Source organism: Channa argus, chromosome 2 (genome assembly GCF_033026475.1).
Source record: "Channa argus isolate prfri chromosome 2, Channa argus male v1.0, whole genome shotgun sequence".
Lineage (NCBI taxonomy): Eukaryota > Metazoa > Chordata > Actinopteri > Anabantiformes > Channidae > Channa > Channa argus.
In genome coordinates this window covers 1,224,636-1,457,335 of record NC_090198.1, presented here as the reverse complement: position 1 = coordinate 1,457,335, position 232,700 = coordinate 1,224,636, and the positions used below count along the sequence as shown (strand labels likewise).

The window sequence follows — 232,700 nt, the reverse complement described above, 5'->3', positions numbered from 1 at the left end:
TTTGGTCTTCAGGACAGGAACGCAGAAGAACAGATGGTGGTTGACTTTGCAAAGAGGATGGAAATGGCTGTAGTGAACACTTTCTTCCAGAAGAGGCAGGAACATAGGGTGACGTACAAGAGCGGAGGTAGAAGCACTCAGGTGGACGACATCTTATGAGGATGTTGTAATGTGAAAGAGATAAGTGACTGTAAAGTATTTGTAGGGGAGAGTGTAGCCAGACAACACGGGATGGTGGTGTGTAAAATGATGCTGGTGGTGAGGAACATGAAGAGGAAGAAGGCAGAGCAGAGGACGAAGTGGTGGAAGTTGAAAAAGGAAGAATGTTGTGAAGTTTTCAGGGACGATTAAGACAGGCTCTGGGAGGTCAGGAGGTGCTTCCAGATGACTGGACCACTACAACTAATGGCATCAGGGAGACAGGTATGAGGGTAATCGGTGTTATATGGAAAGAGGAAAGTGGACAAGGACACTTGGTGGTGGAACGAGGAAGTTCAGGAGTGTGTACAGAGAAAGAGGTTAGCTAAGAAGAAGTGGGACACTGAGAGGACTGAAGTGAGTAGACAGGAGAACAGGGAGATACAGCGTAAGGTGACGGTAGAGGTGGCAAAGGCCAAACAAAGAGCATATGAGGACTTGTATGTTAGGTTGGACACTAAAGAGGGAGAGGTGGATTTGTACAGGTTGGCCAGACAAAGAGATAGAGATTTGAGGATGTGCAGCAGGTTAGTGTGATTAAAGATAAGGATGGAAATGTATTGACAGGTGCCAGGAGTGTGATGGGAAGATGGAAGGAGAACTTTGAAGAGTTGTTTGTTTAACAAGATCTTGGAGAGTGAGAGGATGCTGAGGACTGGAGGAGAAGTGTACTGATGCCCATTTTTAAGAACAAGGGAGATGTGCAGAGCTGTGGCAACTACAGAGGAATAAAGCTGATGAACCACACAATGAAGTTGTGGGAAAGAGTAGTGGAAGCTCGGCTAAGGGCAGAGGTGAACATTTGTGAGCAGCAATATGGTTTCATGCCTAGAAAGAGTCCAACAGATGCAGTATTTGCTTTGAGGATGCTGATGGAGAAGTACAGAGAAGGTCAGAGGGAGTTGCATTGTGTCACAACACAACATCAGCATCAACATTGGATCTGCAGTGATCGTCCCCACTAAGTCGGCCAGAAATCTGGGGGTCATCATCGACGACCAACTGAGCTTCAAGGACCACATCTCCTCAGTCTCTAGGACACTCAGAATTGTCCTCTACAACATCAGAAAGATCAGACACTACCTCACGGAATTTAGTACAAAACACAGGTGCTGGTCATATCTCATTTTGATAACTGCAACGCTTTGTTGATAGGGTTACTGGTGTCCACAATCAAACCCTTGCAGATGATCCAAAACACAGCAGCTCACCTCTATTTTAATCAGCCAAAAAGGTCACACCTGTCTTCAGATCTCTGCACTGGCTTCCTGTAGCTTCTAGCATCAGGTTCAAACCTCTGTGACTTGCCTACAGGTGGATAAACTCAACACCTTCTGCTTAGCTCAACTCACTCATTCAGGTCTACAATCCCTCCCGTCCACTGCGGTCTGCCAATGAATGACGTCTGGTGGTCTCAGTACCGCACAGAAGACACCAAGCAAAACTCTTCAGCTCAGTGAAAAGTATTCTTACGTAAGTATATGTATAACGCAAATATACAAAAACTATATATTTCTATATATTTGTCAGTATATTGCAAATATGTATTGGAATAAGCTCAAGTATGGTCCAAATATAACTATACTTTTTGAATACAATTGTTTTCATAATGGGTCCCTTCCAAAACGTGTTGGAATAACAAAATACTTTTTTTGCACAACCAATGAAATTTTGGTATTTACACTGGGATAAGTTAAACAACATAACACAAAGGATCTTTTGTAATTTATGGCGGCTGTAGCTCAGTTGGTAGAGTAGTCGCTCACAGAGCCAGTGGTTCATTAGTTCTTCGATTGCCGAAGTCTCCCTGGGCAAGACACTAAACCCTGAAGTTGTCCCAAGTGTTTGCTGCTTAATTGTAAGTTCCTTTGGATAAAAGCGAGCAAATGTATCGGTGCATGTGACTGACTAGTGTTTCTTGTTAAGTAGAGGTAAACTGTGACATAATAATAATAAAGAAAACTCCAGATAAGTAAAACCGTCTTGAGCCACTGTTGCAATATAGACCATAAACTTCGCTCCTTTCATATTATAGTTTTTGAGGTAGGTGTTTAATGCCAATTTCAGTTCATGTCGTGATATTTCTGATACATTTGTTTCTGTAAGAAAAGCTAACTGCAGCGTCAAACTGTTTCACAATGTCACCACTGTCCCTGTGTTGCATCCCATGGCAGATAGTACCATGAAATTAAGTAGGAACAGGTAGTTTTGCATTGTACAGCTCTGCTTAATGGATATTGCGAAGAAATTACCATGTGTGTTTTCAGGTGCTGCTCTTGTTATCTGGTTTCACATTTTTGCCCACATGTTTTTGGCCTACTATTACTTTGATTTACACTCACAGACCACTTGTTTATTGGACCCATTTTGCCTTGAGAACTGCCTAAACTCTTCTTGGTTCAGATTCAACATAGTGCATCACTCAGTTACTGCAGATTTGTCAGCTGCACATCCATGATGGGAAATTCTTATTTCACCGCCTCCCAAAAGTGCTCCGTTGAACTGAGATTGTGGTAACTGAGAATTCACATCACATTTAAGAAACCAGTTTGAGAGGGTTTTAGGGTTGGTATGGCACTGTCTTCATAAAGAGATGGAAATGGTCAGCAACAGTACGTAGGTAGGCTGTGGCATTTAGACCCAAAGTGAACCAAGTGTCACAGCAAAAATCAAGACTTGTTAGACCAGACAATATTAGATTCCCAGTTTCCTGTTCTTAGCTGACAGGGGTGGCACCTGTAGTGGTCTTTTGCAGCTCTAGTCAATCTGTCTCAAGGTACAGAGATTCTCTTCTCTGACTTTTGTCTTTTTATCAGCTTAAACCAGTCTGGCAATTTTCCACTCATCCACAGCATCAACAAGACATTTCTCAGTGAACTGCTGCTCACTGTCTATTTTGTCTTTGTCAGAACATTCTCTGAAAACCCTGACATGGTTGTGTTTAAAAATCCCAGCAGATCAGCACTGTCTGAAATATTCAGACAGCCCATCTGGCATCGACCAATCATGCCATGTTCAAAGCCATTTAAATAACCTTTTGTCCCCATTCTACATGTCTAACGCATCTATATAGCTAAATTTGTTAAGTTGCTGCCTTATGATTTGCTGATTACATACTTGTGTTAATGAGCAGTTTAACAAGTGTACCTAATAAAGTGGTCAGTGAGTGTATCTTACTATTGCTTACACCGTACCATGTTATTACCATGTACCATGCTCTTTACTATGATTCTATATGATTCATTTTCTATTTTCTACATAACCCTGTGAGATGGATAAGGCAACAATATTGCCTCACTTATTACCTTGTTGTTACCCAGATGTAACCCTATTAACTTGTTATTACAGCAATACTATTCCTATTACCTTGTAATTACCTAGTTATAACCTCCTTTAACTTGTCATACCTGAAACATTACTCCACATTTAACCTGTTATTACTGTGCAACCCTTCATACAAATGCTGCTTAGATCTCCACACCACACCACGATAGTGTGTGAACTGTCTACATGACTATCATTACCCACTAAAATATATCAGGTACCTGTACTGTCAATACTTACAGTCTGACCATTTTTCAAATGACACTATCTTGTAAAGGAGAAAGAGAAACAAGTTGAGCGACAGAGATGACTGTGTCCACACAGAATGCACTGTGTGCACTAATCCAGGATCCGCTCATGCTTCCCTGAACAGCAGAGGACAGCAGGCTACCCTAGATGCTCTGGGAGTCTCTCACAGTACCGCTCCAAGTTTCCACACAATAGAGCGTATTGATTCGACATGTATCCAGAACAGGTTCACTGGAGCTCTGTACTTCAAGTAGCCTCTGAGAATTTCTCTGCAATTGGAGAACAGGTGATATGTCCTCCGTGCCACTGCCATCAAAGCATTGCATTTCTCAGCAAGAAAAACACACCCTCAGGTGTGGCTGTTATGTGTGGATATGATTTTATCCAGTTGTGTGTAGACGCAGTATAGTTTTATGACATTGTGAGAGCACTCTGGTCAGTCCTGTTACTGCAATGGGCTGTCAGGTCAGTTAGTGTGTGGGCCTATGGACTGCATTATGTCAGAGAATGTGTGATCACTGGTTCTAATCTTTTGGCCCCCTCATTCATTTTAAATAGGGTTACCAAAACATTAGACCCACCTCTTCTTATAATCCACTCCAGTACGACTCCACCACCCACTTTGACTTCATTAATACACAATAGACTTGTTACCTTTCTGACAGTTTTAACCTAAAAACTGAGGAATTCTAACCTTGTAAAAGTAGAATTCACGGCAGAGCCACTCTATTGCATTGCATTCAGTTGTTGCACAGGTGGCCATAATGTTATGCCTGATGTTTTTTTTTTTTTTTTTTTTTTTTTGTTATTAGAAGTAACAAAACTGCTCAAGGAGTGTATGAAAAAAGTGAAATAATAAAAAGTATATCAAATAAAAATGCAATAATATAATGACAAAAAAAATCTTTTTACTGTTGTGCCATTACAAAAGAAGGGGTTGTGAAATTTGCACTTAACTGAACATGAAAGAAAACTGCAACTACAGAATAAGCTGTATTCACAACAGCAATGAGAGCAATTAGTATTTACTAAAGACGAAGAGAAAAGAAAGAACTGAGGGCTCTTGACGTGAACAAAGACGAGAATGGAAAAGGAAAAAAACATCCGATTTTTTAACTCCAGTAACATGTGAGACATAGGTGCTCCACATAAACTGTAAATAGCTTGTGAATAAGTCAATTTGGATCAGGAAGCCTGGTTAGATTTGAGTATCTGCCACTTGAAACTGTCATGTGGTTTTCTGTGTTTACTTCTGTGCTTCTCTTCAAAATGAGGCTGTTGTTTAGTATTTTAACTGTAGAGTATGTCACTAACAGACCAAAAGTCGAAACTGGCTTTACAGGAACAGAAGACTTCTTTCATGCATATGAGCCATTCAGCCTGCTTTGGCCCCTGTTCAGAAGGTTCCTGTAGTCTATAAATATATGTTTTAATGCAGTAGAGACAATTTAGTGCCCTCTGAAACAGTAATATTTAGGAGTTTCATCTTGAATCTTATATATTTTATTGTTATTGTAGAACTCCAGTAACTGCTAATGTGCTTTTAAAGGGAAGCAAATCCGAACACATAACAACAACATGGGGCGACTGTGGCGCAGGAGGTAGAGCCGTCATCCAACAATCCCACAGTTGTTAGTTCAATCCCTGGCTCCTCCAGTCACAGTCACAACACTCAAGTGTCCTTGAGCAAGAGAGTGAACCCCAACTTAGTTCCTCCCGTGGGTGTTGGCCAGCTGCATAGCAGCTCCCCCATTGGTGAGTGTGAATGGGTGAATGAGAAGCAGTGTAAAGCGCTTTGAGTACTAATAGGTAAAAATGAGCTAAGTGCAGACCATTTACATAATTAGAACAACATTATTGGCACATAGAGCCACCATCCAAAATAAAACTGACAAATGTTGGATAAAGAAAAGCCAACCCCAGTTAACATAAAGAATGTCAATACAACAAAACTCGATGGTGTTGATCACTTTCAGCATTCTATATGCTAGCCAATGGTAGCATTAGAACTAAAAATTGCTATAGGGGAAAAGGAGCTTAATAAAAAATGATAGAATTTTTTTCAAAAGTTCAAAAACTAGTTACCATATAGATCAATGGCTTTCGGCTTGTCCCTTCAGGGGTCACTGCAGCGGAACATGTTCTGCATGTTTATTTGGCATGTGTTTGTTTTTTACCCTGGATGCCCTTCCTGCCAGAACCCTCACATTACTTCTGGGGTCAGGACCAGCACCACGGTGGCTTTTGATGACTGGACAGGGCCACACCTAGTGGGATGGGATTTGATCTCATGGCCTTCTGCATTCCAACCTGATGCTCTACTCCCTGAGCCACTAGGCCCCCAAAGTTAATTCAGTAGTGAATTCAGAGGGAGGCGAAGAGGGGGAGCGGAAAAGTTCAGTGCATGAGGTGTCGTGGGGGGGTGGGTGTCACTCTGTCCACGCTAACCAAAAGTTTTTTAAAAAGTTTTAACCCTAGTCCTAACAGCAGAAGGTGTATGCTTTCTGAATCTGAACCAGGAACTGGTTCCACAGGAGAGGAGCTTGATAGTTAAAGGCTCTGCCTCCCATTTTACTTTTGGAAATTCTAGGAACCACTAGTAGACCTGCATCCCTGAGATTCCTCACTGTAGTACTCCAGGCCAAAGCTATGCCATATAAAGTAACAGCACATTGCTGAGATTTTTAGGCCCAAATATATTCACTTAAATTTGAATGTAAAGGAGGACTTTTTAGAACATCCAGGCCATTGAAGTTTGAATAATTGACTGATTTTATGGAGAAATATAGCTGGCTGTCATCTGCGTAGCAATCCATTTTTTAATTAAGTTGCCTAAAGGAGACATATATAAAGTTCAAAGTATTGGTCCTAACACAGATCCTTGTGGAACTGCATAACTAACTTATGTGTGTGTGGAAGATTCATCATTAACATGAACATCTAATTGTGCCAGTTTAGAGACAAGTCCATTATATGAAGATAAGAGAAGCTCATTGGTGATTTTCAGTAGTGCTGATTGTGTACAGGGTGAACTGTAAATCCTGACTGGAAATCTTCACAGACGTTAATCCTGTGCAGGTGTGTTATTATAGTTACTGTAACATTTGTATACACACAACAAAATGGTTTGGCCTCCCACAGGGTCATCTTTTGTCTTAGGATCTTATTTGGATAATGACATCTGATTACAGTTGGGAATCCAAAATCTAGACTACTACTTCCTGATGTGGTCTGGCTGACCTGGTAGCACGCTGACTACAATGTGCTCATTAATAGCATTTACATTCGCATCTAAATACATTAATCTCATTATGATAAATTATCCACGTACAAATCACACCTGCATATTTTCAGATAACAGTGTACATGTAGAATAAAATGGATATCGTGGACATTTTGCCTGACAAATAAAAACAAATCTACTTATAGATAATAAGAAAATATGTGCTTGAGTAATGTTACTGAAAGATATTTAACATACACATAATACTTTTGTGACAAATGTGTTGTGCATCATCTGAGTCATTTGGGTACTTACCAGTGTTAGTACTCCGCAGCATGAAGTGTAGGACTTTCGAGGGGTGTTCCAAACAAGCATGAGGGAATTCCTGCTCTGGCCTCTCAGTCACTCTGTTCTGCTTCAGTGGTCTGTGCATCTGGCAAGACGGAGAAGTGCTTTGACCACAAAATGAAGTCTTGATAAAATGGTGCAGCTAACAGCTGGTTATGGTAACAGGGGAAAGAAGGCCATCAGAAAGAGCCTCTTTGTTTTTCAGAGTTCGGCACAAGGCAGCCAAATGTCACAGCTGAACCCAGATAGCTGATTGTCTCCTGGACTGAGCTATAAGATAAAGACTCCCTTGAGAAAGCCCAGTGGAAGCGAGCCAACAGCAGCTCCTGGAATGTCTTCTCATTTTCTCGAGGCCAAATATTTTTAATTCATCTAGCAACAATAATGTATAGGCATCGAATCGTTCTCTTCACAATAAACACTGTGCTTATGGGTTTGAAAGTGGCCTTTGAGTATTCGGGAAGTTCAGATGAAGCAACACATTTTTTAATTGTAGATCATGTGCATGATCTAACATAATAACTCTCAGGTATTCTGTAATTCTTTTTAAGCTGAAGCTTTGAATATGCAAACAATACAGTTAACAATCAAGTCAGATGACAATTAATCAAAATATTTGTATATATACAATTCCTTTAGTCACTTGAAAGCAGCGCAATGAGCTGTTTTTACTGACCTCCTGTGGCTGAGCTTGCTGCAGTGATGTAGAATTGTGCTCAGGTTGTATCAGTACACCATGACATCTCTGTCCAATGTGGTTACACGTGTAACCACAGCATTGTAAATGCTTTTGGCAGTGGACACAGGTCACCAACGGCACCCTGATGCATATGTGGCTACTCAGCCTCAGAAATTTGAGATACAGTAGTTCTTCTACTAGATTGGAGTATGTGCATCAATGAGCTTTGGTGACAAATAACCCTGTGGCCAGTTCACTGGTTTTCTTTGCTTTGACCACTGCAGAGTGGGAACACTGCACAAGAGCTGCAGTTTTGGAGTTGCTTTAACCCAGTGGTTTAGCCATCACAATTTAGCCCTTGTCAAAGTTGCTTAGGTCCTTAAACATGGCCATGATTTCTGCTCAAATACACAAAATCTTCACTTGGTCTCTAACATATCCCTCCCACTTTCAGGGGCCATTGGAATGAGATCATCAATGTAACTCAATTCACCTGTCGGTGGTTGTAAAGTTTTGGCTATTCAGTGAACATTTCTTTTAAGAAATACACATAAACAGAAGATTATCTCATATGAACAACAAACCGAGTTTGTTCATCATTCATACTGTCAAATTCAGACACTGTTATATAATTCCCATTTAAAAAGATAATCGAAAACAAAGTGAAAATACTTTTCTGTATCATTCATCAAGAATATACCAACCAACAAGTGGTGAAATAACAGGTCTTAGCTTAACACAGAACTACTGTCTACTTACCTAAATTTAAAAAAATAGTATTGTCAATGGACCAGCCGCAAAGTGATGGGTTCAAATATGCTGCACGGTTCTGCATTTCCTGTGGGTTTTACATTTTCTTGCCATTTCTTTCACCTCACCAGTAACAAATTCATAAAAGTCTGTGCACACATTTTTGGACCCAGAGCCCCTAGTTTGCTCACTTTGAATAAATACCTTTTTTTAACCAATTTGATAGTAAAACTACACAGTGTCTCTTCCAACACAATTCACATGGTTCCGATCCAACATCTCCCACTAAAGCTTGGTGCCAACAATGCACAACCAGAAAATATCATGGCATCTTAAATATATTTGAATACTTATATCCCTATGATTTCTACTTTTAGCAGTGATTCCTTCAAACGCTCTACCTGTGGATGCCAGAACCCCTGTTATATATTGCATATGTTTGTCAATATCGAACGCTAAATATTAATACAAACACAGAGAAATTATTTGGTACTTTTCATTTAAAAAGAAGAAATCACAGTTTTCTCAGTAAAAAATTAGAAATAAAAAAGGGTTAATAAAAAGGAATAAAAATCAGACTCTTTATTTTTTATTCAGCAGAATATTTTCAATAATAAAACAAATGAAATGAAAAAGATGACCTGGACTAAAATGATGGGACCCTTTCCTTATATTTTGCTGCACAACCTTAGAGGCAATTACTGTAAACAAATGATTTCTTTAGTTCTCAGTTAGGCGTCTTCATGAGTTTCCACTCCTCTGAGTAAACTGCTCTGGCCGTCTCGGGTTTGAACGGTGCCACCCCATACTGCATGTTTCAGTTCTTTCACTGTTTGATAAGATTCAGATCAGGTCCTCAGACTTTAGAAAGCCAACTCAGAACAGTCCAATGTTGAATGTTGGCACCTTATCCTGTTGCAGGACCCCTGGTGAAGGACCCCTGTGACGAAGGTAGTGCTTCTGACACTGGGTGGTACGTTTCACTCCAAAATTTCTTGATGGTCTTGAGATTTTAAGACACGCATGCAACAAATTAGCCCAAAAACATAACCATGTTTCACAGCAGTTATTGTGGGTTGTTAAAACGAAAGACTGATTTCAACTTATCATTTGATACTTTTCAAAATCTGGGACAGAAGTTAAAAATACACAAAATGCTAAGGGATTTTTGTCTCTTGCTTGTAGGCCTGAGGATCATTATAGCAGGTCTGTACTTCTTTAACACTGTACAGTAGGAAGGCATTCATAGGTTTTATTTTCTGATGTGGCCTGAAGAAGGGAGCTCCCTTTCTCACATTACAGGACAAGAATCTTAAGCAACCAAATCATGTACTAAATTCACTTGATTTGCAGCACAAATTTATGACATAAGTGATATGTGCCATATTTGATCTGTGTGGGACACTATGGTGATACTGCAAAAAAGGAAGAAATATTTGGATGTGTTTAAACAGCACATAGAGCTGTACAAACTTCTGACAAAGCTGCTATTGTTCCTACTGTCTGAGGGCTTGCTGTTCCACCGAGGAATGGCATTGTTTTATCATGTAACTCTACCAGTTCTCTGTTCAATGATAGCATCCTATGTTTGGTAAAGTAAGACAGAAGTATATCCCAGCCACTATTAGGTCACCTCAGCTCAGTGCAGGGTTTGAGTGAGTCCTGCTGAGTTGAACAAATGGAGGTGAAAGCAGAAACCATCTCTTTTACAACAGCTGTGGGCAGAGTAAAAGAGAGAAGAGGGAAATGCCTTTTGTAAAATGATACAGTATGGAGGCTGTGATTGGTCAGCTTGACTGCTTATGTTTTCCTTTTAATTCTGATGCTGGTACATAGTCTGCATTTGTATAATTCCCCATCACTTTCAATGACAGAACTATGCCATGAGGAATACAAATAAAGGCAAATACAGCCTGATCATATACTACAGTACACACTTTGTGGTAAATGTTTCTCCACAATGCAAAATACAGATCCAGCCAGACTGATGCTCATTCACCTTCAGCTCAGCTTAATAAGCAAATGTAACTCATGTGCTGCCAAAGGTCTAACAGCAGACACTAAGTACAGACAAATCCAACTGGCTCATTGCAAGATCTTATAATTTACAAACTGCCAGAGTACAGTCATACTCACAAAGGAAAGGCAGCACCCATCCACTGACCTCCGGTGGGGATGTGAAAATGTGAATAAAAACAGAATGCAATGATTTGCAAATCTTATCAAACCATATTTTATTCACAATAGAACATAAATAACATATCGGATGTACCTCATTTTGAATTTGATGGCAGCAACACATCTCAAAAAAGTTTGAACAGGGGCAACTTAAGACTGAGAAAGTATTTGCTACAAATCAAAAATCAAAACATTTGACAACTAATTAGGTTAATTGGCAACAGGTCATTAAAATTACGTGGTATAAAAAGGGCATTTCAGAGAGACAGAGCCTCTCAAATGTAAAGAGGTTCACCAATCTGTGACAAACTGTGTCTAAAAATTGTTTAACAATTTCAGAAAAATTTTCCCTAACGTAAAATTGCAATGACTTTGAAGTATATAATATCATCAAAAGATTTAGAGAATCAGGAGGAATCTGAGTGCCTATGGCTTGGCAGCTTACACATCTGGAAAGGCACCATCAGTGCTGAAAAGTACATAGAGGTTTTAGAGCAACATATGCTCCCATCCAGATGTCTCTTTCAGGGAAGGCTTCACATATTTCAGACAATGCTAAACCACATACTGAATCCATCACAACAGCATGGCTTCATAGGAGAAGAGTCCGGGTGCTGAACCGGCCTGCCTGCAGTCCAGACCCTAAAACAACAACAAAGGCAGAGAACTGTTCAGAAGCTGGAATCCTGCATCAGAAAAGAATGGGACATTCCTCTACTTAAACTCCAGCAAGTTGTCTCCTCACTTCCCAGATGTTTACAGAAAGTTGTTTAAAGAAGATGCTACACAATGGTCAACTTTGCCGTGTTTTGTAACCTAAATGTTCAAACAACTACAGTATAACCACCCTGCAAGTATTCCAGCAGCTGCTGCAAGTCTACATCCGCTGCCAGTTGGTTCCACGATTAAAACCATATTAGTTAAAATTCAAATCGATAATTGTAGTTCTATATTTTCTTAGAAGATAAAGTTTTCAGTGTAAATGGATACTGTGCATGTTTGTTCTTGGTTTACCTGTTTTTGTTGTTATGGTGTTGTATAGTTTATCTGGTGGTGCTTTTATTTGCTTATGTTAAACACTTGTGAAATTGATGATAATCTATGGTTCGGTTGCACTTGGAGCATAACTGTTCATAACTGCTTGGATAAAGAAAGTTGAAAGACTAACACCAATGGATTTGTCACCCTAGTTTTTGTGGTGTGGTCTACATCACTGATACTATTCAGATGCCTGTTCAGCATGATCAACAGGCAGCAGACTTTGAGAGAGACCACTCTGTTAGGGTGTTCAGCTCAGTTAATAAGTGCACAACGAGAGAAACAAAAGTGATGAAAGTAAGCTGTCAATGAAGTACACATGGGCAGACATGGAAGGTTCTTTATATCTTCATCTCATCTGAACATTTTGATACAGGAATACTTGACATTGTGAGAGTAGATGGTTCTAATGCTTTGGCCCCCCTATTTAAAATGAATTAGATGGCCATAACATTAGAAGCACCTCTTCTTATAATGAACTCCAGTGCAACTCTACTACCCATTATGACCTTAATAAAAAACAAGGTTGAATTATCACCTTTCTGAGAGAGAGACATTGTAAAAGTAGAATTTATGGTGGAGGTGCTGTATTGGATTGCATTAGACTGTACTGGTGTACAGGACAGGGTGACATACGCTCGGCTGCACAAGGCCCCAGTCTTGTAGCATTTTGCCCTTTGTGACTTTGGTTGTGCCTATTAAATGTCTTTTAGACACAAGGTTTATGGTGTCAGGTGTTGTTGTGTGACAAAAGAGTATCAGCAAGAATGAAAGGAAAGGTGTTTAAGACGGTGGTGAGACCAGAGATGTTGTTCAGCTTAGAGACAGTGGCACTGAAGAAAAGACAGGAGGCAGAGCTGGAGGTAGCAGAGCTTAAGATGTTGAGGTTCTCTTTGCGAGTGACGAGGATGGACAGGATCAGGAATGAGGACATCAGAGGGACAGCTCATGTTAGATGTTTTTGAGATAAAGTCAGAGGCCAGATTGAGGTGGTTTGGACATGTTCAGAGGAGAAATTGTGAATATATCGTTAGAAGGATGCTGAGGTTGGAGCTGCCAGGCAGGAGGTCTAGAGGAAGAGCAAAGAGGAGATTTATGGATGTAGTGAGGGAGGAGATGAAGATGGTTGGTGTGAGTGAGGAGGATGCAGAGGACAGAGTTAGATGGAGGCACATGATTCGCTGTGGCGACTCCTGAAAGGAAAAGAAGAAGAAGAAGAAGACACAAGGTTTATGGTGTCAACTATGGCTTGAGTTTCTTTCCACACCATTCTCAGAGTACACCCAGCTCTTGCTGTTGGTTGCAGTTACATGCTGCAAAGGCCCCTACACAAAAAGGAACCTAATTATTGTGGGGCTCCCCTCAGACATTCCAGGGATGCCAGGTATTAATGTTGTTTAGCCATCAGTTGTTTAGTCAATATGTTACTGATCTTTTTGACCTTCCCATAGTGCAGCAGAAATGTTTCCATGAGAACAGGCATTGACAGAAAGCCCAGACTTAAGCACCTATTAAAACCGACTTGGCCAGGAGTAGAAGAAGACATCCCATGCAGATATCTGGTGGTGCAGTTGCATTAACTGCTACATGTTCTCAGCATCTCAATAATAATCTGGTTTTTGACTAATTGAAGCCCTTGATGAAAATCATTACTATCTGTAGCCTGTGTACTTTTCCTCAGCCAGGGTTATCATTAAGGATGGTACAGTGTATGTGTGGAACCGCCCAAAGGGGTTTCTAATGGGACACATGAGCCTGGTGCTGGCCCTGAAAGAGCTGGACCAGGACAAAATGAGGACAATGTTGTATGAGTGTCTTTTCCATTTCTGTGACCTTGATTGTACTAAACTAGTAACACAACCTTGCTTGATGATGTCCCTATTAGACAGAGGCATGATCCCCCATCTTACCTTGGGTTTGTCAGTTACTACACATTTCATTGAGGGATTTGCTCAGCTGGCTGCCTTCACAAAATCCTGGCTGACCTGGCAGGATTGAAGCATCTGTGCCAGAAGGTTACACTGAGGGACTGAGGCCGAATTATACTTCTCAGACGAAACACGTAAATGTCGATGCGTACCTACGCTTGGATATGTTCACACGTGTTCCTTCTATACCTGCATGGTAGAAATACATGTCCAAAAGAGGCAGTGTCACATTTAAAAAACATCAATATGCTGAAAATGCACAATTTGCTGTGGGGAACAGTCGAAAGGAAAAGAAGAAGAATATGCTGAAAATGAAGAAACAAAAATACTGAAAATGTACAGAAAAATGAAAATATTAAATGTACTTGTTCTACAATTCACAACACTCAGTGTTTGTTAAGCTAAATAGGATTTTAGGGATAAAAAGGGACCTGATGAACTTTTTCAACACCCGCTCCAAGAATGGTTCTTTGACAGGATGCTCGACTGAAGTGAATTTCACAGAAGTAAAGAGCACAAAATTACCATGACGAGAAAATGTGTGAAGCCTCTGGAGTTCCCATTGGCTCAGATGAGGGTGTGTTAGACACAGTGAACTACAATGTCCTGTTCTTTGTTGTTATTGAATAAACCTATAACCATAAACAGGAGCAGTAAATTTCAGTTTTCATTAACCAAATAGTTTGTATCGCATGATAAAAGATGGCTTCACTGATATCGAACGTGCTTCCTTTGAGTCTAGTTTGACAAGTACATGTAAATGAATACTATAAAAGTTAACTCTGACTTCCCTACATTAAAATATCTGTGTATTTCTAGCTGAAATGCCTCCAGATGACATCACTTGGAGGAATCTTTATTTCAGATTATGTTATCTTATTGCTCACACTATGGAGTTTGTAATTAGGGTCAACAGGCTTTTTCAGAATTCCTCCAGATATCATCATCTGAACTCCTAATGATAACTCCTCCGGGTGACTTCATCTGGAATTTTTCAAATAGAAGCAGAAGAATATTTTAATTTACAGGTAAGTCAGCATTAAGTTTGAAAGGAATGAACGTACGTTTAGACCTAAACTAAAGCCATAGAAAGCAGGTTAAAACATTTTTTTGTTTTTATTTTCCTTTTTGGAAAAAATGACAAGATGATAGAGTAAATTAAACAACATATATAAATATTATATATCAGTGTGAACATTTAGACAGGTATGAAAAGTTACCTTTCCTGTTTTACTTTTCTTCTTTTCAGTTCTAGTCTCGTTCCGATCCCGACTCCTGACATTACCCAGTCAGCTTGATCGACACACATCTCGCACAATGCATTGTTGAGATGTAGCAGATGTGTACATGCGAGCCTTTGTGACCTACAGTTACCCATAATTCCCTTCTTTGCATAGTTCGGCGGTTTAAGTGTATTGACAGAGACGTTGGCTTTTGAGGACCTCCCCAGAGTGAAGCCAGCTTTCAGTAAGCTTAAGATAAGGCTTATGTCCTCCTTAGTGTTGGCCTTGTCCAATTCCAGTCTCCTCCTTACTGTAGCAGTGCATGCAAGCCATGGTGGCCTTGGAACAGTCCTCTCACATGAGCAGGAGGGCAAAAACCCTATAGAGACTGTGTCTGCTCCCTGACAACCATCTAAAATCAACCCAAGAGGACTTATTCATTAGAACCTAATATGAAGACTACTTCTCTAACAGAACAAAAATCAAAAATGATTGAATGTGGTTTATTAAATATCAAATCTCTCTCATCTAAATCTCTATCAGTAAATGACTTGACGAGTGACCTTCAGTTTGATTTGTTTATTCTATTAAAACTTCGTTGTAGCAGGAGTATTTCAAATGAGTCAACCACTCAAGTCATACTAACTGTCATGTTCCTTGAAGAACAGGCCAAGGTGGAGAAGTAGCACCAATCTTCCACTAAGGCTAATTGATCAACTTTAGTAACTCTACAAATTTGAGTTAATTCTCACACCCAAACAGGAAAACTCAAAAATTTGTTGTATTTGTTATTGTAAACACTCCCCCCAACCCTTATTCAGAATTTTAAGAATTGTTATCTTAACATATTTTTGAAAATAATATTTTCAGGTTAATTATTTAGACTGCTTCTTCCCTACAGATCTCGATGAACTAACTTCAACAATTGCTTCTATACCTTCCACATGCCTTACAGACCCATACTTACCGACTTTACTGCTCAAAGACGTTTTACCCTTAAGACCCATCCATGTTCACTCTGATCAGTCCGTCTTTATTTACCTGCTTTATACCACAGGTTTGAATGGTTGCTGTAATCAAACCCATGACAATGTGAAAGAGCTTTGCTGGAAGTCTTTGCAAGTTTATTAAGAATGAAAAATGAAAGAAATCAAATGTACATTCATTGCCTTTGCCATGACACTCAAACTTGAGCTCTGGTGGATCCTGTTTCCACTGATGATCCACTGATTTGTTTCTGCAACTTGATTGGAATCCACTTGTCGGAAATTTAGTTTATTGGACATGATTTGGAAAGGTATACACCTGTGTATATAAGGTCCCACAGCTAACAGAGCACGTTAGAGCACAAACCAAGCCATGAAGTCCAAGGAAATGACTGTCGACCTCCGAGACAGGATTGTAATCGAGGCACAGATCGGGGGAAGGGCACAGAAAAAATTCTGCAGAATTGAAGGTCCCAATGAGCACAGTGGACTCCATCATCCATAAATGGATGTTTGGAAGTTTGCTCTTCCTAGAGTGGGCCGGCTGGCCAGCCAAGCTGAGCGATAGAGAGAGAAGGGCATTAGTCAGATGACCAAGAACCCAATGGTCTCTATGAAAGAGCTCCAGTGTTTCTCTATGTAGAGGGGGGAACCTTGCAGACGAACAACCATCTCTGCAGCACTCCACCAATCAGGCCTGTATGATAGAATGGCCAGACAGAAACCACTCCTCAGTAAAAGGCACATGACAGCCCACCAGAAGGACTCTCAAAGACTTCGAGAAACAAAATTCTGTTGTCTGATGAAACCAAGATTGTCTGTGGCCTATATGCCAGATGTCATGTCTGGAAAAAACCAGGCACCACTCACTACCTGGCCAGTACCATCTGTACAGTAAAGCATGGTGCTTTAAATCTTATCTGCTACATATTTCAATTCGTGGAATATATTTATGGAGTTCCATGTTATGACCAACGCTTTTCACTGCTTTGCAGGCACCATTAGTAGGAAATACGCGTTAAATTCCTATTTGTATGCAGATGACTACAAATTATTTACCTATAAAACAAGTCTAAACAAAATAGTAAAACTTTAAAAAATGCCCAAAGACATAAGGAACTAGATGTCCCATAATTTTCTACCCTGAGCCTGCTGCCAGAGGTTTCTTCAATTGAAAGGGAGTTTTTCCTCAAGTAGTCCTTGCTCAAAGGACTACGGGATGCTATTTTTTAAAAATGGTTTTAAATTCACCACACACACAAACAAAAAGCAGATGACAACCTGGAAAATGTAACTTTAGTTTATTCACACATTTTGCTTTGTACATTTGAAAATATTCATATTCTGTACATTCAGTAGTTAATGATTTGGAAGACTTACAGCCATTTGATAGCCACATAAGACATTTATGAAGTTTTTCCCTGACTGTGACAACCAAAGCCTGTGTTTGAAGAAGGCAGCCAATATTTGATAGAACTCATTCACACAGAATGTAAAATTGCTGCGGCAAAATAGTATTGTAGCAAATCCAGGATCAGATGCAGACAAAAATGAAGGTATGAAACAAGAAACACAACTGAAATGTGTTAAATATTTTTGCGGTGATCCAGCATGAACAACACTGTTTTCACACAGATCTGTGAATAATGCATAATGATTTGGGAGCCAGATCGGACAGGGCTGCAATCAGAAGGTTAGGTCTAAAAATATCATCAAAAGCATTAGTAGATAAAGTCAATTCAGCTGCATCATTAAGAGGTCGGAAATGGCTGATGGCACATACTACAGCTACATCTATAGTAACAACTTAAAATTCCAGAGTGCAACTTAAGAGACTATGTAACTGAAATGGTCCTTGTTGATGTGCCCAGATCTGAAGCTTACAAAACTGCCAACTAAGCAGAAATTGTTGCTTTTGTCTGATTTGTCAGTAGGGCAAGTCTCACACAAAATGAATATCTTTGCACTGCTGTAATTGCATAAGTAATATGCTTGAGTTCGTGTCACCGAAGGCTTCAACTGCATCTCTCCGGATGAAGAGCATATTTTGATAAGAACTGTGAAAAATGTTGTACTTCGCAGCTTTAATGTCATATTCAAACTGCTAATAGCTCATTACCAACTGGAACATAACATCTAATAAATAAAAGTAGATTACTAAACGTTAATTATTAAAAGGTCATCACTAAGTTAATAATCGTGCAGCATTTGCTGAATTGAGGAGCCAAAAAACTAACTGGGGAATATTGGCAAATTTTCAGCTAAATGTTATGTCACATTGTGCAAGTTGGTCTAATAAAATATTAATTGCAAACTGGGTCTGACAGTAAAATATAAACAGAAAAAGTACAGTATATGCAGGCTCAGACACACCAATCACTCACGTCTTCAAAACTGAAGCAAGAAATCCCCCTTAGCCACAGTGCTGACAACATTAAAAAAAAAAGTGGCACCTACTATAATACTGTACCTGTTAATGTGGTATCGTTTATATGGTACATGTGGTATATGTTTATGGGCACTTGCAGTGTCACAGCCAACTGCTTATTCTGTGTCATGCTGTCGTCTGACTAGATGGTTGGTCAAAGCAGCAGTCACCTTGTAAAACTTTGGTCTTAGGTCGAAAACAATCATCAGCAAATGTATCTAGAACTGCTGTAGTGATTCAACATTTTATGTTATGCTATTAAACACTTTTCCCAAGCACAGGTGTTTTATTCCTCTTTCTTTCTTCTTCTTCCTTCCTTTCTTTTTTTCTTTTTTTTTAGGGGGATAAGAGCTAGTTGGTAAACAGTGATTCATCCAAGGCATAGTTCAGATGTTTTATAAGGCGGAAAATGCACTTAACAAGTGTTTTACAGCTCAGGGATATTGAGACAGGGCACCTTTTATGACCGAAGATTTCTCTTCCAAATGCCACCTCATCATTTCTGGATAGTCTATAGGAACAAAAACAACAACAACTACTAAACACTGGGACCATCGTTCACACTAAAGGAAAGAAGGGTGCATTTAAAGTTGCCTTTAAAATTGGACAGATCCTTACAACCTGTTACACTGTATTCTTTGAAAGGTAAGGATGCGACACTTTATATTGGACAATATGATTTATCTTTTTCGTGATATTAATTGTTTTAATCATACCAAACTCTATTCCATCTAACCTCAAAAATCTACCCTTTAATTGTAAACCTACTCAAGGTTTGTACTGCATGTAGTCTTATTCTTTTTTAGAAAAGACAGATCTACTAAGGGTTAGCTGAGCAGACTACATAATTAGTACTTTTCATGAAACATTTCTATTACAAAGTTCCACCCAAAGCTGAAAATGTAAATATGAAAATGACATGCAGGTAAACGTTGCTAGAATTAATTTGTAACTACAAAAGTTTAGGAAAAACCAATGTTAGGTGGCCACATAATTTCACTATGAAATTTAAATCCATGCAGGAGCAAAAATAAAAAATAAAAAATTCTTGTGGCATGTTCATTGTTTAGAAACCAACTACTACTTTATTTTAACTGTCAGACGAAAAATTATACAATATAATCTCCACAACAGTTTTACCTGCAAGAGAAATGCATTTTAAGAAAGCACCCATTATTTCCTCTATCAAATTTAGAGAATAATAAATACAAAGGATTCCAAATTAGTTTCTGTACAGAGTATTTGAACTTAGACACACACTCAAGGAACACTTGAGTCACACCAAACAGATAACATTTTCCAAACTTTAAATACATTAATACCATAGATCATTGCTTAAATAAATTCTACAAAAATATCTGTTGTACAACATATATACACTGGAGCTTCTAGTGATTGTGTCGATGTTATTCAAAACTTACTTTATTATTCACATCTCCATTAAACCCTCTTTTAATGAGTAAATGTGGTGCTTTCCGAACAGATTTCTGTCATAGTGCACTTACTCCAAACTCAAATTTACTCAAAAGCACTGTGATGGTATAAAGCAACTGTTTACAATTGATCATTGCCGAATGCATAATTGCTAGGATCAAATAAGTTCTAAGGACTGAACTTAAGTTCTAAAATCATTTAATGTGTGATGTTCAGATGTATACCAGAAACAAGTGTAAAATGTTTAATGTACACTCCCAAATTTTGCTATTACCCAAAAGCAGCCTTAAATCAAAACAGTTCCTCTGAGCTGACTGTAATTCAAAGATTCAAGTCACATGGATGTTGACCAGGGATTTGAATGATTAGCCATTTCTTAACCCTACTCTGCTTGCTTCAATTAATTTTAGTATTAAACTTTAAAGCACATTTGTCTCGACATTTAGTTTGGAAAGGAGAGGGTGGGGGAGGGGTGGTCACAGTCTGAACAATCAGTATTCTGGAGGCCTAGATGGAACACTGGCAATTCAGCGTGTTGCTACGAGGCTTTTAAAGACTTAGACTTACTATTGGGTGGTTAAACAAAATCAGGGGAGTGCATTGTATTTTCTAAAAGCCATCAGTATCCAAGTACTAATTTGAAACAAAGAAAATAAGCCTCTGTGTAACACTTTGAGTGTAGCTTTTATAGCAGAGAAAAACAAATGGAAAAAAGGAAGTTTAAATAAATTCATTGGCAAGTATGAGCCTGAAGCCAGTCTGACCAAATAAGGCTGTCGTTGTGCAGTTTTACGTAACATAAATAGTAATAATGCTAACCTTAGTAGTCAAATTAGGTTTTATTTTCCCACAAAAACAATAGAACAGTGGATTTCTATTTCTATTCTTCAGTAACGGCCTTAACTGTAAGAAGCTGAACTGAATAGAAAAGTACTGTAGAACTGGTGAAACAACCTGGACTAACCACCTACAGACCATGTACAGAACAAACCTGTTGACCTTTCTTCCAGAAATAGAACACTGTGATTGCATAGTCTTTCTAAATGACAGACGATGGTTCTTAGTCACCCTCCCCACTTCTATTATTGGTACTTTTAAACATTGTCAAACTTATGTTTTAAATAGTCTTTCATAACCTTTGCAATTGGAAGGTCCTCCAAAAATTTCAGGCTTTGAAGGCCAATGCAGTGACGGATTTTTATTCGACACAAGTCTTGCAAAGTCCGAGGTTGTTCTGAAAGAGCAAGAGAAACAGCCGTTACACAGTGGAATAATAAACTGATTTTATCATCCAACTTTTAATTACTGAAGTTAAATTGCTATTGTCAGTATATGTCAGCTCATTAATAACAAGAAATTAAAGTAATGGGAAGCTAGAAACAAGTGTTTGAACGAGTCTCCTTCCACAGAGGACAGTGGGACACAGTGGCTTCAAAGCATCACAGCTAAACTAACAATGACTATCAGTGACTATGCCAATTGTTACATGTCTTTATGGTAGGGCTGGGTGATATGGCCAAAATATTTTGTTTTTAATATTTTTTTTACCAAGAACTCAAGAAAAAATGAAATTTCACTGCCTTGATTTATGCAATGCGTGTGACACAATATTTTGATTCTTGATTCAAAATCCATTTGTAATTTAAACAAAAAATGTGTAAATCACTAGAAAGGCTGTCTCTTGTTACATGTTATAAGAATTGTAAAGAAAAAGACTTAAGAGCAGTTGTGTAACAATAAGTGTGACACCCACCAACAGTAACTGCATACTAGACTATGAATGCTTCCAAAATTCAGGTGACCTACATTATCTTGTCTTTTGACGATTATGAATTGTTTTTTTTTTTTAATGATAATTTGCTGACAGGTACTATAAAACATGTTTGCAGAGCATCTGCTGATGTGAACAATGATCACGGCTCCCATGAATAAACATTTCTTTTTTACGTAATTCACCAAATTGCATTTGAGTGCATTTTGCAGGTTAATTTGTTTACAATACCTGGAAATACCCACTTAAGGAGTAAATGCACATTCTGACTAAGTATTTCTGACAGTATCAGACCAACACTAGTTTTATTATATCCTAGTATGTGATAAACTTTACAACAGTGAAAATATCAGAAGAGTGATCGTTCTACTATGTGATTATTATAATGGTCGTAGTGGATGGGGTAGTCGTACAAAGTTTATTATATTAAGAAGTCTTAATGTTTTGGCTCCTTCATTCATTAGTCCAGTAGTGTGGCTAAAAACATTAGAACTTGAACACCTGTATCACATCATATTCTCTTAGGATTACAAGTTGTTTTACACTCAAGATTGGCAGAAACATTGAGGGGAATTTTTAAATACTGTCTTTGGTGTCACTTACTGCCTTCACAATGTCCCAATACTGTACTATGCTTATTTTACCCATTGTAAGTTCCTCCTTCAGTTGTATGGGATTACAACTGACCTAAGTGATCTACAGAATCAGCCTGATGCAGGGAAAGTGAGAGCACTGTTGTGCACAATCCTCTACATCTACCACAAGAAACACAGCTAAGCATAACTTAGGTTATTTTTCTTAATTTATTTTAATGTAAATTGTAAACTGAAAATTGTTCACCTTGTTAAACTATTAAAAGGGATAAATCTTTCATTTTGCCAAAACATGGTTGACCTAATTATTTTGCAAACAGATGTGAATCAGCATAACAGGGAAATGCCTATTTGGATGATGGGCAACGTTTAAATAATATTTATGCTGAGCAAAAGTTTTGGAATAAAGAAATATGCCCATTTGGGGGGGGTCTGGCTGATGTGTTTGTGAACAACAAAAGATGCATTAGATGAACAAGAAACAATTAATTTCGAAATAGACCGAAGTTAACTTTTAAGATAAGATAATCTGGCTACAGTCTCTATCATCAAGGGAGTGTGCAAGGATTCTGATTTACCAGTAATAGGACCTGATTGTGATTGGATCTTACAGTACAATCACTTAAAACACATTGACTGCGTCCATGTAACAGTGTGACTACCACCACAAATTGGCCTCACCAGTAATTCACTGTGAACAAGGATAGACAAACTTAGTGAAAAGTGTTTATAAGCTGGCATATGACCAAACAGACGGGTTATCTCCTGACTTAGAAAGGTGCTGAACTACTTAGACATGTGGTTATTATGATTTTTAAAAAAATATATTTTATCTGTATTTTTGTGTTTCCTGAAAGGGTTGTGCTTACTTATTTTCATCCCCCTCCCAAAATATGCAGTTTGCCCAGCGATGTTCAACAAATGGACAAATGACCAGTGTGTAAAAGTGCAAAAACTAGCCTGGGGAAATAGGCTGAGCTTTCTGAGGATGCAGTTTTTTGTATTATGAAGCTCACAAATCTAGAATTAAGTGTACTTTTCTTTGAGTGGAGCTAGTTAGAACCACTGTATGAGGACGACGTTGCAGTATTTGACATGAGAAAACCCTACAGAGGGAAACACTGACGTGTGCAGCAGCTGAAAAGAGCCGGGTGTCCGTTTCATTCTGTGTGGGATGAGCCTTTCATGGCATATGAGTTAATCCAGGAGGTAGCAGATATGTGATCTAGCTGATGGTTTGGAGTCTGTGAAAGGGCTTGTCTGAATCAGTGCACAGCTCTTTGATATCTGTGATATCAAAGTTCAGGGGCACTGGAGGAATGCAGCCATTGTTCCTTCTAAATCATAATGCTTCAGGTAATGTGCTCTCCTGTTCTTCTGACATGGGATTGTTCTGTGACTGAACACTGGTCATTATAACCTTGTGTTGGGAAGCAGTGCCCTTTCATTCTATACATTTCTCAACTTCTTCCTCCTCTCAACTTACTAAACTTGGAATCTTTTTCTACACCACACCCACTTTCACAGATTTATTTTCAAGGATAAAGACATTAACTTTCATCACGCCATGCATTTGCAAACAGACGTGCATTAACATTGGCTAGTATTCGTGCTTATGCTGTTCACTTCCCATTAAAATATTAGATTTTGCACAGAAATACAGCCATTGCAGCAAATCACTCTTACATGGTAAATAAGTGGCTATTTGTGCATTTATGAACAAATAAATGCTATCTGTGATGTTTGTTCTAATCCAGATCTTCAATGCTTTTTTATTTCAATCAGTGAATAAATTAAATTAAATCAAACTGTGTTAGTACCAACACACTGTGTGAGCGGAGGTATTACGAGCTAGATGCTGCGAGCTAGTTGTTCAATTTGGATTGTAAAAAAAATGAAGCAGCTGCTTCCAACAATTCCAGGGAAAAAGTAAAAATTGAGGAACAAAGGTATAAACTATTACATAAACAGGATTTTTAGGGAGAAAATAAATGCAGCATGCACGTTCACAAGGTTATTTTCACACTCTGAAGGTGGCCAAATACAATGTGTTAACCATTTGCTTACATTAAAGAAGTATTATCAGTTATTGTAAGCTTATGTGGGTTTCACTCACCTCTACCTCTCAGAAACCAAGGGAAAAAATAAAAGTACCAAAAGTAAAATAACTCATTATGTAGAATGATCTGTACTGTAACACTAGAAACGATATGCTGAAAATAACAATATTGTGAGAGCTTGGATGGAGCTGAAAACTCAGCAGGTCTGTCTGTGTGTTCAACAGCTGACCTGTTTGCTGTGCATAAACCGTGTGGACTCAAAGCTAAAATCAAAGCCAAGGCAAAGAACTATTAGTCCGATATAATCTTGTTGGGTTAATGTGATTGAAAATGATCTTTACACCAGAATTAGAATCATCAGTATATTAGACTAAACTTAGTTGCCAGGTAGGTAGATTTCCTTAATGTGTGTAATTCAATGTGTTTCAACCCTTACTTTTCTTTTTACATTTATGTATCATTCTTTCCTCTGCTGGTCTCTGTTTTGTCAAAAAGCACCTAGTGAGTGCAGTAATATTATAACAGGCCTGCTGCTAATTGACAAGTAATCCAAAGCAGTGTGATAATAAGACAAAATCAAAACCCATGGCCCTAATATTGCAGTGCTTATTCAAAGTAGTTGCTGTATAACGGTTGTGTGCATAATCTAGCTGACACTTCACTGAGTTACAGCATAAAGTAGATGTACTTAGATGGTTCCCTTTGCTTCATATGCTATCCAACTTTATCCAATCTACATAACTGAGTAGGATCACCGTGGACACAGTGGTAAATCATATTTTGAGAAATCCCTCACCGTTCTCCTGTTATTGTCTGTTCCATATTGAGTGGGCAGGCATAATGGAACTAAAGCACTGCAGCAGCAGCAGCAGCAGCAGCAGCAGCAGCGGCAGCAGCAGCTCCTAGCATTCACAACTAATGCATATCTAGTTATTACTGTTCTTGTTAGGTCTGATCCGTATGATATTGTATACTGTCAATAATTACTTTCCTTGCTTAAAATGTTTCATATTATGATATTCACTACATAGCTGTGTGATCAGGTGTTGAAAAAATACTATTTATGTGGACGTCATAAACAAGTCTACAAACAGAAAGCAAAGTGGAAGGTCAAGCTCACACCTTGGACGAGTTGCTTCAAATGAAAAGAAGCGCTTCCTTTGTCATTTCAAAAAAAATATAATAAATCAAACATCCATGAATTGCAAGTAACCTAAACTGACTAATACTTAACAAAAACAGCCCCAACTGAAGAGGGAAAATATGGCAGATGCTAGTCCAAAAACATTAACAAACTCATTGATTTGGAAATATATGTCAGCATGTATGTTAGGTTGATATTTATGAAGATCAACCAGTATAAAATAAATTGGCATAATATGACTTTTTTCCATATTGCCCAGCCCTAGTCATTGTTTCATTATACTAAAACTTAATGTTGTTTGTTGATTCAATAGGAGCACACTATAAATCACTGAAGGACACTTTTGTGACAGGAAGTGAGTAGGTGAGACTTACTAGTGACCTCCTGCAGGAAGTCCAGACAAGGCCGGCTGATCCCAGACATACTAACAGATACAGCTACAGGTGTTTGGCCTTCATAGTTTCTGGTGTTGGTATCAGCACCATACGTATAGAGCATCTGGGCACACAATACATCATCTCTGAGGGCTGACAGGTGCAGTGGGGTCTGGCCATCCTCAAGACGCCCAAGATTAGTGTCCGCTCCCCTCTGCAGAAACATGCGGCAGTAAGAGTGATTTCCCTTGATGACAGCATAACGCAGCAGGAAGCCATTTTGAATGTCAATATTTGCACCATGGTCCAGCAGGATCCGTACACAGCTGGAGCGCTCACGAATAATGGCCAACTGTAGTGGTGTGGTCCCCTTGTCGCTCAGTGGGTCCACCTCAGCCCTGAACTCAAGGAGGAGGCGTACAAAAGAGTCTCGACCATAGTGGGCAGCCACATGTAGCGGTGTCCAGCCATCATTGCTTTTTGCATTGATAATGTCACTGCGAAACTCTGATTCCAGCATCAGTCGGGCGATGCGGGCTCTGCCATGCATTGCAGCATAGTGAAGTGCTGTGAAGCCACCAATAAAGTCCTTCACTGTGGGGTCAGCTGTGAAGAGGAGAATGGAAAGAGTGAAAATGAAAAGAAAATACAATAAAAATCAATGTGTGACATGAAATGTTATCAGAAGGGTCTCCACAGTCAAACACAACTCTAATGTGCCATAAAGGACCCCTTCAACTAGTCAAACCAATTGTCCTTTTAAACAGTGCCCTCTACAGCTACATTGTCAACACTTACATGATTCTCACAATCATGACTTTAAACACCTCAGCATTATGAGTAGATAACATTCTCTCAGTATAAAATGCCCAATTGCCCAATTTATAATATATTTAAAATAACATCTTTTTTGAAAAATAACCACTTCAAAATAATTTTGATGATACACTGGTTTGTTATAATGTGAATAGCATCACTGCTATAATGACAGCGGGTCTGGATCACCAGCTACTCCACTATGAGATCTTTCATGAAAACTGGTGAAAATAAATGCATGGGTTTTCTTAGAATGGCTCGATGGCAGATGCAAAAGGTGATGAAGAAGGATGAGGGGGAAAACACTGACTAAACACAAATGTCCAGACGGGAGTAAACATTAGGCTGACTTGTATTTATTAAAAAAAGCTAAGACAGATAAATGGATGCAAGATTTTGAGCTGGCGTTTTTGTGTAGTTGGATTAGTGAGCTATGTGTTTATAGTTTGACAGCCCAGTTTAACTTTTATCATTAATTAATTTGGTTGGCTAGCTGTTTTTCTTTTGTTTGTTGAAATATTGGCCGATGGGGAAAACATTAATTGTATTAGCAAGCGTAACAGAGAAACATAGTGTGGACTTTTGCAATGCTGTCCTCTTTAGTTTACCAATTTCCTACTTCTAAACTCAGACAAACTGAAGTCATAGTATTTGGGCCCTAAAAATCTCAAATGTTTTCTAACCATATCATTACTCTAGATGGCATAGCTTTGTCCTCCAGTACGACTGCAAGAAACCTTGGACTGACCAGAATCTGTCCTTTAACTCACATATAAAACAAATCTCTAGAACCTTCTTCCACCTACGGAACATTGCCAAAATTAGGAGCATCCTGTCTCAAAGTGATGCCGAAAAACTGGTCCATGCATTTGTTACCTCTAGGTTGGACTACTGTAATCCCCTACTTTCAGGATGCCCCAGTAACTCCCTAAAGAGCCTGCAATTAATCCAAAATGCTGCAGCAAGAGTGCTGACTGGAACTAGCAAGAGAGATCATATTTCACCTTCACTAGCTTCTCTCCATTGGCTTCCCGTTAAATTTAGAATAGAATTTAAAACCCTGCTTCTTACATATAAAGCTCTGAATGGTCAGGCTCCATCATATTTAGAAGACCTCATAGCACCATATCATCCCAGTAGACCACTTCGCTCTCAGAATGCAGGCCTACTTGTGGTTCCCAGAATTTCCAAAGGTAGAATGGGAGATAGAGCCTTTAGCTATCAAGCTCCTCTCTTGTGGAACCAGCTCCCAGTTCAGATTCGGGAAGCAGACACCCTCTCTACTTTTAAGTCTAGGCTTAAAACCTTCCTTTTTAATAAAGCATATGGTTAGTTATAGTTATGCTGCCATAGGCTTAGACTGCTTACACTGGTTACCTGCCAGCTTTTATATTGATTTTTAAATTATTTTACTTGTTTTTAATACTTCATAGTTTTGCACCGGCCTACCTGTCTGACCTGCTTCTAGTTTATGAACTAGTCCATGCTCTCAGATGCTCTGACATGAATCTTAGTGTTCCAAACGGCAGAACAAAAACTTTTGGTGAAGTAGGTTTTACTGTTTAAGCTATTGGAGCAGTCTGCTTAAGGATGTCGAAACAATAGAAACTGTGGATGTTTCAAAATGCAAGTTATGCAAACACACATATACACACACTTGTAATGTGATCTTTCGTGTTTTATCTTTATCTGTTTCATCCTCATTTTTTACCTGTTTATCATTTTTCATTGATCGAAAACTTTATATTGAACCTTTTATTCCTGTGCCTTGTTGTCAACTGCTTTGCTCTGCAAAATATCTGGATAGACAGTATATACACTAGGGCTGGGTATTGCCAATACCTTCACAATAGGATACAGACCCCATGATGTGATGTGTATCGATACATATCACTATGTATCGCGATACACTATGTCTGTAACTAGACGCACACAATATTTAAGGGTACAGTAATCATAATGTTATGATTACATAATTTTATATATGTTAATAACAAAATGAATTTGATATTTTAAATTTGATTAAAGTTTAGTCAACTGTAACACTGAATACACTACATAAAAATAAAAGTATTGTTCTGATATAGCAATAGATTTTGGCCGTCTATAAGTAATTAAGTAAGTAAATAAATAAAGTACATTTTAAATAAAAATTACTTTTTGTGTAATGTGCTACTTTGCATTTCTCAGAGTAAACTGGCTCTTTTTATGAACTTTTGTGAGTGAAACTGCCTTACATTAAATACATGAACAGCATGTATGTACAATGTTATAGACCCTAAAATGTCCTTGATGTCAGCTGGTGTCTAATTGGTTTAAAATTTGTGTGTAAAAACAGAAGCTGATTAACATGCTCTGCTCTGAGCTGTAACTATGTCACCAGCTGTAGAAAACACTCTCTGTTGTTGCAGAGAACTTGTTCAGCTAAGACGGAGAGTAATGGGAAAAAAGATCAATTCTCTTTCCAACAACTCACTGGATCTCCAATAAGAGTCAGTTGGACTTTCTCCTTGTAGTTTCTGACTTCATCCTTAGCAAAGGCATTCTGTGATGGAAGATAGAGCTGATGCATTGTCTGCCAAAAGGTCTCTACAAACAGATTATCACGGACCAAGCTTTGACAGTGAGGTCAACCGCTGGCTACCTGTTGCTGACTCTGACTGACTCCAAAATGCTCCCATATACTTGCTCTCAGTTTTGAAGGGCAAAGGTTTTGCCTTTGTGTTCTCTCTTCCGGTTTGATGTGGTTTTAAGATTCAATTTAACTAATGCTGCCATCATGTGGTGACAATGAGCAATGGGGTGTTATATGCAACACTAGTGAGATGGAAGTTTAATGTGCAATAGATGTACGTTCCCTGGGCATCGATACAGCTTTGTTTGATTCAATATGCATATTGACAAGGAGGTATTAATAATACATTGCCAAATCAATATTATAAACCTAGCCTTAATATACACCTCATAATAGTCACGATTTTGCTTGTAAAACAATTATTTAAGAATAAGGCCAGTGGTTTTATAGTTTTTGTTAATGTTAATAAATCGCATGAAAAGACTGACATTAAAATTGAATTGAGATTACTTCCTCTGTAAGTTTCTTAACATGTGTGTGCAAAAACTGATAATTTAAGTTATTAAGAACTAACTAAACTAATACTGTATTGGTTGGAATTGAGCATGTAGGGCAAAGTTTGTAAAATATGTTGAGCACATGTTTTGGAATGAAGAAACATGTCATCCAGTGGACTGTTGTATCAGGCTCTTGTGGTTTTAATTATTTTTGAACAATGGGGGTCTAATGGCACAGAAAAAGAAGCTAATCCAGGTTGCTGGGTAACAATAAAAAGAGAGTAGACAAAAATTTTAAATAAATAAATAAAATCGACGCAACTTTTAGAATTTGTGTGGCGATTATTACAATACAATTAGTTTTATAAATGCCAAAAGTTATCCTGATGCTTGATGACTGCTCACATGTACAAGGTAAGGAATTCTCCAAATGTTGTGTCAATTACAGGCCACTGAGAGCCAACCTATCTGTATAAGAATCAAAAACATCATAGAACGATTCTACAGGACTCATCATAGCTGAATGCAAGGCATGTTGTAGCCAGGACTTAATACATATTCTGAGGCCAAAAGGTGAATCTAATTCATTTAGTCTATTCAAATAACATGAATTAGCAACATATATACTACCTAGTGGTTCCAATGGTTTGATGGAGAGGGGTCAGCATAGAAGCTGAACAGTTACACAGGCACCTACACACCAAGCTGTGTGCACTGTGTGTTCTGACACCTGTCTGCCATAGCCAGCATTACATTTTTTCCATGCTGAACCCTGTCCACCCCATGGTGGTATTTATGTTGCTCTGTGTATTTGTGTGTTAATAGTTTAACAAATGTAGCCTCTTGGAATTGCTGTATAGCACCTTAAGGTGATTTACAAGCATTAAGTTCATAAAACTTAAATGAATAGGCTCTCTGCAATGTTTTCATGGCCTTCTCGAATCTTTCCAACAGCAACACCTGAGCGCCTTTCAACACAAAGGTGATTAAAAGGCTGTCTCTTCATGTACTTTAGGTAAGATATGCCCTTTAGTGTTTAGACAAAAAACTGGTTAAGGTACAGTGCTAACCAGCAAAGGTAACTAACTTAAACAGCATGACAAAAAAAGACAAATCCTCTGACCTCCATGTTCCAAAAAGACTCGTACACATCTCTCTTTTCCTTTGGCAGCAGAAAAATGGAGCAGCGTCCATCCATTGGCATCTCGGATCTTAGGTGAATATCCCTGCTCCAGCATTCTCCTTACAGTGCAGACATCCCCAGCTGCCACTGCAGCCTGGATCTGCAGCTCCTCGTGAAGCTCAGGGTTCCTTCTGCAGTGATGGTTCAGCATCCTGTCACATTTCGGAAGGGGAATGTTCATCTGTACCTAACCTCTGTTAGGAAAAACCAGTGAATACATTCTCTGTGTTGGGGAACTTATTTGGCATTTCTACTGTGTCTGAAGTTCCTAAAACACCTGCCAAAAACGAGGTGAACAGAATAGGAACATTTTCTGCCACCCAAAATAGTAAGCAATCTTTCATATACTGCACTAATCCTCAACCATGTCATACATTTACTGTCTGAACTACAACTAATATACAGATGCTTAAGAGGATGAGGCTTTGTCAAAGCAGAGAGTAAAGGCTCAGAGAATTAGATTTAATGACAAAGGATTGTGATCATAGAACTTTGTGTGAAATTATGCTCTTAATTTCAAACAACAACATCTTAAGCTACAAGCTACAAGCTACGGGTTGTGATATCCAATGAATGTCATCAATTATTTCGGTGCACCATAAAGATTAAGTTCAGACAAGCTCTGATGTTAGTTAAAATTAGCACAAGCAGTGTATGAAAGATTAAGTAGCACCTATTCACTGACTGTCGTATTTCGAATAATTAGTTGAACAATATTTAACTTGGATGGTAAGTCATTAAAGGGCTCTCTGCAAGCCAGAGAATTTGTGAGGAGAGAATCACTACTATGCATTCAGAGTGCACTGACATGTACAATGATAATGATATGTCCATTACAAGCTTACAATGACTGATATCTGGGCTCAACAAGAATTAACACTATTTGATAACATGAGACACGCAGTAAAAAAAGATCAATCAACAATAAGCTACACAAAATTAGTCATATTTGCTTCAAAGGGGCTTTGTTGCTCTTTTTCTTATTATTTACTGTGGTTATGAGGTAATTCAGCAAAAACCTAAACTTTCAACTGTTCAGTTTAGTTGAATGGCAGCTAAAGTGTGTGTACAATAAAGTTACATCATAAACTGTTTTGTTAACTGCCATTTAAAAAAAAAAAAAGGCAGTTAATGGCAGATATTCCCGCGCAACCAACAGTATCATCTGGAAAATTGAAAAACATTTAAATAGAGAACAACATACGTTTTTTCAAGTCTTGTTGAACTTTTCATAATGCCTAACATCTGTCACTTTATTCAAATGTAAAGAATAATGTGTGAGCAGAAGACTTCAAGTTAAATCTCTAATTAAGTCACTTCTACTTTAATTAGAATGATCTGCACAAGATACAGTAGCTGGATTTAGACTAAAACCAAAATTATACTTTTTACATTCACAGATGCACAAGGGTATGGGTGATCATCTGCCCACATGCAATATACAAAAGGTCCTGCTTCCACCAGCCGCCCAAATTACAGTCATGTGGATTGTACAAGTAATCCATACTCACTGACGAATATAGTCAAAGACAAGCACGATTGCAGAAACCCAGTGTGTTATACATGCAACCACGTAACCATCTCCATCCAGCTACATTTTGGAGCCTATAAACCATGGGTACATATCATAGCAATGCAGTTCCAGAGACCATAATATTTCATTGCAGAAAGCACAGGTAAGCTAAGGACAGAGAAATTGTGCTGAGGCGTTCAAATAATTTCTATTGTTGGGGAAAAAAATAATTTGATCGTCCACAAATTTGAACTTTACCTTTTGACAAGCTGAAGAGACGGGCTTCTTTTAGTCATATCGAAGCTGCGCCTTTCTATACACTGCAGCACCGTCAGGAATGCTAGAAGACGACTAAGAAATTTATCTCCAATTGTTATTCCTGCAACACACAAAGCAGACATTTTAGTCGAGGTTGTATGCACCAAATTATCAAACATTATTATTAGTCCTGCTAATAAAAATAGCATCAACATCAAAATGATGTGCAATCGCACAATTTGCTAATACAGATAATTCAGGTTTAAATTACATAAACGCCTTAAATTGTTTAAACAGTAAGAAAACGTTACAACCACAAAGAAAACTACAGCATATCTGAGCCGTACATACTATGTGTAAAGACTTTTTAATTTGAATAGGTTAGCTCAATCATTTGATGGAAACAATGGACAAAAGAATGGCTTTATTTGCTAACACAGCCTACTAACCATGGAAAAACTCAACAATAACGATGGTTCACAAAAGCCGGAGCAGCCAAACGGGCAGATGTAAAGGTGCCGTTTCACACACTGCAGCACATGTAATGTGTCTTAGACTGTAGACTATGCTAACTCCTTGTTTTAAAGCCATTTTAACCACTGAATGTTAGCGAATGCTGGTTAGCCAGCAAGCTAACAAACACACTAGCACTAGCTTACTAGCTTCTGTTGACTTTTTAAACGAGCAGTTCAGGGTAACGTGCATAAACAACAAGGCGTCGTGTTCACTATTTTTATAGTAAATTTTAAACATTTATTGACATATGCAGCAACCATGCTATTAAAGAAATATTTACTTGACAGACGCTGAGCCGACGCTTAACTTAGCCATTCAGCTTAGGACTTGGAGTTGTCAAAGCTGCATATTTTTGTCTCCTGCAACTTACATCCAACACTAAACATCACTGTTAACTATTTAAACGTCCCTAAAAGTCCGCTTCAATAATATCGAGCATCACTGCACTGATAAATAATCAGTTTTAACAACAAAGTCTCTGAGAGCACATCAGTATGACAACTAGCTTAAAACCAAACAACAAGAGTTCCGTATCGAATCTTTCAGAATAAAATTATGATTTACACCTATCGGAAAGCAAAGTTTAACATTTTTAAAAACCAAAACAAACTGCCCTGTTGCTGATGCCTTTTGATGTCATGGTAAAAATTAATAATATGGGTTTCCTGCAGGTACCCCAGTTTCCTCCCACAGTCCAAAGACATACTTAAACTAAAAAGGTAAATACGTAAAGATTATGTGACATACATGTTGCTGCCCTAAGAGGACCTCAGAGGAACAATATGTTGTAGAGCAAGGAAAATCAACAGACTCGTATATTGTTATATATTTAAATATTTGTAATAATAATTCTATTGGCTTCTTTTTGTCTACATAAGAATATGGTTATCATTACTGCATTATGTGGAAAACGTGTTGATTTTAGATTGAAATTTTTTAAAAACATTGTCTTCCGGTCACATTCAATAATTCCGATTCAGAAGAACTATCGAATATCAAAATAAAAGCCTTGTGGTGAAGTCTTAACTTTTTCATTTTATCTATTGTGAACATTTGAATATAAAGTAAAACAGTTAAAAAGGCAAAACGGCTAAAATCGCCCAGAAAACGTTTGACATTAAAATTTTTCAAGCAGTCACCATGAGTATGGACACGGACACAGAGTTGCTGTTAACAAATATGTCAAGTATGTCTGACCATTTACTGGACAACGTGAGCTTCAGTCCGTATTAATTATAAGGACTCAAGTATTAATTAAACAGCCTTCTTTAATATCAAACTCAGCACAATAGAAGGACTTCACACTTTTTTATTTTGAAGGAAGTAGCACACGTCCGCTCGTAGCATGTTATTTGTATGTGGCTTGACAGACCTTCAGGACCTATTTGCATTTGTTTTAAATTGCTTCCGCGTGTGTCACATGGGACGGAAGAGGCAGTGTTATGGCGTCGTGCACACAACGAGCCTCTATGTGCAACTACTTTGACTGTCTGACAAATGTGTACAGATGTTTTGTGCTGGGTTCATGTCCCAGCCAAAGTGCTGCGGATGTGGCGGGTGTTATATTTTCCGGAGTGTGTGGACTGTTGTCTAGTAAGGACAGGGAGTCTGTTCCTGCAGAGTTTAGTGTGGAGCTGACTTGCATCAGTCTGACTCTTGTGGAGAAGATGACCTCCAGTCTGATTGCTGAGAGCCAGCCTCCAGAAGTTAGGCTATACTGCATAGAAATCCTGAGGGTCTTATTCCAAGACATGGAATTCATGGCACAACTTGTGAGTTAAATGATCTCCTCAGGCAGATTTTTACACAGTAACATTTTCTATAGTGACACTTAAAAAGCTCACTATACCACAGGTCCATCATTTCCGGACTGGGGACCAGATCATCTCCCATCTGGCTGCAAAAAGTGTGTCAGTAAATGTTTGCTATCATCTCTGCAAAGTTGTGAGTATATGTTTTAGCTGCAATTGATTAACTGAAGATGCAGTAAATGTTTCTTCTTTCACGACTCTCTCCACATGTCTGTACTTTGTTGATTTAGTTTTTTTAGAGCCACAGTGGTATTGGCCACAAGATGCAACAATGACCAAAAGGCCAAAAATGTTTTTTGGTTTTCTGTTTCTTTAGGAGTTAGCAGGGCTTCTCTAATGCAGTGGCTGAGAACTTTCCCCAACAGGGCTAACAAACATAATGTCGCCTATTAGGGTCTAACATTAAAAGTGTATTTGTATAATATACTTTGATTTCTCAGGGTCCCGTCAGTCCAGTCTGGCAGCAGAAATGTGTGCAGGCATTTCACAGCTCACCCCCTGGGACTGAATTGGATGCCTGTCTGTGGTCACTGACTGATGTTTTAAAAAGACTTCTTAAAGGAGGTCATCAAGGTAAAGCAATTAGTTTTCAGCTAAAATCTGAGTGATGACCAAATGCTGCTGACATAAATGGCCAATGTCTTTGATTTAATGACATTACCTAAAGCATGGATGAGTTATTAAAATAATAACATCTATGAAAGTATCATCTATGAAAAGCAATCCAGTGTGGTCTTTGTTGTGTCATGTCAAAGCTCTCACATATGCGTGTATTCTCTTTAATCAGAGATCCTTGGGAAACTTCTGGCAGCTTTTGATGCCAGCATATCTGCTTTATGTTCAAAGTTTCTTCTCGAGAGAAAAAAAGCAAGCGATTTGGTGGATTTTACGAGCCATCGACACTGGACAACAACATTTTGCCTCCTGCTGAACCTGCTAGAGGTGCTGACGGCTTCCAGTTTGGCATGTGGTGCTGGTGTGTGCCTGAAGAGTCAGAGATTAACCCACCTTCACTCCTCAGCTCTGCTGACAAGCATCAGCTGCACCTCTGATTATTTTGTTAAAAAGCGAGTGCTGCTGCTTCTAAAAAGAGCCGTGCTTCAGTCATCCGGAGAAGACTGGGCTTTAGGAGGAGGGTTGTCCTCTGGTGTGAAATATGAGTACTTCACCTCTGATCTAAATATCCTGGCTCAAAGTGTGTTAGCAGCAGTAAATGCAAATTGGTTACAGAGCATTCAGGTGGAATCTGCCTCTTTCTTTGGGGGGACTAGACATGTCAGAGGTGATGAAGGTCAGAAACCAGACTGTGTGATTTTGAGAGCTGTGAGCTTGCTTCTTCTCAAGTCCGTGGAGCTTCACATCCAAACAGCTGAAGGAACAGGTACGAATCCATAATGATTTACAGCATTGTGCCTGGTGGGTTTTGGAGTGTGCCTAATGTGTATGTGGAAGCATTTCCCAAAAGATTTGCTCTGAGAGAAAGGCTGAGTGTTTTTTTTTCTGTCAGTCAACCAAACTAAAGGTGTGTATTGTTTATAAAATAAGTGAAGATTATCAAGATCATGTTAAGACTAGGTTTAAAAAGCTTTTCATTCAGTGATGCACAAAAACAGAGTTTTGTTTGCATCGGTCTGGTGATATCTCCTATCTCCTTTTTGCTCTGTATTCTGAACCCAATCTTTAAGGTTCTCTGTTGGACATAAAGTGTGCAACAGTGTTAGAGCTTTTTCACTCAGAACAACTTCTGCAGCTGGAAATGAGGCTGATGAGACTGAACTAGATCATTAAAAGGAAAATAATGAGCTGAAAGATGCTAAAACAGTTCAGTAGAGTTAGTGGGAACTATAAAGTTATAGATTGATAATCTGTGGGTTTAATATGAGCCATGCTTTATTTATACCATTGTGAACAAGAAATACACACTAATAAAGTGTATGTTATCATTGCTGTGTTACCAGACTGTCTGAAGGAATTACATAAAGAAATAGTTCATAATGGCGAAACTGCAGAGAATGATCTTTATGTTATGGTTTAGTTGTTAGGTCCACAACACATTTTCAAGTAGTGAAAGTGAAAAAAACATTTCTAAAGACTAGTTAGAGACCAAAAACTGGAAGTCAAGGAGCAGGAGTATTGGCCTTGTAGAGGCAGGCTTACTCGTGTCTGCCTGTCCAACAATTATTTACTTCAAAGGTAGTTGTATGAAAAGATACTTAACATTTATTGAATTCCACGTTCCACAATTGAGCTAACAAAGTAATTCTACAGAAGACTTAAGAAACCATGCACCTCCACAGCTAAGCTACACAAACCTGCGGCTTTCGCTTCATGACCCCCAGGCCCCCAACTATGAGGTATTCATTTTTTTGTTTGGTTTGTATTATTATGAATAAGGTTTGCAAATGTAACACGTGGAACCAGAGAATTTGGATGATGGTGTAGGTTTTGCAGTAGATACAGACACAGTAGTGGTGACACATGACAGCATCTTTACCTTTGTTGGTGAAAGACAGCTCTTGATGCAGTGTATTACAGGCTGCTTACAGCAGGTGGCAATCTTCTCCATACAGAATGAGCTGAGTGGCTGTGCTGACTCCCTGTTTTCTCTGACAGCAGGAGTGGACAGTGCCTCCGAGGTGTACGGGTGTCTACAGAGTCTGTGGGGCTTTTTGAAGCGATGCAGTGTCTGGGTGTCAGAAATCACTCACCTCTGCTGCTGGCTCAGCTTGGTGTTTGGGGAACAGGATGATGACATGATGGAGGCAGCCAAGGCCTTGCTTTCCATATTCTTCCATCAAAGGTACAACAGTCAGACTTATGCGTGTTGTTTATTTCTTACCATAAAATATGTTTTTTTTTTTTAAATGAAAAACAGCAGTTGGCTGATATTTATGGAGGCTGATTTTGTTTTTTGCAATTTAATAGCGTATATTTAAAGCTTCAGTCATTTAAATATTATACATTTTGTTATCATGTGGAAAGGGAGTAGGAGCATCCCTGATTTATCTCCACACACTTCACAACATAGTGCTACCTGCAGCCCTTTTGTTTTTAGTGCAACTTCTGTGCTTTGTGTTGTCACCATATGGTCAGTGACACAACCCACCTGCCACCAAGCAAGGGTGAAAATGCTTTGGGATTCAAACAGAGGTGAGGAGAGAATTTGGAGGATCGCTAGGCTCTGGTTTCACTACTATACAAGTTTATAGTGAAAAACCCAGCAAATCCCCCTTGAGCAAGCATGAAGGCAGTGATGTAGAGGGAAAAAGTCACTTTCAATGGAAGAAATCTCATACAGAACCAGAATCGGGTTGAACGAGCTTTACGAACCAAGAGCTTTATTCAAAAAGGTTTTAGCCTAGTCTTGAATGTAGAGACAGTGTCTTCTGAATCTGAACTGGGAGCTAGTTCCAAAGGAGAGGAGCTTAATTACTAAAGACTCTGCCTACCATTCTGCTTTTGGAAATTATAAGATCCACAAGTAGTTGTGGTTCTATTGGGATTATACATTACTGGGAGGTAAGATACAGTGGAGCCTGAACATTAAGGGCTTTGCATATAAGGAGGAGGGTTTTAAATTCCAATTTGGACAAAACTGGACTATGGAGAGAAGCTAATAAAGGGGAAATATAATCTCTTGTACTAACACTATTCAGTACTATCACTGCTTCATTTTGGATTACTCGCTTGTTAGGGAGTTCCTGGGACATCTTAATAAAAAGGAATTACAGTAGACCTACTTAATAAATGCATGGACTAGTTTTTCATCATCACCTCAATTTTTTATTTAATTTAACTTTAAGGCAGGATGCTCCTAATTTTGGCAATGTTCCACAAGTGGAACAAGTCTAAGTGTTTTATATCCTGGTCATAAATTACTCCAAGGTTCATCAAACAGGTACTATAAGCACTCAATAAGCCAAAATGATGCCATCTAAAACAACTCTTTGGTAACACAGCATATTTCTGATATCTGAGATTTTTAGGCCCAAATGCAATATATTCAATTTTGTCTAAATTTAGGTGTAGCAAATTCAACATCCAGGCCTTTATGTCTTTATTAATTGATTTGTCTCTTCTAAATTCACTAATAGATATAGCTGGGTGTCATCTGCAAAGGATTGACAATTTATTGAGCGCTTCCTTTTAATGTTGCCTAAAGGTGACATATAAAAACTGAAAATGATCAGTCCTACAGCAGAACCCTGTGGAACTTCATAACTGACTTTTGTGCACTTGGAACATTTTTACACAACTCTTGCTCACCACCGACAGTTTATAAGTACTTGTAATCCAGGACATGTCGGATATTTTGAACTGTACTGGCATGGTCTTGTCTTGTGGACTGATTCGCTAAGGTGAGCAGCCAATCAGAATGGTCTCTTTCACCTATGTTGATTCGACATGACGAATCAGCCAAAAAGCCACCTAAGGGGGTCCGACTAGGGTTATAGTTGTTTTTTATGTTGATTATTATTATTGTGCAGCACTTTGATGTTAGAATTCACTTTGCGAATGCAAAAAGTGCTTTATAAATAAAATGATATTTTTCCGGCCGATGTTTATCAAAACATTTTTTGCTGAAAACGCTGGTCTATGAATTTTATATATTAAAAGAGCATCTTAAATATTTAACTGATGACAAAAGCAAAGTCAACTTCAAGCTTTGCTTCTCTGCTCTCTTGTGTCTGAAAGGGGGAGGGAGTGGTGCTCACACAGTTTGTATTATGTATTAATTCAGTTGATTCTTTATTCTTACAAGATCAAACAGCACCGTATTTGCACCGTAATCTTGAGTGCAAAATGGAGCATTGTGAGCACAGGAAAATAATTTTGAGAACACAATGGGTTGGGTGTCTGTTTTGTGGGACATTTATAACACGGTGTCAACTTGAGCAAGCATACATGGAAAAATCGAGCGTGAACAAAACTGGACGTTGAGAAAACAAATGGGAGTGTCTGAGCAAGGAGCAGGGCTGTCACGTGACGCACTAAACCCATCCTACTTGCTGTGTAACACGCTGCAAAGAGGCCCCAGAATTAAATTCAAGCAATCGATCTGTAGGTTCCCAAAAATATAGTGTGTTGGCAAAGAAGCAGTGCAACACAGTGGTAATATCTGGTGTTACTGCCATCAAACTCAAAATGAGCTAACATGTTGCAAAAAAGCTTTTGATATTTTGTCTTTGTGCTGTTTACAATCAAAAGTAGGTCTCAATTTATACATTTTTACATTAAATGTTAGTTAAATCAGGTCCTGCCATCATGGCGGCAGCAGTTGTCATTTTAAAAATGAACTAACTAAACTGCTTGTCCTTTCATGCAGATTGTCCTCTGGGTTGGATGACTTTCATTTACTGGAGGCAGCCTGTGCCTCTGGATGCAACCCACACTGCCACTTCCTGCTTCTGCTTCAAAGTGTCTCCTTCGACCACAGCATCCTCCTTGACTTCCTCATCTCTACTGAAACCTGCTTTCTGGAGTACTTTGTGCGGTACCTCAAGTACCTCAGAGTTGACTGGCAGGGCTTCATTGTAACTTGTAAAAGAATCGGCACGTCAGATTCTCATCTTTCACTGCCAGAGCCCCTCACATGCTCGTGTCACAGCGATGTGCCTGCACCTACATACAAAAGTCAGCCACTAGTGGAAAAAATGAGTTTGGCCGCTGGGCCTCGTCTTGTAGAGTATGATAGTTCTGATGAATCGGATCGAGAGAACATGGACATTTCTGAGGATGAACCAGGAGCATCTATGTGTGAACAAGGTAGATTTGATGCCTTAGATTTGAAAGAGGACACTAGTGGACCATGGATATCCGTCAGTCCTAAACAACATGAGGCATCTGAGTCCACAGGATTACTGAGTGAACCAGGCACCGTAGTAAGAGGACAACCTCAAGGCCCTTTACTGAAAGTGTTACCGAGTACTCAAAGATCATGTGCTAACATGGCATCTGTGTCAGGAAGGGCAACATGTGAAACATCATCTAGAGCAGTCCTCTGTCTGTCAGAGCTCAGAGAGGTAGTGACGAGGCTGCAGAGAAAGAAACTCTTCCCATACAACCCATCCTCCCTCTTGAAGCTCTTGGCACAAGTAGAGAAGTGTTCCCACCAACAACAGTTGTCATAGTTTATTAAATTATTATTTTTTTCTGTTCTGTGTCTTGCTGTGGAAGCAATGTATAGAGATTCAGCCACTTGCAGTCTATGTGTCTCTTTTGGGGCATGTCCAACATGTCCTCCAACTGTTTAGTTGACTTGTACTAGAGTGCATTATAGGAAGAGGTGGTTTCTAATGTATTGGCCACCATATTTAAAATGAATGAGGCTGCTAAAACATTAGAACCACCCCTTCTCATAATGCCCTCTCTTGTGACTCCACCACCCACTATGTCCTCGATGGTAAACACATAGCCGAAAACAGTTTCAACTTAAAACAAAGTGAGAAATTATAACATTGTAAAAATAGAATATATGGCAGAGCTGCTTGTATTGGAATTCACTAGATTGTACAGGTGTACCTAATAAAGTGGCCAGTGAGTGTATGTCCCAAATAATACTTTAAAAGAACATACATACTTTTCTTTTGATAGAAAAAACACTCACTGCCCTTTGGAAGTTCTCACGTATTGTTTTTTTTAAATCACTGGTCAATTATTTTGGATTTGTCGACATACATTTACATCAAGCTTTGTCTACTAGTGATGAGATAAAAAGGTTTACACAGTTTCTCATCCAACTCGATGGGAAGTTGTATCCAAACATTTGATTATTCTGTTTCACCCCCGGCCTCTCGTCATTTTTTAAAATTGGATTATTATTGGGATCTTATACTTTTATATGATTGTTATTCTTATTATGAAATGTTTTGTGTGATGATGTCAGGAAAAAGTTTGTTTGTCAGTAAATATCAGTAACAGCTTTGTACCCGTTGTCTGTGAGTGACTCTAGTCAAGATAGCAGAGCGTGTTCACCAAAAACTGTTGTGTTGCTGCTGAATCATCATGTTTCCAACGCTGTGTTGACGTTGTGTATGTAAGTGAGGCTGCACTGAACTCTGCCTATCACACAATCCTTCGCTATTACATATTTTGCCAACATTACACTGACCTGTCAGCAAATGTGGGACAGCAAAAACAACACACATCAGCAGCCTCTCAGGTCTCACACTTTGTGAAGTGAACCCTAAGCTTCAGTGTTCATGACATGAAGCTGAATGCAAAGATGACACGAGACTGAGACAGAGAAATGTTCATCTCACCCATGTTCCATCCAAAGTAAAGTACCAACATTACAGGCAAACAGGACCTTTATCCTAACGCGGTACATGAGTGGACATTGTGCAACTAAAGTGACACTTGGATTTGTTGATAATCTGGTAAACATCTTGTGCCATGCAGTGGTAACATTTAAAGTCAGTGTTTGTAGAGCGAAGCAGCAAAGCACTAACGTAGGTCGTTAGACTTACGCACATTATTTACTTAAAAATAAACATCATTTTTCATGCTGTATTTATCAAATGCAGGAATTTAGGGCTATTTAGTTATAAACAGTTTAGATTTAGTTATAGTCACCAGCTCATAGATTCATTTATTATTCATTGTTAAAGATGCTTTTATTAATTTGCTAAGTCATTGACCGACATTTCTATTGACTTTTGTTTCTGGCCTCAATATCTGTATAATGACTGTGGACAGTAAGATAAATTGAGAACATGACTGAAAGGCCCCAGCTTTAGGAGTATGATGACCCTACATCACCTGTGGAAGGCATTGCAACTTAAAGATTTGGAACTGGAAGGTGTGAACTTTCTTTCTGGTTTTGATCTCTACCAGGAAGATTGGATAAAATCCCTTTGATGGTTACTTCAGTAATTGTCCCTAACTGGTGAAATAAGGACCCAGAGAGATGGAAACTGTATTTTATTTCTACGTTTGATTGTTTTTTGGGGCCTCTCTGATTCTAGTTTAACCTAATAGTAATTTTCCAGCTACTGTAGCTTTCCACATCGCTGTCATGTTAATCATTAGTTAGAAGTGGCATCAAAGGCCTCTATTGATTTAGCTTAACAATAGGCCACCAGTACAGTGTTTGCTCTGTCCCTTCACACACACATCCACACAGGGGAGGGAGTGACTGGGAACCCCCTTACTGTTTAGAGGGGAATGACATGCTGTTTCTGCCATAAAAAGAATAAGAGATGTTTAACATTAGCAGGTATTTGATGCTAGTGCTGCTTTTAAAATTCGAAAGAAAATTGTTGCTGGTATCAAGCATTTTAGCTAAAGAAAGGTCGGAGTAAAAAAGCTGGACGTGTCCTACATCATGCACTCTGCTGCCTAGTTAGCTGTTAGAAATAATAAGACTGACAAGACCCTTTTTAGGAGGCCTCCTGAATGTTCACTGTGGAGATCTACAAAGGAATCATTACTAGGGGTTCCAGTTTTTTTCCAGGTATCCAAAATGGAAAAGAATTATTGTTAAATATCATAAAATAGATTGTATCTAGTAAAACAGTTAACACAGATATTCACAATTTGTGTTATGGCTTATATAAATATCCACAAATGTGTCATCTGTTGTTGATATTCCAAATGAAATCATGGATAATCTGGATCATTTGATATGTGAAATTAAAGATAATAACAAATGGATTGTAGGTATCTAAAGGGGAGTTTTCCTAGTAATTATTCTATTACAGATACACAGAATGAATGTTCTGGATGGAGATCTAAAATAAAAGCACATGAACAGCAAAGGTGATGTCGTTTGTCCTGAAAATCAATCAATGTTATGTTATATCTGAAAAAGAAAAGTGGGCAGGTCTGACATTTTTTGGAAGTAAGAAGCCTTAAAGCTTCATTTTACAGGACTTGACAGCCACTGTACCACCATTACAGCATGTACTGTGTGATCTATACAGGCACTTTCCCAACAGAATCTGCTGTTGGAGGAAGCACAGAAGAATATGTAAGAGGTACAGATTTGTTAATAATATACAATAAAATGTTCATTTTTTTGTTGGTTTTATATCTACTCTACAATATATGTTGTATATTCAGATATGTCCTTCCTGCTTAAACTACTCAACCAATGTTTTCATAAGTCAGTTTAATTTCCTAGCCCCCTATTCTGTCCCTAGAAGGTTTGTTTTGTGGGAAACCTTGCTTTTGTACTTATCAGAAACACTATACAAACAAGGTTATTATATCCCCTGTGGGCAGGGAGGACAAAGCGTCTGTGGGTGTGTTATGTCAATCCATTGGGCTACTTGTACTTCCTGGAGGGCAGAAAAAAAACCTTTCCCAGGTAATAGTGACTGAAGTGGGTGTGATCCTAAAGAATGTCAAACAAAGAGTGGCTGGCTGCTTGTCGTGGAGGGGGAATAGAGGATTTTATCAGCTGTGATCACTTACCACAGCAAGCTCAGCAGCAGTCGGACAGCGTGGAATCAACTGCCATATCCTGCTCCTTTTAGGAGCACTGAGAGTCTTGGAGAGCCTGACCTTTCCTGTGACCTTGGAGTTTGCCAGGTGAGCCAGCTTCTTGTTTTAAGCTTGAACGTGAGTGACACACTTTTTATTTTGGCTTTCTGTTCTTTTGTGAAATGATCCCCTGTCCAGCCTCGTGGTGGACTGGTTAAATTAATGAATCAATGATTCTAGAGTTGCTTTGCTGTAAGGCTTCATAAACTTCTCCACAAAGATCCTGAAAGATCCATATTGTGTGGCCGGTCCATTTAAAATCAAAAGAATTAAGAAGCTGTGAGGTTTCAGATGATTGTGACCTCTCGGTTTGACAGTTTAAGGATCTGTGTTGCTGGGTAACCGCTGTAGAGCCAGAGGCCATGTAAAAGTGGAACGACAAGTACGTTGACTGGAGGCAAATCCCTTTAAAGTGACTTGAAGCATTAAACAAACTACTGAAAAGGCTAAACGGCACTTTTACAGTGGCCTGACAGCCCGAAGTCATGAAGAACTGGTCTTTGAGCTTCCTCAGGGTTTTTTCTTCTTTATTGCTCTTAAATCTGACGCTTGAAACTTTCATTTTTTATATCACTGGGAATAATATAGTTTGTATTTATTTATTTGTCCTTTTGCTATGTTTACTTCCTGCCAAAACAGCTCACTGTTGATGTTTGGAGCTGCCCAAAGCAGCATGTTGGCTGAACGTGTACAGTACGCCGTCACTGAGCGAGTCCCCAGTGAGTTTCTGAGGAAATGTTGATTCCGTATTGTGGAAACAGTATGAACATTTTTAGGATGATCCACATCCTTTAGTTTACCCGAGTCCATACAGAGGTTGTGATGTTGACTCAGTTGTGAGCATTCGCACAAACAGCTCATTCTTGTTTTGAAAGTAAGAATAGACTAGATCCCATTTCCCATATCCACACGGATCTTGTGACCTTACAGCCTGACTGAGTCTCTGTGTTCAGAGGAACACTGCAGAGTCCTCCGTGTCCTCATATAGTGTGGGGTCCTTGGGAAAACGGGGGATCACCAGCTTGGCCTCCCCTGCAGGTTGACAGATCACAGACACTGAATAGTTTTTTGTCACCCCAACAAAACACACTGACTTTCTATAAATCTAGGGATAGTCACAGTATTGATGAAATCCATTCCCTTGCTGCTTTTCACCCTAACCTAACCCCCCCCCCCCCCCCCCCCCCACACACACACACACACACACACACACACGCGTGCACGCACACACACACACGCACACACGCAGCATGTTGGCTCCCTTTTTTAATTGCTTTGTACTGGGACTTGTTTCTACACTGCCACCCAGGCTTTCACTGTTAGTTTTTTCCCGTTTTGTTTTTTTAATCTTCGCCTCTGTCACCCTGTCTTTCTAGCCCTTAGGGGAGAAAGTTATTAAAAAGATTTTGGAGCGATCTTGAGAAGAAGGGAGGGAATGGGTAAATATTTGTTTAGGAAAACCTGTAAACCTTCATGATAGGATTCTGTTACATTCAGTAATTCTAGCATATTACATCCGTTTTATAAAGGGAGAGAAAAAACATGTGAACTCTACTGTAGGTTGGCTGCAGGTTCTTCTAACTCCCGCAGTTTTCTTGAGGAATATTGGGCCATTCTGAGCTAAATTGCTTAAGCTCAGACACTGTCTTAGAACATGTGCTGTGTGAGTGTCTCTGAGCTCATTCCACAGCATCTCTATTACACAACTAACTCATACACATTTAATTTTGGATACATGTCTGGACGCGGACTTGGCCACTCTTCTTCCTCCTGTAGCACTTTTCCTTTGATGTTTTTTTCTTCATTGCCCTGCTACATCCCCCAACTTCTTCTGAGCTTCAGCAGACAGCCGTCCTGTTTCCAGTAAGAAACAACACAGTCACTGATCATCAATGAACAATGAGAGTATGACCTTTAGACCTCTTCTGTACAACACCAACTAAAATATCTCAAAACAAGTGAGTAGACAGACTTTGCTAACACACACAGTTGTGCAATCATAAAAAGGACTGTTTATGCACAATGCACGCAAAATATGGTGGTGTTACACACAACCCATGCACAGAAAGACGCACACCCACTCAGACAAATAACACGTTTTGACCAGCATCAACTGCCAATTCCTTCTGCAATAGGATCTGTTTGTTTAACCATTTACTCCACACACTGTAGAAATTCCCACGTTGCTGTTCACAGAGGAAGCATAGGAATTTTTCTTTGATGTACTTACACTCAGTGAAGTAACAAAACCGGATCGAGCAAGCTCCAGAGTAGGAGCTATTTATTAATACGTTTTACATAGACATGAACACATTTGACACATCCACCTATTACAGAAGCGAATGTATGTATAGTTAAGGCTCAAATAATAATACAAGGTAGTACAGCTACCAAAAACCCCTGTGTCAGTCAAAGATCACCCTCGTTTTCACCTTCTGTATTCTCAGTGTGACTACTCCCTCTTCACCTCAGTATTTGCTGTTAGTTTTGAAAACCAGTCTATCAGAGGAAAAACACGGATGGAGAACTGTTGTCCTGGGAAGGTGCAGGCTCTGTTTGTGCTCCCTTATTACTGGGACAGTCCTGAGCTTGTAACCATGCTGCATACACAAGCATCTTTTTGCTGTCTTCAGTCCTTTTCACTTCTTTTCTCCCCTGTCTTGTTATAATGAAAAACTTCATTATAAGTGTGTGATTGTTGTCTCTGATGGAATTTTTCTGAGAACTTCCAGCTCTGGAAAAATAGATGAGCTCAGCTGCCTACAGTTTCAGGCCTGGGATTTCTCTGTGCTTTGTCAGATGCTCAGTATATGTGTATTCATCAATGTTTTTACAAGTTTACGGGCCACCCTCTTCTTGTTTTTAGGATTCTGTTCCAGCCCAAACAGGACAGCTTTGCTTTTGATGTCAAACTTTGAGTCTGGAATGTGAAAACATTTACCTCCATTTTAAACTAGAATATTCTACCCTCTAATTTAGTTTTGGCTTATAGTCCAACTATTAAAAATGACTTATACTTTCTATTATGCTCAGTTTCAAATTATAATACTTGTAGCTTTCTTACAATTCCAATTATTTCTTCAAAGTACTGTTAATTGCAGTTTAGGCTCAACAGCAGGCAGAATTCTATAAAGCTTCACAACACGTGATACACCAGCAACTGTTTTCCCACACTGGTAGTTTTCCCTGCCTATCTAGTCATAATCTACAGGAGCTCATGCCTAAATGATTCCCTTCAGCATCTTGCCAAGCTCTGTATCTCTGCTATTTCTCAGCTGCTGACATCTATTTCTAATCATGGGCAGAGTTCAATTTCTACTGTTGAGGGAGAAAGACAAAGGTTGAATAAGGATTGTTTGAATGCATGCAGACTGGTTACAGCATTTACAGCAGTGACCACTGATACGCCAACGACATGCGGTGAAAGCAATAGTCAATAGCACATTTTACAATATATTTGCCTGTAGTTAATGTTTTGCTTTTTAAAATGTTTCAGTTAAAAAGAAAATATATGTAGTCAATATAACTCTTGTAATACCAGAATATATTCCTTTAAATGACACAACTCATTTATACACATTTTAAATTTTCCATCCTTAGTCTATTGGGAAACGTCTAGGTCCAAATACTTTGTCAAACATAGATGACAGATATGACAAAATAAACAGTATTATGAATTATTATTATCTGTGCACAGTATTCCTAGATCAGGACACATTTGCGTTACTGACCCACTTTAGACACCTAATTTCAAAGGTAGATGATGTTTACCTCAGATAAATAATGCAAGCAACACAGCTGACGATTAATTAATATGTTCCCTAAAAAGTGTCGTTGCAGATAAAATATTGTAAGAAATGAGAAGCCAGATGAAATCATTGGATGACAGTTCGATGGTTTGGCAAAAGTTTTTAGTTGCAGAGGGAATTCTATAAGTAACACATGTTTGCAATATTAATATATTCAAATATTTAGTTCATTTAATTATGAAATGCAATGCAAATGAAAAACATCTAAACAATGCATGTTGACTCAAATTCTTTTTTTACATTTTTAAATCACAACTACAGTCATAGCATCATGTGTGCAGACTGAAAAAAATCCTTGTTGATAAGTTCACTGTCAAATAACTAATGTGCTTTTATCAGGGCCATATTCTTTACAAATGGCTTAAAAGATCCAAAATCATGTGAGTAATGCTGGAGCTAGATCTACCCAAGATCAAGTTATCCAGTGATGTCAGTTCTTCTAACCCACTTCTAAACTGGATTAGAAAAGCTGGGATTCATTATCCGGGATTATTGCACATCTTGATAAGCACTTTTGCTATTAGCTACATGCTTATGACAAAAGATGGTAAATGTTCTGCACTTATATAGCACTTTTCTACCTATTGGCACTCAAAGCACTTTACACGGCTTCTTATTCACCCATTCACACTCACAGTCACACACACACTCACACACCGATGGGGAGCTGCTTTATCACACACACAGATAAAGACCTATGGATTATTGATTGATATTTTGTGGTGAATGTCGTCAGACTGCTGCTGATGCCAGTTGAATGTGTTATAAGTTGATTTAAACCCACAAATATTTGAACAGTTACTCACATTAGAACAGGGCCCTGTTCTTTGTATGTGGATTAACAAGTCAACTGCATAACTCTGTTGATGATTTAATGTAATCCCAGATCTGCTGGTTCTTCCAGAGTCATGTTGATCTTGTGTCCCCAGCAACAGATCTGCAATTTCTAACCTGCAGGTTTGTTTTCAGGTTTAGTCAGTGGAAACAATATAATATCTCAGATTTTAATTGTGTTGGACCAGTAGGTTTATCCAACTATAAACGTGCTGTTCTTACACAAGCAAACCTTTGACATTTGGGAAGATTAGAAGTGATAAGTGTTTATAAAGTTTTAAAATCCATCAGTATGTTGGCCTAAATACATTTGTCACAGACAGCAGTCTGTAGCATGTTGGAGCAATCTAACCACAAAATAGATATTAATATCAATCAATCATTAATGGCCCAATATGTGCAGACACACACTGTAATGGCTGTGCATTAGTGAGTAGTGGAATAACACCATTCAAAAAATAGAGGACATTTTATTTACCCACAATAAAGTCTCCACCATTACCAGCATTTGATCTTAGATCTGTGAAACCAAATAGCCCCAGAGCCCCAGAGATGGATAGACTTCCTGCTCCAACACCACTAAAATCTGAGAGGTTACAGTAGCTTGTTTCCACTCACTAAACCTGAGAACAAACCTGCTCCTGAGTAGGTCTGAGATTAAGGATCTGTTGCTGGGACAACAAGCACAATGTGACTATGTGCACAGGATCATGTTAAATTGTCAAAATTACCCAGCTAACCTGTTAATCCATGCACAAAGAACGGGACCCAGTTCACTACACAGTTTTTTGTAAATAAGTAAGACGGTGCTTTATGATTGTTTGCAGTTACAGTAACCTAACCTGTGTTTTATCTGTCTGTCTGTCAGGGTGGAACTATTAGGGGGGAAGGATGCTTGATATATTGTATGAGTGGTTCTGGTGGGACAGAATTTGGCTGCCTGCAAACCTGACATGGGCTGACCTGGAGGACAAGGAGGGCCGGGTCTATGCAAAAGCCTCACATCTTTATGTCACTGTCCCTTATGCCTTCATCTTCTTACTCATCAGATACCTGTTTGAAAGGTAAGATCAACGTCAAATGCTGGAATTCTGGGCCTGGTGGCTTGGCCCCAGGCCACCAAAACAACCACGTCCCAAACAGAGATTTGATCTGTGGGCCCTGAAATGGCCACATACATTAACAGCCTTCTACAAACACGACAGATATCAAATCATACTGTGCTCCTCAACTTTCGCTTTTTATTTCATTCTGAATTTATTACTGCCAAGACGAGGGTATTAATTAATATTATGTGCCACATAAAGCAGCTTATGTGCAGATGGATGTGAAAATGCACACCAGATAAATAATACACAAATTATAATAAGTAAATAAGTAATAAATAAAGGATTTAAAGAATATGTGCTAAATTGGCTTAAATATACAAACAGATGGTCTTTGTCTCTAAACTCAGTGTACTGATGAACTAACAGCATTTCTATTACTGCCAATAACATTAGTCTCATCAGCAATAATTATACCCTGCAGCATTCTACAGGTTAATTGGTATAACTGATATATACTTAATACAGTTAAATCTTATTGTAAACTCTACTGCTACTGTCATACACATTACTATTAATTGAACCCTTTGTGTGTGTTTACTGCGTTCTAGGTGGATAGCAACACCTCTCGCAGTCTCTGTTGGGGTCAGGGAGAGGGTTCGTTTGAAAGCAGAGCACAACCCCATCCTGGAACTCTATTACATTACTCAGTGTAGAAATCCTCCCCAGGTAAATACAGTTCCTCCCAAAAATCTCTGACAATTACCCAATGTGACAGAGTAATTATCAAAGGAAACTATCACACCATGCTTCCCAGGCCGCTGTGCTGTAATATTGGAATGTAATGTTTCAAAGAGGATTTTATCACGATGAACACCTCAGTATTCACTCAGATCAGCCTCAGTATTAACACTCATGGTCTTTGAAATGTCATGGAGGACCAGAGTCAGCACGGTCACTCTGAGCAGTCTGCACCTGCACAGGCACATACACAGTAACATGTGATATACTGTGTGCATGTCGTTGATGAAGTTGATGCTCTGATATGCTCTGATAGTGCTGTATCAAATATAACACCCGGGTGTTGGGCCTCTTTTTAAAAGATTGCTAAGGGTGCAGAAGGTTTAGTGTATGCAATAACTACCTCTGATTCAGAGTCATTAAACCTCAGGAACTATTGGACATCCAGTTAAGCATGGCATAAAATATGACAATATCAGTGGTTACAGCCTTTATTGGCGCATTCAGTTTTGAGTCGTTCGGAACATTGAAAATCAATGTTATGTATATGATTTTTCCATGGGGTCACAAACATATAATTAATAAAAAGGTACCCAGAATAAATTCCAAAGGGACCCCACAAAAGACAGGCGCATGCCAGGGTGAGGCCTCTCCAAGTATAAGAGAGAAGGACCTGTTTGAACAGAGATGAACCAAATCAGACTCATACCACTGGTAACAACATAGTGTCTCAGATGGCTGATTAAGATACTGTTGTCCACATTCAGAATCAGGCACTGCAATGCTCATTTCCTGATCTTGTTCATGACAAGGGGTCTTCGTTTGGGCCAAAACACAGCAGAGTTCCTAGGTGGTGCATTGTTATTAGTTAACAACACGAGCCAGAGCTAATCACAAAAACCATCTTACCAAGTTTTACACCTGTGCTCTTACCATCTACTGAAATTCATAATTCCCATTACTCTGTGTGGATGCTGGATCTTTACTCTCCTTAAAGCTATAGGATGTAAATATTTTTGAAAAAGTTTTATCAGAGATATGTTCCGTAAAATATGATAATGTGGAAATGTGCTGTCAAAATCTCATGTAAGACAGACTCCTAGAACAGCACACACACAAGTGAAGAGATGTTCACTTCTAGAGGTTTTTGAGTGAGATTCTAAACTCTAACCAATTAGAGAAAGTCAAACCAAACCACTGGCAGATGTCAAAGTGTACTTTGGGTATATGTTAATTTACAACCCTCACTGCTGACAGCATTCATTGACTCCTGACATTTTAAAAAAATCAATTCATATTCAAACCTTGGCTTGTTTGCATGTGTAACTACAGTATGTGTGTGTTCACTCCCTGAAGGCTGACGTTGATGGGCTGTCTAAGAAAAGCAGTTTATCAGTCAGACAAGTTGAGTGCTGGTTCAGAAGAAGGCGTAATCAGGACCGCCCTGGAGTCCTGAAGAAGTTCAGAGAGGCCAGGTCATTACTCTCTGTGTGTGTGTGTGTCTTTGTCAGATTCATAATGTGTTTGTTTGCACACTTTTTACTATGATTTACTCCTATTGTCTTCTCATGTTGAAAGTATTTTCTACCTGCTCCCTTTTAGACTAGGTAAATACCCTGCCAGTGCCAAACAAAGGGCAATAAACTGCAGGGTGCAAACAAATAGGCACACACACATGATCCTCATGCAGAAACAGTGAGGAAGTCAAAAACAGCCACATGAAAACTAAAGATGTTGGAGCAACAGACTCCAGACAGCATAAAAATGTATACACCAAGTTATAAAGCACTTGCTCACTCACACACTCCATCACACACACACACCCTCACTCTCACTCTCCAAACTCCAAATAAGAAAAGACTGGTGAATGTCAAAATCTTAAAATAATTGGGTGGAAATTTTAGAAGAAAATTGTTCTTAAGAACAGTTGGCAAGTGAGGCCCAGTGTGATCACAGCCATGCAGCACCTCTAAGAGCCACAGACTCCATGTCTTTCCTCTTGTTCCCACAGTTGGAGGTTTCTTTTCTACCTGTCTGCATTTATCGGAGGCATAATAGCGCTGTATGATGTGAGTAACTTATATTATTGGACTGTGATTCTGTCCCAGCTAGAAACGCAAAATTATACTGGAAAAGAATTTGAAGACAGCTGTTCCTAAATTTGAGTCATTACCTGCCTTAAACTTCACTGACTCTGACTCTACATTTCAAATTAACTGTCCAAAAATGTAAACTTTTTTTGTCCATGTTTATGCAGAAAGAATGGTTTTATGACACTCAGGAAGTATGGACAAGTTTTCCAAAGCAGGTTTGTATACTTCTGTACACTATCTTAAGAATGTAAAATCATCTCAACATCTTTAACCAAACTAGCTCCTCCAACAGTCACACCCTTGCCCTCAATCCACATTTAGCGCAAGGTTTCTGCCAAGCTTTTTCTTCTTTTGTTTTCTCCTGAGTATCCTGAGGTTCATTTGATCACAATATCTAATCTTGTGAAGTTACATTATTCAAAATATTATGGTGAATAGTAAGATTAACAAGAGTGTTAGTACGTGTAAGTATTTATGGAGATTAAGTTTTTGTTTATTAAGAGCACAGTAACAGCCACTAAGAGGACTGCAAGACATTAGACACAGAGAGACATAAACAGACCATTCACACCTACAGGCAGTTTAAAGTCACCAATTAACTAACATGCCTGTAGACTGTGGGAGGAAACACATACAGTATTTGCTTTGAGGATGCTGATGGAGAAGTACAGAGAAGGTCAGAGGGAGTTGCATTGTGTCTTCGTAGATTTAGAAAAAGCGTATGACAGGGTGCAGAGAGAGGAGCTGTGGTATTGTATGAGGACGTCTGGAGTGGCAGAGAAGTATGTTAGAGTGCTGCAGGACATGTATGAGAGCTGTAAGACAGTGGTGAGGTGTGCTGTAGGTGTGACAGAGGAGTTCAAGGTGGAGGTGGGTCTGCATCAAGGATCAGCTCTGAGCCCCTTCTTGTTTGCTCTGGTGATGGACAGGCTGACAGATGAGGTTAGACAGGAATCTCCATGGACTATGATGTTTGCAGATAACATTGTGATTTGTAGTGAGAGCAGGTGAAGGAAATTCTAGAGAGGTGGAGGTCTGCTCTTGAAAACAGAGGAATGAAGCTAAGTAAGACAGAATACATGTTTGTCAATGAGGGGGACCCAGGTGGAAGGACGAGGTGCAATACTGGTGAAGTGACGTTGATGGACAGGATCAGGAATGAGGACATCAGAGGGGCAGCTCATTTTAGATGTGTTGGAGATAAAGTCAGAGAGGCTGGATTTAGGTGGTTTGGACATGTTCAGAGGAGAAACTGTGAATATATCTGTAGAAGGATGCTGAGGTTGGAGCTGCCAGGTAGGACGTCTAGAGGAAGATCAAAGAGGAGATTTATGGATGTAGTGAGGGAGGAGATGAAGATGGTTGGTGTGAGAGAAAAGGATGCAGAGGACAGGGTTAGATGGAGGCACGATTCGCTGTGGAGACCCCTGAAAGGGAACAGCTGAAAGGATAAGAAGATTCATGTTTCATGTCGTCCATCTCTTTCTGACTCTGTCTCTCTCTGTGTGCAGTCCATGCTGCAGTCTCAGTACTGGTATTATGTCTTGGAGTTGAGCTTCTATGGCTCACTTCTCTTCAGCGTTGCCTTTGATGTCAAGAGAAAGGTGAGTTGTAAACAAGCTTCAATCTCCTACAAGTCCCACATTTAATGTGCCTGTCTGCTTTTGTAACTCTACTTTTATTGTTCTTACCAGTTTTAATCTTTTATTTACAGTTTACAGTAGTTTTGACACAGTATGTTCAGAAAGAGTCAGAATCTCAAGCTTATAAATATAATTTCTGTGATATGTGTCAAAGGCTGTTCTTTCAAATAATTTCACATGTTCTATGAAAGGGTAGTTTGGGAGTGGGAGAATGAGACAGCGTGCATAAATACTAAACAAACCAAAAGAAAGAAACTTCACTCCTCTCAGCAAAAGAAACCCTGAGGTCAGCAGGACCAGATGTTCTCATCATGCTGGGACTGCTGATTTATTAGACTAAAGTTGCAGCTACAACCACTTGTGAGCGCGAGCACGAACCATGACATGTCAGAAACTGTCAGCAGACTTTCAAACAAGTTGACAGTTTTCATAAATTCAATGGAAAGTTCACCACAGAAGAAGAAAGGTCTGAACAGAAGTGTCGCAGAGAAGGGCCAGAAGAGTGTGAGCATGGGCATAACTGATCATGAGAAGTCAGACAGTACTTCACTGTGTTACTAACATGCAATAGAGGTGACACAACATTGCCATCCACAGTCCATAAGACATAAGACGCTGCTACAAGAAGCTACAATAATTTCCATCCTCTGTTATCATGACCAGAAAGGAGAACAGTTACATGAAAAAAGAATAATGAACTGTTGGCTAGCAAAGTGGTTTCCAAATGTCCTGATGTCTTCTTTAAAACACATAAACACAAGGACATGTCACAAATCAGGCAGCAAATAAAAGCCCGCACACAATACTTGCCATCATCTTCGGAGGCTTGAGTGAGTAACTTGACTGACTTGACATCACAGTCAACCAGAATTTAAACTTGTCTTCTGTCTTGTCCTGTGGTGGATGTGGATGGAAGGTGGAGGGCACAGCAACTTCACAGCAACTGGGACGATGCATCCCAAATCGTCACAGTTTGGTGGCGAATGACCCCATCCTGTCTGGGATCAGAAAGTCCAGAGTTATTACACAGCAACACAGAGAATGAGAAACTTAATGGATTCAGTGATGCACATATAACACAAGTGTGAACTTGCATCTTTAGACCTAGCCTACATTCTTCATGCTAATTTAACCATAAAACTTTCTGTTGTATTGTTTTTTGGCTAATCAAAAAGGACTTGGTCTATTTGTTTCTTATGAAAGAAATGTAACAAAAAAAATTACATACGAAACCACAATTCATTACACGTCATACAGTTCTACAGTTGTGCTATTAATACTTACATGCCTAATCTATCCTCTCTCTGTTTACTTCTTCATTTTATTACTGTAGTCACTAAAAAGAAAATGAGGTAGTCTAGAGATTGTGGGTGAGACATAAATTACTGTATTTTACAGTAGTTCACTATAGTTCACAGTAGTTGACCACTTTCAAATAAAGTCATACAAATGCTCCAAAGATGGAATGTTTGTGTGTTTGATGTTCTTTTATGTGACTAACTACAGTGACTGTACATTGGCCTGAATGTCCCTTGTGAAGACTCATCGATCACTGGAGCTGCTGCTCCTACTTTGCTACACCCGTGATGATGTCTGTTAATTAACAGAACTTTTACCCAGATTAAAACTTCTGACAAAAACATTTAACAAGGGTTTTGAACTCTATGGCCGGATTTCCACGGAACTTGCTTCAAGTGTTCATGATGTCCTGAGGATAAAGCCAGATCATGCTATGATGAAGCCCCTGAGCTTTGCTTTAGGGCCACCATCAGGACTAAGCTGTCAGCTGGGACCATGCAACCTCATTAGTACCTCAGTACCTCAGTGTTATACTGCGTGATGTAAATAAAATATTAGTCTCTGCTAATGGCCAACGTGATCACTATTCATTGTCCATTTTTTCCTCAACCAGGACTTCAAGGAGCAGATCATCCACCACTTGGCAACTCTGGTCCTCTTATCATTTTCCTGGTGTGTCAACTACATCCGTATAGGAACGCTGGTCATGCTTGTCCACGATGCCTCTGACGTTTTATTGGAGGTCAGTTGCAGGCACACATCCGTTTAAACAGCTATAGCATGTCGACACTAGGTTCTCATCATTTTAGTACTAGTGCTAAAGGAAACTGAGAATTTCGGTCCAATGTCCCGCCCAGCCGAACTAAATACACTTCTAAAAAATGATGTCATAAGATTGATATGTACCTCTACATAAGCAGCAGATGTTATAATAGTAGCAGTTGTCACACAAAGGAGCTTTACAGTGTATGTTCACACCATATGTGCTTTACCACATTCGTCCACCACCCTGTGTCCTCACCTTATTTTTTGTCTCTTTACATCAATGGCACAACCTCCTGGAAAAGGAATATTGCCACTTCACATTAATTCTGTTTTCAGTATGATCAGAATTTGGCAGGTTTACAATTTGTAAGGGTTTATTATTATCATTGATTATGATCTGCGGTACATAGAAAACAAGCTCGAAGTCAAGTTTAATCATGTACTTTGTTTTTGATGATGATGATTAAAAACTTTTTTTTTTTTTTTTTGTAGTCTGCCAAAATATTCAACTACGCCAAATGGGAGACGGCCTGCAAAATTCTTTTTATTCTGTTCGCCATAGTGTTTATGGTAACGCGACTGATCATCTTTCCATTTTGGTAAGCTGATAAATAAAATATGTGCTGATGTGTTTATATAACTAGTTCTTTCATATTAACATATTACTCTTTGCTAATAGTAAAACAACAACGTTTTGTAGTTTTTTTTAACTAACACAGTTCTGATAGTCAGAGCTATACAGTTGCTGATCATTAACTAAAGGTGACACACCTGCCATCTGGCTGCCGAGACATTATTAAAGAACACTGAGCTGGTGAGCACTTTCTGTGTCAGTGTTTTTTACTTTGGATCAGTGACAGAACAGAGCAATTCTGCCAGTACAGAGACAGGGAATCTCTGAGCTCAGTGTGTCCGCGATTTACTGAAACACTATATTTTAATTTTGCCTGATCAAATCATAAACATTGTTTATGGGCCATTTAAAATTATGATTAAAACTAATGGATGCTCCATAATCTGTGAACCCCGATATTTTTTTTGAGTTTTTTGAATACTGGGAGAGAGTCTGCTGAGCGTGCAGAGTTTGGTAGCTCGTTCCACCATCGTGGGATCATTGCGCTAAAAAGTTTTGCTTGGTGTCTTCTGTGCGGTGCTGGGACCACCAGACGTCGTTCGTTGGCAGATCGCAGCGGGCGGGAAGGATTGTAGACTTGAATGAGTTGAGGTCAGCAGGAACTGTCGAGTTAACCACCCTGTGAGCAAGAGACAGAGCTTTGAACCTGATGCGAGCAGCTACAGGAAGCCAGTGTAGAGATCTAAAAAGTGGTGTGACATGGGTCTTTTTTGGCTGATTAAAAATGAGGCGAGCTGCTGCATTTTGGATCATCTGCAAGGGTTTGATTGTGGATACCTCACGGTTAGGTTTGATACAATGGGCTTTTCAGTTCTAAAGTTACCAAATATGGAGCTCCTCTCTTTCCTTGCATATCAAACAGCCGCGGGATCAATGTATTTCTAATTTACTGCCACACTGACAGTGACGGTGTAACTTCTTTATTTATATCTCTTTATTTTTTGCCTCACTAACCTCCTCTATGTTTTCTGCACAGCGGGCTGGTTGGCTTTTACTCAACTTATGACTGTATTTATGTTTTCAGCAAAAGTCTAAATATGGTTTGCTTTACCTTTATCATGCTTCGCAGTATCGTTGATCGGGTAATTTGGACTAATGTAGCACCTGCATGTAAAGGCCTCAGTTTTTGTGGCTCCAGACTGAATTTCTTTTCTTCCTGGCCGAAAATGATTCTTCAGAAAGTAAAGATTACTTACCTCATGCGGTGGATTGTCACCAGCCTTCTCTATAGAGACTATATTGGCAGCCTGTTGCTTAATCTTGCTCCTGACTTCATCCAGAGACAATTCGGTTCTGATTTTTCCTACTACCACACCTCAGCAGGGTCATCTGCGATGTTTCAAAGCGGGCAGATTCCATTCTTATTAATTAATTAATTACTTATTATTTTCTGATACTTTATCCAAAAGAGGATGATATGTCTTTCTGAAGAACTGAAGAATTGAAGAGGACAGCTTTAGATGCTTAGCTACAAGACTGTCCTCAACCTCTGATGGCCCTAATGTTCTCTCCGGGCTGATAATACTTGGCAGGCATAATGAATCGTGGCATGATTCATGCACATCACATCATGTCAGACTTATACACGGACATGAATAACAAGGTTATGTTCTATACTTACTATACATTCTGTAGATACTGTACAGCAACAGGGACCAGAGGTCAGGTAAATGTTCTGATTTAAGTTAACAGACAAATGATGACATTACACAGAGCAGAGGTCAAGTGAAGCAGAACCAATATATATATTAGAAAAACAGAGTATTAGAAATTTTGTCATTAAAACAATTTAAAATCATGGGCATCTGTATCTTAAATAGTCATTATTAGTCTTTAGAAATTATTATTAGTCTGTTGCATCTTCATCTATTACATACATTTTCTAACAGTATTTAAATTGTTATACAACACACACAGGACACAAATCAGAACTGTAGACATCAAAGATTTTAATATTTCCGTTCTGTCTATATTTCAGGCTGATCCACTGTACCTGGGTTTACCCTGTTCACCACTACCCCCCCTTCTTTGGCTACTACTTCTTCAACGTGATGCTAGTGGTCCTCCTCTGTCTGCACACATTCTGGGCCTACCTCATTCTCCGAATGATCAGGAAATTCATGTTTGGCATGGTAAGTCCACTCAGGAACAACCGTTTGTCATTTACGGTACATTTACATTTAGTCATTTAGCAGACGCTTTTATCCAAAGCGACTTACATGTGAGGTACAAGGCAAATGTTCTGCACTTATATAGCACTTTTCTACCTATTGGCACTCAAAGCACTTTTCACTGATTCTTATTCACCCATTTACTCTCACAATCACACACACACACTGATGGGGGAGTGTGGCCAACACTCACCAGGAGCAACTAAGTTGGGGTTCAGTGTCTTGCTCAAGGAGACTTTGACATGTGACTGGAGGAGGTGGGGATTGAACCAACAACTGCAAGTTGAGCCACAGTCACCCCACACATTTATCAATGTTTCCAATTAATTGTGATGGGTATAAACTATCTTACATAATGTTAAAGAGAGAAAGTTAGACAATATTATACCTGGTATCATTAGTGAGAAGGAGACGCTATCATGCAGTTATCAGTCAATGAATGGTGATGATTTGGATAAACAGAAAGTCTAGTGTAATGTTAGATGTCTGTTACTGAGAAGGCAGAGATAGTTTGTGCATTTCTTCTCTTTTCATCATGTCTACTTGACACGTTCTTAGAAAAGAAGTGACATTATGTGAAAAGTGACAACAGCTTGTCACACACAAGAAGGACACATTTGTACCCTTCACACTGGGTACGTGTACCCTTGTGGTAATAACTTCTTCTTCTTTTCCTTCTTCACCTCTGCTCCCTGTAACCTCACTGTTCCACCTGGGTCCCTCTCATTCACACACATGTATTCTGTTTTGCTGCGGCTAAGCTTCATTCCTCTGTTTTCCAGAGCAGACCTCCACCTCTCTAGACTTTCCTCCACCTGATCCTTGATGCAAACCCAGCTCCACCTTGAATTCCTCTGTCACACCTACAGCACCTCACCACGGTCTTACAGCTCTCATACATGTCCTGCACCACTCTAACATACTTCTCTGCCACTCCAGACGTCCTCATACAATACCACAGCTCCTCTCTCTGCACCATGTCATACGCTTTCTGTAAATCTACGAAGACACAATGCAACTCAGTCCACAGTCACCTCTTCTACTCTTCGTTCCCTTTCATTTTCCTCATTCATCAACTCTTCAAAGTTCTCCTTCCATCTTCCCATCACACTCCTGGCTCCTGTCAATACATTTCCATCCTTATCTTTAATCACACTAACCTGCTGCACATCCTCAAATCTCTATCTCTTTGTCTGGCCAACCTGTACAAATCCACCTCTCCCTCTTTAGTGTCCAACCTAACATACAAGTCCTCATATGCTCTTTGTTTGGTCTTTGCCACCTGTACCTTCACCTTACGCTGTATCTCCCTGTACTCCTGTCTACTCTCTTCAGTTCTCTTAGTGTCCCACTTCTTCTTAGCTAACCTCTTTCTCTGTATACACTCCTGAACTTCCTCATTCCACCACCAAGTCTCCTTGTCCATTTCCCTCTTTCCTGATGACACAGTACAGTACCCTTCTACCTGTCTCCCTGATCACATTAGCTTTAGTGGTCCAGTCATCTGGAAGCAGCTCCTGACCACAGTCACTGATCTCTTTCAGATTACAACATCTACATAAGATGTCGTCCATCTGAGTGCTTCTACCTCCGCTCTTCTACGTCACCCTATGTTCCTGCCTCTTCTGGAAGAAAGTCTTCACTACAGCCATTTCCATCCTCTTTGCAAAGTCTACCACCATCTGTCCTTCTGCATTACTGTCCTGAAGACCAAACCTGCCCATCACAGTCTCATCACCTCTGTTCCCTTCACCTACATGTCCATGAAATCTGCTCCAATCACCACTCTCTCACCTCTGGGGATGTTCTGCATCACTTCATCTAACTCACTCCAGAATTTCTCCTTCTCTTCTAACTCACATCCTACCTGTGGGGCATAACCACTCACAACATTGAACATCACCCCTTCAATTTCCAGCTTCAGACTCATCAACCTGTCTGATACTCTTTTCACCTCTAGAACATTCCTCACAAACTCCTCTTTCAGTATAACTCCTACTTCATATCTCCTTCTATCTGACCCATGGTAAAGCATCTTGAACCCTGCTCCTAAGCTTCTAGACTTGCTACCTTTCCACCTGGTCTCCTGGACACACAGTATGTCCACCTTCCTTCTCTGCATCATGTCAATCAACTCTCTAGCCTTCCCTGTCATAGAACCAACATTCAAAGTCCCTACTGTCAGTCCTACATTCTTAGTTTTCCTCTTCTCTGTCTCTCTACGGACACACCTTACTTCTCTCATTCTACGATCAACAGTAGCCATATTTCCACCGGTACCCTGTGGGTCAACAGCACCGGTGGCAATCGTTATTAACCCCGACTGATCCAGTATGGAAGTCAGATTAGAAGTGAAAGTCATGATTTAAATTTTTAATTTGGCATGTGTTTTACGTCGGATGCCCTTCCTGACACAACCCTCTGCATTTATCCAGACTTGGGACTGGTAATAGCAGTACTTATTATTCAGCACCTTACCACTTAAGTGCATATGTGTCATTGCTTTTCATTTAACTTTCATTTCATTTAACTCATATTAATTATCATGTTCCTAGAAGCACAGGCCGAGGTGGAGGAGTAGCAGCAATTTTTTTACTCAAGCTTACCAATTAATTTCTAGACCTAAACATAGTTAGAACTCATTTGAGAGCCTTACTCTTGGTCTTTGGTACCCAAACTGGAAAACTCAAAAACCACTATTATTTGTTATTGTGTACTTCAGTCCTTTTGATAGATTTTTCTGATTTCCTATCTGATTTAGTGCTTGATACAGATAAAGTCATTTTAGTGGGTGTGTCACAGTTTTGTATAAGGATGGACCCAAGTGAAGAGACGGCAAGAGGGAGTTAACTGAAAAACGGTTTTATTAATCAAAAAGGCTAAAGGGTTAACATAATTTCGTTCGTGAGAGGAGGACACGAAAAAAGCCACGACAGTTAACAAACATTGAACATGAGGATATATGGCAGATAACTCCAACAGATATGGAGATAAATAGACAGAATCAAAAACAGAACAAACTAAACCTCGGACAGGAAACAGTCAACAGAGTTCAAAAAGAAGAATCAGGAATCCAAAAAACAGATGTCAGGTAAACCAGGGAGCAAGGTGCACTGCCTGGGAGTTAGACGGAGCATCTGGCAGGGAACTGTGGGAAGAGCTGGGTACAAATAAACCCGGGAAAAAGGGGAAAACAATCAGGCTGATGAATTAACATAAGGCAGAAAGCAGGAAAGTGGGGCTACAAAATAAAAGTCCTGGGCAGGAAGTGGAAACGAGGTCTAGATCCTGACAGGGCGACTTTAACATTCATGTATTTTCTGACAGTAACTGCCTCAACACAGCATTTAATTCATTATTAGATACAATTGTTTTTTCCAAAATGTAAATAAACCCACTCACTGTTTTAATCACACCTTAGACCGCCACAGCAGATCACCGTACACATGTTGATTTGGCACAGTTTTTACGCCAGATGCCCTTCCTGATGCAACCCTCCCCAATTTCTACCAGGCTTGGACCGGCACTGCACAGCTGGGGAGGGGAATGGGCTGTTAGGGGTTCAGTATAGTATATAAAATTCCACTTTAGCAATTGTTTAAGTAAAAAAGCTGTAAACAAATTTAAAGAAACAATTCTTTCATCATTTGCTTCACCATGTGTTAATACAATGGAAAGTTGCCACCTTAATGTTACTCCTGCACAAGTAGATTATCTTGTTGATAATTCTGCAGCCTCACTATGTACAATACTCGATAATGTTGCCCCTCTGAAAAAGAAGGCAGTAAACCAGCAGAGGTGATCTTCATGGTATAGTTCGCAAACACTCAACAGTTAAAAAGGAAGTGGTGTTCCAGAAAGTTAGAAGAATCACATTTGGCCTGGAAAAACAGATAAAAAATGTACAAAAAAACTCTCCTTCATTCGAGAACAGCATATTATTCATCATTAATAGAAGAAAACATGAACAACCCCCGGTTTCTGTTCAGCACTGTAGCCAGGCTGACTAAGAGCCATAGTTCTGTTGAGCCTAGTTTTCCCTTAACTCTGAGCAGCAATGACTTCAGGACTTTCTTTACGAATAAAATTGTAGCTATTAGAGAAAGAACCAGATCCTCCCCCCCAAATATTACAGATAGATCTTCATGTACAGCAGTGCTAGAACCAGGCCCCAATCCCTGTTAGACTGCTTTTTACCCTTCGATCTCTCTGACCTAACAATTATTACCTCATGTAAACCAACAACCTGTCTGCTAGACCCTATTCCAACTAGACTGCTCAAGGAAGCTTTACAATCTATCTTTAGAAGCAGGCTATGTACCACAGGCCTATAAGGTAGCTGTAATTAAACCACTACTTAAAAAACCCTGTCTTGACCCAGGTGTTTTAGCCAATTACAGACCAATATCTAATCTCCCCTTTATTTCTAAAATAATTGAAAAAGTAGCTGCAAAACAACTATGCAACCACCTGTACAGGAATAATTTGTATGAAGACTTTCAGTCAGGATTTAGAGTTCATCATAGTACAGAAACAGCACTGGTAAAAGTCACCAACGATCTTCTCATGCCCTCAGATAATGGACTAGTCTCTATACTTGTTCTGTTAGATCTTAGTGCTGCATTTGATACCATTGATCACAACATTTTATTACAGAGACTGGAACATGAAACTACTACTCTTAAAAGTAGAGAGAGTTTCTGCTTCCCGAATCTGAACTGGGCGCTAGTTTCACAGGAGAGGAGCTTGATAGCTAAAGGCTCTGCTTCCCATTCTACCTTTGAGAATGGGAGGCCAGACAAGGACCAAGTGAATCAGTAGTGTTTAACAGCAAAGTTGTTGCAACATTGTCAACAGGGCTATAAGAAGGTTTCATCTTTTTTTCTAAATTTTTTTCTAAAATGTCCTGTAGGCTGACAGGAGAAGAACAGGACCAAGAGTGGAGAGGAGAACCTCTATTATAGTTGTTTGAGGATGTCCTGCACTTTACTGACAAAGAAATTTAAATTCTGTTACAGTCAGCTGATGAGTATACAGACTCTTGTGGAGCTGAGGGCGAGACAACATTTTTAATGGTATCGAACAGGACTGTAGGATTTTTCTTATTTGCAGATATAAGATTGGTGAAATAATTTGATCTCGTCGGTTTAATCATGATATTGCATTGTTACTCAGTGTTGTTACTTTAATGATTGTTGTCTGTGTGTCCTAACCCACCCCACAATCTTTCTATTACTTTTTTGTTTTTCTGCATAAACTTAATGGCATAGTGGCACATTCTATAGCATGATGACTTCCCGAGCTAACTATTGTGTGGAGCATGTCCCTCCCGGCCTATAGCTATGCTGCTAATAACATTTAAAGTGGTTTGTTTGTGCGTGCGTGTGTGCATGTGTGTGTGTGAAAGACCATGTCTGTTTGGCCAATATCCTATTACAGCTACTCAAACCACAATCTTTTCCTAAATTTAACCAAGTAGGTTTTGTTCCTAAACAAACATCACCTAACTGTAGTTGAGTTCATTATAATGATTTTATCATGTTGTCAGTCCAGGCTGAAATGCTGAAACATATTTAACTGACTGACCCCACTGTGTCCATGTGCACACTGCCGCTCTGAGCTGCTCTCTTAGACACAGTTGACTTAGTCTAGCTACCAGAAACTAATCACCAACATTTAATAACACCGTTATGCACACGCACACATACACACAAAGAAAAAGCTATTCAAAAATGAAAAATGCTAGCTAAATGTTAATATGCAGAAATATGTGTTGATAGAACAACACATCAGAGACTCTGAGCTTTTCAGGTTCATACAGAGATTCACTGGCTGCTCTGTTTTCTTGGCCTGCTGTTGCTCCATATGCACTCGTATCCTATTTCCCCCCTTTTCCAACCTTTCCCTCATATTTCTTTTCTGCATAATATGTATTTCTCTCTTTGATATGTCACAGCTGACAAGAGATGAGAGAAGTGACAATGATGAGGAAGAGGAGGAAGAAAGGAGCCAGACAGAGGATGAAGCTGCAGAACATCACAAGCTTGGCAACGGATTGGCAGTTGATGAGAAGGAGGAAAGAAATGGCCGCTTCAGATGCTCGTCTACAGCAGACAGCAGCAGCCACTCAAAGAGTGTGCACTGAGTCACACTCAGTGTGAATAATAAAGTTCAACACGTGAGAACAACAATTCAAAAATAAATTTCATGCAATATGGACCAAAAAGCAAATAATTTACAAAGTATTTTCTTTAAATCTGGAAGAGGATCTAATCCAGATAAGACGGGCTCTTGTCAAAATGTTTTGAATACTTGACATATACAGGTAAAAGACTTGTGTGCTCATCATTACATCCGATTTTTTCTATGTGAATTACAGAATCGGTGGAACGTGGTTCGTTTCTACATCTTCTTGAACTCAATGTTTCATTCAAGTCCTGCTGGCATTTTTGTCAACCCTCTGCTGGTTTGCCCTGGTTATTTATGGTTACAGGTAGAGTTTTCCAGATTGTTGGGAGCTGGTTTAGGCTGGTGCTGCACCCACCCTCATGCAATGTGGACACATAAAATACAGTGGGGTCCAAAAGGCGGAGATCACATTGAAAATCTGTGAGAGTTATATGAAGACTTGGATATAATTTGGAGATTTGAAGACTGAACATTTGGAGAAACACAAACTTATGAAGAAATATTGTGATTGTAAAAGAAATATAAGCAAAATTGTATCTCTTGTTTTGAAGCACAAATTCAGATGACACTGAGAGGCTTAATCCTTCAAATTGATTTACCGTCTTTTATGATTTGACATTTGAACTTGCTTTCTCATTGTGTACCTTCAACAGGAAATAAGATGGAAACGAGCCACTGGCTAAATCTGGTGCAGGGCATCTTGTTTCAAAATATAGGATGAATGGTTTTTTGCACATTGTCGCTTTTTAAGTTAATAGAAACATAAAACCTTAACTGTTTACCTGATTTAAATATGGTCGTGTCTCATACTTCATAATCAGAACTCAATAAAAGGCATAATGTCATTGTTAGCAAAGATTAAGTTTCTCAGCATCAAATCAGTATTGGACAAAAGATTTCCAAGAGAACAGTCCATTGTGCTTTGTGACAACTATGTAAATCTGTTTCCAGCAGACACCAAAAGTGACCAAACTGATCTTGATCAGTGTTGGAAGTGTTTTGGCAAGTGTTCTGGAGAACTGTTGATAAGTGAAATGTCTTAAATAGAATAGAATATGCCTATTGTCACTGTAAATGATCTGTACTTATATGACACTTTTCTACCTATTTGCACTCAAAGCGCATTACACTGCTTCTTATTCAGCCATTCACACTCACAATCACACACACACTCATACACCGATGGGGGAGCTGCTATGCAGCTGGCCAACACTCACCAGGAGCAACTAAGTTGGGTTTCAGTGTCTTGCTCAAGGACACGTCAAGATGTGACTGAAGGAGCCAGGGACTGAACCAACAACTGTGAGATTGGTGGACAAATCTACCTTCCTGTGCCACAGTCGCCCCTAACTGTACAATTGTACAAGTGCAACGTAATTGAAAGGGTATCAGATAAAGCTGTTTTCGTAATACCATGACCTGGATGACACTAATACCTAGAGTCTGAAGAATTCAGTCAAGTGTCCATGGACAAGACACATGGCATCAATAGTCTTTAAAGAGTAATAATGAGAAATCATATTGATGATAAACCACATTTATTTGAACCCAGTAAACCATAAACCATAAACCTAGCTAAATTGTTTGTGTACCTTTAACTTCAATTCCAATATGAAATTCCAATTCAATACGAAGAAAACATACCATTACCAATCTGATCTGTATGGAGGCATTACATAATTCTTTATTTCACTATTTCTTTATAATAATTTAGGTAAAGCATTCACCAGTTTTAGTGATGTGGTCTCGTTGTTTGAACATGAAAACACAAAGCGAAGTCTGACCAGACATGATTGACTTTCCAACACTCAGTGATAAACTATAGTAACACACTGAATGCATGGACGCTTCCAGTGTTTCAAGTGTTGACAATGTCAATACTGTTCTCACTGGCTCACATAATTACACAGTGAACTTAGAAGAGTTGTGACAACGAGCAGGAAATAGTGAGAGCAGGTACTTCACTTAGTCTGGTTTCAATTTGATCTGCACATGTCTGAACACAGCAATCTTGCTCAGGTGTGGCCCAAAACAACTGTACAGACCTTTTTCTCAATTTTAATGTTTAAAGCACATTTAACTAGTAGACATATGCTTTTCTCAGAAATAAGAACATTTGTCAAGCAGTTTATAAAAACATTAAGTCATAAAAAATTATCTTTTACAGCCTCTTTTTGTATCCTATGAGCAGGGTTAGTTTCCTTTCAGCTGTAATTTTGAATAATTCTTCGGGGTATCATTGTTCAAAGTCAGCCTTCACATCTGTCCACTGCTTTCTATTGATATTCAAGTCAAGACTGGAAAGATGATAGTAAAACATTCATCTTATACAACTTTGTGCTTTATATCAAGATCCCCTGCCTCTTCATTTCCTCTTTTTTGGCTTTTCTTACTTTCACTTTATTCAAAGCCTTAGTGTCTTAGTGTTCTTGAAGCGTAATGTCAGTTTACACCTAGTGCCACTCATCAGTTGTTAAGTGTTGACACACATGATTGTACATATTAAAAGTTATCCTTTTAATATGTACTCTAGTGAGTTTACAAGGGGGATGCAAATTTTGCATTGATATAACACTATAAAGTATGTATTATTGTTTTTATAAACTCCTTAAAAATCTTGTATTACTTCATTTGCACTAACTGAATGCACAATAAATAATATGTTAATATGAAAGTAAAAATAAAAATTCCTTGTTTTAATCATTTGGCCATAATGGGATATAAAATTTGTGCTTAACTACAATGCGACGTCAAACAAAAGAGCATATTTTACCTAAACATCTGTGTTTTTTTTATTGTTGGGTTGTTTGTTGGGGTGAGGAGTTGCATCCAGCATCGGCTGTAACTTTCTGCTAGGTTTATTGCCCAGACTGTGATTCACTGGAATCTTACTGAACACACATTGTCCAGGTAATCTTCAGTGGGTAGGGGCAGAGCAGGGGTCCTTGAGAACAGGAATTGAGAACCACTCTTTACTGGATGTGGTCATGGTCTGATCCCAAATAAATTTTGGAGCAGCTTGTTAGTGGTAGAAACGTGATAAAACCAACATCCAGCCTAAAACAGCATGTTTGAGTTTTGCTTTCCTCTATGTGAAAGAAAATTCAACCAAGGGGAAAAAGGGGTTTACAAATCGGTCCATGATTTGAATCACTGAAAATTACCTACAGGGTTTAAAATATCCAAGGTTCATTAAAAGTGCGGTGCTTGTGTCTATTAGCTTAGTTAATACAGTATGATCTCACAATACATACTGTCAGACTAGCACAGTCTGTCTCCCTCCCCCACCATGTCAAGTCTATTTTAACTTTTAACCTTTCCACTTGACATCACTGTTAACATCATCTCTTCTGAGGCTCTTACACTAAAACCAAGATCATCCATGTTTTTATCTCTTCCAGACTAGACTATTGCAATGCTTTTTATTCTGGTATCAGTATAAACATACAGACTAGAGCTAAAAGAAAGGGCTGCTCTCATAGTGTCTGGCCCATAGAATAAATCCATTGATGCTACCAATAATCTTACTACACTTCACAACATTCACACATAATCAAATGCAATCTGTTATTCTTCAATAATTAATTGTAGTGGAAGTGGCACAGGGCGTACTGTATGATCACTGCAGAATAGTAATGAATGTAATGCAATGTAATGTAATAGTCTTAGGAAACACAATTACATTTTAAGATGATTACTCACGTTGAGGATCACTTCTTCAGTTTTAAGTCCACTCTTGGCCACAAGATGGTGCTCATCACTGTGCACCAACCAGCTGGAGAAGAAAGAAAGGAAGAGCAGCAAGAATAATTGTGGATGGAGATGAGCAGCTTTCATGTGTCATCACCAGTTTCTACCTCATACATCTTCCTCTACATCATCTCCATCACACCTGGGAAAAGGAGAGACAAACAGGCTGGATGTTCATACACTTGGAAACAAACAAAAACATATAGTACACATAGTACACATCAAAACAGTTCTAATTTGAATTTGACTTTTTATACTAGTGAAGTGGGTGTAGATGTCTGATTGCTGGCTAAGAAACGAAATGCTTCAACACTTTCCCTCTAATCCCCCACAGGTGTATTTAAACATAGTTTACATTTAGTTTTGAGAACGTTATTGATCCGCATGAGAAACATCTGGACTCCAAGGGAAGCTGCCATTTCAGGTTGCTGGAGCCAACATGTGGAGCTGGGTTTCAAACTGCTGCTCCAGTAATTCACCACCACATTCATTCATTCATTGGTGTGAACATTATGTCCTTTTGTATTGTTCACTATTGGAATAACTGTGCCAATGGTTTAATACAAATTTTAATAAGGTTACAAAGGTCACACACATTAGCCCAAACCTGATCCTTACCCTAAAACCAACTTTTAATTCTTAAACAGCCTTTAGAAATGGGAGCAGTGTCCTCACAACGATTGTTTGGAACTAAAATGTGTCCACGCACGCACAATCCGCCCCCCACCCCCCCAACACATACACTTATCCAAAAAGACCAGTCCTCTGTACTTTTTCTCCTCCTGAAACCACGTGTAGGGTTTCAACCCCCGGCAGTGACAGACACGGTCACTGGCCAATCAGAAGACAGGGAATCCGGTTTCTCTTGGTCCACGGTTAAACCGGACCAATCAAATGTGAGTGGAGGCCGGTTTGTCCGTCTGTGGGCGTGTTCTGCACCGCAAAAGTCATCCCAGCCTGAAGTCCTGCAACTTCTGCTACTTGAGGAAATATTTCGCAGTCTGCTTGGTGCTTCTCTGTCCTCAATAGACCTTGTGTAGTATTTTAGCCTGCTTTGCTTCATCATGCATCACGGCCAAGCTGCTCATCTGCTCCTCTCTCTTCTCTGCATCGTGGTGCCTGGTAAGTAGAAACTCTTGACGCACGGTCCCACTGTTGTGTATTTCCGTATGTTTCCCTCAGATATAGGTCAGATATCCGAAGCCAGTTAAACAGCGTAAAGCTCAGTCCTAAGAAGCCCACTGTGTTTCCTTGAGAAGCCCTTTACATAAAGACTGTTATCTGCCGTAGCGACTCAGTTCCTGGCTGAAGGGGTTTTCAGCTGTAGCTGTAGCAGTTCAGCCAGTTCACTGGTCAGAACCGGAGGCAGCGTTTGTTCACCGTGGCCACAGTTTAATGGCAATTGTCCCTCCCTACAGCCTGTGCTGAACTGGAGACAGACGAGGTTGTCCCCAGGCTGCTGTCCGGTCCGGAGGCGCACCTGTCCCCGCAGCGCACTGTCCACGCTGAGCGGCGCCGCGTTCTGCGTTCAATGGACGCTCAAGAAGAAGGACACTCTTACCCAGATAACCTTCTTCTGTCACTGCCTGCTTTTGGGAGGAACCTGTACTTAAATCTCACCCGGGACAACACGTTTCTCTCGAGGGACTTCGTGGTGGAGGAGAGGCGCAGAGACCGGATCGCAGCGGTCAGCCGTCTGCCCACGAGCCAGCTCTGCTTTTACACCGGCTCCATCGTCAACCGCACGGACTCTGTGGCATCAATAAGCACCTGTGGCGGTCTGGTAAATCCATCCTCTTTTTATGGACCTGTTGATAGACTTCATGTCATTAGGTTCAAGCAGCTAAACTCACACCTTCCTCTGTCTCATCAGTGAAACCTCCTGCTTTACAGGATAAAGGATGAACTTACATGCTCAACATCTCAGTTAAGGGTTTGTGCAGATAAAGTTTTCACTTTTGATTTGATTGACACAGTGGAGTAGAAGGTTTCAACCAGCCTTCTAAAAAGCAGCAACTCTCATCATATGTAGTATTGCTGTTCCTTAGCAGAGTCTGACCTTTGACCTCCCTGTGAAGGAAGGTTGAATGACAGTAGGAATTTCCTACAGTGGACATTTCATAAAGCCCTTATATAAAGTGGATGTACAGGTTGGGTTGAGGCTTCACTAGAAGCCATTAAAGTAAACTCAGCTCCTTTATTTCCTTTATATTTCCCCAGTGACAGTGTAATATTAAACTAGCTCACAGTGAATGAGCAGATCAGTGTGCAGCAGCGTGCACACACTGCACAACACATGGTGGGCTTATGTGGAAAAAACAGGCAGCTGGAGAAGTTGAACCTGTTGCCTCTTACAGTCTGTCAGGCTGAGGGGCAGTGAGTTTATTTCAGAGTTTTAGTAAAATTTCAAACTAGCCCGCAGATTCTTAGTACAATGCAGTATGTTTTCAGTCGCTATTAGAGCAGAAGTTACAGTAACATTTTGTTGGCAGCTAATAAAAAAGTCAGGCAAAACAGAGCCAAACTCATACAGATTTAAAATATATGACAACAAAGCAGGTGCGTGTTTTTATGTGTGTGTTTAAAAGAACACTTCACTTTTCCTAGTTGTGAGTAACTTCAGCATTTCTGTTGTTCGTTGCATTGTGGGGCTTTCATGTTGGTATGTTGGGATAATTTAGTCTTACTGTGGGGCGACTGTGGCGCAGGAGGTAGGGCCGTCGTCCACCAATCCCCCCCAGTTGCTGGTTCGATTCCCCGTGTTCGATTCAAGTCTCCTTGACCAAGACACTGAACCCCAACTTAGTTGCTCCCGTTGAGTGTTGGCCAGCTGCATAGCAGCTCCCCCATCGGTGTGTGAGTGTGTGAATGTGTGTGCCAATAGGTAGAACAGCGCTATAGAAGTGCAGACCATTTATCATAGGTTGCTATTTACATAGGTTGCTGATCTTTCCAAGCAGTTACATTGACACTGCACCAGTTGATCCTGAATGATGCATCAGCATTGCAGAGACAAGTTTTGGCTATAATATTTAATAATCAGTACAAACCCCAATTCCAGAAAAATACAGTAAAAAATAAAATGTAACAATTTGCCCCAACCTGACATATGATATAAGCAAATTTAGAGTTTAATGAAACACACTCGTAAAAAGAGGCAAAATGACTGACCTTTCAGTCATTTTGAAAGTTCTGACTCATCAGAACTTTAGAAAAACCTCTGTCACTTAGCCCAATCCACCGCTGCATCCAGAAATGTAACTTCAAACCTCAAGTTCTCTAGGCCAGACCGCATGTGAGATGGACCCAAAAAACAGTCTTATCAGTGAAAAGTTGTCATTCCTGTCATTTGTGATGGTGTATTAATGCCAGTTGCTTCATGATCACAGTGTGAATGGTCTGCAGTCCACATCGTTCTCCTAATTAAAAATGTTTGAAGCATCATAAAGAGAAGCATTAATCATTAGCAACCACAGGCTGTTGAGCAACTCATTGACCCAGCAAGAATCACATTTTTTCATTGCATTTTAGAAAAAGGAAATGGGTTTGTACGCATCTTAGATTTACTGGAGTATGTTTGAGGTCATTCATAAACAGCATCTCCATCATGCAGTTTGTACACTAGAGAGTACGTAGGAGTGTATTTCAACACTGTAAAACGTCCAAATTGTTCAATCAAATTTTAGGAGCCTCCCTAAATCAAAATAATCTGTAGTATCTCAAACATCATAATCAGTATCCAGATGATCAGAGAGGTTGGGAGAAGCCAACAGACGGACTTATTTACGAGAGACAACAAATGTGAATGGTTAATTAGTGCACGTCAACATCCATCACTGGCTGCTTCAACCCAGCCTGTGGAGTACAACATTATAATAAGTGACCTCAATGATGAACCTTAAATAAGAACTGAATCAAACACTGAAGTCCTTCCTTGGATTCAGCCTGATAGATGAAAACTTTGTGGGCTATCGTGGGTCTGCTTAGGGCCCTAGAAATGTTATTAGCAACTTGGAGTGAGCCACATGTTGGTTTGCCAGTAGCTAACTGCTCTTTGGAGCAGTCAGAGAAAGCACACTTTGTGTGTCTGTGAAGTCTAGAAGTGTGATCAGGCTGTCTGTATTTGTCCAGACATTCACAGACTGTTGTGTATCATGAAAGCACACAGTACCCCAGATGCCTTTAAACTCAGTGTAAAGTTGTGATTGGCTGCCAGCCAGAGCAGACATTTGACCTTTCTATTGCTATTTTGTATGTTATTTTAATTTGTCTTTTCTAGGCAGCTGCTGGATGTTATTATGGTGAAAGGGAAATGTTTTTGCAGGAAATGTGATGTCCCTTCATTAGAGGTAATTAGCTCAGCCGCTGTGTGAAAAGATGGTGTCCACCATACACACACACCACAAATGTACTATCGCTTTCCTGTGTGAAACCTATCCCCATATGGTCCAAGCGTTATGTAACTCTAGCCATTCACAGCCGCAGATCTTAACCCTTCAAGTCAACTAGACTGCCTCAGCACATAAGAACACACACACACACACACACACAGTCACTTTTATTGTGACTACCACTTTAAGCAACCCCCCCAGTACCTTATACCATATCTACTTATCCACTTGTTAATCCCTCTCTTTTATTATTCCATCCAGTCTGTGCAATACAGCAGGTCCATCGGCAGCAAAACTGTCTCAGAGCCTGTTGCTACTGTTTTTAACAGTAGGTTCAGTGTTCAACAACCCTCTTTTTCTCATCTGACCATAAAACATTCATCCCAAGGGCTTTTTCTTTGTTCACGTCCTCCGATTAAAAACGTGAGTCAAGCTTGAAGTTGATTTTGAAATAAGAGCTTCTTTGAGTCCATGGTGATGTAAACTCACTTGACTCTGCACAGTGAGACTGGTGTTGCAGCGGTAACCAGTTCATAGAATACCTGTGCCAAGATTGTTTCTGGTTGTTCCAGACCATCTGAACCAGTGTCCTTCAGCTTTGGGTCTTCCTCTGGGGCGACTGTGGCTCAGCAGCGGTCGTCCACCAATCTCGCAGTTGCTGGTTCGATCTCCAGCTCCTCCGGTCACATGTCGAAGTGTCCTTGAGCAAGACACTGAACCCCAACTTAGTTGCTCCTGGTGAGTGTTGGCCAGCTGCTTAGCAGCTCCCCCATCAGTGTATGAGTGTGTGTTTGTGTGTGTGTGTGATTGACCTTGGATTCAAATCCTTGGAATGTGGCTCCACCACCCACTAACTCGTAGTTATGTAAATTTATTAAACTGATGATGTGCATTTGTTTAGAAAAGGCTCTAAACAAACAAAGACTTTCTTGACTTGTGAAAACCAGCCGCTTTCTCAGATGCCAAATTATCCTAATCAATAGGCAATTGCTTAAATTGCTTAGTCAAGAGGCCTTGTCAAATTAAAAGATATTTCGGATCTTTTAGCACCACTGAATCAACCACCTGAGTGGGTGCACGTGTAATTTTCATTTAATATGTGAAAGTGTGATCTTCTTTTGCTGTCAGAAAACCTCAAATAAATTAAACCCTGTGCACAGGGGACAATAAATATAGCACAGGGGACAGAAAGATTTCGGATCTGGGACAATAAAGCGAAGTGCCACGATAAAGACTTTATTATATTTATTTATCAATAAAATTATTTCCATTGTTAGACAAATCATGTTACTATGAGATTAAATTTAGCTGTTCAATGTCATGACATAGCATGACAGCAGCGAGCAGGTCTCATTAGGTCACGTGCATGAATTCAGAGCCCTGCACAACAAACAAACTGTTAAGATATCTGAAGGTGGGAAAAGCCATAATATCCAAAGAACAAAGGCAGTTAACCAAATAACATGTGACGCGTCAGTGGAAATTCAGTCATCATTTACTGGTGAAGAATCCTCATCACATCTTCTGCCGTCAAACCCTCAGGTAAGTTGTTCCGTAGCTATTCAGCTAATAAACAATTCCTAGTATTAAGTGCAAGCTAGTGCAGCCATGTCAAGTGATGTGGGAACACAGTTAGACAGTTGAAAGCAGCTTTTGTTCTTTCTGTATAGGCCTTAAAGTTACAGTGTAAAACTTATTTGGAAACATAAGTGTGAGTGAGTTCCTAGAAATGCATAAATTGGGAGGTATTTACTACTAACTAGCAAAATAAGTGCATCTCAAAGGATGATTTTAATTTTTATTAACAGCTGCCTCTGATTTCCAACTGTATCTGTGTTGTGTGTCTGTGTTTGTCCAGGGGCAATGCTCAACTCGTCCACACAGAGAGTGGACAGCGGGGAGAGAGGGCACTGATTAGTCAGGGTGCCCAGGTCAGCTGAAACACCAGCTATTGTAGTAATCTTTTTTTGTCCTTTTGGCTCATCATGTAAGTTCAGGGTCGCCACAGTGGATCATTGTCAGCATGTTGATTTGGCACAGTTTTTCCGCTGGAGGCTTTTCCTGCTTGGGACTCGGCACTGCATGGCTAGGTAATGTCTTTAAAACTGTTCTTATAATAAAAGCTCAGACCCAATGAAAGTAATTTATCAAAACAACTGTTAAAGCTTGAATTTGTCAGATAGAAGAGAGAGGACAGTGATAATGGCTGATTTCTTACTGTTTTATTTATTATTATATAGATTTTATTTAGACTTTACGTTTTACCCAAGAGAGATAATAGGCTCCTCACTGTGACTTGCTGTTGTACATATGAATGTGTGAATTTGCATTAAGATTATTATCTTAAACTAATGCTGTCTAATCCAACAGACCTATAGCCAAATGAAAGGCACAACTGAACTGTAGCATGACAAAATTCAAGTGAACAGCATCAGACACTACAACCTCTACAAAGGACTGCACATTTTAATAATCAAGTATCAAATTTCAAGAAAAAAATAACTGTGACCTTAAGAAAGATGATTTATTAGACTGCATTACTTTTGGCTAGGTGTACTTAATAAACTGCCAACTCAGTGCATGTAATGATTTAAAACGTACAGTACCATAAGTATTATGACTGATATCTGATAACAATTCATCAGAATTGTTAAAAACAGATCATTCATCTGTTTTGTGTCTTTATATTTTAGGAGGCATAAGAATTGTGAGGGGACTTGAAAGCAGACCTGGCTTTGTGAGACGGAGACGTTAGTACGATGCTGATACCAAGACAATGCACAGTCTCACCTGCAGAGCAGTGCCAGCAAAAGCAAATGGCAACACATTATTCTTGGGTCTAAGTAGTGATAAAATTAGAGTGAGAACACTACACAATCATCCCCTGACATCAGACTCATATTGAGTGTGACAAGGCTTGAGGACAAAGAAGGGAAAATCTATTCAAGCTATTCAACATACTATGTAGCCAAGGACGATGAACCTGTCACAAAACTCTGCAAGATTTTTCCCAATCATGTCAGATGCAGGCTCAAGCCAGATGCTACAGGGCTGAAGCACTACATGATGCTCCTTCTTCTTATAGACATCTTAAAAGAAACTAAAGCCCTGAGCCATCTGTTCCAGAGAGAAGGACTTATCCTATAGATGGTCTTTGATGTTCAAAGTTCCAGGCCAGTGGCAACAAGTACCTCGGGGAGGTGGGGCCATTTCCTGGAAACAGCTACTTAGTTGTGCAACTGAGCAGGAAACAGGCAGATGATACTTTTGACATTGTAAAGAGGAAAGCGATAACTTGCTTCTGTGGTTATGTCACATCACGGCTTGGCACATTAACCCTCCTTAATCTTGGGAACTGGCCAGAAGACATCACTGACCTGGTTACATTTGGCCTGACAGAGCTGCACACCTTCCTCGCTCACTTTAGGGAAATTTTCAAGGTATGCAAAGTTCAAGTCCATTCAGGAAGTCAGACATGAGAGACTTCAAGGTAGCTGTCCATCAACAACTCATGTTGTGCCGCAGGTGATTTGGCAGAGGTTTCTAAGAGGTGCGGTAGTGAGGCCTGAACAGTTTCCACACAGGGAAGATACTGCTTGAGATCATGTTTGTCTTTCATGAAAGAGAAGCCCCTTTCAGTAATCAATAAAAGGTGTGACTGTAAAAGGTCAGTTTCTGAAGAAATAGTGATGTCTCTACTCTGCATCTGTATTCATGGCCTCAAATTAAATGACTAGGATGCAAAGTAGGCAGCCACAAAGTGGTGGCAAAGCAACGTCAGAAGAAGATTAACTTTGCTGCGTGATACTGATGAATTAGTTGGGGATACAGAGATAAGCTAGCAATGAGATGTATATCTGCCAAATAGCATTTTATAATTATGAACTTACCATTGTGATTAAACTGGACAAAAATAAATTGTTTATTGTGTGTTTAAAATTTGTATTCTTTATTACTGTATGTCAGAATGTCTGCATTTACAATTTAGTTTTATAGTTATTGAAACCTAAAACTAGTGACTGAAAATAGCAGGCTGTAGTAAGGACAACTGATATTTTAGCCAGAAGCTTCTATCCAGAAGCCTGCGATGTAGCTGAGTTGCTAAGGCAGTTGAACATGGACCACAGGGTCAGTGGTTTGATCCCATGTCGAACTGTCCTTGGGCAACACACTGAACCCCAAGTTGCTCCTGGTGGGTCAGGTGAGCACCTTGCATGGCAGCCACTGCCATCGGTGTGTGTGTGTGTGTGTGTGTGTGTGTGTGTGTGTGTGTGAATGGGAATAAGCATTTTAAAGCGAGTATTTATTTATTTATATTCAGACTCATGATCAGAGAACAACTAGTAAAACTTTCATGCTAAGTTTGGGAATTTTAAAAGCAGGATTTTGAGCCTATCCCGTGCACCAAACTATTATTCCTATTATAAATTTATATTGTACAATCATTCTGACTCACCCCCACAAAAACAAACTGTCCAAAGAAGTTATTTAAAACTCAGCATTGCCGTGATGTGTGTGTAAACTTTTGTTTGCAACTGTAGCCTCAGCTGTTAAAGCTTGGCAAATCCCACACTTAATGTACATATGTTATAATGGCCGATTGTTTATCTATGTGGACAAACTAGGATGTTCCAGCGGTAGATATATTACTGCAGACAACAAGGTTTCATTATCTACACAGAATGTAGGTAACAGTAATAAATAGATAGAGGGGGAAGAACATCAGCTCCAAAACGTATATCCCCCTTACTGTGTTATTATAGCTTACAGAACAGCGCAGAAATGAAGTCAAATCGTCTCTCATTGCTGCTGAGGATGGAGGCATTTTGCCACAAATTCCTGCAACTACAACTACTGTAGCATGATTGTGATGGACCTTTCTCTCTTGCTAATGTCTATGAATGGGATCGTGTTCCCATACTGTGGTGCTGTAGAAATGCTTTAATGCTTCCTCCAGTCCCCATTATGCTGGAACAGAATGTGTTAGCCATGGGGTTCAGCTGGGAGCAGTGTCTGCACAATTGTTGGAACAGATTGACTTGCTGATTTATCCGATGGCGTACCACACTGTTTTAGTCAGAGCAGACCTGTTCATAGTGGACACACTGTGACTGCTGTGTGCGCACTGTGTTGCGAGTTTGCTCCTCATGCTTGGTAACCTGGTCTCCTCCCACAATCCAAAGACACACTGATTAGGGTAATTGGTGACTCTGAATTGCCTGTAGGTATGAATGGCAGCCTGAATGGTTGTCTGTCTCCATGTGTGGCCCTGTGATGCAATTGTACAGGGGTTACTGTACCCTTCAGCTTCAACGAGAACAAAAATCCTCACACTTTATTAATGTATAAAAAGGGGTTTATTAAACACCAAAAGCCTCAACTATACAATGTAAGGTATAGTAAAGTAGAATAAACACAGGATACAAATAGTTTTTTATAGATCATTAACACTGTATAGAGGTGTGTGTCTATGTGTGTGTGTGTGTCTATAGGAGAGATGGTCAAACAAATGATTATGAGCCTGAGGCAGGAAATTTCAGTTTCCAACTTGGCAGATTTATTTATGCTAACTCGCTCCTAACACTGACATCCTACTGTTGAGGTGTGGATGTATGCAGGAGCAGTAGAAAGAAAGAGAGACGGAGCACACACAAGATCTGTGGAAAAAGAATTATGTAACGAGGAAACAGTCGGTCGAAGAACAAACTGAAACACAAACTTTATTTACAGTTTGACTTGAGGAACATCTAGCATTTTTATGAAATCATTCAGCATCACATGACACGCCGTCGTCCTGCAAGTTTGTGTGTGTTTGTCTGTCTTTTCCACTGAAGTGTTGAGCCGATCCAGAGGCTGGCAGGATTGTGCAGCGGTGTTTTTCCTGGCTCATAAGCTGGGTTGGGCCTTGCTTGCATTTCTGGCTAGTTAATTGAAAATGACGGAATTCCAGAAATATTTTTATATTTTTCAATAGCAGGGAATTGACTGCCTCCTATTTCATTTTGAAAATCAACTTATTATCAGATGAACATGATGGGTTTGTCAAGGAGAATCAGGGTCAGTGACAGTGAATGAAACAATGAATGTTGTTTGTCCTTTGTTCAACCCTGTCTTCACTCTATCCAACTAATCAACAAACACAGATGTGTTTTGTAGGCAACTTAATTGAAACTGGATTACGCTTTCTGTTAACATAATGAGGATGACAAGGCACTTGCAGGACTTGGTTAAGGTTAGAGAAAGCTTTGGGTCTGGTTTGATCAAGAAATAGTTTCAAGTCACTTCAAAACCAGGTTGTAAACTAAAAAAACTAAGTTGAAACTAGTTGTCACTTTTCCACTCATGCATGTTTAATTTTGTCTTTTAAACACCAGCTAATGTTTGAAAGGGGACTGTGCCGTATTCCTGGGTTTTAGTGCAGAAGCTGCGATGCTTAATGTTCAAAACATTAAGACTGAGCAGGAGAGGAATGGAGGGAGAGAGTCAGCAAAGGAAAACTAGGGTGTGTGAGAGAGAGAGAGAGAGAGAGAGTGAGAAAGTACAATCAGCTTTATTCTGCATTCTGACCTTGTAGCAGGAGGAACATTGTGTTGGCACGTTAAAGCAGCTGGTCTTTGAGATGTGGTCTGGATGTAATTATTTGTGCAACCAGAGGCTGGACTGCTCTTTGTTTTAAATCTGCTTTAAGTTAGTGGAGATGATATATGTTTGGGCAGAACTGGTGATATGGTAACAGGAAATACTGAATCCTTTTAATATGATATATGCTTTACTTTTCAAACGTTTACAAAAAGTCCAGGCAATTTAGCATAAAGCAAAGTATGGGGACGTAGGCAGCTGATTAGATCAGTGGTTCTTATCTTAGCTTTTATACAATATGTTTTATGAAAATGGCCACCTTGTGTTGGAGGTTCACTCCTGAGAGCCTCCAAAACCTTGTCCCTCCAAATGATCTTTGGTGCCTCCCTTGGGTCAACTTGGAAAATGAAGGGGATCAGACCATTTATGACAGCAAACTTACATTCAGAAGAAGATTACCAGACTTTGTGTAAAGTGTGTTTTCTTTTCAAGCTCCTATCCTGTTTATTTCAACAATAAGATTAAGGACTGGTGTTGGTTCAAATGCAGACTTAGAGTAGGACTGTGGGTTCAGTGCATGTGGGGCCCTACATGCCAATTTTGATTGGCTCATAAAAGAGACGGAAAGACTTCCTCCTCAGATTTCTGGTCTAATCGAATGCTTGAAGAGATTCGAACACAATGGAAGAAAAGCTTATTGTTGTGGGTGGTGACCAGCTCATGTCAAAAATGTCAAATTCAAATGACTTCAACAATGGAGCTTGAACTAGACACTATGCTGTGCTAACTGTTAGTGGATGCAGGGACTTTTGGGGGGTTTGTGTGTAGTTTGTGTACCTGCTACAGTGCCTAAAATGGATTATCTGCATATCTGTTGTTTGACTAAAAACTTGTTAAACGCTTTGTATTTTGATGGAGATGGGAGGAGATAGAGAGGAACAAGAGACTTTCTACCTGCAGAAATTAAATCCCAATTGGAAGTAAAACACAATTATAAAGTCTCAAAGAAGTGTGTAGCCTGTATGACTGTGGTTCAAATAGACCAGTTAACATTTATGCAATTAAAGCTTTAACACAAATTTCTTTTAGGAACTTTTTTTTAACGCTGGTAACACACGTTATCTTATGGTGCCTCACCTGTGCAGCATCCAACAGTGTGACTGAGTGGAAATGCTGACTGACCCCTGCTGAGGTGAGACAGTTGTGTGGTGAGAGTTGTTGTTTTTTTTTTTTTAAATATCTGTCAAACAAGCATAAGGCTGTAGTGTCAGCTCTGCCACAGTGATCATCAGTACCATCAGTATCATGTGTCCACTCATATGCAGATAACCGTATTAAAAATGTCCCTTTACTGTAATTCCCAGCCAGATAAAGCTTTTGCAATTAATTGTGATTAACTGTGGACAGTCAGTAACAAATTGTGTAAAACTTCTAATTGATTGACAGCTCCAATTTTGAGCAACATTTAACAACAAGACCCAGGAATTCATGAACTAATTGACACAAAGTCACACCTGGATTCAGCTGTCTCTATAGTAAAAGCAGTCAAATTTGCTAAACTAAGATTTGCAAGTACAAAGTAAAAAAAAAAAAATACTTTAGAAAAAGGTTAGTGAGTTTAATGCACATTGAATTGATGTTTGAGAAAGTAAAATTCTGACAATCAGTATTTCTCCCATTAGTATGGAGATCTTGATTTACCTTGTTGGAGCATGTACATTTTTGCTCAAGAGACTTTTGCATAACAGAGTCTAGTGGTCAGTGGGACCAGAAGGTTGTTTTTAAGTGCTTTTTCATTGAATGGCATCCTGTGTGTTATGTACAATAAAGTGATTTTTTTTACATTTTTAATGTCCTTGAGGCCTTTCCTGTGAGTTCAGGGTCGCCACAGCAGATCATTGTTCACATGCCGATTTGGCAGTTTTTATGCCGGATGCCCTTCCTGACACAACCCCTCCCCAATTTTTACCAGGCTGGCACCGGCGCTGCACAGCTTTTGGAACATTCAGTTTGTAGCAGGACATGGGTATGTACAGCTACAGCAATGGGATCTACAGAACTTTTTTAAGACATATAGGGTTTTGAGTTGCTTTGCCTACATGCTGGTGACAGCTGTAATTGAAGGCATTATGTATTTGAGTTGTCTGTCTGTCTGTCAAGGATGATTAGTTTTGGTGGTTAGTGGTCAAAGGGTTTGGGCACTGTGGCCTCTTTTTTTCTTTTGTGAATGCAATATCTCAGGAAACCAAAGGTCCAAAGACCAAGGTCATTGTGACATAATGTCCATCCTATTTGTCCCTCCCATTTTTGTGAAGTTGATTTTATAGTAATACTTCGCAAGCATTTCTTTAAACCTGGCACACATATCCACTTTGAGTCAAGGATAACCTGATAACACATTCCGTGTGACTTCACCTACTTTTTGTTTCTTGTAAATGCAATATCACAGAAACACCTTGATGGAATTTCCTCACATGTATGTAGAAAACAAATCCCACAAAAAATACATCTGGTATCTCTGTCTGCTCTACTCTGTTGCAAGACTTTCCAAAGTCTTTCCTGCACTTTCATTGGGCCCCTCCTTAATATTGGGTTTGCACTCCCACAGTGTACACAGTTGAGCCCACCTGCTCTCATATTCCATCTATCACTCTCTGCTGTGCTTGGCCATCCAGCAGGCTTCTGCAGTCTGACTCATCAGAACAGAGTCAGAGCAGAGGACTCAGGGTGAGACAGGGGCTAAAACTAACCAGAGCTGATAAAAAGCTAAAGAAGTACTGCATAAGTTACCATAAAAAGAAATAAAATCATCCAAAACTATTCCAGTACAGCTGTAGAATATAAATATCAATCTGGAAATGTACACATGTCCCATTCACCATAGCAGTTATTCTGCTTTTGTTTTATTTAAAACTAGTCTCCATTATCATATTTCTTGCACATTTCTGTTTTGTGTACAGACTGGACTTGTCCACATTGGGAAGGAGAGCCTGTTCATCCAGCCTGTGGGTGGCAACGACCCAACACAGGCATTCACCAGACTTAAACACAGGCTGCTTCGATACCGGCGCTCTGCCAGAAGCAGCTCATTTCCACATGCCGACCAACCTAACTACTGTGAGACAGTACAAGGTGAGTGACACAGAGAGATTACAGTTATGTTGATAACGTGATAAACATTGCTCCTTTTCAAGTCATAAATAAAGATTTTCGTAGAAAATTTGTTTTATACACTGAGTAGTCGCTTCTGAGGTCAACAACCATGTCTTGTATTTTCAGCATTCAGGGACAAATTGTAGCCTTTACATCAGTCCACCAGCTGATGGACATCTGTTCTGTACACTGGCTGCTTGTTGTTGCTAATGAGTCCCACTACCACCCATTTATCTGAAAACTTAACGATGAGTCACTGAGTCACTACAGCAGTGCGATGAGCATGAAGCCCTTGTGGGTGGAGACGTTCATTCATATCCTGGCAGTCTGGGGCCTGTCAGGGAGAAAGGCTAGAATCCTGGTAACGAGTGAGGTGATCACTTTCAGGACACTGAAAGTTATAGTGTTAGATTTCGCTTCAAATATGCTGTACATATCATTGTAAACTAAAGAGGTGCTCCTGTGTTCCCACCCTCCGCTGAATTAGATATAAGGCAAGGACAAAAGGCATATCTGTGGCCCAGCTGAATTGTAGAAGGTCCAGTACAGAATCTGGCTTTTATTTCTTTAAACCATCCTCTTGCAGTACTAATTGATGTGGTCTAGTGTCACAGGGTGCTTTTCATTAAGGTAGGACAGGGTAGGACTTCTTTGCCACAGGAACAATGTTTGTACCTTGTAATTCATTGTAGTTTCACTGAGAGGCTACATCTCTTTTGCAGAAATGCTATAATCACACTCACACAGTTACTAATTATTAAGGAACCACAGTGGTGTTGATGGGGGGTAAGCACTGCTTTTTACTTGTCCCAACCCAACAACAGTTAAAAACATTTACATGATAGATGTTCTAATGTTTTGGTCCTATTTAAAATGAATGAGGTGACCAAAACATTAGAACCACCTCTTAAATATAAATATAACATTGCACTCCAGTATGACTCCACTACAAACTCAATAATAAACGCATCGTAGATCGGTCACTTTTCTGACACTTTCAGCCTAAAAACTGAGAAACCATGTGAAGGTAGAATTTATGGCAGAGCCACTGCATTGGATTGCATTAAAACATTTGTCCGCATGTTGATTTGGCGCAGCTCTTTACGACAGATGCCCTTCCTGAAACAACCTTCACCAATTTCTACCGGGCTTGGGACCAGCACTCCACGGCTGGGGATGGGAAGGGGCTATTGGGGGTTCAGTGTTTTTCCCAGGGACACTTTGACGTGTGGCGCGAACCTCTGATTCTGTGGTCGGTAGGCGGCCAATTCCTTCAAATATTTTTAAATCCCTCTCTAGATTTATTCAGGTTTAACTGTTTAATTTTAATGTATACTACAAGCTGTTTTCCTGATTTGACTATAGCTTATACTCCCTTATCATTGTTGTTACTCTAGATAATAATGGAGCTGGATGAATGGCCATTAAGTATAATGTTGATGGGGGGAAAAAAGTTTTACTCCTTTGGCATTTCAGGGGTTGCAGGATCTTTGAGGTCTTTAGTGGTATGTTGTGTTACCCGGCTTTGCTTTCTGCTTCTTGGGGGCAATAACGATTTATTGATTCACTGATTGCTTGCCCAGCCCTATGGTGGGCTGACATTTGCTGTGCTGAGCTTTGTCAGAATCCCCTGGGTCAGATTGATCAACGACAGAGAATGTCCTAAGTGAAGTTGTGAGCAGCTGCTCCGCTAATGTTTTTCTGTTGTTTCATCGTTGAGCTTTTAAAAACACGACTTCTTGCTTGTTACAGCTTCAAATTAAAGTGCATGGGATTTGTGTGATTTTTCAGAATCTTGCATTCACCTCACAAACTGTGAAGCATCTTCCAATTCTGCTGTGGTGTGCTCAGAGTGAGCAGTGTGAATGAAGCCCTATCTGCCTCTCCCAGCTGAAATGGGCCCGTTGTACATCCCAGAAAAGCAGTGCTAATAAATCATAGGTTTCAGAACAGCATTTACTGCTGTCTGCCAAGCTTTGATGTTCATTCAGCTCCAGTATATTGTAAGAGAAGCTGGAATACAGATGTTTCCTTATTTAATGTGTATCTACGACGTTCTTGTTGCAACCTGCTGAGCCTCTCACTGTTAACACTATCAAACACAGAGCATCAAGTGTGCATATTTGCCTAACCCTTGGTGTCTGTCTGCCAAAATTATAGATTTTTGCAGTGAGAGGAATTCACACTGAGAATTGGAGCAAAGTTAGTCACTCATTTTGTAGTGAACACATCTGAACACAAGATCCTGTTGAAACCATATGAGCAGTTAGGGAAGTCATGGAAAAGTTTAAATAGTTGCAGACTGGAGTTCTAGTCGGCCAAACATTTCTGTGAGCACAGTACTCTTCTAGAGGCAGAATCAGTGAATGAGGCCAAATAACCACATTACGTAGAAAGCAACCTGATTTGAAAGTGCTTTAGGTTTTTTCAATAGATATCTTTTTCAGTTTTACAGCTTTTCTGGAGAAAATCTAAATTAAAGGCATCGTATACATTTTATAAAACGCCAAAATTACCAAAACTTAACTAATACTTAGCAATGATCTTATCTGGATATTTTAGTTGTTAATCTTATTAGACCAGTCACAAGTTACATACACTTGGCTAAATACATTTAAGCTCAGTTTTGTACGATTCCAAACACTGTACTTTAGTATTGCCATCATTTGATTAGTCCAACTGCTTTATTCTAATGATCTAAAGTATTAGAATAATTATAGACAATTTTTTCCATTCCGCTCCCCAGCTGTGCAGTGCCGGTCCAAGCCCGGTAGAAATTGGGGAGGGTTGCTTCAGGAAGGGCATCCAAGGTAAAAAAAAGACTGTCAAATCAACATGCGGACAATGATCCGCTGTGGCCGAAAGGACAAAAAGAATATATATTTTTAGCATTTATTTATGTTGTGTTCTGAGGGTGCTTGTTACTTCTTGGTGGCTGTGTAACTAAAAACTTGTCTCATAGACTTCTCACAACACTGCAGGAATTCTGGCCTATTCCTCCTGGCACAGCTCATGCATCGGGTCAGGTTTTTCAGTTTAGACCATACATTTTCAATTTGATTAAGCTCAGGGCTTTGTGATGATTTATCCTTAAGTCATTGTATTACCATTTTAGAAGAGGGCATTAGACTTCATGTTGCTTCAGACATGACTTTAACAAGAATTCAATCGCGGTGACTAGATGGCTGCGTCAGAGTCCCTCCATAATGGCAGATCTTGTGGGGTGTTGCTAATATGCAGGGGTCAGCATCTACCAAAAGTGGTTCTAGGAAGAGCAACCAGTAAACTGTTGACAGGGTCATATGCACCCAAGCCTCAATGATATGCATGGTGAGCTAAGTTTACCCTGTGTAGGTCCATGACAGTAGAGCTACTTCAGCACACACTGCTGAAATTTCAGTGCTGACTATGATTGACATACACACAATGCATTGCAGTTTGCTGTGTAATGGTCTGTGTAGCTGCATATCAGGGAAAGTGCCCACTGCTGTCCACTGCTGTCCACTGCTGTCCTCTGGGCATGTGGCCATTTGAACTTGACAATGGAGAAATAGGAGTGGCCTTGTCTGATAAATAACTGGGGAAGACACAGGACCTGATAGTGCTATGGAGTCTGATCCGTGGGGGAAAACACATCATTTAGACAAATGATTAGGGCTGTGCGATATAACAACAAGCTGCGTTGCAATAGAAAAAAAAAAATCAAATGAGTCAGTACCTTTTTGGTCAAGTATATTATTATTTTAATAAGAAATTGACCATTCCAAATTTTTATGTTAATATTTAATATTATTGTTTATTTGTTGTGATACAGTTTATATCGTTATCTTGATTTGAAATTAACTATATCGGGCTATAAATTTTAATCATATTAATTTTAATCATATCGCAAAGACCTGATGATGCTGTTATTTACTTATTGTCATAGATATTTAAGAATAATTAATTGATGATGCAATTATTGATTAATGTGTTCATAACTGTCACTGAAAAGCGATTTATCTAATGAATAAAATCTAACAAATAAAGTAGAATCAGAAGTACCACTGAATTGTGGTTTAGTGAAATGAAAACACCACAAGTATTTGAACAATTGTAGTTAAATTGTAGCTTTTGGGTGAAATTATTTATTATTATCTGTCTTGGTAATGATTAATAATTATTATATGTCAAGTTTTTTTCCTTTCTTTTCTACTTTTCAAATGTTTTCCCTGTGGATTGAATTTGAAAACTCCTGAAACTTAAACTAAAGAAATTATGAAATGTAAATCACAGCAACCAAAATGTGCAGCGTTGGGGGGTTAGAAACAGCCATCACATGAACTATTGGTATTGGAGGAATCACTGTCAGGCGTTTTCACTAAGCTGGAAGTACACAAGCAGAGAAGTTGTTCAGCCACAGAAAGTGACTGTGTTGTGCCTGATCTGCTTGGTGTCATCATTGTGTCAGCTCACAGACAATGAAAATGTTCTCCATGTTTCCCCTGTGCAGAGTCATTAACCCGTGCAGCTTGACACTGGGAACTGAGCTGCGCCCCCACTTACATAACACTATGTGTCCTAAAGACCACCGGCACTTTTGACAATTTGTTTATGTAAATAATTTCCATATGTTCATAAACGGGTCATACACAATAACTGAAACGCCAAACCTGCAAAGTCTGAGCAGGGTTTGTTTTATATTACATGCAGTCATTATAGTCAAATAGCTTCACAGGTGACAAGAGACTGAACCCACAACAGCCCATCCAGTGCTGGTCCCAAGTCCGGTAGAAATTGGAGGGGGTTGCATAACGAAGGACATCCAGCGTAAAAACCTTGCCAAATCAACATTTAGACAAAATGGCCGCTGTAGGGACCCTGAACTCACAGGATAATCCAAAAGGACAACAACAAAAAAATAAATAAAAATACAAATAGCTTCACAGTACATACTCCCTCTACGCTGTCATGTTTTCGAGCTAATCCATAACCTATGCCAGTTATATAGAAAGCTCCAACCATTTAACATCAGCAGGCAACTTAATATACAGTAATATCACTTTATGCTGGCAGTTTGAGTGTGTGAGTGGTTATGAAGTGTGTGAAGTTATTTAATAAATTTGGGATATTTTTTTTTCAAAGGAACATTTTGTTAATCTACTGGTTAAAATCGGCCTGTACTGTTTCAGCAGTCACAGTAGCCTCAGACATACCTCCTACAGGCATTATCATATTACAGTGCTTAGACCAAAAAGGGTGTAGGCAGAAGCTACAGCTTATTTAAACTACACTTTTCACTTACATCCTTTATCCAATCTCAACTATATTGCACTCATTATTTAAACTAGCTGTATGATAGTAGTTTGTACTTTTTGTTTTTTTAACATACACACTCCTCTCATATCTGTTATCTCTCATTATAACCAGCATTTAGATGTTTTAAAGTTAATATAGTAGTATTTTGAATTTCACTTTTTCTGAAATTTTAGAGCCTCTAAAATAGTATTAATTGATGCCCAATAATCTGCCCTGTTAACTATTCTAATGGCTCTCTTTTGTAAAATAAAAATGGATTTTGTGTTTATTTATATGAACAAATCATATAGCTTGTTATACACAGCTCAGGAGATATTGACATAGAATAAATGGTACCAGCCTTTGCAGGGGTGGCTGGTCAAAATGTTTGTACCTCAGACATACAGCAACACTGTTACTGTTACAGTATCTCCTTTTGGTTTTTCAGATCACCATTTAAATCAGTAGTAACATTACGTTAGTCTTTATTGATACAACACCCACATTGTACTTATTTCTACAGTATTTAAAACATGCAACAAGTTTAGAGAAACATTTGATGGAAGACTCCTTTGCTCGGTTCCCGAATGTGCAAATATTAAAAATGCGTTTTTGAAATGGACCATTATTGACCTGTCTGAATTTCGGGCTTTGAATGTGGACCTTTGTCTTTTGATTAAGAGAAAGCATTGATCACGGTTACTTATTTAAGACACTAGATGCTTTTGGTCTTAGAAAAAAATTATTAAATGGAATGAGTTGTTGTACTCACAAGCTACTGTGCTCTTAGTATATAACATTTTTACATTAATATAATTGCTTCAAAATAAATTTGGTGGTACACTAATTTATAATGAGGCAAAGGCCTCTTTGTCATTGCAACAGCCGGATCTGGCCCTGATGGCCAGGTCTTGCAGAATGGAATTTTGGAGTCTCGTCCTGAATACTTTGGGTAAAAACTGCGACATGTTTTACTGCACTGCATAGCTTGGTATACTTTATTCATCCATAAGCACAGCTAATTAGATAATTGGTAATAAAGTAATGTATGAGGATAAGAAACATAGAGCGGACAGAGAGTAATATCAGACTGCATTGCACTTGTTGGTGATTATCCACGTTTTGTACGGTTGGTTTAGTTGGATAGCTGCTCTGTTTCTATTTGTGCAAACTTTGAGTGCCACATGAAAGCATTTAAATTGAAATCGACATGCCAACAAGTTTTATTTGTTAGATTGTTACAGAAAACTGGGATTGCACAGTGTAGCAGTTGAGCTGCTGTTAGTGTTCTTTTCCATGGGAGTGCTGTCTATGAGTTCTTCTCAAACTGCCACTGGTTTTTACAGCACCGTGTGTCTCAGCAGTGGTAGGGAGCAAATCACACCAGTGTGCAAAATACTGTGTACTGGGGCTTTAAATGTGGGGAGAGACATTCCAACCATTGTCTGGGAAGCTGTATGTCATCAAACCTCCATAAACACTCATTGGGGAAGTGCACAATTGTCCTGTATTTTCCTGTATCTGTTTTAGGAGGCCAGTGAGTTAGTGATGTCCAGAGTCGTTTAAAAGTTTCTGCCTGCAGACTGCACAGCATCTACTGTACTATAACCCACAAATGTGGACTGAAACAGCATCTGTCCTGCTCTGTAGAGTCAAGAACTTCTCCTCTGACAGTCGTCCTAGAGCTGGATGTGTGGGCACATTACAGACATCCTGTCTTTACCTGTGTTTGTCCTCCCTGCATGGAGCTTTGTGCTCATGCTAAACAGGACTGCTTTCAACTGTATTACAATTTAAGGAACACATTCCCTTACACTACAGTGTGCAGGGAAGACCTCACAATGACTGGAGTAACGAAGTTGGCAGGTTTAAGAACGGCAGCACGGTGGAAAACCCCTGTTATGCTGAGCCAAAAAGCTGGTTTTATTTTCTAAAGTCTTTCTGGAGAAAGTGCTGGAGGAGGTGATGGTTGGCCTTTCTGTTTTTTTTTTTGAGTGAAGAGTCATTTAAGTGGTGTTTGGACATATGACAAAGGGTGTGTGACACTGGTGAGTAGGTGTAGCAATTTAATTTGGTTGTGTGGAACAGGTGAGCAAGTTACTTGCTTCCTGCACATTATATATATATATATATATATATATATATATATATATATATATATATATATATATATATATATATATATAGAGGTAGTGATTTGTAAAACACATATAAACACATAAAATATATTGTGTATGACGCCAGATTCCGCTGGAAGTACATTCAGTACTTTAAAAACAACATTAGTCGTAAATGTAATATCACTAGATATAAAATAACTTTTTTGCCTGTCATGCAGGCATGGTAGGGGGTCTCATTAGCATGGCGGGCTGCCACAGAGCTCTTTGTTGTGCAATAATATTGACTCACTGGTAGATATTTATTTGGTGATGTACAAGTAACAGTTTTGCAATTCTAAAAGTATAATAGGCCTTTATGCAATGTGCATGGATGTGGGGAGCCATGGATGTATTATAGGATTAGATGGGCTTAACCTTGTGGAAATGCAGACCCAAACCCAGAAGTTTATTTTACAATTATGACGTTTGTACAAACATTTCAGGAGGGAAACAGAAAGTCTATAGGAGCCTCAGAAAAGTCAAAACAGTGTTGACCAAGTACATAGATATGAGCTATTGTGATAAAGGTTTTGTGTGGTTTATTCTATATTATTTTGGCATTTTTATGGACACCCATCATGACTACAGTAACTATATAACAAGCATAGCTTTTCTTATCTTAGTGGAAGTTTGCTTTGTGAGGATCATCTGAACATCTTTAAACAACAGTAATTACTGTAACAGTAATTACTTTAGATTTGAGCAGCAGCAGCAGTTTAATGATTGTTTGATGCAATGTACTCCCACAAAGTGCTGAGCAAGCACAGTCTGTGTTCCCCTGCAGAGCTGGTGTTGGTTTCACAGTTCAAAGCACTGTTATTTTGTTTCTGTCTGACTCATACTCATCCTCCCATCTTTTTTATTACAAGGCTTTCCCCTCCAAACATAGAGCAGCTCTGTAATCCCTGTGGGGCAGTCTCATTTTTCTGCCTGGGTGGGATATGTAGCAACTTTTATGGGGCCACTAGCTCTCAGCTGTCTTTTTTAGAGCTGTAATTTCCAGGCACGTTTTCTGTTGTTGGTGTACTTTATAATAAGGTTTGTGCAGGGTTCGGGTTAGGCTGCACTTTTGAGCCAAGTGATCCAGAAACTCAAGTGAATGTTCTATAGTTTCAAAAAATGTTGGTGTTGACTGAATTTTTCAAGTTGTAATGCTGAAAATCAGCTGTTTGACCAGTGTCCAGTTGTTCCATTCCATTATCTGTAACAGCTCATCCTGTTTAGGGTTGCAGAAGGGGGCTGGAGCCTATTCCAGCTGTCATAGGGCGAGATGCGGGTTACACCCTGAATCCTGTCAGGTGTTATTGGACCAAATTAAAAAACTAAGATTTACATTTTCCTATTAGGAGTGTATGTACTTAAACAAACAATGATTATTGTGTCTCTAAAGCCAAGGTGATATACACACTGTATGATTTGGGATGAGGGCATTGTGGTTCACTTTCTGTCTGCTAGTCATTATTGGTTTCTATCAATGGTCCAATTATTTGCTTACCTTCCTCTAGAACTCACGACTGCCCTGCTCTGTTCTTTCTTTAATTTGGGAACCAAGGGTCATTAGAGTCTTTTTTTATTTAATATTTGTCTGCTTTAATTGTCCCTTGGTTCCCCCAGTGAACCTTGATCAGCTGATGTGTGCTGCTGCAGTGTTAATCAACCTGTACAGCCAATGGCACCGTGCAAGAGAAAACAGAAACGATGTTATTTTATTAGAGGTGTATGCACTGATCAGCTACAACATTACCACCACCTGTTTTCTTTAATACTACAAACTAATGATGATGTATCATTATGGGTCAGCCACATGTCACCACATAATTTGTTTAAAAATCACCTCCCCCTTTAACAAAAGTGACCTATGAAACTTACTTATGTTTTTATTATTTTTGCCATAATTACCCTAATCTGTGTTGTTTAAAATGCGCTGTTTTCTAAGCAGAGAACTTTTACTTTTGTACTTTTGATTTGATTTGATTTGATATGTCTTCCTACTTATGACTGCTTATTGATAAACGTCTCTCCTTATTTTTGAGCATCTGCTTCCCTCATTCTGTTATCTTATGTTATGGTATGTTTTAGATATCACATGTGATATCACTGTATTGGTGGTGTACAAAGGATTGGGGACAAATTTGAATTATTAAATATACCTTTACATTAGGTTGGTATTGAGGCAGGGAGATGTAGACTGACTGAATGATGTTGGTGGAAATATTATTTACATCTGTCCACACCGACTTAGCATATATCCCCATATTTACAGAAAGAGAAATAAAAACAGTCTTTTTAATAATTTGCAGTGGGTTTATGTGATGTAAAGTGAAGTTACCAGCGGTACAATGTCAATGAACAACTTGACCATGTCTCAGATTTAAAGTTAATATTAACCCCGTGTTCATCTTTGATATGTAATTTAATTATTCCTGTGACCCTTAACAGAAAGGTGGTTGATTTAGCAGATGCATAGATGGAAATGTAGTCACAATGATGTAAAGTGTGTTAGGTGGAACCACACTTGCATAAGGAGGCAGAAGCCCCAAATCAGCCAGCATCCACTAAATATTATCTCCTCCTTCGACATTTTTCCATAAAAATCCAGGAAGTCTCCTTGATAATTAAGTCATAATATATGACTTTCAATTGCCTTTTTACACCCTTTCCTTCCCTAAAATGCTAAAACTAAAAAGGATAACCTAAACCTAACCTAACCCTAAAAAGTCAAGATGTCTAATTTCTAACCTTGGTCTTGCCTTTTATTTGGCAGGGAAAAAGAAAGCAAAGAGGTCAAAAGTGGGTGAGGAAGGACGTGGAAAGAGAAACGGCATTCGCCTGCACAGTGCATACACTGTGGAGACAGTGGTGGTGGCAGACTCAGACATGGTGCAATACCATGGTGCAGAGGCAGCACAGAGGTTTCTGCTGACTGTGATGAACATGGTAAGAAACCAACAACAGCAGTACTGGCTTTCTGAATTTAAATTTAATCCGCACTTAATTTGCACATGATTTAATTATTCCTACTGAAAATACAAAGAGCAACTCCACAGGTAACAAACAAAACCCTCCATATTGTTGATGCTTGTTCAAGTGGCCTGAGGAAAATAGTTCAAATATTCCATCACTGTCTTGCACTTCATGGTATGTTGATCAAGAAGCTTTGCTACTCTGAAACAAATGTGTGTTTACCTACAGTATGTTATTAAAGTGCCGTAAAGATGGCGTAATTATGTAGGCCAGCCTGAAAGTTGGCATCTTGCTGGTTGCCTTGACAAAAAGCCAGTGGGTTTTACAATGAGGGTAATCCAGTAATTACTGGGTAGATAAGTCTCCATGTTTGACATGAGGACATTCAATGACATTCAATGTTCCTAACAACCTCTGTAATCTCAGGTAGCCACTTGTTTTTGTAAAGCGAAAAAATGTGCGATTCCTCAAGAAACTGCAGTAACTATTCTCTCTAGCTATCAAAGGACTTCACTTATTTTGAACTTGCTTCTTTTGATTCTTGTTTGAGTAGGAAATGTAAATAAATGCAATTAAACTTCAAGTTGACTTACTTCTATCAAAATATTTCTCTACTTGTAGCTGAAAACTCCCTCCAGATGACATCACTCGGAGTAACCGTCAGTTCCGATTGTAATCTAGCTGTTGCTCACACTGTAGAGTTTGTAATCATGGTCAGTCTGCTTTTCCAGAGCTCTCCCAGAAGACCTTCAGATGATGATGAAGCAGAGAAATATTTTAATATAGGGAAGTCAGAGGGAAGTTTAAAAGCGTTGATGAACATTAACACCCTTAACTAAAGCTGTAGAAAGTTATATGACCATATACAGTTCACTTTAAGCTGAAAAACACAAACTCTGTAACCTGACCCAAGATTGTTATAATGTTAATGTAATTTAATGTAAATCAGTATGGATGTTAAACATGAAATCATGATGAGTCGTGATGAGAAAATCACATAAAATAAAATGCAGCAGTCAGTTTGGGAAACTTAATGCATACCACTAAATTATTATTCATATTATTATACAATCAGGGTTTAGATTGGGTTAATGCAGAGAAGCTGCTCTTTGCCAAATCTAGCCCAGCACTTGTTATCCATCTTATCTGTAGAGATGATGGTACAACTTCTGCCATGGATTGAAGGTCACAGTAAGCAGTTGGAATTCTCTAATGCTTTTGTAGGTTAGCTGCTGTGTGATTTCTTTCAAACCTACTTTTTCTTCAGTTATGCTTATATTGCTTGTGCAGCCCTGCATTAAAGACTGATTATGGATAGTATGACTGCTAATAACAAGTTAGTATTTTTTACAGCACCGTGTGTTAGTAGAAGTCAAGTTAGTACAAAGCTGTATGTTACTCAAGGCCATTTTTTCATGTTGATCCTTTCCTCAGTCACATTAGTATAAGACGTAGGTATGAACACATTCTCCCACATGTTTGATTTACCATAATGCTGTTAGCATGTGGCCACTTCTCTCACACTCCCATTTGGCAAAAGCAATAGCCCCAAGTCTTACTCATAACTAATGCGAGTAATCAGGGAGGCCATAATTGAGGTGAATACTTTGGCTCAGACACTCTCGCTCTGACCAAACAAATGCAGGCTGTAGCTCTGTTTATGTGACTTTATTAAATTGCTGTGACTGTCAAACTGCAACATTGGGAATTTGGTGAAGTATGTTATTTCTGCACAGTAACTTCATGGTAACTTCATTATCTACTGTATTTGAATACTTTGCTCTGCCATTGTGTGTTTACTGTAGCTTTGGCAGCCTAAGCATGTTTCTGTGAAACAAACAGCTCAGCTACTTATACTTTTTTCATACAAAAAAAGCCACCAACCAACCCGGACCAGACCATCTTCATAGGGGTTTCAAGGCACTTTTCACTTAAAGTTACTTTTACTTCCTTCGAATGCTGCATTTATTTGAAAACTGTAGTTTCTTTCCAGGTTTCTTAATAATTAAATAACTAACTAATAGTTAACTAACTAATTACTTAATAGTTAAATAACTAACTAATAAAAGATACATTATTATGGATTAATTGTCTGTTAATTGTCTGTTAAATGAACTAAATGGATTTAGTTTTACTGTTGGTCCCTGTAAAAGCGTATAAATTAGTCTGTTTTAAAGCTGACATTTCTCTGCCTAGGTGTATTAAAGTCAGGTAGGACGATTAGATTTTTTTTTTTTATTAAAATCAACGTATTAGTGTAATTCTTGTATTTTATTTCAAGGTCCTTTTTGGCTAATGCTCTGAATGTCTGGTCACATGAAATGTCATGACATGTTAGTTTAGACCGGCACTGGACAGAACCTGATGCTTTCTGGATGTTAATACTTAACCAGATTACTTGAGATTTCTGATAGAAACCCAGAGCTCCACCAAAAGTTTTTACTGTATGTTATTATTTCTTAGGGATATTATGAAACTGAACATCTACTTTATTCCTATCCTGTTTCTTTCACACGTTTCTTTCCTCTGATTGCTAAATCTATTCCAGGTTTACAACATGTTCCACCACCAGAGCCTGGGAGTCAGGATCAACATTCGAGTCACTAAGCTGGTGCTGCTTCACAGCCGCCCAGTAAGCCTGATTTTTTACTCTTTGACTCTTTAACTCTCCAGTGACCTTAACAACCTCACTACCATGTGCACACATGTGTGCCCTTAGGAAAAAGGATTCTCTTTTTCCTTTAATGTTACAGTCTGCAACTTAAGCTTGTGCTAATGTGAGAATTGGAATTTGTCCTTAATGTTCTGCTGTGCTCTCCCTCTCTCTTCGCTGATACAACACTGCACAGCCCTTTAGGAATTCAACTTACCATAAACGAGAATATTAAAGACTTACTAATCCAGCAGCGATTGTTGCTTTTCTCTGATTTGTCAATAAAACTCTTGGTCTTTTTGAAGTGAACGACTCTGTACCACTGGCAGTGCTGTTGAATGAGTCTGTGTCACAGAAGACTTGTAATGCACCGTTTAACAGGGACTATTGTTATGAACAAATATGTGAACATTTTTTTAATCTTAGCGTCTTTAATATCTTTACTTTATGTGGACAGTTTTGGTTTAATGTCACGCAAAGTATCAACACAAATCTACTCAGTAATTGTATCACAAATGTGGTACATCATGATGAATTGCTAAATTAATTTAGTACAGTAATGTGCCACATTACTGCATTACAGGAAAATGTGATGTGATTACAGTATTGCATTACTTTGTATTTTGTTACTCCTATGATGAGATTCACTGAGATGAATCCATTCTGTACGTGTTCTTCAGGAAAAGCTGAAGGTGGGCCATTATGGAGAAAGGTCTCTGGAGAGTTTCTGTCAATGGCAGTATCAAGAGTTTGGGGGGGCACGATACCTTGGCACCAACCATGTTCCTGGTGGAAAGGATGACATCCCTCCAGTAGATACTGCTGTGCTGGTCACCAGGTACGTAGCCAGCATTTCCTCAAATAATATGAATAGGAATAATATGAATGAATAAAGCTCCCCCCTTCTTCACTGTGAATAGTTGTCACTTTCCCATATGCTGCCACCTTTATAGTGTGCAAACAACTTTTCAACTAGAAGAAACCAGCTTCTGTATGTACTAACAGAACATGTAAATATGCACTGTAGTAAACTGCAAACCCCAGCTTAACCAACAGTGCAGATTTGTATGAATTTTATGAATAGTTAAACATTCAGCTGTGGTGGGCGAGTTAGTTTTAGACGCTAATGTACTTTGCATTAGTTTCATTTTTACCCGTAAATATTATTATTATTTTAACTGTATTACGGCGTTTCATGTGATTCCCACTTTTTTAATTCAAACATTAAGGTGCATTTTCAGTCTAAGGTTTTTGATATGCACATGCCTACTTACATAACACTTGGTAAAAACCTGATACTTACACTGAAGACCAACAAATAGGATCTGTCCAGGAGGACTGGAACTGGAAAAATAAGTTTTCTCAAAACCCTCGACCCTGACTGGTCAAACTAGGTTTCTTATTCAGAGAGAGAAGATAAACTCTACATGTTTTGTAATTGAAAAACAAAGGTTCAGTGTCTTACTCAAGGATGCTTTAATGTGACTTCTTGACATGGACTGGAGTTGCTGCATACTGCAACAACTGACCCTGTGCTTCATGGACATCCTGCTTTATCTTCTGAGGCACACAGTTTCGATTGTGCTCACTGTTGTGTTTTTAGTAGTTTTTGGACAACAATAGACCCCTGTGGTGCAGAAAAATAAGCTAAACTCGGTTTTGGATTCAGAGACATTAGGATGAGTGAACACAATTCATCCCACATACAGACAAGTGCCTTTATTAAAAATAAAATAACAAAAACCACCAGCCTTATATAGACTGCAAATACTACTCCTAAAGTGACATTGTTTTCATATTTAATATTTTTAACTAGAGGAGGAATTGAAGTGAGGAAAAAATGAATCCCAGGATTTACAGACGTACTCATGTTTGCTGATCGTATCCTTTCTGCTCTTGCTGCGAGGAGAGCGAGGTGGGCATGTATACAGTGGCCTTTTGTTCTCAAGGCGGCTCATTATAAATATAATGCGCCCTCCTGTCTTGGCTCCCCCACCTCACCTCTGCCATAAGGTTTCCTCTGTTGGGCAATGAGCAGTCAGGATCATTATCTGCTGGAAGAGGAGGAGAGGAGGGATGGTGCCAGCAGCAGTCAGTGTGAGAGCAAGATGGTATGCAGGCAAATTAAAGTATGTCACAGCCCTTTTAAGTTTCCTGCTGTGTAGCTGCCTTTACCATAAAGATGACACATTTCTAGTACCTCTAATACAGCTTATTAGGATCCTCCTTTTGGAAGAGATATTTGATACTGGTCCTTGGATGGGTTCATAAAACTTATGTAAACTGTATAGATTCCAGTCTCAGCCCTCAGTATAAACCCTTTTTCCATTCTCACTTATCCTATTTAGGGCTGTCAAGCACTGGAGCCTGCCACAGTTCACACCACACCAGCTTAATGTTTTCTATTTAAAATGTCTCTCCTTAACTCAGATCTCCTTTAATTTCTCTTCTCTCATTTGTTCCCTGTCCTTCCCTCTATTGTGGATTTCCACTTATAGCTGCAGAGCGCTATGTCTGTTTACCCCCAGCTTTTTCCAAATGGGTGTCAGCTCAACTTAGTGTTGCTTCTGCATCCAGCTGATCAGGCACTGGAGACTAGGAAAGCAGCCAGCTCTGCCTGCTGCTCCCCAGCCATTAGATGGGATTGACAGAGCTGAGACCCATAAAATGGCAGTGTAATTGAATTGCAGTGTGTGGGAGTTCACGGTACATCACGTACATGAGGTTAAAAACTAGTCACAGTTCTGAGTGATCCGTTAGGTTAACAGCACGTTACTGTGGAGTTCAATGTACCATGGTCTAAAATTCAGTGTTCACTTTACCTAATTTTCCAAATTGTTTTTCGTCTTTAAATAACTCATATGTAAATTATTTTTTGTAATGATTTTTGTTTGACGACCAACTAAGCTTTAAGGACCACATCTCCTCAGTCTCTAGGGCAACAGATTTGCCCTCTACAACATCAGATAGATCAGACCCTACATCACGGAATATACAACCCAACTCATTGTACAGGTGCTGGTCTATCTTGACTACTGCAACGCTTTGTTGATGGGGTTACCGGTATCCACAATCAAACCCTTGCAGATGATCCAACTGTTTGCCTCAGTTGTGATGTCATCGGTCGCTGTTACTGGATGCAAATACTAAACAAGTTTAAAATAATCTTTGACAGAGACTGGGTCCTAAGACAGCACACACTAAATAACTCTCTGCTGACTGTTTCGACTGTCTGCAGTTGCATCATTAAAATATTTAGGAACTTTCAAAATGTAAGTAGTGGACTACGAAAATGTGCATAAAATATTTCATTCAACTTATATGTTGACAACTAAGTCAGTCTGTTGACCTAGTTGCTTAGGTGAAGCTGTTCACAATGAGGTGAAGACACATGACAGTGGGAACCTTTCCCCCTCCGTGTTTCTTTCAGTTCAGGTTTTAACATACTGCTTCTTTCAAATTGTATGACTTATGTTTTCTCTCCACTTTTCAAATCTTTGTCTCACAGGTTGAAATCTTTAAAACCAAGTTTTTTATGGGTCCCACTTCTTTACTTGACAAATACAGTGAAATAAAAAAAAAAATAAAAATCAAAGATTAAACCTTTGTTAAGTGCGGCACAGTGGTTAGCGCTGCTGCCTCACAGCTTGAAGTTCCCCATATACTAACCTGCTGACAGTGCTTTTATTGTGTGTAGTTCTCTTCCCTTCTGGTGAGTTACTTTGTGTATAAATTCCATCTTTAATTTTTTTGCAGCCCCTTGACAGAAGCTTTTACTCTGCTGTGGAGAAATATTCTCCCACTTCCTGTTTCTCCCTCTGTCTCAAGTCAATTGAACATCGCCAATGAGAGACTGCTTATTTTATTTTTATTTAACCAGGTTAGTCCCATTGAAATCAAGATCACCTTTCCAAGGGAGACCTGGCCAAGGGATCAGCAATATAGTTACATTAAAAACAAGAGACAACAGATTAAAATATCAGCTTTGAAAACACTGGGTTCACAAAACCCAAAGACAAAGTAAACTGCAATAATTTCACCAGAGCTTTAATCTCAGTTGTCCAGATATAATTTCAGCTGCCAACTTAATGAAGAGTAGCTCCAAGTTATATGAGCCAGCTGGTTTTCTAGGAGTAAGTCCTTTTAAAGCCCTTAGACCTCTGCTGTGGTAAAGGGGGTAAGTTAAAAACCTAAGCATTGCCAACAGATCTTTCAGGAGTTAGCAATGCTTCAGTAGAGTTGTTCCAATTATATAGAAAACCAAGAGGAAATAAAATGATTATTAAAATAAATTTGCATTTCTCTTTCGTCACTTATTTTGAGACCATCAACAAGTATGTTAGATGGAAATGTAACTGAGTTACAGCAAGCAGATTTGAGCTTTGGATAATTGAGGCTTTCTGTTGTGGAATAATTGTATTCTGACTTTGATTTCTGAGGGAGAGAGGAATTTTTTTTCTCAGTTCTCTAAAATTCAGTCAATCCTCTTCTAATCCTGACTTGTGTGCCCTGGCCCAACCAGCATTAGGCCCATGCAATGCATCTGACAGGTCTGTTTTAAATTATTAAAACTTCTTTAACTCTTTATTTACAGAAAGGTGCATGTTTATTCAAGAACCTTATGTGAAAATATTTCCAGGCCAGTTCAAAATCATCAAAGAGCAATTCTATCCCAATTAAGAAAAAGATACGAGTCATAAAAAAAAGCTTGCATCTCAAGTAATTTTATATTACGTTATTACAAAATGAGGTTTTCTTTTAGGAATCCTTGTGTCTTGCACTGCTGCAATCACACAATGATCACTCACATCGTTACAGAAAAACACCAGCCAAAGTTGGACCAGTGCACCTAGTTGATTAAATGCAGTTTACTGTCAAAGTTCACTTTGTTGTGGGGGAAATAATTTTGACTTTGCATGATATTTTCGAGTTGGTATTTGCGTGTGCGTGCACATGCTCGTATATGTATAGTCAACGTGAAAGACTAATTTACATGTTATTCTATGCAATGCTCGGTATTCCTATAGTTTATACCTTGTTGGCACTGAATAATACAGAAGCGGAAGTTTGAAAAAACTGCATATTTTAAATTGCAATATTGCTCCTGCAATATAAAACTACAATATGATTACTTTTCTATATCATTTATCACTATGTGGAGACATGTCTAGTGTTTAATTCTACACGAATAGTTGCTTGAATTAGAGCAGTAATCAATGTCTTGTTACTCTTTCAGAACAGATTTCTGCGTTCATAAAGACGAACCATGTGATACTGTGGGTGAGTAGAATTAGTTTTTGTTTTGCACACACACAACGCCCCAGTTTCCTTCTGTCACTCTCTCTCTGAATAACTCATATTACCATGCATCCTTTACCTAGTAGACATTATGAGCAAAAAACAGCACTGTGTTTAAACAAAGCAAATATCCGCATGTATGGACTGATTCCGGTGCTAGAGAGACCATAACATGTTCCAGGAAGCCCACTTTCATGACTAGATAAATGAGTTGCAAGGTTGGCAAAAAAGTCTTATTTTACAACTAAGGATAGTAGCCACCCTATTTAAAATCAACGAGGGGCCAAAACATTAGAACCACCTCTTTATATAATGCACCCAAGTACAACTTTGGCTCCCACTATTATCCTTAATAATAAACACTTATATCACCTTTCTGATATAATAATACAATAAGTGGTACAATCACCTACTCATACAAGTTCACAAGCAATGTCCATTGGTCTTATGAGTAAAGAACCTTAGTCCTTAGTTCAGTTCGGAAAACACACATTAATTGAGGCTATTATTTAGCCTAAAACAAATGTTTGCCTATAACAGCACACTGGTGGAACCCTGCTCCCTGTTTCCCTGAGTTTTGAGCTTTGACTTCCATCCACTAACCTGTAAATGTGAAAAACATGTTAAAATTGAATTTAATCCAGGCAGCAATTATGGTTTCGTTATAAACCTTCCTAATACAAGACAGGGTTGCTAAAGAATGAGCTACTGTGTGTACTGTTGTTCCTTGTGCTACATGAATTAGTTCTGCCTCTGTGAACCTTTGTGTATTATGTAATCCTGGAACTCTTCCATTTACAATTGTGATTTATGCCCCTGGAAGCCCGAAAATTGGCCTCACTCCATTAAAGCCAAAGAACGTTTATTTTTTGCTTGTTTCCCTATTGCTCTACATTAACTATGTATGTAATGTTTTTTGGGCTCCGTATTTTTAGTTTACCAGAAGGTACCAATATTCTTTTAAGTATAAAAGATAGAAACAGAAGAAAAGTAGTAAATAAACCAGAGGAGTTGTGCATTGACTTGGTGGAGGTGATCAATATTTCCACCAAACTGTCAGAACTATTCATCCCATTGCCAATGACAATTTTTGAATGAAAACCTGTATCTGCTGAAACAACACATCCATTATATATAAGTGTTAGGTTGCACATCAGACTTGAAATGATAATCACATATAGTGTATACAATTGACAGTAGTTACCAATCGATGCCTGTTTTTTTAATATAATAAGTGCATTGCTGTATTGGTCATTCTGTTAAATTATTATTTTTTTGATTTCGCTCAATTTGTTTTTCTAATTTACGCCTTCAATAGATACTGTATTAATCTACAGTACTCAACACCTGTTTGGTTGGTACACAAACTATAAAGGGAGCTTTTTAACACACATATTGGGTCCTATTTCCTTAACAACTGCCACACTATGTTTTTTGATACTAACTTTTCTTTATACTGAGAAAGAAAGGAGCTCAGTGCATCGGGGGGGTGGGGGGTCACCCAGCAGTCTAAGCCTAGAGCAGCATGGCTATAACTAACTGTAAGCTCTAACAAAGAGGAAGGTTTTAAGCCTACACTTAAAAGTAGAGAGGGTGTCTGCTTCCTGAATCAGAACTGGGAGCTGGTTCCACAGGAGAGGAGCTTGATAGCTAAAGGCTCTGCTTTCCATTCTACCTTTGGAAATTTTAGGAACCACATGTAAGCCTGCATTATGAGATCAAAGTGGTCTAAATATGTTGGAGCTTATAAGTTTAGAGCAGGGGTGCCCACACTTTTTTGGCTTGTGAGCTACTGATAAAATGATTAAGTCAAAATGATCTAGCTACTATAAAAATACCACACATATATTTATTTATGAATATATTGATAATTTTTTATATGCACAATATATGTTGGTGTAGCTTGCATAACTGCATGAATCCATATCGCACAATACAACGCAGTCATTTTTTTTTTACTTACTCTCATGACCTGCACTGGATAGAATTAGCCAGGGATATATAGTTCGGAGGCTATCTCACTAGCTTGCCAGAGATTTGCAGCACTTGGCGCTGTTGTATGCATGTGCATGCTTTTAGACACGCTTGAAGTTTGATTAATTGAGTTTTTTTATCTGGTTACATAGATATAGGTATAGCTGGGTATCATCAGCATAGCAATGGAAATTTATGGAGTGTTTTCTAATAATGTCGCCTAAAGGAGACATATATAAAGTAAAAGGTATTAGTCCTAACACAGAAGCTTTTGGAACTCCATAGCTAACCTTTGGGATTCTTCATTAACATGAACAAATTGGAATCAAATTGAAATATTTAAACCAACCTAGTGCTGTTCCTTTAATCCCAATTACATGTTCCAGTCTCTGTAATAAAATGTTGTGATCAATGGTGTCAAATACAGCACTAAAATCTAACAGAACAAGGATAAAGAGGAGTCCTTTATATGAAGCCAAGAGACTATCTTTAGTGACTTTAACCAGGACAAGATTATTTCTTAAAGCTGTACAGCTCTCTGACTGACCAAAAAAAAAATAATAAATAAATGGAAAACGATAGAGGTATGAGAACAGAACCTTTGGGTTTCCCAAATTTTATTATCAGAAAAAGTCAATGTGGCATTATTATGAGAGACTTTAAGATAGGGCAATCAGTAAAGGGCTATGCCAGAAACATTAAAATCCTTTCTAAGTCAATCAAGAAGTGCACCATGATCGATGGTGTTAAATGCCCTTTCAAGATCTAGCAGGAAGAACAGAGATGAATTTGGAAAAACCTATTCAGCAAAAGATCATCAACAACTCTGGTAATTCCCTTTTGGAATAACAGTACCAAAAAGCTAAAGGCTAAAAAAGATATGTGAAGTGATAGACTGTTGTTGCACAAATTTATACAGTGTGTATACTCTGGACCATGGTGTGTGTGTGTTTTTTTTATTATTTATTTTAAGCAAAGGTTTAATCACAGCAGTTTTAAATTAGGTAGGAACAATACCAGTTGTGAGTGACAGGATAACAGTATAATACATTGTACATCCCAGGACGACAACACCAGTTTGCATAATGATTTGAGGGATATAGTGTCAGATTTAGTTGATTTATCTGGGATCCAAGTGATTAGTTGATTTAGGATTGGGAAGTGGTAATGAAGAATGAAGAACAGATTTTGTGTCTAATGTGTTTTAATATTGCTACAGAAACAGTTAAGAAAATCTTAAGCCGCAAAGGTCGAAGAACTAATGGATGGACTGTTATCTGAGTGTTTAGGAACAATGAACAGCTATACTCTTGTATATAACTATCAGCTTCAGGTGAAGCATCATGCATTCAGGCATTAGGTCTCCAATAAATTAATCATTTTTGATGGCCCTTTCCATTTATTATATTTCTGGTGTCTTTGGGATTCAAATTTTATATATTTTGTGAGTTTGAAGAAAGCTGTCATTTCCACAAAAATTGTGAAGCTGTGTAAGGTGATAATAAAAAGTGAATGATTTTCAAATCAGGAAGTTGTGATTGGGTGTTTACTACATCTGAATCAGCCCTTTATTTTATTTGGATTTTTGGTAACTGAGGAGACAATCTGTTTGTAGTTTGAAAGCGTTTTTTTTTTTTATTCTTGCTCTCAAAATGTTTTCAGTGAGTGACAGGTCTGGACTGCAGCTGTGTCAGTTATCCTCTGGACTGTTGGAATATATACAACATGTGGTCTGACATTGTGATGCTGTGTTAACTGACAGCTTGTTCCTGAGGTGTGATTTCCTCAACAGAATTGGTCGGCTGAATGTTTTTGTGAAAGTATGTACTAAAGGTAATTGTTTTCACATTGAGAAACTGTATTTCCAAGGCCTTGATCAAAAAAGAGATGTTCCACCAGGTGTTTGTTTTATCAGCATGTTTTTTTTTTAATGTGTGTTGCTGACATCAAATATGTTGTCTTTGTACTATTTACAAAAATACATTTCAAATGATTCGAAAACCTGAATTAAAAACTCTGAATAAGATCTAGTTATCTCCATTTTTCATTCTTGCCCTATATAGGACAACCCGGACATGATCACATATCGTTAGCTTGCACATAGCTATAAGGTAATGGAAGTAGACATAGACAGAAAAAGCAGAGTGTGTTCTGAGGAATTGCAGCAGGTCATGATTATGTCATAATCTGCTTATCTTTATGTACAATGAGAACAGCCATCTTCCTTGTTCATGCAGGCCCAAAGTACGTGACCCATTTTGAACCTCACAACGATCACTTCACAAAAGTTTCTGCATCAAACTCCTGCCACCCACATTTCCCCTGCTTGTTTCTCTAAAAGGCCACAATGAGACAGCATTTAATAAGATCCCAAATATCCACAGTGTTATAGTTTTTGATATACAGTACACAGGGAGATGGAAATGACTGGGCTAATATCAGTCTCTAAAATGAAAGGGCTATTTGTACTGTTGAGGCAACCCAGAGCTCTTTGAGGTTAGAGAATAACAGTTGCCTAAGTTAAATACTGCCAAAATAATAAAATATTAAATATAATAACTATTCTTTAAACTATTTCCACTAATATTGTTAAATTATACTGCTTTTAAATACAACTCACTTAGAGTATGTGGTGAAACACCCGACTAAACTAAGAAGTAAATGTTAATTATATTTAAGTTTTAAGTTATATTTATTTAAACTTGAGATACTAAACCCTAACCTTATCTAAAAGAGCCAACATTGTCTCCTAAATATAATGTTCTTGGCAACTAAATATGTTTGTGTAGGGAACATTTTTTAAGTTTGGATTATATTTGTATTGTATTTCTGAATGCATGATTGAAGCACTAGATGTATTAAACAAAAAAATAGCTAAACACTCGTTCTTTCCATTGGTGGGTAGAGGAGGTTTTATTCATGCTACCATTAGAAATGTCGGAGGAATTTCCCCCTTTCATTGTAATATCTGGGCACTGTCAAAATAATTGCAGGTATAATCACATGTATGACTGGAAGATTAAGCCAGAGACTCTTATGTTATGTCTTAATTCTCCTTGTGTTCTTTCCTGTGTCCTGACGTATAATTTTGTAATATGTCTCACACCACCTTTGTATGTAGAATTTTGCTTTGCGGTTGTTTGTTTGACTTTTCAGTGAATTAATTCCTAGTAATTGTTGTTTTTGGTCTGCCCCAATTAAGTGTTTTTGTGTTTGACGGTATGGTAACCTAGTAAATTACAGCTTGCTAATTACACAGTAGTTACCCACTTACAGAGAAAAAAACTTACTGACAGCTTAGTGAGTGTCATTTTACCACCAAATGTAGCATCAGCACTAGCTTAACATGAGAAGCTGCCTGAATCCTACTTTTCCCCCAAATAAAAACCATATTGGAATTGGTGTTATGAACCCCCCCCCCCAATTTAATATAGTTTTTTTTGACCAAACTCTTTTAATAAAGCAGATGGTCTGCACTTTTTTGTTTCATTTTAGATTCACCGTAGTGATGTACAGAACTGAAATTCTATAAATTGGTAATGTCTGAGTTCTCTCATGCAGTTTGCAAAGACCACTTAGTCTTTTGCCTGTGGAAGTTAGGGGTTGTTTTGAAATCTGCCCCTTTTTACTGTGCAGTTTGACCACTAGGTCTAATCCAGGCCTGTCATATGTTAATACAGCTTAGGTTTGGTTTGATAAAGTGGTAAATCTCCCTGCTAAGTTGAGACAAGAACAATGTAAGAATGAATGCACATACTGAACCGTTGTGACTTGAGATTGCAACCTAAAACAATTATTTGTGCAGCCCTAATAGCTGGGGGAGGTTGATATGACATGAGGGCCAGTGGGGTTAGACTTTATTGAAGTTTTTGCATGTGTTTTATGTGCAAGTATGGGCATGTGTATATGTGAGAGTGTGAACAAAGAGTCTTTTCCAAGCTGACTCAGGCCTGTGTTGTCAGCACTGGGAGCTTTGACTGCCCAGGATTCAGTGGCTCAGTGGAAAACCCTTCATGTTGTAATGGCTAATTAGCGCAAAATAAATGGCTGGCAGAAGTTGCTTGTAGGCAGCACAGTGTTGTGAGTCTAGAGGCCTGATGAGGGTTTGTGGCTCTTTTGAGCCTGTCTGTCTGAATATGCCCCCAGCTATTTGAGTCAACACATCACTGTTTGATCAGCAAGCTAGCCCCTAACACCAGGTCAAAACCCAGCACTGATAACCACAGCGCTGTGGATCGCAGCTCTTTGTCTGGAGGCTTTACCATCAGAAGTGCTGGCTTCAACGGATCTTTGATGCTGCAGAAACTCTCAGCCAAACTCAAACCTCAGTGTAAAGCATCACCAATCAGATTTGTTGTATTCACATGTGCTCTACAGGGCAATGTGATCATCAGCATCAGTATCATCAATTAGAGTATAAGGCAATTGCAAATGTTTCAGCATATCCACTTTAATAATCAGGCAGGATAGTCTGAGTCTGCTCACTAACGTTAATGCGCCAGTAACTCCACACATTGATCAATCAAATTTTATCGCTTCACGTCAACTAGAGATAATCTTTTTTAAAACAAACGTTAAGCTCAGAACAGGGTACAGTCTACCTTTCAATCTATCCCCACTAAAGCCACATTCAGCTGACCAACCTGGGTGTATTTGGAGAGACTTGTTGCTGTATGATGTCTGAAGGGCTTCTGTGTTAAAACTAAATAGATTGTTCAATAGGCCTAAACCTATATAATCAGCAATGCAAAACAGGCTGAACATAAAAGCGGTTTGTTATTTGGTTGTAATCTCTGTGTGTGAATCTCCGCCAACTAATACCAGACAAATAGTAACTTTGATGCAAACAGCAGGCTAATGTTTGTGAACCAATCTTGAGATGGAATAGGTGGAAAGCCTGCTATTCATTTTCCTAAAAGAGCTGCAAAAAGTAAAGTATAAGTTTAGTTTCAAGCCTATATTGATGTCAAGAATAGGGTTTGTTAAAAGGGTTTTCATTTCTCACGTATCAATTAAAGTCCAATATTGCCATGTCAAACTGTCTGCAACGTGAGACTGGAACAATTATTTATAAAACCAGAAGTGATCGTCCATTTTCTTTTCCTCTCATCCCTGTATTATCAGATGTTAGAACCTGTAAGCAACAGATAAGCCAACTTTGGGCTGATCTACCAATTACATCCTAAGCTGTGGATAAAAACAAGAGCAACTATATTGTAAGAATACATTTTTGTAGCTTTGTCATCATCACTTTACCAACACAAATCAAATCCTCCCTAATAAAGTGTGCTGAAGGCACACGATGCTTACAGAAGCTTAGCACTTGGACTTTATATTGTCCGTATTTTGTATAAAGTCCAGGTGGAATCTACCATTACTTTGGATATTAAGCTGACAGAACATTACTACAAATCACCTTCTTTTTCATTTTAAAATATGTAGCAGTAGCACAACATTCATGTAAACTGTTAGAGTTTCTTTGGAAAAGATGTGTGTGACCTAAACAATCATGATCCTAAAACAAGGATCATCAAAGTGAAAACAGTAAGAACAGGTTTTGTGTAGCAAACTAATCAACAATTTTATTCTTCTCCTAGTTTCAATCTGCACATTGATATGAACTCAGTGAATGAGAAAATAAAATTAAGGTTATATAGACACTAGTATGTGCTTTAATATTTGTTAGCAGAGGGCACTAAAAGCACAGTAAGATCATGCTAGAGACATATTTACACTAATATTATTTATGACACTACATTTTGTGTTGACTTGAGACAATGTGATTTAGCTTATTTATTCATGAGTTAATCAAATATTTGTTCCAAAGACAAATCCAGCACTGTAGGCCTGTTTCTAATGATAACCCTCTAATGAAATCTAGAGGAGCAGCTCCTATCAATGCACTTTTAAATACAAATAAAAAGTATCACATTAAGAAAAACAACAGGTCACAGACTCTTTAAGTAAAAATATTAGAAAGTAGAATAAAAGAGAGAAACGCAATGGTCACACATGGGCATTGCACTTTACCATAATAGTTGGAGATGACGTTTTAAATCACACTTTCAAGTTTAATAGTCCATGGATAAAAACAGTTTTGCAGTCGGTTTGTTCGTCTCCTGATACATCTCTACGTCCTGCCGGAGGGCAGAAGTTTAAGGAGATATCTGGCAGGGTTTAATGGGTTTTAAAGGGTTTAATAATCTGACACGATCTTCCTCGCCCTGGTGATATAGCAGAGGTTGGCAGTGTCTTCCAGGAAAAGCAGGGGGCAGCCAATGAGTTTCTGTGCTGTCTTTTCACTCTCTGCAGGGGTTTCCTGTCTTCCATTGGACAGCTTGAGTACCACACTGTAATTCAATACGCTGATACGCTTTTTATTGTGGAGTGATAGGAAGTCATTAGTAGTTTGACCTCCAGGTGTTTTTTTCCCGCAGCAATCTGAGGAAATTAAGTCTCTGTTTAACATTTTTCTCTACTGCTGATGTGTTGATGGTCCAGTCTAGGTCATCACCAATATGCACCCCGAGAAACTTGACAGAGAAGACTCTCTCCACAAAGTCACTGCTTATCTGAAATGGGGCAATGTCTCCTCTGTGTCTTGTAAAATACATGACCATCTCTTTTTGGTGTTCAGCATGAGATTATTTGCTGAGCACCACGAGCCACGAGCTTGTGAACCTCCATCCTGAATGCTGTTTTATTCTCTTCAGCGATGTGACCTACCACTGAAGTGGTAGCAAATTTGACTATGATGTTTGAGTCGTGGTAGGGGATACATTCATATGTGTACAAAGCACACAGGAAGGGGACTCAGCACGCAGCTCTGTGGGGAGCCCCCCATTTTCACGGTTTGTGGCCAGTCTGAAAGGAAGTTCTTAATCCAGATGCAAGTGAGAGGCGGGAAATCCAGGTCAGTCAGCTTCTTGACTAAAATGTCCAGCAGGATAGAATTAAAAGCACTAAAGTCAATAAAAAGCATCCTGACTTAGCTCCACGGTGGTTCTAGGTGGCTCACAGCAGTATAAAGAGTGGTGATGGCTGTTGACCTGTTTGCTCTGTAAGCAAACTGGTGTTTATTAAGGCTTGTGGGTACAGGGAGTCTTTCAGAGGATTTCATGACTACAGAGTCTGTAATCATTTAAGGAGCTTTTGGTAAGTAAGATCTTACTGTCTCAAAGCGAATGAGGAAGCGGTTTAGTTCCTCCACCAGTGAGGCATCATTTGGTGCTTCCGACTTGTTGCTCTGCTGTAAGTGCTGCCACACCTGCCTTGGTTTGTTATTAGTTAGATGGTTTTCAATCTTTTTCCTATAATCCAGCTTTGACTCCTCTCCTCAGGTTTTCCCTGGCTACTCTGTACTGATCTTGGTCCCCTGCTTTGACGGCAGAGTTGCGGGCTCTCAGAAGCGACCGTACCTCCATTGTCAACCAGGGTTTCCTATTGTTGTAAAACGTGATTCCTTTGTCCTCCATGACATTATCTGCGCAGGTCTTAATGTAAAAGAGCACAGTTTCTGTGCTCCAGGTGTTCAGAAACGGTTCACTCTGGATTTTTAAAACAGTCCTGGAGGGATATAGCTCTGAATGCCTGATTCAAATTTGAGTAGACCTGTTCTAGTGTCTTATTCTCAAGTAGGATTCTTCACATAATGCTCAAACTTGGGTAATCAAGTCTTTATACGGGTTTGACAGAAACCCCCAGCTTTAATAAAGGCCTCTTGGGATGAGCCTGCTGTAGCCTGCTTATGTCACATCGGGTGGTACGTAAACAGCAATAACAAACACTCCTGAAATCTCTCTCCCCAGATAATAGGGTCTACACCTGAAGGTCATTTGTTGCAGATCAGGGGAGTAAATAACTATACACCAGTCCTGCTGGACATAGATACAGAGTCCTCCCCGTCTAGACTTACGGAGCTGTTCTGTGGGATCGATACATGGAGCGGCTAGTTAGCTGAATTGCTGCATCCAGGACGAGTGGGTCTTTTTGCGATCGACAGATCTTGTTCAGGAGATCAGATAACAATCAAAGGGGAGCCCAGAGGTCTTGCTATGTCTGGCAGTATAGCATGGTATAGCACGCTGGTAATTCCGTGTAATGTCTATTTGTCAGTCCAAGTCCAACAGTCCGCAACTTCGGTTTAGTGAATGTAAATTTAAACCCCTCCACAAATGTTCCCTTAACATATGACCAGACCCAATAGGATATAAGTGCAACAAAGAGGAGAGTTTAGAGTTAAAGCTACTTTCTTTAAATACTGAAGCTCCATATTCAAAAGCAAAAACTGATCTTGCTTAGACATTATTCAGACATTGTAACTTGGAGATTCATACAATCACAAGCATTGGAAATATTTATAAAAGACAGTCTTGTACATTTATTCAAATTATGTGTTGTGACTTTAAAATGATTGTTTTTCTGTATTTTTACAAACAAATTGTAAATAAAATTACGTCACACATTTATGTTTTAAAAGTTTTGATCGTATTTTTAAAAAACTATGAAAATTCAGACAATGAAAAAAACTCTGAAAAAATTATGAAATTTAATAGTAATTTAGCTGTAAATTCATTGATGTGTGGTGCGTAGTCACACTAATAGAAAAACACTTTTTTTTAAAGTGTACATGGAGCAGAATAACAATTCTGATATTGGAGAGATGAAGTTAAGTTGAATAGTTTTGCCCATGTTAACCGTAACCTCAATAAACCCAGTTCCTAGTTTACCTGTTAACATTTGCCTGCAAATTATGCCCATATGTCGTATTTGTACTGTATGTTGCAGAGAATTGTAAATTGATAGATTAGCAACAGATTGTCTGCAAAGATGGTGCAATTCTCTACAACAAGGCATATTGTAAAGGATTAAGTGTTTCTACCTCCTTGTCTGAAATTGAGTAGTAGGTTCAAAACAATAGTGTAATACTTAAAACCTACCGTTCCATTATAGCAAACTACTGGATACATTTTACTTTTCCCAAGTTAACACCAGAACCTGTACACACTGAAGTCTTCAGGTCAAACTCAGCGACCTCACTACCCAGCTCCAGGTAAATGACCTCACTTTTTCACTCAACTTCATCAGTCATTATAGTTTCCCTACATTCACTATCCCCCATTGCTCCAGTCATCACATGTATCCTGTCAGCAACAATATATCAGATGGATCCTTGCTGGAGGACTTGGCTCAGCTTCTTTCAGTCAGGACCCCAGGCTATCTCAGCATTTCTATGACACCGCTGCAGTTCTAAAGACGGCTTTGTTGGGTTACTCAACAACTGTCAATCAGCTCTGCCTCAGAGGAAAACTAAAGTACTGTTTTCATTTTCTTTTCTTTTCTTTATTACTAATACACTGAAGATACTGTGAATCTAATGAGGCTGAACACTAAACATTGTAAAATCACATATAAATGTGATGCATGTATAAGTTACACAAAGTAGCTTTGTATAGTTTGTGTATTACTTCATGCACACACTCCTAATTATACTACAAACTGGGATGGACTCATGGACACCTCCTAATGATGACAAATTAGATGCCAACTCCGGACAGTAGCAACAATGAGAAGAAGTGCTTCTTTGTTCTGTAGTGTTTGACTGAATGTAAAAAGGGAAAGAAATAAAACAGCATGTGTATGTGCTTTACATGAATGTATGTCAATAACATTTAATGGAACGTTAGATAACAATATACAAAATGAGCAGCTGCTTTAATTTTCTGACACATTTGCAGTCAGTGCACTAGGTACTTGCACAGTGAATCTCCATGTCCACAGGTGGGATACACTGCCTATCTTCATATATGTACAGCTTCTGTTTTCACACATAAATACTAAATAGAGACAAATTGATCTTCATCAACAATCCTATATGTCCTGTACAGGTTCTACGCCTGTAGTTTGGTTGAATCAGTTTAATTAAGGAATGCTGCACCAAGGTTTCTATGAGAAATCCTTAACCCAGAGGTTTGCAGTTCACATCTCCGGAGCTATATGCAGCTCTTTAGCCCACCTCTAGTGGCTCCCTGGTTTTTCCAAAGAATATACGGAAATTAATAATTTGGGGATATGTCTACTATTTCCATATCAGTATGGTAATATATATTTTTAAATTTTATTTTTCTTGTCCTCAACTGCTGCAGCCACCATTAATCCTGCTTGTTGACTAGCAAAGCCAACACCAATACAGCCGTCTCCAAGGAAACAGTGACAGCTGACATTACTGTTGTAACTGCAGAGAGCTGTTTCTTATAGGTGACAATAGAGCAAACAAGTTTTGCAGAGCAAATCAGTTTTTCAATATAAGCATTTTTCACTTTTGAAAACACTTTAAAAAAATGTATTCACAAAACTGTATGATTCTGTTCTGCAAAGTGTTTTTCTACAGGAAATCCTTTAAATACCGCTACTAAAAATAGTAGCAGTCTCTACTTATTAATCCCTTACCGATTGTTGTCATGTCACTGTGTTACAGGTATTGCTTATCTGGGTGGTGTCTGCAGTGCCAAGAGGAAGTGCGTGTTAGCAGAGGACAATGGACTTAATTTGGCCTTTACCATTGCTCATGAGCTGGGACACAAGTAAGATTCACTGAGTGCAGGATTTAAACCGGTGTGAACGTAGGTGAAATAGAATAATGATCCAACATCACAGGTCTCTGTTCTGAATTGCCAGCAAATCAAGACTTACGCTTTAACACAAAAGATATATTTGTTCTGTGCTGGTTCAGTATTGGTTTAACCTGCAAAGATATGATTTGCCATTCAATGGGCTGGAGAACTACCATAGAGTCTTGTCATTATGTTGAGTATACGATATAACAAGTATCCATTTCGCCACCTCTATGTTGCCTCAAACTACATGGAGCACAGGATTTTCTTTCAGGGATAGGCAGGTTGGGAGCTAAAAAACAAAATATTTAATTCGCAATGAGCTAGTATGAATATTCCTTCATCAGAAATGTGTTAGGTTTTAATTAATGGATCAAGAGGGATGCAAGAATGAACCTTTTTTCCTTGGCCTTGTTCTGTGAGCTTGGGGTCACCAAAGTGGATCATTAGTCTGCATGTTTATGTTTATTTGGTGGATGCCCTCTAATATTTTAGGGCTTGGAACCGACACTCCGAAATACGCTGCATGGCTGGCGTTAAGCAGCTTGGGGGTTCAGTGTCTTGACCGAAGGACACTTTGTCACGTGGCCACAGAGAGTCAGGTCTTGAACCGCTGACTCAACGGTCAATAGGTGGCCAACTGAGTCACCACCTCCTCAATAACATAATTTTTTATTATTTTTAGTATTGTTTTCTCTTATTTTTGATGATGGGTGCATTATACTTTTAGGGTTATGTTTGTATCTCCTTATGTTCCATTTCAGTATAAGTGGATACAAACTTAAGCTGATGCAATGTTTGTTTTTGCACAAGTGTGGTGAAGATGAATGTTTTAACGTACTTTGTAAAAAGATATCAAACACAGGCATCGGAACTCTGTATCACACTTTTGTTGCTAACCTGACTAATAAAAACACAAATGTAATTCGTGTAATGTAAAAACTCCTGAGGGCAAAAGTCAGCCATAGATTAATCTTTTTTTACTTTAAACCTGCATATATGTAGTTTGCACATAAAGTTATTGTTGACAGCCTAGTTACACACAGCTAATGTTAAAGTGAACTTTTGTACCAACTGTGACTGTGCCAGGTGCCTCAGGAGTTTTTGCCCTTTTCTGCTTCAGCTTTGAGGCCAGAAAAGGTGCCATGCTAACACACTCTGTGACTGCCGCACTTGGACATTCTCATTATGGAAGCAGTGTTACACAAGCATGTACGCACACACACACATACTCTCACTCTCTCTCTCTCTCTCTTGCTCGCTGCCAAGAAGGATTTTTCTGTGCATCAATTAGAAGTTACAGCGATTAGGTGCTGAGACAAACGCTGAGCTCAGGCTTCTGTTGTGGTTTTAAGTTTTCAAAGAGCTATGGTTCAGGGAGACATCATACTACAGTATATATACATATACATCTTTATCAAGTAATGTTGATGCTAACATTAGATCATTTTTTAAAGTACAAATAGTTAATTACTAAAGTACAATATACAGGTATCTGTACTTAAACATGTTATCATCTGACAACCTTTCACTCTCTATATTTTAATACTAATATCTGAACTTCCTACTTGTTAAATTTTCAAAGGCTTGTTACTTTTGTAATATTGAATCTAAGCTGTTTTTTTCTGTATAATTGTTCTCCAGTTGGTATTGACTAGTAGCTACAGTACGGCGTGTTAACCTCGACAGCCCAGCTGTATTCTAACTCCAGTGTAGTTATATTTCTAAGCTACAATAGCCTCCTTACATGTTTACTTGAAACTTATTTGAAGAATTTGGTCTCTGCGATTCTCTGACAGCAACAGGCAGCTGTTTTCAGTGTGTTGGTAAGAGTATCAGTTTGCAGACAGGCTGGGGCTTTTTCTAGGCAGTGGCCAGAGGTGCATGTGAGGAGTCTGACCCCCCACAAAGCTCTATATATTTTTTAATAATGCAATAAATTATTTAAAATGTTTTATTTCTCTACTCTGACTAAAATTGTATAAATTAAAATAGCTATGCACACTGTATAATTTTAGTGGAAAAAGGCAAAATCAGAACCTTCCCAGATGGATGTTGCTGGTGTGGTCTCGATCGAATTCATTTTTACCTTTAATTAAGGCTTAATTACACCTAAAGTGAGTTAATAATAATAATAATGTTTCCGTTCTGTTGCTGATACTGAAAACTGATTGGCTAGTTGTTTATTATTTTCAGTTTATCACTATTACTGTTATTTGACGTTAGATGATTTATTTATCTTCAAATTATGTTAATATGGGGGGCTGGTGGCTCAGTGAAGGAGCATTGGGATGGGATGCAAAAGGCAGTGGTTTTGAATCCCCATCCCCCATCAGGTGTAGCCAAACCTAGAGCCACCTTGGTGCCCTTCCCGAGCCCATATTAAATGGGAGGGTTGCAGCAGGAAGGGCCAAAACCAGGAACAGGCCGAAAGCTGTTGTCCAGTTAAAATTTGAACAGAAAAAGCTGGTAGAAATGTAGTTTTTACTGTGAGTACGTTCCAGAGTCTATTTTACTTTAGAACTTAGGCACTACTGCTACTTTAACCAGTGACTTAACTACATCTGTATCTGTACTTCTACTGGAGGAAAAGTGTGTATGTTTTTACCAATAAAAACAAAGGACAATTAAAGTTTTGCCCTTACGCTTTACTTTAATGGGTAAACATCAGAGGTGGTAAATACATTGTTGGTATAGTTCCAAATGAACAACATTTAGCCCAACCTGATATTATAGATACTCTATACACACTGTGTTACTCATAAATTATTGAGTGTAAGAACAGCATATAACACAACACATGGAGGAGAGATAAAGATCCAGAACCCACAGTTCTTACTGCATGATGGGAAAAATAAACTGTTCTTGAGCTGGATATCTATGATGGACAAAGATCTGTAGCGCCACTCAGAGGGCCACGGTTGAAACAGATGGAGAGCAGGTTGAGCTAGATAGGTGAGGTATGATTTTACCAGTCTTTTTTTATTTTTATTTTTATTTTTTCAGTAAATCACTTCATGTCAGGGGGGCTTTGATTCTTCATGACCCATTGACAAATTAATGCAGTTTTTGGGGGGCTGCCATACCAAACTGTACATACTGTATGAGAGAAGAAAACGTAGGATAGGATTTAAATCTATGTTCAGATCCTGGGTTTTGAATTTGCTGTGCTGAATATAGTCCTGATAACACCAAGTGACAGACTGAGCTGCATGTTTCCTGTTTTTGATCCCCATTATACTGGTATTATCAGGGTAGTTAAACTTAAGAGGGACGTTCCTAAAGTAGATATCAACCATAAAAATGAAGTTGAATTATCAGGGAGGGCAGAATAGTCTGAATCTCAGGATGACAGGAATGGCCTTAGTTTTTCAGGTTTTTAGTCATCGGCTGTTTTTGGCCTTGTTGACCTGTCTGTCTGATAGACTGAATAACTGATTCAGGTAAACTGGTTCACTGTTTATTGTTAGGTAAGCAGAGTTTGTTGTTACAGACTTATATGTCTGTGAGTTTGTGAATATAGGTAAACCTTTAATATAAGAAACTTTCTCATTTGCTGTCACCTTATAGACATTTGTGCTTTACACCACGGTCTTGTTAAAAGTTCCACTGAATCTCATTTTTAGCTTATTGTCTGATGGTACAGAGCTACATCTTGATTAAAGTGAATTAAACAGACCACCAGACTTAAACTAGCAGATTAAAGTTAAGTGAAAAAGTTTGTCCTTTTATGTAAAACGGCAAAAATATTAAAACAAAGAATCTTTCTTAATCAGCATATTTAAATCATATTCAGTTACTTCAGCTTCTGAAGTAACAAAAATGCTAAAGCATTGTACAAACATAATGTTATTGTAAAATAATAAAAAATATTAATGCCAAAGTTGCTTCCTCCTTGATAAACTTTTTAGGTAATTAACTTTAATATGTAAAATCAGATGTCTGATCTTCAGAACTACTGTCAACACTTCATTCACTTCATCATTGGGCTTGTACTGTACTGTAATTCCTCGTTGTATTGTTAGTGAAAGAGTAGGTTAAATAAAATGAACTCTAAATAAATTGATCCAAGCATTATATGGCAGACAAAGGGAGGAACATATGAAGTTTTAGATTACAACCGATGAATCAACTTTTTAAACATTTTTATACACTTCTTGACAAATTTTGTTGTTTCTGATAATAAAGGAACATTTGTACTAGTTAAATGTGCACCAATTATTGAGTTGATGAAACAATTTCATGAGATGCAATTCAAACTTTTGCGCTCCACTCCTCCGTCCAAAAGAGTCTGGCACAGTTGGTCAGATTGATGGCACTAATCTATTTCTTCTGCCTTGAAGGTATTACATCATCCTGTGTAAATAAGGAAAAATATTATTTCGGAAATATATTTTTATGCTTTCATTTCATTTCTGTAAGAAACAGTTTCTGAGTATTTATCTAGCAGATTGTTGTCTTTTAATTTTCAAATGTAGGTCATGGTTTTGGGTGGAAACATCCAAAACAACCACACTGTGCCAAAGCGAAGTCCTCTTTGTTAATGCATTGTGTGCACACAGATGGACTGAGAGTAAGGAATCTTCAGAGCTTTCCTCTGGCTCCAACTCTGCTCCATTAATATGTTGCAGGTGTGTTACTGTTACATGTGCTGCTGGCACAAGGGAGTTCACTGCATTGTACTGGTTTTACAATTAGTTGGGAGTGTGTGAACTGTAGCTATTAAAAATGCAATTAAAAAAGGTCTAAATTACCTATGTTTTCCTTATTTTCCCCTTAGTACAGCACTTAACATTCTATTTTTGCTCTTAGACAAAATTATCTTCGGTTGCTGGGGAAAGAAAATATTCCTACACAACATGACAAGTTATTTTGGGTGCTGATTGTAGTTCTATCACAGGACGACATGTTAGGATTAGAAACAGACACATGTAGACTAGTTTATAGTTTTAGAGAAAACACATCACAGCCATGTGTTACTGATACCTTTTTATTCCCTGTATGCTGAAATCTGGTGCTAATTATTACAGATTCATTAAATACAACAGTCAGTTAAATTACCTTCTGGTAACTTTACTGCCTGGAGTGACATGGAATTTATCCCACAGCATCAAAACTCAGCAACATAAGCTGTTTAATGTCCTCTCCTTAGAGTACAGTAGGGCAAGTTAAACACAGAGTAAGTGAGGCAGCACAACAACTTAAGTGCATTATGTAAGGGTGTCAGTGGTGTTCCAGCAGTGGGGAATCTGGATGGATCTGCACAAAAAATAAATAAAATGGGAAGGGAGTGAAGTGAAAAATGCTGCTGTGTGGGCTGCTGGACTGTAGCTGCCATTTCTCCTGCCTTTGCAATCATTGAGGTGAATGAAGCAAGTTGTAGTAGAGAAGATCTGTCCATAATCTGTAACCTCTTGTCCTATTTAGGGTCACGGGGGCAGGAGTCTAACCCCTGTCATTGTCCGAGAGGTGGGGTTTACTTTGTACAGGTCTCCATTCTATCTCAGTGCTAACACAGAGAGAAACACGCAGACAACCATTCACACTCACATTCAAACCTACAGACAATTTTGATTCACCAATTAACCGAACATGCATGTCTGTGGACTGTGGGAGGAAGCAGGAATAACTAGAGAGACCCACCAAGCACAGGGACAACATGCAAACTCCATACAGCAAGGCCACAGTTGGCGGGGAGGTTTAAACCAGGGACAATGTAGCTGTGAGACAGCAGCGATAACCAGTTTCCCACCAGGGCCGACTGTGGCGCAGGAAGGTAGAGCAGTTGTCCACCAATCTCACAGTTGTTGGTTCAATCCCTGGCACCTCCGGTCCTTGTCCTTGAGCAAGACACTGTACCCCAACTTAGTTGCTCCCGGTTGGCCAGCTGCATTGTTGTATGAGTGTGTGTGAATGGGTGAATAAGAAGCAGTGTAAAGTGCTTTGAGTCCCAATAGGTGGAAAAGCCCAAATAAGTGCAGAACATTTACCATTTACCATGATACATAGAGAGTACTCTCAATGAACAAAACAAAAATTTAAATCAAAGGATTCCATCACTGTCACATTACAATACAATAAAGACAATTTACAGTAAAAATGAGAGAACTTGTCATTTGTCCTAATCCAACAAGCCTTCTCTTGATTTAAGTCTTGTTTTTGTCCAGGAACAACACTTTTATAAAAGACAAAGGAATTTTCCTGGATACACACATAAATTAGAGATTAAATGTATCTGAGGCTGCCTGAGACAGAATTATATAAAAAGCACATCTTACTGATCTGGCCATCAAGTTAACCCTGTGTACAGAAGGAACTCTGAAAAAGAAAGTACAGCTTGCAAGTTAAGGATTACTCTGGGACCTAAACATTATGTGTCACTTATGTAAAAATTCTTCAAAAAACATATTTTCTCGGTACTATGACTCCTTTGTTTGAGAACAGGACTGTTTGACACAGTGCCCCTATCTTGTCTTTAGCATGGGAATGAGCCATGATGATGACCACACCACCTGCACTGGTCACTCCCACATCATGTCTGGTGAATGGGTAAAGGGAAGAAACCCCAGTGACTTGTCGTGGTCCTCCTGCAGCCGTGATGACCTGGAGAACTTCCTGAGGTGAGATACAGTAGTTCCAGTTAAAGTCTGTGTTGAAGATGTTTTTTATGCTGATGTTATAATGAGCACACTAAATAAGTTTGATATGCTTCCTGTATGTCCCCATGTCATCACCTATCTGGGCCTTTTCTTATGCAGCCCCGGAGTGTTTTCTATTTCTATACACTTGGTATTTTGAATCAAACTTAACTGAATCACCTCTTACACAGTAGAAGAAATCCTGGAACAGAATTAGAATGAGCTGTGGTAGAACCTGGGGTGAGCAGAAGACAATATTTAATTTTAAGTTGGTCAGAGAAAGAAATTAAGACTCAACTAGAAAAAAGCATAGGAAAACTACAACATTCATTAAATATGGACTGAAAATTCAAATAGAGAAAACTACAGTATGCGCCGAATCGACAATATGGATACGTCAGAGACAAGGCAATTTAAAAATCACAAAAACAACCTGTGTAGGCAATGTTCACAGGTCATAGGTCATGTATATAGTGTGCTTACAAAATTGTAAGGTAAAACCAGGACTAACTGGATCATATGAATCCAATTTAACCAAAACATGAAGCCTGGATTTTTTATTTATTTATTTATTTATTTTTAACGCTCAACACGGTACTGTAACTAACTTTCTTTGTTCATCACTTGTAAATCACTTGGTCAACTCAATTCAATTCAACATTATTTATATAGACCAGATCACAACAAAGTCATCTCGAGGCACGAGATTATACAAATTTCTAGAGAAAACCCAATAAATCCAACTTGAGCAGCACTAGGCAAAGTAACCAGTCAGACTGCAAATATTTAAATAAAATCTGAAAATGTTCAACTTCGTGCCTCTTTAACTACATGTGACTATTGTACTATAAATCTTAAATTGTGGGGTACAGAAGTGAATGAAAAGATAACGGGTCTTTGCTGAGCTTAGGAACTCCGCTTGGGATTTGATGTTGTCTGTTTAATGCTTAGTTAATGGAGAACTCAATTAGGCTCAATGCCACAGACAGAGCAATGTGGTTTTATAGTGGAAAGTGGTGAGAGGTGTTGAGGGGTTTGACTGGCACAGGCTGGGGATCACACTTCAGGAGGGGTGAGACCACCTCAGACTGGTTAGGTAGGTTTTAGACTGTGGCAAACGCAGGTGAGTGGCAAATAAATGCCTGAGATAGTGGGGCAGAACAAGTGAATAGAGGAGATGGTGATGGCAGATGGGAGGAGAGAGTGATAGACACAACATTCCAAAAACACAGTGGGTCAGGGTGATCCAAAGTCTGTGATCAAACCAATGTCTACAAATCAAAACCACAGGCTCCAATGTCCAAAATCCAGAATTCCAGGTCAGAGAGAACACAAGATATGATAATGATCGGAGCAGAAACAGGTCGTAAAGCCACTGGATCTTCAGAAACAGGATTAACAGGCTAGAGAGATGAGCACAAAAGGCAACAAACAATCTGGAAAAGGAAAACTGGAGACAGGGTAGAGAACAGGTGCACTGAAGACTGAGCAAGAGATGAAGGAGATGTGGTGAGTGATGTTGTGGGTTGTCGATAATGGATTTCCAGTTCTGGCTAGTGATGGGAAGTTCGGCTCTTTTCAGAGAGCCAGCTCTTTTGGCTCAGCTCCTAAAGAAGAGCCGCCTCTTTCGACTCCTGAATGGCTCTTAATTTAGATTTTTTGTAGGCCTTTCACAGGTCACACAGCGCACCACTCTGTCCTCTACTTGTCACTCTTTTGACACTCTTACTAGCTCCTCTGCCAAGTTTCCTGCAGTGTGTCTGTCTGTGAACTCAAAGCAGTCCAGAAGCTGAGATGTCATCTTGTAATTTTCAATGAAATGGCAAGTGACAGCCATGAAAGAGCATGTGGTTCTGGAGGTCCAGCAGTCAGTTGTCAGGCAAACTGATGGAGCTTTTTTCACACTTTCTTGCCATAATGTGCTTTCTGAGTCATATAGTTTAGGTATTGTTGTTTGGGACAATGTTCTTCTACTGGGTAGATTGTATGTGGGATTAAAAGTTTTGACAAAACTTTTAAAACCTCTGTCCTCCACAAAGGAAAAGGGTTGGAAATCAGTAGCTAACATTTTAGCCAACTCTTCACCAATACTGTGCTGTTTGGATGGGGTCATCACTTTGGGTATAAACTGGCTTATTTTGCTTTGAGTTGCAGTAGGAGAGGTTGTACCTGCATGTGTGGGGAAGCCAGTAGATGCTGCTGCACTTGCTGTTTTTTGGGATGAGACACACCAGGATCTGTAGATGTGCACTAGCTTGCCCTCTCTCCTCTAACTGCACTGTAGGATGGACAATTCTCATAAGTCTATGCAGGTTTGTGGTGGATCCTGCTCTTAAAGTAATTTTCATCTTGCAGTGAACACAGTCTGCTTTGCTGTTTCCATTGTCATTAAACTGGAGCCAGATGCTGCTTCTCTTTCGGCTGTCACTCGGTTTCAACTACGCCAACACTACGTCAACTCACACACTCTCCTCTCCGCTAACTACCAGACAGTTAACATCTCAGCACCCCCCTCTCTGTTTTCACATGATGGTATGAGCCCATATCCTCACATCTGATTGGCCGCGATGCCATTGCTGACCAATCGAAACAAAGTTCTGCCTTGAGCGGGGCTCAGGCTGAGCACTGAGGTAAGCAGCGAAAGAAAAAAAACTTCAGATTCAATACAAAGCATCGGCTCTCAGAGCCGCATCTTTTGCGCATGACACATCACAAGTTCTGGCAGATCCTAAGATTCGGAGGAGTTGAAGATCATTTTGCTGGGCATTAAAGCCACTGAAATATACATGCCAATCAACATCACACTAAAAGGAATCTTTGCTTTTTGTTCATGTTGTATATTGCTTGTGTCATCCCAGTGCTTATCGCCGTTTAATTTAAAAATAACTTTGTTCAATTCTGTCATACAAGTCTTGTTTGGATTCAGATTTGAAAGTGAAAGTAAGTTATAATTTCAGTGCTAAGCAAACAATACAAAACCTTCTTTTTTGTGTTATTCAAACAGGTCCAAAGCCAGTGCCTGCCTGCTGCACACAGACCACAGGAGCCGTTACCAAGTACGGCTTCCTCCCAAGCTCCCCGGCATGCACTACAGTGTGGACGAACAGTGCCAGATCCTTTTTGGAACCAATGCCACTTTCTGCAATGACATGGAGGTACAACTTTCTGCTTCTCTTCAGTGTTTATAATATATGCAATATTGACACCCATATGTATATGTGAACGTCTATCTTTGGGGCGAATACTGCAAAGTCAACATGCACAGCTCTCATTTTGCCCAAAAATTCACTCCAAAGGCCAACGGAAGCTCATAAAACGTCAGTAGGCCTACTAACCTATACAGACTGTGGGTCTTTCAATAGTACAATGTTACATACAATGTAAAAATACTCATTTTGTGAGAGGCAGAGGGATTTCTCTCTGCACCTTACTCACATAACAGAGTGAAAAACAGGCTATGATACAGTCTAACAGATACTTTGGACAAAGGTTTAGATTTAACTTGGGATCCCACATAATAAGGCAAAGCATACATTTATGAATCAGAATATACAGAAAAGAAACGTGGAATAAAGGCTTACTGATGGGTGCAAGGGACTTACATATTTTGAAATATACTAGATGTAAATTGTACTAGATGAATGTGCAATGTTATCGTGTTGGGTTGAGGGTTAAATTTGCATCCCCTTATATGCCATTTCACTGTAATGGGAAGGAAACTTAACCATAAAGCTAAGCTAAGCTAATTCGATATCAAGTTCAGCCAGTACAAATGTAAGATAATACCTAGACCTAACTGTACAGTTAGGAAGTCAGTTTTATAATTCAAGCTTTAAAAACAACTAAAACATTTCTTTACCAGACAATGTGACAAAGAAGATGCAAAAGCATTTAAGAGGACAATTTTGTTAAAAAGGACAACAGCGGCAGCAGAGAAGTTAGTGTGATGACTCTGTTGTTGTGATGATGGAATCTTACTGTCAATAAATGTGAAGCTGAATATCATAAAGTGAATATTAGCATTAATGGGACAATGTATTTCTGTGTGTGTGTGTGTGTGTCAGCACCTTATGTGTGCTGGTCTGTGGTGTCTAGTAGAGGGAGATGTATCCTGCAAGACCAAACTGGATCCTCCTCTGGATGGAACAGAGTGTGGTGCAGACAAGGTAGAAATGCTTCACTCACTCAATGCTCTCATGCTTCTGGTAGACATCTCCTAACTTGCCCAAATGATAGTGAATATAAAGTATTTATGGTGTGTGTCTGTGTGTGTGTGTGTGTGTGTGTGTGTCAGTGGTGCAGGACCGGCGAGTGTGTCAGTAAGACTCCTATCCCTCAGCACGTGGACGGTGACTGGAGTCAGTGGAGCCAGTGGAGCATGTGCAGCAGGACCTGTGGTACTGGGGTCCAGTTCAGACAGAGGAAATGTGACAACCCTCCGTATGTCCCCCCCCGCTCTCTCTCCGTTTGTGTATGTGTGTGTGTGTGTAAGAGAGAGAGAGGAATTTTCAAAATCCTTCATTTACATGTTTCCTTTCATATAAACAGGCTAATGAAGCCTTCACAAACTGAAAGGTTTTACTAACCAACACAAACTCAGCACAACAAGGGTCCAAAACAGAACGTCCCCTTATTAATTAAACATGGCACCTTTTAGAAACCAAACAGCATAGATAACTCATTCTTTTATTTAGTGGCTGTGACCAACGGCTTGTCTACTTTCAGTTATTTGAAACATGACTGAAAGTAGATGGGTTCTCTTCATTGTGGATTACAATAAAGAGAATCATTAACTTGATGTTAATTAGATGGACATGAGCAAACGTCAACATGAATATTTGTAGTGCAGCATGAAATTCTGCTTTTAGAAATCTTCACCAAATTCCACCACAGTCATTGGAACAAAGGAGTTCACATAGCTCACATAGACCAGAAAGTAATGGGCCTCATTCTTTGTATATGGAAAGAAATGTTCTGACTTTACACATAAGATCTATGCATATGCAGAACTATTGTGCGCACTGGCCATTTTTGATCTTAACAGTGTATCTATATTAGTATATCCAAATCATTTTAAATTATGAGGCCTCTGCATATAATGTTCAATCTGCATACACTAAGGCATTTTTAACTTTAGAAAATACATTTGCTGAGATGTGTTAAAAAGAAACGAGAAAGAATGGCCCTTAAAGCTAGAAAGTAAAAGAAAGTCATGACAATAAAATATTTTATTGTGTCTGTGGTTTTTATAGTTATTAAATACATTTGGCCAACATAATAGTGAAGTAATAATTTTAAAGATCATTTATTGCAGCCTTTTTATTTAATGAATATGGTTTTAATGGGCTCTGCCTTTAGTTAAAAGTTCTGAGTGTGTTCTGTGTTGCTCAGTCAGAATGTCGGATTATTGGAAAAGCACCAAACTAGGACATGAGATACACTCTATACTCAAGTACTGTTTGAAATTTGTTTGTTGGTTTCACAGGTAGCTAAGTTTCTGTCATTTTTCTTGAGCCTGCTGATTTAGTCTGTTTTTAATACAGTAATCACCGAGCGTTCACACCTTTGACCTAACAAAGACACACTAATTAGTTTGGTTTCGACGAGGGGGCGGTTTCCCTTGTTGGGCCGGAGCATCAGCGGAAGCATCAGGCCTCCTTGTGTGAAGACCAGAAAGTCACTTGCATCTCGTGAACTGTAAACACTTTTTTGATAGGACTTTGCTTGGATGTTTTATCCTTGACTAAAAATTTTGCTGCCTTGTACCTCACTTGTAAGTCGCTTTGGATTGTCTCTGTCCCATGTCTTCAAGATCCGCTCGTCCCTCAGCTTCTAATCTGTGGCTCACCGAACCGATCCGTGAGCAACGCACCACGCTCAGGAGTCCTGAGAGGAAGCGACACAAATCCAAGAATCCTTCTGATCTTGCTGAGTATCTGAGGATCTGTTTGGATCTGTTTCGCACAGTGTCACCAGGGCAAAGATTGAATACTACCCGGAGAAGCTCAGCAACACTACGGACACCAGAAAGCTGTTCTCCACTTTTAAATCACTCATCTACCCACCTCCACCTCCACCATCTACCTCTCTCACTACTGAGGACTTTGCCGACTTCTTTACCAACAAGGTGGCAGCCATCAGCTCATAGTTCTCTTCTCCAGACATCCAGCTAACTTCTTTCTACACTGCATCGCTCTCATCATTTTCAACTCTGACTGAGGACGACGTATCCACCCTCCTCCTCTCTAACCATCCGACCACCTGCTCTCTGGATCCGATCACTTCCACTCTCCTTAAAGTAGTTGCACCCGCAATGCCAGCTAACACATCTCTCACAACAGGCACTTTTCCGACCTCATTCAAGCAGGCCCAGATTACCCCACTGCCTTTTCTTGATCCGTCCCTTGTGGAGAGTTACTGACCTGTCTGTCTTCTTCCATTTCTGGCCAAGACAATGGAACGAGCAGTCTTCAATCAACTCTCAGACTTTCTTTCCAAGAACAACTTCTTCGATGTCAACCAGTCTGGCTTCAAGAGGGGTCTCTCTCTCTCTGACTGTCGTGGAATATCTTCGAGCTGCAAAAGCCACAGGTCAGTCTTCTATCTTAATCCTACTTGATCTATCTTCAGCCTTTGACAATGTGAACCATCAGATCCTCTTGTCCACACTCTCTGACTTGGGCATCTGTGGATCAGCTCTAGCCTGGTTCATTTTTACATATTGGGACGAACCTTCAAGGTATCCTGGCAGGGGCATCTTTCTCACTCTCATAGCCTCTCTACTGGTGTGCTGCAGGGTTCAGTTCTTGGTCCTCTTCTTTTTTCTGTCTATACTACATCCTGGGTTCTATGATTCGCTCACATGGTCTTTCCTTTCACTACTATGCTGATGACATACAGCCCTTCCTGTTCTTTCCACCAGATGACTCCACTGTCTCTCAGACATCTCTACCTGGATGAGAGAGAGACATCTTCAGCTCAACCTCTCCAAGACGAAAGTCCTTGTCTTCCTAGCCAGACCTTCGACTCAACACATCAGCATCAACATTGGCTCTACAGTGATTATCCCCACTAAATTGACCAGAAATCTGGGGGTCATTGACAACCAATTGAGCTTTAAGGACCACATCTCCTCAGTCTCTAGGACATGCTGATTTGCCCTCTACAACATCAGGAAGATCACATCCTACCTCAAAGAATATACAACCCAACTCATTGTACAGGCGCTGGTCATATCTCAACTTGATTACTGCAAGGCTTTATTAATGGGGTTACCAGTATCCACAATCAAACCCTTGGAAATGATCTAAAATGCAGCAGCTCGCCTCATTTTTAATCAGCCAAAAAGGACTCATGTCACAGCGCTCTTCAGATCTCTACACTGGCTTCGTGGAGGACCCTGTTGTAAGAGATGAATTGATGACTTGTGTAATAGCTGGCATTAGTGCGGGTGCAACTACTTGAAGGAGAATGGAAGGGATCGGATCCAGAGAGCAGGTTGTTGGATGATTAGAGAGGAAGAGGGTGGATACGTCGTCCTCAGTCAGAGTTGAAAATGATGAGAGCGATGCAGTGTTGAAAGAAGTTAGCCGGATGTCATCGTCTGGAGAAGAGAACTAATTATTTGGAGGAGAGAACTGTGAGCTGATCCTTGTTAGCAAAGAATCCAGCAAAGTCATCGGTAGTGAGAGAGAGATGGCGGAGGTCGAGGTGTGCAGATGAGTTATTTGAAAGTGAAGAACAGCTTTTTGGTATCCGAGGTGTTGCTGAGTTTCTCCTGGTAGTATTCAGTCTGTGACTGTGAGAAAAAGATCCAAGCAGATCCTCATACTCAGCAAGAGCAAATAGAGTCTTGGATTTGCGCCAATTCCTCTCCACACTCTTGAGCATGTTGCGTTGCTCACGGATGCAGTCGGTGAGCCATGGATCAGAAGTTGAGAGAGAGCGGGTCTAGAAGACATGGGGCAGAGACAATCCGGACATGATGAAAGTGTTTTGCAGAGACTGTCCATGGCTGCATCGAGGATGGAGAGGTCCTGTTTTTGGGGCAGAGTTGCGGAGACCAGCAAAGATGGGTCCGGGTTGAGAGACCTGAGGAATGTTACAAGTGTGGTGCGAAAATGCGAAGGTCTAAGGACTGTGAGTTGAATGAAGAAATGAAATGCAATAAGGTGAACACCTGACTATGTAGCAAAAGCTGGAATGAAGTCGGCCTGGTTCACTGCAGACTGGTAGCTCCACAGGGCAAGAGAAAAACAAGCTGTTGACAAAGTGGTCCATGTGAGAGTGCGCAGGTGCAAACATGTCGTCTTCTAGTAGGACGCCATGTCCTGCTTCTGCGGAGGAGAATAGGGATCTGCTGAAAACACGGGGTATAACACGAAAACGACTTTCCGGAGTAGAAAAGGTTAATGTGAAGCGAAGTAAAGGATGTTAGAAATAAAGTGCGTTCTGATGTCCTCCCTCGGTGGACTCGTGCAGGTAGACTCGCTGTTCTTCACACAACAACTGAACACGAGCTGATGCTTCCGCTGATGCTCCAGCCCAACAAGGGAAACCACCCCCTCATTAAAACCAAACTAATTTGTGTGTCTTTGTTAGGTCAAAGGTGTGAACGCTCTGTGATTACTAAGCTGAAACTACCACCAACAACAGACCAAATATCCAATTCACCAGAAGAGCAAAACTTTCTACCTACAGTTCTTAACTCTATTAAACACAGACTAAATCAGCAGACTCAAGAAAATGACAGAAACTCAGCTACCTCTGAAACCAACAAACAAATTTCAAACAGCACCTACTTGTTGAGTATATCGTCTGTCCTAGTTTGGTTTGCTTTATAGATAAAGATGTGTTCTGAGGATGTGAGGGCAGAAGGTGTTGTAGCTGCAACAGTCTTGTTCTTGTCACTTTATGCTGTTTCTATATTCTCTCTCTTGAGCAGTTTTTAAATTGTAATTTTTCATAATAGTGGCTTGGAAGATTATAGTCAAGGTATAGTCTTGACTTGTCATAAATCTAACTACTGTCTCCAAAATAGTTATTGTTAGAGTTTCCAAACTACAGCCGCCACCTGCTGTTATGCTGACAAGCATGTTGGTAGCAGCACCTCTTTTTTCTTTTGTCCTTTCGGCTTATCCTGTCAGTTCAGGGTCACCACAGTGGATCATTGTCCGCATGTTGATTGGGCACAGTTTTACGCTGGATGTCCTTCCTGACGCAATTTCTACCGGGCTTGGACTGGCACTGCATGTGAAAGAACTAATGTGATCAACAATTTAATGTGATCAACAATTTAAACAAAGATACATAACAATAAATAAAGTCAGAAAATTCCTTTCAGCGTGCAAATGCTTCACTAAAATCACCACTAAGAGAAAGAGAGAAAGAACTTTGACCTGCTATAACATTTTGGCTCAAAAAGAAACTTCATGTCAGCACAAATCCACATTTGTAACATTTGAAGTAGCACACATCTACTACCTTAAATGAAATGATAATACAGTTGTCTTTTGCCAGTTCCTTTCCTGTGTATCTGAAATAATTTGAATCGCTGTGTGTTTGTGTGTGTACTAAGGCCTGGTCCTGGTGGGCGACACTGTCAGAAGGCCAGTGTGGAGCATAAGGCCTGTGAAGGTCCTCCCTGTCCCAAGGGGGCACCGAGCTTTAGAGACCTGCAGTGTCTGTCCTACGATCGACACGCCAGCAAGAAGAAGGGCAGCATGCTGACTGCTGTCATTGATGATGGTGAGATATGCTTTCTTTGGAGCAAAAACACTTTTACATTCAATCATTAGTAATATTTAATCATTCAATTTTAATGTATTGCCTAATTAATTTGCATGCCACAAATTTATAAATATGCCAACAACATTTTAAAAATACATGTGGTTTCTGGAATCTGTAAAGGGCTAGTTTTAGGGATGGACCCATTAAGGTGCTTGACACAACTTCTTAGTTTTAATATAGTTTATTATAGCGTGTTATTGTTGGTAAGGCAGGATGACGATGTGGTTAGCCCTCCGACTCGCTAGGTGGCGCTTATCTCCGGTCTATGAGGGAGGACACACAGATGGGTACTTAATAACTTTTGTGAATTGGAGTCCGAACAAAAGGTAAGACTTACTGGAGTGCGAGAGGAGACAAGCCGAGTTTAGAGGGGAGGTAGGGGGGTTACGGGGAAGAGTGGAGTATGGTCCTTGCAGTGTGTACGTGAAACGTAGCCGTGTTGGGTGTCCAATCCCTGACGTGAACAGAACTCCAAAAACCTTAGTGACACAAGCTAAGTGACTTAGCGACTGTGGCGCAGGAAGGTAGAGCGGTCGTCCACCAATCTCACAGTTGTTGGTTCAATTCCCGGTCACATGTCGAAGTGTTCTTCAAAGAACTACGTATGTAGAAGATACAGCAAGGGGCTTTAAAGTATGTGGCCCTTTGGCAATGAAATATTTCTTGAGAAGCTGTGTTTTGTTTCAATGTCTGTAAATTCACACAAAAACTCTGATATAGCTCAGAGTTTACTGAATGTTGCCATTTTGACTATAGTTGAGTCAGTGTAGATATGAAGCTCCAAAAAGCTAACTTTTGTTAGGGGTAGTCAATTTTTCCAAATTTTACTTTTTTCTACCATCAGTCAATACTGACAGCACTTTTTCAAAGCACTATATAAAGACTGCATTACTAACATGCATCTTGGCCAAACATTTAATCTCACCTCCAAAGCTCACTTAAATCTCCAAAACATTTCATACATGGCTCTTAATAAGCTTGTTCGATCAGAAAACTGGCAACAGAAATACGCTCTGAAAGAATACATCACACACATTACATAAATAATGAAATTTCATCTTTGAAGCTTGAATGACTTTTTACATAAGTAACTTTATTGACTGTACATAAAAAAAATTATCAGGAATGCTTCAATATCCATTTTGTGCCTAGTCTATTGTCAGTTACTTGTAAAAATCCCTCCATCCATCCCGAAGAGAATGTTTCCCATGCCATGCCCAAGTTTATCACTCAGTGTGATTTCCTACCTGTGAAGCTCAGACTGGCGTTTGACTGCGTGCTCATGCGTAACACTGATTATTGAAGCAAGCGTCATGGATTTCTGCAGTGTAGATGTTCACCAAAGGGATTTTGGAATTTGTGAATATTGTAAATGCTAAATGTTCTGCACTTATATAGCACTTTTCTACCTATTGGCACTCAAAGCGCTTTACACTACTTCTTATTCACCCATTCACACTCACAATCACACTCACAATCAAACCACCGATGGTGGAGCTGCTATGCAGCTGGCCAACACTCACCGGGAGCAACTAAGTTGGGGTTCAGTGTCTTGCTCAAGTTACTGACTTATGTGCTTTGAAAAAGTGCTGTCAGTATTGACTGATGGTAGAAAAAAGTAAAATTTGGAAAAATTGACTACCCCTAACAAAAGTTAGCTTTTTGGAGCTTCATATCTACACTGACTCAACTATAGTCAAAATGGCAACATTCAGTAAACTCTGAGCTATATCAGAGTTTTTGTGTGAATTAACAGACATTGAAACAAGACACAGCTTCTCAAGAAATATTTCATTGCCAAAGGGCCACATACTTTAAAGCCCCTTGCTGTATCTTCTACATACGTAGTTCTTTGAATGATTACATAAATATTGAAATCAAAACTTAGGAATTAGTTTTCTGAATTACAAAAAAACTAGATTCTATTCTCAGATTTTTTAAATGATTCAACTCTTATTTCATATAATTGAAATATATAATACAAATTATTAATACTCACCTAGATAGACACAGTTTTAAGGTCTGATTCAACCTTTTTGCAAAACTCTAAACACATTATCCCCAACAAAACACAAGTGTCCCTTTCGTGATTGAGGTTAAACCTAAAATGAACACAGGATAAAAGGCAGTTTAAATGGGATGTGTGAGCTGGTTTTTGACTTCTGCAGTGGAGGGAAACAATTGAGGAGGAAGAGGACTGCAGGTCTACTGCAGTTCATAATTGTCTTTATATTTGCTGGTTTTCTAGTATACATAGTAACATCCTTTTATTAGATACAAAAATAATCTAATATGATTATTCATACATACATTTTTTTGTCCTGCTATTTTGGGAGAAAAGTGTTTTTTTTGTGTGAAGTGTGTAATGACTGCTGTGTAGTGTGTAGTGTATGTCATTTAATAGCAGTGGTTGGTTTTTAGCAAAAATATATTTTTGAGGTGATATTTGATTCTGCAAGGCCAGCCAGTCTGAGTTTTGTGCTTATTTCAGGAAAGGTTTTTTATCAATTCAGAAAAACTGTAATATATGGAATATCAGTTTTTGTATTTCAAATTTAATTTGCTGAGACACCGAACCTGAAGATCAGAAAAATAAGGCACCATTTTAAGTTGAACAGTCAGGAAAATTGGTCTATTGAAATGATCAGTGATCTGTGTCACAGACAGTTCTTATACCCATGACCAAAGATGGGTCTTTTTGGTTTGTTTTTGAGCACACAACAAATGCACTTGTCCCTTGGGGATTGTATATTAACTTAGTTAAAAGGCTACAGTACCAGTGTGTTTTTATTGATTAGTGTAATTTAGCTTTTGACATGTTTTTCTTTGTTAGTTCTGAATAACATTGGAAGAAAAGACCTTTCTACCTTCTCACTAGTTAACAATCTTGCAATGCGTCCTTGTAATCCTTTGTGCATGTGTGTGTATTTGTGCCTGAGCAGAGAAGCCGTGTGTGTTGTTCTGCAGCCTGGTCGGTCAAGAAGCACCAGTCCTGATGGCTGAAAGAGTGATGGATGGGACGCCCTGTGGATCATACGAGTCTGACCTGTGTGTTAATGGGAAGTGCCAAGTACGTACACACAGTCACACACACACACAAGCGGATAATTTCAATTTAATTGAAAGAATGGTTCATATCAGATACAATTCAATATCCTTTGGGCTGGTGGCCTTACTGCTCTTTAATCCAAGAAGGAATAATTCCTCACGAGCATTTTCGCTTTGCATGCTTAAAGTGGTACTGTCATTAATCCTTTTAATTTAGCTTTCCCCATCACTCAACCACTGCCTTCCCACAAAGAAGTGAGCTGTCAACTGAGCACCAAGCTTCAACGCCCCATGCGTTTGTCATATACAACCTGGGGGAGCTCAGGCTCAGGGGGTAGAGCATGTTGTGCACTATCTGCAGTAGTTCAATCCCCAGCTCCTACAGTTTACATCAAATTGTCCTTGGGCAAGACACAGACTATCCTCACATTAAGTCGGATAAATTTATAACCACACCGGAGTTTTCTTCCCTTTAACCAGAGCTTTATCTGGCATTCTACCAATCAGTTTTTGCAGATGTTCAGGTGCGATATCCCCTCAATTGATTGATTGAAGTGCCTAAGCAATTACTAGAGGATTCCAACAGCTACTTTGTTTGCTTGGGGTCATTGTCCTATTAAAAATTTGCTTATACCCAGTCAGTCCTTGCCCAGAGTGAATGCCATGCCTCCTCAGTATGGAGTGGTATCAATGTTGATTGAGGATGTATTGCACACAATGCAGATAACCTACTCTTCCATTACCAAAGCATCCCCAGATCATCATGGGTCCACCTCCATGCTTCACTGATGGTTTTAGTTGGGGATCTATCATCTTTTGCTGAGTTCTGTGCTTGACAGTGTATCTTTGACTCATCATTTATCAAGATGTACAGTTACAGTCATCTAAATTCCACTGGTTGTACATCTTGGCCTAATTAGCCAACTTTAGTAGGGTTTTTACTTAACAACTCTGTCCATGAGATCAGTTGACCTGTATGTTAGGCCCCCTGAGATAGTCTCACACACAGCATCATCACTCTTTTACATGTATCCATAATTTCTCACACCCTATTCTCACTATTGTCTAGGCCATAAATCATGATTATGTACACAAACAGCCCTTATTTATTTTTATTTTTTTTTGTCCTTTCGGTTTATCCCATGAATTCAGGGTCGCCACAGCGGATCATTGTCCCCATGTTGATTTGGCACAGTTTTTTGGATGCCCTTCCTGACGCAACCCTCCCCAATTTCTACTGCTAGGGAGGGGAACGGGCTGTTCAGTATCTTGCCCAAGGATACTTTGACATATACCCGGGGATTGAACCACTCACCCTGTAGTCCGTGGACAACTGCCTTTACCAACTGAGCTGCACAAACAGCCCTACTTTCTTAAAAACCCTTTCATTCCCAGTTAAAGACATTACAATGCTCACTCATAGACACCACAACACTCCATAAAGTAGCATATGCAAGACAGAACAGAGATGTGAATGAAAAAGAATTTTGCTTGCATATTAGCAAAAGTGTAGTAAAAGAGAAATGTTAAGCATATGAATCATAATGATGTGTGTGTGAGACAGTATGAGATATAAGTATAAGACAAAGAAATAGTGTGTGTGAGAATCAGTGACAAGGTAAAAACAAAATAGTGATGCATTTCACTTTACTTTGATTGTAAGAGACAATTATTGTGTTAAAGAACTTGAGTGGGTTTATGTGAGAGTGAAGTGAAGTGTATGAGAATATGACTGAAAAGGAAGTTAGTTTGATTAACCAGGAAGACAGTTTAAATCCTCATTCTCTTACAGCCTAGAAAACAAAGTCTGTAGCTTGTAGCACTGCTAGCTTAATAGATTCACAAGGTCATTTTTTCCCTTTCTCTCAATTCACTTATATGCATGTTTTTATTCTATTATAAACTCATAAAAACTCAGATCAATTGAAGTGAGACAAACCTCTATGACTAGTTCCTGATTACCTCCAGTGCTATGAACTGGTCCCTTCGGTGGTCTACAGTACAACTTACTATTTCGATTTGATGAAGAATTTACAATGTTCAAACCCCCAATTAATTATTGTGAGTATTTTTATTAGGCTATTGGTTAAAGTTCTGTTCTTTTTAATACACAAACTGTTAATGTAGTAATGTACTTTATGGCTTTATTTAATTTTACGTTGCAACCTATAACATTAGACTGCAGTGAATATAGTACAAAACCTATACCCCAGAAAACACAGTAAGGAAACCACTAAAATAATTATTAATTCTCCCTTATTGTTCGTCACAGTTATAAACTGGCCATTTTTTATAGGCACATTTGAAAAAGACAGTATATAATTGCATTGCATCTTCACAGCAAAAACATTATTAAAATGTAAACTTTCTAAGGCCTGAGTGACAACATCGTTCCATTTCTCACTGTATTGGTCTGGACGTAGATTTTGCAGACATTTCTAAATCCCAGGTACAAGATTTTTGCAGTGACCGCTTTTACTTCAAATACCTTAAACAACTGAGAAACACAATCTGGTTCATTAATAATGGTTGCAAGTGTCTGGGTATTTTTCTCCCCACACGCATATATAGATGGGGATCATCATCGAACTTGTGAGGTTGATGATGTCATCGATGACATCATTCCTGGATGTGTTGATGGCTTTAGTTGGACCATCATATACTTCCAGTGCCTCAATAATAACAGGCCATTAGGTGCATTAAAACTGTTTTGCACTGGTTTACAGAGCTTTGGGCCTCCCTTAAGAATACAGAGTGACCATGATATGGAGAACACAGGGGTTCCCCCGTATATGCTGTTAAATAGTTGCAGGGTCATTCCTGTAGACTGCAAAAAATGTTTTCATTAAATTACGTAATTGCTAATGAAACAGTTCTGAACAGGGTTCCAAGAGAAAGTAGACCCACTGAATGATGACATGGCACAGAATTAGGTCTTAGTATGTAGGTCTAGTGCATTTTCTTAGTGAACGGTATCAAACTTGATCAGTGGACAATGCAGCAAATGTCTAGTACACGTTTGGTTATTTAGAAAGAGACTGAAGGGTAATATTCAGATTGTATTTGCACTAGTGGGCATTTATGCTCAAAATAAAATAAAAATTATATTCCAACTACTTGAAAATGTGCCTTTAGTTGATCTGCATATTTCTAATCTTTTAAAAGGAAAGGAAAGCTGTCTAATGCAGTCATCCTCAATAGGGTTCTTCAAACAATATTGTCAAGTTATTCTCTACCAAATCCATGTGTTTTACCTAATGCAAAGTCCATGCTGCCCCCGAAATCCTTATATGTGTCAATCAGTGGCAACGTGAGGCAGTTGATGCAAGTGTTTGGCATAAGCAAACAAAGTTTAGGGCTTAAGGACGTGCAAGAACTCAACCGACGCCTGAGGTAAAAAGCCAACTGGAGGGATAAAGCTAGGATTTTACCAAGCTTGGATGGTCCCTCTTGATAATTTAGCTGAATCATACCCAAGTACCACGTACCACAAGGAAAACTTCAAAAGACAAAAAGAGACTGAAAGTAGAATATAGAAAAAAGGGAGAGATTAACAGAAGATGTGATAGAAAATTAGAGAAAGAATACAATAGTACAGGAGAAGATGGAGAATTTCAAGAAAAGTAATAAAATGAAAATGAGTAAATGGGAAAAAAGGAAGGATAAAGAATCAACCAGAGGAAAAGGTCATTTAGATTCATCCTCTGACAATGATTGTCAGTTACAATTTAGTGCACAAATGAAAACAGCACTCACATGAATTTGGGAGACAGCATGTGAGACAATATCATGCCTAGCAGCAGTAACATCATACGGGACCCTCCAAAATGGTACAAGTTGCCATTTCAGCCAGTCATTTCAGCTGAGAGTGGAGATGGTTCGGGGCAATATAAGGGCCTAAAACTGTCTGGAAACATTTAAATAGCATCTAGAACACCCAGGTTCTAAATCTAAAAAACCACACATATGGAGAAACATGAGAAGAATACAATTTTATAAATTAGACTGATAATTATCGTTCAACCTAGTGTCCTGAAACATTTGGTATATACACAGCTGGGTAATATGTATAGCTAATATTAGCTTTTTGGATGAGGAATGAAGATACAGTATTTTTAGGAGTTTTGCTCCAGAGGCACATTGCTGTACTATATCATCTATACTATATTAGTAGTTTTTTATTTCTTTAACCTGCTTCTTTAGTCATCACTGTTTGGTTAAGAAATGCATCACTGCAAAACTACACAACTACTAATTCAAACTTTCTGCCTGACTGATGGATATTTACTGTACATGTAAAAAGTATATAGAATAAGAATACACAGTTTAATTTACTGTAGTGTAAATAGTATAACAGCTTAAATATCTAATTATATTATCAGCAGATTTGTGGATCACAATTATGTCTTAATCTTTAGCCTGTTTGGCTCTGTTTTAGGGTACAGCAGTGAAATCATTGTGCTTTGCTTTAAGAGAAATAATTATACATTATCTACTTGCACATCGGCAAATGTTTTGTTAAACATACACTGTTGCCCTCATTTACATTTTTTATCATAATTACGTACATATTTTTCATAAACCATCATGCAAGACTATAATATGTGCATATGAATATAGTTATCTATGTTACAGAGAGTACTATTGTGAGTAGGAGATTATTATAGTGTATTTAAGAAAGTGTAATTATGTGTGGTAGAGACAATAGAAATCTGTTTAGGAGAGTATGGTAGTAAAAACAAGAATGTATATGATTATTGATAATAGAGAATTATAGTAGTGTGTAAAATACAGTAGTAATCTACATGTTAGAATATGATGCTGTGTTTGTGACTTACAGTGCCTTGCGAAAGTATTCGGCCCCCTTGAACTCTGCAACATTTTGCCACATTTCGGGCTTCAATCATAAAGTTAGGAAACTGTAATTTTTTTGTGAAGAATCAACAACAAGTGGGACACAATCATGAAGTGGAACAAAATTTATTGGATATTTCAAACTTTTTTAGCTTTTTTAAAAAACTGAAAAATTGGGCGTGCAAAATTATTCAGCCCCTTTACTTTCAGTGCAGCAAACTCTCTCCAGAAGTTCAGTGAGGATCTCTGAATGATCCAGTGTTGACCTAAATGACTAATGATGATAAACAGAATCAAGTCTCTGTATAAAGGCACCTGCACTGTGAAAGTCTCAGAGGTCCGTTTAAAGCGCAGAGAGCATCATGAAGAACAAGGAACACACCAGGCAGGTCCGAGATACTGTTGTGGAGAAGTTTAAATCCGGATTTGGATAAAAAAACATCCCAAGGAGCACTGTGCAAGCGATAATATTGAAATGGAAGGAGTATCAGACCACTGCAAATCTACCAAGACCTGGCTGTCCCTCTAAACTTTCAGCTCATACAAGGAGAAGACTGATCAGAGATGCAGCCAAGAGGCCCATGATCATTCTGGATGAACTGCAGAGATCTACAGCTGAGGTGGGAGACTCTCTCATAGGACAACAATCAGTCGTATAATGCACAAATCTGGCCTTTATGGAAGAGTGGCAAGAAGAAAGCCATTTCTTAAAGATATCCATAAAAAGTGTCGTTTAAAGTTTGCCACAAGCCACCTGGGAGACACAAACATGTGGAAAAAGGTGCTCTGGTCAGATGAAACCAAAATCGAACTTTTTGGCATCAATGCAAAACGTTATGTTTGGCGTAAAATCAACACAGCTTATCACCCTGAACACACCATCCCCACTGTCAAACATGGTGGTGGCAGCATCATGGTTTGGGCCTGCTTTTCTTCAGCAGGGACAGGGAAGATGGTTAAAATTGATGGGAAGATGGATGGAGCCAAATACAGGACCATTCTGGAAGAAAACCTGATGGAGTCTGCAAAAGACCTGAGACTGGGACGGATATTTGTTTTCCAACAAGACAATGATCCAAAACATAAAGCAAAATCTACAATGGAATGGTTCACAAATGAACGTATCCAGGTGTTAGAACCTGTGGAAAGGACTAAAAACTGCTGTTCACAAACGCTCTCCATCCAACCTCACTGAGCGCGAGCTGTTTTGCAAGGAAGAATGGGCAAAAATTTCAGTCTCTCGATGTGTAAAACTGATAGAGACGTACCCCAAGCGACTTACAGCTGTAATCGCAGCAAAAGGTGGAGCATGTATGTATATGCCAAGTATTAACTTAAGGGGGCTGAATAATTTTGAACGCCCAAGTTTTCAGTTTTTTATTTGTTAAAGTTTGAAATATCCAACAAATTTTGTTCTACTTCATGATTGTGTCCCACTTGTTGTTGATTCTTCACAAAAAAATTACAGTTTTATATCTTTATGTTTGAAGCCTGAAATGTGGCAAAAGGTTGCAAAGTTCAAGGGGGCCGAATACTTTCGCAAGGCACTGTGTGTCAGGGGGCCTCTCATCAATGTGAGTATCTTTGCACACTGGTTTCTCTCTGCTTTTATTGAACAATGCAGCCAATAAAGGTGGACTGGGGGTCTGTTTTTCAAGGACACCAATACGTTTTTGCCTCCTAAAACTTGTTTAAAGAAATTTATTTCTTAAGACGTCATAGAGAATAACATTTCTTTGACTGACAATTTTCTAATGAAAGCTGTTTTGGTTGGATATTTTTCATTCTTATATACTGAAAATGAAAGTTCATTCTAACTATGTAGAAAGAGGCAAATATAATATTGTTTTACTGGATATGACCTATTTGAAGGATGTTTTAACACCTGGGAGGGACATGCATGATCTACTTAAGAGCATCGATTCTTCTATTTCTGGAAAATCAGAGACAGTAGTTGCAAAGTTTAACACTTATTAAGTACAAATAGTAGTTGTTTCATAAAAGGTCATCTTTTGAAGTTCCAGATTACCAGATTACCCTGCTGATTAGATTGTTGCAGATAAATTGTAAATACTGTACGTTGTTTATGGTGCGTCCATTGATTGTACTGTAAGGTTATAAATGGCTGTCAAATGACAGCTGGTGCTGTGGAAAAGGTCCAGAGAAGCCGCAAACATTTTTGAAGCTTTGTTCTCTGAAGCTTTTAATATTATGTGCAATACACAATAAAATCCCCCAAATTCTTTAAAATGAAAAAAGTGGTTATGAAGAAGAAAACAGAGCATCAATCTCTAGAATATACAACCACTCGCATTACAAAGTGCTCAGTATTTTTAGACTGTTGCAAAGCAATGGCAAATCCAGGAAAGGTTTACTATGCTTACAGTAGCACTGAACCCATATGAAAACCTGCCCTTTGGCTTCTCCTTTGTTCCTCTATTCTTTTGTGAACTCATAAAAATAGACTATTTACTAGCTGAAGTAGTATTTCGTTTTTGGAAAAAGCTTGGTTTTAAAATGTGATTAAAGTTATTTGCTTTTATTGTACAAGTTGCCATTATAACTGGGTAAAATGCTAAGAGTAAAATGCAGTCAACTGAGGAAGGAGGAAGACCCTCTAGGGCTCTGGTGACAATATTATTAGGAATGAAAGTACGACACCAGCCTCCACACATCACAAACACCTTCTGTCTCATCAAGGAGCATGTCTAGGTCCATCCTGTTCTGCCAGCTGCTCCACCAGGTCTTCTACAGCATCAGAGGTTTGGGGAATTGCTGTTGGTTCTAATATTTGTAATTCATCCACTCAACATGTTGAGTAATGACACAAAGAAGACTTTGGTTTCTAACTTTCCATCAAATTATCTTTTATGGGCACTGCACTTCCAGGCTGGAGAGTGAGGAGATGCCATGTTGGATTCCTACCTTCACAGGTGACACAAACATCACCTGTGTACACCTTGCTGTCCGGTTCTGGGACACATGTCTTTCAAACACGTGTACCAGTGTACTGTGGCACAAGGAGTCTCATGTCTTCCATGGTGTTGTCGTCATCAATGTACTGCAACAGAGCTGATCCTGCTGGTAAATGCAATGTCTCGAGATTTCAGCTGATGGAAAACACTGGGACTAACTAAAAACTCAATTAAAAAACAAAGATCATCCAGATAATCTTCATTATTTTATTTTATTTTATTTTTATTTTTTTTAAGGAGAAAGCAAACGAGTAATAACTGTCCGCATACATAAGGTATTAGAAAAATACATGATCCAATTCAGCAACCAACAAATTATTTGATTGTGGAATTAATACTTTCACAGCTCTCGGATGGATTGTTTTTTTTACTGCTCGCAAGTCCTGAACAAATCTCCACACAGAATAGACATGTGCCATTAATGCAAATATGTTATGAGTCACCATAATACGTAAGAAGTTGGCCGTTGAATGGCTGTTATAACTTGGACTCAAATATAATTTCAGAATATTTTACAGCATCCGAAGTATTTTTGCTTTAACATATTAAAAGATGTACTATAAAGCTAGTTAACTACTTATCATATTCTATATGATTTACTTTTGTTGTTTTTTTTTTCCTTTAACAGTCATGAATGCATGTTTAAAAGCTCAATCTTGAGAATTAGCACAACGCAATCAATGAGTCAAATACTCTTTTTGTGTTTTTCCAGAAACACCAACATGTACATTGCTCATTTTCCAACTTCAGTTACTTTACGGTAGTGGAGCAAATAGGTCCACTACCCAGCAAAAACGCCACATCTTTCAGAGTGTATTCAGGCAATTGACTCTCTCCATCAGCATTTAAACCTTTGGTGGTTTAAATTTAGCTCTGATCTTGAACACATTGCTCAATCAAATCCACATTTATTCCAGCATGTCTGAGCTTTATCAAGCAGTTTTCATTGCATTTGTCTGGCAAACTTTCAGTACATGTCTGAGCGAGCATTTCTTCATTGCAGCGTGTCAGTGTCCATCACCTCCCTCCTTTTGGTCAGTCACCAGCAACTGTCCTTGGGACACTAGCTTTTCCTCCTCCTATCAGTTTGACACTGGTAATGACTTCTCAGGACAATCTCTGGGTCTATGTCCTCCTCAATCCCAGAGGAACAGTCCTTTGCACAGTGTCCCCTTTGCCCACTTGTGTGGTGTCCATCTGCAGCTACTGAACGTCAGCCACATCCAACTTCTCGTCCTCTGCCTCTCCATCGTCCACAGTATCCTTTTCCTCCGCGACCTCTGTCATATGAAGACTGTATTAAAGACTGTCTGGGCCACTTCGACCATATTCTTTTCCTTCTATCTTTCCCCTTCTAAGATGTGGTCACAAATGAGGCAGTGGTGGTTGTGGCAGCACTGACGGGTTGGAGTCCAAGCCAGCATCCAGTTACCGTGATCTATGAATACAGAGAGGATACACTGGATTTATAGTGGTGGTGTGTGTTTACTACTGAAGCATTATCTGTTCTGTGTGGTTCAGTTGTTAGGTTTTTTTTTTCTTTTTTTACATATTTACCATTATGTAAGTTACACATCTGTTTGTCTTTTTGTGACTCTCTTTTTAGCCTTCACTTTCTTTTCTTGATTTAACGTTCTATTCCTCTAATGTTGTTAGCTTATTTTTATTAAAGCAACCTCCTTGGGAAAAACCAAAATACTCAATCAAAAGTTTCAAACATTTAAGACTTTTGTCACCATACTTTTAATCTTCTGTTTTCTCTGCTGCCTGTTTGCCCTCTTAATTCTCCATTCTCTCACCATCACTCAATTCCTAGGACTTAGTCCGAGTGTGCGAATTTCTTGCCACACTTCCAGTAAGGCAAGCAATTCTACTTTTGGACCTGTCCTGAACTGCTCTGCCCTGTAATAACCTGTGACCGGGTCTTGGCAAACTTAGAAGTCAAAGGAGAGACAATTAACTTGGTGCCTTTTCCCCTAATAAATGTCACCATACTTGGTTTTCATAATCATCAATCGGACCCTGCGAGGTCCAAGGCTACTTACTTCCCTGGTTTACCATGGAAGTTACGATGGAAGACACCTCAAGTGTAATCAGTAAAGAAGCTTCAACATCCAGGACGTCTTTTAGGGTTTTATTATCTTCCAAGAGAGAAGAACATCGACAGAGTTTCAATTCTCCATCCTATGCAGTTCTAAACTTCATACATCACACATTAGTTTTATAACCTTCTGTTGCTGGGCAGAACATTCTTCACCCTCAGGCTACTGCTCCCAGCACTTTTCTCCTTTTATGGAAACCTTTTCCCTTTTCAGCACTTTGATAAGCACCTGTGAGCATGGACTGACTCTGGGTCACTACAGTGTGGGATGGTCTGCTGTTAGACAGATGGTCTGCTGTTAGACAGTAACTGACCTTGGAGCAGTTCTGCAAACACTTCAAGACAAAACGTGTATATGAGACAAAGTTTGAACAACATTTTAAACATCCTTCGAAAGTACACTGAGTACAAGTTGTCATTATACCTATGTAAAATGCTAAGAGTGAAATGCAATCATTTAATCATACTTCAATTCAACTTTTTTCAATTCAACTTTATTTATATAGCGCCAATTCACAACAAAGTCATCTCAGGGCACTTTACAGAATAAAGTCAAGATTATAAAGATATATAAAGAGAACCCAACAATTCCCCCTGGAGCAAGCCATAGGCAACAGTGGAGAGGAAAAACTCCCTTTAAACCTCCAGCAGAACCAGGCTCAGGGTGGACGGCCATCTGCCTCGACCGGTTGGGGTGAGTGGAAAGGGGAGAGAGAAAAGAACAGAGCAACAAAAAGCAACAACAAAACATCGGGCAGATTGGTAGGACCAGTAGCTTCACGCTGGAAGACACACAGCTTCAAAGCTGGGGGACACCTGCAGAAAGGGACAGAGAGAGGGGGACAGAGGAGGACAAAGACAACTACGGGAGAGAACATACAGAGTTAATGACATACAGTGGTGACAATTGCTCAATTGATGAGAGGAGAGGAGAGATGGTCAAGAGGAGGAAAGGAGCTCAGTGCATTGGGGGGTGGGTCCCCCAGCAGTCTAAGCCTATGGCAGCATAACTATAACTAACTATATGCTTTATTAAAAAGGAAGGTTTTAAGCCTAGACTTAAAAGTAGAGAGGGTGTCTGCTTCCTGAATCTGAACTGGGAGCTGGTTCCACAAGAGAGGAGCTTGATAGCTAAAGGCTCTACCTCCCATTCTACTTTTGGAAATTCTGGGAACCACAAGTAGGCCTGCATTCTGAGAGCGAAGTGGTCTACTGGGATGATGTGGTGCTATGAGGTCTTCTATATATGATGGAGCCTGACCATTCAGAGCTTTATATGTAAGAAGCAGGGTTTTAAATTCTATTCTACATTTAATGGGAAGCCAATGGAGAGAAGCTAGTGAAGGTGAAATATAATCTCTCTTGCTAGATCCAGTCAGCACTCTTGCTGCAGCATTTTGGATTAATTGCAGGCTCTTTAGGGAGTTACTGGGGCATCCTGAAAGTAGAGAATTACAGTAGTCCAACCTAGAGGTAACAAATACATGGACCAGTTTTTCGGCATCACTTTGATGCAGGATGCTCCTAATTTTGGCAATGTTCCTTAGGTGGAAGAAGGTTCTAGAGATTTGTTTTATATGTGAGTTAAAGGACAGATCCTGATCAAAAATAACTCCAAGGTTCCTTGCAGTAGTACTGGAGGCCAGACTTATGCCATCTAGAGTAACAATATGGTTGGACATCATATCTCTGAGATTTTTGAGCCCAAATACTATGACTTCAGTTTTGTCTGAGTTTAAAAGTAAAAATTTGTGGGACATCCAGGCCTTTATGTCTTGTAGGCATGTTTGAAGCTGTCGTGGCAAAAACTGTAAGGCAAGTTAGGAGGCAAAAAGGCAACTTACAATTGAATGATAACGGTGAATTTAATCAGCAAATAGAGAAACATGCAGAGCAGAACAGAGCTACACTCTAGAGTGGGCCAATCTGATTGACCAAGATGTGCAGGTTGTTCAGCCTTTTATACATACAACTCAACAGCTGGGTTCACACAAAGAACAAAGGGATGAGTCAATGCAAATCAACCTTCATACAATGTGGTCAGGAGTCTTAATTAACAAGTTCATGTTACTTTGTCCTTTTGTCTTCATTGTCTTTTAAGTCCTTGAGATTGATGATTTGTGCTGGTTCCTGTGGGCTCCCTTCTGGGAAGCAAATGTTCAGGTGTAGGTAGTTTTATAGTTAATATCTACCTAACACACTTCTTTGTGTGGCCAGAGACATGATGTCTTGCTGGGGAGCAAAAGGTGAGGAGGCACTGGTGTAAGCAGGTTTGATAGTGGGTCTGCCAGAAGTGTGAAAACAGTGAAACAGTGTTACCTAGATTTTGAAATTTCCCTCACAGAAGCTTTATTAACTGATTATTTTCATCTGGTTCCATATATAGATATAGCTGGGTATCATCAGCATAACAGTGGAAATTTATGGAGTGTTTTCTAATAATGTTGCCTAAAGGAGACATATATAAAGTAAAAAGTATTGGTCCTAACACAGAGCCTTGTGGAACTCCATAGCTAACCTTTGTGTGCATGGAGGATTCATCATTAGCATGAACAAATTGAAATCTATCAGATAGATAAGATTTAAACCAACCTAGTGCAGTTCCTGTAATTCCAATTTCATGTTCCAGTCTCTGTAATAAAATGTTATGATCAATGGTATCAAATGCAGCACTAAGATCTAACAGAACAAGTATAGAGATGAGTCCAGTATCTGAGGCCATGAGAAGATCGTTGGTGACTTTTACTAGTGCTGTTTCTGTACTATGATGAACTCTAAATCCTGACTGAAACTCTTCATACAAATTATTCCTATGAAGGTGATCACATAATTGTTTTGCGACTACTTTTTCAAATATTTTAGAAATAAAGGGGAGATTAGATATTGGTCTGTAATTGGCTAAAACACCTGGGTCAAGACAGGGTTTTTTAAGTAATGGTTTAATTACAGCTACCTTATAGGCCTGTGGTACATAGCCTGTTTCTAAAGATAGATTGATGATATCTAATATGAACGTATCTGTTAAGGGTAAAGCTTCCTTGAGCAGCTTAGTTGGAATAGGGTCTAGCAGACAGGTTGTTGGTTTAGATGAGGTAATAATTGAAGTTAGCTCAGAGAGATCTATGGGTAAAAAGCAGTCTAACAGGGAGTGGGGCCTTATCCATGATTCTAGCACTGCTGTACATGAAGATCTATCTATAATATTTGGGGGGAGGATCTGGTGAATTCGTTCTCTAATAGCTACAATTTTATTCATAAAGAAGGTCATGAAGTCATTGCTGCTCAGAGTTAAGGGAAAACTAGGCTCAACAGAACTATGGCTCTTAGTCAGCCTGGCTACAGTGCTGAACAGAAACCAGGGGTTGTTCTTGTTTTCTTCTATTAATGATGAATAGTATGCTGACATCACAAATAATGTGCTAGTCCTAGTGCTCACAACCTTATTAATAAAAAAGCTAATTAAGTTTTCACAAACTTCAGGAGAGTTCAGTTAGGTTGATTAAGGGACAATAATAACAGAGTTTATGGTTTTAAATAAAACATGATGAAAATGCCAACCTGCCTTAACATATGGAAAGACACTTTAACTTGTCTTTCTTGCACCTGGCAGCACGTGCAGCATCATTTAACAAGGGGTCATATCTGTTTTCAGCAGAGCCACAGTGTCCAACAGAGTTTGACAGGTTGAATTAAAGCGTGTGGATAATGCATCTACATCTGAATCAAAGCACAGGGAACTAGTTGGGCTAATTACTGAGTTATGACTGAGAGAAGCAGAGAACTGAGCAGCAGTGGAGGAGTTAATAATGGGACAGTGTTGTGCAGGAGCACGTGATTGAAGCACATGACAGGGGAGGGGCCTGTCAAATACAACAGACATACGGTCTGAAAACACAGCATCACAGACTTCAGGGTTAAAGACAGTAAAACCATGTGTTACGACATGTTCTCCTATGGGATCAGACACTATGCAAATATGGAAGATTAAAAGTGTAAATGACTTTTAAAAAATCTTTGACCAACAGCTTCTCTGAGCAACACGAATGTTATTATATGTTATACGAAAGTATTAAAACTCGTTCAAATGAGCGCATTATTCCTGCCAAAAAGTCAGCAAGTCATCAATAAAATTTGACTGTCTGCAAATCAAAGCATATTTCAGTGAGTCATTTTTTGTGCAAACCCAATTATTTACCCATATACATTTATTACATACATCTAATACATGAAAGTATAGCTGATAGATCTTATCCAAATGTTGACATGAAAACAATAAAGGGATTAGTTTATATCTGGTTTATATTTCCATCACTGTGAGAGAAAAAGAGCATAAATCTGTCCTGAAAACCTGTGATGTTTTATTGTATATGGCTTTTTGCAGTTATTTTAATATTAAACAATGTATTATTTCCACAAAACATGGCTTTAATTGTGTGGCCCACTCTGGGCCTATATTTAAAAAATTCTAGTCACACCCCTAGAAAAAGAGCATGGCTAAGTGTTAAGGTTGATTTTATATACAAGTGCTTGGAATATTTCATCCCCTTACAAAGTAGATAAATGAAAATCTGTGTAAAAAAAACACTAACTTACTGTTACAGTTTCAGTTATTACAGGTGTATCCAGGCAATGGAGAAAACAAATTTCAAGTAACTATTAACACACGTTTTTATACATCATGATGACTATATGCAGAGGAAACTCTGTGGGGGAAGTTTGAGAGTGAGACAGACAAAGAAAATGAAGTAGATACAGAACTGAAGTTCAAGAGGGACAAAGACAGGGCTTGGTTTTTTAAGCGTGGCATGCGTGACTCAGGCATGCAATGGTAATACTGCCAAGAAGAGGGAAAGAAAAGAAAACAAGCAGACAGGAAAAGGAGAGGGGAAATATATTCAGTGAAGCTATGAAAATAGACTTTGTCTGGCTGGAGGCTGGCCCTGGACGTCTGACTTGGCTGCAGAAGCCCCCAAACGGCCCTCGGATCCAGCACAGAGTGCACCACGCATTACTTTGTCTTACACTCTTTGTGCATGTCTTAAATTCTGGTTTAAATTCCTGGTGTTGAAAAAAAAGTTTCAGTCCTTTGAGCGTCATGTATTTTAGGCCAGAAGCATGTTGCTAATTCAGACAAAGAATTTGTCTAGTCTCTCACAAACACACACACACACACTCACATGCACATGCACAGGTCTTTCTATCACTGTGAGGACACAGATGTTGTGCGTTCCCTAGCCCCATACCTAAGCATTAGCTGTCACATCTAAATGCCTAACCTCAACCCGCATGCTTACACAAATCTAAAACCAATTATTAACCCTTAAAAATATCCTAATGCAAGGACATTTTCATGGTTGGTTTGGTGCCCACAGCACTTAAGTAAGATTACATATTAATGCTGAATGTACCTGAAGAACATGGTGGTGTCTTGACTCCTAACATTTAACATCTTTCTTTGACTCTTTCTTAACCTAAGAAAATGTGGGACTCCCATGGTCAGCCCCTTTTTTCAGCCTACATACTGGTACAGTGGGGTACAGAAAACAGTCACTCACCTTGGAATTTTTCCCCTCGGAGTTACAAGTGTCAGCCACTGAAATTCAGGGTTTTTACTGGTCATTGTGTTTACTCTAACGGCACAAAAGCTCAACTTTGGTCTCATGAGATAATGTCCAGAGAATCTCAAGATTCCTTTGCACGTGTAAAAGAGGCTGTGGTGTCCTTCCTGAATTGTGTCCTCCTTGCATGGTCACTCGGTTATTTGAAATTTCCAGCTCTAGGCAGATTTACATGTGGCATATTTTTTCCATTATTTAATGATAAATTACTGTTTTCCAAGAGATTTTTATTGAATAGGGAAAGTTCCCGCCCCTCATGACTTCTGCTTTTCAATCATCTTTTCACTAAGATTATTAAAGTATCTCTTGTCTTTATAGTGTAGATTTTAGTCAGGATAATAATTCAGCAGTAACTGAACCTTCCATATTAAGGTGTATTTATACTACAATCCTTTAAACACTCAGGTGAGCTCCATCTCACTTACTTCGTGGTTTTGTATACAATTGGCTGCACTGGAAATGAGTTAGGTAAGTTACTTTAAAAGGAGTGAATCTTTATGCAATCACTTATTTTCAGTTTAGAATTTTCCATTAATATAAAGATTACTTTGAGGAGATCTTTCCCTTTGACATAAAAGAGTCCGATCATATTTGTTAAAGGAAAAAAAAGCCAAATTAAATTGACCAGGATTTAGTCATGTAATAAAATCCAAGGCATAAACTTCCAAGGGGCTGATTCCATTCCTGAACTGCGTACACTTACTCACATAGCTATGACTAAAATAGAGTAGAAAAATTGATTTATGGTTTATAGGATATTGCCGTTCCTTCAAAATTAAGTCTTTTCTACAGGGGCACGGAGTAAATCCATTGCATTATTGGCGAAAAATTGTAACCAATTGCAGAACAACCTGCTAGCTACGCTCTTATGGATACATTAATGTCAATTCAGAACCTTGTATTATTACTAAAGAATATTAGTACTAAGTCGATGGTTTCAATTACCAGCTTACTGAAATACATATAAGACCAGGATGACCTAAGCGTAAAAGCTCAGGTCATCCTGGAGGGTAAACACCTTTTTTTTATAACACCTTTTTCCAAATAATCACATCTGTACACACACATACAAATGCAATATATGTTACAACTCATCAACCCTCTGAACAGCTGTAAGTAATTATTTTCTTGTCACAGAAAATTGGCTGTGATGGCATTATCGGCTCTCCGGCTAAAGAGGACCGCTGTGGCATTTGTAATGGAGATGGGCGCACTTGTAAGATAGTGAGAGGAGACTTCAACCACACCAAAGGAATGGGTGAGTGTGTGTGTTTCAGTATCTACAGGCATAAAGAAATCTTATGCCTGTGCTGATTTAGTTGATGCTGCATTTCTATTAAAAAGAAATCGAATATCTGGGTCAAATTACCTCATTACTAAACTATCAGCAGCATAGGGAAGTTGAAATTACATGCAATCGCTCACCTTTTAAGAATGTCATCTAAGTAGAACACAGGTTAAAAAACCTGAGATGCATCACACATTGACTCCGAGCGTCAGAGATATACAAGATTTTGAGCAAGGAAACATCAGCCAGCTTGTAGACATTAAAGGACAAATCTAAAAAAAAAAAAGCGTTTAAGGTTAGAGAAGGTAAAGGAAAGTTCAGTTCTACATATGAAGATCTATTGAAGGATGATTGATGAGAAGATATATTGAATCCCGTAACTTAAGGTGGAGCCATTGATTAGAGGGATTCCGGACAGAATGCTATTGCTCCATGGCTCAGTGAACAATATGCCAATCCACACTGATGAATGATGACCTTCATGCCTTGGAGACCACAGTGCCAAAGCATTAATTTCCTCTTAGAGATTGAGTGCACAGGCTATGCAGCAGGATTCCTTGTAGCTTAAGATACCACTGTTGGCGAGCCTGGTTTACAATGGATGAGCTGACTCGTTGGACTGTGCTGCTTACGTTTTATATGACACATCTCAATAGAATTAAACATGTTGGATACAACAAACTCCAGTTTCAAGACATGCATGCAGGTTAATTGGTGACTCTAAATTGCCCGTAGGTGTGAATGTGAGTGTGAATGGTTGTCTGTCTGTGTATGTCTCTAGATAGACTGGAGACCTGTCCAGGGTGTACCCTGCCCTTCGCCCAGTGACAGCTGGGATAGGGTCCAGCCCCTGCCACCCTGCTTTGATCATCTCCAGGCAACCACAGCACTGCTGCAAGTAGAAACAGTGTCTTCTCCTGCTCAAGGCCATAAATGCAGAGGTCTGTCAGGGCACTCAATCCGCTTTACACTGCTTCTCATTCACCCATTCACAATCGCACACAGACTCACACACCGATGGAGCATAGCAGCCAACACTCACCGGGAGCAACTAAGTTGGGGGTTCAGTGTCTTGCTCAAGGACACTTTGTCGTGTCACAGGAGGAGCTGGGGATCGAACTAAAAACCCTATACTGCTCTACCTCCTGTGCCACAGTCGCCTCATAGTGTTTTGCCTAAATTTGACATTTAGGGAAAAAAAGGCTTTATATGTGTGTAAAAGACATTTTCTGTGTGCAGTTCTTTCAAAATGTATTTACAAATTGTTAGATGCATGTGCACAAATGGCCAGACAAACACATATCACATAATACAAGGTTTAGAGAATATTTTATCACCCAAATCCACGAATGTATGCTGTGCAGGGTGAGATGTACGGAGGGGCAAAGGTGGGCAGCCTACTAAACATGTATTATTTTACAGTTCTTTTTGCCTTTTGGACAACAACAGCTGTTCAACATGCATGTTTCCAGCTCTTTCAGCAGTGAAGACAGTGTGTCACTTCAAGGCAGCAGACATTATATGAGTGAAGGACAGGAAGAAAGGCCGTAGTAGCTGAAGTCTCTAAATGTATTTTTTAACACTGGTTTCCCATAAATACATTTCTTCCCCTTTAGTCCTGATGAAGTACAGCTCCTGTGGAAGTGGGGGTGTGACAGGTGGTAAAGTGGTAAATTACTTTTACCTTACTGGTACCCAAAGCACTTTACGCTGCTTTTTATTCACCCATTTTACTGGCCAACACTCACTGAGAGCAACTAAGTTGGGGTTCAGTGACTTGCTCAAGGACGCTTTGACATGTGACAGAAAGAGCCTGCTTTAACAGGAAAAAGGAAGAAAACTGAGGAAAAGAACGTTGTGATTGTGTTGTGTCAGTGACGTTTTATCACAAATGACTGCTACATACAGGTGGTACTGTATCACTGGTACCATTCATTTTATTAACAACTAAAAGATGAGCAATTAGTTTCTATCATTTGAGTATCTTTTTCCTCTTTTACTATTTTCAGAAGAGAGAAGTTTTACTGTCATCATTAAGTACATTTACATCAGGTTTGATCTCTGCATTTGACCCGTGGGGAGACTAGTGGCAGCTGCCGGGGGTTGTGACTGCTCACATGTACAGTAGCTATGTACTTCAGGTCTTCAGTTGTCACAATGGCATGTGGCTCTGTGTAAACAGAGACCTTAGCACTAAGCAATGCTAAACTCCAGTTGGTTTTGCATAAACACTAAAAGCTTCTAACCTTTTGGCAACTATGCTGATAGAGCAGATAGACAGAGCGGATTTAATCCAGCCCTGGTGTTCTGAATCCCCTCTCACTCACCAAAGCACTGGGTTTTTTTGGGTTTTATTTTAGAAAAACCACACGTAAAACGGAAAGGTCATCCGCAACACCACACAGAAAAAGACAGAAAAGAGATTGCACTGTGTGGGCTGGCATGCTGCCTCCTTTGCACTGTAATAGGTGAAAGGAAAATCACAAGAGCTGGCACTGTCAGATTCAGTTGGCAGGTTACTCTGCCTCTCATTCATTATGAAAAAACAAGCAAAATGAAAAGGAAATTAACAAAGCAAGCAATTCCTCTGCTGTCATGATCAACAGCTGAGTGTAAACATGGAAGTGTTTATCGTGTCAGTAGTTAACAGCAAGCCAAGGGGGCACATATATGATAGATTTATATTTAGTCATTTGGCACAAGTCATTTGGCGAAGTCCAAATCAAGTATTTTTTCGTGTCAATTTTTGGACAGGCCACAGAATATTTCCTAGTGCTGACAAATGGACAGTGACAGAATGTGAAAATCCAACAGAGCTGTTCATATAGTGGAAGCCAAAATAGCAATTGTCAGCCAGCTGAGCATTTTTCAGTGTACATCTATACAGAGCTGACTGTTTTTCAGTGTCAAATAGTAAAAAAAAAAAAAAAGACATCTATGACTATAACATGTTGGTATCACCTTGGCCACCTTGGTAATTAACACTGGCACATAAACAGTGGGGTGGACTAATGTGCAATGTTTCTGAAATAAAAATTGTTAACCAAAAACATTTTTTATTGGCCAGAAGAAGACTTAATTTTGCATGGGTCAGCTTATCATGTGTGCACATGGTAGAGAGGCCTATTTCCCACCTGGGATGATATGGTGCTATGAGGTCTTCTATATATGATGGAGCCTGACCATTCAGAGCTTTATATGTAAGAAGAAGGGTTTTAAATTCTATTCTAGATTTAATGGGAAGCCAATGGAGAGAAGCTAGTGAAGGTGAAATATGATCTCTCCTGCTAGTTCCAGTCAGCACTCTTGCTGCAGCATTTTGGATTAATTGAAGGCTCTTTAGTTACTGGGGCATCCTGAAAGTAGGGAATTACAGTAGTACAACCTAGAAGTAACAAATGCATGGACCAGTTTTTCTGCATCACTTTGAGACAGGATGCTCCTAATTTTGGCAATGTTCCGTAGGTGGAAGAAGGCTGTTCTAGAGATTTGTTTTATATGTGAGTTAAAGGACAGATCCTGATCAAAAATTCCCTGATTGTAAGTGGGTATTGTTATGCTAAGGTCTGGCAATAGTTGAGGCATCTGGTACAGGCTGTCTGCATCATTGCACCATGGTCCACTGCTGTGGCTGGTGTTAGTGGATACCTGAATGCGATTTCCTCAGTGTTTCCCTAGGACTCGGATTTCTCCAGAAATTGCCCAGGGTCACAAGTAGAACTGTGCTTTACCTTGCTATGGAGCAACCCTCAGTGCGTGAGATTGAGACTACATCTTATAGGGTACTTGGGGATGCAACCTCTTTGGTTGCAACCCCTGCCCAGCAGCCTCAATAAGTCTAAAGAGCTCAAATTGGTGTAGCCCCAATATCTGATTAAATCCACTCTCCATGCAAGATCTTTGTTAAGATGGTATTTGTTTTAGAAGAAACCAACTCAAACAGAACAGTTAACCTCCTCTCAATGTTTCATGTTAGTATCAAGACTGAAATTGCAGCTTGCATTTGCGTCACATTAGTATTTTTCGAGTGACACACTCAAGAGCAAATCTACAAACCAATATTTTGCTAAATGTTATGGCAGTGACAATGTAATTGTCCTTTACTTTGAAAATCCCAGGTTTCCTTTTGTATAGAGATTCATTTCAAAGGTCTGAAACATAAAAGTAAGCGAAGCCTGATCCCCAAGTGCAACAAATGACGACCTGAGATAAAAAGTATCTACTACTTTACCAGGGTCAACCTTTGTGCTTTGAATGAAAACTTTACATGTTTACAATAATGTCAATGTCAAAGAGTGCAAGGAAAAACACCCTAAGACATATACAGTAAAAGATGAAATCCTTGCATCAAGGATCAAAATATTTCACATTGAAATGCGTATTTAAATCCAGTGAGGGAGTGATGAGCAATTTTATGTCATTGGAAATAACTTAAATAGTTGAACATCTGAGATTTGTACCTGTCCCTAAGCACAGCAGGTATTTGTGGACCTGGAAGTGACAAAATACTTTCCGACCATGCAAGTGAATGTTATGTTGTTGAAGTGTTTCTGGCAATCTCTGCACATGCATCTAACAATCTGACATTTTAAAGAACTGTATACAAGAATTTAAATTAACATATTTCTAAACCCTGACTGTGTACTGTGTGTAGATTGTTATACATCAGTAGTGGCCACTGAGACACAAATGTCTTTAAACATTTGTAATCTTGATTGTATTTGCAAACAACCAAATACAAACTTGTAGCTACTTAGGATTATATTTTAGGATTTTATTTACCTGTGTTCATGGCAAATGTTCACTTTAGGGACAATAAATATTGATTGCTTGATTGAAGAGCCAAAAATTCCTCTGTAGTGGTGGGAAACATAAGGGTCCATCAATAAGACGGACTGAAAACGCCCCATCCCAGTCCAACAGTAGCTTCTCATTGCTAGATTGCTGTATGTTTCTGACAGTGGTATTTCTGCTACGCAAAAACATCTTCTATCACAATTCAGTTGTAGTTACACTTTTTTTAATGGAGTCCAATGTATTCTCACTTATCTTAAAAACCATCTAAAAGAAATATCATGTCGTGGGTTAGTTTGACAAAGCACATGGACACTGTTAAGTAATTAACCATGACTTTGAAACGCTCAGCCTCCACTATCTTCATCATATCATCAAGTGATTCAGCAGAGGAGAAAATAACAGGAACTTGGAGCTTCTCTGTGTGTATGTTGTGTGTTTGCACATATGCAGGCACATACTTGTTTGGTCCACAGGACATGTGACCTCCCCTCCACCTCCTTGTTTTGTCCTCCAGTCACCACTAAGCAGTGTAAGAGGGTATCAACCTGTGTGCTGACTAAACCCAGAGCTGTCCCCAAATGTTTCTCATGTAAGATGCATGTACTGTGTGTGTGCGTGTGCGTGTGCGTGTGTGTGTGTGTGTGTGTGTGTGTGTGTGTTTCTTGCACTGCCTGGACTGCCTGTAGTGCTTTACTGTAGGTAGACGAGATCAGTGGGCTCCCCTTGGATTTGTAGTCTGAATCTTAGAGCTTGGTTAGAGTTACATAACCAGCTGTTTGAACCCATTAGCCCTTAACTCAGTCATGAGGAATGCAAGAGATGTATTCCTTTCATTCAAGCTGCTTCCCTCTCACTGGTGCAGCTCAAAATACATGGGAGTAATGTAGAGGAGAAGGACACAGGCATCTGCAGTAAAATCCCTGTCTTTAAACACCTAAATCCTGACCATAAAGTACATTGCTGCTACTTTAGAGTTTTGGCATTTACTACATCACATAATCACCTTCATATATGTAACATTTGGCTTTTACTTCTCTAAAAAAAAATAAGAAAATAAAAAAAACAACAACTACTGCTTGTAAACCCAGGTGAGCCCACTGCAGTCTGTGGTTAACCAAAGGTGAATGTGCAGGGTGGTGGAGGGTTGGGTGCTGTTGGTTGGTGATGAGGTGTGAACAGTGTGTTTTTTTCATTTTCGATACAAGTTGCCCAAAGGCTCAGATCTGCGCAGGATCACTTTCAGCCTGGAACTAGAAAATTTTGTTTCGTGAACACAACCTCCTGAAATGCAAATACCATGTGTGCCCATGAAGAACTGCTGTTTTTCCTCACCATGAAAGGATCATATGAAAAGACTTTACAGGTAGTACACTAGCACTGAGGGAAGTAGTCTTCAAAGACCCCTGCCCTGCTCATTTTCCAACTGACCCTGCACTACCCATGTCTCATTAACTTGTTCAGGTGTGCTCAGTTGGAAGCTGGAAGATATGAATTCACTTTGTCTACCACAACTTCGTATAGTATCTTCCACCTTTTGATGGACTGAACACGCCTGACACGGGTCATCCGCAGTGGGTAGTGCAGGATAACCACTGCTGTAGAGCAGCATTTAGCAAGTTTTGAGCACTTTGGGGCACAAGGACTCCCAAAAACTCTTAGATACGAACTTCTTTCTATTTGAACCATCATCTGAAACATGATTTAAGTCCTCTTTGCTTTTGCTGCTTGTGTCTGAGTCTGAGTAATAGTAAATACACAAAGTAGCTTCATGAATCTGAGTTACCCTGAGTCTGAGTTTAAAGTTGATTCTTTATTATTATTTGTCTCCCTCTACCATTTGTGTGAGAGATTGTTTTTCTCTGTTGTAAATACCAGTTTGTGGTTTGAGTCGTCCTCATGAGTGGTAATACATGCACAGCTGAAGCTGTTACTGAACAGTAAAGGAAGCACCAGAAGACAAAGAATGATACTGACTAACACGTTACAGCAGCATTACAGATTTTTTATAACAAGCCTGTCTGATGTAATGTGCATGTTAACCACAAACAAAAGTGTGCGTCTGTCCTGTCCGGCAGTCAAACCACAAACAGAATCAGGACAGTTAGCCAACTAAAAGAACCTTCCAAAACTTGGTCTGTTGAATCAGTGTATTTTCTGTTGGGAGAATGTGAAGCTAAGTGGTACCTAAAAAGTGTGTTTCGAAGTTCTTGTGAAAGATGTCTGGCACAGAACTCTGAATGCCCTGTTACTGATGCAGCAGAATCCTGACCAAAAAACCTACCACAGAGACAAAATAACTCTCCAGGCAACTCTGAAGAAAATCATTAAAAAACTTTCTGTATATAAAAATCTGCCTAGAGCTGGTCGGCCTCTGACAGCTGACAATGTGCAGTAAGGAGTCTTATCCACCAAGACACCTATGACTCGTGTGAAGGAGTGAGAAGCTTCTGTGTTGCCTGAGTTCTGAAAGAGTATTTCCTTAATGTTTGTGTTCTTGGCTTTGTATATGTTTTTTCTTTTGGGGCCATTATAAAGTTTTCTTAAATCAGGAAAGAAGTCAGATCCATTAACTGACCACTGAAACTATGTCTTGAGTATGTCCTTGTCATATGACAAGCAAAGGCCAAAGAGCAAGTGATGAAATATGTCATGGTGAAGGATCGTAGTATTCACACTCACAACTTTATTCATTACATGTCATTTGCATTTCATCCATTGTGTTCATTTGACAAAATGTTTGCTGTTGTCCTGTCACTGTGTCAGTGCTTGATGTCACCTAATCCTGGCTGTCACCTACTGTCACAGTCAACTGTACCCTACTACTGTGCAACTATGTTGTGTGTGTTGTTGGTAAGTATGAAGTCATGTTGGCGGTTGGGCATGATTATCCACCAGAACAAAGCTTCTCATTTATTTTACATTGAACATTTGGCTTTTTGAATCATCTGACACTTTTATGTAAATATTTTCTTAAATTCCAATCTGGATATTTGTAGTTCTGGACATTATTTGTTTTATTACATTGTTACCTTACAAAGGCCAAAGACATCATGTTAACCATTTACAACACAGATTTTTAACCGCGGTGAAAGTCGGCATCAAATATCTCTGCTCTGCTGACATGGCCATCAAATCAGAATCAGAAACACTCACCACACAGGTTTCTCCACCACAATCCCTTGATGTCCCATCACAGAGAACCTTGTCTAATATCAATCTCAGTTCACAGATCTCATTTGTAACGGTTTCCCTGTCTATAAGAAACAATGAGAATGATGGTTAAATGACAATAATTAGACTAAAGTAAAAAGATAACGGCTTCTCAATTAACTGTGTTTTCCACAATCCTACTACACATTTTAAAACCAATACTGAATTGTCTTCACTCACAGGTCTATTACTCTGCAAACTTTAACCTGGATTTGGTTATTTGTGTTTGCTGTAGACCAAAACAATTCAAAACATAAGCCAGACAGACGCATCACCCAACTGCTTGACATGTTTCTTTGTTTAAAATGCCCTATCAAGAGTTTTTAGAAAACAAATTTTATGCACATGCACAACATCTTATGTAGTAATTATGGCAATTCAGATAATTTGGAGCACTATTTTCTAAAATCTTCTCGACTAGGTTTATGGCCCTGGTCCCCAACTTTGGGTCTAATGTAAACCCCCAACCCAGAGATCATAGGTGATGTACAAGGATTTGTCTGCTCTGAGGTTAGGAGGCAGTCAACCCAAGGTTTGCCTGCCAATAGTTTGGCAGGACTTGTTAAAAATTGCTTTCAACATAAATCTATGTGTGATTTATGGGCCAAAAAGAAAATTTATGACCCTGTATATGCCTTGTTCATCACTGTGGACTGGGGATGCTCAGCATTTCAAAGATCTAAGTGGGTGGGCTCCATGGATAAAAGGTTGGAAACGGCTGGTCTATGGCACAGACATTTAATCCAGTCTGACTAACATCACCTGTGAGCAGCAGCAATTCATTGTTAGTTTTGGTGTCTGTGTAAAATGAAACTGATTTAAGTGACCAAAGTTATCCATTAAGTTAGGAGAACACTATTGTTCCTGTAACTGAGGTGATTTCTGTGTGTTATTCTATCACTTTCTGCTACATAATCTGACTTTATGTTCACTTTATTCGTAAGATAATTCTCCTCACACTGTAAATGAAGTCATTAGTAAAGCAAATTATAGTTATCAGACTGAGATGCTTTGTACTGAAACAATGCCCAACAAATATGAAAGGGCTATAGAATGTGTGTAAAGGGCTGGTGGCTGGTGGTGTGACAGAGATGCTACAATTACAAAGTTAAATAAAACACCCTGTTATACAAGCAAAGTTTGTCTGGTTGTTTAAGTGCCTAACATCATCTAATGACCGTATGATGTTTGAAAAAAAAAAATCAATACACTTCCAATTGACCTCTCTTAGTATTTCTGGTTTTGGCAAGTAATTTATAGATTACAGTCACGTCCATGCAGTTTATATTTGGATAGTGACAGAATTTTAATCACTTTGACTCTATATGCAACCACAATGGGTTTGATCCTTTAAGTACACGGCCTGCTTTAATTTAAGGTTTTGGTGAGAAAGTATTGGACGAGCAGTTTAGGAATTAGATTCATTTTTTAAATAGCACCAATTTAAAAAGATTAAAAGTAATTACAACCCCAATTCAAAAAGCTTGGAACGATGTGTAAAGACTAAATAAAAACAGAATTCAATGATTTGCAAATCTCATCAACCCATATTTCATTCACAATAGAACATAAACAACATATCAGATGTTGAAACAGATATTTTACCATTTCATGGAAAATATTAGCTCATTTTGAATTTGATGGAAGCAACAAAAGGCTGGACAAGTATTTTTCCAGCCTTTTTTCAATAAAAGCATTTGACAACTAATTAGGTTAATTGGCAACAGGTCAGTAACATGACTGGGTATAAAAGGAGCTCGTCAAAGACGCAGAATGTCTTGAATGTAAAGGAGGTTCACAAACTTTGTCTAAAAATTGTGGGACAATTTCAGAAAAATGTTCATCAATGTAAAATTGCAAAGACTTTGAAGATCCCACCATCTACAGTATATACTATTATCAAAAGATTCAGAGAATCAGGAGGAATCAATACTGTGTTATCTGAGCAAAAGCTCATCTGAAATAGTCTGAGGCCAAATAGAAAACTGTTCTGTGGTCAGATGAATCAAAATTTGAAATTCTTTTTGGAAACCATGGACTCAGTGTCCTGTGGACTAGAGAGGAGATGGACCATCCAACTTGTTATCACCAGACAGTTCAAAAGCCTGCATCTCTGATGGTATGGGGCATTAGTGCCTATAGTGTACGCAGCTTACACGTTTGTAAAAAGACACCATCGATGCTGGTTTTAGAGCAACATGCTCCCATATGTTCTCTTTCAGGGAAGGCCTTGCAGATTTCAGGAAGACATTCAACTCAAGTTTTCATCCCTAGACCTTCCCATTCTCCCACCACACTTGTAACATTACACCAGAACCTCAGGTTTCTCAACCTGGACCAATTCTCTTCACTGGTCTCTTAAACTCTGCCCCCAACCCAGGACCTCTCCATCCACGATGCAGCCATAGACAGCCTCTGCAATACACTTTCATCATGTTTGGATTGTCTCTGCCCCATGTCTTCGAGACCCGCGCGTCCCTCAGCTTCTAATTCCGTGGCTCGCCTACTGGATCCGTAAACAACGCACAACGCTCAGGAGTGCTGAGAGGAAGTGGCGCAAATCCAAGACTCCATCTGCTCTTGGTAAGTATCAGGATCTGCTTGGATCTTTTACTGTTATCAGGGCAAAGACTGAATACAACCAGGAGAAGCGCAGCAACACCTTGGAAACCAGAAAGCTGTTCTCCACTTTCAAATCACTCATCTATCCACCTCCACCTTCGCCATCTACCTCTCTCACTGCCAACGACTTTACCGGCTTCTTTACTAATAAGGTGGCAGCCATCAGCTCACAGTTCTCTCCTCCAGATGATGACATCCTGCTAAGTTCTTCCAACACTGCATCGCTCTCCTCATTTTAGAGTCTGAGGACGACGTATCCACCCTCCACTCTCACCATCCGCCCACCTGCTCTCTTGATCTTATCCCTTCCACTCTCCTTCAAGCTGTTGCACTCGCACTAATGCCAGCTATTTCACAAATCATCAACTCATTTCTAACAGCAGGGACTTTTCTGACCTCATTCAAGCAGACCCAGATTACCCCACTGCTCAAGAAGCCTTCTTTTGATTGTGGAGAGTTACCAATCCTGTCTGTCTTCTTCCATTTCTGGCCAAGACAATGGAACGAGCAGTCTTCAGTCAACTCTCAAAATTCTTTCCAAGAACAACTTCCTCAATGTCAACTAGTCTCGCTTCAAGAAGGGTCACTCCACAGAAACAGGACTCCTGAATGTTGTGGAATCTCTCCGAGCTGCAAAAGCCGTAGGTCAGTCTTCTGTCTTAATCCAACTATATCTATCTGCAGCCATTGACACTGTGAACCATCAGATCCTTTTGTCCACACTCTCTGACTGGGCATCTCTGGATCAGCTGTAGCCTGGCTTTGGTCTTACCTATCGGGAGGATCCTTCAAGGTATCCTTGCGGGGTCAAGTTTCTCACTCTCATAGCCTCTCTACTATTGTGCCACAGGGTTAAATTCTTGGTCCTCTTCTTTTGTCTATCTATACTACATCCCTGGGTTCCATCATCCGTTCACATGGCCTTTCCTACCACTGACATGCTGATGACACAAAGCTGTTCCTGTCAGGATTGGTTTTTGGGGTGGACCCAAGTGTAACAAAGAGAGAAGGGGGTATGGAAAAAAGGGCTTTATTTACAATTAGAATGAAAACGCAAGAACAAACAACTAACGTAAATTCACTAGTATCATGAAGGACAAAGCCGACCCAATTTGAGGAAGTACACTATTGGCGGCAGAAAGTAACTTGGGCATGGACATACAAACAAAGAAATGGAACAAGGCCTGAGTGGGCAAACTGAGAAACCGGAAAGGGAAATAGACATAACACAAAGGTTGAGCTAGAACTTAAAAGTACACAAACACAGGAACTAGGAGATAACCATGATCTAGGAACTAAACTTAAACCAGGGCTATAGAAACTAAATATCTAAATTGGGGAAGTGAACATAAAACTAACGCGGTTGAGGCCAACAATCTAAGGAGTGAATGAGCTTACGAGAATAGAACAAAGACACACAGACACTACAAGATAAGGAAGAAACTAAGCATCAATATGAAACTGTTAACAAGGCAAAAAATTTATCAGAAAACAAAGACTTCCCATAAACAGAAAACAAGCTCACATAAAATAAAAAATCAAACCAAACTTCAGACCAAGACACGGATTACAGAAACCCACATGAACAGGAGTCAGAAGTCCAAAAACCATGAGACGAGTAAACTTGGAGACAGGGTGTTGCACGGATAGCATAGACAAAATAATGCTAACCCACCTACTGCATCCATCACAACAGCATGACTTCGCAGGAGAAGAGTATGGGTGCTGAACTGGCCTGCCTGCAGTTCAGACCTTTGACCAATTGGCGCATGATAAAACTAAAAAAAAACAGCAACAAAGTCAGAAGACTGTTGAGCATCTAGAATCCTGGATCAGACAAGAATGGGACAACATTCCTCTCCTAAAACTCTAGAAACTGGTCTCCTCACATTCCACACATTTACAGATAATTGTTAAAAGAAGACGGGATGCTACACAATGGTAAACAATGTCGTGTTCCCTTTTTGAGATGTGTAGCTGCCATCAAATTCCAAATTAGCTGATATTTTCCATGAAATGGTAATGTCTCAGTTTCCACATCTGATAAGTTGTTAATGTCCTACGTATGGGTTGATGAGATTTGCAGATCATTGCATTCTGTTTTTATTTAGGTTTTACACATTGTCACAACTTCTTTTGAAATGGGGTTGTAGTTAACTCACAATCAAAACTGAGTAAGAACTTAGTTGCAGATTTATTGACAGCGACAGTGACTGCATGGCTGCAGACCCCTACCCTGGAACCCATAGTCATGTCTTTTGCCTTTAGCAAGTTAAATGTAATTCAATGTATCTACTACAGACATTAAAGCTTTTTGTGTGTTGGCTTAGCATTTATAATTATTTTCAGATATAACATTTAATTTAAACCATACTTTTAAAATCATATTTGTCAAAACACTACAAAAGATAACTAACAGTGTACCGTGAGCCTACAACTGTAGTGATGACCTTTATTGTCCTGCCAGCGGCCTTAATAATATGTGCTAATTGGCAGACAGTATGTCGGAGACTGGTAGAAAGGTGAAAGGGATCTGCACCAAATTTCTTTGTACGTTGACTGAGTTTTGGAATATGAACATTACATCTGCTGTTCTGTGGCCGTGCCATGTTGAAGTCAGCCTGTACTTATAGGATTGGGTTGAGATATTTTAGCTTCTATTGCTTTGGATCTAATTCCATATAGTTAAACTTGATTTTGGTAGCCTCTGAGGTTAACACCTTCATAGTAATGAAAATAGGGGAAACTCATTGCAGGAAACTCAATTTATCTACATTTTAAATAGGCGGCTGTGACTCAAGTAGAGCTGCCATCCACCATTCACAGTTGGGCAAGACACTAAACCGTAAGAGGGTCAGGCCTTAAGTGGGAACTCTGCTGTCATTGGCGTGTAAGTGTGTGTCTGAATGGATGAACGAGTGAATGAAGTGCTTTGTTCCGGTAAGTAGAAAATTGCTATTAAAGGGCAGACGATTCACTATTATTATTTTAGAGGTCATGAAATGTTGGTCATCTATTAAAAAAAAGAGGTGAGGTGTTTAACTACTCCTAACACTAAAAATAGCAGAGCAACCTGTGAGAGATACGTACTCTATATTTTATATATTTGGTGCTATGAGGGATTGGATTTAGTTGTGCAATGAATAGCGCATCTCTGATACAGACACAAAGGTCACCAGCCTGTTCTGCATACTGCTGAATATGTTTTCACCTTGTGTTTCTGTCTCTCAATCAGGCTACATTGAGGCTGTGGTTATCCCTGCAGGAGCCAGGAGGATCAAAGTTGTGGAGGACAAACCTTCCCATAGTTTTCTGGGTAAAGATGCATGTGTTTACAGGAAACTGACAACTAACGTGTTTTATAGTGAGCGCTACAGTATCTACCCACAACTACTATCATGCATTGATATGATCCTATTTTTTTTCTTATTAGAATGGACGTTATGGTGGGTTTTCTGATTTCTCCTAAAATATCCACCAAATATTTGAGTTAAAGGAGATTTAGGGGGGAAATCTGTCATACACAAACAGAAACATGGTTTATTTACGTGTTACTTGCTAATGATTAAGGAGTTTCATTTATCAGGTATATGTTAAACAGGTATAATTGTGAACAAACCAATTCCCGAATTACAGAAACATTTCAACAGAAATAAAGCCTTGGAAATCTGCTTTCATGGCTGAGATTACTGGGAGCTTTCACTGTGGAGGTTGCTGAGTGGGTAATAGTAATACTAAGGTATTTAATGGTTGATGAATAGGAATGGGATAGCAGATGTTTATCAATACGAAAGCATATGTTTTTTTAACGTTTAATTTATAGCCAGAAAATGGGCAGAATTCTTCTAAAATGGATAAAACAATATGAATGGAGGCTGCAGGGCAGCTGAGATAAAACAAAGGGAAATCTGCATATAAGGAGAACCTATATTCCAGCAGGAGTCGGGCGAGATGTGGCTCTTTTGATGACTGCATCTGACTCGCAGATAAATCTTAGCTGACATTTCTTAACACTGTTAGTATTGAATAATTCCACTGACATTTTAAGGTAAAACACTACATAAATCACAGTGTTAAAAACAACATTTTTATGAATTTTAATCCGTACATCAATTTTCTACCGCACTTGTTTATTGTTGCGGGCTGGAGCCAATCGCAGCTGTCCTTCGTGGTACAGGAGGGTCCTACACCAAAGCTCTGTTTTTATTGGATAATGCAGTGGGTCGTTGTGAGGTCGAGAAGTAAACTTCCTCCCTTTTAATCAAATAGTCAGCTAGCTATTTTATGCAGAGCAAAGAAGATGGGGAAAAGAAAAAAGATGAGGAGTACTGTACCTTTCAGCATGAATGGACAGAGGAACTCGCCTTTGGGGAGAGAGCAGGGTCTGCGGTGTCTAATATCAACTGATAACATTTCATCGATAAAACGGTCAAATATAATATATAATATATTTGACACACTCCGTGCTACATTTACATGGAAATATCCAACGGGTGACAGCAGGAAGAACATATGCTTAGAGCTAATATGCAGAGTGCAAGCTAGTCAGCAGCAACTCCGTGTATGGGCCCGGCAAGGTGACTGGAATTCGGCTGGCTTTGCTGGGTCTTTGGCAATAGTGAGGAACGGAAAGCCAAAATGTTCATGCTCAATGTGGCTGAGGAACTTTTTGCCGATTTTTTGGATGTAGATAAGATTAGTTGCATTAATGGTAAGAAGTATTTTATTTATTATTGGTAAACTTCAGTATAACAACGCTATTAAAAAGAATAAATTCAGGCTTATTATACTTTAAATTTTTGGTCTTACTTAAAAGTGCATGCATTTAGTTGTATTCAGTGTTAAAAATATATTTTATGGCTCTCACGGAAATACATTTTAAAATATGTGTCTTTCATGGTTCTCTCAGCCAAAAAGTTTCCCGACCCCTGAGTTATACTAATATTCCTCCCATTACGGTCAGAAATTATGTTAGAATGTCTGCATTACAGGTTCTAAATGGGTAAGACTCTTGTCCTATTACCAGACCTTACATGCCCTTCACATTCCAAGAGATAAATTATTTCTACAAGTGATGGTGTTGCTCAAAACATACACAAAGAGGGTTAGACAGGAACGGAACAGGACTGCGTCAGCTGAGACCAGTACAAACAGTTGAACAGATGGAAAAAAGGCGGTTGGGGTAGAGTGGGGGTAGAAGAGCATTCCAAACAAATTCAAATGGATTGATTATATCAGTGAAGCATGAGAAATTCAGCATGATAATAAGTCTGAATCTATCCTCATAAAGTAAGTAGGGTGTGAGTTATGCCTTTAAATAAAAATGATTCCACACATCTTGGATTAGTAACTGATATCTCCTCAGTCCTTAAAGTTTTAATTGTAAATCAACTATGCGTATTTAGTGCTGTCGAATAGTCTCAGTGTGAAACTAGTGATCAAACTAGTCTTGGTTGACAATTGACGATTGAGAAATTTACCATTGGCCAGTCACACCTGAGCCACTCGTCACACATCGAGCTTATCCTGAGCTTATTTATTTAACTCAGTAACGCTAGCTGGTATCTGTATAGTCTGCTAACTTGCCTCATCTAAGTTGTTGGCTAAAGCTATCATGAAACTTGATATATGGCTGTGGCTGCCCTGATTAGTTGAAGGAGCAGCGACGCAATTGGCTGATACACGTTATAGTTTTTGCCCCCTACTTCAGGAAGACATGGAAAAAAGATCAATGTGTGTGAAAGGGTTTGTATCTACAGGACGAAATTGAGAAATGCACAACTTGACATCTGAAAATGCAGAAATGAGGATCTGTACTTGCAAGTAAGTGTGTAATTTGTGAGAAAAACTCACAAATGGGAATTTAGGATTTTTGCACAACTTTTCAGATATGAGTTTTTTTCTCAATGCAAACCACATTTAATTTTCTAAATCACAAACTAAGCATGCAAGTAATTATTGCATCATATTAACTCCTCCTGTGTCTTCCTCACAGCCCTGAAAGACTCCAGTAAAAAGTCAATCAACAGCGATTGGAAGATCGAGCTTCCAGGAGACTTTGAGTTGGCTGGGACAACAGTACGCTATGTTAGAAGAGGACTGTGGGAGAAGATGTCTGCCAAAGGTCCTACGAAGACACCTTTACACCTCATGGTAAATATGGAATTCAGTTTTATATGACCTTTAAGTGTAAATTAGACTCACACTGACGAAATCTGCACCCCACCTGAATAATAGGCATATTTTGTTTAAATTGGTTAATAAGTCATAGCCTATTTAACTTCAATCTGAATCATTGAACAGAAGGGCTTCATCCTATAAAACTCACATGCAGATGACTTAATAATAACTTGATCAGAGCACATTAAACACATTCAAAGACTGAATGTGCCCGTATTTGCTCATTTATAAGAGCCGCAAATGTTCAGCTGATATGGGTTTATCACAGTGAGCAATGACTTTCAGTTCATTTTTTTATTTGAGCCATTCCTAGTTTTAGAGATGTCCAGAGTCAATGATAATAATCAGTTTTAGGGCTGAGGCATATTTTGTTGCACTTTGGCGCCATTAAGGCAGAAAAGTGCTACATACAGTAAGTGCTACCTATGAACCATTTAGCATAGTTGCTAAATGTATAGAATATATATGTATGCATATCAGCTAGATGTAGACAGTGAATAATTAAGTTGACAGAGTACTTTAGTATCCAAGGTTTTGATTCGGGCTCAGACTGAAATGTAGACATCATGTTCAGGTTCCGGTATAGTTCGGTCCGGTCCTGTGGGTCAAACTTTATGCTACATAGACGAACGCTATCGTCGGTTAATTTTTTTAATCCGCAAAAATTATGTCAAATATTGACTTAGTCATCATCATGATAATAACCAGGAAGTAGGCTATTTGTTACACAAAAGAACAGGGAATGGAACCTTACAGCAGCATATGAATAGACTCTATTCAATCGAGGCTGAAACTTTCAAAGTCAGATTGTGTTCTCTAGCTTTGCTACTAGTTCAAAAACCACAGCAGGTCAAATCAAAGTTAATGGATGAGTTTGTAATTTTTTTGCTGCAAAGACATAAGTCCCTGTTGTTAAATAACAGGAGAAGGACTTGTGGATTTGGCCCAAGAACTTATTGATATTTGTGCTGCATATGCTGTATGTGTGTTGTTGTAATGTGTCTCATTCCACATTTTATTTATTTATTTTATGGATATTTAGCTGGTACAAATACTTACAAATACTAGTAGAAGTAAAGAAAAACGGTTACTGAGTGTACAAAAAGAAAAGTAAAGTAAAATGTTCACTTCCCCTTCGATAAATAAGTTAATGTAATTAACTTATTATGTAATGCTTGATTTGCTGTATCAGTTTACCAACTTAGGTTTGCACTTCAAATTTACTAGTGAGCAGATCTCCAGGGCAGTGTGAAGCCACAAAAACAACTTTTCAGTTTCAAACAGAGTCTTTTCAAGCAGGATTATTTGGGAGAAAACAAAATTCATTGTTTACTTCTACACGTACTGTAAGGTAACATGCTCGGAGTGTAATTTTGGGGTCTGTTGAGACCAAAGTTAAATTAATATTATTCATTTGTGGTAAAAAAAAAAAAAAAACTGCCCATGAGGAGAGGAACAATATTCCCATAGTCAAACATGGTGGAGTGTCACTGATTTTGTGGGGCTGTATGTCCTTGATGAAGTTGTAAAGTCAAATCGGTAATAAAATGCATTCAGGAATATCTCCACTAATGGTGTTACAGTAACTATATCAGGAGGGTAGATAGTAAGGTCTTCTGGATCAACAGATATACTGATGCCCAGATACGATTGATGATGTTTGACATTTTCACAAACTCACACTGAAGAGTCCAATCTAATATCATAAATTGATTAGCACTATAGAGAATCTCATATGGTTCAGGGTTATAAGATGCAGCATGAACAGCATCATGGCTTCTATAGTTATGTCCCTTTTTTTCATAGGAGAAACAGGATCTTTTGTGTTATGTGAATCCACCTGAATTTTTACAATTTGAGCAAAATGTTTAAAAAGAGTGTTTTTGAGGAATCTGTTGTCCTTCCAAATTTCAAATTAAAAATCCCATTTGCAAAACTAAAAAAAAAATCTTTTCATATCATATGATTAAAACTAAAATCTCTTGTGTGTTCATTTTTCTAATTTCCACTTATTTGTATTATGCAAAAATAGGCATGTTTATAGTATGATGCTGCAACACACTCAAACAAAGTTAGAACTGAGAACAAATATTCTTGAAGTAACACTATTCTAGATAAGCCCGAAATAAGTACATTATTTGCTATACTGTATCATAACTGGTTATAAAAGCAGTACCAACCAAAGGCTTATTCCTTGCAAGCAAAGATAAGTCATGACTCACAGCTTTGTGCCAGACTTCACGAAAGAATCAGTTCAAAAAGAATATTTCTTCATGGAAGACTGCAAACAATTTAGGTCTTTCACCATCTACGATACATAATATTGTGGAAAGATTCAGGGACCCTGAGGAAAAGCGTGTAAGGCTCTGGAGAACATTGAAAAACCACTGTAGCTTAACACAGTGGGCCCCTGCATCCAATAATGCAACCTGAAATTCTATCATACAAGGAGGAAGCCAAAGATCAATTTGGTTTTCTGAATCTGAGTTCATGTCAGTGGAAACATATTCTGTGTTCAAATGAGTCCATGTTTCAGCTTGTTTTATATGAGCTCAGTTGCCCCCATTTCAAAGATGAAAAACACCATTCAGACTCAGTAAAAGATGCAAAAGCCAGTCGAAAGGGGCCCATGGCATGGATGATATTTGTGAATCACTCATCAACAAAGAGGAGTATAATGAAATTTTAGAGACACACATGCTGACGCCAAGGCCTCATTACCCAATAAAGTCAGTGAATATTTCAGCAGGACATGATTCTGCACGTGCTACATTGTGGCTTCATAGACACTGTGTGTGCGCTAGTCTGGGATTTCCAGATCTGTTTGCTATTGCAAATGTATGGAGCATCTTGAAGAGGAAAGTATCCAGCAAACAGGCAAACAATCCACCTACAAATCTACAACCATTAGGTTCCTTAGTTCTCAAAAAGGTCAGTTCAGTGAGTAAAAGTTATTTCCATAAACTTTGCTGTGAGATGCAGCCGTGCGTATAACTGCATTTTGGGGAAGACAAGGAGAAAGAATCAACAGTTCTAAAGAATCAGGTAAGAATCCTTGAGCAAGTTTTGTAATTTTACTTACAGCAATTCCTCCACATTCCAGTAAAATGAAAAAACTGCATGAGCTGTAATATTAGGACCTCAATTTCTGAATACAGTTTCAAATTGACAGAGTTGTGTCATACTGTCATCCTCAGTTTCTCTTTTTTCTGTTGTAGGGGCTTAATGTTATCTGTCAAGAAAAACAACTAATCAGGCAGCGAACAGCTTTGCTGGTAGGTTGCACTTTGAATATTTAGTTTTAAATGTCATTTTAAACCTATCAAAGAGATAGATTTTAGACGTGAACTTGCTTAAGTTGCCACAACGTATCGTGAGAAATATTTTTGAATTAAAAATCATTATTATTGCTAATAATTCTGTAAATGTTATAAATTTAATGTATGTTCTCTCTGTCTGTTCCTAGAGCGCTTGGGGGATTTAGAGGGACATTTGGCTTCAGTCAGTATTGTAAATATTTGTACATCAATTGCAAAGACACAAACACAGATGGAAATCTATTGTCAATCCGCCTGGTGTGAATAGACTAGAGGAAATTTTTAGCCCATAGTTCCATAAATGACTTTAAAACCAGCTCCTGTGATGAGGGACAGATACAGGCCCTGAGTTGTCTATGGTCCTAATTTAAGTTTCGCTCCCTAGTTTTCTCTCACACAGAAATCAAAAGCCCAAAGCACTGCCAACAGCACCGATGTCAACTTTAACTCCTTCAACTTTAAGTCACTGCTGTAGTACTCCGCGATAACTTTAAACCTCCCTAACCCATAGCTGTAGCTCAAGCTCTCTTTTTCATCTCTCACAGCCAGAAAGAAATTTAAATCAGAGAACAGTAGTAGAAAACTTTATTTCTGATCCAAGGGTGTTAATGCCATTAATTTTACAAACTTGCAACAAGACAACTTTGTAATGTCCCTAATGTTTGTAATGTCTGAACATGTTGCAGATTGCCGAGCATTTTATACCCCTGTCGTGGGTGCTGCATGATCTTAAAGGAAAGCTCACGTGAATGTACACTAAAGTTCAGGTGATGTCTCTCTGTCCCTCTCTGCAGGTGTCCCCGGGCTTTGAAACTCCCACATACCTATAGAGACTGTGTCTGTTCCCCGACCAACTAAATTACATAAACCAAAAATGACAACAAGAGGAGTTAATCATGAAAACCTAATAAAAGTTAAGACTACTCCTCCAGAACAAAACCCCAAAACTATTAAATGTGGATTATTAAATATCAGATCTCTCTCTTCTAAATCTCTGTTAGTAAATGACTTAATAAGTGATCATCAATTCGATTTATTTTTTCTCATTGAAACTTGGTTGCAGCAGGAAGAATATGTCAGTTTAAATGAGTCATATTAATTATCATGTTTCTAGAAGCACAGGCCGAGGTGGAGGAGTTGCAGCAATCTTCCATTGTAGCTTATCAATAAACCCTAGACCTAAACATAGTTATAACTCATTTGAGAGCCTTACTCTTAGCCTTTCACACCCAAACTGGAAAACTCAAAAACCACTATTATTTGTTATCATGTACCGTCCTCCAGTCCCTTATTCAGAGTTTTTGATTGAATTTTCGGATTTTCTATCTGATTTAGTGCTTAGTACAGATAAAGTCATTATAGTGGGTGACTTTAACATTCATGTAGATGCTGACAGTAACTGTCTGAGCACTGCGTTTAATTCATTATTAGATTCAATTGGTTTTTCCCAAAATGTAAATAAACCCACTTACTTCTTACGTATGGAATTGAAACTGATAATTTAACCATATTTCCTCACAACTCTCTTCTGTCTGACCATTTTTTAATAACATTTGAATTTACAACAACAGACTATACAACAGTTAGGGAAAAATTCCACTATAGCAGATGCTTAAGTGAAAAGGCTGTAAACAAAAGTTGACACCTTAATGTTACTCCTGCACAAATAGATTATCTTGTTGACAAGCAGTTGTGCAGCCTCACAACGTACAATACTTGATAGTGTTGCCACGTTAGACAGGAAGTGGTGTTCCAGAAATTTAGAAGAATCTCATTTAGCCTGGAAAAACAGTTTAAAAATGTACAAAAAAGCTCTGTGATGCCAGAACAGCATATTATTCATCATTAATAGAAGAAAACAAGAACAACCCCCAGTTTCTGTTCAGCACTGTAGCCAGACTGACTAAGAGCCATAGTTCTGTTGAGACTAGTTTTCCCTTAACTCTGAGCAGCAATGACTTCATGACTTTCTTTAAGAATAAAATTGTAGCTATTAGAGAAAGAATTCACCAGATCCTCCCCCCAAATATTACAGATAGATCTTCATGTACAACAGTGCTAGAATCATCACCAAGGCCCCAATCCATCTTAGACTGCTTTTTACCCATAGATCTCTCTGAGCTAACTTCAATTATTACCTCATCTAAACCAACAACCTGTCTGCTAGACCCTATTCCAACTAAGCTGCTCAAGGAAGCTTTACCCTTAATAGATACGTTCATATTAGATATCATCAATCTATCTTTAGAAACAGGCTATGTACCACAGGCCTATAAGGTAGCTGTAATTAAACCATTACTTAAAAAACCCTGTCTTGACCCAGGTGTTTTAGCCAATTACAGACCAATATCTAATCTCCCCTTTATTTCTAAAAACCTTGAAAAAGTAGTTGCAAAACAATTATGTGACCAGGAATAATTTGTATGAAGCCTCTCAGTCAGGATTTAGAGTTCATCATAGTACAGAAGCAGCACTGGTAAAAGTCACCAACGATCTTCTCACCAACGTTCTGTAAGAGGAGTAGTCTTAACTTTTATTAGGTTATCATGATTAATTCTCCTTGTGGTTGTTTTCTAACCAATGACTTCAGCTGTATCAAAAACTAACTAAGCATGTTTAGCTCCAATGACTTTTTTTAACACTGGTGTAACTATTGCCTTTGCTTTTGTTTTTACAGGATTGCTGTCAGTGGTGGATTTTAGCCTGTGGACTTACTACATGTGTCAAAACCTTTAAACATATTGACACACTTGTAAAAGGAAGTGTGTGAGCCTGTAACTGAATGCCTAATGTACAAGTTTCCACCTTTAATAATAAAATAATATTCCATACAGTATGGCTGGAAGTGATCTGTAAACAGCTGATATTTGACAAAAGAACATGGAAGTTACAAAATGATGAGCTGTTGCTATTTAAATGGCAGCACTGTACAGTAAAGCTTTGGCTTGACCTACTACTAAATTGCTGCTTCTCATACCTGAACCAAATCCATTTGTCATATATAGTTAAATGTGACGGTTGGTAATATGCATTTGTTTAGACATCTCTGTCATGTTTCACAGGTATTACTGTTTCATGACCAAAGCTATGGGATCCACTATGAGTACACAGTGTCTTTGAACACAACTCAGGACAAAACTAGTGAAGAGCAGAGGGAACCGGAGTATCTCTACATCTGGACACACAGCAGCTGGCAGGACTGCACTGTACAGTGTGGAGGAGGTAACACATACATACACATATTCAAACATTCACCTGAAAACTATTATGCTCATGATTGCGGATACATCATCACATGATGCTGTGCCAAATAGAAATCTACAGTGAATTACCGCTACATAAATCAAGTTGAATTAAATTGAAAATTAGGTTGTTTCAACACAGTCATGTCAGGTCATAGTGGTGACAATGTTTTTTGAAAAAATATCATCGGGTTATTTTTTCTCCTTAAACTCTTTGTTCTGGATATTGTTCTCAAGGTTTCAGCCAGTTGTTAGTGTTTTTGTAAGTTTAATGCTTTTTAACTTCTCCTAGAAGGATCCAAAACATTAGATCCTGTCTTCATCGGCTCTGACTTGAGAGAACATAATTTCTTAGAATAGTGAAAGTCAAGATGTCTTTACTCTTCTCCATCCTTTTGTCTCCCACAGCCTCAACACTAGATAAGAATGGTGGACTAGTCCATGTCCCAAAACAGGTTTTGGGTTCCTGACTGTTTTGTTCAATCTGGTATCACCAGTATTGACGACACCTTCCCAGTAACATATTTGTAATATTGTAGAATTGTAATTCTTTACACTGCTTGGTACCAAAAAAGTAACAATATTACTGTTAAGCACTATAAGTAATAAGTCCAGTACTGTTGTTAAGTGGATCCTGTGTGTCCCACAATCTTTACCTCGCTTCCCAGGATGATGAGAGGGACTGGAACTTGCTTTGTTCCTATAACTCTTGACATTATGAGCCATAATGAAAATTAAAAAACATTCTTAAAACAATATTTGTACATTTAATTAAAATCATAACTTAAATAATTTCCAAATGTATTCAGACCCTTTGCTGTGGAAGTTCAAAATGGGATTAGATGCTTTTGGTTTGCTTTATTTTTCACTAAACAAACTGCAACTTAATGTTAATTTCACCAGCAGGAATAATGTTTAAAATGATTGATTAAATATTTTAGCAGCCATATAATGATATTTTACGTAGCTAATCTAAATATGCATATAACATGATTAATAATTCAGTATTACACATAATAGAATAAAACATTTTTGATTGATTTGCAAACAAACAATTACTTTGGAAGGCTGCACAAGTGATCAGAACTGGTTACTTGATGCTAAATGCTACTTTTTTAAATAGAAAATAATGGACCTGTTGTAGCTATTGTAATAATCTTTATCTAGACTCTTCTGAAAAATACAGTGTGTCAGATTAAGTAAAATGCTGTTATTTCAGTGTGTCGAATACATATTTGATGAACATTTACATGAGAAAAATGTAAGTATCAGATTGTCACAATAATTTCATGAAAAAAAGCAAAAAATATTTCAAATGTATGGGCAACAGTGTATATATATGTTAGTATATTTATTAGTAATTATCGATCGATATGAAAAATGACATTGTGACAATATTGGACAAATCTCTAGCTTGGTTTCACCACAACAATGTCTGTACTGTATTGGGGATATTAATAGAGTTCTGTGTGTGTGTGTGTGTGTGGGTGCGTGTGTGTTTGTGCATGTGCAGGTGAGCGGAGGACAGTGGTTTCTTGTATGAGGATAATCAATAAAACTATGGAGGTCGTCAATGACAGCTACTGTCAACCTGAGAACCGACCACAGCCACAAGTGCGACCCTGCAACTCTCACCCCTGTCAGTACCGGTAAGATATGCACACACACATATACAAACTGCAAAAAATACAAGTAGATATGTCCTGAGACCATTTTTTAACATGCTGTGCTCATGATTGAATTATGAAAATACATCACATAAGGTTCATCATAAGAGTTACATGACTCGGTGAAATGAGCAATAGAATTCCAATCCCCTGTGGGAATCCACCCACCCACCCCCTGGCAAACTTTTGTGTGTCTAAATATTACGTGACTGCAATATGTAAACTACAGCTGCCACACGTCGCCCCACAGGAATATGCTTATGTTGGTCTTGTTTACCAGTCTGTACAAACAATCTAATTGAAATTTAAAATGTGCTTAGAAAAAACAAACCAATGAGAGATTTGTGCCCCATTAGAAGTGTAGTTAACCATAGTGCACTTTTCCGTGATAACACACTTTGAAGTAGGTGTTTTTGCAGAAGTAGCTTTAGTATGTTGGCACTCAGAGCTCTACAGCTCTGCAAATCAAGAAAACACATGCAAACAGACAAAATACAAATTGAAATAAAATGTAAATTAAGTTCATCAATTTAACAACACAGGCGCAGTGTTAAAGTAACATGCTGCAAAAGCCACAACACAACCACATTGAAAAAGGCGATGAAAAACCTTCTTCCTGCTGTGTTATTAAGGGTTTTTATAAACTGTGATTGAATCATTATTTCAGACTTATTCCTTTGTCTAATGATGCCAACAAGAGCACCATATGTGTTATGATATATATGTAAATAAAACCAACATAGCTGTGAATTCGGATGTGTTGCCCACAGCACATGAGGTGACTGAACATTTTTAGAACAACCAGCTGTGTCTGTGGCTTCCGAAACAGTCAATTGTGTGGCAACATATTAAAAAATAGATTTTTAAGATTGTTGTATGCATCCATCTTCTGGCCTCTCCTTTTAAATAACCATTTGGTCAAAGAGGACATTGCTTGTGTTCTCATGGTGTCGGTGGACCTTCTAGATACAAGTGTATTAAAAACACATTCAAAAGTGATGATTCAGCTGAGCTATTTTAAAGGGGTAAATACTTTTTCGTTCCTTTTTTTGTGAATTTAACCCAAATTCAAAGTTTGGAATAAAATTGAAAGACTAAAATGTCCTATGGCGTTTTTGTAGTCACTACACAATATGTTGATACTGTCCTACAATCTTAAGGACAACAAGAATTGATTTGGTCACCTGGTCTGTCAGTGTCATATCATGTCTCATAGTGTTTTAAAAATCAGGTGTGTACATTAGATCTAATCTAATATTCACTCAACTCCCCCCACAAGTTGGGTGTATTAAATGATTTGTCTATGATCATTTGCTGTTTTTCATAGGTGGGTGACCGGTGAGTGGGGATCCTGCTCCGTCACATGTGGAAAAGGTTTTCAGCACAGGGAGGTGGTTTGTGTTTACCACCTACAGAATGGATCACTTATCCACACCAGGGACCTGTACTGCCAAGGTGGAAAACCTCCTGTCCTGCAGGGCTGTGAGGGCCGGCTCTGTCTCACTGTATGGGAGGCTTCAGAATGGTCCAAGGTACGTTGTTACGCACACACACTGTGCCCATGTTATGTGAAGACTGGTTTCTTAGGCTGCACAAAATGGTCCCTCGTTTGTCTCCTGAGAAGCAAATCGTATTCTGTGTACTGACATATGAACAAGGGAACCAGAGAAACAATAGAACTTACTTAGTGCATGTTGGCTTCTTCTGAATGACCATGATAAAAAGAGCCAAATCCAGATATATTTTAGTGCTTTACGTGGACATAATATTGAGTTAAAACACCAACTCTGACATTAATGAACACCAATGAATAATTATTTTATTTTTGCATTGATATTAAGCCATCAATTTGTATTGAGGGCGTTATATTATATAACAAATATTTCTGCATCTCTGTTTCAAACCTTGTTTTCTCTCCCTTTTCAGGTTTGTTTGATAACTGCATGTTATGGATGTAGTTATCTTCTGTTCTTTTCCTTAAGTTTTCAAGTTATGACCTATTTTTCTGACATTTATCCCCCTTCTCAGGGCTCTCATGCTCAGTGGTGGCTGCTGAACGCTATGTTTAGTAGGGTTATAACAATTAAAACATTATGTCAATATTCTATCAATATCTGAGCCAATATTGATACACTCACACCAGGTATTTAATTTTCTAAGCACTGAGTGGCTGAAGTGAAGCTATGCTTGGTCAGTATTTTGCCTAACTGAAGCCACAGAGCCCTTTTGTGGTTGTTAAACTGATTGGGTGGCCACAGGGTGAGTGGGTCGATCCCCGGTCCTGGCTACATATCGAAGTGTCTTTGGTCTATATAAGTGGCCATTTGCTGATCGGAGATGGTCAGATGAATGGAAAGAAAGAATAAGAACAACCTGGTGGAACTCAAATGAATCTGAGATTCAACTGCTTGTTGTAAAGCAAACATTGGCTATTCCTCTTCTCAAAGTTTGGGTCCACTTTGGACAATCGCGTTTTTACAATGACGTGACTAACATGAAACACAAAACCCAACACTTTACAATTTTTTAGCTCAGTAGGTAAAGCAAATGTCCATGCACAACAGGGTTTTTCTCCTGGACATTACAGTTAACATCACTGCTACATTTTTACTGCCAGTGGGACATGGTGAGTTTTGTCCTTTAAACGTTGCAGTGTTTAAATCGCACATTTACCACTGACAAAGATTTTTTTAAACAAATTGTCCTAAGCTAGAGATAAAAATGAATCCCTGTCACAGCACATGAACACGGTTTTATAGTTTTCCCAAAAGGTCAACTGTAGTCTTTCAGTTACATATGTTATACATATTCTGATGCTTAGGTGCCTCCCATTCCTCTTGATTGTTGCTGAAATGTTTCTATACCTTGACTGGAGTCCACCTGTGTTAAATTAAATTAATTAAACATGGTTTTCAAAGGCCTCACACGGCCCTCCACTCTCTATAGAAAGCCTCACAGATGACAATGCATACTGTATCAGGGCAAAAGCCATGAGGTCACAGGAACTGCCTGCAGAGCTCAGAGACAGTAATATTCTAAGGCAAAGAACTGCAGAAGACTAGAAAAAAATTCTGCTGCACTGCAGGCTCCCAAGAACACAGTGGCCTCCATAATTCTCAAATGGAAGAAGTTTGACACAACCAGGACTCTTCTAAGAGCTGGTCACCCAGCCAAACTGAGTCACTTGGCGAGAAGGGCCTTGGTAAGAGAGGTGACCAAGAATCGGATTATCTGGGCTTTATGGCAGAGTGGCTAATAGGAAACCTCTGCTTAGTCCAAACACATAAAGCCCGCTTGCAAAGAAGCACTCTGAAGGAGTGAGGAACAAAATTCTGACGAAATCAAGATTGAACCTTTTGGCCTAAATTCTCAACTTCATGTTTAGATCAAATCAGGCACCGCTTATTACCTGCCCAATACCATAGCTACAATAAAGCATAGTGGTGGAAGCATCATGCTGGGGAAGTGTTTTTCACCAGTACAGACTGGTAGTTCAGGAAAACTTGAATGGAATAAAGTACAGAGATTATCCTCAATGAAAACCTGTTACACAGTAATTCCTCAGGATAGTGAAAACTGTCTAAATGCACTGAACAAAAAAAAACGGAAAATCTAAACTCGTTATAAAATACAATGCTTATAAATGCAGTGCTTAATGTTCTCAAAAGGTCAAAAATCCAAGTGTTGTTTGCAATGACCCATTAATTACAATAAGTATAGCATAGATGAATCAACCACACCGCATGATGCTGTGGCTACACAGTCTAAATTCTTTTTATTTTCTTTTTAATGTTTTTAAGGAAAATTGTATTAAAATATATATTACAGTGCTGTTTATGTTAGTCCTTTGTCTTTTTTTATTTTTTACTTCCTGCAGTGTTCATCTGACTGTGGTCAGGGTGTTCGGAGACGGACGGTGTCTTGTACAAACCCTCAGGGTCTATGTGATCCTCTCTCCCAGCCCATTCAAGAAGAACCCTGTGAAGACCATTCCAGATGTTATGAATGGAAGACTGGAGACTGGTCCAAAGTAGGACTACACTATATAGAAAACCCTATTGTTCATGTAAAGACACTGCTGGAGACCTGCTCCATGATCCCTTGAAACCAGTATTAATCAAACACTTATAGCTAGTAGATTCAACTGTGTAATACAGGTCTATAAATAAATAAATCCTCACATCATTAAGGTGATAATGTTTGGTTAGTTTGGTCTTTAGAGACGTTGATTTTGAAATGATTTTTACATTTTTAAAGGACCCAAATGACGGAAAGTTATATAGGATTTATTAGCAAAAGACTATTAAACCAAAGATCGCTCCAAAGGGAGGACACACTAACTGAACTGGAAACAGACATTTGATAAAAAATAATAATTAGTAATAATTAACAGAGAAGGGGTGCACACACAGAAGCACCCAAGACTAGAGGATGCACGTACAGGAATCAAATAAATGAAGCCACTAAAACAAATTCTTAATGACTGACAGACTAAATACGAAACAAAGTCGCTAAACAGCAACCAACAGGGACAAACAGAAACGCAAAATAGGGCTAAGGGACTCCAAATAAAAGCCGGGACAGGAAGTAAAGCTAGAAAAATCCAAACAAACTGAAGACAAAGGCCAGATCATGATAGATTTACCTGTTTCATCATTGTGGAAGATGACAAGACATCAGTTTGCTCAGAGTTTTCCTCTCAGCAACTCACAACACCAAGTTCAACTCTATACTAATCACAATGTTAGCTAGTAGTAGAAGTCATCTAGAGAAGAGAACCCTGGCCACCGGAGACTGATGAAACATTTACAGCACTTTCTGACAGATGTTGAAGCTCCAGAGGCTCTTTAGGAAATAGAGATGTCTCTGTCCTTTTCTGTAGAGGACATCCATGTTGCAGTCCAAGGTACTTGCATGTCTGAATGACCTCCTCATCAGTCCCATCAATAGTTAGTAATTGCAGGGAGGGGGGGATCAGCTTCCTGTCCTTGGTCTTGAACGTGTTCAACTGGACATTGAAGAGCTAAGACCTATATCACATCACAAATTCCTGGACATAACCAAGCTAAATTATCAAAGTGACTCAACATCTGTGAAATAATGTTGTGCCGTAAGATCCTACTGATTATGTGGCACTAAACACACAACATGCTCCTTTTCATTAGCAGCTTTTATCTTGAAATTTGGAAACCAGTGTTTATCCTAGTTTCTGCTCTTACATTATGGTCCTCTGTGCAAAAATGTCTTCTGCCTTTGACTGAGTGGCCCTGCACGACCATTGCTTTAATACACATACTGGAGTACCAGCAGAAAGGCTGCAATGTGGAGTGTCATCATACAAAAGCACAGTCCTTGACGATCCTGTCAAATCTTTTGAAGTTTTGGGGGAGAGCGGAGGTTTCTATTTGGATTTTACACAGCATAATAAAAGGCTGCAGAAAGCGCAAGCAGTGGAATAAAAGGCTGAAGGAAAGGAGAGATCATAACACCAAGCAGTGCCTCCACGTTTTCTAATCAGTCCACCCAGAGTCCCAATAAAAGTGAAACTAAACTAATACAAAGTCACACTTTTCTTTTAACTCATACAGGTCATGTTGTGCAGCTCACACAGAGCAAAAAAGCATGAAGTAGCATCTTGTGTCACTATCCAGTTAAAATCTGTGATCTGTACATTAATAACAGCTCTGTATTTGAAGATTGCTTTACTCAAACCTATAGCTTCTACGAATGACACCTTTCATTCTTTCATCTGTTGTTTCAGTGCTCATCATCCTGTGGGAAGGGCCTGCAGTCACGAGTGGTCCAGTGTATGCACAAAGTGACCGGTCGTCATGGTAATGACTGCCCAGTAACTCTGAGACCACCAACCTACCGGCCCTGTCACCATGGTGCCTGCAACGAGAAAATAAATGTGAACACCATCACATCCCCCAGGCTTGGTGAGACACTTGTCACAAGATTAAAGATGCCATTCTCAACAGCAAAAGTATAAATCATGAAGTAAGGTCTTTGAGGATATTAAGTAAACTGCCTTTTATTACCTTTTGACTTAGTAGTAAGTATAAATGTTTTTAAATTATGTCGTTCTAGTAAACATTGCACCACATTAAACCTCACAAGTTAGCTAAGAAACGTTCAAAGCGCGAGTGTAATTTTATGCTCCAGACATAATAAGTCACACGATTTTCTGCATTTGATATTGAGACGGTCTCCCACTCCTCACTGATTAGGAGACAGTGTGAGTAGGACTAGAATCTATGCCAATGACAGCTGAGCTATCAAGATAATATTTGGTCACCGATCAAGCATTTGGACCAATGTTTTACTGCACGATGAAGCTCATCGCAATTAGTTTTGAGTCATTTCTCTATAAATTGGACAGAACAAGTGTTTCTGTTTATCTCTGAAGTCATTCTGTTTCTACAATTACACTATCAATGAAGATCAGAGAGTCCGTTCCAGAAGCAACTGAAACCACGAAACTACCTCCACTATTTTTCACAGATGAGCTTTTGTGGTTTGGGTCATGAGCAGATCATTGTTTTGTTCCACATTTTGGCCTTTCCATCACTTGATAGAGGTTCATCTTGGTCTCATCAGTCCATACATTTGTTTCTAAAAATTCTGTGGCTCATCCCTGTTTTTACAATCTGGCCTTCTGTGTCTTAATATGGATTTGTTTTAATCTTGTAGTACAGCCTCTGTATTTCTGCTCATGAATTTATTTCAGGTGGTGGACTGTGAAACCTTCACTCGTGCTCTGTGGAGGTTGTTGCTCATGTCACCAACTGTTTTAGGGTTTTTCTTCACAGCTCACATGTTTCTGTCATCAGCTGTTGTTTTCCTCAGCTAGACAGTTCAATGTGTGTTGCACAGTACACATTGTACAGATTCAGGATCTTGCAAATTGTTGTATTTGCTGTACTGCATGTTTTTGCAATACTTGACTGATACAGTCTTTACATGTAAAACACAAAGCTCAAATTAATAGTAGTGGTTTGTAGCTATTTTATTGTTTGCACCTTTGAGTCACATGTTCTTAGGCTCACTTAACACAGAAAGTTATGTTCTATATTTTAACATATCTAGGAGTAAGTCTCATTTGCCTTCTCTTTGGGCAGAGAGCAGCTGTAAGAAAGCAAAGCAGCTATTAATAAAGGTCTTTGAATATTGAACCATATTTAGTTTCAGTGGGTCTCTTGGTGTTTAGCTCGGCGTGGACATAGTTGGAGAGTCAACATTGTTTTGCTCCTCTGGTTCACCACCTGCTCCATCCTGTTAGACAAAGACATCTTTGAATCTCTGAAAAGTACACAAACATTTGCATGAAGCTTTGTATTTTTTTACTGCTTCAATTTTACTCTTTTACTAATACTCTTACAATTTTTCGACAAATGTGGTGAACCCTGACTAATGAGATGTGGAAGGATTTTTAACAATATAAAGAAAAGCTCCCAAAAGCAATTTTTTTAAAAAGAGCCTTGTTGGACATAAATCAAGTAATTAGGGACATCTGGTGTGTTTTCCTCCACTTGGACACACAGTGATGCCACTAATTGCTTCTTTAGAATTCACTCATAAGTGTGTTTTGCTATATAGTTTGAAGAATGTACAATTCATGTTGTATTTAAAATATGATATAGCACATGTCACTTATGAATATTTACCTTGTTTCCCTCTGCTCCAGCTGCTCTAACCTACAAATGCATGGGGGACCAGTGGACGGTGTACTGTCACGTGATCCGTGAGAAGAACCTCTGTCAGGACATGAGGTGGTACCAGCGCTGCTGTGAAACATGTAGGGACTTTTATGCCAAGAAAATACTGCACAAGAGCTAATGACCAAAAGCTACTTTCTCCATATTGTGTTCCCTTTTTTTTTTAAGTGTTTTAATACTGTTAAATGTTCAAAGAATATCATTTCCATTATTCATGGAACTTTTTTGTATTTAAAAAAACAGAATAGCAAGTACACATACGTGTATGATTGAAATGGGCTCATAAGCTTCTAATTTTGCTGAAGACTTGAAAATGTCCAATAATTTTTTTTTGCTGTACACCAAATCAGACAAAACAATTGAGGGGTGGAGGTGGGTGGTGGGGAGCAATCCAAGCTCCAAGTAAGAGCTGGGTAAGTACCATTTCCCTGTCAGGTGTAATGAAAGTTAGTTAGAGCTTTATCCTCTCCCGTCTACTTTAATTATGTCCTTTGTTTTTACAGTTTTGTACAGTATTATTTTATTACATATAATTGTTGCAATTTAACTGGTCAATAGGTTTATGTAAGTAAATGCAACCATGTGTAAATATTAATCAGCAGCCATGGTAAGATGCTGTAGGATTACAGTGAATCAATCCAGGTGCAGAGGTGGCACACACACATACACACATTACACAACACACACATTCCTTACTCAAGTAGAACAACAGATACTTGTGTAAAAAGGGACTAAAAGTAGAATTACTGGTTCAATTTCTTTACGCAAGTAAAAGTGAATAGGCACCGGCTCAGAAATGGAACTAAAGTAAAGGAGTAAGAAGTACTTTCCACCAGCAACTCGTGTGTAATGCTAACCGGACATCACTTCATACAATATCATTTGTATAATATAACTTAAATATTAAACTAAATCCTGACAACAGTGAGCAATAAATTGGCTCCATTGTGGAAAGTTTTCAGAGCTAGCGATCGAACATGAAACATTATGATCAACACACATCGGCTTAGCCTTAAAGAGACGTTTTCATTTACAAATTTTGGACAAAATACAGGTATAAATTACTTTAAAGAATATAACTTTTTTTTTTTTTGTCCTTTCGGTTCATCCTGTGAATTCAGGGTCACCACAGCAGATCATTGGCACAGTTTTTATGCTGGATGCCCTTCCTAACAAAACACTCCTCTGTTTGTACCGGGCTTAGACAGGCACTGGGGAGTGGGGGGGGGGGGGGGGGGGGTCTTGCCCAGAGACACTTTGCCGTATAGCCGAGACCGGAGATCGAACCACTGACCCTGTGGTCCGTGGACAACTGCCTTACCAACTGAATTACAGCTGCGCCCTTTTTAAAGAATATTAATATGATTTAACAAAACTTTGTTAAATCATATTAATATTGTCAGGAGCTGCTGCAGCAAAATGACCAACCCAGCCCCACACCCCTGGGGTCCTGTATATAAAATGGCTTCTGTAGTTAGTGAGGTGAGCTGTTACACTGAGGTCAAAAAGCTGAACATACAGTAGCTGCTTGTGAATGCTAACTGTGTAATGCAATGATGTAAAAAAAACAACAAATCCATAATTACATATACAGTAATAGGCCTGTTTTTAAAAAATGAGAGCAGGAAAAAGCTCAAACGTTTTTGTTTAAATGAAGAGAGTAAAAATAGGGAAAATAACTAATTAAAGTATACATATCTGAAAATTCAACACTGTGACAATGGTCCTGGTTTAGCTTGCGTTAATTAAGCTGTGAAGCCAAGACCACATGCCTACATACTAGAGACTCACACAAGGGCGGTTGTGATCTTGGTAAAAGGACCAACCACAATTGTTTAATTGCCCAGTTTCACTTGAACTGATGCTTCCGTACGTTAGCTGTAAACTCAATCCCAGTGCACATTAACTGAGAATTTCACCACAAACGTATAAATAAACATCAAATCAAATCTTGGCCTGTCAAACAGTTTTATTATTTTGTTCATTTTCTATTTTAGCTCCTCTTACAAGACCCCCATAATCACATCAACTGTCTCATATCGTATTGCTGCTCATAAATCTAATTGAAAATTGTCTAAGCCTTCATTCACTCAACTTCTTCACCCACATCACTGCACTGTTATTAAATATTAGATCTATTATTAATAAAGTGATTGTTGTGCTAAGTCACACCTACCTGCACTATGTACAGACATTTTCGTATGCCTGTGTCCCCTAGAGAGCCAAAACGGATAGTTCCTCTACTAACGATACAAAATTGATTTATGTGCACACTGTATGCAAAAGTCAATGTGTACGTACCCTGTACAAGCCACTCTGGCCTTCACTCAGATTTTACTGTTCTTCAACACTGTGGACAGGTCTGCAGCAAACTGAAAGGAAGTCTGGTTTTAAAAAAAAAAGGAAGCAATGCTGAGTCAGTGCAACAACAAATTGTGTTGCTGAGATTCACACACTGACTGCAATTATGTAATTGTGAAGGCTTGGGGGGAGGTTGCACAGCCACAAGAACCATGCACCTTAAGGCCCTAATGAAACACAAAGGATTTTAGTAGCATGGGACAGCTTTTTGCAGGTGTTTTCGATGACAGTGAATCCATTTATGCATCATTATTTATTGTGGAGCTCCTGTCAGACACATTTTAAAATATGCCAGCAAGCAACCGTCATCCAAGCAAAGCTCCTGGATATACTGGTGGTACTCGCTGTGATCATCCCCCTTTCTCATGTCCCCACAATGATCTCTGTTTTTGTGTCCAGTGTTCAATCAGATTCAGAGCAGCTACCCTCTACCTGCCGTTGTTTAGAGAAATGCTTATACAATGTTCAGAGATATTTAACAGTCTTTCGCAGTTAGTAGGGATGTCGTGATACCAATATCAGCATCAGGTATCTTTCCTTATACTATTTATAGAAAACTCCTCCAATATTGCACCCGATTTAACCTCACATTTGTTGAGCAGGTAGGTGGAGGTAGAACTGTGTGTAGTTTTGAGGTGTTTTAAGATACACAACGTCAAATGTAATTGCAACTGAAAACTCTGTTCTACTAAAGTCTGCAGATCCCTTTGTTGACAGTCATTCTTACATTTCTCAAGCTTATTTTAAACATGTTCATTATTTATGAATGACATCTGCAAAATCTGAGAGAGATCTACAGTAGCTAAAACTTTAACCTGAAGTTTTAGGACTTTAGGATTCTAGAGTCCATGCTGTGACTCTCCATCCAGGATCTCAGTTCAATCTGTGCTTTGTTCATTTTTTTCTTCCTCTCCTTTTGTTCTTTTCAGCATTTTTTGCTCTATTTATACACACAGCCATATTTATTGTGTCATCAGCTGTGTGCTCCATTCAGTCTGTTGATGGAAACACTTGATGTATGAACAATCCACAAGTCTTTAAACATCTTAGTTAGGTGTCAGGTGTGTCTTTACTGCTATATGGACCAGCAGTGTCCAAATAGCAGATTGATGGGGACTTTACTGTCCACCAAATTAAACTACAGTAGAAGCACAGGTTAGTACTTGTATTAGTACTCCGTATCGGTACTTGGTATTGGTAAGCGCTCGAATTTAGGTACTTGTAGTCAGTCTGGGAAAAGGCGGTCTAGAGACATCCGTAGCAGTTAGGGTCAAATATTTGGTGGTGGCCTAGTAACCGTTAAAAAACATTGTGTCTGTTTCAACAGAAAAGGGCAGTGAAGTGTGCCTCACATTTTATAACTTGAAAACACATTCTGTCTGATTAGGGCTTAAGAGTCAGGGCCTCATTTTACTCCTTTAAATGCTCTCTAATACTGCAGAGGGTGTTTTTTACACCCAACTATACAATACACGGAAAAAGCCAGGAATAGTTATTTTTAAATGATCAAATATCCGATACTTACCATCAGCACTAAGTAAAATATTATTTCCTTATCAACCCTTTTTGGTTATGGATGTGTATGAATGTGTATGTGTTACCACAAAATGCCTCAGTCTTTTCCAGGGGGTCGAATGGTGCTATCTTATGACCTGTTTCACTATTGTGGAATTCAGCTTGTAGTCAATAATGGTTCTTTTGACACTGTTAACCATTGTCTGTTTTGTGTGTTAGCGATAATGCCTAATTATTCATGTACTGTACTTTTTTAGGTGCACATGCAGTATATATTATGTGGTGCTGATTTGGAAATCTAAACAATGTTTATACAGGGATTTAACCATTTGTCTGTTGTTCCGTATAGTCACATAATATTTGTCATCTTTATCCAGTATCCATCAGGTTGTTCTGAGCAAGAACTGATTGGATGAACTATTATTTTATTTAAAGTTTACTGTAAGGAGATGTTTTTTATGTTGTGACATAAATGTGATTTTACATGAAAAAAATCAAACCTGTATGACCCACTATTAAGATATGTGGATTTACCATTAAACCAGAATTCAGACTGCTCTCTTTCACGTCTTATTCTGTTCACAGTTTAAAGCTATGGAAGAATTGTGGACCTTACAGTATAATTACCTCTAGAAAAGCATTAACATAGGGTCTGAATACATATGCAAATTCAGTTTTTCATTTTCAATTAGTTGGCAATAAATGTTATAATATATATTTAATATTTTACATTTTATACAACCCCAATTCCAAACAAGTTGGAACAATGTGTAAAATGTAATTAAAATCAAAATGCAGTGATTTGCAAATCTCATCAACCCCACTGTGTAAGATGGACAAAGTTCAAATCAAATGTGGTGTGTGTGTCTTCATGGGCATCTAATGAACACAACTAAAAACAGATGCAGGACAGGAAAAAAAATACAGTTTTGTTGTTTAAAAAAATGCTAATACAATGTATATTTACCAATATCAATATCAGTATCAATAACAACAATGAAAAGAACAATTGATAGAAATATATTATATATATATATATATAATATATAAATATATTTTATTATGTGCATGCAATTAGATGCTATTGAATCATTGGATTACATTCATTCATTGTGGACACAAATGAACTTCATAGCAACACTGGAGCTTCAAACTGTTTCTTTGAACTATTGCCCACTAATGGTGTTATCAGCCGTATAATTGGATCCTTGTAAAAAGTATCCTTGTCATATGGACTTGAAGTGACTCTGAACTTAAAGTTGCCATCACAGGAGTAGGTCAGATGAGCAGCTTTCATGGTAGCCACAATCAACAAAACACTTTTTTAAAAAGCCCTATATAAACAGAACCCCTCCCCCACCCCTCACAGTTGATCACTAGTTTGCATCTATTTAAGCTGGAACATTGACACTCATAAGACAAATGAGCTTATGCCTATGACGGAGCTTTATGTTTCAGTGTAACGTGTAGCTCTTAAACCAGAGTTTCTGGTCATAGGTCATGGTGTCACCCTGTAATGGAGACCCGCTGCTACTTTATTTTCCTTTGAGGAAACAGGACATCAGGACCAGTTCATCTGCTGCCAAAAACACAGATCAACAACTACTACCATGAAAAATGATCCTCTGTGTCCCTGACTATTTACTATTAGAACATACATTTGTTATTTTGGAACCTGTAACTTTGGATTTGTTATCAGTGCTGGGATTTATGTTAGTTCTTTGAAATGTGTTTGCTTTCCCAGCATGGAGGATCTGGGAGGACATTTAAGGTTTTTGGGAATCCAGAACAAAGTCAGGGAGAGAATGCATGACTGCTGAGGTTACCTGGAGGGTGGGCGCACACACAAACACACGCACACACTTTTATTTGCAGACTTTGCAGGAAACAAACAGAACAAGCCTGCCGGTAATAGACCTGTCTAAGTGCCATGAATAAGTGTGTGTGTATGTATAATATATATATATATATGATTAATGACTGTTTGTCTCAGAAAATGTGTGTGCTGTGTTCTCTTAAAGACACTTTAACTAAAGAAGCCAATTAATCATTCCACCCAAATGATGCAGGAAAGAAATACTGAGCACTATCACAGGGTGAGCACACTCCCCACCTCACAAAATGTGTGTGTGCTTTTAGTGCCTTTCATCCCTGTGGACATGCATTGCTGCGTGGTTAGGTATGTATCTTTGTGCACAATGCATAGGAAAAAATGACGGGAAGCAGGTTGCTGAGACCTTCATGTTTCATCTGACACTTTCAGGCTTTAGGTCAATTGCCTTATTGTGGCTGGATTCACACACATTCAGTGAGTTGCTTTGCCACCTTGTGGCCAATTCTAACACTGCAGAAATCAAACAGGCCTCATTATTTGTGTGTAGAAAATCTACACATAGAGAAAAGTAGAAAAAGGACATAGACCTTTGCTTGTTTTCATGAAGAAGTGTGAGGCTTTGTTGAGGGTGTGTCCTAATTCTGACACACACTAACTTAAGATGCCAGAAAAATGTTCGTCTGATAATTAGATGTTATGTACATGAATCACTTCAGTTTAGTCATCACTCACAAAAAAATGTTGGAGCATTGTAGCCTAGAAGGAAACCGTTATACTGCATGTCTCCGTCGTCTGTTAAGGGGACCACCCATCACTCTACCACCCACATGTAAAGTGGCAGAGGAACAACTGAGATGAAGTGGGCTAAGTGGGAAGATGTGTGTAACAAGAAAATGAAAACGTGTAGGATACACTATTATGTTTCTTCTATTCACTTTGTTCACCCCATTTCTCTTGTTATGGGTCCACTTGCGCATCCAATTACTATAGCAACCAAGCAGCTTAAGTAACGTACATAGTCTGGATTCCTAGTATTATCCAGACATTATCAGAAACTGGAGTACTGATCTGAAAATGAAATAAGCTCCAGTACAATTTTTTACTAATTTTTTACTTTTAATAAATGCAAGAAATGAAATTATTATACAATGTGTGTGGAGGCCCATTTGATTACTGTAGATGCATTATGCCTAAATACAATACTTTTAATAAATTTGTAAATGCCAGGAACTGGCACTTGAAATGAAAATATTCAGGTTTTTTTTCTTCAGCTCCACCAAATAATACTACAACCCCATCCAGCCCCACCAAGAAACACTTCTAGTGACAACTATGATGCCAGTTCGATACAGTTGTACCTTTCCAATTTGTAAAGTTGTAAGACAGAAGCACACCTTCTAAAACAAATAAAAGAATTTCACAACTGGATAAAATTGAGCAATAGTGTCTGTGGTCAAAGCTTGAAAAGGCAGTTTTTCTACCAAATGTTTCCTTGGGATCCAAAGAAATATTGGGTCACTCAAATGACAATAAAAAAAGAGGCTTGGGCTGCAGTAAATGAGGTGGTGAATCCTCTGGCCCGGGTAAAAAAAGAAATGGTTGGAGGAACCAGAAGAATGCGTTTGGAGTCAGGGCCGTTTCTGGATTTTCCTGCCCCAGGCTTCCTAGTGTGAAAGAGTTTTATTAAAATAATATTACCTGGGACCTGGCCCATGCATGTGTCCTCTGCTACAGCCCTGTTCACTTTCTTAGACTCATTTGTGTTTCCATCAAATGTTCTTTGTTGATAAATTACAGCTTGTAGGAAAGGTTGGTACTATAAGGGAAACATTGATCTGTCTAAAGAAACATCAGGGCTTTAAAAATGAACTAAATCAAATTAATCGCAGAAATTAAGTAAAGTTAATAATGTGTCAAGAATCTAATTGAATATATATCAACTCAAACTTTGTGGTGATTCCTCAGACGTGAGAATGTGCCTCTAATTTCAAAACCTTTTAAAATTTAAACTGTTACTAACAAGTATCAGTAACAGTTTCAGTCCAGAAACGTGAGAAAAATTGTTAAACTGTTGAGAGGAAAGAGCTGAGCTGAGAAAAAGGACGGTGTGTGTTGCATGTGTGTGTCTCAACTCTGTCTCCCATGTCCACCATCTGCCCCTCGAAGCTGCTGCAGGTAGTTGTCATTGTCATATGTGAGGCCTCAGTCTGACTGCTGTTGCAGAGTGGAGCTGTGTGAAGTGTGTAATGTCAGTCTGTGCATGTAGAAAGGACATGTGTGTCGTTTCTGTTATGCAGAGACAAGGCTCGTCCTTAGACATACTTCAAAGACAATTAAAAGCTATAACAGCTTCAACTCTTTCCACGAGGTTTAGGAGTGTGTTTATGAAATACATAATACACAGTGCTCGCAGTCTTTGCTCTAATTCATCCCAAAGGTTTCTATCGGGTTGAGGTCAGGACTCTGTGCAGGCCAGTCAAGTTCTTCCACACCAAACTCACTCATCCATGTCTTTATGGGCTTTGCTTCGTGCACCTGAATTCATTTATTTGGATGGGTGAGAGAATACTTTTGGCAATATAGTGTGTGTGTGTGAGGCAGCGTTTGTGATTGAGGCCCATTGTGTTGTTCTGTAGAGCAGTGACTCATAATACAGCTAACATTAGATTTAAACAGGTGTTCCTCTCACACAAGTACAAGATTCAATGATTTTACATAATAAATACATTATCGTAGTTACTTTTATTTCATTTTAGTTTGAGGTCATATTTATGCACAAAAAGAAAAAATTCCAACGGGTCCATAAACTCTCAAGCAGATTGTACAAATCCACATGTAAAGTGCAGAGTAACGTATTCTGGGTTTTCAGTCCATGTGAAGCTACTTGCTTATTGAGGCTGATGTGATTGTGTTTACTCTTTTTAATTGTTCCTGAGAGGGAAGAGACACTGGCCCATTTAAAAACAGGTGATCAGCTAAATTCATGTTCTTTCACTCCCTCCACCTACCCTCTGCTCCCCGTGGTACATCAGCACTTTTAATGTGAGGAGACGCAGTGATCAGCTGCCTTGTTATTGCTATGTGAGCAGCTCTGGTCTCTTCTGTGTGACCTTCAAAACTTCAAAAGAAAATATAGCTTTTTGCTGCTTTCCCAACTAACTTTGACTTTATTGTACAGTAGGATTAGGATCTAGGCTATGAAAACCTTTCATAACAGGGACCACAGACGGCGTAGTATGAGCAGCACGTTACCAGAGCGGCGCCAGTGCTAGTTTTTTACACAGGAGTCACACAGTCAAATCATGACATTTCCTCAAAGATGGCTTCTATTTTCCTAAATTAGCTGCAACAATTATTGTGCACCAGTAATTGAACTTAAACACTCTGGAGATCATCTTATCTGAATAGGTATTAACCCCCTTATTTCCGAACAGTTGAGACAACACCTGGACACTTACAGCATTATAAACCCTTTTCTGTCTGGTTTCACATCTTGATACAGTACTTTGACAGCAGGTTTGAAAGTCTTGGATGACACCAGGTGTGCATTTGATAAGAATCACTATAGTGGAGTTGTGTTCCTAGATCTGACAAAAGCCTTTGATACAGTTCATAATACACTTCTTTTGAACATTTGGTGAAGCTGTCAACTCGTTCCAGAGCTACTTAAATGACAGAGTATATTTTTTTAGGACAGATAGCATCACTTCTGATCCTGCTGTCTTCACAAAGGGAATATCTCAGGGTTACTGTGCCCACTGCTTTTTCTTACTACATGTCAGTAACATTCATAATGGTATCACATGTATGCTGATAATAACATTTTGTACTCTTTTGCTTCATCTATTGAGACAACAGCTGCTAATGTATGGTCAGATTTGAACTTATTAGCGTATTCTTTTATCAACCATAAATTGCCTTTAAATACAAATTAAATAAAAGTAATGATATTCTCACCACATCATGCTAAACCACCATCTATTTCTCTTAAAACTATAAATGGTATTCAGATTGAAGTATCTTATCTTGGCTTTTGGTTGGATAGAACTTACTGTGTGTCGACCTCAGATCTTATATATATATATATATATATATATATATATATATATATATATATATATATATATATATATATATATATATATATATATATATATATTAATACTTTTTACTTTGTATATGTTTCCTTTACGCAACATTATTAGAAAACACTCCATAAATGTCCACTGCTATGCTGATGATACCCAGCTATATTTATCTATGGAACCAGATGAAAAAAATCAGTTAATCAAGCTTCAAGCCTACAAGACATAAAGGCCTGGATGTCCCACAATTTCAAGTCATAGTATTTGGGCCCAAAAATCTCAGAAATATGATGTCCAACCATATTGTTACTCTAGATGGCATAAGTCTGGAACCTTGGAGTTATTTTTGATCAAGATTTGTCTTTTACCTCACATATAAAACAAATAAATAAAACAGCCTTCTTCCACCTACGGAACATTGCCAAAATTAAGAGCATCCTGTCTCAAAGTGATGCCGAAAAACTAGTCCATACATTTGTTACATCTAAGTTGGACTACTGTAATTAATCCAAAATGCTGCAGCTGAGGAAATCAGACTGTCTGAATCAGTGACATCTTTAAGTCTTGTGTTAAAATGCATCTTTATCAAATTGATATGAGGCTCTTGTTTTAGTAGAAATAATATATTCTATATAATTTTTGCATTTTAACTGCTTTTCTTTGATTTAATTTGTTTTCCTCTTTACTGTACAGTTCTTAATCTAATTTTAAATACCACATTGAATCATTATGTAAAAACTTAAATTCACACTTTGTTTCCTCTACAGATTAGTCATGTTTTTCATATTCTGTGCATTAACATTTGGTTATTCATTTGTTTCTGTTGTAGCTTGACTGCTGTGTCTGTGCTTCAGTTCACTTGACCCTCTGTATCATTCTGCACTGAGATTTATAACAAACTCTGGCCACAGAACGCATCACTGTGTGCTCTATAACCTTGACTTCTTTCTAATCCCAGGATGCAGCACAGGTTCATTTTCATTTCTAAACCCCTACTGGGTAAAATGCCCCATTACATCAGGTCCATGTTTGTCTCTGTGCAATATTCATACAATCTGAGATCTACCATCCTGCTGCATTTAAAGGTCGCAACTGTGAGAACTGGAACTGGTAGAAAAAGTTTCATACCTTGGTCCTTGTTCAGGGAATGATTTGCGGACCCTACTAAAACTGAACTCTTTCATTCCATTATCTTCTTTTAAACAGAACCTAACCGCAACTTACACCACATCCTGCTCCGGTTTTTTTTTGTGTGTGTTTTGTATTTGTTTTTTTTATTTGACTTATTTTATTGTCCTGTATTTCTGTTTTAATAGTCATGTGACCAAGATTTTTAAACTTGCTGCCTTCTTTGCCAGGTCGACATTAAACGAAGAATTCATCTCAACTGGACTTTACCTGGTAAATAAAATAATATTAATAATTATTTGGCTCAAAAAGAAGCTTTAGCAGAAAATTGAAACTTCCTGGTCTCGTCATGTGTTTTTCATCTCCTCTACAGTAGATTAGGTCTTTACTAGACTGTGCAGACACTAACAGATTAGGACAAATAGCACATTTTCACAGAAATAAGCTTTAAAAAAATATATATATAAAAATCTGGTAGAAATTGCATTGCGATCAGTTAAATTTCAGATCTAGGATGACATACAAAAGTGGCCCAGATCTGATTTGAAATCTGGTTTGGTTTGTTCACCACATGTGAAAAAAATCTGAAGAGTCACTTTAGGACAAAACGATCAAATGGGGCGACTTCAGTTCAGTGTGTGAATGTACAGTAGCCTACGCTGTGTGCTGCGGTGCAGGGAGTAGAGGCCTTGGGAAACAGTTGAACAAATTATATTCCGTTTAAATAATATCAGTAATACAATAACTGCTGCAGCATTTGTAGTGTGTGGGTAAAACTGTATAAATGATACAAAGTAAAAATAAGACATGAAATGCTGTTATTAAACTGCAAAATTACACAATGAAACACTGGAGAAGGAAGTGTCAGTGTCTTGCTCAAGGACACTTTACCATGCGACCGGAGGACCCGGGGATCGAACCAACCACTGTGGGATTGGTTTGGTTGGACTCTACCTCCTGCGCCAAATTTGCCAGGCATTAAAAAAATGACAAAAATAAAAATATAGCTTCCCTTCTGCTCTTTCTTGCGCTTGCATCTCATGAAATGTAAACATTTTCTGATATGAATTTGATGTTTTCTCCTTGACTTACACTCGTAAGCTTCGGATAAAAGCATCTGTTCAATGTAAATGCAAGCAGCATTTTACCTGAAAACGAAAAGAGGCTATGGTGAAAGGCACAAGAAAGAATGCAAACGTTTGGTGATCTCTGTGGGTCATGCAGTTATTGCAAGCAAAAGCATTTGGAAATAAATATTAAGTCTTTTTCACTTCAGTCTACTTTAAGTCCAATAATTTTGCTAATATGAAAAATGGGTGATTTCAAACAAAGGTGCTATCTTCTAAGATGTGTATCAGGTGTAGATACCTATAAATAAAAGCTAAAATGTTGTATCTCTTGTTCCATATTAATCTTTTTATGTTAAAACCAAATGTTTTCAGTGTATAGCAAAAATAAAGGAATTGGCCTGTTCCAATGTTGGAGGGGAGTGTATTTCTGCTGAAGCTGATGTATTTGTGTAGTTGCACGGTGGCTGTAGCCCTTTAAAAGTATTCAAATATGTTCAATCTTTACTGATAAAAGGCCTTACAAAATATCAAATTGCCTTAAATGTTAATAGTTATGTCATAAGATTCCCAGCTTGCACATGCAGAGCAGGAAGCACATTTCATCCACGCTTCAGCGTCATGAGACCTGTTAATACGGACCACAGATGTTGTGGAGCAGAGTAAATCTGAGTTAACTGGAGAGAAACAACAGCTTAATCAAAAATAGTGACCTGTTAAACTGACCGGTGACCTGTCAAGTTAGTTCTGAGACTTAAGTAATTTTACATAATGCAGGTTTGACTGTTCATGTCATAGTTAGTATCTCCACAGCTCTGAACCTGTATCTACCTGCATCTTATTTGCCACAAACTCCCAGTGACCAGGAGCCTTTTGCCATCACTGATCACAAACATCCTGCCCCTAGCAGCTTCCAGCAGTGGTGTTTCCTAGGAAGACACCTCACCCTCTGATAGGAGCACAGGAGTAGAGCATTTCAGTCAAAGGTGACCAAACTCCCAGGCATCGAGCTGCCCCAAGTCACCTCCAGAATCAGCTGATGCCGCATCACCCTCAGAGCTAGTCAATGCCAGGTCCGTAGGTCAGTCCCTGGTCTGTTTGTATGTTTATTTCAGCGTGGTTACTCCTCTGGGTTTCTGTTCATAGACATACAGTAGATTTGGTCACCAGGGCATTTTAAGATGTTACACGGACACTTTTGCAGTCTACAGTCCTACACTGTCACAGTCACACTACTCGCAATTGATTTAGGCCTCCAGCTTTTCACCAGCCCCCAGCCTCAATACTCCGTCCAATTAAAGACTGCATAGGCAGCAAGGAAATGGAGAGCTCCATCATATACTGAGCAGTAAACGGATTAACTGGTCTTCAGAAGTGCTTCAGAAGAAAAAGTACAAAAATAAAAAATATAGTACACACTGTGCCATGCGGAACACAGTTGACCAACACAACACATGGCAGTTGTCAGTCTTCCTAGGAGAGGAAATCACAGCACATTAACCCTGTGGGCAGACTGTGCTAAACAAGCTCATTCCCATTCCACTTTTTCCAGTCTCTTCTGCTTTACATGCTTTTGCTTAGGGTATGTTCTGAGCACCAGTGTAGTAAAAGGGAAATCCAGACACACACCTAAAGCAATGATTTAGATTATAAAGTGAAAAAGTCTCATGTGGAGGTGGAAAGGGTGGTGGATGGTACAACAAGAGACAGGACTTTGTTAATAGGACGATTAAATATATTTTTTATTTTTTACACACAATAATGAGGACGTATTATATTTAACTGGTTCTTGACTTGACCTGAGAGAGCAAATTACATAATGTGTGTCACTGAGTACACAAGAATCTGTAAGCTTGGCAGGTAACACTGATCCTGGTTCAAATGTCCAGTTGGAAAACACACTGTACTGCATCTTTATTAAACCGCTGTTTCAGATTGAGAATTTGCAGTTGCATGTGACACCAGGTCACAGACATGAAGAAGCCACTAGAACTTGCATAGTCAAGCACAAACATTAGTTAAGGAATCTTCCAGCAACTGCTCTCACAGATTTTTAGTGGACCTCTTACTGTGTGGCCAAACACCAACTGGGCAGGAATAAAAGCCAGAGGATGCTGTACGTTTTACAGATGGTAAACAAAAGAGTGGCCATGTTCAAGGCAATAGGTACATGCATAGATTTCAAGCTTAAATGGAATTTTTCTAGAGCTTCTTGGCTCTCAGATCACTGCATACCTTTTACAACAAGCAGCAGCAGATCAAAACCTTAGACATAAAGTTTGTTACGCAATCTATTTGAAGAACTTTAAGCACACCAAAAGTTGTCCAGACCTTCACTAACAACTCTTTTAGCTTTAAGAGCACAGGGGGATTGCCCCAGGGTAAAGAGTGGTGGAATACAGAGTCAAAAGGTACTGATAACTAGATTTGGACCTTGGTAGGGGGCCTACACAATCTTAGACTCCCCTATCCCCTCCAACCGTCTAATAAACATGAAAAGTACAACAATGCACGGCAGAATTTCCCTTTAAACCAGGTCAAAGGAAGTGTTTAGTAACTCGCCCAGAGTCAGCATTGTCATGAGCTAAAGCCAATATCTGCAACCAGTATTCAGAGAGAGCAACATCATAATACAGTGAGTTCCAGTCAGAACCATTTGGGACACCAGTCAGTTTGTGCAAAAGGACACTACCTTCAAAGCAAAAAGCATCAGCAACAATTAGATCCTCTTTAGACGTAACAGCTGTAAAGCATTTAGCTAAGATCAGAAATGCTGGATGTACAAGGACAAATCAACAACGTTAGATGGGGCTGATGACTCACTCTCCTTACTTTCACTACCTGCACTTTTAGTTGTTTGTGGAAGATCAGCCATTAATGTCAGGAAGGTCACCTGTTTCAGCTCTTTAAGACGAAGCATGACTCACAACATAACTGGAGCCACAGAGACTGAATTTTTAGGTTTTGACATCACAGGAATACCTATCAACACGGGTAGGAAACTCTTTCACCCGCAAGGTTATTGACTAAAATTAGACTGAACCCTGACCTCAGACAAATCCTGTGACCAAACCACACTCCAGGTACACAAGGTAATGGTGCTAAATGATTAGATATTTCTAAGCATCATCAACAAGAAAAGTCCCAAAAGCAAAACTCCTTGCAGAGGGTTTAATTTAGATGCACTAGTGTCTCACACAATAGGGACAGGTATGGCAGGAAAACCAAAACCATCAATTAGCAAGGGTTTGGTTCAGTGTCAATGACAGCAGGCTCAGCACAGAACCAATACAAATCAGGTATAACTTTCTGCCTTTTATTTTAAAAAAGCACTCAGCAGCAATATGGCCAAGCTTCTCACTGTAGACAAAGGTGGATCTAGAATTAGGGCACACACTCAAATTAGGGTGGCACATTTAGAAAATTACTAACATTTTGAACTCAAAGTTAAAAATCTTTTAGGAAATAAACCATATATCATTAGGCTAATAGTTTTTTCTAAAGTGGTATCTGTTTCTATTTATATACCTTTTTTTACTCCTAAGAGTCAAACAAAAACAGCTGGGGAGAGATCAAAATCCTTCCTTTGCAGAGATAATCTAACTCTCTGCCATTGCTAGAAAAATTGTATTGTGATAATATATGAAACCACCTTAAATCTACATAACATTTTATCTATCTGGTCACTTCTTGTGCCGACAGTTCCATTGAAGGTACCCATCACCTTGTCACTGTGGCAGGGGATGACACCTGGGATGAGCCACACCTTTGGCTTTTTTCCTAGAGAAGTAGCAGCAACTTTTTTCCTTATCAACTTTAGCCAAGATAGGCAGTTTGCTACTACTGACACTAGAGGAATGGTTTGCGAAGCAAGAATACGGAGTGGAACATTTTAACACTGACTTTATAGGCCAGGAAATCAGCAGCTTCTATAACAGTTTTGCTCTTTGCTCACTCCACTAAGTGGAAACTATCTCTGGAACATAGTTTTTCCACTCTTCCAGAAGAACCCACTGTCGGAGTTGTTTCCATCTTCTGTGCTTTACACCAACGATCAAACTACATTTCTTTTGGGCAAACTCTACATAGGTTTCCTTCTTTCCCTTAACGAGGCCACAGAAATGCTGCTCACAAGCATCTGGTACCTTCTTATAAGGTTGCAAAATAGCTTGTTATAATCTGTGCTCTTCCCTAAAGTCAGAAACAAATACACCTCCTGAGCTTTGCCAACCAAAACACAGTGCACCAGCAAAATTCAGCAGTTCTTTGGCCACCACAAAGTGTTTACCATGATCCTTCTCAAAAAAAGGGAAGGACCAGAATTGTGTTTTTACTCTTGTCAAATTGTGCAATATTAGATAATCAGTAGATTTCAGCTCAATTGCAGTTTCAAATCGAGCTCTGTCATGGCTTCAGTTTCCACTTTACCTCTTCTAACAATCCACCTCGCTCTTTCAGGTCTCCTCTCTCAGGAGATATTAGTTTGTTTGGCAGACCAGAGGCCTGTCCAGGGTGGACCCGCCTCATGCCCAATGACATCTGGGAAGAGCTTCAGGTCTTGGGGGATACAAACTAAATTGATGTAGCTCAGGTTTACTAGAGTTTGTTCGGTGTATGAGAGTCAAAATCTGATTAATCAAAAGCTGCAATTTGTTTCTATGAATATTCATAATATGAATATGAAATAAATTAACATGCCATATGTTTCCGGAGGACAAATATATTTCTGCACGACTGCTTCTCTCAAATTCAATCGCTTAGGTTATAGGATTAGAAAAATGAAACTGTTTTGTTTAATAATTTGTCATAATTTGTCAAAACCAAACAGGTGCCAATCAAAACCAAACAGGTGCCAATCAAATCAAACAGGTGCCAATCAAATCAATGAAATCAAATCATTTCACTAGGCAACCTTTGCTTTCAGCAGTACCAGCTGCTTAGTTAGCACAGTGGAGTTTGTTTGACTAGTAGGTCTCCTGTGAGTACGAAGTTAAAATTTTATTTGGATTTAAGAAAAGTATAGTGTAGGTCTTGTCTGTCTTACTGCCATTACTCTACACAGTGTTGCTCACCCTGCATGATTAGACACCAATTGTGCTATGAGGTCAGGTTTCAGAGTATTTAGTTTCAGAGTATTAACAGACAACTGACGAACACCAAAGTAATAATAATAATTACTATTACTATTATTATTATTATTACTAATAATAATCAAAGCAGAAGTGTCATTTAAATGCTTTATCTGGTTAAAAGGCAGTTGGTTCTAAATACTTTATGGGCACCAAAGATGAGTCTGAGTTGGTGTGAGATCACCCGTGGTTGTGTGCACTGTGTGCTGGGAACTGAAGGTATCAATAAATTAAATACATATTTCATATGGTTCAGAATTAATGATGCCTTTAAAGACCCATGCTGTGCAATGCACCCCCACTCCATCACTGATGCTGGCTTTTGAAGTGTGCATGGTACCTCTCTGCTCCACCAGGTATATTTATTTATTTATTTATTATACAACTTTTCCAAACAACAAAAAAAATTTCATAGAAATTATGACATTTCTTTCTAAGAACGCAAAACATTCCTCTTTGGTGGATGATAAAGTTGTTTGAAAATTATCTTATTCCAGTCAGTTGTCCTCCATCAAGCAACCTTACAACATTTACACCATGTTTTTTCAAAGAGCAGTAAAATCAGAGTGGGGGTACATTACTACAGTACTACTTAAAGAATAAATGAAAACAAATGTATAAAAACTTTAGAACTATGTGAGTTCATGAATGAACAGCTGGTGTGAGGGGCAGAGTGCATGACTGAAAATCTTACTTTGTCAAGCCAAAGGTGTAGTTACGTCATTCTAAGTGAAAACAAAGAACTGCATTGACACAGAATTAGCCACGCTATGAACGGAAACAAGACGCGTTGCCTTCAAATTAAAAGTGCAATTTTGGAAAAAAAAAAAAGCAATGGAAAGCTCCATTAATGAGGTTCTTCTGACATTTTGTGCTTGTACTTGTGTGACACTGTGGCGAATTGTTCATGGTGTACTCAGCCTGTGGACGCTTGGCTGCCTCCCCCTGACCCTGTATGGGATAACCAGTAGAATAGAGGTTCATGTACTAAACATATCTGCCTCTCTTCCACTTTATATCTGAGACAAAAAACAAACTTGAACTAAATAAATGTTGTTGTAAGTAAAATAGCAGTTTTATAGACAACAGATGTATTGGATTGTTTGTGTCCACTAGCAAATGAAATCTAGTTCTTTACACACTTTGAAAGCAGTATTGAATATGTACATTGAATTTGGCTTGGCTTGTTTAGGCTGCGCTCTTATTTTGGAAACGCATACCGGTAGTGTTAGCGTGGAGTCGTCGACCTTGACACTAATTGGTTTTCAGCACAGCGTGCAGTTTCAATTCCAGGACGTCTCCTTCAACCCAACAGTGTTCAGGAGAGAAGGGGGGAGAGAGAGAGAGAGAGAGAGAGAGAGAGAGGGAGATAAAGACAGAGGGAGAGGGAGAGAGAGAGAGAGAGAGAGAGAGAGAGGGGCAGAGAGAGAGGGAGAGAGAGAGAGAGAGGCAGAAAGAGAGATAAAGAGAGAGAGAGGGAGAGAGAGAGAGAGAGAGACTGAGAGAGAGAGAGGGGCAGAGGGAGATAAAGACAAAGAGAGAGGAAGAGAGAGAGAGAGAGGGACATAAAGACAGAGGGAGAGGGAGAGAGGGAGAGAGAGAGAGGGAGAGAGAGAGGGAGAGAGAGAGAGAGGCAGAGAGAGAGAGAGAGAGAAGAGAGAGAGGGAGAGAGGGAGATAAAGAGAGAGAGAGAGGGGGGGAGCGAGAGAGAGAGAGACTGAGAGAGAGAGGCAGAGAGAGAGAGAGGCAGAGAGAGAGAGAGGCAGAGAGAGAGAGAGAGAGAAGAGAGAGAGGGAGAGAGGGAGATAAAGACAGAGGGAGAGGGAGAGAGAGAGAGAGAGAGAGAGAGAGAGAGAGGCAGAAAGAGAGATAAAGAGAGAGAGAGGGAGAGAGAGAGAGAGAGACTGAGAGAGAGAGAGGGAGAGAGAGAGAGGGGCAGAGGGAGATAAAGACAAAGAGAGAGGAAGAGAGAGAGAGAGAGGGACATAAAGACAGAGGGAGAGGGAGAGAGGGAGAGAGAGAGGGGCAGAGAGAGAGAGAAGAGAGAGAGAGGGAGAGAGAGAGAGGGAGAGAGAGAGAGAGGCAGAGAGAGAGAGAGAGAGAGAGAAGAGAGAGAGGGAGAGAGGGAGATAAAGAGAGAGAGAGAGGGGGGGAGCGAGAGAGAGAGAGACTGAGAGAGAGAGGCAGAGAGAGAGAGAGGCAGAGAGAGAGAGAGAGAGAAGAGAGAGAGGGAGAGAGGGAGATAAAGAGAGAGAGAGGGGCAGAGAGAGAGAAACGGAGAGAGAAACCGCGGACGGTGGAGGAGCTCCAGGCTGCTGGGGATCACCGACATGATCGATTCCTTTACCAGCAGCACCAGCTTGGACAGTAGATTTAATTTTATCAGCATTTACCTGTGCGCGTGCACGTGAGGTGTATTGTTGGCTTGTATTTTTTTGCCTTTTCCTCCTCCTCAGCCTGACAGGTAACTGGATGGGTTAAAGTTATTCTATGAAAACCCTCTCAGATTCTGCTGTCGGTGGCTGCGCGCTGCGGATTCACAGCCTCATTGTGTTTACCATGAGTTTATTTGGCGTTTGGTTGCCTCACTGATGTGACACCTCCTGTGCTGCACCGAACTGATCGGACGATTCTCTTTTGTGTTCCCAACAACTCAGGGTGAGTGACGGTATGCGAATCAAACAGAGAACGTCCCCGTGAACGCGCCTCGAATCTCCGCAGCTGCTGTTGCTTTCGGAATGCAGGTGGATTCTGGCCCATAATGAGGAGCCTGATAAATTTCCTCTATTAATGTTTTATGTTGACTTCGACAATGTATAATAAAACAATTAGCAAGCATAAGTATTTTCATTGTGAAGGTATCATTACTGGGACTTCCTCCCTCTGAGCTTTGTAAGAATCTCGGATTTTCTAGTGCTGTTTGTTTCCTGTCAACTTAAAACCTCGGCTTGGCACTGAATTTAGATGTCTTGTTTCCAGGTGCTGAGCTTTTCCTGAAGTAAGACCGTCTTTGTAGGCCTGCAGCCATGGACCCCCACCCAGAGTACCCTCTGTTTCTGGTCCGGATCCTGGAGGAGCTGGACACCAAGCACAACACCATGTCCTATCAGGACCTGTGTAAGTCCCTGTGTGCCCATTTTGACCTGGTGCACCTGACTAAGCTTAGGAGCCTACTCTTCTACACAGTCTGCATGGACCCCGCCTTTCCAGCCACACTCTTCAAGGACAAGATGCGCAGCTCTATAGAGGACCCGCAGTCCAAGAAACTCATGGTGGCTGCCGACATCGTCACCATGTTCAATTTGATTCAGATGAATGGAGGAATAGCCAAAGAAAAACTTCCCATAGTGCACAGAGCCAAGTTCCAGAAGAACAAGTCAGTAGAGCTGTGCAGGTCTGACAGTGAGGCCTATAAGTATCAGGACTGTGACAGGGGGCTCGAGCCGATGGATAATCCGAGGGATGGACACCAACACCACCACCATCATTATCACCACCACCGATCACAGGAGCACCCTGGAGCCCAGAGCACCTCACCCTGTCCTAAATCCTCCGATTGCAACAACTGCCAGCAGTTTATTCCGACCGCTGCCCCTAACTTCCTTCTGGGGGTGAGCAAGGACCTGAAATTTAGAGCAGCCTCTCTGGACAAACTGCACCATCTGCCCCAGTACTCCAGCGGCAGTCCACCCTCCCCACCCTGCGAAATGCAGACTACCTACTTTCCTATGGACATCGACAGTGAGTCCACCACCGACCAGGAGTCCCTGCAGCATTCTGGCCACTCAGAGCCATTTTCTGTTCACTCCTGCATCCAGAAGAGAAACATCTTTAAGGAGGACTTTCACAACTTGGTGGCCTTCTCACCACAGGTTTGTTTTTCTCAGGATGTTGTTGTTGTAAGAGAGAGAGGGCTACTTTCAATCACTGTCAGTGTGTCTCTGCTGTTTTGGGTCTGAGTTGTGGAGAACAGGAAAGCAAGATTTTAACATAGATGATTCTGTAAAGTTACACTCATGTCTAAGGAGAATGGATTCAGATTCTGATATAAAAATGCTGCAATTTAAACTTTTATTTATTTAAATTGTCATTTACTGTTTACAAATTCTCCAAAGCAGTGTCTTATGGGGCTCATTCTTATTTTCTAGCATATTTTGTCTGACCATTAAATATTTTGGCCTTTATGTGACTTAACAATTAATTAATAAGCAGCAAAGTCAACAGTGACTGTCAGGACTAATTGTTTTACCAGTTTTATGAAGTTGATAATTTGGGTCATAAAAATATATTGTTGTATATTCTAGGTATGATATGAAAACTGATTGTATATCTCAAACCGTAATTCAAATTTCAAATGAATTTTGAAGTCATGCACATCTGCTATTCAGAATAAAAGCATTTTATCATGAACAATAAAAACAAGGTTTATTGTGATAAAATGGAGTATTTGAATCTTATACCAACCAAACAGAATGAAAAGACTGATTTTCCACTGTATAGTTTAGTGATAAATGAAATAGTCACATCTTTAACTTAGTTAAAAGCAGTGGAATGGTAAACATTCTCTGACAAGTATGAAGTTGTATTTTCAAAAAGATGCTTTAAGACAGATGTTTATCTTAAAAAAATACTAATACCATATTTTTGAACATTAATATCCTGCCTGAATGCTATAATCCTTCAGTCACATCATTTATTTTATATGGGTTGAGTAGGTTAATCTATAATAATACATAACATTTTAACACATTCATCAATGCTGCAATATGCATGTTTTAGTAATCGATCATTCTACTCCACACTGCCCAACCTTTTAATTATTAACCTTTAAAATTACAGTAAATAAAAATGAAATAATTGCTCTGCTCCAATTAGTTAGAAGGTTAAACGTCATTCGGAAAGTTACGAGACAATATCTACACAGCTGCCGGAGCTTATTTTAAAATAAGCACCTCCACAGATAAAAATAGAGTGTGGAGCTTTTTAAATGTTGTAATTGCATCACAATGCCGACCTGAAGCACTCAAGAGCATAGCCAACACGTTCTCATCCCACAACATCAGATAATGCCTTTGCCTAAGGCATCAAATCTTGTCTTTTTTTGGGGAAGGTGAAGTTAAAAGACACATTTCCTAAAAACTAAACATTACATACAGTGACAACTTTACACATGTACAGTGCCCTACTCAAAATAAACATGCCTGATGTTAACGTGCACAACATCTCTTGGTGGAGTGAAACCCTGCCACCCTGATCTCCACTCAACAAGGACTTTTCACTTCATAAACTAAGTCATCACTTTAGGCGTAGTACTGCGATTGCCATTCTACTTGACTGGAAGCCCCTTGTATCTACAACCCCAATTCCAAAAAAGTTAGGAGAAATCATAAAAAACAACAGAATTTGCAAATCTCATTAACCCATATTTTACTCACAATAGAACATAAACAACAAATCAGATGTTTAAACTGAGAAATGTTACTATTTAATTGAAAGTATTAGCTAATTCTGAATTTTGATGTGAACACAGTTTGATGTGTAATCCACAAAGTTAAAGCTGTATCGTGCAAAGAAGAAGCCTTATGTGAACACGATCCAGAAACGGCGCCATGTTCTCTGGGCCAGAGCTCATTTAGAATTGTCTAAGGCAAAATGGAAAACTGTTCTATGGTCAGATGAATCAAAATTTGTAATAGTTTTTGAAAACCATGGACGTCGTGTTCGGTGAACTAAAGAGGAGAGGGACCATCCAGCTTGTTAACAGTTAACAGTTCAAGAGCCTGCACCTCTGATAGTGTGGGGGTTCATTAGTGACCATGACGCGGGCAGTTTACACATCTGGAAAGGGACCATCAATGCTGAAAAGTACATAGATGAGGAGCTAGAATCCTGCATCAGAGAAGAATGGGACAACATTCCTCTCCTAAAACTGTAGAAACTGGTTTCCTCACTTCCCAGACGTTTGCAGACAACGGTTAAAAGAGGGGATCGTACACAATCTTACAACCTATGAGATGTGTTACTACCATCAAATTCAAATTGAGCTAATATTTTCCATGAAATGGCAAAATGTCTCAGTTTCACCATCTGATTTGTTGTTTATGTTCTATCGTGAATAAAATATGGGTTGATGAGATTTGCAAATCATTGGATTCTCTCTTTACTTACATTTTTCAAATGTTCCCAACTTTTTTTGGAACCGGGGTTGTATTACCAATGGGGTACCTTTATTGTCAGCTAAATTACTGGAACAAGTGCTGCTGTTTGACACCGTGGCAATGAGAATGGACTGGCATAGCAGAGTGTAGCAGGGAGAGGCAGGGCTAATGAGTAAAGTGTCTTGAATGAGTTTAAGTCTCATACTAGTTCTAGCTTAAGTTTCTTGTTGTAACTTTAAGTTAGATTTTGGCACATACATCGACTAGAACAATATGTAGTTTTCAATTGAGAGCAAGCGTATGAAGGCATGTTGGTTATTGTGCAATTCCTTTTTTGATTGTGTGAATTCTATTTATCCTTTAACAGTGTCACACAGCTAGTATTAGTCTTTCGATGTACAGCATACAGGAGTAGATGTGTTGTAGCATTCTACTTTTTAATTCCAGTTATAAGTTGTGCATCTGAAATCAACTGATACTTTATATTGTAAAGTTTTACAGTATTTATTTTGTGAGTGTGTCTTAAAAGCCAACTCACTTTCTTTCTGGATTGCTGTTGTAGGTCATCACCAATCAGTGCAAACAGGGCAGTAAGGCTGCTGATGGCTATCACAGGAGGGAGCTACACAAGCCTGCAACCTTTTTCAACCACAGCTTTGAACTGCCTTACACTAACCCCTACTTTGAGCCAACACTTAACTCCCCTTGTCAGGACAGACGACGGGTCAAGCATGAGAGTTTGGACGACTTACAGGCATCCACGTATTTTGGTCCAACCACAGTCTCTGAGTGCGTCAGCAGCAGGAAGCACAGTAATAAAGCAGGAAAGCAACCAGCTTGGCCAGTGAAGAGCCTCAGTCTCAACACTGACGAGGGGCCTCCAGACTTTGAGAGGTCATTTATGAACGGCAAACCGATCAAAGAAAACCACCACTGCACGATCAACGTCATAGACACAGATAACGAGCAACATTTTCAGAGTCCAAAGGAGAAAGTTGTAGCTTCTCCTTCTGGCTTTGCAAAGAAAACTAACGGTATAAAAACCAAGGATGCAGCAATGATGGCAAGTGGGCCTGCGGGGTTGGACACAAGAGATGTGGCCAAAAGGTTTAGGGACAAAAATATGAACAGTCCTTCATTTCAAGGTGTGGAAAGCTCCTCTAGCGTTGGCACTCAAACAGAGAAGGCTGAGCAGAAGAAGGTGAAGGAATATCCTGCTAAGTACACTGACAGAGAAAGACATTCATTCAAACACTCTGATGAAGACTCTGAGATTGTTAGCGATGACATAAGTGACATTTTTCGTTTTTTGGATGATATGAGTGTTTGTGACTCTCTGGGCATTGTCCAAACATCATGCTACAACAGTAATGGGTCTCTTTCTCAGGTAACCCTGAAGTCTGAAGGTGACAGCTCCCCTGAACGCAACACGGTCAAACTAGCCAAGTCTAAGTTGGATCGCCTTTTCCATTCACTGGAAAACACAGATGATGAGCTCAAGTCGAGCGTTTGTAAGCTGGTGATGAGGATTGGTGAGATTGAGAAAAAACTGGAGTCCCTGTCGGGGGTTCGCAGTGAGATCTCCCAGGTGCTCAGCAAGCTTAACAAACTGGATGAGAAGATCCAGGAGCCTGAACCCAACGGGAGGCATGTGGAGACTGGGTCACCTTCGGGGTCCAGTGCTACTCCTGACAAGATGCACCCCCAGCCGCATCCACATTCCGACACTTCCCTCTCACCTCGAGTTTTCCAGTGCCACACCACTGGCCACAATGTCAAAGTGGGCAATGGCCCCACGGGGGAGTGGTGCTGCTCAGATGGGAGTAACAGTGATACCCTCAGGGTGAAGGCTCTGAAGAAGAGCATGTTCATTCGGAGGTCATCCCGCTCACTCAATGAGGAGAACCGTGCCACTGAGTCAAAGGTTGCCAGCATAACCAACTCTCCAAGGGACTGGAGGACCATGTCCTATTCCTGCCATCCTGGAGATGAGGACAAGGACAGAGACAGAGAGAGGGACAACAGGGACAGACACCGAAAGGCCAAAGAGGTACAGACACTGCTTTTTAAAGAACTGTAATCAAATTGTAATTGGGTGGCTGTGGTGCAGAAGGTAGAGCGGTTGTCCACCAATCCTGCAATTGTTGGTTTGATCCCCAGCTCCTCTGGTCACATGTCGAAGTGTCCTTGAGCAAGACACTGAACCCCAACTTGCAGTGAGTGTTGGCCAGTTGCATAGCAGCTCCCCCATCGGTGTATGAGTGTGTGTGTGATTGTGAGTGTGAATGGGTGAATAAGAAGCAGTGTAAAGTGCTTTGAGTGCCAATAGGTAGAAAAGTGCTATATAAGTGCAGAACATTTACCATTAACTCCTCCTTTGGTGGTAATTCTACTAAACTGAATTAAATGACCCAGCTTTGATAAGTAATTCAGACAGTAGGCTTCCACAGCTTCATTACAAGTTTTAGTTAGAGATGTTCCGAGCTAGTGCTAAGGATTGAAGCTGGTCCAGGAGCATTTTAATAAATCAGCCTTTGTCTCCCTAAGCATGATAGTGTTGTAGGTAGGTTTGGGCAATATATGGAAATAATTCAAGAAATTGTAATATTTGAATAATGTGAAAAATTGTGATCAGTATGTCCCTTTGCTCTCACTCAAACACCTGCAGCAGCAGCTCCTCTGGAGTAACGACAGTGACGTCTGCTGTCACCTTGGAGACACCTGCATGTGTCTCAGCTTTGCTAGTCAACAAGCTGGAGTAATGGCTGCTGCAGCAGCTGCAGATGACCATTTAATACCAAAGACAGGGCATGTTACCTCAGGGATATGGAAATGGAAGACATCCCAGCACCTCCCCCTCAGCATACTTGCCTGTGTGCATTGGCTTAACCTTAAGAAATTAACCCCATGTCTACAGAGAACCCATAAATTTCTGTGATGTTGCTCCATTTGTGTGTTAAATGCATCTAGTGTAGGTTAGCAATGCCTTTATTTGGAAACATGATTCTTGAGGTTGATGCAAACCCCCAACATTCAGCTCTGAGGTTGCAGCACTAATCACTCCACCACCATGGTGCTCATAAAAAGTTTTTGTTCATAGAAATGTTTTATTAGTTTTTTAGCTTGTTCAAAGTTGATATAGTTCATATTATATCATTATAAAATTCTACACAATATCATTGAGCTTTGAACTTCTGAACATGTTGACTAGGCCTATGGGTAACTAAGTTTAACGTTTTATCACCTAATATGTACTTGAGAAAGTAACCAGCAGATAAAAAATGTTACAGGAGTCAGTTGTTGCAGTCCACCTGAGAAAGTGATTCCAGTGTATTTCAGTGTAAACTAAAGTAATATATTAATGGAGGACCTTTGGGATTAATAAAATTTTCAATTTTTACATAACACAGCAGCTGTGTTGAAAGATACCAGCAGATTGCAGCATTAAATCTGAGCTGCGATGTAAAGGGAGCTGTGTTATTGCAATGTGGCTCATTTGGCATCTTTCACAGGCAAGAGCTGCATTCACAGTTATTCAGTGAGAGGAGTAGTCAATCCTGTCAAATTAGAGGGAGTAAAAGTGGACAGGATGCCTCTGGGTGTTTGAGAACTCTTAGTTCAGGCTTCTGTCCCATTTGTAACGTGTTAACAAGTAACAACTGAAGGCAGAATCACCCTCAGTACAAGTGCAGCTCAGGAAAATGTGTTCTGTTCAAATGAGTTAACAAGTAGATGAAATATTCTGTCACAGTCATTTTCTGTACCAACAATGCCGCTTTTTTTTAAAACTCAGAAATACTTTTTAAAATTAGAATTGATGGTGGTGGAGTAGTTAGTGCTGCCGCCTCACAGCAAGAATGTCCCTGGTTGGAATCCACCTGCCGACTGCAGCCTTTCTGTGTGGAGTTTTCATGTCCTCCCTGTGCTTGTGTGGGTTTCCTCCTGTTGCCTCCCACGGTCCACATGCATGTTAGGTTAATTGGTAACTCTGAACTGCCTGTAGGTGTGAATGTGAGTGCAAACTGTTGTCTGTCTGTGAATGTCTCTCTGTGTTGGCCCTGAGATAGATAGGAGACCTGTCATTGGGCGACCTGTCTCGCCCGAAGACAGATCTCCTGTCTCCAGGCTCCAGCCCCCCACAGCCCTGAACAGAATAAGTTGTTTCAGATAATGGATAGATAGAATTAGAAGTGATGATGCTCAAATAATGTGCATAATGTTTTATTTGTAACATGTAACACAGGGGAGGCTGTAGCTCAGTTGGTAAAGCAGTTGTCCACGGGGCAGTTGTCCAGTGGTTCAATCCCCGGTCCTGGCTGTATCTCGAAGTGTCTCTGGGCAAGACACTGATCCCCTAACAGCCCCTTCCCCAGCGGTGCAGTGCCGGTCCAAGCCTGGTAGAAAGTGGGGAAAGTGGGGTTGCGTCAGGAAGGGCATCCAGCGTAAAAACTGTGCCAAATCATCATGCGGACATTTATCCGCTGTGGCGACACTGAACTCACGGGATAAGCTGAAAGGACAAACAAAAATAATAATAATAATAAAATTTGTAACACGTCACACAGTGGGAGAAATTCTGCTGTAAGTGAGGATCGGTGTGTAAAGGAGGTAAAACATTATAAATGTTTTGTTTACAGCACATAGAAGCCGTTCATCAAAAAAAAATTCTTTGCAGCAGTCGCCTGATAGAATTGTCATCCACATGCCCATTCGCTCACTTTAAATCCTCTTGACACTTTGAGACAGAGCAGTGTGCTCTGTTTAACTACATGCTCACACACATAATCCAGACTTTGACCTAGGTGGATCGCAGGATAAAGTCTGAGTAATCTCTGGGCTGTTTCGCTCAGACATTTGCATTCCCACATACATCGCCTCCAGGTAAAGTCAGAAAAAGAACAGTTGTGTCTATTATCAACCTCTTGTCTGTGTATTAGGTACAGAGCTGCAGTCAGCATGTGGTTGGCCTTGGGTTGTGTTGACTGAAAGCAGGGGGAAACATCTAATCTGACTCTGTCCAAATGCACATTTAAAATGTTACAAGGACAGTTTGTGACTTTGAAAGGAATCACGTTTTTGAAATAATTTTTCCTAACAATGGCCTATTCACATCACGGTCCTCTGCAGCACCTTCAGCATACACAAGGGCAACCTGCAATGATAGTGAGCACTATGCCACTATCCACACTTTTCTAATTTCTTCTTAAGAATTTGCTGAACTTGCCCCTGTTAGTCATCATGCATGACCTGAAAACAAGCAGGAGAAAAACAAAAGAAATCCAGTATCAGTCTGTTAATCATTGGGAAACTGTGAGCTGTTTAAGTCATTGTACCTACTCAGACAGACATTGGTTTGCCCCACTGACTTGATAGGTGACCCAAACTCATTTTGAAGTCCCAATCAATGGTGTCAGCATGTAGATCCCAGACCCATTGCAGTAAAACAAGACATGACCCAATCTGATAAGATAAAGCATAATTTGAACCCAACCCTTCCTGGGTCCCAGGACTTGAGTCCTCGGTTGGGTTGCTGACTTTACTAAACCAAGTGGACCCATGAAGACCTCCAATAACTGGCTCCCATTAGTTATATTAGAAAACCAAAGAACCCAAACACAACACAGTCTGCAAGTCATTCTGTATGTTCAGTTGCTTGAGCACTTTGTTCCATGTTTCCATCTAGTCTGTGGTAGTTTAGAAACTGCTGCTGTTGGTTGTGTTGTCTGGGAATCATTGACCATTGATGATTTTTCCAACCTCTGGTCTGAATAAGTTGACCAGTTTGTAAACTCGGTCCATTTCTCATTAGTTCAGTTTCTCTTTGACACAGACAAATCAGAGCAAACCAAAACACTGAAAGCCATGGGAGAAAGGTCTTGTCAATTATCTGGGCATAAAACAAGTAAAACATTGCAGGAGATACTTTAAAATACAAACCTGCTTAACGCTAACGTCAAATCACATTCTCAACAAACCACTTTAGTTTGTTTAGGATGAAGATCCCATCAAATAAAAAGTCTCACTGTGGTTGTTTTGGTCCTCACCTAAGTAAAACTCAGCCCTGCCCAAACAAACCACACCACACCGAGGTGGAAAATGAACCAGATTTACATTAGTTAGGTTTAGAAAATACCCCTAGATTGACATAATGGGTTGACAGATTGTAAAGTATAAAGTTGTATTAACTGTCTGCAATCAAAACCCAAAGTTTTAACCCAATGTGCTGCCAAATGTGAAATATTGTCTCTATTGTTGGTCTGAACTGCCCCCAACAATGCAAATGGTTACCGGTTTGCAATGAGCCATTTTTAGGAATTACTTTATAATCCAGGACCTGCTACAGTAGGTGGATGACATTCAGTCAGAGGACAGTGTAGGGCTGTATCACTCTTTCATTATGTGATCAACTTCATTCGCAGCCATTATTTTCCACTGTCACAATGAACTAAACCAGTAAAGGCATTAAAAGCATCATTATATCCAGAACTGAGTCAGTCATTAGTTCTCACCCTCTCTGTATCTCAGTTACTCCACGCTCCCATTTCCAGCCTCTTTTTTAATGCCCTTTATTTCTGGACTGTAGCCAAGATGGAGGCCAGCCAGACTCTCTGTGCCTCTACAGTTTTATTTACTGTGGGAGCCATGTTGCCTGAACACAACCATGCAACTTTAATTTTACCCTGTGATTCCTGTGGATATTTATTAGACCTTCTGTCACTGGAACTACAATAAATATCCTAAAGCTGAGCTTTTGCATCTTGAGAGAAGCTTTGGTGGTATTTTTACTCCCTAATATTGATCGATCAATGAAAGTGCACAGATCCAGTATCTGTGATCAGAGATAATGTCAGTGTCTGCATCACTGATGTGTTAACCATTATTTTTTCAGACATCATCCAAAAAAAAGCTCATATTAAACACAATTGTTAGTCTCATAAGTGACCATAAAACCACAAAAAGCTAGTCTCTGAAAAGGAAGCAGTGACACAGCCTGTGCACTTCTATATTTTATAGTTTAATAAAAGATGCCAGTTTGAAAGGTTTAGATACTAATCAATGTGGTTGGCTGTGGGTCGAAGGGCCCAGGCCTAGGTGGGACCTCTCTCTGTGGCTAAGGATTCATTGTGATATGTCTCATGTATGTTCCATCATTTTGTCAGGCTTTGTACTACTGCACACAGTGCTTAGCCACTTTCATCACTGCTAATTTAGGTATGATCACTGAATAAGCTTGTTCACTTTGGTAACTTTTCAGTTTATTACTTTATTACATTGCCCTTTTTTAAATGAAGTATTTTGTTCTGACAGCAGCTCCCGTTGAATGAAAAACAAATAACACTTCAAGATGCAAAACACATTTCTGAATAAGGCTCCTTTTTGCTTTGGGGCAGACACTGAGAAACTGAAAATTTTATTTAGTGCCTAACCAAATGTGCTGTTTACACATTTTAAATCCTGTGTATTTGACACGTGTGAAACCGGCACTATTGTAACAAACAGTTTCCGATTTGTTTTTCAAAAGGGGGCATTTTTAACAGATTCATGTGTCCGTATGCAGAAGAGCTATTTCAATAATCTGTATAAGAGGGAAGTTACAAATGACGTCTTTGGGTGTTAGAGTTTGAGGACCTGTCGGATTTGATTAAGGTAAAGACGTGGATGGTCACACGTATTCAAACTGCACTCTGGCACATGTGCCTCGCTGTGTCCTGAAGGAGAAATGTTTCACACAGTAAAAATACAACAATTATGTCAGTAAATCATGTTAATTTGTAATTAAACTTGGACAGCTCTGCTGGAGTTGCACATTGTTAATTTTTGCTGTTATTTCTGTACCTGGAGGGTTTATTCCTATTGATAAAATCCCCACACTGCCATCAGTCATGTAGCTGCAGACACAGTTTTTTCTCCAGAAACACCAAGTACTTCCCTAACATTGCTCTTTCATCTGCTCGTCTCTTTCTTCCTGTGTGCACTGAGCTTTGCGTGAAAATACAAGGAAAAGTTTGTTTGAACGTCAGGAAACACTTCGGGAGCTGGTTGGTATGAGCACAAATAAGCACAAACTTTTTCTTGACATTGACATAAAAGAGTGAATTTGACAGCAGACATTTACTGATCCTTATATAAAACCTAGTTTTACCGTAATGGGAGTCAGCTACATGTCAAAAAATTGTATCTGTAAGACTGAATACATTTACCTACATTTGAAAGAGCAATCAAAGTATTTATTGTTAAGTTTATTGTGCCCACCCCCTTAAATCCAATGCCCCCTCCCCATTAACCCTCCAGCCAGGGGTGATGTTAGACCTGGCTTTAGTTTATTAGAGAACACACGGCTTTAATGTGTTTATTTGCAATTAGACAAAACTATGACTTTCTACACCAGGCGTTTTCTTGCCTAAACCCATTGGGATTTGGTTTCCTGAAAAACAAATGCATTTGGGAAGAAATGTACTGTATATGCAGGAGTGTGGACAAGCACTCAATCAGATTTGTGTAAACCCAGCAACTCAAACAAGAATGCTGACTTTAAGCTACTCTGCTAAACTGTGTTGGCTTCAGTGATGGTAACAACATTTTTTACACAATTACAGGTTGGTTAGTAAAAGTGAAAGTCAGACATTACATTCTTCACCATGTTGCTAAAGAATAGACAGACTTTGTGCATTTGTGCTCCATGCAACATCATCCACTGTCATTAATACTAAATGTGTAAAGTGTTAACCATTCATGTTGAATTGTATAATATGAATGTAAAACAATGAGCTAATGGGCAAACGGGATCCTGTTATAGTGATAACTCATCCTTGGTTCATAACTTGAATGTTCCTTTCATAGTTTGACTTGCGTTTTCAGTCGCCTCTTCCAAGCTTTGTGGAGAGGCAGAAGGAGATGGTAAAAAACCTGCACAACAACCGTTGGGACTCAGCTGCCACAGTCAGCTCCTCTGCCAATTGACTCTAGCATAAACAAACCCACCAGCTGTAACTCCAAGATGAGCCTGCTATTTAGAGCACTTTCAAAACTAGAGTTTGGCCTGCTCCCTTTGTTAGGAATCAAAGGATTTTTTTCTCCATTTATAGATTAGACAAATCTACTCAAACTCTAAAATTAAAAATATAAAAAATAAACCCCCCATATTTGCTGTGATTTTGAAGCTATGGGACTTCAGTCTTCCATTTCCCAGTGTAACAGTCATGCTTGATTGGATGGTAATGGCTCAATCAAGAGGCTGCGGATTTAAATTTGTCACCCACTCATTTCAAGATAACTTGCCAACTTTCCTGCTTTATTCTAAAAGAAGCATTGCAGACTCCCATAGATACTGAAAACCATGGTCCTCCGGCTAAACTGGGTTATGTTTACTTCCAGGATCATGTAAAGCTGTGCGAATATTTCACCTAGAAAAATGTAGTTGAGCAAAATTAAACTTGAAATACCATGGACAATGTTATAAGTTATGAGTGCTTACTTTCCTTTTTGCCTCCATCTGAAGTTGTTAATTAAACTACGGGTTTGTTAACAACTGGTCTGATGGTCTGAGAGTCTGTTGCCCTGTTAAACCTACTCTTTTTTTAGCAATTCACTGCTTTCCAAGATCCTAGCACTGATGGCCAGCTCTATAAAAATAATCCAACCAGACCAACTCAAACCAACCAGAAAGAAAAACCGGAACCTGACCCTGCTCGCTGAGAACAACTGGGCATAAAATACATCATGGAACTCAATGAAAATTAGCTCCGTATTTTATAGCTTTGGCACAGAGAGAGTCATGACAAACAAAGTAAGAAAAAAAGTCACTGGGTAACAACAAGCCCAAGTTCCTGGTGCAGAGGCTTGATGGCCTGAAACAAAGATTGACTGCAGTGTTTTATTGGGGTTTATTTGTCCCTATAAGGAGAATGACTCTGTGAACCTATTGTGATGAGAGGATCTGGAGAAGACAACCATTACTAAATAAAGAATTGCTTCTGCACATATTCAGGTTATGAGGTTATCATATTTAAGACATACTGTTTACATGAAAAATATAGAGCCTGGAACTATATCGCTGTATGTCCAAGACAAATTAACAACCTAATGGCAATGCACTGAGCATCTGTAGTGCACTGTGAGCCTTTACCCTTTCTTCCATTTACCTAAACCTCCTGCTCTTTGGTCACCCTCTAACTGGTAATGATTTGGGTGAGAGTCATGGTTGCCTGTGCCTTCAAAAAGCTTTATGATAAATGAAGTCTGATTGCCAGCTAACACTTCCCATTTGCTTTTGCTTTTCTAATGGATTGATTTTTTTGAATGTCTCTAGATTGTTGCAGAGTAAACAGACTGATAAGGTTGACTGGTGTAGAAATGGTCAAGGAGAAACTGAGGATAGTTCTACTGATTGAGTGAGGATGCTCATGAGTCATGAGCGTTCTGCATTGCCAGACTACATGTGCCGCATCGCAGGATACTGCAGTTTCCATTTAATTAGATTTCTGTGCACTGAGGTCTTCAAAGGCTGCTAGACTGCAACCTGAGAGCCGCTTTAGGATTCCTGCTTCATAAAGACAAACACACACACACACAAAGACACACGCAGGGAAGAAAGGAATCTGTGCATTAAATCTTGTGAGATGTCACCAGTCATTGTTTTTAGCCTTGTATGACTTTTCTAGTCTCTCTCTTTTCAGATGCTGGCGTCAAATCTCAAATGAAGCAATAATATTAATTTTAATATTAATTAACTGTACAATGTGCCATAATTTCTGGAAATGGGTTTTATACATAGAGCACATCTCCCTTCATCTTATAAAGGCCAGGTTAAGAAAGCAGACTGCTTCCACTTGTTCCACAAATCTGCACAGTAGATTGAAAATAAATCCTTGCCGCTGTAACATATCAGATGCTTCTTGTTTTTTACTATTACGCTGGCTGGAAAAGAGAGAACATATCTAATTTTCAAGGGCCCTGTTTAAGCTGAAATGAGGAAATGTCATCCAAAAATAAAACAAACTGCACAGTTTAAGCTGATGAGGATACTAAGTAAAATGCACTAGCAGAACATCTGTGATCTGTTCCCTAATCCTCTCTCCCTTTTTAGGTAGAGCGTGAGCGTCAATATGAGCTACCTCAAGCCCACCGTCCCCCTAGACCACAAAAGGAGGCCTATCTGATTGAACAGGTTTTCTCACCGCATCCATTCACCCCTTCCGTCAAGGCTCATGTGAAAGGAAGCCCCCTGTACACTGACCTGAGGCTCACCAGCCTGTCGGATGGCAAGCGTGGCCAGCCATCCTGGACCATTGAGGAGTATAAACGCAACTCAGGAGAGAAGGGCAAGAAGCTCACAGCTCTGGACCTGCAGGTAATAGTGTTATTAGTTTTCTCACCTTCTCCTTTTTTATTCTCCTTTCTTAATTTGGCAGATTATTGGATTTATTTGTGGTTTTAATAGAACTCTGAATTTCATTGAAGGTCAATTTAAATATACCTGTGGAAGAATTGGACTACCTGTCAAGCTGCTCCGATCAGGTTATTGAAATATGATATTTAAGCAGGACTCTAGAAAGACCACTAAAGTAGAGTTTGAGACAACGTTTTCCTTTAATAATGATTGGAGAAAAACAAACCAAATATATATTAATATAGAATAATCATATTATTCAGGTATGTGTCCAAAAACAGTTCAAAGACTTGTAAAGAAATCCGACTTAAACTAAGAGTTCACTTTTTAAATGTCTTAAAACAGTACCGACATGCTTTTCAAATGCCAACATACTTTATTCAAAACGGTTAAAAACGCAAACAAAACAGAATGACTGGGAAAATTTCTGCAGCCAAACTGAAATCTATAGAAAGTCATATAACACATATCGACAAACAGCTGAGTGCAGTCTGCAGCTGAAAACCTGGTGACCAGTGTTTGGCTAATGAGCAACCACAGAAATGGAGTGGCTTCTGAATGTTGTTTTTGGAAATATGGATGAAAGAGGACAGGTTGGTGCAGAAAGAAGAGTGGCCGGAGGAAGAAGCGGAAGGAGTCAGAGACCAAGAGCTGTGGTCTCTGATGAGCCATAATTATTGACCCTGTGGTGATTCATGGACTCTCTTTGAGAGAACCTGGTTTAAGGGTCCAGCCAGTCTTGCAGCGTTCAAAATAAAGATTGAAAATTTTCCTTTACAACAACAGGTGAGACATGCACCTATTGAACTACATTTTACAATATGTTTTATATCTAAATGAAATTTTAGTAATAAATTGTTTTGTGTTTTTTATTACTGTCATTCAAAGGTGGCCTCCTACAGGAGAAGCCCAGGAGACTGCTGTTTTTTCAGTGTGACTTCGGTTTTGATGAATGATTGTTAGCAATTGAAAAAGCTAACAAGTTTTTTTTGTCACTTTTTTCAAATTTAGCAACAGATGACTAGTTGGCTTTAGCACTGATATACTATATTCCTTCAGCTGAACGGCAGAAAGGAACCACGTTCAGGATGATGCCTTCATGATGGTCATGAGTTCCCAGTCCAGTGTGACATCACAGTGGGAGCAGCTTTAGCACCCCCAGATTCTAACTTCAGGGTCAGAAATGTGTTTTTTACTTTAAGCGGGGCTCTTAAACGTGTAAAAATACATGAGCTTAATTACAGGTCTTACCTAGTCTTATTCTTACCTCCAATTGCATTTTGTCACCCTTTAAGAATTCTCCAAACCACTGCTGTCATATGTTGTCTTTCTCCTTCTCCTCTCTTGAGCTGCATCAATCATCAAGTCTATTTCAGTTGCTCCCTTTTCTTGTCTCATCATGGCCCATTTCTTCCTTATTCTGTCTTCTCCACTGTCCACTGGATAACAACTTAAAATAAAAAATGTACCTGGTCCTCGTGAGAACTAAGTTCTGAAATGAATATCAGATTGGTGATTTTCACATTCCTCTTTAATTTTAGAATAAAGCTTTAATCCAATTGTGTGTTCTGTATCCACATTCACATGACACATTTGTTACTGGTATGATTATAGCTGTCTGAGTTTCTGCATTTCAGTGAATGCAGCACAGTCCGTGCAAACAATTCAAAGGAAAGTGAAGCAGACAGTCACAGCAAACTCTGACTTGCTTCAGCATTGCAAATTCTCATCAAGTTTCTTCTGCACGTACCTTACATGAGAAGTGTGTCACTAGACTTTCAAGTTTCTCTATACAATGGAGAAACTCTCAGGACTGCCACAATGGCTTTTTTGGTTCCCAAACAGTGAACCATGATAGAATTCCCATAGCGTCAACTGGGAAGCTTTACTCTGTTTTATCTGTCAAGGATCCCACATAGCTGCTCTTCATGTCATGAAATGCTTGTCTTTAAAATTGATCAGAGAGGTGAAGAATCCCTTTTCTGCAGGACCAGAGTGGACTCTTTTCTCTTAGGACCTCTTATGTACACTATGTTCAACAACTAGACTGTGGAGTGTTATGACCACAGTTGCAATGTAATAGTTTCTTTTTTGTGCACTGTTACCTGTGGATTTTTATTTTATTTATTTATTTATTTTCTCTCTCTCTGTATGTGTGTGTGTGTGAGTGTGTGCGCGTGCATGCGTGCGTGTGTGATGTACGTTATGTACGGTGGGTGTGTTGAGGTAAGCAGGTGAATGTGTTAATTGGCTGGCAGATATGTTGGATGTCGTTCCAGGGGCTGATTGGTTCCAGCCTTTTCCATCGTAGGGTTTAAAATGCAGAGTCTCCCAGTCCAACCTGGAACTCCTCTCTCTCTTGCTGCCAATCCACCAGACACTATTGTTAAATGTGTCGTAAATGATGATCTACTTGTAGCCGTAACATGCAGGAAGTCTTTGGTAAGGGTGGGGTTAGCTTTTTGTTTATAATCTATATTTCTCCTGTTTATTGGTTAGGAGTCTGGATAAGTTAATTGCATGTTTTGTTATTTTATTTGGTCTATGTAAGCATAGCCCGGCTTTTTATGTGTTGTTTGTTGTTTTGCTGGACCCACCTTGAAGCAATAAACCCGAGGGCAGAAGCTTGTTCATTCCGGTGGTTTCTGGGTGCTGGATAGAGGGGTCTCTATTTGATTTGTGTCCTCGTTTCCCCTAAGCCAGGGTGTAACAGGAGAATTCCAGATGTTCTCCTGGAAAATGTTTTGAGGAGCACCACATGCATAAGTCCATCCTTTATCGTGTCACCAAGGGTCACAAAGTTGAGCTGAATGAGTGAATTGAAAACCAGATCACTGTATGTGGCTGGGTGGACTCCAGCTGGGGCTCATCTGTGTTTCTGCAGTACATGTAGAAAAAACAATTACTTAAAAAAGGACCTGAAATGCTGCTGGAACTTTTTCACATGTCGCACAGATCGGGCTGCATCACTAGCAGTGAATCCCTATGAGTCTAGAGTTGAATTCCTGTATCCTTTATTCCATCCTCAAACTGATATCTGCTGTTCCATCTACAATTTCTGAGTTCCTGAAAAGTTGTATTTTTTAAATTTTGTCATCTATGCATTTTACATATCAAATAAGTTACTTGTGTCTGTGGACTCTCCCAATAGTAAAACTGCAACTAACTGGGTGCATTATAGACATAACAGACATGGATAGCTTCCATAACTTGTCTGTGTTTAGCTTTTTGAAAGAATACTCTCCATCACTTAGGTGAATTTAATCATATGATCACATTTTGAAGTGGGCAACTTATTTGATAAAGTAGGGAGTTTGTTTTCAGTAGTCATCATGTTCTTTGCTGAATCTGCCTCACGCTTTCTTTTCACTGCTGCTGTATGGAAATACTGTCTTGGCAAAGTTTTCTAACATTGCTAAAAGTCACGGCACTGTACATTCTATAAATCATTTACAGTTTATATATTGTGTGCTATATTCTACCGAGAGACTCTGCAACAGCAGAGAGGCCTGGTGGTTTCCTCATAAGGTGGCAAAAAGCCTTTCGTGTATTTTTATTTTTTTTTACATTTATATTCTTATAATAACATCAAGGCAACTTGAGTCAGTATTCTTTAGTAACTACCTTTAAGAATTCTTCAGTGCAACATAGAAAAAAAATGAGTACAAAACGATACTATTTGCTAGCTTAGCGTAAGAGATGGACTCACAGCAGTGATTCTGTATTTCCTCCGTAACCAATTAGACCATCAAACTTTGTGTTTTTTCCAGTACATTGCCGTATAGCCATGTTTAATTGAAAGCAAGTCATGCTGGGCAGTTTGCCATATTCACTCTTTCAGTCTCCAGAAATCTTGGCATCTGTAAATGACGCAGTGGGTAATTCTCACACACCTGGTAAATGTGTACAAAGCTACAGAGAACAGAGCTGGCTTAGCATAACCAACTGGATACAGAAGACGTAGTTATTCAACAAGAATAACTCAAGTAGGACTTTTATACCTTCATTCCTACCCATGAGATGTTAAAAAGAGCCGGAGTTTTGAACATATAACATCACTAGATAGGTATAAGACTAAAAACAAACGGTGGCCTGTCTTGTAGGTAGGGTGGGGGGTCTTGTTGCCATGGCAGCCTGCCATGTCCGTACTATTATCGGTGAAACAATGCTGCTTTTACAACATCAATTCCAAAAAAGTTGCGAGGATGTGTAAAACCTAAATAAAAACAGAAAGCAATGATTTGCAATTCTCATCAACTCATATTTTATTCAAAATAAAACATAAAAAAGACATTTTACCATTTCATGGAAAATATTAGCTCATTTTGATTTTGATGGCACATTGTAAAAGTTGGAACAGGGTGATGTGTAGCATCCCCTTTTCTTGTTAACGACTGTCTGTAAACGTCTGAGAAGTGAGGAGACCAGTTGCTGGAGAGGAATATTGTCCCATTCTTGTCTAATGCAGTATTCTACCTCCTCAACAGTCCTGCCAGTTCAGCAATTAGACTCTTCTCCTATGAAGCCATGCTGTTGTGATGGATGCAGTATGTGGTTTAGCATTGTCTTGCTGAAATATGCGAGGCCTTCCCTGAAAGAGACATCTGGATGGAAGCATATGTTGCTTTAAAACCTCTATGTACTTTTCAGCATTGATGCTGCCTTTCCACGCTATAGGCGCTAATGCATCCCCATACCATCAGAGATGCAGGCTTTTCAAATGTCCTCTGATAACAAGCTGGATGGTCCTTCTTTGGATGATACAGCTTTAATTTGTGAATTACATAGCGAACTGTGTTCATATATAGTGAGGTAGAGAATGATTCCTATTTTTAATGCAGTTCTGCCTGAAGGCCCGAAGATCACGCACATCCAGTTTTGACGTTTGGCCTTGGCCCTTGTCCACAGAGATTCCTCCTGATTCTCGGAATCTTTTGATGATGATATATACTGTAGATGTGGGATTTTCAAAGTCTTCGCAATTTTACATTGAAACATTTTTCTGAAATTGCTCCACTTTTGACACAGTTTGTCACAGATTGGTGAACCTCTGCCCATCTTTACATTCAAGAGGGTCTCCCTCCCTGAAATGCTCCTTTTATACCCAGTTATGTTTCTGACTTGTTGCCAATTAACCTAATTAGTGTTATGTCCTCCTCCATTTGTTTTTGATTTGCAGCAAATACTTTTCCAGCCTTTTGTTGGCCCTGTTTCAACCTGTTTGAGATGTGTTGCTGCCATCTGATATGTTCATGTTCTATAGTGAATAAAATATGGGTTAAGATTTGCATATTGCATTGTTTTTTTTACGTTTTTCACATCCTCCAAAAATTTAAGGAATTGCGGTTGTACAAATATCTCATACAATATTGTACAATAAGTCATAAAAGGTATCTGAAATGTTAAACAATCTGTACAGTGATTTTCCCTTGAATAAAAACACCACCATATGGCAAGTCTATTCAATTAGGAGCAAACATAATACAGAGTCAGGTGCCAACTGATAATCAGGAGAAACATAAGAAGGATGAGAAGCAGAGATACAGGAGGTGTAGAGTGAGAGAGAGAAGCAGGTTAGTTGGCTGAGAAGTCAAATTGCAGGATTCTAATAATAGCACAAACTGGGGAAGTTAAAGGCACAATGCATCACTGCAACCCAGAGTTATAACTGTGAAGCAATTCACAACTCGCTTTAATTATGTAAAAGTGTTATATCCTGATTTAACAGGTGTTATATGCTGATTTAACAGATTTAACAGTGTATATCCTGTGAAATGACTGTAACATCATTGTTAGTGACAGGGGTTCGGCAGCAGACTGATACTCTATGTCTGCTGCCAAACCCCATTTCAGTTACCTTTTAGTTACATTTCAGTACAACCACGTAACAAGCTTTACACACCTGGATTGGGGGATTGTCATTCTTTGCAAATCCTCTCAAGCTTAGTCAGGTTGGATGGGTACGGTCTGAATACTTAAACCAATGTAATATTTCACTTTTTCCTTTTAAAAAATTTAGAGACTTTTCTAAAATTAAATTTTCAATTTGTGCTACTGAGTGCAGATTAATGAGAAAAAAAGAATTGCAACAACTGCAGTATCATGCTGCATAAAGAATATAATAGAATGTAATGGTGCCGGAGTCAACCTGTCAGTATCCACAGATCCACAGAGCTTCTCGCTCCCCAAAGGTGCATTAGAAACAGCATCGTTATCCTTCTCAGACTGATGGAGTTTAGTAGCTTTTTAGATGCAATAACTAAGGGGTAAATACACACAGGCCTAGTTGATATTACATCTTCATCATCTTTTGCTTAAAATAATACAATCATTTCAATCAACAATCAACACTTTTTTTAATGGTTGTTCAGTCTTTGAAAATGAAGTATGAGATACAAACAAGAGTTCTTATTGATTCCCTGTTTCAATCCCCCCCCCCCCCCCCCCCAAAAAAAATAGGGTCTAATATTATTATTATTATAATATTATATTATTATTACTATATTATTATTTTTCCAGCTATCTTTGCTGTGCAAACATATAACTGTTTAGACATATATATATAACTACTATTTAAAATAGTATTTATTTATTGTCTATTTAAAATAAATGATACAACCACCTCTTAATATAATGGACTCCAGTACAAGTACGCTACCAACTATTAACCCAATAAAAATAACGCTGTAAAATTATCACCTTTCTAACAATTTGAACTTAAAAACTCAGATATTTAAACGTAAAAGTAGAATTCATGGCCGAGCCATTCTACTGGATTACAGACTGGCGTACCTGAAGTGGCAAGTGAGTGTATGGTTATGTGTCTTTGGTAGACAGTGATATTAAAGTACCTGTTACAATTTTGATTCTTTTGTTCAAGCAGGTGTGTTGCCATTATCAGAACATCCTGAAATTGAATGTTCCATTCCTGTTTGTGGAATGGGTTGTGTGTTCCGTTACTTAAAGTACTTTTAGACTTTACGGCTTATGCTGCAACGCAGATCTGTATCATATTTCTGTTCATATTTGGCAAGTAATTCAATCAGACCAGGGTGCAAATTTCTCTTCTCGTGTGTTCTCCCAAGTGTTAAATCAACTCCGTATCCACCACTAACAGGCCTCGGCTAGGTTCACAGGTCTGCATACTGTGGTTAAAAGGGTTTACGGTCAAAACTATGTTATTTCAACTCAGGTGTGCCTCGTCAACTTGCTTAAACCTTATTATGCTTGTGTCTCACTGTCATTGGATTGTTTGAAGTCAGGAGGGAACTTACTCATGCAGCTTTTTAGCCACTTCTGTAAAATCTGAACTCTCTTTTGGTCTGTCAGAATTTTAGATCGGCCTTTGTTACATGGTCGTCTAACAAACTTGGAAATGCTGAATAACTTGGAGGAGTTGTTGAACCATCTGCCTTGGTCTCTCTGTGTGGAACTGCTAGAGCTAATTTGGAGCTTCCCTTCTTTGTTTAATGATGTACCTGGTCCTACTCTTTTAATTTAACACCACATTGACGCTAAGCCAATTAAACAAAGTTTCTATCGTGTTAACATAGAAAAAGGAAATATTTTGGATGCTGAGGTGAAATATATAATATAATAATAATATATATAATCAGATGATACGCCACGTTTTTGCACTGATTATTGTAAAGTTAACACTGTTACCAAACCTTATTCGTTTCCACTTCCCAGAATGGATGATTGTATTGACCAGGTGGGTTCTGAAAAATTTGTTAGCAAATTTGATCTCTTGAAAAGATGCTGGCAGGTTCCTCTTACCCATCGTACATTGGAGATCGCTGTGTTTGGTGTTTACTCCTACAGAGCCTTTTGGGCCCCACAATGCTCCTGCTATGTTCCAGCGCTTGATGAGTCTGAATCGCGGATTAGTGGACATCCAGGGCTGTGCAGTGTATTTGGATGATGTGGTTGTGTACTCTGATACTTGGAAGACTCACTTGAAATGCATCCGAGAACATTTCTCTTGGCAGTTGGGGGAGGTGAGGCTCACAGTCAACCTGCCGAATTGTGAGTTTACGAGGTCGCGACAGTGACTTACCTCGGCCAAGAAGTGGGGCAAAGAAGAGTTCACCCAGTCAGTGCTAAAGTTCAGGCTGTAGAACAGTATCTAGTTCCAGCTACTAAAAAGGAACTGATGCGTTATCTCTGCCTTCTTGATTATTACAGAGGTTTCTGTAGGAACATGGTGGCACCACTCACGGATTTGCTTAGGGGAAAGGAAAAAGTCGTTTGGTCCCCTGCTTGTCAGGAAGCCTTTGGTCTGGTTAAAACGCTCCTCTGTTCTGCTCTTGTTTGTGCGCTCCGCATTTTGACAGACCTTTTAAACTGCGTGTTGACGCCAGCCAGGTGGGGGCTGAAGCTGTCCTAATGCAGGCAGATGACCTTGGCATAGATAAATGTGTCAGATTCAGCTCTTACCAGTTGAATTACTCACTAATTGAATAAGAGGTATTGGCCTTGATAATGGCTTGTAGTTGTATACACCGACCATAATCCACTGACTTTTTGGAACTCTGCAGTGTCCGAATCAGAGGTTTATCAGGTGGTTGTTGTTTTTACACTTCATTCTCTTGATATCCGTTACGTGAAGGGTTGTGATAACGTGGTGGCAGATGGATTGTCCAGAGTCCCTTGTAAGTGACCAGGGGTAAAAGTGTGCTTGCCTCGGTGCACCGATTGCTGAGGGGGGAATGCATGCAGGGGATGTTGGACCTTGGAGTGTCACCTATGGACCAGCTATTATGATTTTACCTCAACAGTTTGGGTAATGTATATACAGTTATTTCAGGTAAAAGTGTGGTGTTGTTACAAAGTCTTAAATGTAGTTATTTTGAAGTCAGGATTCCCTTTGGGGCCCCGTTCTTGTGGAGGGGAGTGTGACGGCCCTCTGGCTCGTCGAGTTGTTGTCTGTTCTACTCCAGGTAGCTGGAGGTGGAGCCATTCAAGGTGGTTGAAGGCATCTGGGCCCAGTGTCCTACTTCCCACAAAACCCTGGCCTTCCTTGGAGACAAGGGGCTTGCCGGCTTGTTGGCTGGCATGCTCTTTGTCGCTCAACTTTTCTTGCTTTGTAGTTTTGTCTTGTTTTGTTATGCATGCACACATCACTGATGGGACTGATGGAGTTATTTTAGGTTCTTTAGCCTTGTTTTTGCTGTAATAAACTTCTTATTTTGGCCTTTACATTGCATATTCCTCTTATGTTATGGCTGTTGAGCCAGGGCACGACAAACGCTACAATCCTTTAACCACATTCGGTGCATTTAAGTGAAAATACAAGCTTGGTGTAAAAGAGGGGTGGCACGATTACCTTTACTGCAATGTCTCACACGGTAAATTAAACATGGTGATTATGTCCACTGGAAAGGAATCTGTTGTACTAATGGCATCAGGAAACACTTATATCACATTGATGCTTTCAGCTTTTCTCTGTAAGAGAACCAGTCTTTTTATTTGGTAAGTAATTATAGTTGGTCCTGCTTTGTAATGCTGATGACCTACTTCACTGTTGCATTTAAAATTAAAGCCTACTTGGAAAAAGACTTGACTATGATCACTGAGCTACAGGAAGGCTTCTGGCAGCAGTTATAAAAAAACAGAAATACAACAACAATTGTAGCAGTAAAGTACTAACAGTAGTGAGTATGAAACATCTGCTTTTGTACTAAATTGGTACAGAGGAAATATTCTCTGTATTGAATTTATTAGACCAAGTTAACATGGAGAATATTTAAACATTAGCAGAAAACAGGGATGCTTCCCCCGATCAAATCAAATGCATAATATACTCAAAGAGAGATTATGAAGAAAATGTAATTAATTTACACTCAGGCCTTACTGTGTACTAAGGGTGCTGTTTGTGGCAACTGGAGTCCCGCATGTTGTTCTTGAAGATGTTTCACCTCTTATCTGTTGAATAAGTGGTGTTGTAGGGCACCACCTCTGTTAAGAGAGGGTGGTTCATGTTTCCTGTACACTTCACTGTTGAGACTTTTGTCTTCTTCAATGTGTGCTGCACACCGTCCTCATCCTTTTGTTTTTACAAATCACGTCATTGTAGTGGACAAAAATATCAAGTTTACACAAGAGGCTATCACAGTTGACTAACTCATGTGGCCCCAGCATAACAGGAAATTTATTTAATTTTTTTCCCTTTCAGCTTATCCTGGGGTCAGGGTCGCCACAGCAGATCATTGGTCTCCATGTTGATTTGGCTATTTTTTTTAGGCTGGATGCCCTTCCTGATACAACCCTCCACAACTTTTTTATTTTTTTACTGGGCTTGGGACCAGCACCGCTTGTCTGGGGTTGGGTTGAGCCAAGTGGTTGGGGAGAGCTAAGTGCGAACCTCCTACCCTATGGTCGCTGGGCGGCCACTCCACTACCTCAGCCATTGCCGCCCCCGTCCAAAATCACTTATGAAACCCAAGTAGAAAATACAACCCCCAGGTGACAATCAAAGTATCATCTACTTAACAATTCCTCAGAGTTGATTTGTTAGTCAGAATTGATGAAGCCTATTGAATGAGAGGTAAAACATCTTTAAGAATGACAAGTACAACTCCAGGGGCCACAGCACAGCACCCTTAGGATTACCTAGAGGACTGAGAATCTTCAGACCACCCTTACTGTGTGCATTTGTATTCACATAACCTTTGCCAAAGGGGAATCTTTGCAAAGTACTACCCACAGGCCAGGGATATGGGTAGAACTATGGTACATACCTAAATGTAGGTCTGAGTTTCTCTTGGGGAAGCAATATTAGGGGAACTAAGGTTTACAAAAGGTTCCTGGTTAAGGGCAGAAAATCAAGGCACATATGTGAACTGTAAATGCATTTCCATGCAACTAAATACTAAATATGTAACTTGTGCATCCTATTTTTATCAGACCCAGGAGTCCCTAAACCCCAACAACTTGGAGTACTGGATGGAAGACATCTACACACCAGGATATGACTCATTGCTCAAGAGGAAAGAGGCAGAGTTCAGGAGGGCTAAGTTGTGTAAGATCGGAGCGTTGATCACAGCCGCTATCTGCACTGTGATCCTGGTCATTGTTGTCCCCATTTGCACCATGAAATCATAAGAATACCCGGATGGAGTTCTCTTGTCTAATAGACATTTACCACTGTTCTTTTCTGTTTGTGTGCACCGACAATATGAATGTTGGAGGTTTTTTGTTTTCAATACAATATTCATTTTTGGTGGTTTTTCTTGCCTATAGAGTCTTGCCTATATAGTTAGGAGAGGTATTGTACAAAAGAAATGAATTCAGCAAGTGCATAATATACTGTATACTGTGTATCTACTGATTTAACCGTTGTATTTTGTTGTATTGTCAACAATTGTGTGGGACAGTCGGAGGCTCATTGATTTAATTGTTTGTCTTCAACAACTGCAGCAGTTTGTTAGTGTAGCCAATGTATGATATTTTATTTTCATATGATTACTGTACAGTGTATTTTGATCAAAGTTATTTTTGATGAAAATCTAGTTGAATGTGAGAATTTATCTTTACTTAAAATGCTTGCTGTTATTGATAATGACATTCGTTCAACAGATTTTTCTAAGTATAAATATATTGACGTAGGTTAGTTGCCTCTTTGCAGGTTAGTTGAAATGGAGATATACTTGTACAGTATATAGAATCCAGGCACAGTATAACTATACAACCAAACTGATTATATTGATAACATCAGCCTACTTTTAGAAAGGAATGACCTGAATGTTTCTGCCCTCTTTTTCATTTTCTGAATTATAACCGACCAACAGCATATACCTGCTTCTCTTCTCTGCTGTTTTCTTTGCAATTGTTGGTTCAGATGCTGCTTGAAGGTTCCTGTTAGACTAGACTTTGAGGATGCAAAAACTAAACTGAAAAGCTGCTTTTTCAGGGCAGGTTTGTGCATCTGTTAATTTCTGCTCCGTCCATAAATGCTGATCCACTATCTGTAAAAGAAGTGGGTTGAAAGACCAACAAGCTGACCTGTTACCTATTCCATAGACTTATAATTGTCAGTTTAGCCTCAGTAAAATAGCAACATTTACTTGTCTCGTATAAGAATTACTGCACATTATATTAAACAATAAGGCCAGATATCAGGGACAGAGACTCCAGGGGTGGCTTCAGGAGTGCAGCCCAGAGTTTCAGCACAAGGAGTAATGACCAAATATCAGGCTGATTACATCAGTATCAATATAAATATATAAAAAATTTATTTATTATGTACATTTAAGGTGTATTTATATTTTTGTCACAATTTTTTTTGCAGTAGCAACCAGGTAGATTATCCCTGCAAGGAATGAGTTATTCTTCCTTCCAACTGTTTATTATTATCGGAGTCAATATAAATTATGTCCCTGGCGTTAATTTGTCATGTATGAAGAGTTTTTAAATTTGACTTTAAAACCTTTTAAATACACATACAGTACATGACTCCCACACAGAAACACAAAAATGTAGAACACATCGAGAACAGCAACACGAAATGTAAAGACCATGGAGCCAACTGTAAGAAAAACTTAAACTTTAGTTCTGAAGTAGAGGAACTGCTACAGGATGTAAACTGCAAATGAGCTGACAAAAGAAGAGAAGTGTCTCCTGGAGGACAGGACTGGCTGGAGATATCTGGGCTGAGCGGGTAAACTGTCTGGTGCCAGGAGTGGTCAGGACGTGCATGTCAAGTTTATTATTTTTAACCACTGCTGTGTAAAATAATAGAAAGAACTATTACCACATATTAATGATACAAATATAATAAATAAACTATAACCTAGTAATTACTATGATATTATTTTAATATCTTAATTATTAACATAATCCTTTCACACTGTTACTACAGAAACATTATCGTCTTTTTCTAATGAGATATTACACCCCTATAACATTTTTACTATGAAGCTACATATTACCTCTATGTTATCTTTTTATATCCAAAATATTACTGGGGTGCAGGAAGTTAGAGCGGCCATCCATCAATCCCACAGTTGTTGGGATTATCCCCGGCTCCTCCGGTCACATGTCAAAGTGTCCTTGAGCAAGACACTGAACCCCAGCTTAGTTGCTCCTGGTAAGCCAGCTGCTTAGCAGCTCCCCCATCAATCTGTGTGTGATTGTGAATGTGAATGAGTAAATGAGAAGCAGTGTAAAGCCTGTTGAGTACCAATAGGTAGAAAAGTGATATATAAGTGCAGAACATTTACCATTTACCATTATCCTGTTATGACAGAGCTGTATATTGCTACTGAAATTACTTTAAAATGTTCTTTGGATAAACACATATGATTTGATAAAATTCCTGATCTGTTGGTTCTTTCAAAGTCATGTTGAACTTGTCTCAGAAAAATGTCCAAAATCTCGAACCCTGCTCGACTAGGTTAATTCTCAGGTTTAATCAATGTAAAAAAGATATTGTGTTGGATTTAAATAGTGTATGAACAGGAGGTCCCTCCAACTCCAGATGGGCTGATTAGGATGATAAGATATGAGTATATAACATGACATAGGCCGAGCATAATACTGTATTATAATTAGAGCAATCTGCTGATATTTAGGGTTACAGGTCATCTCAAAGACTACAGGACCAATAAAGAGGTAATGAGTTGCTCATCTAAATCATCATTGGTGCAGCCAATTGGTTTGTGTGTTAAACAGTTTGTTAAATGTTGACCACTTGAGTGCAGTGAATGTGTTTAAAGCAGAGATGGGTCAAAGTCGTTGTTTTGCAAGTTTCAGGTAAGTCACGTTTTGACTACCAAGGCTCAAGTCGGTTCCTGAGTCAACTTAAACAAGTCCTGAGTAAAGTCAACACTAGACAGTCCTAAACTCCATGTCTTGAGTCATCTTCAAGTCAAATCAAATCAAATCAAAGCATTTAATGTCATTTTCACAGTGGGCAAAAGATGTTTCCTTATCTACTGAAATTCTTCCTTTGCTAGTAAACTAGATATAAATAATGAAATATGGACTGTGTACAACTGTATGAGCAAAGTAAGTGTGCAGTAATGACTTGTGTGCCACAGACATGAATGTTCAAGCAGTAACTAAAGTGCAAATTAAATAGAACCACATGAAAATGGTAAATTAGTGGCAGAAAAACATCAGCAACAAGTGTGCTAGTTAAGTGAAAAAGGTAATACAGATCAAAAATAATTACTACAACATTTTAAAATAATAATTTTAAAGCAACAGTTAAGACTGAGGAAATCGTGAAATGCTCCACTCAAATTTCATAACATTTAATATTTATCCAGTTTGTCTTCAGATGTAAACATTAAAAATAACTAAAGCATCTGCAAATAAACAGAGACAATACAATGATTTGATATCTAT

The 232,700-nt window shown here is 39.1% G+C and overlaps 5 protein-coding genes and 1 long non-coding RNA gene across 18 annotated transcripts; 4 read left to right on the top strand and 2 right to left on the bottom strand.

Moving 5' to 3' along the window:
- Positions 1–19,610: 19,610 nt before the first annotated feature.
- asb7 (ankyrin repeat and SOCS box containing 7) lies at positions 19,611–33,825 on the bottom strand. 5 transcript variants are annotated; one of them, XM_067494034.1, is made up of 5 exons: positions 33,220–33,825; positions 32,771–32,891; positions 30,940–31,151; positions 25,929–26,534; positions 19,611–21,220 (listed from the first exon to the last, which is right to left on the bottom strand). In XM_067494034.1, the coding sequence occupies exons 2-5, from the start codon at positions 32,806–32,808 to the stop codon at positions 21,081–21,083; spliced, it is 996 nt and encodes a 331-aa protein (XP_067350135.1). In that variant the 5' UTR covers positions 32,809–32,891; positions 33,220–33,825; the 3' UTR covers positions 19,611–21,080. The 5 variants fall into 5 exon arrangements, with proteins under 5 accessions (XP_067350135.1, XP_067350126.1, XP_067350146.1 ...); XM_067494025.1 differs by having other exon boundaries at positions 33,567–33,825; XM_067494045.1 differs by having other exon boundaries at positions 30,940–31,193; positions 33,567–33,584.
- Positions 33,826–34,707: 882 nt separating this feature from the next.
- lins1 (lines homolog 1) lies at positions 34,708–44,070 on the top strand. 2 transcript variants are annotated; one of them, XM_067495008.1, is made up of 6 exons: positions 34,708–35,058; positions 35,141–35,230; positions 35,538–35,670; positions 35,885–36,478; positions 37,714–37,897; positions 40,424–44,070. In XM_067495008.1, exons 1-6 carry the CDS (start codon positions 34,729–34,731, stop codon positions 41,226–41,228), a joined length of 2,136 nt encoding a protein of 711 aa, XP_067351109.1. In that variant the 5' UTR covers positions 34,708–34,728; the 3' UTR covers positions 41,229–44,070. The 2 variants fall into 2 exon arrangements, with proteins under 2 accessions (XP_067351109.1, XP_067351108.1); XM_067495007.1 differs by having other exon boundaries at positions 37,711–37,897.
- Positions 44,071–44,409: 339 nt separating this feature from the next.
- cers3a (ceramide synthase 3a) lies at positions 44,410–66,593 on the top strand. Of its 3 annotated transcripts, none has more exons than XM_067493892.1 (12): positions 44,410–44,631; positions 50,095–50,290; positions 50,884–51,001; positions 52,370–52,488; positions 53,025–53,082; positions 53,271–53,321; positions 54,618–54,710; positions 56,662–56,790; positions 57,306–57,412; positions 59,426–59,579; positions 65,575–65,796; positions 65,998–66,593. In XM_067493892.1, exons 2-11 carry the CDS (start codon positions 50,118–50,120, stop codon positions 65,761–65,763), a joined length of 1,191 nt encoding a protein of 396 aa, XP_067349993.1. In that variant the 5' UTR covers positions 44,410–44,631; positions 50,095–50,117; the 3' UTR covers positions 65,764–65,796; positions 65,998–66,593. The 3 variants fall into 3 exon arrangements, with proteins under 3 accessions (XP_067349993.1, XP_067350012.1, XP_067350002.1); XM_067493901.1 differs by lacking the exon at positions 44,410–44,631 and adding an exon at positions 46,302–46,446; XM_067493911.1 differs by lacking the exons at positions 65,575–65,796; positions 65,998–66,593 and adding an exon at positions 61,163–61,998.
- LOC137108838 (uncharacterized) lies at positions 62,543–70,239 on the bottom strand. Its single transcript, XR_010912243.1, has 3 exons — positions 69,510–70,239; positions 63,021–63,152; positions 62,543–62,778 (listed from the first exon to the last, which is right to left on the bottom strand). It is a non-coding gene; the product is annotated as an uncharacterized lncRNA (long non-coding RNA).
- A 242-nt stretch (positions 70,240–70,481) lies between these two features.
- adamts17 (ADAM metallopeptidase with thrombospondin type 1 motif, 17) lies at positions 70,482–188,116 on the top strand. 2 transcript variants are annotated; one of them, XM_067493814.1, is made up of 24 exons: positions 70,482–70,679; positions 70,976–71,340; positions 83,488–83,659; positions 93,881–94,053; positions 96,629–96,712; positions 97,414–97,571; positions 101,970–102,013; positions 114,483–114,588; positions 121,098–121,238; positions 124,261–124,411; positions 125,321–125,422; positions 125,551–125,696; positions 130,834–131,003; positions 133,988–134,115; positions 150,779–150,899; positions 156,241–156,315; positions 164,794–164,874; positions 167,554–167,711; positions 174,118–174,277; positions 175,811–175,946; positions 177,292–177,496; positions 179,842–179,994; positions 181,726–181,903; positions 183,652–188,116. In XM_067493814.1, the coding sequence occupies exons 1-24, from the start codon at positions 70,622–70,624 to the stop codon at positions 183,801–183,803; spliced, it is 3,417 nt and encodes a 1,138-aa protein (XP_067349915.1). In that variant the 5' UTR covers positions 70,482–70,621; the 3' UTR covers positions 183,804–188,116. The 2 variants fall into 2 exon arrangements, with proteins under 2 accessions (XP_067349915.1, XP_067349922.1); XM_067493821.1 differs by lacking the exon at positions 156,241–156,315.
- A 14,859-nt stretch (positions 188,117–202,975) lies between these two features.
- minar1 (membrane integral NOTCH2 associated receptor 1) lies at positions 202,976–230,144 on the top strand. Of its 5 annotated transcripts, none has more exons than XM_067493864.1 (6): positions 202,976–203,168; positions 203,459–203,545; positions 203,781–204,673; positions 207,522–209,009; positions 218,046–218,309; positions 229,257–230,144. In XM_067493864.1, exons 3-6 carry the CDS (start codon positions 203,828–203,830, stop codon positions 229,452–229,454), a joined length of 2,796 nt encoding a protein of 931 aa, XP_067349965.1. In that variant the 5' UTR covers positions 202,976–203,168; positions 203,459–203,545; positions 203,781–203,827; the 3' UTR covers positions 229,455–230,144. The 5 variants fall into 5 exon arrangements, with proteins under 5 accessions (XP_067349965.1, XP_067349954.1, XP_067349974.1 ...); XM_067493853.1 differs by having other exon boundaries at positions 202,976–203,265; XM_067493873.1 differs by lacking the exon at positions 203,459–203,545 and having other exon boundaries at positions 202,976–203,265.
- Positions 230,145–232,700: the final 2,556 nt, after the last annotated feature.

Coding starts and splice junctions, on each gene's coding strand:
- asb7 (XM_067494034.1), bottom strand. CDS start 32,808: ATGACTAAAAGAAGCCCGTCTCTTCAGCTTGTCAAAAG. Junction 26,535..30,939: donor AGTCTTTTTGGAACATGGAG/GTCAGAGGATTT, acceptor TCCTCTTCACAG/CTGACCCCACAGTGAAGGAC. Junction 21,221..25,928: donor CTTCCTGCAGGAGGTCACTA/GTAAGTCTCACC, acceptor TTGCTCTTTCAG/AACAACCTCGGACTTTGCAA.
- lins1 (XM_067495007.1), top strand. CDS start 34,729: ATGGCGTCGTGCACACAACGAGCCTCTATGTGCAACTACTTTGACTGT. Junction 35,059..35,140: donor TGGAATTCATGGCACAACTT/GTGAGTTAAATG, acceptor ACTATACCACAG/GTCCATCATTTCCGGACTGG. Junction 37,898..40,423: donor TCCATATTCTTCCATCAAAG/GTACAACAGTCA, acceptor CCTTTCATGCAG/ATTGTCCTCTGGGTTGGATG.
- cers3a (XM_067493892.1), top strand. CDS start 50,118: ATGCTTGATATATTGTATGAGTGGTTCTGGTGGGACAGAATTTGGCTG. Junction 50,291..50,883: donor ATCAGATACCTGTTTGAAAG/GTAAGATCAACG, acceptor ACTGCGTTCTAG/GTGGATAGCAACACCTCTCG. Junction 59,580..65,574: donor GGAAATTCATGTTTGGCATG/GTAAGTCCACTC, acceptor GATATGTCACAG/CTGACAAGAGATGAGAGAAG.
- adamts17 (XM_067493814.1), top strand. CDS start 70,622: ATGCATCACGGCCAAGCTGCTCATCTGCTCCTCTCTCTTCTCTGCATC. Junction 150,900..156,240: donor CAACCACACCAAAGGAATGG/GTGAGTGTGTGT, acceptor TTTGTCCTCCAG/TCACCACTAAGCAGTGTAAG. Junction 156,316..164,793: donor TGTCCCCAAATGTTTCTCAT/GTAAGATGCATG, acceptor TCTCTCAATCAG/GCTACATTGAGGCTGTGGTT.
- minar1 (XM_067493864.1), top strand. CDS start 203,828: ATGGACCCCCACCCAGAGTACCCTCTGTTTCTGGTCCGGATCCTGGAG. Junction 209,010..218,045: donor GACACCGAAAGGCCAAAGAG/GTACAGACACTG, acceptor CTCCCTTTTTAG/GTAGAGCGTGAGCGTCAATA. Junction 218,310..229,256: donor TCACAGCTCTGGACCTGCAG/GTAATAGTGTTA, acceptor TATTTTTATCAG/ACCCAGGAGTCCCTAAACCC.